Source organism: Spermophilus citellus (assembly GCF_964194105.1).
Source record: "Spermophilus citellus genome assembly, chromosome: 3".
Lineage (NCBI taxonomy): Eukaryota > Metazoa > Chordata > Mammalia > Rodentia > Sciuridae > Spermophilus > Spermophilus citellus.
The window spans coordinates 77602799-77891156 of record NC_138184.1 but is presented as its reverse complement, the minus strand read 5'-3'; the positions used below and the strand labels follow the sequence as shown (position 1 = coordinate 77891156).

Sequence of the window (288358 nt, the reverse complement as noted above, 5' to 3'; positions counted from 1 at the left end):
TGCTGAATAAAATTCTGTTGTGTATATGTGCAACATTTTTTTATTGTTGGTCGTTCAAAACATTACATAGTTCTTAATATATCATATTTCACATTTTGATTCAAGTGGGTTATGAACTCCCATTTTTACCCCGTATACCGATTGCTGTATCACATCAGTTACACTTCCATTGATTTACATATTGCCATTCTAGTGATTGATGTATTCTGCTGTCTATCCTATTCTCTACTATCCCCCTTCCCCTCCCCTCCCCTCCCCTCTCCTTTTCTCTCTCTACCCCCTCTACTGTAGATCATTTCTTCACTTGTATTATTTTTCTCTTACCCCTCCTTTCCTCTTATATGTAATTGTGTGTAACCCTGAGGCTCACCTTCCAATTCCATGCGATTTCCCTTTTCTCTCCCTTTCCCTCCCACCTATCATCCCTGTTTAATGTTAATCTTCTTCTCAAGCTCTTCGTCCCTACCCTGTCCTTGGTAACTCCCCTTATATCAAAGAAGTCATTTGGCATTTGTTTTTTAAGGATTGGCTAGCTTCGCTTAGCATAATCTGCTCTAATGCCATCCATTTCCCTCCAAATTCTATGATTTTGTCATTTCTTAATGCAGAGTAATACTCCATTGTGTATAAATGCCACATTTTTTTATCCATTCATCTATTGAAGGGCATCTAGGTTGGTTCCACAATCTTCCTATCATGAATTGTGCTGCTATGAACATCGATGTAGCAGTGTCCCTGTAGCATGCTCTTATTAGGTCTTTAGGGAATAGACCGAGAAGGGGAATAGCTGGGTCAAATGGTGGTTCCATTCCCAGCTTTCCAAGAAATCTCCATACTGCTTTCCAAATTGGCTGCACCAATTTGCAGTCCCACCAACAATGAACAAGTGTACCCTTTTCCCCGCATTCTCGCCAGCACTTGTTGTTGTTGGACTTCATAATGGCTGCCAATCTTACTGGAGTGAGATGGTATCTTAGGGTGGTTTTGATTTGCATTTCTCTGACTGCTAGCGATGGTGAGCATTTTTTCATGTACTTGTTAATTGATTGTATGTCCTCCTCTGAGAAGTGTCTGTTCAGGTCCTTGGCCCATTTGTTGATTGGGTTATTTGTTATCTTATTATCTAATTTTTTGAGTTCTTTGTATACTCTGGATATTAGGGCTCTATCTGAAGTGTGTGGAGTAAAGATTTGTTCCCAGGATGTAGGCTCCCTGTTTATCTCTCTTATTGTTTCTTTTGCTGAGAAAAAACTTTTTAGTTTGATTCTAGTTGTTAACTCTTGTGCTATGGGTGTCCTATTGAGGAATTTGGAGCCCGACCCCACAGTATGTAGATCATAGCCAACTTTTTCTTCTATCAGACACCGTGTCTCTGATTTAATATCGAGCTCCTTGATCCATTTTGAGTTAACTTTTGTGCATGGCGAGAGAAAGGGATTCAGTTTCATTTTGATGCAAATGGATTTCCAGTTTTCCCAGCACCATTTGTTGAAGATGCTATCCTTCCTCCATTGCATGCTTTTAGCCCCTTTATCAAATATAAGATAGTTGTAGTTTTGTGGATTGGTTACTGTGTCCTCTATTCTGTACCATTGGTCCACCCGCCTGTTTTGGTACCAGTACCATGCTGTTTTTGTTACTATTGCTCTGTAGTATAGTTTGAAGTCTGGTATCGCTATACCGCCTGACTCACACTTCCTGCTTAGCATTGTTTTTGCTATTCTGGGTCTTTTATTATTCCATATGAATTTCATGATTGTTTTTATCTATTTCTACAAGAAATGCTGTTGGGATTTTGATTGGGATAGCATTGAACTTATAGAGAACTTTTGGTAATATCGCCATTTTGATGATGTTAGTTCTGCCTATCCATGAACAGGGAATATTTTTCCATCTTCTGAGATCTTCTTCTATATCTCTCTTTAGGGTTCTGTAGTTTTCATTGTATAGGTCTTTCACCTCTTTTGTTAGGTTAATTCCCAAGTATTTTATTTCTTTGGGGGATATTGTGAATGGAGTAGTTGTCCTCATTTCCGTTTCAGATGATTTGTCGCTGATATACAGGAATGCATTTGATTTATGCGTGTTGATTTTATATCCTGCCACTTTGCTGAATTCATTTATTACCTCTAATAGTTTCTTTGTAGACCCTTTTGGGTCTGTTAGGTATAGAATCATATCATCTGCAAATAGTGATAATTTAAGTTCTTCTTTTCCTATTTTTATGCCTTTAATTTCTTTCGTCTGTCTAATTGCTCTGGCCAGTGTTTCGAGGACTATGTTGAACAGAAGTGGTGAGAGAGGGCATCCCTGTCTTGTACCAGATCTTAGAGGGAATGCCTTCAATTTGTCTCCATTCACAATGATGCTGGCCTGTGGCTTATCATAGATTGCTTTTACAATGTTGAGGTATGATCCTGTTATCCCTAATTTTTCTAGAGTTTTAAACATAAAGGGATGCTGTACTTTGTCGAATGCTTTTTCTGCATCTATCGAGATGATCATATGGTTCTTATTTTTAAGTCTATTGATGTGGTGAATAACATTTATTGATTTCCGTATATTGAACCAGCCTTGCATCCCAGGGATGAATCCTACTTGATCATGGTGTATAATTTTTTTGATATGATTTGGAATCCGATTCGCCAGAATTTTATTGAGGATTTTTGCATCTAGGTTCATTAGAGATATTGGTCTGTAGTTTTCTTTCTTTGAAGTGTCTCTGTCTGGTTTAGGCATCAGGGTGATGTTGGCCTCGTAGAATGTATTTGGAAGTTCTCCCTCTTTTTCTATTTCCTGAAATAGCTTGAAAAGTATTGGTGTTAGTTCCTCTTTAAAGGTTTTGTAAAACTCTGCTGTATACCCATCCGGTCCAGGGCTTTTCTTAGTTGGTAGTCTTTTGATGGTTTCTTCTATTTCCTCTATTGTTATTGGTCTGTTTAGGTCGTCTATATCTTCCTGACTCAATCTGGGCAGATCATATGACTTAAGAAATTTATCGATGCTTTCACTATCTTCTATTTTATTGGAGTATAAGGATTCAAAATAATTTCTGATTATCTTCTGTATTTCTGAAGTGTCTGTTGGGATATTGCCTTTTTCATCCCGTATGCTAGTAATTTGGGTTCTCTCTCTTCTTCTGTTCGTTAGCATGGCTAAGGGTCTGTCGATTTTATTTATTTTTTCAAAGAACCAACTTTTGGTTTTGTCAATTTTTTCAGTTGTTTCTTTTCTTTCGATTTCATTAATTTCAGCTCTGATTTTAATTATTTCTTGCCTTCTACTTCTTTTGCTGTTGTTTTGCTCTTCTTTTTCTAGGATTTTGAGATGAAATATGAGATCATTTATTTGTTGTTTTTTTCTTTTTTTAAGGAATGAGCTCCAAGCAATGAATTTTCCTCTTAGAACTGCTTTCAATGTGTCCCATAGATTCCGATATGTTGTGTCTGTGTTTTCATTTAACTCTAAGAAGTTTTTAATTTCCTCCTTAATGTCTTCTATAACCCATTGATCATTCAGTAACCTATTGTTCATTCTCCAAGTGATGCATGATTTTTCCTTCCTTCTTTTATTGTTGATTTTCAGTTTCATTCCATTATGATCAGATAAGATGCATGGTATTATCTCTACTCCTTCATATTGTCTAAGAGTTGCCCTGTGACATAATATATGATCTATTTTTGAGAAGGATCCATGTTGTGCAACATTTTTTAATCCATTCATCCACTGAAGGGCTTCTAGGTTGGCTCCACTGTTTAGCTATTGTGAATTGTGCTGCTATAAACATTGATGTGGCTGTGTCCCTGTTGTATGCTGTTTTTAATTCCTTTGGGTATAGTCCAAGGAGAAGGGATACCTGAGTCAAATGGTGGTTCCATTCCCAGATTTCCAAAGAATCTCCATACTGCTTTCCATATTGGCTGCACCAATTTGCAGTCCAACCAGGAATGTATGAGTGTAGATTTTTCTCCACATCCTTGCCAACATTTTTGTTGTTTGTCTTCATAATAGCTGCCATTCTGACTGGAGTGAGATAATAACTTAGAGTAGTTGTTTTGAGAGAGAGGGAGAGAGAGAGAGAGAGAGAGAGAGAGAGATAGAGAGAGAGAGAGGATTTTAATGTATATATTTTTTTAGTTTTTGGGGGACACAACATCTTTGTTTGTATGTGGTGCTGAGGATCGAACCCGGGCTGCAAGTATGCCAGGTGAGCGCGCTACCGCTTGAGCCACATCCCCAGCCCAAACTTAGAGTAGTTTTGATTTGCATTTCTCTAATTGCTATAGATGATGAGCATTTGTTAAATATATTTGCTGATTGATTATATATCCTCTTCTGAGAAGTGTTTTTTCAAGTCCTTGGCCCATGTGTTGATTGGGTTATTTGAGTTTTTTTGTGTGTGTACTTAGCTTTTTGAGTTCTTTATATATCCTAGAGATTAGTGCTCTATCTGATGTGTGAGGGGTAAAAATTTGCTCCCAGGATGTAGGCTCTCTGCTCACCTTACAGATTGTTTCTTTTGCTTACAAGAAACTTTTTAGTTTGATTCTATCCTATATATTGATTCTTGCTTTTAATTTTTGTGCTATAGGAGTCTTATTAAGGAAGTTGGGGCCTAATCCCACATGATGAAGATTAGGGCCTACTTTTTATTCTATTAGGCACAGAGTTTCAGGTTTCATTCCTAGGTTCTTGATCCATTTTGAGTTGAGTCTTGTGCATGGTAAAAGATAAGGGTTTAATTTCATATTGTTGCATATGGGTTTCCAGTTTTCCTAGTACCATTTGTTGAAGATGCTCTCTTTTCTCCAGTGCATGTTTTTGGCACCTTTTTAAAATATAAGATAATTGTAATTTGGGGGGTTAGTCTCTGTGTCCTCTATTCTCTATCATTGGTCTACAAGACTGATTTGGTGTGAATAGCATGCTGTTTTTGATACTATTGCTCTGTAGTATACTTTAAGGTCTGGTATAGTGATGCCACCTGCTTCACTTATCCTGCTAAGGATTGCTTTAGCTATTCTGAGTCTCTTATTTTTCCATATGAATTTCATGATTGATTTTTTTATTTCTATGAGGAATGCCATTGGAATTTTGATGAGAAATGCATTAAACCTGTATAGTGTTTTTGGTAGTATAGTCATTTTGATAATATTAATTCTGCCTAACCAAGAACAAGGTAGATCTTTCCATCTTGTAAGGTCTTCTTTGATTTCTCTCTTTAGGCTTCTGTAGTTTTTATTATACAGATCTTTCACCTCTTTTGTTAAGTTGATTCCCAATTATCTTATTTTTGTAGGTAATTGTGAATAGGGTACTTTTCCTCATTTCCTTCTTAGAGGATTTGTCACTGATATATAGAAATGCCTTTGATTTATGGGTTTTGATTTTATATACTGGTACTTTGATGAATTCAATGACTAGTTCTAGAAATTTTCTGGTGGAGTTTTTGGGGTCTTCTAGGTACAGAATCATATTGTCAGCAAATAGTGCTAATTTAAGTTCTTCTTTTCCTATGTGTATCCCTTTAATTTCTTTCATCTGTCTAAATGCTCTGGCCATTGTTTCAAGAACTATGTTGAATAGAAGTGGTGAGAGAGGGCATTCCTGTCTTGTTCCAGATTTTAGAGGGAATGCATTCAATGTTTGTCTGTTTAGAATGATGTTGGCCTGAGGATTAGTATAGATAGCCTTTAAAACATTGAGATATGTTCCTGTTATCCCTAGTTTTTCTAGTGTTTTGAACTTAACTGGATGTTGTATTTTGTCAAATGCTTTTTCTGTGTCTATTGTGGTGACCATATGATTTTTACCTCTAAGTCTATTAATGGTGGTGTGTTCTATTTTTTGATTTCCGTATGTTGAACCAAACTTGCATCCCTGGGATGAATCCCACTTGATCATGGTGCACAAACTTTTTGATATGTTTTTGTATTAGATTTGCCAGAATTTTAATGAGAAGTTTGCATCTATGTTCATTAGATATATTGGTCTAAAGTTTTCTTTTTTTATGTGTCTTTGCCTGGTTTGGAGATCAGGGTGATATTGGCGTCAAAAAATGAGTTTGGAATGACTGCCTATTTTACTATATCCTGAAATAAATTTAAGAGTGTTGGTATTAGTTCTTCTTTAAATGACTTGTAGAACTTGCCTGGGTAAATATCCGGTCCTGGGCTTTTCGTGGTTGGTAAGCCTCTGATGGCCTCTTCTATTTTCTCACTTGATATTGGTCTGTTTAAATTGTTTATATCTTCCTGACTTGATCTGGGCAGATCATATGACTTAAGAAATCTGTCAATGCCTTCAATGCTTTCTATTTTATTGGAGTTTAAGATTTCAAAATAATTTCTAATGACCCTCTGTATTTCTGTAGTGTCAGTTGTGATATTACCTTTTTCATCACGTATGCTGGTAATTTGAGCTCTCTCTTCTCTTCATTAGCGTGGCTAAGGGTCTATCAATTTTATTTATTTTTTCAAAGAACCAACTTTTTGTTTTGTCAATTTTTTCAATTGTTGTTTTGTTTTGATTTCATTGATTCCAGCTCTAATTTTAATTATTTCTTGTCTTCTTCTGCTTTTGCTACTGATTTGTTCTTCTTTTCCTAGGGCTTTGAGATGTAGTGTGAGGTCATATATTTTTTGACTTTTTTTTAAAGAAATGAATTCCATGCAATGAATTTTCCTTTTAGTATTGCTTTCATAGTGTCCCAGAGATTTTGATATGTTGTGTCTATGTTCTCATTTACTTCTAAGAATTTTTTAATCTCCTCCTTGATGTCTTCTGGAACTCATTGTTCATTAAGTAGCATATTGTTTAGGCTCCAAGTGATGGAGAAAATTTTGTTTTTTATTTTGTTGTTGATTTCCAATTTCATTCCATTATCATCCAATAAAATGCATGGTAGTATCTCTAACTTTTTGTATTTGCTAAGAGTTGCTTTGTGGCACATTATATGTTCTATTTTAGAGAAGGATCCATGTGCTGCTGACAGGAAAGTGTACGCACTTGGTGCAGGTTGAAATATTCTATATATGTCAGTTAAGTCTAAGTTATTGATTGTGTTATTGAGTTCTATAGTTTCTTTATTCAACTTATGTTTGGAAGATCTATCCAGTGGTGAGAGAGGTCTGTTAAAGTCAACCAAGATTATTGTGTTGTGGTCAATTTGACTCTTGAACTTGAAAAGAGTTTGTTTGATGATCATAGCTGCACCAATGTTTGGGGCATATATACTTATGATTGCTATGGTTTATTGGCGTAGGGTTCCTTGAGCAGTACGTAATGTCCATATTTATCCCTTTTGATTAAGTTTGACTTGAAGTCTACTTTATTTCATATGAGTATGGAAACCCCTGCTTCCTTACACAGTGCATGTGAGTGGTATGATTTTTCCAAACCTATTACTTTTAGTTTGTATATGTCTTTTCATATCAGATGAGTTACCTGCAGGCAGCATATTGTTGGGTCTTTTATTTTATCCAATCTGCAACCCATGTCTTTTCGTTGTTGTTGTTGTTGAGTATAAGCCATTAACATTTAGGGTTACTATTGAGACATGGTTTGTATTTCCAGCCATATTTGTTTATTTTTGTTATTTTACTTGACTTGGTTTTCCTGTTTGATTAGTTTTTTCCTTTATTGCATACCTCCCTCTGTTGATTTTCATTGCTGTTTTTCATTTCCTGTTCATGAAATCTTTTGCCAAGGATGTTTTGTAGCACCAGTTGTCCAGTTATAAATACTTATGATTATCATGGAAGGTTCCTATTTCATTTTCAAATCTAAAGCTTAATTTTGCTGGATATAAGATTCTTGGTTGGCACCAATTATCTTACAGAGCTTGATATATGTTGTTCCAGGATCTTCTAGCTTTCAGGGTCTGGGTTGAAAAATCTGCCATTATCCCAATTGGTTTTCCCCTATATGTAATCTTATTCCTTTTTCTCGTGGCTTTTAAAATTCTCTCCTTATTCTGTATGTTGGGCATTTTCATTATACTTGATGTGACTCTGTTGTGATTTTGTACATTTGGCATCCTGTAGGCTTCTTGAATTTGGATTTCCAATTTATTCTTCATGTTTGGAAATATTTCTGGTATTATTTCATTGAATAGATCATATATTCCTGTGATTTGGTCCTCTAAGCCTTCTTCAATCCCAATAACTCTTAAATTTTAGCTCTTAAATAACTCTGAAATTTTTTAAAAAATCATTTTTTTGGACTTTTGTTCTTTGCATTACTTTTAAAACATCTTCTTAAGTTTTTCTCTCATGGCATAATCTTCGTATACTTCAGATATGAGAGGAAATGTATTTTAAAAAATGCACCTTCTGCCCTTGTAGGGCACTGTAGTGACTGAACAGTACATGAAATTTGAATACTTTTCAAATCACTTCACCAAGACTTGCCTGACCAAGTTCATGAATGTTGCATCAGCACACAGTTCATTCAGAGAGAGTGTGACTTTTCTATGAGAAGAAAAGTTTCCTAGAACTCTTTCACTGTTACTCCCTCTGTCACTGTGTAGTCAAGGGCCATATGTCTCCCGTGGAAGCCTTCTTACCAGTCTCTTGGGGTAGACATTGAAAGATGATCAGTGCTTGGAATCATTTGGTCCCTAATATTTACTATTATTCAGTACAGGTTCTAGAACCACTTTCATCCACACAGGGGTGGAGTTGGTGGACAAAAAGCTGAGCTGGAAGACAATGTTTTATTTGTATTTTGTTTGCCTAGATGGTAAGACAAATGAACAAACAAGTCCCTCATCTTGCTGCACTGACCACAGGAAAGCAAAGGCAATGATCACTTAAGTGATCAGCAGGCAGGATGTCAGGTCATTATTGGGCAAAGAGTTCAGAGATAGAAGTTCATAGGTTAGTTGCCAGTGTCAGCTCCACCTTCAGTCACAATCCTTTGGAAAGGATGGAGACACATATTGTGCCTTCGAACTTTGGTAGACACTGCACCTCACACACCATTCAGTTCAATAGGGTACTCAAGGACTGAAGTGGCTGATGCCAACATGTCAGGTATTTGTAGGGTGTGTAGATCAACCGAGCCTGTGGCCCTGGAGGGACAATCACAGCAGTAGTGTGAGGAGTTCCTTTTGGCATGACAGAGGTCTGTATTTGTCTGATCAAAGGCATTATGGTAGGGTCAGCTGGAGACGAGTACTCAGGGTCACTGGTGAGAGAAAAGGTGCAGCCCCAGGTATGATCCTTGGAGCAGCTGGGCTGTTGCCACCAGAGAAAAGGCAAGGTTGGTGATTTCATGTTGGCACCTCTGCAGGTGTCATTCAGAATCAGAAGCTCATAACTGCTGTCTTTAGTTTTTCTTTGCTCTATTCTGAGCATCTTCTACAGTGATTAGTACATCTGAATCTTCATGTATATGCCCCCGATTCAGTTTGTTCTATTTGCTCCTCCTTCGCTTTATCTCTTACTGAGCCTTTGCCTCAGGCCATTGTCTTACATCCATTTTCTGTCTCAAGCTCTTTAGCTGTAAATCCTCTGGGGCCAAAGTTCCTACCAAGAAAATTAAAATCTAGATATTTAAATTTTTTGAAATTTTTTTTACACAAATAGAGCACAGCTTTTCATTTCTCTGGTTGTACATGATGCAGAGTCACTCCATTTGTTAAATCATACCATACAAAAGGTAGTAATGCCTTTCTCATTCCACCATCTCACCCCCACACACCCTCCCCTCAACCTGCTCTCCTCTGCTCAATCCAAAATTTCTCATTCTTTCCTTGACTCTCCCCCAGAATATTATGGACCTGATCCACTTATCAGAGAATATATTTGGAACTTATTTTGTTCCATGATAGCCTCAAACTCTGTCCATTTACCTGCCAATGCTATAATTTCATTCTTCTTTAAGGCTCAGTAATATTCCACTCTGCATATGTACCAGTTTGTTTATACATTCAGCTGTTGAAGGGCAACTAGGTTGTTTCCATGGATTACCTACTGTGAATTCAGCTGCTATGATCACTGATGTCACTGCATTACTATGGTGTGCTGGTTTTAAGTCTTTTGCGTATACACTTAGGAGTGGGAAAGCTGGGTCAAATGGTGGTTCCCTCAAAGTTTTCTAAGGAATCTCCAATCTGCTTTCCAAAGTGGTCACACCATTTTTTTAGTCGCAAAAATCTGAATATTCTTTTACAGACACATTTAGTTTCTCTCATAACTGAACAATAGTTCCCACATAATCAGGCAGTTTTGCACTCTTTTTCTTTTTTGTATGGCCATTTATTGTGTGTACCTGTCTTTAGGTACTCTGCTAATTTCTTCCTCTGTCAACTGCTGGAAGTGGCTGAAGATCCTGTAGAATTTGGACAGGCTGCTCAAGAGCTCCTTGTCCTTCACCAGCTGCATCAGGTTATCTGGGATTACCACTTCCCCTGACCATATTCCAGACTCCACAGATCACTTCACCCAATGCCATGACACCAGCACCAGACAGGAGGAAAGGGCAGGGGCAACCCGTGGGCACTGTCTGCTGAGGACTCAGTGTGCCTCTCTGCACTGGCCCCTGCTCTGAGCACAGGGCTGAGCCCCATGGAGGCTTGTCTATAAACTACAGTGAAAGTTGAGGAATGTGTATATATTACACTATAAGGAGATATAGTGACATACGCCACAGTGTTTCTGGTGGCCCAGCTGTATGGACAATCTTATCCCCAGATGTGTGCTAATAGAGAACTTGTGATAGGAGACAAAATCTGCTGTTTAGGGCAAGCCCCACAGAAGAATGCTAATGTAGACCATGGGAGTTTGGGAACAGTCATGTCACCTGCTGTAGAGAATTGCACACCTTTTGAATTACAGCTCATGGTGCAAAGCCTGTTGCTGGTAGGTACAAAACAACATCAGTCATCACTTGAACATGAGGCCATAACTGTGTGGTTTCCAGTCAGAAGGTCAAGGAGGCTCAGCATAGTGGATAATTTGCATCTGGGAAGGAGCAAGAGCAAGACTCCCTCCCAATACTCTGCATGGGCACATGGTAAAGGCCCCATATCTACAAGTTTCCAGTACCAGACACTCTCCCAGGAGTCCCATGTATGTCCCATGGGTGGAGATGAGGCTTTGGGTACAAGGTGAGTGTGACACTACTGCTACCTGATGGCTCCAGTCCAATAATGTCTAATAATAATACAGTGAAACCTAATTCTGCAATGTCTCCTAACCACATTAAAATTAAAAAGACATGCACAATTATTTTAATAATGTTATATAACTCACTATATCAAAGAAGTATCATTTCCACAAAGATTGGATGAACATTATTTATGATATAATTTACATTCTTTTTCTCATGTAGTTTCTTTGAAATATGTTACATGTTAATTTGGACAGTAAAATTTTCTCAGAAATGTCTGATTTGTTTTATATTTTCTCATTTACATTTGTTAAGGTAGATTTCCTTAACCAAATAACCAAAGCATGATTGGTAATTTTCTAACCACTGAGTTGTTAACAGAAATAACATTTACCCTTTGGTATTTACAACCACATAATGTAAATATGATTCATGAGTTTTAGAATAAATTCAACTTTGAAGGAAAATGATGTTTGTTTCAAAACTACAGTTTGACCAACTAACTTATGAAAGTCCATAATTTAAGTAATATACTAACACAACATTTCTAAATCTATAATCTATATAGTATAATTTCTTCTTTATAGATATACATGACAGTAGCATGGTTTTGGAGATATATATATATATATATATATATATATATATATATATATATGGAATATATTTTACCATTCTTGTGGTTATACATGATGCACAGTTACACTAACAGTTACACTAGTTGTATATTCATATATAAAGATAGAAGTTATATAAATAATCTAATTTGGGGGTATAAAAAAGCAGTCTTTTCACTGTTCACTGTTACAAGCTCCTGCTGTTGTTATGTTTGTGTTCATAGAAATGCAATGTTGATTTTAATTGACTTTTTTGATCATCATGCTTTTAGAGTAAAAAAATAAACTCTGTGTTTGCAATGTCAAAAACAGCATGAAGGTATTTTGGTACCAGGTCAAATTCAACAAAGAGTGACCTGAGAAGGAAATGATCCTGATGATGAGGTGGATCTTAATTCAATTGGTGTATCTCAGGTGGCTTCCTTCCCTAGACACACATATGTTTTTCCAAGCAGCTCGTGGACAAAATGCCCATGCTTTCATGAGGAGAGATTATTCATGTGGTCATGACAACATATTTCCACTCACAGAGGTGACCTGCCTATAGCCAGGTGGCAACAGCCGAACCCAACCCTGAGTTCTAATCTGAGGTTATTTCCTATGGAAAGCAGCCAGGTACCTCAGAGCAGATTGATGACACTAATCCTTTCATCATGGCAGACTGACATTAGTTCTCAGTGAAACGTGCATTTACCCTTGAGGGAGCTTGTTTTCCTTGCCTGCAGTGCTTCTGCCAAAACTGTTATCCATGGACTTCGTGAGTACCTTAACCACCATCGTGGTATTCAACATGGGGCTTCTGAGCACAATGCTTATGTCACAGCCAATAAAGGGGAGCAATCAAGCCATATTCCTGCCATTACTACTCTTACATTTACCCAACATCCTAAAACACCAGGTCTGACAAAAAGGTTGACTGGCTTTTGAGGAGTCAAAGATGAACTTTGGTGACTGGTTTCACCCATATCCAATACATGATGATGTTTGTGGCATAGGCAGGATTCCTGGAGCTGGGAATGAGGACCTGGGACTTGGAGTGACTCCACACACTAGTGACTCACTAGCACAATGTTTGCTTCCCACTTCAGTAATTCAACCCTATATTGGTCTAGTGCAGAGGACTTAGTTCCAAATGGAGGACACAAGAATGACTGCTGTGACCTGTGTCCAAGCCTCCCTTTTTCTACTCATGACGAGGAATCACTAGACCAAGTTGGGGCTATTGGGACATGATTGGTTTGATAATCAGGGGAATTAGGTTGCCACTGCTGACTCAAAATAAGGAGGCAATGCATGGAAAGAAGCATGTTCTCTATTCCTTCCTTAGACTGCAGTTAAGGTCAGAAAATCAACACAATCCACTTCAGCAAGACTATTGGTGCACCTATATTGTCTGCAGTGATGATTTGGGCCATTCCACCTGGCACTACGAGGTAGAGATCAACACTAGCCAAAGCACTTTTTGGTGGCCAAGGGACTTAGAAATGGGGAGTGAAGAAAGTATCAATGATGAACACAGGAAATAAAATTCTTCGGGAAAATATTTATTTTAATGTGAATGTATTTGAATATGATTTCCTTCCTCTGTCTGATCCTAGTGTCATGTAACATAAGTGTGTTAAAAATAGGCAACTTTAGCCGAGCATGGTGACACATGCCTGTAATTCCAGCTGCTCAGGAGACTGAGGCAAGAGAATCATGAGATCAAAGCCAGCATGAACAAAAGCAAGGCACAAAGCAATTCAGTGAGACCCCATTTTTAAATAAAATACAAGATAGTGCTGGGGACGTGGCTCAATGCTCTAGTGATCCTGGGTTCAATCCCTGGTACCAAAAAGAAAAAAAAAGTTAATTTATATTTCAATATTTAACTTACAGGATATCAAAATGGAGGGAAATTAACATACTTGAGGTCAAAAGTATATTTTATTATCTTATTGGGGAAAGATGAGCATTTTTTGTTTTGGCGGTTTGTTGGATAATTTTATCTTAGTGGATGTGGCCTGGATATCATATGGATATAGGAATGAGTTTCTGGTTATCCCAGGTGGTATATGGTGCCTTTTTTAGTTACAAGTTTTATAGCTTCAGTTTATTTCTCAAAAATGATTATATGTATATTTCTGGTAGTAGGAGGAATGCTTTCTGTTATACTAGCCATGGAGGATAAAAGTGAAGCCCTGCAATCCTGTGACTTATGCCTGCATACGTGTATTTGTTGAGCCACTACATAGAGAGGAGAGCTCAGGTTGTTCATATGTCCTTGGATTCTCCTCCAGCATGGTTCTGACACTTCAATTCTTTCATAATCCACAGTAACGAGAACATCTGACTCTGTTCACTTTACCTAATGTAAGGAATGAGTAGTACTAGATGGGGCATCTGGATATTTACCACAGAATTTAGCAGCATAGATCAGCTTTCTGAGTATAGAATGGTCTTCCTGGTCCATGATTAGTCAGATATGTTGCTGTTGTGATGAAAACCCAACAAGAACAATTTAGAGGAGGAATTTTTCCCCCCTCATGCTTTCAGAAGTGTCAGTCCATATAGGGCCATCTCCATTGCTCTGGGCCCAGATGACATGGAAAAGAAAAGCAACTTTAGTCATGACCATCAGAAAGCAGAGAGACCTCAGCTCACCAAGAACACAATATAAACCCCAATGTCCCATCCCCAGTGATAACCTCATTCAGCCATAGTCTACCTGCATATAGTTACCACCTATACCATTGGATTAACCATGGATTAATTTACACCTCACAACCTCTTCATTTTTCCTCTCAAGATTCTTGCATTGTCTCACACATGAGCTTTTGTGGGACATCTATATCCAAACCATAAGAGTCCGTGAATGCCCATGTGAGAGATCTCTCTTCATTGATTTCTGTCCTCAAATGCACATCACAGCGGGGCTCTCTGAGACCTCTCTCATTCATCTATAGATTTTTGGGGTAAGTGTGTGTTTGGTCACCATGCAAATTATGAATCCTCTGGGCATAATACTAATAGGAAGACACTCAAATCAACTGTAGGGACAAAAGAAGATTCTGAGGAGTTGGAGGTTCAGCATTCAACCTTCTTCAATCTTCTTTGGGAAAAGTATCACCCTTGACTTCCCTGAACAATGGTTGTAATCACTTTCCAGTTGGTGACACTTTTGCCACTCTTCCAATTCTTCTGAGCTGTTTTTTTGTTTTTGTTTTTGTTTTGTTTTGTTTTTAATCTGGGTCTAGTTTAGATGGTCTGTTACCCTTCCATGTTCCTGTCCATGGGCAGGATAGCTCCCTGCTGAGAGTCCACTGATGACAAGTGACTCAGCATAAGGTCACCATGGACCCTCACATTCCTCATAGTCCTCTCAGTACCTCCCAGATGGACTTTAGTTTCCTCTTTGGCATTTCATTTAATGTTCCTCTTGTTGTTGACATGCTTTTAAGCATTTCACATGTTATACACTGTTTACTTATTCAACATATTCATCACTTTTTCATTTACTTATTCATTGTTTACTTATACTTTTATGGATTTACTACCAATTTTAGCCTCAAACATTGTTTTTGACACATCTCGTTCTGCAATGTACCATTAATAGCCATGTTTATTTTAATCATCCATGTTTTATGTGGCATGTCTAAAAGCACCAGAATTCAGCCCTGATGGACAAAACAACTTTAAGTCCCTTATTGTCTGTGAAATTCATCAGTGTCATAGTTTCTAGGGCTGAGCTCTTAAAAATAATTTGTCAGGATTCCTCAAGCAGAGATGATCCTGCCTCTGAACCAAGGTGTATTCCAGGTTCAGGGCTATGAATTGAGGCTGGTGAGAGTCAGTGTCACTTTGAGTGTCTCCTCAAGGAGACAGTCCATACTCCATGCAGGGAGAAGCGAACAAGTGCCCCCTTTGCTCATGCAAGACCACATAGAAAATTATTCCTGAAGTAAGAATTTGGCTGGAGGTGGGAGGAAATTCCAGATAAGACTGTGCAGGCATGTTTGGAAGACCCGAGGATAGAGAAGCCTTCCCAGGGATGACTTCTGGACAGTGGTAAATAGTTCCCTGAGATTAGCAGGAGGCCCATGCAGTCATGCTGGGAGAAGAAAATAGATACTAGGAGCCCCATCTTCTCACACTGTGCTCCCTCATCTGAATCTCAGCGCATTCTCCGTAAGGAAATTCAACTAGCATGGTCTTCCGTGCTTACACATACAATCAGCCTCCTCCAGTGCATTTCCCAGGTGAGGTCCTCTCTGTGCCTTGGCTCTTGCCTGTGTCCTGGGGGTGACCCTGTGTTAGTCTGACCCTCAGAAATTGGTCACTGCAGCCCCAGATACAGTTTATATTCTCCTGATGCCCATTCAGGGACTGAAGTTGGACTCCTCCTTTTCGCCCCTAGGGCTGGCCTCACTCTTGAACTCTGCCTATGTAACCCCAGCTTCTCTCTTGGCTTCCTCTGAATGCCCTTCCACTGACACTTGCTGGTTAAGGATTAACAGACTAGCAGCCCCCCTCCAGAGGACCCCAAATCTTCTGTCACTGGAGAGCCTGTTGTTAGGATGCCCAGCCTCACTCTGTGCCAGTTGTGCCAAAACGTACCCTGTCCTATGTCTCAGATTGGTGGCATTCACAATGCATGGGAAGCCATGGCAGGTCAAGTTCCTGCTACCAGGGGATTTCTTTCTGTTAGAAGAAATTCAAGCCTATCTCCCCACAAGCAAGAGTTTAGAGAAATTTTGTCAAACCTTGTGCAGATGCTGGCTTCTTAGGTACTGAGAAACCAAAACTCATGTGTTCCATCTAATGTCACCCTAGATAATGACAGACTTCTGCCAATGTGCTGATTTCTACATGTGTTTTACCTTTCCTTAAGTTCCTTACTTATGCACTACCATCTCCCATTGTAATTGGTTTATTTTTTCCCCATCATACCACTTTGGTTACCTTTCATATCCTTTTATCTACATTTTACATTTATTTTCATAGTGGTTTCTACATGCTTTACACCAACTACTTTACATCAATACCAACATAGTTTGCAATGATGCTGCCTGAGTTCTATTACCATGTTCCCTCTCTTCCTACCCTCATCTATTCTTGCATATGATGCTGTTGTCACAAGTATGATGTGCATACTGACATTCTTGTGCTCATTTCCATTCTTGATTCAAACTATGAACGTTTTTCTCCTGTCTTTTAATTCATAGCGTAAAATGGTAATTATTTCAGATGTTTGTTAGAATGATGGAAAGCTAACACAACAAGAATGCAGAACCACAGTCTAATCCCTGCATCCCCCCTCCTGTAGCTGCCCCTGCAGCCTTCCACTGGATACCAGGCCTCCTCCCTGCAGAAGAGCTTCAACTCTTTTTGGTCCTCAGTTCCTGGTTGGTCTCTGCTGCCCCCTATTGAACTCTGTCAGGGAGCATTCTAAGCAGTTGGATGGAGAGTTTGAAGTTAAAGAATTGAAATTGCCCTAAACACCACCATTGGGTTCCAGGCTGACTTCATCCCAAGTATAAAATGCCTGGTTCTCTTAGGTCTCTGCCTTGTACTGGTCAAGTGCCCGGACACAGACTTTACACAAACATGCTCTGTGTCTTAACATGAGAAACCCTCCCTCTCTGTAACCCCACTAACTCATCAATACAAGAAACTAGAAGATCCTTGCCAGGATGGTAAGTCTGGTACCTGAGGGAGAGCTATGAAAGGGTCTACCCATATTGCCAAAGATCACCACAGGTGCCAGGGTTCTTAGGTTCTCCGAGGCCGCTCCAAGGGGACTTGGATCTAGAGAGCTAGACCTAACTGAGAATTGTGAGACTCAGAACCATTGTTATGCCCCCAGACAAATACTCAGTCATCCTCTGCCTCAGAATCCCCAATTCTCCACTCTGTAGTGGGACAATCACATGACATGAGAAGAACCATTGGGGATAAAATGCAGCAGGAAGCTGAAGACACCTGGGCCTAGGAAAGATGCATGTCCTATAGCCACAGGCAGAGTCTCTGAGGCCTGTGAGTAGAAATCAGGCAGCAGGAGGCTAGAGCAAGTCCTTCGGACAGGAAAGGAAGTAGAATGGCATACCTATCCCTTTTCCCCAGGAGAGACAAGCCAGGCTTCACTGAGAAAAGGGCCAGTTGGACCAAGAATCCTCTGTCACTGCCAGAATTCAGCTCTCAGTGTATGTCAGTCTGGAGCAGCGGAAGGTATGGGCATCTAGAGATGCACCTGCAACAGCTGGGGAGATCCCCTGCTAGTCCCCTGAGAATTTCACAGGATCAAGCCAGACATAGATTTCTGAATTTCTCAGTGTGGCCACCATGTGAGGATGTGGTCTATGGTGAGACGTTTGCTGCAGGTGCAGGAGCTTGAGGTGGGGAGGGGAGTTTTGGCTGGGTGATGGTATAGCTGGGGATGCTATGTTTAGGGACAGTCCCTTTTTTTCTCCCTGAGACCTAGGACAATCCCTGGGGTGAACCACAGCTTCTGGGTCCTGAGTAGTGAGACAGTCATGCCCATATGGGGGGTGCTGTGGAAGGTCTGTGCAGCCCAGACTCCTAGGATGAAACCTGCAACCAGTCCCCAGGATGTGAGGAGTCCAAGGCCAGAGGCAGGAGTGAGACATGCACCCTAACAGGAGAGAACCTGAACTGGCTCAGGGAACTCCCAAGGGTTGTCCCCTGAGCACTGCATGACATCTTTTACACCACCTTGTGCATCTACAAGGTCAGTGACATGTGGGGTTTATTAACATCACTCATGGCCCTCAGAAAAGGAGAAAACAACATTGTGCAATGGAAAGATCCAGCCTGGAGATCCCTGAAACCTGATCTGATGAGTTAAGCAAAATCATTCAGTCATGATCACCATCCTTCACTTTATCTCTTTCTTCCTTCTCTTCATGATCATCATTGATAATTGTGAAGGTTCTGAGATCTTACCATATTTTCAAACTAAAATGCTAGCCAGCCACAGTTTCACACACGCTGCAGAACACAAAAGACTCCTAGATCAGAGACAAAGAAGAGATTGTCACTCACAGCAATAGCAGGTGCCCAAACAGCAGCATTTTCTTGCACTGTTTCCACAAAGCCATGCAAAGAATGTCAGGTGGCATTTGTGCACATGAGTTGAGCACCCTAAACCTTTTATTTAGTACATCAAGACTAGCTGTTCTCTGCTCCAAAGGGAAACACTATCTCTACCTTCCAACTTTGCTCACTCTACAAATATCCTTGGTAATACAATCCAGAATAAAGGTGTTCAACACTATGGCTCAAGAGAAATGAAGAAATGCAGGGCCCCTTTAACATTTTTTCCTGACAACCATGATCTGTACCAACAATGGGAAATCCCATTTCCATTACCACATGCCATGGATATGGCTAGACTGATTTTCACCAAACATAGCAGGTATTTTGTTTAGTTTATAACTCAAAACACAGACCAAGCAACTTCTCAAAGAAGTCTTTCAGAAAATTTACCTTGGTTGGTCCTAGGAGGCCCATTTAATAATTGCTAAAACAAAACAAGACAAATTCACACAGGGCTGCAGTTCTGAACTTCAAGGGATGCATTTAAGATCTTATGGTATAACAAGGTAATTATGGTTGACAACAATTCATTGTATACTTCAGCGTAGCTAATAGAGAGGATTTTGAAAGTTCCTCACACAAGAAATGATAAATGTTTGAGACAATGCATTTTCCAATGACCCTGATCCAGTCATTTTAAATATATGTATAAATATGAATACACATACATAAATATCACACTGTAACCCATAAATGTGTACAAATATTATGTATATATTAACATTAAATGTTTTTCAATGAATTTCCTGGCAGAAAAAGCAAGAGGAGAACAAAAGAACAGATCCACACTGCAGTCCTAAGAGCATCAGAGCAGGGAGATTTCTCATCAGGATCTAAAGTCCAAAGTCCTAAGGAACTCAGACATCTGTATACCAGTCTTCAGGGCATCAGAATGCAGAGAGAGGTGAAGGAGCCCAAATGGCACAAGTGCACAAGTAAGGCAGAAGAAAGCTCTATTCAATCATGTTCAGGTTGGGCTCATGTTTAACTGAGCAGCTATCATAGGCCTGACTCTGAGATTTGAGTTTTCCATGCACTGTGCAGCCTGACACCATCTGGAGAACAGTGTCATCATCAATAAAGAATGTCCCGGTGCCATTCAAACACCAGGCTTCAAAATACAACTCTAGGCTGGTTGCCTCTTGGCCCTGTGGCATCACAAAAGTAGGGAAACTGCCTGAGCATCAACTTCTTAATCTTCAAATAGGGGAGGGTTAAAGTGTGTAAAGCACTCTGCCAGTGCTAATGCATCACTATTACCATTAAATTATGAATAATATACCTTTCCCTCAATGCACCCCAACTCTAAGCCTGTGCCCATCCCCCTCCTCATCCTCCATCAGTGCCTAATAGAACTCAAACTTTGGCTCAGCAGGGAGCCAGGCACAAGTCTTCCAGGTGGACCAAGGACTAGAAATGCAAGGAACAAGATCATTCCTAATTTCTAGCTCATCCTGCACCCAACTTCCTGAACAAACTTGGACCCTACATTCATCTTCTCTGGGTCTTAGTTTTCTCATCTGTAAAACAGGGACACTTGCCCTAAGTGTAAAGGTAAAATTTCTAAGCTGATTCTAAGCTGCAAAAGTCCGAGTTAAAGTGTAAAAGACCGGGCATTGTAAAGTTTCTAAATTGCAAGGCCTGGGCTAAAAAGTAAAAGACCAGGTATTGTTAAAATTCCTCTTCGACCCCTGGAACCTGTAATCTCTGCAGCTGTTAGGACAATACTGGAACTGCCCAGCAAATATTTCCATTGATTCCCTGGTTGTTTAATAGCTAAGGGCTCCAAGTAGCTCGGCATGTAAGCATCCAGGCCACAAAACCAATCAGTTTAAATGTGTACCCCGCTTAGGAGTGACAAATCACCCCTGCCCAGACTGTTCCCGCCAATGAATGTACTAATCATGTCTCAGAGTTGTTGTTCAATTTTCTCGTGCCTCATGATGATTTGTTCTGATGTATGCAAAGCCCCCCGCCCTCTCCAAAAAGTGTACTTAAGCTCTGCTTGACCTCTGCTCTGGGCTCTAGGCTGCTCTATCTTCCTGAGTGAGCCTGGAACCTCAGCATGCTGAATTAATAAATCCCCTATGCCAATTGCATGAAGTCAGTCTCTTGTGGTCTCTTTTTCCAACGCTCCGCCGGACCCTTACATAAGGATACCCCAAGAGTTGTTCTGAATCCCAAAGTGAGACAGCAAACAAGGAAACCAGTGTTCATCAGACACCTGCTGATCTCACTAACGCTCATAACCTCCCATTTTACAGACAAGAAAACTGGAGCCCAAAAGTGACCTATGCCTGAAAGGACTCAACATCTTGATCTCACCACCACTGCTTGTCTTTGGGGGGGAGTACAGAATCATGCCCTGCAGGGAGAATCCTTTCCTGATTCAAGAGAGAGCCAGACAGGAGCAGGCCAGGCTTTGCCAACCCATCCAAGGTAGGGTTGGTCTAAACTGGCCAGCGTGCAATGTGTAGGAGCCTAGCCTGGGGCCACAGCCTTGTCCCCTCCTCCTGACAACAAGTCTTCTAGGGCTCCTGTTCCAATGAGCACTCAGCCAATTTCCACATCCTCTCTATGCCCCTGGGTGACAGTCCATACACCCATGATGCCCTTGGGGGAACTAAGGAAAGATGCAAAAGGTGGTTCAGGAGGGCCCCACCCAGGGCTCCAGGGATGGGGCCAGACAGGTGGCTGCCCTGAGGAGCAGTTGGGCCCTGGATCCTTATCATAGAGGGCAGATGACAGATGTCTCTCTGCAGGAGACCCCCAGGGGTAACAGCCATGGACCCTGGATCAGGCCAGCTGAGGACAGGGACCAGAACCAGTCCAGGGTAAGGAGAGGACCAAGAGCCTCATGGACCTGTATATACTGTAGCAGCCACTGCCATCAGGAGGATCAGGACTATCCCCCTCTATGGATAGACCCCATGCAACAAGGACCTCTGACTCTGAGAGCAGACGAGGCTCAGGGTAGGCCACCAGGTACTGGACCCTCCTGCTGCTGCTGGACCTGGCAGTAGATGCCCGTGATAGAGGCCCCAACAGCAGCAACTGGGAGCAGGCCTTGAGCCCAGTAGCCTGACCACGAAGCAGTCTGTTAGACCTGCAGAGCCCTTGGAGCAGGTAAGGAGTCTTGGGGAAACATGGGAGTCTCAGTTGAAGCTGGGAATGGGTGGTAGAGGAGGAGGGCAGCAGATGTAGCAAAAGGGGTGAGAAAGGATCAGCCTGAGACAAAGTGCTGATTTTTGTCCATTGTGGGTTTGTTTGAATTAATTTTCAAAATTCTATTGAAGTATTATTTATCTTGGTTCCTAAGTCTTTTTGTACTAAGGATCATGCCTCCCTCACTCCCCATAGTCCATTATTAGTATCTCCCATTTGCACAGGGTTCAGCCTTTCCAGTCTTCCTTCTCTCTGCTTCCTCTTGGCTGTGCTCTGCACCCTTATGGTTTGGCTGAACCACTGAAGGTGGGAAGCAGGGATCCAGTCATCAGACCCTCAGCCAATGATCCTCAACCAGGGCTGAATCCTGGGGTTGCCTCCTCCCCAGAGCTGTAGATGCATGACCATGTCTTGTATTTTGTGACAAAAGGGAGGTCCTGGGGAGTGAACCCAGTGATTGGCCCATGATAAGCCCCTCTACCACTGAGCTACATCCCCAGCTCTTTCCGATGATGGTCTAAGAGAAGGGGTTTTCTGAAAAGCCCTCCCCCTCAGAATGACGTGATGGTTTGGCTTGGTCTCCCCAAAGGATGTGCCCTCACTGCCTTGTTCATAAACATTTCCTGGGGACCAGACCTGGATACAACAGAGAAAGATGGCCTGTGCCAAGGGATCTGTCTAGTCATGGGGGACAGACTCGTGGTCCTTGCTAGGAGCCATAGAGTTAGAGAAGAGGTGCTCTCTCTGAGGGTTGATGCCAAAGCTGGTCTCACAGATGAATGGATGCTGTCTAGTGACGAGGTAGCCCAGAAGAGTCACTAGAGCTTCATAGAGAGTGTAGGGGGTGGGCACCAAGGGAAGCCAGGAGCTGCTGGGCTGAAGCAGGTGGGACCCCTAGGTCTGGTACTCCAGGCTAGGTTCTGCTGTCTGGCTGCAGGCTTTGGGGAATTTTAAGTCAGAGTCAAACTTGTGCTTTGGAAAAACTGGCTCAGGATTGGAGTGTGTTGTGAGGCCAGAATTGAGTCCAGGGACAGAGACAGAAGACAGAGATGGGGCAGCAGTGGGGGATCTGAGAGTTGGTGAACTGGGACCACAGACTGCTCCTGGGCATGGGGAGAATGCACTGGTCCATATGCCATAATTGCTATGAAATTGATGAATGAATTTAGAGCAATGATACCTGGGAGGAATGGGCACTTTCATGGACTGTTTATAAGGGTTTCAATGTACAACAAATTCAGATCCAACATGGCAGCGGGCACGGAGGTATCAAGTCTCTGACCTCTTCAGCTGCAGGGGCATAGGGAGTCTTAAACCGTCTAAATGCTGTTTGCTCAGGATCACTAGGCATTGCGAGCTAACGTGGATCTGGGGCGAATAGTCTGCTCCTCTCAGAACACACACCGTGCCCGGAGCGGCCGAATTCAGGCTCCCGTTCCCCTGCGTCTCACAGACAAACCACTGTGACTCAGTGTTAAATGATCCCACTGAAGCAGCTTGTCAGTCCTGGTCCCGCCTGATCCTGTGGAGGTTAATACAAACCGAGCCTTCATATGCAGTGGCCACAGGATTGAGACTGGGCTTGGGAGAGCTGGTCAGGACCCACCCGTTGCTTCGGTCACGCAGCAAAGGGAACGAACTGTCGCCATTCGCATGGGATACCACCATGGCACAGAACTGATGTCACCAGAATGCGGCGGAGGAGATAACCTCATTGAAACCAGAGGCGGCAGGTGTGTAACCCCCTAGCCCTCCCTCTCCACACAGCAGGGAAACCTCAAGGGCTCCTCCCAGCTCTCCCATGAGCGCGATAGTCAGACCGAGGGAATCAGGAGTGGCAAGGGACCGCGGCTCGGGACCCTGGCTACCGCTCCCACCAGCGCAGACAACTGAGGTCTCATGCACCAGCTCCCGGGGGCGTGGCTACCGGGGGGCAAGCAAAATACACTGAGGGCTCTCAGCCCCAAGCTCCACAACCTTAGGGTCTGAGGGACTGGCAAGCAGGGAGAGTGTGCCCAGTTGTTCAAGAAAATAAGGCTCCCGGGAGCAGCAGACCTGGCACATTGCCAGTATTGTGGTGAGCCTCACCTGTGAGCGGGGCCTGGCTGGAGGAAAAGTGGAGAAGTGACTAGACACAAGAAAAGGCCCCAGGCACTCAGGATTGGAGACCCGCCCAGTTGGGGAGGAGGAGCTGCTGCACAGTGATTGGTCCCCACAAATTGAGAGGAGAAGCTTGGCCCAGTGGGCACAGCTCCACCTACTGGAAGAGAAGTTAATTGAACTCTAAGACTGCATTTTTAAATTTTTTTTAATTTTAGTTTTTTAAAAATTTTTAATTTTTTTAAAATTATTTTTATTTTTTATTATTTTTTAAAATTTTTTCTTTTTTTCTTTTCTATTTTTTTTTGTTTTTTCTTTTCATTTCTTTTCAATTTCCTTATTCCCCTTTCCTTGAATTCAACCTGTTTGCTCTCATTCTCTTTAGTGACTTCTTCCCTTCCCTTCTAATACCTTTCCTCCCAAGCAACACGACGCTGTTTATGTGTAATTTACTAAATATGTATAGGTCAATGTTCCGAGACATTATATAGTGCTACCAAGTCCCTAGCTTCCCCCAAATACTCCAGACCATTCTCCTGTTAATATCCCTCACCAATAGAGCAACCTTCCAAGGTTGCAAAGAGATACCAACCTCAATACCATCACATCATTCGACCTAATTATGAGTCCCAAGACCAAACTACAGACTGCTATATGCCATCAGAATCCGTACACAGTTTAGGAAATGAATGAATCTGCACTAAAGGGCAACAAAACTCATCATCTCTAGTCATAGTTTCCCATCACAAAAGAGAGACCCCAGAGACACACAAAACCAAATAAATTTATAGGAGTAAACAGTAACTCAGCAGTCAAACAGAACAAGAAGTAACATGAGCAGCATGAAAAAGCAAGGAAGAAAAGGAGTACAAACAATGCAGGACAGCCTAAATATTCAGGAGGACCTAGAGGCATCAGAAAAATGGTCAAATAAAGAACTCAAGGAATACCTTAGACAGATGGAATGGAACCTTAAAGAGGATATGAGACAGCAAATTCAAACAATGAAAGAACACATTGAAAATGAATTACACAAGCAAATAAAATAAGCAAATAAGCATCTTTATCAGGAGATAGAGATTATACAAAAAAATCAAATAATAATTCTAGAAATGAAGGAAACTATTAACCAAATAAAAAACTCAAATGAGAGTATCACTAACAGAGTGGAGACAAGTAGAAGCCAGAACGTCAGATAATGAAGACAAAATATATCATCTGGAAAAGAGTCTAGCCAACTCAGGAAGGCTGGTAAAAAATCACGAGAAAAACATCCAAGAGATATGGGATAACATAAAAAAAACAAACTTAAGAGTCATCGGGGGCTGGGGATGTGGCTCAAGTGGTAGCGCGCTCACTTGCCAGGCGAGCAGCCCGGGTTCGATCCTCAGCACCACATACCAACGAAGATGTTGTGTCCGCCAAGAACTAAAAAATAAATATTAAAAATTCTCTCTCTCTCTCTTTCTCCTCTCTCTCTCTTTAAAAAAAAAAGAGTCATCAGGATAGAGGAAGGTATAGAGGTTCAAACCAAGGGAATGAACACCCTGTTGAATGAAATAATTATAGAAAACTTTCCAGATATAAAAAAGGAAATGGATGTACAAATTGTAGATGCATACAGGACATCAAGCATACAAAATCACAGTAGACCAACGCCAAGACACATTGTTATGAAGATATCCAATATACAAAACAAAGAGAAAATATTAAAAGCTACAAGAGAAAGGAGGCAGATTACATTCAGGGGCAAACCAATAAGGTTAACAACGGATTTTTCATCACAGATGCTGAAAGCGAGAAGATACTGGTACAACGTATTTCAAACTCTGAAAGACAATGGATGCCAACCAAGAATTTTGTAACCAGCAAAATTAAGCTTCAGGTACGACAATGAAATAAAAATCTTTCATGATAAACAAAATTAAAAGAATTTGCAGCCAGAAAACCAGCATTGCAAAGCATATTGAGCAAAACACTACACAAGGAAGAAATGAAAAACAATAACCAACACCAACAGTGGGAAGTACCTCAGTAAAGCCAGAGAGTGGGGGGAAAGCTAATCATGGAGAAACAAACCAAATTAAAAAAAAAAAGATAAATAATCAAACATGGCTAGAAGTACAAACCATATATCAATAGTAACTCTAAATGCAAATGGCTTATACTCACCAATAAAGCGACATAGGCTGGTAACATGGATTAAAAAAACAAATCCAACAATATGCTGCCTCCAGGAGACATATTTGATTGGAAAAGACATACACAGGCTGAAGTTGAAAGGTTGGGAAAAAACATACCATGCACACGGTCCTCATAAGCAAGCAGGGGTGGCCATCCTCATATTGAATAAAATCGACTTCAAGACTGAGTTAATCAAAAGGGATAAGGAAGGACATTATACACTGTTAAAAGGAACCATTCACCAACAAGACATAACAATTATCAATATTTGTGCACCAAATAAGGGTGCTGCGACATTCATAAAACAAATTCTCCTCAAGTTCAAGAGTCAAATAGACCACAACACAATAATTATGGGTGACTTCAACATACCTCTCTCACCATTGGACAGATCCTCCAAACAAAAGTTGAATAAAGAAACTATAGAACTCAATATCACAATCAATAACCTAGACTTAACTTACATATATAGAATATATCAACCATCATCAAGTGGTTATACTTTTTTTCTCAGCAGCACATGGATCCTTCTCCAAAATAAACCATATATTATGCCATAGGGCAACCCTCAGTAAATATAAAGGGGTGGAGGTTATACCATGCAGTTTATCTGATCATAATGGAATGAAACTGGAAATCAATGATAAAAGAAGGAAGGAAAAATCATACATCTCATGGAAAATGAACAATATGTTACTGAATGATCAATGGGTTACAGAGACATAAAGGAGGAAATCAAAAAATTCTTAGAGATAAAGGAAAATACAGACACAACATATCAGAATCTATGGGACACAATGAAAGCAGTTTTAAGAGGGAAATTCATTGCCTGGGGGTCATTCATCAAAAAAAGAAAAAACCAACAAATAAATGAGCTCACACTTCATCTCAAAGCCCTAGAAAAGGAAGAGCAAAACAAGAGCAAATATAGCAGAAGACAAGAAATAATTAAAATCAGAGCGGAAATCAACGAAATTGAAACAAAAGAAACTATTGAAAAAATTGACAAAACTAAAAGTTGGTTCTTCAAAAAAATAAATAAGATTGGCAGACCCTTAGCCATGCTAACGAAGAGAAGAAGAGAGAGAACTCAAATTACTAACATACACGATGAAAAAGGAAATATCACAACAGATGCTACAGAGATACAGAAGACAATTAGAAATTATTTTGAAAATCTATATTCCAATAAAATAGAAGATAGTGACGACATCGATAAATTCCTTAAGTCATATGATTTGCCCAGACTGAGTCAGGAGGAAACTCACAACTTAAACAGACCAATATCAATAGATGAAATAGAAGAAGCAATTAAAAAACTTCCAACCAAGAAAAGCCCAGGACCGGATGGGTATACAGCGGAGTTCTACAAAACCTTTAAAGAAGAATTAATACCAATACTTTTCAAGTTATTTCAGGAAATAGAAAAAGAGGGAGCTCTTCCAAATTCATTCTATGAGGCCAACATCACCCTGATTCCGAAACCAGACAAAGACACCGCAAAGAAAGAAAACTACAGACCAATATCTCTAATGAACCTAGATGCAAAAATCCTCAATAAAATTCTGGCGAATCGGATATAAAAACACATCAAAAAAATTGTGCACCATGATCAAGTAGGATTCATCCCTGGGATGCAAGGATGGTTCAATATACGGAAATCAATAAATGTTATTCACCACATCAATAGACCTAAAGATAAGAACCATATGATCATCTCGATAGATGCAGAGAAAGCATTCGACAAAGTACAGCATCCCTTTATGTTCAAAACACAAGAAAAACTAGGGATAACAGGAACTTACCTCAACATTGTAAAAGCTATCTATGCTAAGCCTCAGGCTAGCATCATTCTGAATGGAGAAAAATTGAAGGCATTCCCTCTCAAATCCGGAACAAGACAGGGATGCCCTCTATCACCACTTCTATTCAATATAGTCCTTGAAACACTGGCCAGAGCAATTAGACATAGGAAAGAAATTAAAGGCATAAAAATAGGAAAAGAAGAACTTAAATTATCACTATTTGCAGAAGACATGACTCTATACCTAGAAGACCCAAAAGAGTCTACAAAGAAACTACTAGAACTAATAAATGAATTCAGCAAAGTGGCAGGATATAAAATCAACATGCATACATCAAAGACATTCCTGTATATCAGCAACAAAACTTCTGAAATTGAAATGAGGAAAAACAACCCATTCACAATATCCTCAAAAAAAATATAATACTTGGGAATCAACCTAACAAAAGAGGTGAAAAATTTATATAATGAAAACTACAGAACCCTAAAGAGAGAAATAGAAGAAGATCTTAGAAGATGGAAAAATATACCCGGTTCATGGATAGGCAGAACTAACATCATCAAAATGGTGATATTACCTAAAGTTCTCTATAGGTTTAATGCAATGCCAATCAAAATCCCAATGGCATTTCTTGTAGAAATAGATAAAGCAATCATGAAATTCATATGGAAAAATAAAAGACCCAGAATAGCAAAAGCAACTCTAAGCAGGAAGTGTGAATCAGGCGGTATAGCGATACCAGATTTCAAACTATACTACAGAGCAATAGTAACAAAAACAGCATAGTACTGATACCAAAACAGGCAAGTGGACAAATGGTACAGAATAGAGGACACAGAGACTAATCCACAAAGTTACAACTATATTATTTTTGATAAAGGGGCTAAAAGCATGCAATGGAGGAAGGATAGCATCTTCAACAAATGGTGTTGGGAAAACTGGAAATCCATATGCAACAAAATGAAACTGAATCCCCTTCTCTCACCATGCACAAAGTTAACTCAAAATGGATCAAGGAGCTTGATATCAAATCAGAGACTCTGCGTCTGATAGAAGAAAAAGTTGGCTCTGATCTATATATTGTGGGGTCGGGCTCCAAATGCCTTAATAGGACACCCATAGCACAAGAGTTAATAACAAGAATCAACAAATGGGACTTAACTAAACTTAAAAGTTTTTTTCTCAGGAAGAGAAACAATAAGAGAGGTAAATAGGGAGCCTACATCATGGGAACAAATTTTTACTCCTCACACTTCAGATAGAGCCCTAATATCCAGAGTATACAAAGAACTCAAAAAATTAGAAAATAAGATAACAAATAACCCAATCAACAAATGGGCCAAGGACCTGAACAGACACTTCTCAGAGGAGGATATACAATCAATCAACAAGTACATGAAAAAATGCTCACTATCTCTAGCAGTTAGAGAAATGCAAATCAAAACCACCCTAAGATACCATCTCACTCCAGTAAGATTGGCAGCCATTATGAAATCAAACAACAACAAGTGCTGGCGAGGATGCGGGTAATGGGTACACTTGTTCATTGCTGGTGGGGCTGCAAATTGGTGTGGCCAATTTGGAAAGCAGTATGGAGATTCCTGGGAAAGCTGGGAATGGAACCACCATTTGACCCAGCTATTCCCCTTCTTGGACTATTCCCTAAAGACCTTAAAAGAGAGTAATATACGGACACTGCTACAACAATATTCATAACAGCACAATTCACAATAGCTAGACTGTGGAACCAACCTAGATGCCCTTCAATAGATGATTGGACAAAAAAATGTGGCATTTATACACAATGGAGTATTACTCTGCACTAAAAAATGACAAATTCATGGAATTTGCAGGGAAATGGATGGCACCAGAGCAGATTATGCTAAGTGAAGCTATCCAATCCCTAAAAAACAAATGCCAAATGTCATCTTTGATATAAGGAGAGCAACTAAGAACAGAATAGGGAGGAAGAGCATGAGAAGAAGATCACCACTAAACAGGGACGAGAGGGGGGAGGGAAAGAGAGAGAGAAGGGAAATTGCATGGTAAAGGAAGGAGACCCTCATTGTTATACAAAATTACATATAAGAGGAAGTGAGGGGGAAGGGGAAAAAACAAGAGAGAGAGAAATGAATTACAGTAGATGGGGTAGGGAGAGAAGATGGGAGGGGAGGGAAGGGGAGGGGAGGGAAGGGGAGTGGAGGGGGGTATAGTAGAGGATAGGAAAGGCAGCAGAATACAACATACACTAGTATGGCAGTAGGTAAAATGTGGATGTGTAACCGATGTGAATCTGCAATATGTATATAGGGTAAAAATGGGAGTTCATAATCCGCTTGAATCAAATGTATGAAATATGATATGTCAAGAGCTTTGTAATGTTTTGAACAACTAATAATAAAAAAATAAAAATAAAATAAAATAAAATTTAGAGCAATGATACCTGGGAGGAACGGGCACTTTCATGGACTGTTTATAAGGCTTTCAATGTACAACAAATTCAGCAGTAGGCAGCAAGTCATGAAAGAAACTGGGCTTATCTACAGTGTGTAATTCCATTTCTCAAAATTTATCTTAAGGGATAAAATAAAGCCCTAACCAAAGATTTACAAACAAGGCCGTCTATCTACCTCAATGTTATTAATAATGGGAAAAATTGGAGATAATCCAAATATCCATGAGAAAGGGTGTGACAGAGCAGTGTGGCATATCATCATAAAGCATCTTATACAAACTTTCAATATTATATTTGAAGGATTGAAACTGGCAACAAGTTAATTCTTAATAATGTTATTTTAATAATATCATGAGAAAAGAATTATTTCAAAAAAATTGTTTCTGAAGCTTCTTTAGTAATAAGAAAACTCATTTTTAAAAAAGATAATTTGGCAACTTATAGAATGTTGCCAATGATGTTCTTAATATATGTGTGCATTTTGAAAAGCCTGTCTTTTAAATTTGAAGAAGTTTTTTTTAAAGTTTTTAAAATTTTCATAGTATGTCTCTAGCTGGTGTAGTTTCACTTCATTTAAATATTAGTTTTTTTGGTTTCTGATTTTATGAAAATGTTCTCAAGGAGAAATATTTCATTTTTGTCTTCTAAGTCAATTCTAATAAAACAGCAACACTTTTTGTAAATATAAAAGTATTTTCCTTTAAAAAATAGGGGCTGGGGTTGTGGCTCAGTGGTAGAGCACTGGGTGCAATCCTTAGAACCACATAAAAATAAATAAATAAATAAAATGAAGGTATGTGTACATGTACAACTTAAAAATATATAAAAAGAAAAGAAAGAAGTATATTATATACAGAAGTATAAACAATAAACAGCATATATTTTCTGTTATCCTCTCTCTTCTACCATCTTTCCCTGAAAACCTATTCCACTTTCCATGGCCACTGTCTTGTTTGTCTGTATCGTTTAAGTCTTTCATTGTATGTGCATTCTTGAAAACTCTCTTTCACACACACACTCACACATGCACACACACACACACACACACACACACGGGAGAGAGTTGGTGTTGAGATTTTATTTTGTGAAAAAAAAGTCATACTCTGTATATTACCCTGCAATTAGCTTTTTAAGCTATCTATGATTGATTTTTCTAGATTAGTTCATATGAATCTATGATATTCTCATAAATAGCTATCTAGGGAAATTTTGGATGTACCAGAATTATATGCAAGTGATGATGCACTGAGAATCTGGGGTTTGAAGGTGAGCCTAGTATACTTCTGTATCTCTAAAGATTAAATGCCTAAAAGTGGAAATTCTGGAACTCAGAAGAACTCTTTTGAAATTTTGCAAGTAGTTCCAAACTACTTCGAAAAGGCTGTTCCAATTTATACTCACTACAGTGAATGAGAGTGCCCTTTCTCCTACCTCCTTACCAATAATGTGGTCTTGTTGACCTTTCTTTACTTGACCCTTGTGTTGAGAATAAAGGAAATGTGTTTGATTTATTATTTATTTCATTATTGGTGAAATGTTTATCCTTTCTTATTTTCTTAATTAAGATTCCTCCCGTGGCCGCGAGCCGGGCCATGGCGGCCGCCGCGCTCGCCGCTCTCCGCCGCTCTCCGCTGCTGGCGGATGGTGCGCGGCTACTGCTAGGACGAGGACGGCAGCCGCTCTGGCCGCGACCTGCCGGGCACCCCCGGCCCTGGAGCGCGACCTCAGCCTCTCCCACCGTCGGGGGGCGCGGGGCGCGGGGCGCGGGGCGCGGGGCGCGGGGCGCGGGGCGCGGGGCGCGGGGCGCGGGGCGCGGGGCGCGGGGCGCGGGGCGCGGGGCGCTCACTCTGTCTGCTCGGCCGCCAGGGCACGGTGGTCGTGGAGCGCTGGTGGAAGGTGCCGCTGGCCGGGGAGGGCCGCAAGCCGCGTCTGCACCGGCGACACCGCGTCTACAAGCTGGTGGAGGACACGAAACGCCGGCCAAAGGAGAACCTGGAGCTCATCTCACGCGGTCTGTGGAGAAACTTGGAGTCCGCGGTGACCTGGTTTCAGTCAGCAAGTCTTTGGGTCGCAATCGGCTCCTTCCCCAAGGACTCGCTGTGTACGCATCCCCTGAAAACCGAAAGCTGTTCGAAGAAGAGAAATTGCTGAGACAAGAAGGAAAATTAGAGAGGATCCAGACCAAGGCAGGCGAGGCGACAGTGAAATTTCTGAGAAACTGTCACTTGGAGGTAGGAATGAAGAACAATGTCAAATGGGAGCTGAATTCTGAAATAGTTGCCCGCCACTTCCTTAAGAATCTTGGTGTCGTGGTTGCCCCTCATGCATTGAAACTACCAGAGGAGCCTATCACACGGTGGGGCGAGTACTGGTGTGAGGTGACGGTCAATGGGCTTGACACCGTGAGAGTTCCTAAGTCTGTGGTGAACTTTGACAAGCCCAGGACCAAAAGATATAAGTTCTGGTTGGCCCAACAAGCTGCCAAGGGCCTGACCTCCACCAGTTCCCAGACTGTCTGAACCTACTCTCCCTGCAAGACTGAAAAGCAGAATCAGTAGCAGTGAAACAAAAAGGAGCCAGTACCCTGATCGCACTCCCATACCTGACCAAATATGGAATTTTAGAGAACATTTGGACTCTTCGGACTGAACGGTATATACATGTTGAATTCTCCATTTTCGCGGTCTCCATCATATCCAGCTCCATCAGAGCACTTTTGCCAAAGAAGTACTAGGCTGTTGATTTGATAAACTGGATATCAGTGAATTGAAACAGTTTAGATTCTATTTAGTCTTTTATTTTATTGGAGTTGATTGAAACAAATGGAAGAGTTAGCCATTGTCTTTAATTTCATCATCCAAACTGAATATTTGTATCTCAAGCAGAAATGTGCATTCTTGATAGGTATAATGGCACACACCTGTAATCCCAGTGATTTGGGAGTCTGAGGCAAGAGGATCAGAAGTTCAAGACCAGCTTGGGAATCCTTGTTTCAAAAAATAAAAAGATCTGAGGTGTAGCTCAATGGGAGAGTGCTGCTGGGTTCAATTCCCAATATCACACACTTGAATAAAAGAGTTGTGGTTTTTTTGTTTGTTTTTTGTTTTAACTGGACTTGAGTACACTGGGGATAAGACATCCAAGTGGAATATGTTCTTGAGCACTGAGGTTTGCTGCCCCCCCCCCGCAAAAAAAGGAGAGAATATATCAGCTTGCTATATTCCATAGTTGCTCTGAGCAAATTACTCTGAATAAACTGATATGTCTTTAGTCTTAAAAAAAAAAGTATTCCTCCTGTGAATTAAAAAGTCATAATGTTGCCTGCTTTTTTACTCTGTTGCTTGTATCTGCTTATATTATCTATAGAAACTTAACCCCTTGTTTAGAAAATGTGTTCTAAATATTTTCCTGTGGTCTATTTTAGAACTTTGGTTTATGAAATCTTCCACCATAAAATGGTTGTTAATCTTATTGTGTCACATTGGTTTAGCATTTTCTTGATGGTTCTTTGATCCATGCCAAGTTTAGGAAGGTGATTTTTATTTGGATATGATGAAATCACTCTTGTATTTTGTTCTAGTACTTTTATTGTTTTGGTGCATATGTATTTAACTTTATCTGGAGTTCATGCACATAGACATATAACTTTGTTTATTTGCCAAATGGAAAGACATCTGTTGAATATAAATGAGACTTTTATCAAATGCTAAAGATAACTTATCATATTCTCTCTGTGGCTCTCTTGAAGTTTTGGTTTATTCCTGCATCCTTCTACTTTCTTTTGATTATTTTAGCTTTATAATATGTTTTGTATCTGCTAGGGGAAACAACCCATCATTATTATTGTTTTGCAAAATACTCTCCATCTTCTTCCTGTTGAACTTTGGAGTCAATTCCCTAATTCTCAAAAATCATTCTTTTGGTGTTATATTTGTAATTTCTAGGAATATATGGTTGATTTGAGATGAACTGATACCTTTAAAAAGCTCAGCACTTTCACCCATGAACATGATATGCTTTCCATTCACTCACTTTTATATTCACTAGTCAAGTAATCTTGTATTTAATTAATTGAAAATCTAGTGTTATTTATTTATAAATCTTAGCTATTTAATTGAAAGTATTTCAAATATATTTTTTTTGAAATTGAACATTTCCCACAATTTCACACCCTAAAGTGTTACTGCTTATGCAGTAAAGAAACCTAATCATTTTTACATGTCACTCTTACTTTCAGCCACTTTAATTCTTGTATGGGTTCTAACAGCTCAACTAATTCTCTTAAGTAGATTGGTTTGGTTTTTACTAGACTAGCACATCATTTTCACTGTCTTTTCCTAATGGTTATAACTTTCCCCCCTTCATCTCATTACATTGTGTAGAATCTGTTGAATATTGAAAAGTGTGAGTGAGGGTCTGGCGATGTGGCTCGGTGATAGAGTGCTTGCCTAGCATGCACAAGGCACTGGGTTCGATTCTCAGCACCACATAAATGTAAAATAAAGATATTGCATCCACCTAAACCTTAAGAATAAACATTGAAAAATTTTTTTTAAAAGTGAGTGAGTAACATTCCTGGTTTCCAATGCAAATGTTTTTTCCTTTATATATGAATGTTTTTGTAAGTTTGGGAAGAAATCTTTTAATAATTTGAGGAAACTTCCTTGAATAACTTTCTGCAAGTAACTTATTCAAAAACAATCAAGGTCATATTAATATTACACTAAATTCTGAACTTCCCAAGATAGGAGGGTTATGGGACAGACTGAGAAAAGTCAAAAGAGCCTCTTAAATAGAATGATGAGCTGGGTTCCAGCACCAAAGATAGACCACAGTTATTCAGGTATGTCTTCTACACAAATTCTACACTAATTTCAAAAAACCTAGGTGCATGTCTTTAATACAACCATTGTCAAATAGTCCTGATGCTAAGGTTAAAATCATGGTGATCCCACTGCAATGCACAATCTTCCAATGTAATATGCTACCTTTATTTTTAAAGATAAAATCACATTTGGCAAAGCTACCATCAATTCTTAGAGTATAACTTCTTTAATTTTCTTTTGACTATCTTAATGGTCTATTGTGTTGTGGTATAAGGTCTAGGAGACACAAGGGGATTGAATCAGGGAAAGCATTCTAAGATAACTCCAGGCCACTGACTTGGGGACAAATTGCTGAAATGAGGACACTGCAGGGGATCAGATTTTCAAGGAAATGTATTTAGTTGAAAGCTGTTGATTTCCAGGTGCCTGCCAGACATTCAAGCAAAGATAGGTTCAGGAATCAAAATAAATGTAGATCTGGATCCGAGAAGAAATGTCAGAGAAAGAAATAGAGATCTGAGACCCCTGGGCAATTGTGGAGTGCATCATAAGAGTCAAATCAAAGACAGTGAGAAGAGTACCGAGGAATAGTTTAGGGTCATCAGCTATTCATGGGTCAGAGAGAAAAGGAAGCTATGGGAACAAGAGATTGGGCCATCTCCACAACCACGGAGAAGGGAATGACCAGGAAAAGGGAACTCCTGCAGAGACCTCAGGCTACTGGGAAAGACCTACAGATTGAGACAATGGCCTTTTAGACCATGACTTGATAAGTTTCAGGAAAATATGAGGGTGAGAGCCAAGGGAGTCCTACCATGTTCCATCATGCAAAACAGTGCCTGGGGTAGGTGGATGTTTCATACACATTTTGGATGTATGGATGGATGCATGAATAGATGGATTGCATGGATTGATAAATGGAAGTATGAATGGATACAAAGAGTTGTCTGAGAGATCAAGGAAGGTTTCATGAATGTGGTGGGACTGTGCTAGGTCTCCATGGGTAGAAATGCAAGTAGAAAAGTCTCCATGTGGAGGTTCGTTAAGTCAGGCATGACCCAGTGAACGTGGGTCCAGGGAAGAAACTGTCAGGGCTGGACAATTGAGGATTTGTCTAAAGGAGATTCAAAAGTTCTACAATGAGGCCAGGAGAGGTTGAGCAGGTCCAAGCCTGCTCAACATATCACATAGCCAGTTAAGAATATGCTTCACTATGGGATTCTTGGCAGTAACTATGCTTAGCCTTTCTGTCAACACTGAGAACCTCAGAGATAGGGGACACACATGGGGTATCTCCAAGGCCATGAGCAAAGCATGCCTGGGACAGGGCGATGAGTGTCTGGAGAACCAGTCAACAACCTGCAGTACGCCAAGGACACAACCCCACCCATCACACCCATAGTTTCCACTCTTGCCCAGCCCCTAGGGGGCAGACCCCAGGTGCTGAACATGTGGGTTTTAGTCCAAGCCTCAATCACTGTCATATGTCTTCGGTGGTGGGACCCAACTCACTGTTCTAGGTAAGTGGCTCTTCTGACTTTTCTCACTCTGCCCCATATCCCTCCTGTCTTGGGAAAGTCAATTTTCTCTCTCTAAGGGTTTCTTACCTTCTTCCCTACCCTGTCTTAAAGACCACTTACCTTTCTTCCATGGGGCATAGGGGAGGTTGCTGGTCATGTGGTAGCCAGCAGGAAGGATCCCAACAGCAGAAGCAGCCACCTTCAGATTCCAACAATGGGATATGGCCTTGTCCTGCAAGCCTGGGCTGGAGACAGGAAAACTGGTCCCTTTCCCTCCTCTGGGGCTGAAGACCATGTGGGGACCAGGGTCCAGGCCTAATTAGGGAGCACTAGGCCAAAGTGAGAGTACACAGGCCCCCAGAATCCAGCTGGATGATCATCCAGTTTGGGAAGTGTCGCGACCCCCTTGCCCGCAAGGAAGACGCAACACCGGGAATCTTCTTACAGCTGTTTATTCAGGCTCTGCAGAGTTCTTCCTCCCCCGGAAGCCCCTCCCAGCCTTAATAAAGTATCCGAACACCCAATGTGAAGCTGCCACGTGGAGCTTTCTCATAGGGTGTCAAAGAACCAAGTGCCAACTCTCCCAAAGAAGGAGTTGTTTGTCACAGACCACAACGAGGCCGGCGCCATCTTGTAATGGCGACCGGTCTGAAGAAACGGCTCACCACAGTTCCCCCTTTTGTTTTCTAAAAACAACACAGGCGAGAGTAGAGGTCCTATCCCACTGTGCAGAAGTGGCTGCATAGTATGGCTCAGCACATACTTATATATTTCTTGCAGATAGAATGGAAAGTTACCAGTAGGCGGGAGCAAGGGCGGGGGGAGACAGAAAGTTCTTGTTAACTCATACCAAGCCTTCAACCAGGAACCTTATCGGACCCAAGCAGGTCAAGACGTTCCCACATGACCGTTATAGGCTGAATAATATGAAAACAGACACCACAAGTCCTTCAAGGCCTGGTGAGCTGCCTCAAGGCCTTGTGAGCTGGCCTCTTTGACGTGCACAACAAGAAACCAGGGCTGGATCCAAGCCCTGGGGGCCGGGGGGAGTCCGTGCCAGCAGTTCCCCCTCTTTTGTTTGTGGCACGTCAAAGGGAATCAAGTAGCCCCTGTCTTAGGTCGTTCACTGCCCTTACAGTGCTTACCCGTCTCTGGGGAGGCCCCATTCCCCTGTCTTAGGTTGCAGTGCAAGCGTGAAAGTTGCCCGTCTCTGGGTACTACAAGATCAGCTCGTTGTTGCCAAGGCGTTTAGTGGTATCTATTCAGCCAGTCATTATTAGGTCTTTAATTGGTTCCGGTTCAACAGGGCATAGAGTCAGAGGAGAGGAATAATAAAAATAAGGAAGAAAAGGGGGCAAAAGGAGAAAGGCATGAAGCAGGAATCATTGTAGAAAAATCATCTTCGAATTGGTCGGAGACAAACTTCAGTAAGATCATCTTTGGTTTGTAGGCGTTGATAATGGACCTGTATTGGCTTAGAAGTCAGAATGTTAATTTGGTCTTTAATAAATTGTGTCATTCTCTTGACAAGGCAGGGGCCTACAGCAGCTACAAGAAGGAGACCGAAAAGCGGTCCCATTACAGTGGACATCAAAGGAGTCAGCCATGGGGTATTTTTAAACCATTGTTCAAACCATCCTTGTTGTGCTTCAAACTCCTTTTGTCTTTTAGCCAATCTTTCCGTGACCTTTTCTATAGTTTTAGGATTACCCCAGTGTGATCTGCATAAAAACAACACTGGTCCTTTAAGGCTACACATAGTCCTCCTTCCCTTGGGAATAATAAATCTAGTCCCCTCCTATATTGTAACACAACTTCTGAGAGGGAAGTGAGGGACTTTTCCAAAGCAGTAATAGACTTGGCCATGGCTGTTAAATCCTCATTCATAGCCATTTGTAAATTTAGTAATTGACCTCCCTGGACATAGGCGGCTGTCCCGGTTCCTATTCCAGCTGTTATTCCACCTATGCCCAATAGGAGGGCAATAGTCATAGTTATGGGTTCTCTGGGGAGCCGAGTATGTCCCTCAAGGCGTCCCAGGACGTAGTCTGACCCATGATAAAATATCCTCGGCCATAGTTGTACCAACACACAGAAATCAGTAGTTGTATTTAAGACTGCCATGGAAACACAGGGAGTTAACCCAGTATTGCAAGCAAAATAGGACCCTTTGGGACCCCACAAATAATCAGATTGAGATTGATTTATTGGTCGGGTGATGTTGCAGAAATGTTGGCGTGAAAGCGGCACCTTTCCCAAGCAAACCCCTTGCCCCATGACCTCCGTGATAGTCAACTTATAGCTGGGCAGAGAATAACATTTAGGATCTGTAGTGGTATTAGAGGATAAATTAGACAGTATTGCTACCCCCTCATAATAGGGCGGCCTGGAGGTCAAGTATAGCCAGCAATCTTGGGTCCTGTTAGGATTAGTGGCCTTGAGAGCGAAAAAAGCTCCTCGGACCAAATTAAGAAGACGATCTCCAGTTCCAGGGTGTATGGGCTCAGGGGTATAATCAAAGGTTTGATAGCCCATAGTTTTTGTTTGACCGCTGGGGGAAGGTTTTACTGTTGGGGCTATGGGCTGCTTGGGTCCAGATGGGGCCTTTTGGTCTCCGAGCACCTGATTGGGTCCTATTAGACTCCCAGTAGGCTGTTCTGTGGTCAATTTGAGTCGAAAAAGCAGGCCAGGATTGTACTGTCCGGGGGTGTAAATACGCAGCCCCCAGAGATATCCTTAAGTCCAATCTGGTTGTTGTCTTCCATTGGAAGTAAACTGAATAGTAATATTTGTTTGCCAGAAATGGGCATAGTCATTCCTAGGTGAATTCTTAAGTCAATACCCATTACTAGAGGTTTCACATCCCCAGGAGGCACAATAATAGGCCTTAGGTCCCTGGCAGCATCTATATATTTTCCCCTCCTTTATTTTTTGTAGATAAATTTTTAAATGTTGATGGGCTTGTTCCACAATAGCTTGTCCCTGGGGGTTATAAGGAATACCTGTTTTGTGTTCAATCTCCCATTGGGTGCAGAACCGTTGAATTGTTTGGCTTATATATGTGGGTCCATTGTCTGTTTTGAGACAACGTGGACTGCCCATGCAAGAGAAAGCTTTTAAGAGATGTCCAATAACATCTTTGGCCTTTTCTCCAGTGTGTAATGTAACAAAGATATAGCCAAAGTATGTATCAATAGAAACATGTACAAAAGACAGCTTACCAAAACTAGGGAAGTGGGTAACATCAGTTTGTCAGATATCATTTGGTTGTAAGCCTCTAGGATTAACACCCAAACTGGGAAAATGAAGAAATGGAGCACATACTGGGCACAGGGAGACAATTTGTAAAGCTTGATCACGCGAGCATCCTGTGCGGAAGCGTAAAGATTGTGAATTTAGATGGAATTTAGCATGGAGTTGTGAGGCCTCATCATACTTGGTTATAGTGTATACTAGGCCCATATTATGAGTGGCAGCATCTGCTTTAGCATTATCCTCCGCCAGAGGCCCAGGGAGCTCTGAGTGTCCTTGGATATGTCCAATGAATAAAGGATCTCGTCTAGCCCAAACAAGGAGCTGAACTGTTTGTAATTGTTCCATAATAGTAGATTGCCTGCCAATATAAGGGGCTGTTTCAATAACTAAGGCTAAATTGGCAACAGAGATTATCAGTACACACATTAAGTGGGATGGAATTGTATGGTTTAAGGGCCATAATTAGAGCCTGAACTTCTGATCTTTGGGCAGACAGTTTAGGAACAGGGTGTCGAATTACGTGAGATCCATCAAAAGCAACAGCAAACCCCCCTTTTGCTCCGTCTGTATAAACAGTCTGAGCTCCCGGGATAGGTTCCCCTTTAATAATTTTAGGAAAAATAATAGGACATTGTTTAAGGCCTCCTAGAAGTTTATGTCGGGGAAAGTAAGTATCAATTTGACCTTTGAAATTACAAAGAAAAAGACACCAAAAATCATGTTCTTGTTGTAATTTTAAAATTATATCCTGGATATAAGGTTGAATGAGAATGTCAAAAGTTTTTCCAAACAATGCATCACCCAAATATTAGGCTTTCCAGATCAGATTTATCACTAGTTTATAAAAGGGAGTTATCACCCGAGAGTTAGAAGCGGGTAAATGGACCCAATAGATGGGACCTGTTTGCCAAAACACTCCAGTAGGAGTTAATTTTGAAGGCAGGATTATAAATGATAGGGGTATAGAATAATCTATCTGGGTAACCTGCATCTCTTGTAAGGCTGTTTCCAGTAACCTGAGTGCCTTCAAGGCTTTTGGAGTAGGTTTTCACAGGGAGGTGGGTGAGGGGTCTCCTCTCAAAAGGTCATACAGGGGTTTAAGTTAGTAGTTCAATATACTTAATGGTTAATCAACAATGCGAATTTATTTACTAAAATTAATCTTTATCTGAAACAGTAAGAATTATTAGGCAATAAGGATCTTTCTTTAAAGAAATAAACTCACATTTTAATAGGTGTTTGTCATGTCAAAATATGGACAAAATTTTAGCTCACATTAGTATGGTTAAATTAGGAAAATAAACTGAAATATCTTTAAGTTAATTATAGTCAGTTTAGTATATGAAATTTTTTCTCTCTTTTTTGTTTAGATAACAATATAAAAATCTTTTTACTTAGGGAAATGAATAGAAAGACCTTATTTTACCCAAAGATGATTTCTTTCTTCTTCTTAGGATCCATGTGTGCTTTGTCTTTGTTGGAACATCTTGTTCTTTAAAAAAAAATACACTTTGGAACAATTTCTGAAAACCTTAGGATCTATAAACAAATTATTATACTTTGATAAGAAATATCAATGAAAATATAGTTAAAACCCTTAGATATTTTGTAGAAATAATTATAATAATTTATCATCTTATGAGTTTAAACAGTAACTTTGAGAAGGAGAAACTACGTGATTGCATTTTCACTTAAAAGCAAATTTACAGTAAACACATTTATCTCAAATATCTGTAACTGAAAAGGCAGAGTATCTGAAAAATGTAGATATAAAACATAAATTATGGGTTTCCTGTTGAAGAAAAACAATTAGGCAAATATATATAAACTAATCAATTAGGCATGTGCTAATTAATTTATAGATTAACAAATATAGGTTATTTAAATATCTAAAAAATATATATTAAGAATAAGAACTTAACTTATAATTGTATTAACTTTATGTAACCACGTGGTCTTAAAATATTTGGATCCATGTTAATTTATTTTTAACTAGGAGTGCACTCTTCTATGTGACGTCACTTGATGTACTGAAATAAGATCCTTGAGTATACATTTTTATTTTTATAGTTAGCAATGAAAATAAGGATTTTTTGGTCATCACAGGAACTTTGCCGGCTTGTTCCTGTGGCAAGCAAATGTATCCTCATAACCTCCAAAATTAAAGGTAAAATATAAAGAAGCATATTTGATATCTCTCATCAATAGAACATTATTTAGTAACACAACTATAAAGAAAAAGTCAGGTTATTTAACTTAGAATTAGCTTAAATTTAGGACTGTAACATAGAAACCTGTAGAATTAAATTTTGTCTGAAAAAGATATTTTTTGTTAGCATTGATAGGCAGGCATGTTTCAAAAATATAGGCTCTGAGTAGCTCCGGTAGAAATCTGAAACACAGCAAAACAGGTCAGTGGCTGGAAGGCGGGACTAGAAGTCCTGTCTGAGTGACTGTGGAAGAACCAATCGGCAGCCCCCAAAAGTGTGGGAGGTGGGACCAGGAAGCCGCTCTTCTGGCTAGGCACCCCATGGTTACCATGGTGATGCAAGCAACATGGAGTCCGCTGCTCATTTTGGAGGCAAAAGTTCCCCAAGGTTTCCTAGCCGATTGCATTTTGTTTGATTTTGTCTGCATTTTTCCCCGCCTGGCCAAGATCTTACTGCGGTAGCAGCTTGTTCTGTCTCTGGACCGCCCCGTACACTCTGGCTTCCGGGGCCCGGGGTGGGCCCCTGTTCCCGTTTCCCGGCTGCAGTGGGCGTCCCTGAGCATCAAACTTGGAATTACGCTCGCTGCTGTAGCTATCTGAGCATAGACCCCAGGACCATAATTAATTTGCTGATTTATGATAGCATATTGTCCTGAGCCTGTTAAAATTTCAAGGTTACACTGTGGGAAGCCGGCGTCCTGATTGACTCAGGCTAGCTCACGACACCTCTCTTGATTTTCACTTTTCCACAACAACAACAACAACAACAACAAAAAAAATCCCTCCGGACAATACAGCCCTGCAAAGTTGTTGCCAGTCACTAGGTGTCAGCTGATTGGCAGAGAAAAACTCGAAGAGAGTCAATGTAAAGGGGGCATGGGGTCTGTAATTAGTAATTGCCTCCTTTAGTTGTTTAATGTCCTTAAAGGCTAAAGAAACATACACTCTGGCCGGCTGTCCATCGGCATCCAGGTTTTCAATTACTGGAAAAGTTTGGGATATCTTAGGCTGCCACTGAACACCCCCCCTGCCTTCTGGGGTTGTCCTCGTTCCAATCGGGGTTATAAGGAGGGAGCGCAACAGGGATCGGGGCCGTAGATGCTTTAAATCTTGACTTCTTCATTCGACCCTCCAGTTCCTCTATCTCCCTTTCCAGTTCCTCCTCCTGCCAGCTGTTACCATGGAGCCCAGTTAGTAACTCCCTTATCTTAGAAATGTACTCAGCACTGTGAAGCCCAGCTCAAGGCCAGAGGCCTTGTTACATATTTGTGTGAAAAACTAGTAAGGGAGTGTCTAGCGCCTGGAGTGCTGATCTTTTCAGACAGTAGCCAAATAAAACAGGACACAGCAACAAAAGAAACACAGAAAACAAAAGTGAAAGTACACAGTGCAGCTGCAATAAAATATGAGGCTCTCTCTTTCTTAGTAGAGGAGCTGATTCCGCTTTGGTCGCGGGTCCCACTAACCGGGACTATCAGGTCCCGCCCACCGGGACTATCGGGTCCCACTCACCGGGACTGTCGGGTCCCACCCACGGGACTGTCGGGTCCCACTCACCGGGACTATTCAGTGCACCACCTCTGACGACTTGCAAGTTTTGATTCTCCCGGGTTTCGGCACCACTTGTCGCGACCCCCTTGCCCGCAAGGAAGACGCAACACCGGGAATCTTCTTACAGCTGTTTATTCAGGCTCTGCAGAGTTCTTCCTCCCCCGGAAGCCCCTCCCAGCCTTAATAAAGTATCCGAACACCCAATGTGAAGCTGCCACGTGGAGCTTTCTCATAGGGTGTCAAAGAACCAAGTGCCAACTCTCCCAAAGAAGGAGTTGTTTGTCACAGACCACAACGAGGCCGGCGCCATCTTGTAATGGCGACCGGTCTGAAGAAACGGCTCACCACAGGGAAGGCTTCACAGAACACCCAGGGACAAGACTGGGGTAGGAACCCTAGCCCCTGGGCACTCAAGAGGTTATCCCAAATAGACACCAACAGAAGAGAGGGGGGGGGACTCATTCTAGGCTGCACCTGTCTGGTCCTCCAATGGACCATGAGGGCAGAGGGATTCAGAGCCAGATCAGACTAGGCAAGTTGACCAGGGTCCAGCCCTGTGAGGGTGGTCCTCAGAAAGAAGCAAAGACTCCTATGTCCTTGGAGCCCCTTAACCATGGGAATTGAGAGCTTGATTGTTCAGGCATCAGACTCCTGCCTTCCTCAAAGTGCATGTTAAATTCACGAGATGTTAAATGAGAAAGCAAATGGAAGGCTCAGAGATCGACTTGGCCGCTAGGTGAATTCAAGATTCATTAGGGACTGTGAGGCTGGGTGAGGGCTTCTGTGCCCCATAGTCTGGGGCAAGGAGCGGTCCCAAGAACATATTAGAGACAAAGGTCTTAGAATGAGGAGATGGGCAACTTGAAGGAGCCCCCATTTCTCTGGGTACAGACAGACAGACTTTGAGGAACAAAGACCCTTTCCCATGGCAGAGACTCAAGAAGAGACCCTTTGGGGTGAAAATGGGTTCTTTAGTAAAAACACTGGCCCTCAAAGCCAAGGAGTCAGGTCAGAACTGACCCATAATGAAACACACTGGAGTTCTGGAGAGCTCAGAGGACAGACAGAGACTACAGGTAGACCAGAAAGATATCAGAAGGAGGCAGGGCAGGAAGGCAAGGGTGAAGTATTTGTGTGAAAGACCATGGTCTAACAGGTGCCAGGCAAGGTGACACCCAGGTGTCCTGGGTTGCTTAATGCCTGTGAACATGGGGAATAGTTTAATTCCCCAACACACTCACTACATTACACATGCTCCAACACAGAGTTCCTGAACAAGAAGACACTCCTCACACACTGAGCATAGGGGCTCCTGAGTGGACACCAGAAGACTGATCCCTTTAGCCTGGTATATTTTCCAGGTCAGCCCAAGGCTGGGCCCTCACTCACCCTGTGCCCACCCTTCTCTGAGGAGCTCCAGAGCAACAAGGCCACTCTGCTGTGGCCGATCAGTGACTTCTACCCAGGTGTTGTGACTGTGGACTGGAAGAGAGATGGCACCATGGTCACCCAGGGTGTGGAGACCACTCATCCCTCCAAACAGACCAATGATAAGTACATGGCCAGCAGCTACCTGAATGTGACAGCAGATGAGTGGATCTCATGAGACATACACCTGCCAGGTCACTCCTGAAGGGAGCACCGTGGAGAAGAGTGTATCCCCTGAACAGTGTTCTTAGTCCCCAGACCCTCATTCCAACTTGGAGCTAAAAACCCCAGGGAAGCTTCTCTCCTCCCAATGCTACCATCCCAGCCCTTCTCCCTCAACCCAGAAACCCCTCAATAAACAGCCTCCTTTTCAACCAGAAATCATGGTCTTGTTTATTTTAGTTTACACAGTTCCCATCGTAACTTTGACCATCCCCTCAGTGTCGTCAAAGACTTTGAGCCAAAAAGGCCAGGAAAGTCCCCTGATAGTACCCTGGAAGATCCACAGGATGTTCTACAGGAAGGGAAGGTCTCTCAGCAGGAATTCAGCCTGCATATTTTTACCTAGCCATCCTGTACTTGCTCCTCTTGTGCAGACTTGCTCAACCCCCTCACTCCCAGGATCAGTCTCTTCTTGGATCCCCAAGGCCTCCAGGAGAATGTGTGAGCTCCCTTCCCTGGAGCAGTCTGAATGTCACTCCATTCTCGAATGTCCTTTCATCTCCAGCCTAAGCCCCCATCACTGAGGCCATCCTTCTTTTCCCCTTTGTCTCCCTTTTCCCATCTGTAATCCCTGTCCTTGCTGCTTAGAGATACTTGTTCTCTCTTTTGTGTCAACCCTGCTCCTACCTCCCTGAAGACACTTCCTGGGTCCCATAGCACTGCCCACTCCCAGCCCAATAGCACTTATTGATAGGATACTCAGTCCATGTAACCTGGCGATTCATCCTACACTCCCCTCTTGGTACCCCTGGTCTATTTGTGTCCCTCTATTTTCCAGTCCCCTGAGAGGCAGGAATCAGTGTTTCTTCTCATGGACCCACCATAGGTATCCTAAGGTTGTCAGTGGGTCTAATGTGTTCAAAGTCAGTAGCCACATTCTGAGATACCTTCCACATACTTGTGTGCAAGCTGATGCACCTTCTTAACAACTTGGTGTAGGCTCCCTGCTGTTGTAGGAACACCCCCACATAAACATATATGCCCGCAAACAAACATGCACCTTTCCACACAAAATGCATATAACAAGCATATGCCCTTTGATACACATTTTCATGTTGCGCATCTGTATGAATGGATCAGGAAGACTCCAGGTAGCAGAAGAGGCAGTAAAGCCCTGTGGGGTCATGAAAATGATCATCAAATGTCATCACCAAAATCCCAGAATAATGGTCTCTGTGGTAGGCCACTCACATTGGGGAAAGGGAGGAAGTTTCTGTCCATTCCAAGAGTGGCAATGAGTTGAGAAGAAAGCTTGGGAAGGGCTGTGCTCAGGGAGCAGTATGTGACTTTGGAGAACTAAGGAGGTACTTGTTGAGGAGGACACTTCAGGGATTCCAAGCTGCTGGTGTGTGTCCCTGTGTGAGCTCTACAGGTTAATGGGCCACCACAAGGAAGTGCACTGAGGGCCTGGTGCTGGGATCCCATTCTGCTTATGGGATCTGCTTATGTCCTTCTCATGAGGGTTACCATGTGTGTCTCTAGGCTAAAGGTGCACCCAGTGATTGTGACAATATGAACAGAGGCTGACTGCTTCATGTGTGCACAAAGGACATGTTGAAGCAAGTATGTGCACAGGTGCATGTGTAAGTCAGAAGAAGGTCAAGGGGAAAGCAGAGATCCCACACTTAGAGCTTATGGAATAAACTCTACTGTGAATAAGGGAAATCTACCAACCTCTTATCCGGCAACTACCCCTGGAAATTTAAATCAGGATCATCAGTCACGAGATTTATACCGCTGTTAGAATATTGTATTATTAGAATATTATTTTTATTAGAATATTACATAATGTGTGTTTGTCCAGTATATTCCTGTGACATAATTTTGATTATTCTCTGAATATTAAGGAGAGAACAATAAATCTTGGAAAACATGGATATATTTGATTTGTCAAATATCTATATCTATATATCTATATCTATATATATATGTATATATAATATATACTTATATATTATATATACACATATAAAACCATCATCCAGTCAGTAATTTTAAGGTTTTCATATTATTTTTGGAAATTACAAAAAAAAATTATAAGATGAGGAGAAAGTTATTCAGAGCCCTATTACCTCATAGGATTGCCATTAATTTTTGATTTTTTTCATTTTCGTCTTTTAATATCATAGTATATACATATATATGTGTGTGTGTGTGTGTGTGTGTGTGTGTGTGTGTGTGTATAATTTAAATATAGAAAAGAAAGAAATCCTCTCCAACCCTTGGGATGACTCAAGATGATCCTATTCCACAGCTTTTAAAGAAGTCATGTTCCAGCTCAAGCAGAAGCAAGAATTCTCACACACCCATGGACTGAGCACCCCCTGGGAAAGAAGGCTGAACCATGGGCTTCTGGTGCAACTGCAGGAGGGTCTGGGCTATAGTGCAAAAAGTGGTTCAAGTACATATCTGTGTCACAGTGTGCTGTGTTTGGCAGTGGGGCCAAGGTGACCGTCTTTGGTGAGTTTCCCCCTTCCTCTCCCATTTGGTGGATTCTCTCTCCTTTCTAGCCTTTCTGGAACTGAGGTTTCAACCTGTGCAGGAATCTGTCATCTTTGCCCCTCCTCATCTGCTTACTCATTTTCTCCAGTTCTTCCCCTAGTCTTAGTTATTTGCTGGGGCAGGATACAAATGACCCTTTCCTGTGCCCTGCTGGAAACTCCCTCTGGCCCAAGGGACATTCTCAAGGGTTTTTCTTTGACTGATTTTTGGAGTATCAGGAGTATCTTTGGAGTATCTTTTTTTTCTCAGGACAGATGGCACCTTCCAAGAACATTTCTGAGGGATTTCACCTTTTTCTCATGAAGATGCCAGGTCTATCCATGACTGCCTCCAGCACAGCTGCAGCTGGGTCTAAGGGGTTAGGGTAAGGCAGGAAAGGGTTTTTGCACAAGCTGTGTCACAATGTTTTTGTGTTTGGTGAAGGAATGGGCTGACAGTCCTGGGTGAGTGACTCATTACCCCAATTTCTTTGTTATCCCCAAGGATTATAAGTGTTTCCTCCTGGTTGTGTTGTGCCATGTCTCAAGTTGGGGTTAAATATTCTCCATGGATTTGAGCCCTGGGGTACTGAACTCTTGCTTTTCTGTTAAGACCCCATGAAAACACAGATAGTACCCAAGACCTTTCAACTCTGACATCAGAGAAAAGAAACTGGACAGGATAACCTTTGGATACTCAGCTGTCTTTCTCTCTATTTGTGCCATATATTTTCCCTCAGATGTGCTGTGTTGTTCTGTCTTCCATTGGCCTAAGCCCTATCTGATGAGCTGTGTGAACATGTGGACTGAGGCACTCTCTTATGGGGAAGAGGGATTAGGTGCTACAAGGAGCTGAAATTAGTTGAATTAAAAAGAAATAGAACACCTAAGGCTGGGAAATCAGAGGTCAGAATATCATGTGCCCAAGGCTGTGAGTCTCATAATACAGAGCCAGACAAGTAGGAGATAGAAGGGATCCTTAAACCCCCATGGTTTTCTAGGTGAAGGGCCCAGAGCCACATTGGGACTCTTGAAACTTAGTCAAGAGAAATAAAGGAGGAGAAGACTGTATACATGATGCTGGGTACAGACTCACTGAAGGACATGATATGGCAAAGTGAGCTCCTCAGAAGTATGAGATCCTGAACTCATAGAAAATACTTGCCAGTGAAGAAAACCAACATATCTGCCCTGTGGCAAGGACCCTTACCTTGAGACCATGCCAGAAAGTCAGACTTTTAGGAACAAAGACCCTTACCCATTGCAGAGACTGGAGGAGATGCATTGGGGTGAAAATGGGCTCCTTAGTAAAAACACTGGCCCTCAGAGCCAAGGAATCAGGTCAGAACTGACCCATAATGGAACACACTGAAATCCCAGAGAGCTCAGAGGACAGACAGAGACCACACATGGACCAGACAAGATGTAGGGACAGGAAGGCAAGAGTGACATATGTGTGTGAAAGGCCATGGTCTAAGAGATGCTAGGTAAGGTGATACACAGGTTTACCAGGTTGTTTATAGCATAGGAACATGGAGAATAGTTTAAGAAAGAAGAGGGAGAATGTTCTTCATCTCTTATCCTCAGTCTCTTCTTGGGGGCAATGCAAAGTTGGGTGGAAGGTACTAGAGTAGATGTCCCCACAAAGGCAGCCTCATCTAGACCCACGGGCCTGGCATATGCTCTGTCAGTCCAGCTCTCAGGGTAGGTGTTTAGGCTCAGGAGCAATCTCAGAAGGTGGCAGGGATACCATGTCATACCTGGTACATGCAGCTGGGTGACTCCACTTCTCAGGGGCCTTGTGTGATGGTGTCCAGTAAGGTGCAGCACCTGGTCCCACCCCTGCCTCTCACCACTCATAGCACCTCAGCCTGAGAGGCCATAGTTTAAGAAAATAGCTCTTTATTCCACATCATCCAATATTTTTACACAGGTAAAACAAAATGCATATCTCTATATTCTGCAATCTTGGTGGGAAACTGCATTCTGGAACAAACGTAACCCCAAACCCTATAAACATGATGGGGTAGAGATGGGGTTGGGCTGGTGGGGAGGCAACCATCAGGGAGGACTGGCCTGCCCAATGGGCCTGTCCCTGGTGCTGGCTGGCAGCATGGTGGGAGACGCCCTAGGTACACACAGCTGGCTGCTGAGAGGTTCTGAGGTCTGATAGCTGGTCAGCAGGGTGCAAACATTGTCCACAATATCAGCACAAGGCTAAGGGCCACAACCCTGCGTTTTGTGGTCAGGGCTGGAAGGGCACCTGAACCCTCTGCAACTCTTGCTCCGCTGCCACCACTTCCCGCCTGTCCTAGATGACACTGACTGCGGGTGCGGTTCTTGCGGGAACAGCCTGGCCTCCGGTGAGGACCAGTGGTGTGGACTCCTGGTGACTTAGACCCCTCTGGTATAGTGCAGCCAGTGGGGGCTCTGCAGAGCTGGGCAAGGTCCCAAAGGGAGAGTCACTGATATGACATGGGCCTGAGCCGTTGCCTGGTGGGCTGTCGCCAGGTTGCACACGTCCCTTGAGTACATTGCCAGCAGAGGCTGGCCTATCAGATTCTAGCACCGAGGCCTTGTCTGAAGCGTCTGGCTGGCAGCATTTGGGCAGCCCCAGCAGCTCCTCATCAGTGGCCCCGCTGGTCCAGATGGGATCAACGGGCCTGGCTGCCACAGCACAGCCCTCTAGGTCATTGGCAACCATATGCTTGAAGTCACGACCAGCCAGGCGCATGGGCAGGTTGCAGGGCACCTCAGATGAGGAACTTCAGAACTTCTCTGCAGGCAGGACCAGAGTGGGCGTGTCTGGCAGTCGCATACCCTGGGATTGTTGTGGAGCCGCAAATACTGTAGAGCACAAAGAGGTGCCAGGGCCTCTGCAGGCAGCATTGAGAGGTTGTTGGCAAACAAGTAGTGTGTCCCGAGGTGGCCAAGGTCATGTAAGGCATGTGAATACACATGGGCCACATGATTCTGGTGCAGGAGGAGACAGCCAAGACTGTGCAGGCCACAGAAGGTGTGCTCAGGCACGCTGGGGATGCGGTTACCATGAAGGAAAAGGTGTGTGAGGTTGCCCAGGTCATGGAAGGCATCATATGGCAGTGCCTGCAGCCCAGTTCCTTGAAGTTAGAGGAACTGAAAGGCAGCCAGGACATGGAACAGGCCAGGGCCCACTTCCTGCAAGCCACAGAGGTTCAGGTGCAGTGTGTGCAGGTGGCCCAGGACTTGGAATGTGGCAGGTATGAAGGTAAGAAGCTGGGCATTGTCGTTGATATCCAGTTGCTCCAGGAGGGTCAGGCCAGAGAACACGGTGGCATCAATCTGGGCCAATGCATTAGACTGTAGCCACAGGATGATGAGATTGTGGCAGGCATGGAAATCAGCAGCTAGCACATGAGAGATGCGGTTGCCATGCAGGAAGGAGAGCTGGGTGGAGGCTGGGATGCCAGTGGGCATGGCCTGCAGGCCTTGTTGAGGGCAGCTTACTGTCACTTTGGGCTACTGTAGCACACACAGGCACCTGGACACAGTGCTGCCACCTGCCAGGCTTGTAGCCACAGCACCCATGCCAGCAGCCAGCTTCCTGTGGGTAGAAGAAAGGGTGGTTAGGGGTAAGAGATCCCTAAGGTTCTGGGAGGCCATGTTGGAGCCAGTTAGTCCCTTGGGATTGGGCCTTAGAGGGGCTGGAGACAGGTCTGAGATGTGGCCTGGGATTTGGAGGTTTGGGGATCCTTGCTTTGCATACCACATAGATGATGCTTGGCTATAACTTGCGCCTGGAGCTATACACTCTAGGAAACCATGTCTAAAGACTCCCCACTGCACCCTTCTGGATGCTCATACCCATAATCAAGGTTAGCCTACTAGGTCACCCAACAAATACCTATGTGGAGGACTGTTGCTCACATCTGCATATACCTTCTTGGGACTCTAGTGAACAGAGTCCTCCAGGACCTGGTCTCCATCCCCATATTCCAATCAATATTCCTGCCAGTACCCAGCCCCCTAACAGCTTGCAGGCCATGCTGGGAGAGGAGGAGATGTGCTCTTGGTAAACATTGTAGGACCACCCAGACTAAGCTCAGGGACTACTAGGAAGTGGGGTTCAGGCAGAGGAGCTGCAATCTAAGTCTCATCCCTAGTCTGTCAGCTGCTGAGATTTGTATAGCTTATGCAGAAATCCTCCTCCCAGACTGTAGAAGGAAACACACTGAGGTTCATAACCCTATGCCCTGCCTAGGCCCTTATAGCTCTTGATAAAATCTAGCAGGTGGGAGTCTGGGGAGTCCCCCTCATTTCATAATGGGGAGTTGTGATTTAATGAAAAAACTGCAAAAAAAAACCCCCACTCTAGGGTTCCAGGGGGTATGAAGTGGGTCTACCTACCAGCACCTCTGCTATCACAGTAACAGGGGTCTGGGTATAGGAAGGGCATGGGGTGAAGAAGTACAGTCTCCACCCCAGAGTACCCTGCCCCCAGCAGGCTGCTCCCTCCTCCACACATCCTCCCTTTTAAGCACTTCCTGACTTGGCTTGGAACACCTCCTGCAGCCTCCTCCCCTGGCCTCATTCTCTCCTTGATGACCTCCCAGGGGAGGAGTTCACTCATCCTAGCCAGTCACTGCATGGTCCCAGTTGCCCTCAACTCTCCAACCCAGGTGCACACTCAACAGGGACAGCCTCCCAGCAGCAATCTCCCCCTTGCACCCTCTCTTTCCTTGAAGGGCCAGACACTCCTGGACTTTCAAGGAGGCTCCATGCTAGCAAAAGACTTCTCCTAGGGCTAGGGCGACCTGGCCTCAACAGCAGGGCCTATTATTCCACCATTAGTTTCCCTGCCCCCTTTGAATGCTGAAGGTTCTTTCAGCCTGCCTTGCCTTCAGGAGTGAGTCTATTAAAATGTGAATCCCCTTGGTAGGGTTATGGCTTATGAGCTAATACTTGAGTTATCAGCTAACACTTCGTTGACAGCTAACACCTGTGTTGACAGCTAACACCTTCCTTGGCAGCTAGCTAAGAGCAGGATTCTGCAGACAGGAGGCCGGCTAAGTGCTGGGGTTGGAGTCGAGAGGGAGAAGGGAGAGAGCCATGGTCTAGCTTCAACCAGCCGGGACTGTGACCCTTGGGCCTTCCATGCTATGCTGGGCCCCCTGCCACAGGGGTCCTCTTCTGCCTAGAGCACAACAATTGCTCTAAATCCAGAGTCCCAGCAAACCAGTTAAGTATAACAGTTATTAAACATGTCCCTGGGTCCTGGGAGCCTGTCCAGGCATCTCCTCTTCTGAACTCTGCCTTGCTGGGTTTGGGGACATTTGTTGGTTGCCAGAGAGATGGCAACCCCAGGATGGGGGTCCAGAAAGTCAGAAGCCCAGGAGCCCCTCAAGCCCTTGGTAACCTTCCCAAGGCTGGCCATGCACGAGAGGCATTTTGGCCTGATGTTCTATTTAAACTACTGACACCCCTGCTTCCTTCTTATGCATCTTCCCTGAGAAAGTGGGGCTTGGCCATGCAGGTTCCCCACAGTGTTTCACCTGCTGTCACAGGCAGGCACTGTGCTATGTAAACTGTATTTCCTAGCCCAGGAATTCAGGAAGACCTGGGTCTGGTTGGGGTGGGGGCTCTCAGGGCTCACTGGTCAGGCACACTGCCATGACTGGGCCACATCACCAGTCAAGCCCAGATAGTGCATATCATCAACTGTGCCATGCTCTTGACTAGGCCTCCCTGAGACTGGGCCATGCCACCAACCTCTCTGTGCCATAATGACAAGTTCCCTGTGCTACCTACCATACATGGTGACCATGTCCCTCACATCATGACTGAGCTAGGCTACCATTGCACCATGTCCTGTGGCCCCCAAGACCTGAGGTGTGGTTTGTGAGTTCACTGGTATAGATGCCCATGTTGACTCCAGACTGAGCCACACAGGGGAGGCAGGCAACTGGGAGAGCAGCCACATGGCACTCAGCCTTCCTAGCAGCAGGTATCAGGCACAAAGACAAGGCTCTATTCCTGCCGAGACAACTGCTTTTTGGAAACCAACTTCTGAGAGTCGGCCCTCCGCACCGGCCCTGCTGTCAGCACAGTGGCCGTGGTGGGCTCTCTTCTGATGCAGCCACAGTAATTGGCTCCAGCCTGGCCCCCCTTGGGGCCTGCTCGCTGGTCTCCATAGCAACCCCTCCCCTGAGCAAGCATGAGGGGGCATCTTTATATGAGATAATCAAACCCAACTTTGCGGCATTGGTTCGTATTCACAGTGGGGGCCCAGGGAATACAGAAAACCCAACCAGGCAGTCGGGAGGGTGTGCCCTGACCTTACGCCACGGCTGCCCCATCTGACCTCTTCCTTCTCTCCACCTTGGAAAGCAACCCCTCCCTACCCACCAAAAAGCCTCACTGGCCCAACCCCCTGCCCTCTGCAGCCTTCTGAACTACAGGGCTCCTGACCTCCAGGGCCAGTCCCCTCCTTGCCCACCTCTCCTATTTTTCTCCCCAACTTGACCATTGATTCTCCCAGGAGATTCTGCCCTCTTCCTGGAGATCAGCCTGGCCACCCCTGCCACTCTCATCATCTCATTCAGGTCCCAACTCTCAGTGCTCATCCAGTGTGAGTGTGACTCCAGACACATCTGGGGAGAAAACAGCCCTGCAAGGGCTCCAGTCCTCACACATAGGAACCACGTGGATTGCCCCTCAGACCCCTGCAGCCACCCAAGAACAGGTGGCTCCTGTGGCCACCTGAGCCTGTGCACAAACTGGTGTCCCTGTTTCCATTCCCCAGGAGCCTGGCTTCCACTGTATAGGAGCTCCCCCCAGACCCAGGTGGGTGGGGTCTCCAGCATGGAGGGGCGAGTTTCCTCTACCCTGGCACCTGCGGTGTAGAGCTCCTCCCCCATACCCAGATGAGAGGGGTCAGCCGCCTGAAGGAGCAATTCCCCTCTACCCTGGCTGAGGTGGTATGCTAGCATTCCCTGACACCCAGGTGGAGAGTTCTCCTGCCTGGAGGAATGAGTCCCTTCTACCCTGGCTAGCATGCTATAGGAGCCCCCACCCACAGGACACCTAGGGGGGAGGGGTCTTCTGCCTGGAGGGGCAAGTCCCCTTTACCCTAGCTAAGGTGGTATACAAGCTCCCTGCGACATCCAGGCAGGAAGGTCCTCCCACCTGGAAAGGCAAGTCCCCTCTACTTTGGCTGGTGCCCTATAAGAGCTCGCAGGACACCCAGGTGGGAGGGTTCCCCCTGCAGGGGGAACCTCTCTACCCTGGCTGTGGCATTATACAAGCTCTCCCCAATACCCATTGGGAGTGGTCTCCCGCCTTTAGTGGGGAGTCCCCTATACCCGGGCTGCAGAGGTATAGAACCTCTCCCCGACATCCAGGTGGGAGGGGTCTCCCAACTGGAGGGGCAAGTCCCCTCTATCCTGGCTCTGGTGGTATACTAGCTTTTCCTGATACCCAGGTGGGAGGAGTGTCCTGCCTGGAGAGGCGAGGCCACTCTACCCTGGCTGTAGCATTATTCAAGCTCCCGCCAACACCCAAGGGGTAGGGATCTCACCAAATGGAGGAAGGAGTCCCCTCGACCCTGGGTGCTGCGGTACAGGAGCTCCCCCTGACACCCTGGTGGGAGGGGTGTCCCGCCTGGTCAGGCAAGTCCCCTCTACCCTGGCTGCAGTGGTACAACAGCTCACCCTGACACCCAGTTGGGATATGTCTCCCGCCTGGAAGGGAGAGTCCCCTATACCCTGGCTGCCACAATATAGGAGCTCCCCCTACACCCAAGTGGGAGCATCTCCCGCCTGGAGTGGGGAGTCCCCTCTTCCCTGCCTCTGGCGGTATATGAGCTCCCCTGACAACCAGCGTTTAGGGGTCTCCCGCCTAGTAGGGTCAGTCCTCTTTCTCCTGGCTGCAGTGGTATAGGAGCTCCCCCTACAGCAAGATGGGAGGGGTCTCCTGCCTGGAGGAGGGAGTACCCGCCACCCTGGCTAATGCAGTATACAAACTCCCGGACATCATGGAGGGAGGGGTCTCCCACCTGGAGCTGCAAGTCACCTCTACCCTGGCTAAGGTAGTATACAAGTTCCTGTGACACCCAGGTGGCATGGGTCTCCCGCCTGAAGGGGCGAGTCCCCTTTCGCTGGCTGCAGTGGTATACTAGCTTTCCTTGACACCGAGGTGGGAGGGGTCTCCCCCTAGAGGCATGAGATCCCTCTACACTGGCTGCTGCAGTAAAGGAGCGCCCCCTGACAGCCAGGTGTATGAGGAGCTCATATACCACAGAAGCCAGGAGGCTTCTGGCCTGGAGGGGCGAGTTCTCTCTACCCTGGCTGGGGAGGTATAGGAGCACCCACAACCAACACCTAGTTGGGAGGGCGTCCCGCCTGGAAAGGCCAGTCCCTTCTACTCTGGCTGCAGCAGTATAAGAGCTCCTCCTGACACCCAGGTAGGATGTGTCTTGCGCCTGGAGGGGCGAGTCCCCTATAGCCTGGCTGTGGCGGTATAGGAGCTCCCTTCTACACGCATGTAGGAGGGTCTCTGGCCTGGAAAGGCGAGTCCCCGTTCCCTGGCTGAGGAGGTATATATGAGCCCCCCAACTGACACCTAGATGGCAGGGGTCTCCTGCCTGGAGGGGCGAGTCCCCTCTACCCTGGCTGCCGAGGTATAGGAGCTCCCCCCGACAATCAGGTGTGACCAGTCTGTTGCTTGGAAGGGCCAGTTCCCCCTACCATGGCTGCAGCGGGATAGGAGCTCCCCTGACACCCAGGTGAAAGTGGTCTTCCGCCTTGGAGGATGAGTCCCTGCTATCCTGCCCGCAGCTGTGTAGGAGCCCCTCAGGACTCCCAGGTGGGAGGGAGTCTCCCGCCTGGAGGGGCAAGTCCCCTCTCCCCTGGCTGGGGCTGTATATGAGCTCCCTCCAGACACCCAGGTGGGAGGGTTCTCCCGCCTGGAGAGGTGAGTCCCAGATACCCTGGCTGCTTCAGGATAGGAGCTTTCCCTGACACCCAGGTGGGAGAGATTTCCTGACTGGAGGGGCGAGTCCACTCTACCCTGGCTAAGGTAGTATACAAGCTCCCCCAGACACCCAGATGAGAGGGGTCTCTCGCCTGAAGGGGCGAGTCCCCTCTATCCTGGGTGCAGTGGTATACTAGCTTTCCCTGACACCCAGGTGGGAGGGGTCTCCCACCTGGAGGGATGAGTTCCCTCTACACTGGCCACAGTGGCAAATGAGCTCCCTTGGACATCCAGGTGGGAGGGGTCTCCCACTTGGAGGGACGATTCCCCTCTACCCTGGCTGCAGCCGTATAGGAGCTCCCCCTCACACTAAGGTGGGTGGGGTCTCCCGCCTGGAGTGGTGAGTCCCCTCCTTCCTGCCTGCTGTGGCATATGAGGTCCCTTGACAACCAGGTGTGAGGTGTCTCCCACCTAGTGGGGCAAGTCCCCGCTATCCTAGCTGCAGCAGTGTATGAGCTCTCCCCTCAATACCCAGATGGGCAGGTCTCAGGCATCTGCAGAGGTGTACAATCAACAATCTTAGTATATTTCTACCTCCCCAGAAAGAGCATCATAACCATAAGCAAGCAGTCATTTCTACCCCAGTCTCCTCACCCTAAGTCAGCTAGATATCAACTTCCTACCTCCTAAGAGTTGCCTTCTCAAGTATCGTGTGAATTGAACTATACATGTAATCTTTCCTGACTTTCACTTAGCTTTATGTTTTCAAGGTGAATTTGGGTGGTAGCAAGTGTTGGTAACTGATTCCTTTCTATTACCAAATAATGTCCTATTGTAACCAGAAGCAGCGGCCCATGTCTATCATCTCAGAGACTAGAAAAACTGAGTCAGGAGGATGGCAAGTTTCAGGCCAGCCTGAGCAACTTAGCAAGACCCTGTCACAAAAGAAAACAAAGGACTGGGACTTTGGCTCAGTGGTAGAGCACTTGCCTAGCATGGGTGAGGCCCTGCGTTTTGTCTCTAATATCAAAATCTTATATACCTACAATGCATATGTATACACACAAATACACACATATTTTCTGTTGGATGGATATATCACATTTGTTTATCTCTATACCAGTTGATGGACCTTAGGGTTATTTATACTTTTGGTTATTATGAATAATGTTATGGACCATTCAAGTACCAAATTTGGCAGACAAAAATTTCCATTACTTGGGGTGGGGCTGTGGCTCAGTGGTAGAGTACTTGCCTAGCATGTGTGAGGCAAAGGATATAAATAGATAAAATAAAGGTCTCTCAATTAATAAAAATATTTTTTAAAAAAATTTTAAAGTTTTCAATTCTTTTAGGTATATAACTAGGAGTGGAATCTCTGGGTCATATGTTGTGCTAACTTTATTCTGACATTTCCTCAAATAATATTTTTCAAAAAACTATATTATTTTGTGTTTCGACTGCAATGTAGGAAGGTTGGTTCTACATTTCCCAAATTCTTACCAAGTTGTTAATATCTGGTTTTATTTTAGCTATCCTCGTGGATGTGAATAGTACCTTATTTTGAGTCTCACTGGCAGGTGATGTTGGGCATTTTTTTTATGTGCTCACTGGCCAGAATATCTGCTTTGAAGGAAGGTGTCTAGAGAAAGGTCTACTCAGATGATGTGTCCATTTTTTGAACATTGGCTGTCTTTGTGTTGGGTTCTGTTCTTTATATATTCTGGATATATTTTCTTTTAAGACATGTTATTTGCATATATTTTGTCCTTGTCTGTCAGTTGACTTTCCACTTTTTGGACAATATACTTTGAACAAAAGTTGTTAACTTGAAGTTCAATCTATACATATTGTTCTTTATCTCTGTGCTCTTCGTGTCCTATCCAAGAAGATTCTGCCTATTAAAGTCAAAATTTACTCCTATACCTTCAAAGAAAATTCCCCTTTTAGCGCTTACATACATATAGGTCTATTTTGAGTTAGTTCTTGAATTAAGTTTGGGTAAACTTTGTGCATTGTGTGAGGGGTCAGGTGGATATCCAGTCACCCCAGCATATAACTGAGAAGACGTTTCCCCCTTGTTGAATTGTCTTGACATTCCTGTCAAACTAAGTAACTGCAAAGATAAGGGTCAACTTCTGGACTCAGCTCTATTACAGTGGCCTGCAGGTCAATCTTTGTGCCCGGTACTACCCTGCTCAATTATTGTCACTTTTTAATAAGGTTCACAGTTGGGAAATGTGAGTTCTCCAACTTTGTTCTTTGAAGATTGCTTTGGTAAAGTAATTGGTTATTCAAGTCCACAGTCTTATCAAGTTAATACTTCTTGTGTAGAAGAAAAATTAAAATAAATTTTCCAATAAAAAGTAGCCAATGCATTATACTTAAGTGCTGATTTTAAAAATAGCCTGTAATTCACCCAAAAAATAAAAAGAGAAAATAAATGCAGAAAAAAACATGCTGCTCTGGGCAAGCAGACTCAATGAATGGGCATCAGGGACTGAGGGAGAGTAGAGCCTAGAGCCCCTCTACCAGGCTGTTTACCAGGTGAGAAGAGCAGCAAATAGTTTTAGTTCATACTATTTCTAGTCTTAAACTGCAACCTTCAGTGATTCAAGAAATACAGGAACATCTTTTCTTTGGGCAGAAGGAGTAATCAAACTGATGACTGCATAATTTAAAAAAAAATTAGACTTACTTTGTAAAAAAAAATTTAACCCAACTAATTCTTTGTCTACTTTCTCTTTGGTATTTCTTGCATTTTTTTTTCAGATATCTTCATTACAAAATCATAAGCAGTTTCCATTCAGAGTACTTCATAACTCAGGCTGGCACACAAAGTAAGGCTGTTTTCATATGGAAGAATGGAAGGAATATAACCAGACAAGATTTCCAACATGCAGGCAGAAGAAATTGCATGACATCGTGAAGGTCAAGCTTTGCAAATGAAGCAAAGTGTTTCAAGGCCTGAGCTCTGGGTCTAAAATAGATACAAGTAACTTGTTTTGATTTCTTAATTTTAGCAATAATTGATCTTTTCAATGACCTTCAAATAAAGATTACTTATAAGGAGCACATCGCTTTGTTAACTGTCATTCCCACACAGTCTTAATGTATCAGCCCTAATATATATATACATACACACACACACACATATATAGATAGGTAGATATAGATATATGTATATATATACATATGTACATGTATTATATATTTTATATTATACATATATTATACAGATATACACATATATGCCACATATCAACAAGTAATATAGATGTATAATAAAATAAGTATGATTGCTATTAAAATTTTTTCAGACAGAAAATTATTAATCAATTTTTAATTGATTTAGGCTTCCTACATTGTTTATTCAATAACTGAATACTGGGGTCCATCCCTAATATCAAAATCTTATGTAAATACAATGTATATGTATACACACAAATCCACACATATTTCCTTTTGGATGGATATATCCCATTGGTTTATTGGTATACCATTTGATAGACAGAAGCTTAATTGCTTTGCAAGCAAAGGAAAAACCCAGGGGACTCTTGTCTAAGAGGCTGTGATTCTGCACATTTTTAAAGATGTAATTTCAGGTGTGTCCAGTCCTACTTCACTTGTTAATCTGGGATATAATCATTTTTAAAATCTTCTGGTGCCATCCCCAACTCTGAATTTCTTCAGTCCTGTGGTGGGTGTGTGCTCAAGGACAGATAACTGGATGGGGACAAAAAGTAATCCTGTTTCCCCCCAGGTTAGGGACAGGGATAGGGGGATTTAAAAAAAATCAATTTTAAAATAAGCCTCAGTGGCAGAGCATCATGCTGGGGTTTTTCAGGTTAATTTTTTCAATTTAACTTATACTTAACTGAACATTAGTTGTTCATGGTGGGTGGGTGGTATTATTTAAAAGGGCATCGCTTTTATACCAGTTCAAATAGAACAACTTTCTAAAAATGATATATTAAATCTGTAGAACACTATATATTTTCCACTTTAAAAAAGTTTAAATTTGTTGAAATCACTTTGATTCCTGTCCCTGGGACCAATTTGTTTTGAATTCATCTGCTTCAGGGTTCTAGAAATCGTGGAATCAAATGAAAGAACTATTTGTCTCAGATTTGGGGAATTGACCACCTGGCCCGATAAGGAGGTGTTCAGTGGTGGAAATGTGTGAGAGACACTCCTGAGTGAAGGAGCAGTCTGAGCCAAAGTCCAGAGGGGAATAAGCAGGGTCTGTGGGAACTGGCATGCCCAGGGCTGAAAGGTATGTGAAGGATGGGGAGGGAGTTGAAGCTGGAAAGAGAAGCAGGATCACATAGCAGGGAGCTCCCATAGGACCTGATGATGTCCAAAAAACTCTTTTGATAAAACAAAACAGAGATGGTAGGAGCCAAAGGAGGAGGTTTGGACCACATGGTTCTTCTGAGCCCTTTTGTTCCCTGACAACTAGGTAGGACACTTCTTGAGGTTAGGGCTGTCCAATGCTCACTGTCCTCCCTGCCCCACTCCCCACTGGAAAATGGCTCCCTAACAACTGAAAACACAAGTAGAACCCCCTGAGGGTATAAAGGCCCCTTCCTGGGGGCTGCCCTGTGAGTTTACCACACATAGTTGGGTACAGACAATTCTATAGTGGACCAGTCTTTCATGGAAGACAACATGCTCATGAGATGTCACAAGATGGAGTCCCTTATTCCATCAACTGCCAACCACTCTACCAGCACCAGCCCTAGAATTCCTAATGCTGAGAACCTGGTGACTTCATCTTCAGAGAACAATGGTACTGGGGCATTCTGGGGACTCCTATTGGTGGGCAGAGTAGTGGTGAGTTCACTCTTTTCAGAGCCACAGGCCTGGTAACCAGAGTGAACCTTATGGATTCGCAAAAGGAGGACCTGGGCCTCCCTGGCCGTAAGTACACCCAGACCTTTTGAGTGTGGGGGACAAACTTTCAGGGAAGACCTTCTGCATGGATGGGGTGGCGGCTGCCTGAATGTAGTGCTATGTAGTTAAGAGACAGGCTCCTCTAGGAGACTAAGGACTCCTCAAAGGTAGAGACCATGTTCTGCCCAAGCAGAAAAGATACAATTGAGGTCCTTGCTCTTAGTGAGGCTTCTCAGTCCGAATGACTGCATGGGTCCTGGACTGGGAGCCAGAAGGCCTGACTTGAGTCTGGGCAGGTCATGGCCCCTGTACACCTAGTGTTCCTTGTCTATAAAAGGCTAATGGGGACCCTTTTGTGCCCTGCAAATATACCTTTGACTGAATCAGGAAATTATTAGGCATGTCTTTGATAAGGGTGGGAAAGAATGAGAGGATGAATGAGCCAAACCCAGGAGAGGAATGAGAAACAGTTCAGGTCCCAAGCTAGAGCTGTCAGTCAGCTTGCCTCTTTTCTTTTTCTTTTACTGCCTCAGCGTGGATCCCATGGTACTTTGGATTTTTGGGGCTGTGCACTCTGATAACTGGTGGCTGCATCCTCTTAATACATTGGAGGAAGAACCTGTGGAGGAGGGAGCGTGCCCAGCAGTGGGTGGAAGTGATGAGAGCTGCCACAGTCAGTTACAGCCCCCTGCTGTACTGGATCAACAAACGACGCAGATATGGCATGACTGCTGCTGTGATCAGAATAGGCCCTACCAGGGCTGTTGCCAATACTGACATCCAACTCCAAATTCCGGATCTTCCATCAGAGCCACACCCCCGTGAAGACAGGCATCATGCCTTCAGAGGCAGCAGCCTCGAGAGAGAAGCCCCTGTTTCCCTCCAACCAAACTGCTCTGGTGGTCCCACCACAGGCCTCACCTACCGGGCAGAGCCCCAGACCCCATCCCCGTTCCCGATTGTCTTTCCAGAGATGCCCTCTGCCCCACCCCTCCACACCCTGAACTTTCCTGCCATGATGTCCCACTCTGCCTCCTACCCCTTCCTCCAGGGTCCTGAAAGGAAGGTCCACTTCTATTCCCTTCCCACACTGGTCCAAGGGGTGAACTGACCCAATGTGTAGACTTTTACTTCAGGGTCATAGACTCCTCTCACTGAAAGTGAGAGATTCAGGGGCCAGGTATTAGGAGTTAACCTCAAGAATCTTATTATGATACAGAGGTCAGAGCCCATTTAGTGTTAATTAATAAAATTTTTGAAAAGTCAGAGTCATTTGCATCTCATTTGCCAGTAGGAAGGCAATGTCCTTCCCCGGTGTCATGGTGGCACAAGTCTCACCAATACAATGAGAACTGGAGGCTGGCTCTGTAGAGACTCATTGAGCCAATACTTGTGGATGAGCTCAATTCCCTCCATCAAGTATTCAATGTGTTCAAGACCCTGGGCTAGGTCCCCAAAGGCACTGCTCTTCTGCAGGATGGGAAGTAAAATTGCCACAAGAGTGACAGTTGGTGGGGGCACACAGCTATGCCAGTCCACAGTGACTATCCACTGGCCAAACAAGTCATCATGAGGTCAGTGAACCACACCACACTATGCGCTGACTGGGTGATACCTATGGTGTAGCCATACTTAGCTGGTTGTTTCTGTACATTATTTCTAACAGAACAACACTGCAAAATGGCTATTAAGATTTTTCTTTTACTGATGAGGAGACAGGTTCCAAGGGCTTATGCCGCTTTCTTCTTTTTGGTTGTTATTTTCGCTGAGCCTCTTCTATTTACATATGCCTGGCATTACACTTCCTGGTCTTTCCACCCCATGGTATCCCTTCCCTAATCATGTCTTCTTTAAACATCCTTAGTGAATGAATGCTTCACTGTGTGTAGAGTGTCATCAGCTTGGTCTACAGATTTGCTTACTGGAAGGGCTGGTGGCAACTGCCTAATATTATATGTAGTAACACCTCCAAAGTGTGTATCTTAAGATATCCATGGCTGCACAAAAGTTGAGTCCCCTGTCATTCTACTACATGAGAATATTAATTTTTATACTTCCTGGATAAGGTCCAAAAAGGAGACACAAAGATAATTATGAGATATTTGGCCCCAGTTTAAAGATAGGAAAGCCTGATTCTGTCACACAAATGTTTCCCATTTACTTTGCAAATGAGCAAACCCACTTACCATATTTCATCTAAACTTTAAATGTACACGGCCCGAGAGAAGTGCCTGTTTTGCCTATTTTGTGGTCTGTGGTGCATGTGATTGTGATTCTCAGAAGTTAGTAAACATGTAGCTAATTTTTTATTCCTTTTTTCCCCCTGTGTTTGGGCTGAAGGACTTAGATCCAGCAACTGCAAAGAAAGCCTGAGTCCTATCTATAAGACCTCTAGCAATATATTTTAAGCCATTTTCTTTAATTTTTTTAAAGGGGAACCATTTCTTCCTCGTGTAAACATGATCTTATATTGCATCTCAAAATACAAAACAGGACTAAGCATATCTTCTCTGGGAGAACAGAGGCAGAGGTTCACTTCTCCCTCACCTTGCTCCCTCTTCACCTTGCCCCCTTCAACCCTGCAGAGACCTAAAGTCCATGACCTATAGTCTTCACTTCTTTACACCCAAGTCTCTGATTCTGAAGGTAGATTCTAGAACACTGATTTGTGCCAATAATTACTTAGCCCCTGCTTTCAAAGGAGGATAGAAGCCATAAGCATAAATGAAAGAAGATTTTCTTTCTCTTAACAACCAAGGGAGTGGGGGAAAGCTTTGAGAGGAAAAACAATGTGAGAGAAAAACAAAATGCTTTATTCAGATAAATTAAAATGGCTGTCACTGATATGAAATGAAGCTCAAACTGAGTTATAAAAACCTTGAATTTACCCCCTAAACTGAACCAAAATTGCTTATATGTTACCAAAATAGCTCCACTAGAACAAAAGTAGATTTGCATTACTTCATATGAGAATACAAGTTAGAGGTTAGGTTCATATAACAAAAATTACATGCTCTATAAAATCTCTGGATACCCAAATGTGTTCTGGTTTGGGTCTGAAAGAAACCAAATCTAGCTGGTGTTGGTAAGCAAGCCAAGGAGATGCACAGCAGACAAAAAGCTGTCAATAAAAACTACTAGACAGGCCATTGACCCCATGGGAGTCAAAATTCTCCACTGTGACCAGCAGCGCCAGCACAGGGGGTTGGAGGGGTTATGTGCAGCAGTGTAAAGAAAGGAAACTGCAGTAGAATGCAAAACAGCCAGCAGCAGAGGAAGGGTGTCCACTCCTCAGCTTTGTTGCCGCAGACCCATTCCTGGGTGCCAGGTACATTGCAGCATCTTGAAGCCAGGCACTCTGTTCCTCTGGGAATTCTACAGGACCTGTTACCTCTCTGAATAATGGAGAGGCCCTTTAATTGGGCCAGGCATATTTATTTATATATATATAATATATATATATATATATATATTATATATAATATATATATATATATATATATATATATATATATATATATATAAAGTGTCAGGAAGCAGTGCTTTGGGAAACTAAAGAAAGAAGCAGTAGGAGCTGCCATGCAGAATATCTAAAGGATTGCAAATGAAAGCCAAACTCAGATCACTACCCAATCTTTCCCATATCACTATTGAACCTTTCTCAGAGAGCTGAGGATGTGGCAGGTGAGGCTTGAGTATAGCTCAACACAAGGACTAGATTGGGTAAGTGAGGAGCCCATACCGATATAAATCCCACATTAATAATAACTGGTTTCTGAGGCTTGTAAGCTCGTCTTCTTAACTATAACAAAGGAAGTTGAGATAATGACTTGTTTCTTCGAGACATAGTAGTTTCTCAGGCAGGATGACAGGGATCACAGGCCTGAGTGCAGAATGGGTGCATGTGGCAATGACCCAGCGATTTCATTCCTAGACATATATTGGGGGAAGAAAACATACCTATAAAACCCTGCACAATAATATTCACAGCAGTATTATTCCTAATAGTACCAATGTGGAAACAATAACTAACATGTTAATGGATAATTAAAATGGGCTGTGTCCATACAATGGAATATTACTCAATGAAGTACTGCTACATGCTACAACATGAACAGACCAGGACGACATTACACTACAAGAAGCATACACAAGGTCACATATTATGATTTTGTTCATAGGAAACATCCCAAACCCAGCATCACACCTAAAAGATACTGCAGTCCCATTAGTAATCACTCTCATTGTCTTCTACTCTCAGTCCCCAGTAACGACTAATCTACCTTTCATCTCTATGGATTTGCCTATTTTGAACAGTTCTTACAAATTATATAAGATGTGACACTTTTGTCTCAGTACAGGAACAAAATAGTGGCTCCATAAATATTTGCTGAACCAGTGGAGAAGCAGTATAGAAAGAATTTATGGTCTAGGAAAAGGTCACACAATTTTAGAGGTATGAGAAACTTTAAATGTCATCTAGTCCAAATATCTAATTTTCTAGATGAGGAAATCCAGATCCCCCAAAATCTTGGGCTGACCCCCAGGGATAGTCAGACATAGAGTGACAGAAGTGAGAATTAAACACAAAAAGGTTTGATTTACCATGTAGGAGTTTTTGTAGACTGACTCCCCATAATAAAATTCCCTTTTTCTTTTACTTCATCTAATATGATTCAGTGATCAGTACCTCCTTAGGTGTAGGGCTTGCTTACTTGCTTGTGTCTAAACATGGCTGGGTCTCTTTGTGGTGTTTTAGGATGAACTTGTTTCAAAAAAAAGACCCAAATCATTTCTCAATATGACCAGGCCCCTTTCAAACTCTAGTCTTCTGTTGCTACCATTGTTTCTCCCTTTGAGAAGCTGTTTTGTGGAGATCTCCTACTAAAATACAAGCCCTGCTTAATTTTTTGTGTTTTTTTTAAACACGAAGGTAATTTTTTAATCAGAGGGAGAAAAGGCCATATTTTAATACAAAACCAGATGTGACAATGCATACCAAAGAACTATAATAGTCTTTAAGATGAAGAAAGCACAATGACAGAAATCATGATACAGTACACCTCTAAGAAGCCTACAACAGACTAAGAAAGAAACACACACACCTCCCCAGTACCCCCCCACACACACACATGTATGTACAGGCTGTATGAGCAATGATTTTTAAAACACATTGGAAGAACGGGATGAACATATCCACGTGTGCAAATGAACATGTTTTCCTTAGAAACATAGCATGGTTTTCTTTCATTTTACTAAGCTTACAGAAATTCAATCTAGAACTATTTCATGCCTAACACATGTAAAGGAAAGGGTATAAAGTAAAATTTTGCATTGTCCTGGGAGTTGTTGATTGCATTTTTTTGAGGGGGTTAAAATCTACATACAAATAGAGGTTGTTATGATGCTTGCCATTTACTTTAATGGATTACCAAAACACTTTATACAGCACTATTTACATTACAGTAAATATGTTACACCGGCAATGGTGGCCAGGGGATCAGTGCTTCCAAACTTCTCCAGTACTTACATGTGGAGATCTAAGGAGGACAATATATCCAGAAGATAAGGAATGGTTTGCTCCCCACTGACAAAGCGCTCCCTGACCAAAGAAAAGTCCCTATAGGCAGTATCTTCTGGTCAGCCACAGTCATTGTCAAGGAGTCCAAACCCTCGAGGCTCTTCACTGGACCTTGCAGTTCTCACTACTCCTGGGCTCAGGTGCAGCACCTGGGCTCCGGGCAGGACGGCCTCGCCTAGCTCTCAGGCCCTCTCTGGGGTTGGCAGCCGAGCTTCTCTCAGGAAGATGATTGACAGAGATTTTGTGGTGGACTCTTGGAAGGCAGAGCCTGAACCACCATGGCTCTGTTGAGCAACCTTGACCTTTTATGATCTGCTGCCAAGCCCTGCTTAATTTTGAAAGTTCACAAGCTGACATCCCCAGGAAGTATGACTCTAGAGTTCACTCATTCTCAGAGAATAGCTTCTGACATGTATTGTATTCCCTTGTTCTGATGCATTATCTAAAGACTAGAAAGATATTTCACGACTATGGACTTTAGGAACAGAACTCTAAAATGACTTTTGCTTAAAAGAAAAAAAAGTCACTGAATTATACGCTTTTAAAAAAATGAATTTTATGGAATGTGAGTTATATCTCAATTACAAAATATGGCATGACATTTTTATAGCTTGTCTCTAAATATGACGCACCAAATAAACTACAATTACTACTCTTTGAGTCAGCTTCTTGACTGAATGTTCCCACGGGGACTTTAATGGAGTGGGTTGCGTGGGATGGATACTTCCCTGTTATTTGCCAGTTGCTCATTTTGATTCTGCTGAACAACTCCTGGAGACACCACCCAGGATCAATCCCTGTGTGCAACTTTTATCTCAATGTATTATCTTTTTTTCTTCTTCTTTTTTATTATTCGGCAATATTTTTTTTAAAGGGAGAGCTTCCCGATAAAAGTATTATTAATAATTTAATCCCAAGTCAAACTTTAGACCTTCTTAACATTTAGCTGGTATCCAGTTCAAAATAGGACTTGGTTAAGATGGATCTTGCATTCTTGGTGTGCATTGAAAACAACCAAAGACTCTGCAGGAAGAGTCAATTTATTTAGATGAGGCAATGTAGAAATCAAGGACAAAACAGTGACCAACAGCATGGGTGCTGGTACCTAAAGCCCTGGAATCAGAGTCACATGGACCTGGGATGTGCCTTAGCTCCTTTGGCTGTTTCCTGTTCTGTGATGTCAGAAATGTTAATAGGATGTGCTTCATAGTTTTTAGGAGGCTGAAATAATACAGAAAAAACCTGAAGAAAAATCACTGGTGCTTCACAAGTTCACCTACACAAGTCTTCGATTATTACATGTCTGAAAGAACAAGCAGGCTCTACAATCCTGGTGGGCTTCAGAGAGGATACCTTGAAGGCAACAAGTCAGGGGAGTCCAGAGCCTTCCTCCCTTTCCCACACTGGCATAGGTATGATGCTTTATGGCTCACAGAACAATCTCTTATCTCATGTGATGTAGGGTAGGCACAGTAGGAGCTCGTGGTCTGTTTTATGGCTTAAGGCACTAAAGTTTTGATGTTAACTCGCCCAGTGTCACATCTCTGAGGAGCAAATGAATCTAAGGCAGGGAATATGGTTGGTTTCCTGGGGATAGAGATCCTTCAACACCTGAGACCACCAGCTCCTGCCCTCGGCACTAAATCAAGGGCTCACCTCACTCTCTTTCCCAAATCCTCCTACCCCAACGTAGCTACAGGAAGATAACTTGGTGTCCTAGAGGAAGTGCTTGGCCCCAGGGAATGACCCAAATTCTGACTCAGGGCTTGGCTCTACCTTTCAATCTCTGACACAAAGGGCAAATCAATGCCTTTGTCTGTGATAAAACCCTCTTGTAGGCTCAGGGTGGGGCGGGGGGAAGAGGTGTCCAATTTTCCCCCTACCCCCAGGATTGGCTCCTCTCTGGACATGTGACCACCCCGAACCCCCAGTGGTCTGCCTGAGTCCTAACTGACTCGGAACTCGGAGTACTCCAAGCCAACTGCCCCGTGACAGTTGCAGAAGAATCAGCTTTGCCCTAACTGACCACACCCAGGTGGTGAGCAGTTAGTTCAGACTGAGGAGCTGCTGGGGAGGTGGCCTGCTGGCGCGGGGGGTTGGTCGGTTCTGTCAAGGTCTCCAGGCTCCCAGAGTCTTACTGACAAGATCTGTCTCACTGGCTGAGAAAGGGCCGGGCTGCCCCTGCTCTGGGTGTGCACATTCCTGCCCTGGACCTTCCTCCAAACTCAGCCCCTGCTGTGCAGACTGCAGCCACCGCGGGGTCCCCTGTAGGGCCTCAGTGCAGAAGTCAGAGGGACAGTACCTGCCGCTCCCTCGTTTGGCCAGATGCCCATTTCGTGCTGCAGAACCTCTGCGGGACACGGGCAGGGGGTCTCCATGACTTTGGTCCCTTGTGTGCTAGATTATGCATTTGAAAACTTTTTGTGATCTTCTTGGTCCCTTGAACCCTAATCCTAAAAAATGTGTTCAGAAGGGACGGCTATTGACGCCCGGTGGCAGAAGGCCATGGGAAAGGGTGAGCTTTTCCTGTGTCCACTTCTGTTCTCCGGCTCCCCCGCTGTCTTGGGTGGGGGCAGCCGTGGTGCCCCCTGGGCTGGTGGGGGACACAGCTCTACTGAGACGGGGGTACAGTGACCGAGTGCCTGCGCTGGGGCCAGTGGCTGAACTCAGATCCACTTAGAAGCTTGAGAACCCGGGAAAGGGTTCTCTGTCCTGGGAGGTCCCCTGCTCTGTTACAGGGGACTTCCACAGGGCCTGCCTATCAGATAGAAGCAAACACAGAAATAAAATAAAACCTGAAGGAAAATGACCGGTGCTTCGTAAGCGTGCAGAGAATTCAGACAGTAACCGGAGGCCCAGGACAGCCGAGCACGGCGGCCTCCAGTGAGGAGACTCGGGTGGCTACAAGTCATGGAAGACGGAACGTTCCTTTCCAGCCCTCACCTGGGCAGGCTGCTGTGGGGTGGGCGACTGTCCCCTACCTTCTCCTGCGACCCCCCGTCAGCCCCGTGGGCGGCAGGGCAAGGGCTCTGCCCCGCAGCTCTTGGTCAGGGAAGTGACTTGCCCAGAGTCACACACTGAGGGGTGATGGACCCGGGACAGGGAAATGTCGTTGGTTTCCTGGCGACAGAAATCCTGAACCCAAGTCAGCCGTGGTCTACATGCTCTGGACTCCTGAACCAAGGGCTTCCCTCACTTCATTCCCAATTCTCCTCACCCCAAGGTTGCTGCAGGCTGGCCCAGGGAGGCGCCCAGCCCAGGGCAGCCCAGGAGAGGGGCCCAGCCCAGGGGAGGCCCCTGAGCCCAGGGAGGCGCCCGCCTCCAGGTTTCCATCCCTGCCGCACGCTATGTCATTTTCCTGAAAGGAAGCCCCTGTCCCCTCCTCACACATCAGCTGCCCCCGGTGGCTCAGGATGGGGCCCTTCCTCCTGCCCATGTGGTGCTGCCTGGTGTCCAGCAGCCCAGTCCTGGGGGAGCAGCCAGCAGGGGCACCGTGGCCCGCTGGGCTGGGGCTTCAGTGGCTTAGTGGAAGCATCCAGCCTGTGCCCAGGTCTGCTGACCACTGATCTGAGCCACTGACTGAGCAGGAGGACAAAGGACCTGCTGAGAAGGGGACGTGTCTGCGGCACGACTCAGCATCTCCAACCCTGTCCTCCTGAGGGGCCCCTCCATGGCCACAGCCTGTGACCACACCCCACACCCTCCCCGAGGAGCATCCAGTCTCAGCGACCCTCTGTCACCAAATGTCCACCCCACTGACCCGATGGCACTGTCCCTCTCCCCCTCCACCCACAGCACCAGCGCAGGGACCCTGCCCTGAAATCCCAGGTCCTTTCCCTTCCTGTCTCTCACGTGGCCGCTGCTCGGTGGCAGCCTCTGAGCGCCTTCAGGAGCGTTTGGTCTGTGATCCCCTTTCCTGTCTGGTGGCGCCGGGGCTCTCCTGATGGTGCAGACTGTGCGGCCACCTGGCCTCCGCAGCGACCTCAGGAGGAACGGCCAGGGGACGGCCTGATGCCAGCGAATTATTTGGTAGAATTCAGAGGAAGCTCCCTGGGCTTGAATTTCCTTTTCAGAGAGAAAAAAAAAACAAAACCAAAAACCTGTATTCCTGGCTTTTAAGTTGATGCTGTTTTTAGTAAGGCTCAGTGAGCGCATTAGGAGACGTGGCTCCTCATGAGCATTCCGGTGGCCACCCCAGGCCAGCGTCCCCTGCTTACTCAAGCACCGCAGTCGCCTCCTAGGAGGATCAGGTAATGCCTGACTCAGTAGGTTAAAGAGTGACATCAGTGACATCACTAGTGAGTGTCCATTCCGAGCACAGTGATTACACATAATTGGCACCTGGAGTGTGGCGGTGCCCTCGCAGTGGGAGGAGCTGAGTGGGGACAGGCAGAGTCCAGGGATCTCTGCTAAGAAGTCTGGGACAGGCCACGAGGCTGGGGGGACTTCTCACTGGGGCAGGCCACGAGGTTGAAGGGACTTCTCGGGGCGTGGAGCGTGGGCCCCAGGTCCCCTTTGTTTGGGCCGCTTTTCCCCATGAGCTTTAGGTAAAGTTCAAAAAGAGGGGGGAGGGGCTGGCAGAAGGTCTAAGATGCAAACCTCCAGCACCGAGTAGGGAGCACATCCCTGAATCTGATCCGAGATCATACAATCCAAAATCAACTGCCTCTAGTTGTCACGCAGGACAGGCCCCAGGGCAGTTCCTGTCCTTTGACCTCCTGTCTGACTGGAGCAGCTTCCCATTTCAGAACAATGTCTTCATTTCAAACTGAGTGCCCTCTTCAGACGTGGGAGAGGACGGCGGGAGGCAGCTTCTGTCCTTGGATGTCCTGTCTGATTCCAGCCTCCCTCCTGTCACTCAGCAAGCTGCAGCTCCTCTGGGTCCCGTGGCCACGGTCTGTCCTCCCAGGTGTCCAAATGGGAATCTGTAACACAGACCCTGGTGCAGGGTTGCGGGGGGATGGCATGGGTGGGGAGTGGAGGAGGACAGCCGGGAGTAGTGAGAGGTGCTAGCTTGGGAGTATGCAGGACCAGAGGGCTCCTCAGACCCTGCTGGTGACCTCAGACCCTGACCTCCCCAAGGTCTAGGTCAGAGAGCAGCGAGGTCTTTGTGCTGCCCTCTGCTGAGTGTGTCGTCTGTGGGCAGAGAGTCTGTGAATGTCTTCTAGGAGTAAATTCCCCTGGGCATACCCCTGGGCAGCCTTAGAGGGGCCTGCTTCCCTGGACAGTGACCTGAGGCAGAGGGAAAGGTGGAGGGGGGGGGGGAGGTGCAAAGGATAACACAGCTGGGCCCCCTGAGAAGCAGGAGGCCTGAGGACCCAGGGTAGCCAGGACCCTGCCCTGCAGCCCTACCCTCAGCAGCATCCTCCTGAGACCCCCATTTTAAATGTGGACAGCTTCGTGGAGCTTTCTTTTATCTGGAAATGATCATTCTTCTCTCTATCACTACCAAACCTTGCATATGCCTTTCAACCAAAAGAAGACCATTATGCTGTAGCAAATTTAAAAAATAAATTTTAGGGCGTAATGTAGTCCCATGTTCTGTTCAAGTTGTGATAATTCAACTGTATTTCTTTTATCACTATGTAAAATAAAAGGGACAAGCAACTTGTAATCCTGACCTTAACATAGACCCAGTTAGCATGGCATCGAATTTCCTGCACACACACACACACACACACACACACACACACACACACGTTCTTTGAGTTTTACATATGAAAAGCATATGGAAGGACAAGTCCCATAGAAGCTCAACTTAAGGTTCAGTGCCGTGAGGCCACCCTAGTTCTCTCTAAGGGCTCCCAGGGCTTGGGCAGATCCCAACCGGTCTTGGACCCTCTCATGTTTTCTACCAGATGCCAGGACCTGCCAAGCTGTGCCTGCAGGAGAAGGAGCCTGTGCTGCCCTTGTCCACCCCACCCTTCTCCCAGGAGGCCAGAAGAGAAGGTGGTCAAGACCAACCTACATTTTTCATCACACACACAGAGAGATGGAGGATTCTAGCACTAACTCTCCTCTTGAATTAAAGACGTTTGGTGGCTTACAGTTGGGTCCTGCAGAGTGAGTCACTGAGTAAATCTGGGAGCACTCTTCAGCCCCTGAAGTCATGCATGTGGTAGCCCTGCAGGCACCCATAAGCTCTGTCCTCCAGATTAAGGAGCCCTCGAAGGTGATGGTAGAAGTTCCCACAAGTGGGTTTCCATTTCCTGGCAAATACTCTCCAGGCTCCCTTCAGTTGCCTGAATGGGTTTTCACTACTCCTCTTATCTCCACTGGGTGCTCACACACGCTGGTAGCCATGCCAATCCTCTCCTTGCTTTTGCTGGTTTTCCTGATGTGCCAAAAAGACAGTTAGGCCAGCAATGGAGCACACGTGTCCCCCTGGGCCGCACCCCCCGCCTGCCCCTCCACACTCGTTCTCCCTCCTTTTCATATCCGTTGAAATCCTGGCTCCTCTCGGTGGACTCAAAGTTAATTTCTTAATAGCTGGACGCAGAAAATGACCATGTATGTCCAAAGCCACCCAGTGCAGAACTGCGTGGGGTACTCGGAGAAAAACAGAATATATCTGGGGCCCCCTGCATCAGGGCCGGGGCCCAGCTTTTTGGCCATTAGCCCAGCTCCCTGCCTCGGCACCCACAGTTCAATGGTGCAGTCTGGGGACAGAAACCAGAGCCTTATTTTAAAAAGAGGAGAGCCAGAGAGAGAGGTTATATAGACAGTGAAAGGACCAGGGATCTCAGCTCCCTGGATGGGCCTACTAGGTCTTTCAGGATGAAGATCAGAAAAGGAAGTGGCAAGAGCTCAAAGCAGGTGCTCAGAAAGAAAAGATAAAAAGGAGATGAGAAGGGGGGATAAATGGCAGGTTGTCGCTCTCTCAGGCCTCGTCATTGGCAAAGTAGTCTTCTGAGTGTCTAGGAGCAGTCGTGGTGATGAGGGGTGGGTGGCCACGGGAAAGAAAGTGGGAGCAGAGTGGAGGTGAGGACTTGGGGCCTCCGGATCCATGGGGTCTGACCTCGGGGCCCTCTTGTGTCCTCATCTCTAGGGCCTGGGTGGCCCCGGCTCTGCAGTGAGGGAGGAAGGGGTCTCTGATCTACAGCCCTCCAATTCCACTACGTGACAAGAAGGGAAGCCTCTGACATCCTGATCCTCCAGGAGGCAGCCACTGTCTCCAGAATGTTCTGTGCATGACTGGGTCTCCCCTCCCTGCTGCTCCCTTTACTACCTGTTTTCTCTCTCCCGAATAATGCCCATTGCCTATCCTCATGCCAATCTCTTCTGGTCATGTTTTGCTTCAGTCTAAGAACCTGAAGAAATAAGTGGATGAATCCCTTTCTATGGTGGGAACACTTGGCCGTGGGCTTGGGGGCAGTGCGGGGTCCTGTGGCAGGTAATGACAAACCAATTTCATGTAGTAAGTGGCTCTTGGATGCCTGGGATGAGCTTAGGGACTTGGAATATTGAATGTTGAGTCAATATTCAATATTGAATCCTCACAGCAGCCCCAGTGCATTGTGGGGGGGGGGTCCTTTAGAAACAGTGAACCCAAGTTGAAAGGTAATGTGACTTGTCCAAACCCCTTTAGTCTTCAAGTGAGGCAAGAAATTGGAGCCATGTGAATAAATGGGGACTATCAGGGTTAGCACCGAGCCATGGATGGACTGGGAAGGAAAGAACAGGGAACAGGCAGGGGCATGGCTAGAGTACAGGGACATTGTGGCCCTGTCCAGCTGGAACAGTGTCTGAAAGGAGCAGTGATCTCTGGCCCTGCTGCCCAGAGGATCCGTCCTGGGCCTGCTCAATCCTAGGAGCCAGTGGGGCTGTGAGGGCAGGTTTGTAGCAAGCCCAGCAGCCACTTCCTGCCTGGCCAAGGGTGGGGGGGGGGGGCTCATGGGGCAGCTGGACAGAATAGAGTCCTCACAAAAAGCTGCAAACTGAAGCACTGGCCTTGGGCGAAGTGGAGAGACTGACATGAGCCAAGCTTAAGCCTCTCCTTCCCTTCTAGGGTGCTGGTGCACATGCAGTAATCCAAGAGGAAATAAATGCTCCTTCACCCACCCACCCCGGGCAGTGTCCTGTGACCCAAGTCCCCACCTGCAAGTCCTGGGAGTGCAGAGGGGGAGGGTCGACTGCTCACCGCCACGTGGCACGTGCCAGAGGAACTTTATCTCCAGGCTCAGGCTTGGGCCTGAGAGAGAGAGTCCTGTGGCTTCCATTGTTGGCCAACATCTCTGGGGACAGTTCCCAGGAGGTGCTACCAAACATGACCCAAGCCTGTGGCCAAGGCGGGAAAGACCGGGCCTTCCAGGAAAGAGCATCTTGAAATAGCAGAGCCATCAAAGATGGTCACACACCCAGCATGCTCAGAGCCCAGAGGTCCCGGGCCTCTCCCTCTTAGGCCACTGGGATATTTACTGTCCAAACGAGTCGGACACTTGCACACGTTTCCTTTTTCTTTCTGATTTCATACCCCCCTTCCTCGGATCTGCAGAGCAGCAAGTGTAACCTGACGGCCCCAGGCACCTGCGCCCACTGGCTCTGCTTGGATGTTGTAACCTACCCAGAGTCGTCTTCTTCATTGTCGGCGTCATACATGCTGTGCAGGAGCTCATCTTTAGAAACAGAAACATAAACTGCAAGTTGTTAAGACAGTGAGAGCTCCCATTCCTGCCTACACCAGTTGAGGTTATGTTGGCTCACACGTCACCCTGCCCCCTTCCTCTGGGTTCTCACACCCTCCCTGTGTGTGTGTGGGGGGGGGGGGGGGAATCACAGGCCTCCGACAGTTGCAAATCTCCAAATGAGAGAGGAGTCGAAGAATTCCCCTTTCAATTCTCACTTCCCCAGATCCCATTGGATCATTGCAGCTCTCAGATCCCATCAACCTGAAATTTCAACTATGATGGATTTACTTTGTGTTAGATGAGTTCCATGAACAGACCCTGTGCCAGGCTCAGAAGGGTGGAGGCCCAAGACAGTGTTCTGTGCATGTTCTCTCTGCATTGTGAAATACGGTGTCCAGTGGCATATAACTCCACGGGGCAACTAGAAATGCGGCTCGTGTGACCAAAGGACTGGATGTCTCATTTTAATTAATGGGTTACTGAAATACATTAGTTGCGAACAGCAGCACATCTGGGTAGTGGAACTACCACACAGCATAGACCTAGAGTCCAAAGATGAGGAAGATCTGACACCCCCTCCTGAGGGGGCTCCCTTGTAGAGGAATCTGCTGGCTGAATTGGATCACTCATTTATACAGGCTCCCTGGGCACAAGCACCAGCATCCCACACTCTGAGGCCCTAGAGACACTGAGATCAACCTCCAGGTGTAAACAGAGGTGATGAGCAAGGCCCTGAAAACCCTGTCTAGACACAAATCAGAGCAGTGGGAAGTGGCAGGACACACTGCCATCTTCAGGGTCCCACCCTCTTGCCCCTGACCCTACTACATCAGAGCCTGGGAAGGTACCCACTCAGTGTGGGGCCCAACAGGCTGGACAAGTGAGGAAGGAACCTTTCCACATCTGAGCAAGATCTCAGCACAGTGTGCGTGTTTGTGAGGGGAATTCACCTGATGTTCATTGGGAATAAGATGGACTGCCCAGGGATGAGGACACAGCCCTTTCCCTTGGCAGTGACCAGCCGGGGACAAGAGCCCTACTCTACCCATGAGTAGGAGAAAGGACTGAGCAAGATGATTCTAAGACCTGTTAGACAAGATGATGCCTTCCGGCCCCACTTCTGGAGCCCCCGCGGCTGTGCCGAGCTCACCCGGGTGGAGCCTGCACTTCGCTACCTTCTCTGCATTGGAATGTTCTGCGACTTCCCTGGTTGAACGGTGTCAGACTGTTTTCACTTAAAATGTGTTTCTGGGCCAAACAGTCCTTGGTTAATGGTGTCTATATAAGGGCTATTGACAGGTGACGGTCAGGCTTGGGAACCTCTCTGTGTCTGGCCTAAGGCTTGGCCTATCCTTGATGACCTATGTCCTTCTAGTCTGGGTCTGAGGACCAGAGACCCAACTCCTACTGCCTCTCGCCAACTTCCACAAAGGGAAGTGCCTGACTTGCCACAGTAGTTGGAGAAGCAACAGAACAGGAAAGAATCCCATGTCTGGACACCTCAGAAGACGTTCACACAGTGCGGGGCTCACTCCAGCCACAGCACCTACATCCTGCTCATTCCCGCTTGGAGGGAGTTCAAAGCTCAATGTGTAGATGGCCGTGGCTGGACTCAGCCGATGATCCTCAATGTCCTGATTTCCCTTGCCCCCTCCATATCTTCACCCTCATAAGGTCCGGCCCCATGGACTTGAGCCCTGCTTTCAAACCCCATGGAACCCGCTGGGCAGCTACCTCTGGATTCCCAGAGCCCCTGGTGTTGGTAGCTCTCCTTTTAAGGATCACAGATCTCCCATCACACAGCACTGGAAACTGCGTTCTAGAGATTAGGGATTTCTAGGGCAATCTCATAAGAAACTTGATTCCAAGAGGTAAAGGGGCATTTTTCAATTGAGCAGTCCCATCTTTTGGTTTTGTGGGGAAGATATTGACAACTCAAGAGAAATCCAATTCTATTAAAATACAACATAATTCACACAGTATTCATAATCCAAAGGGCTCGTCAAGACAGTGCTTGCCTCATTTTTGTTTACATAAAGAAATGTCTTGACGTGATTTTCCACAAAGGCCTTCAGAATCAACCTAGAACATATCTCCACTGGTAGGTTTGACCAGGGACAAGAGTTGGGGATTCTCCGGCCCCAGGGTTGAGTTTCTCTCCCCCACCTTGAAATTCATGTTCCCAGGAAGGGGAGCCATGTGCCCACTCTGGTCCTCAGTCTCTGAAGATGATCTCTTGCTTCTCTCTCCATTTGACATAGTAGTTGCTGTCCATTATACAGGGGGAAGAAATGGCTGGCGTAAATGATGGGACACAGATTTTTCCATGTGGGGGATGAAATTCCCTATTCTTAACATTATCTGAAGATAAATGTTAGACTTCCATGGAGAAAGTCATAGTGAAATCACCCCAGTTCTGCCTTCAAGCTCCTCCTTCTAATTCCTGCCACAACTGGGTGTAGCCTGAGGCTACACAGGGAGAGGGGGCTCAGGAGCTCACTACAGAAGGAGCCCTGCCCCAGCTCTCCTTGCTTTTAAGATGGGCTGAGGATTCATTTTGAAGCCTCTTGTAATAAAAAGGCTTTGGAAACATGGAGAGGGCCGGGAATGAAGCAGGAATGGAGAAAATATCCCTCAAAATGACAAAAGGACTGGAGGGAACAGGAACTCTGCTATTGCTGCAGACTGTGTCCCAACAAGCACCCAATGTAGAGAGAATCGATAATAAGGATTAAAACTATGATCGATGCCAAACTCACAGTAGAAGTTTAGAGCCTGTCCCCCAGCAAGTAGAGGCAGGAAGAAACCGCATAGGATTTGGTATCAGAGTTTCATCTGCAAGGTCTGGTTTCTGGTGCCCTGGATGTTCAACTCTGCGTAGTTCTTCCACAGTCTGAAGCAACCCTTTTCTCATACGTTCAACAGCCATGAGTTCTTTATATGATCAATCAACTTTCCATGTGAGGTATATAAAGGTCTACTCAGAAGGGAGGTAATATCATTAAATGAAGTTGTTAATAGGGATCCTGAGATATCATTTGTTCATTTAGAACCTTCTGAACACTTTCCTGGGGTGGGAGGGGGGGGTATCTTTTGCCCTTGTTTATGGAGGTCTACTTGACATAAAAGAAACTGCATAGATTTCAAGAAAGTGGTGCAGTATAACAAAGAATGTATCTGGAGCTTCAAAACCTCCTGGAATTTCCTGCCTAATAGGACTGTATTTGTAATATTAATGAGGTGGCTCCTTGCAGGGCTCAAGACAGCCTGTGGGTGAGAGTGAAAGACCAACCTCAGGATTAGAAGGCAGTAGCTTTGGTCCAAAGTTGACCTTCAGGGAGGGGAGAAGGCTGGAGGCTGACTCCACTCAGTCCTGTAGCCAGTGCCTCAACCAAGCACACCTCATGATGAAATCTCAATAAAAACTCTGCACTTCAAACTTAGTGGAGATTCCTGGCTGGTGAGCAACTGGTGGGATGGGACTGTGATATCCTATGACCCTAGAAGTTCAGGACTCAGATCTCACCTGTGTGCATACTTTGACATAATTGTAATTGTGAGGGCAGTGCCTTCCTTAGTGCTGTTGAATCATTTCTAGTGAACTACTGAAACTGAGGGCATGGGGGAACCCTCATGTGGGAACCTAGCCAGTCCACCTAGCATTCCGGGGGCTAAGGAGCCCTGAATCGTAACTGGTGTCTGAGGGTAAGCATAGTCTCATGTGGGACTTTATCCTCAACTTGTGGCGTCTAGTGTCAGGATTGCACTGCGGTAACTCCCATCTGGGGGAAATGAATCGTAGATGTGGAGTTCTCTGACCCAGAGAAGAGTTGAAAAGTTCAAGTATCCTTTTGATTCCTGGGTAGCCATGAAGTCACCCGTGGTTTGGAACAGCAGCTGTGTGGAAATCAATGACTAAAGTTTACGATTTACCAGGGGGAAGATTGAACTCTCTGGGAGCTGGTTCCCTGGATGCACTACAAAATGAAAAATAACAAAACATAAAACGTGTTATGCCTTGATTACTGTTATCTTTAGGAACTAAAATAAAATTATAAAAGAGAATACTGGGCCGGATCTTGATGTTAGACCAAGGTCAAATTTCAGTCCATCTGAGCTATGTCCACTAGCCTCAAGCTGTCCCCAAAAGGAAGGGGAGGGAATCATGACAGGGGGGGGGGGAGGTAAAAACCAAAAAAACTTTTGCAACTGGGTGTGTGTAAAATTGGTATCATCAACTTCCTGAAGAAGCAGCACTAAAATGGATTGTCAGGCTGACCAGTGGTAGTACCTTCTGGGTTTGAATGTGGCGGGTGGGAGAACACGTTTGGGTTGATGCAGGACCCACGTTTCTCTCTGGAATAATCACAGATACCTATACATGGTCCAGGCACACAGCAGATCATTCTGGAGGGGACAGGGGCGTGGCGGGCCAGATAAAAGCCACTGTAAAGTTTATCCTGAGAAGGAGGACTGCCCAACTGCCCCTGTACACGCCAGGTCTTTGACTTGCTTTGTGGGCCAGCCCTGGTGGCCTGGCTTTATGTTGATCAATGATATTAATCCCCTGAATTCACCCTTTGATCCAGAGCAGGGCCAATGCTGTGATTAAAGGCCCCAGTCTCGGGGGCACGCAACGGAACCTTACTACTACAAAACCAGGCCCCAGTCTGAAAGGACTCATTGAATTGTGTCGCTCAGCTCCCATGATGCGTCTTATAGATGTCAAAAATAGGCTGATTAACAACCCGAAGGAGAAAATGTGGAGAAAGGCAAAGGGGGAGAATCAAGGGGCTCACCCCAGCGGGATGGAAATCCTTACCTGATCTTTAAGGATTGATATGAATAACCCTGACCCCAAAGCGCTGAAACAAAGATCTTAATGGGGCAATCGTCAAGCAGATTTATCAAAAACTAAAAGAGCCAGTGAATCTTGGGTTTCTCCCTTGGGAACCCCAAAACTTTATGCACACAAGTGGGTCGAATAATCTGGACTCCTTAACAAGGGAAATCCCACGACTGTGTTGTACCAAAAGCTATTGTGAGGTCCTAACAGGATTGACAATTAAATTGAGAAAATACAGAAATGCAAAGGTCAATGTGATCGAGATGAAAAATTTAGACAAAAATTGAAATGTTTAAGCAGGACTTATGTGAAGTGGTTGTGTCTCTTTCACCTAGAGGCATTATGGTTTTGGATACTGATACTGTATCTGACAGGGAATGTACCTTTCAAGCAACGTTAGTTTTACAGGTTAAATGGGAATCAGTAGAAACACTTGAGGCCCACACAGTTCAGAACAGAAGCTTGAATGTTGGTATGTACATAGCCTTGTATGCAGAATGGGACTGGAACTTACAACGAAATCCCCTGAACCACCCCCAGTACAACTGTGGGATTAACTACAAGAGAATTTCCATTTAAGAAACAATTATTAACTTTCTCTTAGACATAAATTAAAACTGACCCCAAATCTGAAATACCCATCATACCTTGGATGATATCAGAGAAAGACTCTAATAGGGAGGGAAGTACCCAGAAGAGTACATTTCCAAAATGGAAATGGTTTGTGCAGAACATGCTAGAAAGCAATGCCAACAGCTAAGGGCATTCACCAGCTAGTGGACTCTTTCCCTAGAACTAACTTTGGAACCACCTGAGGAGCACCTGGCTTCTAGTTCACTTGAATGGTACGCTACAAATCATTCTTGATTGGCCAACAAAGAGCTGGACAACTTTGGAATGGCACTCGCAGGAACATGTTGTGGCTCTTCAGAAAGTTCATAAGGTGATTGAAACTGGTGAGCCGACTGATATGCCAGTGAGCATGCTCGAGGTGGCCACGTGGGTCCACGCAATGAGGAACCTCGGGGCTGCAGCAAAGCAAAGATGGGCTGAATCTCCAAGTATTGCTTTTGCAACCTCTAAGGCCCAAAGTGCCTATCAGAAGTGTTCTGTCTGCCAACAAGAGGAGACTTCAGATGGCCGTAGAGCCAGCAAGTGGGTTGTGTTGAACCAGGGTTGGAGCCCCAGCAGGCTACCTGTGGTTTTAGATAGTACATGTGGATTCTGGGCTGCACCGTGGATACCAGGAGCCACCTGTGAATGCTGAGAGTGCAACAAAAAAGCAGAAGGCACTGCACCAATTCAGGCCACCAAACACATTTTGCTAGACCAAAGGACACGTGTTCATCCCCCCAGTAGTGGTCAATGGCGCAGGCGTTGTCTGAAGCAGGAGATGCAGATGCCATGGGCTTGCTCACCTGTCTCCACCTCTGTGTGCCCATGTGTCCCAAGAGGGGCACCAAGGGGGTGCCCCACTAGGCAGATGCCTCTGCTTTTCTAGTGTGGGGGGCGGGGGGCGGAGAGGATGTGGACGTCTGTGGTTCTTCCCCTTGAGGGAAGAGGGGGAACAATATGCTTCTTTCTTTGTTCCGAAAGTCACCTCTACTTTCTGTTTCTTAACTGGTGCAGTGGTCCCAGGAGCAGGGCCCCAACTGCAACCATCAGAAGCAGGGATAATTATTCCACAAGAAACCATGACTATATTTTTTAACTTTTATGTCAGAGTCCCTGTGGGTGAGTGACCTGTGTTTCCACTCCAACCAGCCAAAATGATGGGATAATGGTGAATGCAGGAAAGCCACCTCATGGTAAAAATAACCCATTTCTTTGACACAAATGGGACAAAAGAGGGTAAAGGCATGAGTAAGTGGACTATGAAACAAAGGAAATTCAACATTGTTCAAAAGAGGCTCAGAGCAAGAGACGATCAAGGTTTCATATCTTCACTAAATTGATAAAGACAAAGGCACAGACTTCTACCTCAGACAGAGACAGCTCATCTCAGCTGGGCATTCAACAGGCCCTTCATTTGCCCTGTCACTAGGAAGCTTGTCCAACAAGGGGAGTGGCCAGCTCACTGGTGGTGGAGCTGTGCACTGCCCTAACCCAGTATTCAAGGGAGTTGCAACATGTGTTTGCACACCCAGAATAAACTGGTTCTTCGAGTTCATATTTGACACTGTTCCTAGGATGTCTAGCTCCCGGGATTTGAGCATTCCTAGGGCTCGTGGTGGCAGTGCTATCCAATACCACTCAAAACCTCCTCTGTTCTTATTTCTTTTGGATCAGATGCTAAAATAACCTCAGCACTGACAGAGGCGGAGCAAGTTGCCCCTCTTGTTACCTCCAAACTGTAGGGATCTATGAGCTACCCCGTATCCAGAAGCACCTGCCCTTTTCTCTTGCTTCTGGGGGAAAGCCACCAGCATGGCTGGAATAAAGAAGGTAGAAGATGCCAAGTGTTGGTGAGGCTGTGAAGCAAGGGTCTCTCTTCTGCAGCTGGAGTGAGCATCTGACTTGCACCCCATTTGGAAAACTCTGCATCCCCTGAAGGTGAACAAAAGCATCCCTATATCTCAGTGATTCCTGTCTGTGAGAGATATACAGACATCAACGTGTGTGTCCCAGGTGGTCACTGGCAGGAAGGTCCTTGGCAGCATAATCCATCACCTCCCAAAGCTGTTAACTACCAACCCCTCGTGGGCAGTAGAAGGTGTGAACAAATTCCAGCATATTTCAACATCTGCATGCTCTATGTTCATGGGAAGAGTGATCCTTAAGTATATAAAAGAATGTAGGTGAGTTTCACTAAATGTAGAGGAAGCACATGCAGACGCAAAAAGGAATCCAGGTTTGCAAGGGACTATGGTAAACCCTGGGGGAGGGACCTGTGACCAGAAGGAGGCCTCAGAGAGCTCTGTGGGTGTGAGTTCCAGGCATATGTCTGGGCTTTGTTTCAACCTAGGGGATGACTACACAGCCTGTGAAAGTTCATTGACCTTTACAGTTAGGATATGAAAATGATAATATATAAATAATATTTCAATTAAAAGTGGTGAGGGGATAGATAGATGCACACAGAGTAGTTGAGTGATCTATCACAAACCTCAAATCATTCAACTAAACCCAAGTGCTGGGGTTATATTAGGACTTTCACAGTGACCATTTTTACAGCATCAAAAAGCCCCAGGTGGCTGCAGGAGCCACCTGAAATGTATTCACATCTAACCACAGGATGGGGCCCCCTCCCAGGGCAGCCCTGCCCAATACTAAGATGCTCGGGATCCTGACGAGAGTCTCCTGTGCGCACGTGGTATAGATCTGGGGAACACTTCTAAAACTGTACTCTCAATCTTATTTCTTTGTGCTGGAGAGCTCTTCTTACCCATCAACTAGAGTTCAGTTTTCAGTGTCATATCCACATTTGTGGAGTAGATTGCTGGCATGCATGCTGTACTTTCAAGGAATCCTCACATGGTCATAAATTGAGGACTCCCTAGTAGGGAGGAGATGGGTTCTTACTCCTTCTTTCTTTCCCCCTTCTTCTTTAATAAGAAGGTCCTAATTTTAAATAAACAGAAATTCTACTAAATATCAAATCAAGAATGTCCCAGAATGTCCTTCTGTGATTTAGGGTGAGCGCTCAGATGGCATGGACGTGTGCCCCTTCTCCCACCCCTCCCTTAGGGCCTCACTCAGTGCGAGGCACACAGGCAATATGCTGTCATCTAAAATAAAGGCTGGCAGAAGTCTACATTTATTGAGAGCTTTGGTTGGCTTAGTCTGCTTATGATATCAAAAGCAAATGACTTTTTGTCTTCTGAATATGTATATTTTGTATTTTGAATATGTATATTCAAATGAGTGACATATGCTTTTACAAAGTGTATATTTGCAATTTCATCTTACTTCATAATGGAAATAAAAGAAAGAAGACAAGGATTGGAGCCAATTATATATAGGACTGAGGTAACTGGGGAAGATAGAACCCCTGGATTTTCAAATCATTAGAAATTCTTCTATATTCAGGTACTACATTAGCCATCCAAGGGCTTAAGGTTCTATAATTGTCAGGATCATATGATGTTTTAAATATTTTAATAACATTATCACAGATTCTACTAAATATCAAATCAAATCAAAACCAGGGTCAAAGAATCAGTGGTAGAGTATGTGCTTAGCATGCAAGGCACACACACATATACACACATAGAAATGAAAAATAGAAAATCCATCCCTATGTTTCTGTGACCCAAGAAGGTCAAAGATGGGAAGACCTACTTGGTTCAGTTTGGGTGGGTTGGCCCACTGCTTTGAGGGCCTGTGGTAGCTCATGATGGCAGGAAACGTGTGTGGAGCCAAGCTGTTCCCTGTGAGATGCTCAGGAAGCAAAGAGAGGAAGCGGGATAGAGCCTGTCCAATAACCTACCTTGCTCCTGCTAGGCCCCACCTCCCAAAGCTCCCAAAGCTTCCCCCCACCCCCAGTGTTACACAGGCCAGAGTGAAAATAAAGAGGACACTTCAGAGAAAGCCTGAGGGAGTTGAGGGAATGAAGAAAGGATCATCTCAGAATGAAAGTTGACATGGGTAAATAAACAGAAATGAAATACTCCTCAAATAACAGTTTTCAAAGAGGTGGGTGAATAAAACACGTTAGAAGTAAATTATAAGATAAAAGTGACATAGGGTAAGAGGGATGGTGACAAGATTTGGTGTCTTCGTTTAGTTTGAAGTGAGGTAGGCACATCCTTTTTCACTGTAAGTTAATTTGGGGTATCAAAATGGTACAAGTAGGAATAATAGCATAGAGTTTGAATTCCATAATAATTCAGTGGGAAGAATGTCCAAAATAATACTGATAGTCAATTCAAAAGAAGAGAAAACACAGGAAGGAGACATGGAACCATTAGGACACCCAGCTAAAAATTTAGTAGAAATAACTGCAAATGTACCGGTGCCCGTGGTGGATTCCAGTGGTTCCAACACAAGAGCTAAATAACTAAGACTGGATAAATTATACAGACATAACTAAAGATCGGTGCATGTTTCTGTTAAAATGCCAGATACATGTGCGGGACAAACACCAGTGAGACAGAAGGATGACGAAGCTTCATTAGAAAACAGCAGGGTAAATGTGATGAACTGGTTTGCCTTCAGAAGGTCAAGGCCCATCCACCAATGGTTCAAAGAAAAGAATTCAGATTCCCAGCTCCAGCACCAACCAGTTGTGCAAACTCAGAAACAAATCTCTTCCCCTGGCTGGACCCTGTTTTCCAGGTGCCTCATTAAGGGTTAATAAGAGTGCTGACCGCTGGGGTGAAGGTGGGTCAAGAAGAACGTCCCAGAGTAGCCTTCTGTGATTTAGGGCAAGCGCTCGGATGGCATGGACATGTGCCCCTTCTCCCACCCCTTCCCTAGGGCCTCACTCAGTGCCAGGCACACAGTAGGGCCACAGACAGCTGAAGGAATGGAATCCCCATTTCGGCTGCAGGCGCCCAGACGCCCCCCAGGCTGGCCACCCTCACGTGTTTTTGTGTTTTCCCGTCTCATTTCCTGGCTAGGTGGGACAGAGCGCAGCCGCTGTGGCCTTTTGTGCTGAGTTTGGTGGAGGCTGGTGGCAGCTGCTGCCCCAGGAGAGCCCCGGGGGGCTGGGGAGGAAGGAAGGAGGAGAGGAGGGCTGAAGGGAGACCGGAAACCTCTCCAAAGTGAGCCCAGCGCCCAAGGGGACCAGCCACTCGGGAGAGCAGGACTGGGGCCTCCCAGCTCTGCCTCCAGCTGCGCCTGTGGATGGGCCAATCAGCTCTGAGCCCCGCTTCCTGTACCAGGGGCTGTTGATGACACTGCGACCAGGGGGGTGGGGCTGCGAGGGAAGCCTGAGGCATACAGTAAGTGCTCCATAAATGTACTGGTCACTTCTGCCCCTCAGAGAGGTTGTAGGGTAGCATCTGCCTCTACACATGGGGACACTGAGGCCCAGAGAGAGGCAGGGACTGGTCCAGGTCGCAGGGCCGGTATCTTGCTGGTTCCAGCTGGGCTTTAGCCACCCCCTGCCTGAGCCCCGCAGAGGAGGCCGGAGAGTGGGGGCTGGGGGGAGGGGGACGGGGAGGAGGCTTCACCCCGAGAGGCCAAGAGCGCTTTGATGGGTCTCTCACGACACCCCGAAAACACCTGGACAGCAGCAGCTCTGTCGCCTCCACTTTACACATGAGGAAACTGAGGGTCAGAGAAGTGAAGCCACTTGCTCCTTAAAGCACATGTTGGTGGGAGAAAGGATGACCCCCGCCCAGGCCTGTTCCTTGAATGAAGGAGACAGTGGCCAGCCCAGGGGAGCATAACGCACTCTGTGTTTTGGGGGTTCAGCCTGCCTTCCCAACCCTGCAGAGGCGAGGGCCCCACTCACCCCCACCTCACCTCTGCTCAGATTGGCTGACACCTGCCGGCGCTCAGCCCCAGAGGTAGCAGATGGGCCTCAGGGAGAGAGCCAGACTCCAGACACCTGCAGGCTCCTGTCAGACCACCATCCTGGCTTTGCAGCCAGGCCCCAGGCCACTCACCAGTCCTCCTCCCTGGGACTCCCTGAGATGGCTCCAGGTTCCTGGCCTTGACCCAGAGCCTCAGTGGGTCCCCTTGTGTGGCTCATCCGAGTATGGAGAAGAACTCGCTGCCTGGACCTCCTGGTGCCCTCCCCACTCCAAGAGGAGGGTCCCTTCTACAGGACCCAGATGCCTGAAAAGTCCAGTTATCATCTCTTCACAGCCTCGGGGGATACGGGGAGGTGTCTCAGCCTCTGATTCCCCCAGGGGGTACCAACCAGTCCCCCTGGAAGGTCTGGCCCGAAGAAAGCAGAATCCCCCACCAAAAAGATGACCGGCTTTGGGGACTCCCTCCCTCCATTGAACCCACTAGACACCAGAGTACTGCCGCCCCCAGACCCTGGAACTGCTGGTGATTTTCTGGCCATCTTTGGCCCTCGCTTTCCTTGACTCTGCTCTGAGTGAACTTTAACCTTCTACCCCTAAAACTCAAAGAGGAGCTTCATTTCTGTGAGAGGAGGTATCCACCTTGGAATTATAGTGACAACCTCTGGCCCTTCAAACCCTGACCCCTTCCCTCAAACCCCAATTTCGGAGCCCCCTGCCATCTTGCAGTATCCACTTGACATAGACACCCTCCAGAGGGAGATGCAGCTGTTTTTGTTATTAGCATTTTACTGATAATAAATGAATGAGATAGTAATAAATGGATGAGAACAGCAGAAGCAGAGCTCACCCCCTCCTCAGGTCCATCAAAGATCCTTCCCTTCCTCCATTACTCCTTGGGGCACATCCCTAGTGGGCAGCTTAAGGCCATGACCCAAGGCTCTCAAACCCAAGGGAGAAAGGCCCTGCCTCAGAAATTTAGCAGTGACCCTGATTTGGGAGTGAGGTGAAGAAGTGAGGGGTGGCATGGGGAGTCAGGGAAGGAAGGCTCCAGGTAGAGAGAGGAGATGGTGCAAAGGCCCTGAGGCAGGGGGAACACTGTGCTTCCATAGACTCTAAGCAGACAGGGTAACCAGTGGAGAGCCTGGCCCAGCAGAGGGTGTGGCACAGACCGTTCATATAGAGTGTTCATGAATATTGATGACAGGCTCAGACTGGCAGAAAGCTAAGCGGAGACACCACTTGAGGAAGCTGGTGTTAGAGTTTTAAAAGCTGTTGTGAACACTTATTGGTGGATGAACCACAGAGTCTGTGAACTGGAAAGGATCTTAGAGATCTTCTAGGTCACCACTTAAGAGACAGGGGCCTTTATGACTCATATATGTAAAAGGGCAATAGTGACACACGAATGACAATATCAATTCACAAACTGCAGATGCATATTTTGCTGTCATGATTTCATATAAGCAATATTAATTTATTAGTAACAGTGATTATGGATATAGTTGGATTAATGTTTACCATATTTAAAACTGTTTTCTATTCATTGTCCTTGTCCTTTTCTATTTCTTACACACACAAACACACACACACACACACACATATACACACGCTTAACTTTTTTTTCTTTATTTATTTGTGTTCTTGGGTTTTAATTGAGCATTTTATGTGATTCAACTTTCTCTCTTCTTTTAGCATAAGAAAAATTTAAAAATGGCTTCACTTGTATTCACCTAAATATGCCAGTAAGCTAAATATGGCTCCACAGTGAGCGCAGGTACCTTATAAGAATGAGCTCAGTTTCTCCTTCCCAATGCTTAGGAAATTGCCATTCTACATTTTGCTTGTCCCCAAGCTATCATTACCAAATGCATTGTTGTTATGGTGATTTTGAACAAAACTGTATCTGTTGATGAGAAGAGTAAAAATCAAACACCATTTTCCTTCGCCTGCATGCGTAACTTCTCTAATACTCTTCCATTCTTTCTGTAGACCCAAACTTTTATCATTTGGCTCCTCTCTGAAGAACTTCTTTTAACATTTCTTGCAAGGTAGGTCTGCTGGCCACAGATTCTCTTTGTATCATAGAAAATTTTTATTGGTCCTTTACTTTTGAAGGATAAATTCAATGAATATAGAACTCTAGGGGCGGGGGTGAGATTCTTTATGACATTTACATACTGCTTTTCCACAGTCTTCTCCCTTGTGTGGTTTTTACAGAAACAGCCCAATTTTATTTGTATTTTCGTTCCTCTACAAATAAGATGATTTCTCCTCTTCTGGCCTCTTTCAAGGCTCGTGTTTTTGATCCTCTGACATTTGAATAGGCTGCACCAAGCCTGGTGTTCTCGGAGATCCCTGGGTCTGGGGTTTGGTGGACCTCAATAAAAGGCTGTCCTTTATCATCACCGCAAACACCTCCTCGCTCTCTCACCTTCTGCTTAGGCCTTACGAAGATGGTACGTCTTTTGTAATTGTCTCCTTCTTCTTTTATGGTACTTTTTGTTTTCTTCAGTCTGGTTTTCTCTCAAATTTTAGTTCAAGAAGATTCCATGGATATCTCCTGAAACTCACGGGCTCTTCCCTCCACCCTGACCTGTCTACTGGGGAGCCCACGTTCTCCATGTATATCAGGGCTTTTCATTTCTAGCATTTCTTTGATTGTTCCTTAGAGTTCCAATCTCCCTGTTTACGCCTCTTACCAGTTTTGGTGTGCTGTCCATACATTTCCCATCCGATCCGTATCAGTATCCATCTTGGTAGTTGTAAATTCCTGGTCTCATGATCCCACTCTCTCTGCCACATCAGCCTGGTTCTTCAGCTCGCTCTGTCTCTTCATGCTGTGCTTTCTCCTTGTGAGTATTGCATGTTCCCCACTTCTTTCATCAGAGCTCTTAGCCTATGAATCCTAGTTAATTTGATCCCCCATCTGCTAATTCCAAAATCTCTGTCCCATCTGAGTCTGGTTTGATGCTTGCCCTAACCCTTCAAAACAACCCTTTTAGTATTCCTTAGAAATGTTTCTGTTGTCAAAAGCCCTCCGTGATGTCACAGGCAAAGACACCCAAGAGGAACAGTCCTTGAATGTGAGATGTACGTCTGTCTGGCTGAGATGTCATGCTGTCTTTATTGTTTGCTGTCAGAGGGCAAAGACTTCCAGTGGCCCTGTGTCCCAGGGCTTTGACCGTCACAAGTGCTTCTAAGATTTTTTTTTATTATTATTGTTTTTCCACCACTAAGATGAGAGAGTGGCTGTTTCCCTTCTACCAGGTGGAAGTCTAGAGGTGGCTACATGTTTTCCTTTCCTTGGGCAGGTGCACTGTTACTAGACCCTAAGATGGACTTGCTCTGGTAAACTAGTTTCCCTCAAGGGTGGGCTTTTGTGAAGGAGAACAGAATGTTCTCGGTGTGCTTCCAAAATGGCTAATTTCCCCCTCCTTCCTAGGAAAGCATGGGGGAATTGTTCTCTCATCCTCACCCTGAGAAAGTGGTGGGGTTCTTAGAGGTAAAACTTGATAAGACTGTGAAGTCTCAGAGCTCACCCACACCAGGCCTTCCTCTGACCAGTCATGGTTGGAATGTTCCTACCTACGCACACTGCCTCCTGCTCTGCTCAGTGAAGCTCACTGCCCCCTCAGCCTTGCTCCCCGATATTTGGAGCAAGGGTTTGCTCTGTGATCTCAATTCTCTTGACGGATCTAGGAAGAGTCACTGATGATCCATTTTTTCGGCTTCTTTCTTGTCGTGAGGGTAGCAGTGAATGGACTCCCAGCTCTGGAGGGCCGCTGGAGGTCTTAGCCTCTGACAGCAAGCTGGAAATCTTTGAGCCTTTGATCCCCTTCCATTCTGATTTTTAGAAAAGGGGAAGAGATGTACTTAGAGCTTAAGCTTTTTCAAAGCCAAATGACACCGATCGGCCAAGAATGTTCCACTGTGTCATGAACGTCTTCTTGGTTACAGAAGTGAGTTTTCTTTCCTTGTTCTTCCTGGCCCAGGAGCCTTGAGACCAGGCCCACACTTTTCTGGGTGAGATGTTCATGTCGGTGATTAGCCCAAGACTCATTAAAAGCAAAAAATTCAAAACAGAAATCACTACGTTAAGAAAGACTAAATGTAGTGAGTGTGGACACCTGGTGGATGGGGGGGGGGGGACGAAAATGCCCACTCCAGGTCAGACAGGCAGGTGTCTGCTCAACAGCAAAGGGGAGTATCCATGTCTGTCACTCCCTTGGGGGCACTTGATCCAGGGCCACCATCCCTCAAACTCAAAGTACACTTTGCTATGCAGATGTCAGTCCTTGTAGCCACTGAGAGGTGCTACTGACCACAGCCCATTGGCAGGGCCACAGAAACTTTCAGTGACAGGTCTGACCTCAGTGTCACCACACATACAAAGCGGTGCTTTCTCACTCTGGATCCGGGGAGCACAGACACTTGAGAACAAAACAGTAAGAACCAGGCTTTATTCTAAGATCCTCATAAGATACACAAGCGTTCTGAGAGGGAGGTGAAGGCAAGAAGTCGAGTCTTGGTCGAAGGGGCTGTCTGCTTGCTCTAGGACTGGAGGGAAATGGGCCGCAGTTCTCCGTTTTCTGACATGGGGACCCAGCCACTGGAATTAGATGGAATGTTAGCTTCGAATGACCCACGTTTGTGGACAAAGCCACACAGGAGTGGGTAGGATGGAAATGCTGGGTCCTGGAGCCTCCAGTTTGCCTCAGGATCACAGAGCTCTGGTCTGGACCTGGAGGCCACATCTAAGCATGGCTCACACAAGGTCCAGCGTGGGAGGAAGTAGATGTTGTCTCAGGTTGGCATTTGCCTCTTAGATCCCAAAGGAATGGGTCCCCAACCCAGACGAGGAAGACCGTGGTCAAGGGCCCAGCACTTCTGTGTCCAACAGAGTCCTGGACAACAGACCAAGGGGCCCTCAGGGCCATGATGAGTGTCGTTGCTTTACCCACCCCAGAAAAGCAGGATTGCCAGGTTTTGAGGTCTATGTGGACCTCAAAACCTTGAGGCAGGCTTATTTTCGGAGGCGCTAGGCTCCTGAATAGAATTTAGGGGGCTCTGCTTGGGTGGGCTACCAGAGAAGGAACTAAAATTAGAGACAATAGTGCTGCCAAATATGGAACTATTTTGGGCGTTGGTCCCCTGGTGGTGTCATGGGGGTTCCAGGGCACCTTTTCATTCTGAAGAGATGCTTAGTGTCCCAAAGCAGATATCAGATCTGCGGCCGACTTTTTCCTTCCAAAGCCCATACTTGCTGCTGAAACTGCCAACCCCCAGGGCACTGGGCTTTGGTCTGCAAACACTGGGCAGCATTGCCAATGGCAGGGCCAAAATGGGTTGAAGTACTGAGCATGTGGGTGGCCAGCTACAGAACCAGAGGCAGTGCACGTAACCGGGAGCTGGCCTGGGAATATAGCTCAGGTGACAGCAAAGGCAGGCTGGGTGCTGGCACAGTGTCCAAGGTGGGATTTGTGGGTAGGGAATCACCAGGGGCTGGCTGCGTTGGGCTGCCCAGGGGTGTCCATGCTGCAGTCAAGTTTGGGGCCTGGAACGGAGCTGGAGCTGACAGCCATAAAGGTGAGGACTCTGGGCTGCGGCCCATCGAGGGCTCCAAATACAGGTGGGGCAGAGACTCCAGGTTCAAGGGGAGATTTGAAGTTTGGGTGGGGCAGCAGGACTTCCCGGCAGGCAGGTTGGAGGCATCTGTGGCTGAAGCCATGCTGACACTGGAGGCGGCAGCGGGGTAGAAGGACCTAGGCAGGCGGGAGGAAGCTTGGCTGGATCCAGCCCATCGCAGGAGAAGAGCTGAGGGGGAGGTGGGTGGAGGAGGAGGGAGTGGCCCTGGAGTCAGACCCTGTCTTCAGAGCCCAGCCTGCCCATGTGCTGACTGAGGGGCTGGAACTGATGGAAGATGCCCCAGTTGGCAGACTGGGGAAGAGGAGGACGCCAGGAGGCTCCATGGTGGGGGGTGCTGGGGGATGGTGGGAAGAGACAACTGCCACCTGCTGTCGTCGCTCTGGCTGAAGCCCTGGGACACAAAGGGCCTGGCTCCTCCCCGTGCAGAGGGGACCCCCCGGCGGGGGGCTTTGAGCTGAAGGTGGGGAAAGGCCTCCCAAGCTGAAGGAGGCAAGCAAGGCAGAGTGTGGCCTTGTGATGTCACCCTTGACAGGGGCAGAAGAGGGAGCAAGCATCAGCAAAGTGACTGGGGGCTGTCACCAGGGAGCGGGAAGTGGAGCCGGAAAGGGCCTCTGAGAAAGGTGACAGGGGGAGCCCCACTTCCTGCCAGACACGGGATGCACAGAAGCTGCCACTGCAGCCAATCACAGGGGCCCCCGCTCTCTCCCACACCTCCTCGGCTGTGCACGCCTTCCGGGTGCTGGAAGGACCCGCAGGAGGAGGAACAGCACCTGTGCAGGCAGAAGGAGAGCTGGAAGGCTGTGGGCGATGCGGTCTCAGACGGCCCGGGCCTCGCCCCTCAGTGGTGACGCTCTGGAGCATGGCTTCCTTCTCCTGGACAAAATCCCAGCTCTGGAAGTGGCAGCACCATCAGAGGGTCTCCTTGCCTGTGTGGCAGCAGAGGAAACTTGCCTTTTCAAAAAGCCTAGAACGGTCAGGTTTGGGAGCACAAATCATTGAGGGTTACTGTCCACCCCACTGAGGCTGGACCTCTCCTCTGCAGTGATGGGGGACCTCGGGTGACGCTGTATGAGCTCTTGATGGGATTTCTTTGGAGCAAGAGATCACAGGGAGGTGTGGAGTTCCTTGTTGGTTCTGGCTTCAGAGCTCTTGGCATGGAGGTTTCTCTGCAGAGACCCAGGCCTTAGCACTGAGGAAGAGAGGCCGCCATGGATCTCCAGGGGCCCAAACCGTGGGCCTCTAGTGCCATGGGGGCCCTTTCTCTGATGGTCCTGCTTCTCTATAACTGTAGGGTCTTCCCCAGCCAGCCAGCTCTTTCCTACTCTCTCCCAGGTCTCTGAGCACAGTCATCCCTGTGCAGGGGTCGTGGGCACACCTGGTGTACAAGGGGTGACTGTCTGCTCCTGGACCAAAAACAGAGTTAATTTACTCGGCACACTGACTGATCTGTGGGACATCTTGGAATTGGCAGCAGACAGCACCGGCCTCTTCTGATGGAGGTACAGATCCCCTGGAGGAGCACTGTGTCTGCAGAATCACAGAGTAGCGTCTTGGAGGTGGTTTGGCAAATTGCCAGGGCAAAGTCACTGGATACTTGCGGCACAGCCTTCAAGTTGATGCTGGGTCAGGGACATCTATATGACCTTACCAGCCAAGGGAACTGGGTCGGCCCCAGTGAGCAGGCTCTGGGCAGCTGAGTCCTTCTGGCAGGTCCTTGCCCCCCAAGGTCACGGGCAGGGGTGATGAGGAAAGCAGATGGGCAAAGCTGGTTCCTTGGTTTAGAAAGCTGAGCTCTGAGCATTCTTCTTCAGCTGCCAACTCAGCATACGGGAAGTGGGGACTGTTTTGGCCTGTAGCTGGGACACATCTTTGGAACTTGTAAGCAAAGAACAGGCACGTGTACACAGAAAGCACTAATCTGCACACGCATAACAGATACATGCCTTCATCGTGCTCACAAGGCCCAATGGCCATATATAAGATGTGGGAGGGAGAGAAACAAGGGAATGTCATGGGCCAAGGCTACAGATCCACACCCTGGACCCTCCCAGGCATCGGATCTCCTGCTAAGAGTTGAGGGCTTTTAGCTTCAGAGCTTTGAGCTAGAGAGCAGGTCTGCCCCACAAACTGTCAGGAAGGACTGAGGATGGGGACCTGGCAGGCAGAGAGGGGCACCTCTTGGGAGTAGGCTTCCTCGATAAGCCTTCCTGTAAAAGGCAGCCGTTTTGTGCTCAGCACCTGTGGGTCCTGCCCTTGCCCTGGACACATGGGAGGGGGGCAGCTGCTGAGCCTGCTGGGGTGGCAGGCAAAGTGGGATCAGGGTGGGCTGGGAGGGACATCTTCTTACCCTATGACCCTGCAATTCCATGCCAAAGCATTTAACCAAGAGAAATAAAATCTCACAAGAATCTGAATGTGAATGTTCTAGCTGCCTTGGTTTTCTAGATATTGGGATTACGGAAGTCTTCATTCTCTAGTGAGTTTGCCCTAGGTTTACAGCTTTTGTTCTAGGATAAGTAAATGCTGCTTTTAGCAGATTCTGCTTCTGGGTGGGTAAAGGGGAGCTTTATATTTGCATTTAGATCCTTCTGAACTATAAACAATACATCAAAACATCATTTTAAGATAAATGTCTCCCCCTAATAACCCCTGTAGGCTTCCCCTAAATCCCACCAGACCCCAAGGTGTCATGCATGGTCTGTAAATTTTTCAGTAAATTGCATTTCCATTTCATGTTTCCATTTAGGCTTAGACAGGAAAATCTAATCAAACTCTGGGATTTCTCTGGCCTCTTGGGTTTAAAGTCACATTCTGCAGTTGATCACCTGTCACCCTGAGCTCCAGGGCTACAAGGGAGGGGATTCCGTGGGACCCTGAGTCCTCCCGCTGTGGCATGAGGTCTGCCCCAGAATGACCACTGGTGATAGATCCATGCTGCCCTCGGCAGGTGGTACCTTTGCATGAACCCTCGGCTGAGACAGGGTATTGCAAGGCAGAGGAATTCTTAGGTGGCAGGGTCAGTCTGTTGTCACTGTGAGGTTGAATAAAAGTCTCCTCTGTTGGCTCCACTCAGTAGCGCTGTCGTGCAGGAAGGCTGGCAACACCTAGCCCTCTGCAGGACTGGCTGTGTACTATGTCACACACTGCTATGGTTTGAAAGGGTCTCCAGAGTTCATGTGTTTGAAAATTAAGCCCCAAAGTGACGGGGTTGAGAAAGGGGATGTTTCAGAGGTGATTTGCTCATGAGGACTCTGCAGTCAGGAATGGATTAGTGCTGGTTCCTGGGGAGCCTGTTCTTGATTCTCAGCATGAGGTTGTTATAAAGGTGAACTCAGCCCTCAGCCACCAGAGGACGCAGCGGGGAGGGCTTCGGCAGATGCCAGCATCTTGACATTGGAACTCTCAGCCTGTAGAACTGAGAAATGAACGTACTTCCTTTTTTAAATTACCCAGTCTCTAGTATTCTGTTACAGTCACATAAAACAGGTTAGGAAAGAGAGTCAAGGCAAAGAGAAAACTCAAAAGTCCTCACGTAAAAACACATAAGAACAGTGTGGTGACAGATACTCAATTAGGAACATTTATCTTAAAATATTATTTATACTACATAATATAAGTGATAAGGGTACATGAGGAGCAATGTAAATGTACACATCACAAATAACATTCTTGGACCGGGCACGGTGGTGTATACCTGTAATCCCAGCTGCTCGGGAGGCTGAGACAGGAGGATCATGAGTTCAAGACCAGCCTCAGCAAAAGCAAGGTGCTAAGCAACACAGTGAGACCCTGTCTCTAAATAAAACACAAAATAGGGCTGAGGATTTGGCTTAGTGGTTGAAAGCACCTGGGTTCAATCCCTAGTACCCCCCCCAAAACAAAAAACATTTTTGGTGGCATACTTTACATAATATAATACAAAAGTAAGAGTTCCTCAGTACCATATCTTGATAAATCATAAGACTTTTGCTTAAATTTATGTACATTTGTTAATTACATTAAGAAAATGTATACTTGGAGCAACTTTGTCTAATTGATATAACTGAAAGTAGCATCAGTCCCTTGTAGCAACTGTGAGATCACAGACCTGCTCGGTCATTTACAATGTGGAAGTGGATCTTTCTGTTGCTTCCACCGGATATGGAGTGGTTAAAAGGCTTTAATGGCAATGGGTGGATTTCTGATCAGTTATTTCAAAATGTAAATTTTACTGTACATACAGCTGATGATTCTTGTGCCACAACTTTCCTAAAACAGATTCTCCAAATGATTTCATGAAAGTCTAGTTTTAATCAAAACTTTTTTCCATAAAGGTAAAATTCACAAAGAAAAATTGCACACTTAAAGGAGAGCACCGTGGTGTTTGGGTGCACAATACACACTGGTTGTCAGAATTGAGCTAACTGACACAGCCACCAACTCATGCTTACCTTCTCTGTGTGTCCTGAGGAAACTAAGATCTACTCTCTCAACAAGTGCCCAGGACACAGGACAGTGTCCCTGCAGGAAGCTCTCCAAGCTTACGCATCCTGCAAGTTTCTCCAAGGAAACATGGAGACCTGCAACCAACAGCTCCCTATTTTCCCAAACTCCAGGCTCTGGGCAACTCCATTCTGCTCTGTGCACACAGATTTAGGTTCCACATCCAAAGGAGATGATTCCATTCTGCTTCTGCTTGTCTGACTCAGCATAATGTCCTCCAGTTTCATGTATGTTGTTGTGAACCACGAGGCTTCTTTGTTCTCATCATAATATGGCTGTCATGCTTTTGTGCTTTTGCATATGTTTATAAATTTTGAAAATCAGTCAAGAAAATTAAAAAGCTTTTTTTCTACAGAGGTTATTTTTTAACAGTGTCCTTATCTTTATTCTTCAAGATATTGTGACAGAGATAAGGCATCAAGGTGGGCCGATGGGTGAAAACAGAAAAAAAAAAAAAACATTTGACCAGAGAGGTGTGGGCCAAGGTGGACACGAGCCATCTTGGGCATGAATGGAAATATAAAGGGTCCAAAATAAATAAAAGCCACACCATGTTTAAAAATACATCCCCAGGGCTCCAACCGAATCCCTCTGAATGAAGATGCATCTAGAAATAAAAGGAAAAATTTATGAATCCAAAATCAAATGACTCAAAAGGAAATATGCAAGACAAAGGATTTCTGTAACTGAAATAAGCCAGAAGTAAATGAAAGTCAATAATTGTAAGCTAAAAATAGTGATCCATAAAGAGAAGTTCAAATAATAATTAGGAAAAGAAATGATTTTTAGATATATAATGGACACAGAAAGCATACAGAAGATGGATAGCCACCTAAAGGGAATGACCACAAGTTTTGGTAATAGGGTAGCAGTTGTCCCGCTCCAAAGACATCATTACCAACAGGAACAACAGTCAGGTGCGGGATCACAGGTCTGAGAGAGATAGTTAGAGAGAGGAATCATTAAAGAAGTCCCAAGGCAGTGACTAGAGGAAAGGAAGTGGTATATTCACAAGCATTGCATAGAAACATCAGAGAGAAGCTCTGTTAGATCAGAGAAGATTTGCTGAAAGGTGATGCTCATAAAAATGCACAAAAACAAATTTCATAGCACAATGAGCAACAGAAAAATACTGGCACCAATTCCATGTAAAGGTACTGGAGGGGGGATAAGGAATAAGTACTGAGTCACTGGAAAACACAAAAGGTCTCAGTCTTGATGAAAGAAAAATAACAAAGGGCTGTGTTTTACAGAAAGTCAATAGAGGGAAATATTTGAAAAGAAATTAAGCATGAGATGGTAGGAGATTTGACTAAAGGCCCAAAGTCAAAGATAACCACAGGACACCTGAATACAGAAATGATTGAGGGGTCAGAAAGAGAAATACCCAAAGCACAAAGCCAACATGAGAAGCTGAGTTGAATTTTTTCTGGAAATGTAACAATGCTTTGGAGTGATCCCTTCAAGAGAATTCTGAGCACTAACTTGGAATGAGGAAGACCAAGTGATATTCTAGTGAGACTTCAGAGAAAAAGAGAAATCTTTGGAGCATCCAGGATGAAAGCGCAAATGACATACGAGAAAATGAAAAGCAGAATATCTTTACTCCTTCAGAGAGAACCCAGCTTTCGCTGAAGGCAACAGAGCAACGTATTGAAGATCTTCCAGGAAAGACATGGGGAGCCGTGAATGGGACGGCGGTCAAACTGACTGTTATCCCAATTCATCGTGGAGACCCTGTGTTTCCCTTCCAGAGGAACACAAAGAATAAAGTCCCCAGAGGGACCCTGACGCAGGGCTGCCGGGAAGTGCCAAGTCAGAAGTTACTGTGTTCAATAAAGACAAACTGAGGGGGATAGAGGGGGGGGGGGACGGAAGGAGGGGACGGGTGGTGGCAGGCGTCCGACTGCTTTGTAATTCATCATGGTCCACCACTTCGCAGGGTGTATTTCTGGCATTGGTTTTATTTCACAGGAAAGGTCTTAAAAGCAACTGGTAGCAAGTGACTATTACTTAATACCAAAATATCTAACATTGAACAGAGGCTGATTCTATACGCTGTTTTACACATGGGAGAGGAGAAACAGCTAGGCAGCTCCTGCCCTGTGTCTCGGTGTCTGATTCCAGTTCTAGACACTGCAAGTTTCCTCCTCTGAGCCACAGAGCCACCTGTCTTTCCAGGTGTCAGTATAGGAATCAACAAGGCAGCACCCCTTGGGGAGACAGAGAGGAGAAAGGAGGTTTCTCCGGGGGAGAGTTACAGGACCAGAGGGCCTCTCAGGGCCTGCAAGGTTACCTTGGGTACTGATCTGCCTAGGGGGTCTCATTAGGGGGCACGGAGGCCTGTCTGCTGCCCTCTGCTGAGTGTGTCGTCTGTGGGCAGAGAGTGTCTCTGAATGTCTTCCAGGAGAGAATTTCCCTGGGCATTCACCTGGACAGCCTTCCGGGGCTGCCCCTGGACAGTGAATCTGAGGCAGAAGAAAAGGAGGGGGGTCCCTAGGACCCAGAGCAGAAAGGCTGAGTCTCACACATCTGGGTCCCCTGAGGATCAGCAGGTCTGATGACACAGGGTGATGCCAGGACCCCTGTGCCTCGAGTGCTAGTGTGTGGTAGGATCCATCCTCAAGTGACTTTCTAGTGGGTGTCCATTCCGGAGGCTTTGACAAATAACGAGATCACTATGCTGTGATCAGAAAACTACATTTGAAGACTTTAGTCATTCTGGCCGGATGAGGTTACATACAGATGATCTGGCTTTTTTAAATGGAACTCAAACATTACCTCCGCTTTTATTAATTCATAAAATTGGAAATTGAAAGAAATGCCAATAACTTGTAATTCTGCCCTCTGAACAGACTGAGTTAGAATACTCTCTCCTTCAGGTTTGTGTTTTGTTCACATTGTTTTCACATACCAAGAACAACCCATGGAGCCTCAGCTTCCGAAACGGTGCTATGAGATGCACTCCCCTTCAGGGCTCCACGGAGCCCCAGGGGCTCTCAGAAGTTGAACCACCTACTCCCGGCCAAGTTGGCCGGGTGAAGGATCCACTAGCTGATGACAGGGACTCTACAGCACTCCCAGGATGCCCAGCTGGGCCAACCCAGCTCCAAGGCCCTCATAAGGAGGAGTCCTGCTCTGCCTGCCTCCTCTTCACCCCTTCCCAGGAGACCTGAAATGGGATAGTCTGGTCCCACCCAAAGTCTCTGTCCACATCCATCCAGAGTACTCCCCGTTCCCCTTGGGAAGACTGGGAGTGCAGCTGGGGTCCTGCAAGACTGGAATGTTGACCCACTCCAAGGACACTTTGAACAAAGAACCTAATGTGCACTACACCCAATGGGGTGAGCGGATGGTGGCCCTCCAGCCTCTCCTGGTTAAGGGGAGGAGCTGGCCTAGCAAGTGCAGAGAGCGGTTCCCCGATATGTGTTTCCAGGGCCTCCTTCACTTGCCTACACTGATTTGAACCATGAACTTCTCAGCCTCCCCTTGCACGGTCAGGGTCACATGCCACTTCGGTGCTGCCCTAGGTTCCGCTGGATTTCCTAAAGGGCAACTAAGAAAGTTAAGGAAGCGATGGAGAATATGTGCACTTATTTGACTTCTCTTCTCCCTCCCACACTCACGTTTCCTCTTCTATTCTCCTTCGTCTCCTTTTACTTCCTTGATTCCTTCTTTTCAAATCAGGGCAGGATTTCTGGAAGCAGATTCCTGTTGGGAGAATTATTTTTAAGATTGTGTCCCCTTGACAGATGGAAGGGAAGACATCACTCGTGCCTGGTCAGGGCCACCCAGGGCAGGAGAACTCAAGGGGTGGGGTGTTCTGAGCAGAGCCTTGCTTCTTGGGTCCCACTCAGCAAGGTGGGGCCCAGCTTTTCTGATCCCTACCGTGACTCCCTGCTTGGCCACCCAGGGTTGCCCAGCCACCTGGGGTCAAAACCAAGGGCAAGGCTAAGAAAGATGGTGAGGAGGGTTACAGATGGACAAACAGACACTGAAGATCAAAGGACCTCAGGTATCTGGATGAGATCAGCACTTTCAGGCAAAGGCCAAAAAAAAAATGGGAAGAGGGAATGGGGGAAAGCTACAGAAAGGAGTTTGTAGGAAAGGAGACGGGAAGCGGAAATAAAACACATGCACATTGCTGGTTCCATTATCCTCATCCTTAGGATCTGTGAAACAGGCTTCTGCATGCACAAGGACAGTGATGGTGATGGTGTGGCCCTGGGGAGAGGAAGGACAGAGTTAAAGTCAAGGTGAGAAATCGGGCCCCTGCTGCTGCTGCTGGTGTGGAGCCCCAAGTCAGAACTCGGTTCTTCCTCATCTCTAGACTCCTGTCTCCTGGCCTCGGTGCCCTCACCTCTGCATGGAGCAGTGGGTCTAGAATCTCCAGGTTTCTTTTGTAGCCCAAATTTTACCTGTATAAAGGAAGGGATGCCCACGCCCTCGTGTTCTTCCAGGAGGCAGCCACTGTGCTCAGGACCTACTGGGCATGGCGTTGACCTCCCTGTCCTCCTCATACCGCCTCTTTTCTCTCTCCTTGTTCTTTCCAGTTTCCTATTTTCATCCAATATGGGGACATCCGTGGAAAGTGCCACCCTCCCCTATTTTTGGATCCTCCTTGGTCAACCACTGAATCGACCACTCCGTCCAAACCCAGGGGCGTCTGTCTTGGACCCAAGGTTGGGTGGGCGTCTGTGGGAGGGAACGACAATCACCACATGTCAAGGGAGTTCCTTGGGCCTGGGAAGCATTTGATCTTCACAACAATTCCATAACTGATTAGGGAGAATCAGCCCAAGTTTAGAGGTAAAGTAACTTGCCCCAATTCCACCCATGTACAAGTGACAGCAGGTAGATTTACAGCTCTACTTAAAAAAAAAAAATACCAGCAATGAGCATCACAGACTTCACCAACCTGTGGAGGAGTGGCCAGGGAGATGCCTGGCAGGCCTGAGGACAGGGAACCGCCTGGGGCCTGACCGAAGGGGAGGTTCCGGGCATTACTGTCTGGCTGGACAAGTGGACAAGAGAGGAGCAGTGACATCCTGGTCCTGCTGCCCAGAAGCTCCAGGGCGCATGGACAGCTGGGCTGTGCGCAGCCTGTCTCCACATGTCCTCTGGCATTCCTGTCCAGCCTGGGAGGGGCTTGAGGGCCAGCTGGGCACAGATCTCTCAAATGGGAACAAATGCAGGTTTTCCTCCTAGTCTGAGGACAGGGGAAGGAGAAGAGGAAGAGAGTGAAAACAACAGGTGAGATGCCCCTGGCCCCGACGCTCGGTTCCAGAAGGACCCATCAGTGTGTGCAGCAATGCTCTTGAACTCCCCCAAACCTGGGGGTGTCTCTTCAACCAGGAGTGGACAATGAGGACAGAGGAGACAGTGCTGCTCTGGGGCTGCTGGTGCAGAGCAGAGCGCTAAGTCCTCACCCAGTTCCTGGCACCCACTTGAACTCTGTCTCTAGGTTCACATCGTCTCTCTGAAGGGGAGTGTTCCGCTAGATCACTTCCATTGCGTTTCAACACCAAAGCCCACAGGGAAATCTTTTGTGAACAACTTTCAAGAGATTCCACTGACCAATCAAAGCCAAGTGCTTGGGTGTTTGGGAGACACAGAAGCAGGACAGAGAAGGTCTTATGGGGAAGACTATTCAACTAGCAAAGCAAAAAGAGGTCACAAACAGCCAGCCCACTTATGAGCTCCTAGCCCTGTCATTAAAATATGAAAAGAACACACATTTTCTACACCTTTCTATTTCCATGCCTCAGACTCCAAGTAAACAGGTGGACCCAATTCCTCCCCGGACCCTTTCCCACGACGTGGCCCCCCAAGGGTGGCTCCCCACCTGCAGTCTTCGTCCTCACTGCTTGAATCGTATCTTCTGCTGATAATCTATTAGAGACACAAATGGCAGCAATGATGTTTTTTGAGTCTCTCCCCTTTGTTCTACACCAGTTGAGGTCATGGTAGATGCCATGATTTGGGTGTGGTTTGTCCTCCAAAGGTTTCGTGCGCCTGAGGCGTGGTCCTCCGGGTGACCATGTTGAGGTGTGAAACCTGTAAGAGGAAGGCTCTGGTGGAAGGTGTGGGCTCACTGACGGCAGCACGCTCAGAGGCGTTTGAGTGGTTTCTTCACACCCTGGTTAGATGCCTCCAGAGTGACGTGTTATGAAACACACACACACACACACACACACACACACACACACACACAGCAGGCTTCTGAATCCCCTTGACTTCCTGTCTCACTGCATGACCTCTCCCTCTTGCATGTGCACCCATCATGATGTCACCCATCATGTTTTGATGCAGCCAAGAAGGCCTCCTTCACCAAAGTCAAGCAGATGCCAGTGCCATGCTCTTGGATCTCCACGACCGAGAGCTGAACACACCTCTATAAATTGCCCAGCCTCGGGTGTTTTGTTATAGCAATAGAAAACAGACTGATACAGAAGGTCACATGGGATCGGCTTGATCTGTCCTCTGTGTTCTCAGATCCTCCCTGGGTTTTGTGGAATCAGAAAACTTCCACAGACGCCCCCATCAGTTGCAAGCCCCGGAGTGAGAGAGATGAAGGACTCATCTTTCAAATTCTCACTTCCACTGGCCCATTATCACCCACTTCTTCAAACGCATCAACCTGGGACTGCAGCTGTGATGCCCACACTTTGATGATCCCATGCTAGGGTCAGAGCGGGTGCAGAAACGTTCTCTCTGCGCCAGGCACACAACGTATATGCACGTGTCTACTGGACGTCCAAATGAGCCTGGTGGGACGAGGCTCTGAACGTGTCGTTTTCTTTAATCTAAATATGGACGACACAACCAGGGTAGTGTCTGTCCCATTGGATGACAAAGCCCTTGGTTCTAAAGATGAGGGCTTTAGACATGACCTCTCTTCCCTTGATTTTCCCTTGCAGTGTAGTTTGCTGCCCTGACCCCATCCCTCCTAAGTAGTCCCTGAGCACATGCACAAGAGCCAGGCGCTCTGTGAGCCACTGGGGACACGAAACGAATGAGGTCAAGGTCGAGGCTCATTGGCTCCCTGAAGGACCCAGCATATCCTGTCTATGCCCAGCATAGAAGTGATGGGAACAGGAGAGGTGATGGGAAAGGGGGACACCATGCTGTCTTCCTGAGCCCACTCTCGTTCCCCTGACCCGTGTGGGTACGTGGCTCAGGGTGGGGCACCACAGGGTGGACAAGTGGAGGAGGGAAGCCTTCTGAACCTGGGCTAATTCCTGCCCAGTGGAGTGCTCCTCAAAGGCTCACAGGTCCTGACCCAGTCTTCCCAGGATTGGGCTCAGGGACAGGGAGGAAAGAGGACAGCACAGGCCCCACACTCACAGTGACCAGCCAGGGCCACAATCCCTCTATGAGCAGGAGGACATACATGGCATTTGCAACTGACAGGTGAAGACAAACCAGGGACACTGTCGAAGTGATGTCTTCTGGACCGTAGGAGGGCATAACGAGGACCACCGGTGTGGGATCAGCCCGCGTTTCCCCCTCCGCTGCGCTTGCCCTGCCCTGGAGCCACGCTCCCTGCTCCACACCTACACAGCAGCTGTGCTCAACAGGCCACGTGCAGGGTCCCCCTGATTTAAATGGGTTTCTGAGGCAGATGACCATTGGCCAGCCGGTCTACACAAAGACCCGTTGTCAGGCAGCTTCCAGAATCCAGTGAAACACAGGAGTCCAGACCTGGGCACCTCTGCCCCAGGACCAACCCTCAAGTCTGTCTTCCTGTCTCAGACTCCTAACAGAATGGGGTGTGGCATGTCGGTGGACCTGAGGATCATTGCAAGGACGGGCCCTGCCCAGCAGTCCCTGCTTAAGATGGGTTGTAAAAGATGAATTCTGAGACCTTTCAGACATGTGAGTGAGAAAAGAGTCAAGAGTGAAGCATCACAAACAATCCAGTGCCAGGAGCAAATACTGAGACCTGCTGACAGTGCAGTTCATTGTGAAGTGGTTTCGGGTCCACTAGTAGGGATCAGGAAGCACAGCTCTGTCCTTGTCGAGCCCTGTGAACACTGTGCTGGTCCAACCCTTTGAATAGGGTCCTGGGTTTTCATGGGGCATTTTTCCCATGTAAACTGAGGCATGCTTGGCATGCAACAAACTGCACAGTTTGATTATGGATTTCCATACATCCAGAATCTTGCGATTATGGTGATCTGTACCTAGAGAAACAAAGAAACGCACCCAAACTCACACACGGGCACACTCAGAACCACACCACATAGATGCACACAGAGACCCGCACCATCCCCATGGACCCAACCCTCCACCACCCAAAGGAAGGAGAGTTGCTTCTAAGAACTAGAGAATGGCCATTGTTGTTTTCCTAGAAATCGAGATCTGCGACCACACACCCAATCCTCATCCACAGCAGGAAGCTTGCATCACTAGGGCTCCGGACACTAGTGATGCCAGAAGGGCTGTCCCACCCTTCTCATCATCTAGATTATCCTGCAGCAAGTGAGTGAGTCCAGGACACATACCATTTTCAGTTTCTCTTGGACCCACCTGTAACTATAGAAAAGGAGTCACTCTGAGGATCAGGCCATGCCCTGTCCCGGTGCATAGGCTTTTTGTTGGCCTGAGCTTGCTACTGTACATTGTGTCGCTGATGCTGACATTTGTCAGTGCTGTCTCCAGTGAGGTCCTCCCTGGCCACCAACCCTCCCTGGAAATGCCCCCCACCAAGGAAATTGTATATGGCCTCTCTAATACACATATATTCAGATTATCATCTCTTTGTGCAATGGAATGAGAAAGAAAGCAAAAAGCAACATTTCAATATGGGACAAACTCAAGCTGACTTGCCAGGGCATTTGATGGTTCCTCCTGATCCGTCTTGTCATGAAAAAGTGACTCCACCAAGGTGTGGGAGGGAACTGGGGGGACACAGAGTGACTCTCGGTACACAGATGTTGCTGGTGAATGACTCAGGAACATTACTTGATGTGGACAAGGGGTGAGAGTGTAAGGCAGAGGAGAGGAGCAGGAGAGAAATGAGAAGCAGAGCCTTTGGCTTTCCAGCTAAGAGCAAAGTATAGATGTGAAGTAGTCATTCTAAAAAAAAAAAGGCGTGGAGTCAACCCTCATGTACATGCTGTGCCTCAACGACACAGTCCGAGGTCTCCTCCTGCCCATTCAGTAGCTGAACTCATCTGCCACTATCTTCTTGCTATCTTCCAAGACCATATCTTCCCCTGCATCTGCGTATGAGGCTATGCACATATTACCTCTTTTTTTATAAGAGTTTGTACTTGATTTAAGTAACAGTCATTGGAAGACTGGATTCAATTCTAGGAAATATTCTAGATTTATTATATAAATATTCTATGTTATTTATTATCATATAATAAATATTATATATTTATAAATACATTTATAATATTTATAAATATTTAAGATATATATTATTTATTGTATATCTAATCTTTCTTACAATAATTTGTACAGAAGGCTTCACTGTACTGGAATCCTACCATTGAAAAATAACCACTAGTAATCACATGACATTTTCCCTTCCTGTCTTCCTTTCTGTGCAACGTGTGTGTGTATGTGTGTGTGTGTGTGTGTGTGTGTGTGTGTGTGTGTGTATTAACACTGGCTATCCAGGCTCACACTACCCGTGACGATAAGAGAGTCGATAGGATTCAGCAGGCCTGCATGCTGACACTGTAACCCAGCTGCAGAAGAGATTTGCAACAAGTAGGGTAAACCTCGGGCGAACAACCCAGTTGTACTTTGAGTTCTTATTTTCATTTGTACCTTGGGTCTGTGTGCTAATGAATTCGAGCATCTCCAAGGCATGCGGTGATCATGTGATTAAATATGATAAAATAACTCCCTGGCTCTTCTCTGCTATGAATGAGGGGTTCCAGAGAGACCCCAGCATTAGCAAATTGTTGCTCTTCGTGGTCCCACGTGGAGCCTCACAACTCTCAGAATATGTCACTTGACCAGTACTAGGTAGCCTATGTGTATTTCACACTCTGTACTCTGAGGGGGACTGTAGCCAACAGCAGTGACCACTAAAACCACCAACGGACAGCGTTTGGAGTATCTATAAGCTAAAATCCCACAGAGGTACACAAATATTCTGGAACAACCTGGCGTGGCGATGCATGGCTGAGGGATAAATACAGAGAGCTCTGCAGCCCAGAGCACCAACATCAGGACCCATTCCTAAATTCTTCTTGCCTCTTCCACTTAGGGTCAAGAGGCTGGATCATGCAACTCTGAACCGTCTCCATCTAGACAGTTGGGGGGTAGCCCCAACCTTCAGATATGGCTGTGATGACAGGTGAAGGAACTGATTTATGTAAAGTGTGCAATGAGTGAAGGGGTTTTTTTCCCTTCAGAAAAGTGACACTTGTACTGTGCATCTGAGAACATATTTTCTAAGAAAATGCACATACTCACCCACACATGCACAATCACTACATGTGGACTCCGAGATGCACCCAGCCTTCACCATGCATAGCCACACCACCAAAGCCACAGAGCTGCTCCAGGGACCACCGTAGATGGTCAGCATTCTTCACTGGATTATCAGTTTCCTTCACCACACCTCAGTCCCCTTTTCCGTCAGGCATCTGGAATCAGGAGGGCTTTCTAGACAAAAGTGGCCAGGAAAGCCCAGCCTTTCTCAGCACTTACATGTTCACGCGACAGGAGAGCAAGTGGAGGACACATACAGTTTTCACTTGCTGTGGAGTCCACCTGCGCCTACAGACAGGAAGACACTGGGAGGTCCTGTCAGGCCGAGTCCTGTGTGCACAGGTCTACTGTTCACTGTGGGGACATTAGAAAACGGATGGGACTCCGTGATGGAGGCAATGGCCCCCAAATAAAGCCTAGAGGACACTTGCCAAAAAGATGGGGGCTTCTCACGGGAGGTTGGCCAGGTCCATTTTGTTGGCACACACACAAAATTCTTCTTCAACCAGGAAAAAGCGCTACTGAGGACAGGGCTCACTACCAAACAGCGCTAACTGAGGCTGTCCCCACTGCAACCATCTTGAATTGGGCATCTTTGGGGAAGAGACTTGCAGCTGAGGGAAACTGAACATGTCATCTAGAGTGTGCGTGGTGAGATTTTCATGTAGGATATTGAATGAAAAGAAACAAAAAAATCAACCTTAATAGCTTAAAGAAGGGTTTTCTTACCTTGGCAATAGATGGGGTTTCACCCTCTGCTTGTCAAATGAGACAATCTCCACAAGGACTTGAGAGGAATGTGGGAGAACACGGTGTGACTGTCAGAACCTTGGTGCTGCTGAAGAATTACTCTGGGAACTTTCTTTGTGTGGGCGTGCGGTGAGGGTGGGTGTGGGTGGTCAGTGAACATGCATAGACTCAATGGCGGCTGTAACGGGCTTCTTTGCAGATGGTGGAGGGAGAAGGAAAGCACCAGGATAAAATAAATGGGACGACAATAAAATAATAGGCTAATCCACTGTTAAGTGGAAGATTTCAACATCCCTGTCTAAGTACTTACAGATCCATCAGGAAGGAAATACGTAGGGATAGAGTTGAAGTCAAACAGCTCTGTCATGTGTCAAGTTTTGTCCCAACAAATCCATGTCAAAGCCCTGACCCCAGTCCCTCAGAACTTCCCCTCATTTGGAGATAGACTCAGTTCAGGAGGTGATTTGGAACAGAGGGGACTCGTTTTCCGTGGGACTGCTGTTCTCATAAGAACAGGGAAAAGATCCAGGACGGACCACACACCCAGGATGATGGAGGCAGAGTGTGAAGTGGGGTGGCTGCAGGCCAGGAAAGGAACAGATGGGGAAAGAGACTTCCCTAAGCTGTCAGAGGGAGCGCGGGCCTGCCTACGCCTTCATGAGGGATTTCCAGCCTCCAGAACCCTGAGACAATGCACTTCTAGTATGTCAAGCCCACCAGTGTGGCCCTTGGCCATGGCAGCCCTAGGAAGCGAACAAGCACTGCAGTCAACCAGGCCTCATTGGCATTGGTACTCTACTTCACTCAACAGTGAGAGAATACACTTTCTTCTCAAGGTCACTTGAGACATTCCTCAACATAGACCACTATGAACTATAAAACATACCTGGACATGTGTGAAAGAATAAAAATCATACCAAAAATGCTACGGAGTTGCATTACAATTCAATAACACACATCTGGAATACCACCAAATATTTGGAGATTAAACAACACCCTGGGGGGTAGGGGGCTTGGGTTGTGGCTCAGCAATAGAGCACTCGTCTGGCACGTGCGAGGCCCTGGGTTCGATCCTCAGCACCACATAAAAAAATAAAATAAAGGTATTGTGTCCAACTACAACTAAAATAAAATCTTTTTAAAAACACCCTCTTTAAAACATATGGGTCCAAGAAGAAGCCTCCAGGGAATTCTTTACATATGAACAAAATGAACAAAATGAAAATACACCTTCTGAAATTTGTGGGATACAGTGAAAATAGTACTCAGTGGGAAATTTGTAGCATTGCATACAACATCATAGGAAATAAAAAGAACTGAATTCAAAAGAACTGAATTCAACAATCTAACCTTCCACCTTAGGAAACTAGAGAAAAAAGACCAGTGGAATATAAGGCAGAGAGAAGAAGAAGAAAAGGGCAATTATTGCAGAAATCAGTGTACATCCAGTCCCCTAAAGGGAAGCAACCAAGATCTCCTACCACACTATATGAACTTTAGTATGAATATCCAGTGGGATATTAGTGATAAAAGTCATTGAACTATCAAGCAACATAAAGCCATAAAAGAAATCTTAAATTTATACAGCTAAGAGCTGAGGTTGTGGCTCAGTGGTAGAGCGCTTGCCTAGCACATGTGAAGTGCTGTGTTTGATCTTCAGCACCACATAAAAAAATAAATAAAGGTATTGTGTCCAACTACAACTAAAATTTTTTTTTTAAATTTATACAGCTAAGTCAAGTTGCGAGGTAGGAGACCGAGCATGGGGAAGGGTGAGGAACCTGTAAGCTCTACCTGAAAAATCTGCCTCATACTTCCTGTGAGGGGAAACTTGGATCATCTTGAGGATAAAGGGAGGAAGCTAGACAACTTACAAGGGGAATCCAGTCCCCTAAAGGGAAAGTCCCCAATTTTAGGCATGCACATTAGCCCAAGGGACTGACCTAAAGTCAACTTGTTGCTACTTAACATATTGTGGTTTGCTACTCCTCTGTACATTTTCCAGGACAGTGGGGGGGGGGTACTTAGGCATGGGCAGTAGAAAAAAAAATCATGTGAAGTTCAGCTGTCAATCAACCCCAAATCCACCCCCCAAGGGGAGAAGGGGGTAGAACAGCACAATCCAATAGAAGCCAAGCTCAGCTGTGCAGACTGCGGCTCAGCCCACTCTTCCCTCTGGGAGTGTTTCCTTTCGCTTTCAATAAACCTCTACCTTGCCTGCCAACTTCTCATTTCTTCCTCAGTTCTTTGCTTGAGAGGCCAAGAACCTGGACCCGGAACCCCCTGGGGACCCCTGCCCTTGTGCCAGTCCAAAAAATGCTGCATGCTCCATGGTGTTAACCACCTGAAATTCTAGGACAGAAAAACCATAGAGGGTAGTAGAAATGCCAGTTATTTCCAGGTCTTGAGAAAACAGAAGGCAGACTTACAGATGAAGCAGAGGGAATATTAAAGGACAGTGACCCTACTTGTAATGGTGATAAATGACATTAGGCCTTCATCAAAACCCAGGGAACTGTGCAACATGGAGGGGAACCTCAAGGCAAACTCTGAACTGTGCTAATGATAACATGTCAGCATTGGTTCAGGCTTTGCAACAAATGTACCACACTAAAAGAAGATGGTATTTTATTTCATTTTACTTTATTTTATGGAAAATGTTGTGGGTTTTTCCCACCTGTTTTTATTGGTGCATTATAGTTGTACATATTGATGAGATTTGTTGTTACAGAAGCATACATGCACACAATATAACAATATAATTTGGCCAATATCACTCCCCAGCTCTTTCCCCTCCCTCTCCATCTCCCACCCCTTTCTTCTACTGATCTCCCTTTGATTTTTAAGAGATGCGCCCCCATCTTTGTTTCCCTTTTTCCTCTCTAGCTTGTGCGTAAGGGAGAAAACATGTGATCCTTGGCTTTTCTGAGTTTGACTTATTTCACTTAACATGGTGATGTCTAGTTGCAAAGACAGTATTTTAAAAAGGAGTCTAGGGTAGAGGGTTGGATTTGAGAGCCTTCGGTCCTATCTGTTCAACTTTAGATATCAAATCAGAGACTCTGCGTCTGATAGAAGGAAAAGTTGGCTCTGATCTACATATTGTGGGGTCGGGCTCCAAATTCCTTAATAGGACACCCATAGCACAAGAGTTAATAACAAGAATCAACAAATGGGACTTACTTAAACTGAAAATTTTTTTCTCAGCAAGAGAAACAATAAGAGAGGTAAATAGGGAGCCTACATCCTGGGAACAAATTTTTACTCCTCACACTTCAGATAGAGCCCTAATATCCAGAGTATACAAAGAACTCAAAAAATTAGACAATAAGATAACAAATAACCCAATCAACAAATGGGCCAAGGACCTAAACAGACACTTCTCAGAGGAGGACATACAATCAATCAACAAATACATGAAAAAATGCTCACCATCTCTAGCAGTCAGAGAAATGCAAATCAAAACCATCCCAAGATACCATCTCACTTCAGTAAGATTGGCAGCCATTATGAAGTCCAACAACAACAAGTGCTGGCAAGGATGTGGGGAAAAGGGTACACTTGTTCATTGTTGGTGGGACTGCAAAATGGTGCAGCCAATTTGGAAAGCAGTATGGAGATTCCTTGGAAAGCTGGGAATGGAACCACCATTTGACCCTGCTATTGCCCTTCTCGGTCTACTCCCTAAAGACCTAAAAAGAGCATGCTACAGGGATACTGCCACATCGATGTTCATAGCAGCACAATTCACAATAGCAAGACTGTGGAACCAACCTAGATGCCCTTCAATAGATGAATGGATAAAAAAAAATGTGGCATTTATACACAATGGAGTATTACTCTGCATTAAAAAATGACAAAATCATAGAATTTGGAGGGAAATGGATGTCATTAGAGCAGATTATGCTAAGTGAAGCCAGCCAATCCCTAAAAAACAAATGCCAAATGTCTTCTTTGATATAAGGAGAGTAACTAAGAACAGAGTAGGGACGAAGAGCATGAGAAGAAGATTAACACTAAACAGGGATGAGAGGTGGGAGGGAAAGCTAGAGAGAAGGGAAATTGCATGGAAATGGAAGGAGACCCTCATGGTTATACAAAATTACATACAAGAGGAAGTGAGGGGAAAGGGAAAAGTAATACAAGGGGGAGAAATGAATTACAGTAGAGGGGGTAGAGAGAGGGGAGGGGAGGGGAGGGGAGGGGAGGGGGGATAGTAGAGGATAGGAAAGGCAGCAGAATACAACAGACACTAGTATGGCAATATGTAAATCAATGGAAATGTAACTGATGTGATTCTGCAATCTGTATATGGGGTAAAAATGGGAGTTCATAACCCACTTGAATCAAAGTGTGAAATATGATATGTCAAGAACTATGTAATGTTTTGAACAACCAACAATAAAAAAATTTAAAAAATAAATAAAATTAAAAAAAAAAGAAACTAGAAGCCAAAAAAAGAAAAAGAATATGGTGTGGCACATTTAGGGCTTTCTCTAAACTACAGAACTCTGAATGAACCAGAATCATCGTTGATGAATTTCACTCCACCTTCATCGGACTCCTCTACAGGATACACACTATTGGGTGGTCAGAGACAGATTCCTCCAACCACAGCTCGTGGCAGGCAGGAGGATATATTGACCATGGAAAACAATGTCAGGGGAGGAAGATCCTGAGAAATGGAATACAATAGGGACAGCTGCTGGCATCTCTCGGGCAGAAGACCATAGGATAATTAGTAATAGTTGATTCACAGCTCAAACTTTTTAAATGGGCACATGATCATTTTACATATTTGGGGGTCCAATGTGATGTTTCCATACATGTACATATTGTGCACCTTGAGTATTATTTCTTTGTGGTGAGAATAATTCTGACATTTGTGGATGGACCTGGAGGACATTAAGGAACAGGAGGACATTGGGAACAGGAGGACAAATTCTGTATAATCTCTCACAGGTGGAATCTAAAAATTTGCTCTTCTAGAAGTTGAGAGTATTATAGCAGTTACCAGAGGTGACAGATGACATTACAATTAGATGATAAGAAAATATTCTGGAATTTTTTTTTGCACCTCCCATGACTGTAGTTAAACAATAAGGCAATGTTTGTTTCAATATAATTGGAGGAATTGGAATTTTTGGAGGTCAAACTTTTTTTTCCCACCACTGGGACAGCAAAGCACCCGAGTCAGAGTTGGTTTTCAAAGAGGCTCTGGTGTGAATTTAAAATCAGACCATTGTGTGAGAAAATGCCTTTACTGAGGTGAGATCATACAGAAAGGCAGAAGAAGGGGCCAGGAGCACAGGGCTGGTGCCACACGGGCTGGGTTCAAATCCGGTGTCGAAGTTATGCACACCTGAGAAGGTGAAGCAGACCCCTCTATGCTCAGTTCCCTGTGTGGAGATGTGCTAATGTCCATCTGGCCTATGTTAGGAGATTAGCAGTGATGATTGACAGGCAAAGCCTTCAGAAGACAGATGCTTCAAAGGCGCCCAAAAGTACTCGATCGCTCATTAAAATGTCTGGGAGAATAAGCCAGACGGGATGACAGAGCAGGTGAGGATTGAAGTGCAATCTTCATCCTTCACATGGGGGTGAACTTTGCAGCTCATGGAGAGAGATGAACAGAGCAGGGACTATTACCCCAAATTTACCATTAAGAGAATTGAAATTGGGAGATTTTTACAACAGTGATGGGTAATGGAACTGGGACAGGAATGGAGTTGTTTCCCTGGGGAAAGAGATCCCTGAACACCTGAGTCCTCCAGATGAGGTCATAGAAGCTGAACCATGAGGTTTTCTCACTCTTTCTCAAAACTGTCCGGGAAGATTTGAATGAGCCAGGAGAAGGGCTGAGGTTGTAGCCCAGTCTCCCGCCTCTAGATTTTAACCTCTTTCCAGTGATCATGCCTGTCCCAGCTCATGTCTTCCTCATTCCTCCCTAGATCCTGCAGGGCTATGGGCAGAGATCCTGTCTGCCTTAGAGGGACCCAACCATAGTCACAGCCTGTGAATCCTCACTCTAGGACCCTCCCTGAGGACTGCCCATGCTCTCATGCCCTTCACTTACCCTATGGCACTGTCCCTTGTCACCACTCTTCCAGCAGCCCCCACACAGGAGAGACCCTTTTATTTATCAAACACATGCACATTTCACCCAAAAATCCCAGGGTGTTTTTTTTTCTAAAAATGTCTGGATTGGGACATGTCTAACATTGGTTTTGGGTTTTGACATCTACATTCAGAAATCTGGCCTCTAATTTTCTTCCATGGGATGTCCATTGCCATATATAGTATCAAAAGCCACCTGATCTGATGAAATCAGTGTGAGTGTGCTCCCCTGAATCTACTCTTCTGAAAAGTGTGCAACTGACCTTAGCAAATAGACTTTTTTTTTAATTTAGTAAGATATTTAAGGTAACCAGTTGGATTCAAGAATCAAAAATACAGATTCCTAAAACAAAACCATAAAACACATTTTAAAATTAACAGAGAAATGGGGTGGTGGGGAATGAGGAAAATAAGAAGAAAATATGTTTGGTAAGAATTAACAGGTCCATTTGGAGACACGACCTTCAGAAGCTCGATGGCGAGAGACCACTGTAGCAGCAATTCAGGTTTCCCATCTCGGAAGATTCTAGGCAAGAACCTGGGAGCATCCCAACGGCTCTCAAATTTGAACCACTCAGCTCACAAGACTGATGGAACAGAGGGCAAGATGTGCATCCTCACATCGTCATGGCAACCAGTCTTCATGGGATTTTGAGTGAGCACATGTTATACTACAGGCTGAAGGTCTTCTGGTATCTAGACAAATACCACTTACAATGCCAGGGGTGTGGTGTAAGGGTGCACGTTCTGTTTGAAAAACTGAATCTCAGATGCACACATTTTGATTCTCTGCTTATAAAAATAAGTTAAACAAAATCACACACACACACACACACACACACACACACAAATATTTTCATGAATCATAAGAGCCTATGATACAGGAGAGTCAAATATAAATAGAGAGCACAAAGCGATTCTATTCCTGATTTGATATATCAACCCTACCCTTTTCCCACTATTCCTGAATCTTCAGAAATTTCTAGATGGAAAAAATAACTGTATTACAGATTAGGCTTAAAAATACATAGAAAGATCATTTAACATAGGATACATTATAAGGTTGTGGGAGCAGTAAGATTACATCCCTCATATTTGAAATTGATAAACACAATGTTTTCACAAATTCAGTACAAGTTAGTTCAGTTACTTGAATTATCCTTGCCTCTCCCAGGACCCCTGCTGACAAAACAGTCCTTTTGCTCATAACCTGACTCTGTCTGAGTCATCTCAACCCATGAGGAGTCTTGGTTGAAAAGGACCAAAATTAATTCTTCACCAAGCATAGTGGTTCAGCCTGTAATCCCAGTGGCTTGGGAGGCTGAGGCAGGAGGATCACAAGTTCAAGGCCAGCCTTAGCAAAGGCAAGGCACTAAGAAATTTAGTGAAACCGTGTCTCTAAATAAAATACAAAATAGGGCTGGGGATGTGGCTCAGTGGTTGAGCATCCCTGAGTTCAATCCCTGGTGCAAAAAAAAAAAAAAAAAAAAAAATCCAAGAGAGGAAATTCATTTAATAGGTGATCAACTGATGAGTGAGGATAACAGTAAAATTATATTCAAAGTACTTGAAATTGAAAAGCAAAGTTGTGTAGACACCAATATACAGAGGGGAGTAAGAGGAAAAGACTCTGGGTTGTTTCCAACAAAGAAATCACAACTCAGCTGACTGGGAACAATTTGTGTCTGATCCCAGGAGCAACCTGGGAAAATCCTCCCTGTCCCCTGGCTTGGCTGATTCCCAGCACTCTGCAAAGTGCCTGAAATCCATTAGGAAGCTCCTATTTTCCAAATTTTTAAATGAATTTTCAAAAGTTTTCAACATCAGAGATAAACAAATAGAAGTAAGTAAAAATAATCTAAAATGGCATCCAAAACGGCGTCCATGGGATGCACACATCTATGCCTTTTGGTTCTGATATATATAAACTGATTACATTTTATAAAACTGCAGATGCAATGATATTGAAGAATCTAGTTTACTATTATAAACAAAGGCTTAACTGTATCCTGAATACCAAAAGATCTATCCCTACTTACAAATGATAGAAAAGTCTCCAAGTTGTGAAACTAGTATACTAGTTGAGTCTAATGTAATATAAAGCAAGCATAATTTTATCTCCCTATTAAAGAAAAATGGAGGCTGGCTTTGTAGCTCAAGTGGTAGAGCACTTGCTTAGCATGTGTGAGGCACTAGGTTTGATCCTCAGCACCACATAAAAAAAGTCATTTGCATCCATCTACAGCTAAAAATATGTTTTAAATGGACTCTCAGGACTAAGGATTTGACTAAGTTTACTGCCAATACAATATCACCAACCAAAACCTCTTCTCTGCTATAATTAAGTGAACTCTAAGTAAGTTAAAGATGGATGGCAGGGTTGTACTGTGGAGGGAAGAGGGAATCTCACCAATGAAAAGCCCTGGTATGTTCCTGAGTTGGCTGTGGAAACACCTGGAAACACCTGGAGATTCTATCAGACAAGGTGAACCCATTCTTGTGTCTTTTGTTTCTCGTTCTCAGATATTTAGCATTGGAAATTATAAGAGAAGGTGGGAAAAAGAATTTGGTAACTCATGAATTGAACAAGTGCTATCTGCCTGCTGACCCAGCGACTTATAATCAGCCATACTGGATCCCCAACTAGACGCATTAGGCATCACCTTGGTGTTCAGTGGCAGGGCTGCAGACAGGAGGAGTCTCTCCTTTGTTTCAATCAGATCACCACCAGGGTCACTCTAGGAGATGGTGCAATGAAACCACCTTCATGCTTCTCACATTGATGTTGTTGGGTAATGTGCCCAGACACCTCCATCGGCCCAGCCAGAGGGTGCCTGGAAGGGTGGACACTTCCTCCACTTCAGCACAAAGTACAATGGCCATCTGTGACCTTCCTTCAAGAACTTCAAATCTCTGAAAACAGAGCATGTGAGCTAGCATTTGAACTCTTTTTTTTTTTTTTTTTTTTTTTTGCATTTGAACTCTTCCAATCTTGTTCTAGTGATGACAATGTTGTGACCCAATGGCCCTGAGCATGCAAAAGTTGTCACTTGTCACAGCAGTCATTCAACTTATGGAAACTCACTCCAGGGTACATTTTCCCCAGACAGTTGACTTGGCAGAACTCTTGCTAGAAGTAAGAGAAGGTCTCATCTGCCCAGCCTGTTTTGCAAACCTAATGTACCTGAACCACAGGATGCATCTTCTCCCGAAAGTGCATCAATGCACTCCCACAGGGAGGCTTTGCAGGGCTACTTTTACCCTATGGACTCTCAGAAGAAGGACGTCAGGCCCCACCAGCAGCTGGCGAAGCTGATGGCCAAGATCAAGGAACTGAAACTGCAGCTGAGGGCTACTCTACAGATGAAACCAAGGATGGGGACATTCCAAGAAAAGGCATCTGCACAACCTGCCCATCCCCCTCCTGGAGAAGGCTCTTCTGCAGAACCTGTGTGACTGAGGCCTCCAGGTACATCTTCTTCTCCTATGCCATCCCAGGGGATGTGAGGGGGTGTCTCAGCCTCTGATTTCCCCAAGGAGGACCAACCAGTCCCAAGGTCTGAATGGAAGGAGGCAGAATCTCTCCCTTTCTGTCCCTGGCTTTCTGGGATCCTGCCCCTTCTGGTTGATCACTACCCCTCAGATCCCTGAGCCCTCCTTCCTGCATTACCCTTGGGAATTCCCGGGGGAATATCGCTGGTAGACAGCTAAACACCACAATCCAAAGCTTTAAAGAGTGAGGTGAAGAAGGAGTCATTTCATGGGAGTCAGAGAAAGAGTGTTCCAGGTGGAGGGAGGAGCTGGTGCAAAGGCCCTGAGGTGTGGCAAGTGCTCTGATTCCACAGACTTAAGCAGACAGGGCAAAAAGTGGAGAGCCTGGCCTGGCAGGAGGCGTGACATAGACCATGCAGAGCCCTGTAGGCCATTGTCAGGAGGCTGGACTTGATGGCCCCTGAGGGTGCTGGGGTGTCATGGAGAGACTGTAAACCCCCTGTAGTGGTCAGCATTTCCCTCTAGAGCTGTGCTATCAAAAATCAACCAAAATTAAATTATAGTTCAGTCCCTTAGTCACACATTTCAGGGTCTCATTACCTCCATGTGGCTGCCCTAGTGGACACAAAGACGGGACATTTCCATCATCACAGATGGTTCTACAGACAGTGCTGAGCACTCAAGGTGTGGGGTGTGAAATGTTTTGCAGTGAGGGTGGGTTCCAGGGATCCAGTGGGAGATGCCTGTGTCCAGCAAGGTGCCTAGAACACACCAGTGTCCTCAGAACAGAACCTGTCTCTCAGATGACCCCTGCGACCCACACCTGCAAATACACACTTACACAGTTGCCTTCCTCTCTGAATAAAGGCTGGCATGTGTGGTCAGTGGAATATGGTAGAAGTGGCTGCAACTTTCTAGGTGAGGCCATAAGAGGCACTGCAGCTTCTCCCTGGGCCTCTGGAACTTGTTCTCCATACCAGAAGTTGATTATTGATTTCAGGTCTTTCTTCTTTTCTCATACATAATGCTCAATGCTATGAATTTCTCTCTCAGCTCTGCCAACATCACATTCACACATCCTGACATGTTGTGTGTATTCATTTTCATTTAGTGGAAAATATTCTTAATTTCTCTTAAGGTTTCTTTTTGATCCATTTTTCATGTCTCCTTTAAGCTTAAAATGTTGGGCATTTTTCAGGTCTTTGTTTCTCTTCTCTGAACTCCATTTTGACCTGAGAACATATTGTATATTTCTACTGTCTTAAACTTGTTGAGATGTGGTTGGTTTTTTTCCTTTTTTACCTTTTACTCAGAATGGCGGATGGTCCACGTGGGCTTGAGAAGGATTTCAATATTTTTCATTAGCTGAATGTAGTATTCTAGAACTGTTAATCGGATCCAGGTGATCGGTGATCCTGTTCATGTCAACTGTATTCTTACTGCTTTTCTGCCTGCTGCATCTGTCAATCACAAGGGGTTAGCGTTGAGGTCTCTAATGCTCAGAGTGGATTTGTCTATTTCTCTTTGCAATTCCATCAGTTTTTGCCCTTTTCTGTTTTGGAGCTCTATTGTTAGGTGCATATGTGTTGAGGATTGTTGTAACCTCTTAAGAGAACTGACTCCTTTAACCTTATGTGATGCTCATCTTAGCCCTGATAATTTTTCTTGTTCTGAAGTCTGCATTGTCTGAAATTAACATAGCTACTTCAGTTTTCTTTCAGTTTGTGTTAACAGGGCAAGTATATCTTCCTCCATCCCTTAACAATCCCTATTTTAAATGTAAAAACAATGTAAAAAATTGTTTTTACATTTAAAATAGGGGTGTTTTGTACAAAACATATTATTGGGTCTTCTTTTTGTTTTTAAGATATTCTGGTAGTTTCTTTAGTTGGCATATTAAAATATTCATAATTAAAGTGATGGGGGGAGGATTCCTCAGTCCTATATGATCCATGGATCAAGAATACATAGCCATATCATTAGCCACAATTCTCTGTGTATATAGCATTGACAAGTGATGACGGGCTCAGGCTGACGAAAAGCTAGAAACACTACTTGAGGAAACTGGTTTGCAAGCTGAGTTTTGAAAGCTATCATGAACACTAACTGAAGGATGAACCACAGAGTCAAAGAACTGGAAAAGATCTTAGAGCTCTTCTAAGCCCCCACTTTATCTCAAGGGACAGGTGTATTTATGACTCACACATGTAAAAAAGCAATAGTGACATGTAACAACAAAGACTTACAAATTGCAAATACATATTTTGCTGTCATGATTTCATAAGAACAAAAAAAGAATAAAAATATGGCATTCGTAGGTAAATGGATGGAATTGGAGAATATCATGCTAAGTGAAGTAAGCCAATCCCAAAAAAACAAAGGCCAGATGTTCTCTCTGATAAGTGAATGCTGATCTATAATGGAGATAGGGGGAGGCAATGGAAAAATGAAGGAACTTTGATTGGACAAAGAGTAGGGAGGGTAAGGAGGGTGCTTGGGGGCAGGAAAGATGGTGTAATGAGATGTAGATCATTGCCCTAGGTACATTTATAACTGGTGTACCGCTAAATTGTGTACAACCATAAAAATTTAAAGTTGTGCTGCAATTATGTACAATGAATAAAAATGCATTCTGCTGTCATATATACCTATTTAAAAAATAAATTAATTGTAAATAAAAACAGCAAGACTGGCTTATCAGGTAGGGCTTGTGAAGTCAACTTCTTGACTTCAGTTTGTAGTCACACCTCATAGAATTTATATCATGAATTCTTCCGGGGCCAGTTCTTTTCTAGTATGCTTGTTCATTCTTAATTTATTTCTAGCTTTTCAGAGTCAGCCCACTTTAGGTCCAGGACTCCAACCTGACTCTTCAATAAATCCCTTCTTGACCTGAGATGTTTGGAGCAGGTGCTTAAAAGAGCACAAGCTTGGCATTTTGCCAGATCTGTGACTGCGTCTCAGCACTGCCACTTCCAAAGTTTCTGTGACATTGGGCACATCTTAACTCCTCCAAGGCTCTCTTCCCTTCTCTGTAAAATGAGATGGCCAGGAGATGAGTAGTGTTTTTAATGGAGTTGATGCAAGTGTTGGCATCCACCCTCCCTGCTCACCATGAGGGATCTTCTTGAATAAAATTCCTTTCCCATTCCAAAAAGAAAGAAATGAAGTGATAATTGATAGCACTTTTCTACTTATTCCCCTTGATGTTTTCTAGTTCATACACATTTTTTGCCTTTCACTGTTTAATTGAATATTTTATTTGATTCCATTTTCTCTCTTCTTTGAGCATATAAATTATACTTTAAAACACTTTTGAATGTTTTCTCTAAAATTTATACCATAAACATACAAGTAACCTAAGTTGACTTGCAAGTACTCTACTGCTCCATGTAATTGCTGGCGCCTATAAGAGTGAGCTCAATTCCTCTCTCCCATCATCCTTATCCATAAACCCTGTCACCAGATGTATTTTGTTATGATTATCTTAAGCAAAATTGTATCTGTTAACAAGAAAAGTAAAAAGCCCTTTTTCTATGCCTCCAAGAGTCTCTTCTCTCAAATCTTCCATTCTTTATGACTTTTTGTCATTTGGCTTCTCTATGAAGATATGTTAAATTTCTTGAAAGGCAGGTCTGCTGACCACAAATTCAATATTATTATTATTTTAATCTTAGAAAGTTTTTATTTGAAGGATAAGTTCTATGAATAAAGAACTCTAGGGTAGTGAAGTTCTTTTGCCTTTCCAACTCTACATATTTTCCTCCAATCCCTTCTTGCCTGGTTTCTGAAGAGAAGCCCAATTTCATTTGTTGTTTAATTCCTCTGTAGATAAGATGACTTATCCTCCTCTGGCCCCTTTCAAGGTTTTCTCTTTGTCTTTGGGGATGTCCTGTCTGAAAGAATGACCAGACAAGGCTCGTCGTCGGAGAAGTACCCGTTTATTGAGGAACATCTTTGCACATTTTATAGAGCTGGGGGCGATTTAACAGTTGGCACGGGGCACTTTCTGATTGGTGGGTAAGGATCATGAGAGTCAGCAGGGCTCACCATTGAGCGGCTCTTCCCGCTGCTGTCTCAGGCGATGGGGAAGTTAGTACCAGAAGAGAAGCGCGGTCAGCATCATCTTTGGAGCCGAGGCAACTCCCAACATTCCCCCCCCCCTTTGTTATTAAATGAGATTGGTCATCGACTCATTCTGGCTGCTTCCTGCTGAGATGGGGCGACGTGGGAGAATCAGAGAGGAGGGAAGTAAGGAGCCCACACAGGAGGGCAGAGAAGACTGGTATCACTTCAGGAACCAGATCAATGAAGGTTCCTTGCCACCACAGATCCGTGATGATGTCAGTCCATTCGGCATAGATCTCCACTGGAGGTATAAGCCAGGCGTCGCTAGCCAGAGCTTGTAAGTAGGTGTTCCAGGTCTTATGAGGTGTTCTCTAGAAGAGCTGGCTGGTTCATAATTCCTGAGGAGAAGCTGGTTAAAATCTTGATTAGAAATTTTACCATGAATGAACTTTATGACAAAGGGAAGGAACAGGCACATAAAGAGGACAACACACAATGGACCCACTACTGGCCAGATCCAAGCAAGTAAGGAGGAGAAGGGGGTCTGGCTGGAGGGGGTCCTTAGGGTAGCCGCCAAGTCAGTGAATTTGACAATGTTTTCTTCCACAAGGCCTGATTAAGGAGGCCAGGGATTCAGCAGTGGATGCCTTGCACCTTCAAAAGGGGTCAATCAGTGGTGGCCACAAGGCAGGTTCACTTGCCTTGAATCTCCAGACATAAGGCGAAGAGAGGACCCAAGAGGGCCAGAAATGAGGGGGAGCATTAGGAGAACCCATTTATGGAACATACTGGGCTAAGAATGGAAACATGGGAGAGGCGGAGCTTGAGGGGATCTTGTGGGGAGCATTGACAAGAGTACTTAATAACAGGTGAGGATCGTTAGCTCTTCTGATGAAGGTGCTGGAGCGCCGGGCTTAAGCCTGGATATGTGAATCCACAGGGTAAGTTGGTTATTAGATAGCTTGAGTTTGGCCACCAAGGGAGTGCACATAATCACCTGAACAGGACCCTCCCAGTTTGGTTTTAGAGGGGGCTTTTTTCCCAGTGGGCAATAGTAAACAAGTTGACCAGGTGTTAAGGAGGTAGGGTTTTGGGAGAGACTGGGGTCAGGAAGGAGCCAGTCTTGATAGCACCAGAGTTCAGAGCACAGATGGAAGAGGAGGGCAGGGCATAGGTTTCGGAGGGTAGGGGTTCTGTAGGCAATCTGGGAGGAACTAGGGGATGGCCATACGTGACTTTGAAAGGTGAGAGATTAGAAGGCTTCTTTGGTAAGGCCCTAATGCGCAATAAAGCCAAGGGGAGCACCTTTACCCAGTCCAGGCTTAGTTCCATGGTGAGCTTGGTGAGGGTCTCTTTAAGGGACCCACTGGTCCCTTCAACCTTTCCAGAAGCCTGGGGGCGCTAAGGGCAATGGACATGCCAAGAGAGTGATAGCGCATGAGCCAGTCCCCGAGTTATCTGCGAGGTGAATTCTGGGCCATTGTCTGATTGGATAGAAGTGGGCATCCCAAAATGGGGGATTATGTGAGTAAGCAACAGATCAACTACCATAGAGGCCCACTTGTTAGAAGTGGGAAAGGCTTGATTTTTACTGGGGGCATGTTGGTAAAATCAATCTGCCAGTCTGCAGCTGGGGTATGACCGTGGGCCTGATGAGAAGGGAAAGGTTTAGGTTTTAATGGAGTATTGGTATTGGTTTTCTGGCAGATCTGACAAGCAGAAGTGATCTGTTGTAGGAGGGTCTTATCACGTGGGGAAAGGGTGAAAAAGGAGTGAAGGACCATAGTGAAACTCTGTGGACTAGAATGGAATAGAGATTTAAGAAACTGGAAGAGTTGTTGGGGATCTTTGGGCTGATCCCTGGTGGTAATGAGTAGTGGAGAGGAGGTAAAGCTCTGTAGGGCTGCTGATCGAGCCACTTGATCGGCCTTGGAATTCCCCATAGTAGTAAGGAAAGAGTCAGTTTGGTGGGCCTTGGAATGGATTATTCCCAGTTGGGAAGGCAGCCTGGAGGCTCATAGTAGGCCAGAAATAAGTGTGGAATTAATGACTGCCGTCCCTCTGGTGGTCAATAGCCCCCTTTCTTTGCAAATGGCTGCATGGGAGATCAGGATATGGAAGATGTATTTGGAATCTGTATATAGGGAGAGGGTTTTTCCCTCTGCTAGCTCACATGCCCTTGTGGCAGCTATGAGTTCAGCTTGTTGGTTGGTGGTATTGGGTGGGAAAGGTTTTGCCTCTATGATGGATGAGAGGGAAACGACAGCATATCCCGCCACTTTAACCCCTTCATGTATAAAGGAGCTACCATCTGAGAACCAGACGAGGTCCGGGGGCAGGAGTCCCTCAGAAATGGTGGTAGGGCAGGGTTGCTGAAGTCCAGCTGGGCAAAGTAACTGAGAGGTGACAAGCAACTGTGAAGGTTAAAGCAGGAACTGCTCTATTGCAGAATAGCAGTGGTATATATATCTTACTGATTTACATAAAGCGTGACTCAATCAGCATCATCCAATCATAGCATGGCTCTCCTACAGATACAGCAATCAGCCAATAAGGAGTCCCCACCATCTTGATGGCTCGGAGGCGTTGCCTCACAAAACACTCCTCCTGGCAAACTGCCAGGCGCCATCTTGACTTGGTCGCGGCCTCCAACATCTCCCCCTTTTTGTTAAACAACAAGTATGTGGTTTAGGGACCGTGCCTGTCTTAGGTAGTCCAATACTACATATGGTCCTTACCCCTCAAATTGTCAGCCTCCTGGCTTAGGTTGCTACCATTGTAATTGGATCTTACCTGTCTTTGACTACCGGCCCAACATATTTAGCCATACTTGTGGATCTGTGTAATCTACACAAACACCATAAACAACCTGCCACAAGCAGAAGGAGGAGAATACAAAATGCCACAATTCCAAGCCATTGACGACTCCAAGTGAGAAGCCCTTGGAAAAATTGTACCACCAATGACACCGTCAGCAAAGATACCCTGGTACTATTAAGAGTTACAATTTGTTGTCTCAATAGATTAGTTAATTTTGAAACTTTACATTCCATGTGCCATTAAGCATGGCTCCTAGTTGTCTGGAAAGATTTGCTGTTCAAGAAATATCATAATGCATAGAAGTGATACACAGTCCAGGTAAGTTCTGTAATCAGCTTAAAGCAGAGGAATCCATTAATATGTCTATTCCTTCTTGAAGTAAATTGACTCTTTTGTTGAGCATCAGAATTCCATTTCTAAGATGATCATTAATAATGTTTTGTGTTTGTAAAGCTTGTGCTACTTGTTGAGTTACATTATTTATTGATGTAGCAGTTTGTACAGTTTGTGTGATAGCTATCGCAGAAGCTGCAGCAGCAGCAGCAGCAGAAACAGCAACAGCTGTGATGATGGTAGCTGTAATTCCAAAGTCTCATTTGGTTTTCAGTAATACTGGAAATTCTTCTATTTTTGTCTTCACTGGCACTGGGATGAAGGTAGGAATTCTGGCAATGATGGCTAAAGAAAATTGTGTAACATTCCAGCAGGCACTAAGAAAACAATTTTCTGAACAATTTAGTACATTATCCTGAACAGAATTATTAGACATAATGAAAAGGAAAGGTGAAAGTAAACAAACAGGAGTAGGTTTGAAATCTATATATTTAGTCTCATTTATTTGTACATTGGTCTCAAACGTAGTACCTAGTATTATAATTGTAAGACCCATTAAACATCGATCCTCCTTTTATAAATCCTACGGGTGAAAATTTGTCATGTAAACTGGGTATTATTAGTAACTGTGCTATTCTATCTCCTGGTGAAATTACTGAGATACCCCTTGGAGAACTGGCTATAATTTTTATCTCACCTTCATAATCGAGATCAATTACCCCAGGACTTATAAGTCCTTTTAGAGTAGAAGAACTGCATCCTAATAATAAGCCTACTGTTCCTTGGGAAAGAGGTCCTTTTACCCCTGTGGGAATGATTTGAACTCCCATCTCTGGAGTTAGTACTGCTCCGGTGGAGGTGCAGATGTCCAGTCCTGTGCTCCCTCTGCTTTGTCTGATAAGGGAGTTAACAGATAATGTGTCCTGGGCACTACACTGATGGTGTTGCTGGGTTCCTTCAATGCCCCGTATATTTGTAGTTGTGGGCCCCGGGGCACTGGGCCCCCCTGTCCGTTTTTTGGCAATGGAGTACCCTCTACAGTAGTCTGAGAATGGCATTCACTAGCCAAATGTTTTCCTCTAAGACATCATGGGCAAACACCTGGTATTTTTCTTTTTTGATCATCCCCAGTTTTGTTACTTGTTTTAAACCCTCCTCCTATGGGGCAACTCCTTTTAAAATGTCCTGCTTGACCACAATTATAACATGTTTTTGGCCTGGCACCTAAAGCCTGTTGTACTCCTTGGGTTACTGCAGCTGCCAAGACTTGCCCCTGTACCACTGGTTCATTAATATCTCTGCACAATTTAATGTATGCATTTAAATCTTTGTTTCCAAGGTCGAGTAGCCTCCCTACACCATCTATTGGCTTGTTCATAAGCTAGTTGTTTTATTAATGGCATCGCTTGTTCTACATCCCCAAAGACTCTGCTTACTGTTTGCATAAGCCTATCCACAAACTCAGCGTAAGGTTCATTGGCTCCTTGTATTACCTTAGATAGCTGACCTTGTAAACCCCCTTGTCCTTGTAGGGTTCTCCATGCTTTAACCACAGCTGAAGCGATTTGTAAGTATATGGCAAGATCATATCCAGCTTGTTGCTGCTGACCCTCATAAGGTCCCTCTCCTAGAAACATATCTAGATTTCTCTGAGGATAACCAGCTGCTGCATTTCACTTAGCCATCTCCACACACAATTCCTGATTAGTAACTTTCCATAACAGATATTGTCCTCCATTTAGCACAGCTTTGCTCATGCTAGCCCAATCTGCTGATGTCAAGTTTAAACTTGCAATGGCTTCAACCATGCTTATGGTAAAAGGGGCTTGAGGACCATAGGCTGCTACAGCTTCTTTTAACTGCTTTACAGTTTTAAAATCCAAAGCCTGGTGATATCACTGCCCTCCCGCATCCTCAAGTACAGGGCATGCTAATCTTCGAGGTCCTGTCTCAGGATCCCATCTATCAACTCTGGGGAGTGGGGGCCACCCAGCATATGTTGTCCCCATATACATAGGTGGAGCTGTTGGTTGAATACTTACGCCCTCTGGTGATGGAAAGGGGTTAGTAGCAGCCTCCTGTTGTAACTCCTCCCCTGATAGCCCTTCCTCCTCTGAACTTTCTTCCCCTTTCTGACTAGCTCGAGAGACCACCTCTTTTACTTAATCTAAAATGTCTTCTCCTTCCTCTCCCATAGTCTGAACTGAAGGTTTGGACTAAGCAAACAAGATCATATCAACGTCCATAATGGTAATGTGCCGACTGGCAGAGTTCCTGGGCTTTTCTATCTTTTTTAAATCTTCACCATGATGGTTCCATTGTGGTATAGTTAACAACCCCTCCTCTAAGAACCATGGGCTACATTTTTGTATCGTATCCACGTATGCCGTAATTGTTCTTGGTTTTACTGGGTGCCTCCTTCCTTTAGCAATTTACTTAACACCCTTTCGGTTTGATTTTTACTAACTTCTAATCCCATATTTTCATAACAAAGACAACAAAACACACTAAGATAACACAAACACACTGTTTCAATAGATATTTTTCTATTTTTCTTGAAATGGCTATCCGTCCTCTTGCCTATCTGTTCCTCAGGAAAGCAAGCAGCTTTCCTCCAGTCCTATTTATTTCTAGGGACAGGCAGCTTACCTTGTCACTTACCCCCGAGTGTCCTGGAGTTCCCCATGAGGGCCACCACTTGCCGCAGTCCAGCTGGGCAAAGTAACCGAGAGGTGACAAGCAACTGTGAAGGTTGAAGCAGGAATTGCTTTATTGTGGAACAGCAGAGGTATATATATCTAACTGATTTACATAAAGAATGACTCAATCAGCATCATCCAATCATAGCATTGCTCTCCTACAGATACAGCAATCAGCCAATAAGGAGTCCCCACCATCTTGATGGCTCAGTGGCGTTGCCTCACAAACGACTCCTCCTGGCAAACTGCCAGGCGCCATCTTGACTTGGTCATGGCCTCCAACACAGGGTAAAATCGTCTCTAATACCTCCAGGCACTTGTAGACAGGATCTTGTGAGGCAGAAGATGGGAGGAGAGAGGCAGGGTTTAATGGAGAGCAGGGCTGAAAAGATATGGAGGGATTTTTCAAGGAGAGACAAGGAGGGATAGAACCCTGGAAGCAGGAAGTGACTGTAGCCCCTTGTAAGTGAGGAAATCCTTTAGATGGTGAGGAGATGAGATGGTTAGTGGGGAGCCAAAGGTAAGCTTGTGTGCTTCTTTCTGGAGGTCATGGGCTGCTGCTAGGGCTCTGAGGCATGGGGGCCAGCCCCTGACGGTGGGGTTGAGCTGTTTGGATAGGTAAGCCACTAGTGCAAATGTGGGGCCATATTCCTGACCCAGAATGCCCAGACTTTGTCCCTGTTTTTCACGTACATAGAGGGTGAAGGATCGGGAGAGGTCAGGGAGATGCAGGGTGGGTGCCCGGAGGAGGGCCTTTTTAAGGATTGTAAAGGGCTTCCCTACCACTGAGGGTAGGGGTTCATCTTGGGGACCCTTGGCCAGATTATATAGCATCCTGGCAAGGAGGGAGAAATTAGGAATCCAGGCCCTGAAGTACCCAGCGAAAACTAAGAAGGAGAGTATGTCATCTTTGGTCTTTGGTGTAGGCATAGACACAATAAGCTGTTTTCTGTCTGCTGTAATGGCCTTTTTCCCTTGAGAGATAGAGAACCCTAGATATGTGACCTCTTTACATGCTATTTGGGCCTTTTGTGGAGAGGCCCAATATCCCTTTAAGGCCAAGAAATTAAGTAGGAGAACTGTGTCATCTGTTGAGCGCCCGTTGGACGGGCTACAGAGGAGAACATCAACAAATTACAAGAGGGTGGACTTGGGGCACTGGGGGTGAAAAGATTGGAGGTCGGAGGCCAAGGTTTGTCCAAAGAGGTGTGGACTATCTCGAAATCCCTGAGGAAGGACAGTCCAGGTTAGTTGTCGAGAATGTCTGGTGGTGGGATCTGTCCAGGTATAGGCAAAAAGATCTTGTGATTTGGAGGCAAGGAGAATGGAGAAGAAAGCATCCTTTAAATCTATGACCAAGAAGTGGGTGGCAGTGTGGGGGACCTGAGACAGCAGGGTGTATGGGTTGGGAACCAAAGGATGTATGGGCCTAATGGAGGTGTTGATGAGTCGTAGGAGGTCCTGAACTAAGCGATAGGACCCGTTGGGCTTTTCTACCGCTAGTATGGGAGTATTGTAAGGGGAATGAGCAGGACGGAGGTACCCCTTGCTAAGAAGGTCCTGAATAATAGGTTGTAGGCACAGAAGAACTTTTGTGGACAGGGGGTACTGAGCCTGATTGGGGAAGGTGTTGGGATCTTTGAGATGAATGTTAACTGGTGGGCAGGAAATGGTGGAGGGGGTGTGGTATCCCATACAATTGGGTCAACCAGGTTAGTATGGTATTTCACGTCAGCCTCACAAGTGGAGCAGAATGGCCAGTCTTCTGCCAAAAGGGCCAGAAAAGATGAACAGGCCGATTGTGGGGCCTGACTGATGCCAGGAGCCCACATGTTGATTGTTGTATTGAATTTTAAGAGAATATCTCAGCCGAGCAAAGGAACTGGACATTGGGGCATAACTAGGAACGTCTGAGAGAATGGGAAGTTGTCTATGCAACAGAGGAATAGGGGAGTCTTTCTTGGATAGATGGTCTTTCCTCCTACCCCGAAAACAGGAGAGGTGGACGGCACTGTTTGCCCCCAGAATTCTGTCAGGACTGAGAAGGTAGCTCTGGTGTCAAGGAGAAAGTCAACCTTGCACCTATTCACCTGAATCCGCACCCTGGGTTCCTGTCTATTGATCGTTATGACCGGGGACCCAAGGATCCATCAATCCTCAATTGCCATGCCCAGAAGGTCGGAGGGCTCGCTGGCCATAGGCCAGTCAGACCCCCAATGACCTTATTGTTTGACATTTAGAGCATGGGGTCCGCAGAGTGCTTGGTGCAGGGCATGCCCTACGCCCAATGTCCCTCCTTGCCACACTTGAAGCAGCGCCCGGCGGGGTTTTGACCTGTGGTGATGGGTGGCGACCCAAGGAAGCACCCTGCAGGGCCTGGGCGAGCATCTGAAATTTGTTGTGTTCGGCCCTGTGCTTGTAGCACTCGATTTCCTCATCCCGGTTGTGAAAAACCCTAAAGGCTACCACCAAGATCTCAGTCTGGGGGGTGGCAGGGCCTTGTTCTAGCTTTTTTAGTTTGGCCTGGATGTCAGGGTAGCTCTGCGAGAGGAAATATGTCATAAGGACATGACGGCCATCTGGGGTTTCAGGATCTAAGTTAGTATACTGCTAAAGGGCTTTTGTAAACCAATCCAGAAATTCCGATGGGATCTCCTCTCACTTTTGAATAATCTCTTATAATTTTTGGAAATTGACAGCCTTACGTGTGCCGCTTTTGTGAGCCCAGCAATAATTCATAGGGAGAATCGGTCCCTACTCTGTATGCCAGCTTGTAATCCCAGTCGGGAGTTTGATCTGGGGCAGCAAGTGGCCCTGGAGGGTGATAGGGATTAACTCGGTGAGTTTCATCTGCATGGGCTCTGGCAAGTTCCCAGACTCTGGTACGTTCCTCAGGAAGGAGAGTATTAGCCAATAACATATAAGTGAGGCTATAAGCCTGGAGGACCCACTGAAACTCTTATGTGTTGGGATCTGTGGTGAAACGAGCCCAACCTTCACTCGAGTTGCGTGAGGTCATTCATAGAGAACGGGACATGTACCGGGATAATGCCCTCAGGTCCTGCAACCTCTCTTAAGGGGGCCATGGTTTGTGGGACTAGGGAGCGGGACCTAGTTTGTGGGGGACTAAAGGTGTCGGCCAAGTCAGGGGGAGCACCTGAGGGGCTGGACGGAGCCAACGGGGGAGGTCGGTAGGGAAGGTAGTTCATCTGCTGGATCAAAAGAAGAGTCAGTAGGGTCGTTAGAGTAAGAGCATAGGTCGGGGTGAAAGCGAGGAAGAGGAAAAGCCTCAACATAGGGGATCTCCCTCCATTTTTACGAGCACTTGCAGAAGTTAAACATATCTCTGAGAATTGAGGGATCTAGGGATCCTCCTGGGGGCCATTGACTTTGATTGTCCAATTGATAGTAAGGCCAATCTTGTGTGCAGAATTTAATGAGGGTCTTGGGTTTTATATCAGGAGTGAGGGATAACCGATCCAGATTAGCCAGGAAGCATTTTAAGGGGGAGTCTGCAGGGAGGGAAGAAGAGGCCCCCATAATGGTATAACCTTAAGAAGGAAGTAGGAAGGTGGGAAGGGTCTGGACCAGAACAGAATCAGATGAGCCTCCTCACAGGCGTCCCCGCAAGGAGAGTTCGACCAATATGACTCCGGAGAGTCGGGGCCGGGAGGACGGTGGAGTCGTCACCCGAGAGTCCAGCCAGCAGGCCCAGAAAGGCCAGAAGTCACAGACCACCTGGCGCCAGGATTTTCAGGGTTTTAGGTCAGGAGAGGGACAAGGGTGGTTAGAAAGAGAGAGAGAAGGAGAGGGGGTGGGGGGAGTGCCTGTTCTTCCACCCCTCAGTACCTCCTGCTCACAAACATGGCTCCAGAGAGTCCACCGTGACCATGAAGGTTGTGGTGGGGTGCGTTCTCTCCTCCAGATTGGGCATCAGAGGTTTGCCTGACGATCACGGTCAAAGCCCCTGCGTAGCCTGTCTGAAGTTGGATCCCGATAGGAGAACTCACCTACTGAAGAGCCGGTGTTGTGTGAGTAGCAGCAGCGCTCAAAAGAGTGGACGAGGACAGCAAGCCTTGAGAGAGGGGGCCTTCGAGCATTCCCCCTCCCCGGGTTTCGGCACCAATGAAAGAACGGCCGGACAAGACTCGACGTCGGAGAAAATGCCCGTTTATTGAGGAACAGCTCTGCACATTTATAGAGCCGGGGGCGGTTCAACAGAGCCAGGGTGTTTTCTGATGGTGGGTAAGGATCATAAGGCTCAGCAGGGCTCACCATTGGGCGGCTCTTCCCACCACTGTCTCGGGGGATGGGGAAATTAGTCGCCCGGGCGACTCCCAACACTGTCTGCTTTAGGACTAGAGGGAAATGGGCCAAGGGTCTCTGTGTTCTGTCATGAGGACCCAGTTACTGGAATTAGATGAAAACCATCCTCAAAGAATTGACCTTTGAGGACAAAGCAGCAATAAGTAGGTGGAATGGAGTGCTGTCTCAGCCTCCAGTTTTTCTCAGGATCTTAGAAGTCTAGGCAAGACTTCAGGTTCCCATCTAAAGGGAGCTCACACAAGGTCTAGCATGGGATGAAGTGGATGTTCTCTCAGGTCAGCATTTGCCTCTTAGACCCCAAAGTGATGGGTACCCCCCCACCCCATCTGTGTGGCAACAGAAGAATCTTGCTTTCTAGGAGCCTAGAACTTTTGGATGTGGGTGCTCAGATACTCAAGATTGCTCTCTTCCATGTTGTAGAGTCTGACACCTTTGTACACCAGGTCTTCCACTGAGAAACCTCAGAAGCCAAAGAGGGAGACCAAGAGCCCCAGTGACTAGTATTTTCTTGAAGACTTGAGGAGCAACCTGAAGAGGCTTGACCCCTCCTCTGCAGTGGTGGGAAACTTGGGTGTAGCTATATGGGTAGCTGATGGCATTTCATTGGGGTGGGAAGTCACGTATGAGGTGTGGAGTTCCTTGTTGGTTTTGGCTTCAGAGCTCTTAGCATGGAGGTTTCTCTGTAGAGACCCAGGTCTTAGCACTGAGGAAGACAGGCCACCATGGACCTCCAGGGGCCCAAACCGTGGGCCTCTAGTGCCATGGGGGCCCTTTCTCTGATGGTCCTGCTTCTCTATAACTGTAGGGTCTTCCCCAGCCAGCCAGCTCTTTCCTACTCTCTCCCAGGTCTCTGAGCACAGTCATCCCTGTGCAGGGGTCGTGGGCACACCTGGTGTACAAGGGGTGACTGTCTGCTCCTGGACCAAAAACAGAGTTAATTTACTCGGCACACTGACTGATCTGTGGGACATCTTGGAATTGGCAGCAGACAGCACTGGCCTCTTCTGATGGAGGTACAGATCCCCTGAGAGGAGCACTGTGTCTGCAGAAGTAGCTTCTTGGAGGTGCTTTGGCAAACTGCCAGGGCAAAGTCACTGGACACTTGCAGCACGGCCTTCAAGTTGATGCTGGGTCAGGGGCGTCTGTGCTACCACACGAGCCAAGGGAACGGAGTAGTGGGCCCAGTGAGCAGGCTCCAGGCAGCTGAGTCCTTCTGGCAGGTCCTTGCCCCCTAGGGCCATGGGCACAGATGAGGGGCAAATTTTAGCCAGTAACTGCCCATAGAAGCAGTTGGGTAAAATTGGATAGTTGGTTTGGAGAGCAGAGCTCTGAGTGTTCCTCTCCTTTAGCTGCCAGCTGGGCATAGGGAAGTGACTGTTTGGCCTGTGGCTGGGACGAATCTTTGGAATGCACAAGCAAAGAATGGGTACATGTGCGTAGAACACACTATCTGGCATGTGCAGAAAAAAATTCTGAAGAACCATCTGGTGTGCAAGGCTGGCACGCCCTGCAGAGACGCACCAGTAAGAGGCACCACAAAGAGCTGACTTGGGCCCAGGCTGCAGACCAGCCCCTGGCCCACCCACGCGTTTGATCTCCTGCTGAGAATTGGCGGTGATTAGCTTCAGGGCATTGAACTAGAGAGCAAGTCTGGCCCCCAGAGTTGCCGGGACATGACTCAGGACAGAAATCCTGCCCAGCAGAGGGGTGACTCCTGGCAAGTAAGTTTCCTGGATAAGCAGCTGCTGCATGAGGCGGCAGCTGTGGGACCCACACCTGTGTGTCCTGCCCTTACCTTGGAACACGTGAGGGGGCAGCAGCTGAGAACAGAAGTGCCTGTACCACCTGGGGCCTGTTAAGGGGGCAGGCCAGGAATGGAGCAGGGCAGGCTGGGAGGGACATCCTACCCTACAACTCTGCAATTCCATGCTTGGGCATTTAACCAAGAGAAATAAAATCTCATCTCACAAAAACCTGTTTGTGAATATTTTAGTGGCTTTAGTTTTATAGAGGACTTCTGAGCAGAGTTTCTCTAGTGAGCTTGCTTGTTAAATGGTTGTTCTGGGAACAAGTAAATGCCACTCTTAGCAGAATCTGGGTGGGGAAAAAAAGCAGCTTCAAATTGTTACATAAAATACCCTTGGGAGGGTGAAGCAGGAGGATCCTGAGGAGACCCTGTCTCTAAATAATAAAATCAGGGCTGGGGATTTGGCCGGTGGTCAAGTGCCCTGGGTTCAATCCCTGTACCCCCACTCAAAAAGATAAAATACCCCCCACCCCAGGATTTCCCTAACCTCAGGGCGCCTCCTGGCACAAGAGTCATCCCTACATTGGGGATGTGTTTCCAAACCAAGCAATACCTTTTCCAACAAATTCCATTTTGATTTCAAGTTTCCATTTTCACTTAAGACAGGAAAATCATCTAGGCAAGCCCTGGGATTCTCTGCCCTCTCAGGTTTACAGTCACATTCTGCAGTTAACCCCCCACCCACCAGGCCTCCGTCCTCCCACAATGGAGGTGACTGGTTTGACCAAGTGTCCTCCCCACTGCCGATGGGCCTGCCCAGGCATGACCACTGGTGATGGGTTGGCTGGGGCTACCTTGACCCTTTGGCTAAGTTGGATGCTACATGGCAGGGCCCCCTCGGGTGGACTCTCAGCCTAAAGTTGGATAAAAACTGACCTGCTAGTTCCTTTCACTCATCCTCTCACCAGGGCTGTGTCACACCAGTGGTTTGACAAACCTCTGCCCCTCTTCAGGACTGGCTACGTTTTATGGCCTAGGCTGCTATGGTTTGACAGGGTCCTTAAAGTTCACGTGTCAGCAACAAGATCCCCCGTGCCACATGGTGGGAAAGTGGGATGTTGCAGAGGCCATTCACTGGTAAAGTTTCCACCATGGGATGAAAAGCTCTCTCACACACCCTCTTGTCCCCTCACCTTGTGCCACTAGATGAGGCAGCAGGAGGCCTCTGGTATTGCATTACAGTAGCTCAAGATTAAGACAAAGAACCAAGGCAAAAAAATTCAGAAGCCCTTATGCAAAAAATAAGCAGGAAAAAAGGTGGTTATTTGATACTCAATTATAAATACCTTTTTCCCTTAAAATATTTATACAACATACCAGAAGTGACAAAGACACATAAAGAGCAACATAAATTTACACATTACAAAATAAGTGCACACACTTCTGTTCAGGTGTGGTCCCACTTTTATATAATACAACACTTCCTCAATATTTTATCTTGATAAATTGTAAGATTTTTGGCTTAATTTTTTAATAATAAATATACTTTTAACAACTTTAATTCATACACTTGAAAGTGGCATCAGTCATTCCTGATAACTATATGATCATAAATAATCTCAATAACTTTGAAGAGGATCTTTTGTTGTAGTTTCAACCATGAGTGCAGCTGTTAAGGGCATTTCTTAGGCTATAACAATGCTGACTGAATTTCTGATCAAGTAGTTCAAATTATAAATTTTATTATACCTATAGCTGGAGTCAATTTTCTAAAATTATTAAATTCTCCAAACCCATAATTTCATGAAAGTTTAGCTTTAACTGAAACATTTTTCCATCTTTATTTAGATTAAGGGTAGAGTGTGGTGTTTTGATGAACATATACACTATGAAATGATTGCCATAGTTACACTAATTGACACATCCACCTATTCATGCGTTTTACCTTCTATGTGTGTGTGTGCCTGGTGAGAGCGTTTAAGATCTGTACTCTCAACAATCATTACAATACAGTTTTACTAACTGTTGGAAACTTGCTACCTATGAACTCTCCGGAGCTTACTCATCCTGCATCCATGAAATGTTGTCACCTTGGACCAATAGTTGCCCATCTTTCCAAACACCAAGCCCCTGGCCCCCACCATTCCACTCCGATTCCATATCCAAAGAAGATCATACTGTCTGTATCGGCTTATCTCACTTAGCATAATGTCTTCTAGTTTCATCAATATTGTTGTAAATGACAGGATTTCTTTATTTCTAAGGTGGAATGACATTCTTAGCATAATATGGCTAACATTTTTGGTACATGCACATAATTTTTTAAAACTCAGTCAAGAAAAATAAATTTTTTTTTCTACAGAGGTTATTTTCAATAGAGTGGTTTTTCAGGATAATATGGGAAAGGCTTTAAGGACAATCCTTGGGCATGCTATGACATAGAAAAGGTATCAAGGTGGGCGTGCTGCCTATGCCTGAAAACAGCAAAAGCCATTGGCCCAGAGTGATGTGGGACCAGCTGAGCACGAGCCAGCACAGGCATGTCAAGAAATCTAACGGGTGAAAAATAAAAACCACACACTCACTACAAATAAATTCTCAGAGCTCAAACCAAATCACTCTACAAAGAATGAGAAAATTCATGACTCTAATATCAAATGACTCAAAGGTAAATATCCAAGACAAACAAATACTGTGACTATTTAAACTTGAAGAAACTGAAAAACAATAATTATAAGAATGAAGTAATAATTTGGGAAGGAGGTAATCTGTTACATTTATAATGGACAATAACTAAATAAGGATTCAGAGGGCTGGGGATGTGGCTCAAACGGTAGCGCGCTCGCCTGGCATGCGTGCGACCCGGGTTCGATCCTCAGCACCACATACCAACAAAGATGTTGTGTCCGCCGAGAACTAAAAAATAAATATTAAAAAATTCTCTCTCTCTCTCTCTCCCCTCTCTCACTCTCTCTTTAAATAAATAAATAAATAAATAAATAAATAAATAAATAAATAAGGATACAGAAAATGGGTAGCCACTTAAAGGGAATGACTACTGGTTTGGGTAATAGAGTAGCAGTTGTCTTCTTCCAATGGAGGAACATCAAGCTCAAGATTAGATAAGGACAGTAACAAGGGCGTTGATGAGGGAGAGTACTCACTAAAGGATGGGAAAAGCCAGAGTCAGCAAACGTAGAACTGGGGTGGCATATCTGTGAGCCTTGCATAGAAACCAGGGAGGAGAGAAGAAGTAAACACTGGAAAGTAGGTTCCACAAGGAGATGTAAAGCAGCAGCAGCGCAGGGAAGGGCTGTGCCTCATGGGAAACAGAAGGTCAGAGAGAGAAAAATATTTCAAAAGAAATGAAGCAAGAGGTGGTAAAAAAAATGAGGGAGAAAAAAAATCACCTTAGGACATCTGATTATAGAAATGTTCAAGGTCTCAGAAAGAACACAAAGCAAAGATACAAGGCCAATATTAAGAATGTAATTCCAATTCTTTTCCTGAAATGAAACAATACTTTGGAGTCATTTCTTCAAAAGAATTCTGATGAAAGCCAATGGATATCCTAGTAAAATCCTGGGCTTTACAGAAAAAGAAATCCCTTGGGGCATCTAGGATGAAAGTGCAAAGATAATGAAAAGCAGAATAGCTTTACTCCTTCAGAGAAGTCAGCTTTCCCTAAAGGAAACAGAGCCACATGTTGAAGATCTTCCATGAAGGACATGGGTGGCCATGGATGAGACAGCCCTGACATCCCAGGTGTCATGGAAGACCTGGGGTGATCCTGTTACCATTTTCCCTTCCAGAGGAACAAACACAATTCAATGAACAAAATCCTAGAAGGACCCTGATACAAGGACAGCTAGGAAGTGCTACTTCAGAAGTTACTGTGTTCAATTAAGGAAAAATGAGGGGGACAGGAGGCGGGGAGTGATCATGGTGGTGGTCACTGGTGGGGGGCATTACCTCTCTTTAGAGTATTTTCCTGTAATGTGTTTTCTTTTACAGAAAAGGTTTTAAAAGCCATGGGTACCAAGCAAATATCTAATACAAAAACATCCAGCATTACGTAGAGGACCAATCTATGTACAAAGTAAACTTAAATGTGCACAATTGTATACACTATTTTACATGTGGGAGAGGAAAAGCAGCCAAGTGGCTCCTCCTCTGTGGCCTGGTTCTAGACACTGCCCAGTGCCCTCTTCTGAGCCCCAGAGCTCCAGGACCATAGATCACTGTCCTTCCAGGTGTCCGTGTAGGATTCTGCCACACAGACCCAGGTGTGCCATCCTGGGAAGACACCTAGACCAGGGAGGAAGTGCTCACTGGGGAGGGTGTGGAAAACCAGGAGGCTCCTTAGGTCCTCTTAGGTGACCTTGGTACCTGAAATCTTCAGAGCTCAGGTCAGCGGGTACTGAGACCTGCCTGCTGCCCTCTGCTGAGTGTGTGGTCTGTATGCTACTTAATCTCCGCTAGGTTTGCAGGGTGCAGTGTCCCCTTGCTGATGCCAAGGCTTCTGCAGAGCCCGCTGGGATGCACTGTTTGCAGGAGGAAAAGCCCTGCCCCGACTGCCTCCCCTTCACCCTTTCCCCAGAGACCTGAAAAGAGAGTCAAGTCCACCCAATTCTCTAGTGTATGTGAATGTCCTCCAGCACTGGATTCCCCTGGACATTCCCCTTAGCATCCCTTCAGGGAATATGTCCCTGGACAGTGAACGTGAGGCAGAGGCAAGGGGGTCTCTTGGATGCTGGGGTGGAAAGGCTGAGTCTCACACAGCTGGGTCCCCTGAGGGTCAGCAGGTCTGATGACACAGGGTGGTGCCCGGATCTTGCCCCTCTAGCCCTGCCCTCTGGAGGACCCATCCTTCAACTGCTTCTTGGATCAGATGACCATGCAGGAGACTCGAGTCCAATCTCCACACCAAAGAAAGAAGAAGAAAAAGGAAATCACTATGCTTTATCATAAAGCTATAAATTTGGGGATTTTCACAATTCTGACTGGATACGGTCACAGACAATTTTGCTTTTTAAAACATCATGAAACCAGTTCTGTTTTTTTTTTAATTTACAAAATTAGAAAATATAACAAACATAAAACTTGTAATTACACCATCTAAATAGATTCTGGGTAATTATGATAGTGTATTTCCTTTTGAGTTTGTGTGGTTTTCACCTTTGACATACATACCAAAAGCCATGCAAATAACCTGAGTTTGAGAAATGGTGCAATAAAGCACAAACCCTCACCCAGCTCCTGGAGACGGAGGGGCCCTGAGGAGTTGAGCCCCTTACTCCTTGCCAGGTTTACAGGGGGCAGTGCCAGGATCTCTCCAGTCCACAGGGATGCACTTCTGGACTAACTGAACTCCCCTGCTTGCCTGAGGGGTTCTGCTCACCTGTCTCCTCTTCACCTCATCCCCAGAGACCTGAAATGGGAGCATCAATTCCACAATATCCCACAACATCCATCCGTGAGCTGGGTGCTCCCCATATTCCTTGGAAGGATTGGGGATGCGGGCCTGGGTCCTGTAGGGATAGGATGATGACCCACTCCAAAGATACCTTCCACGAAGAAAACAAAGGGGCGAGCACATGGTGCCCTATGGACACCTACAACCTCTCCTAATTAAGACAGGCAGTGCAGGACTTGGCCTAAAAATCTTAAGGAATGAATATCCATTCCCTGAGATATGTTCTCAGGGCACCCTTCATTTGCCTGCACTGATTTTAACCATAAATTTATCTGCGCCTTGTGTGGTCATGGTGACAGGCAGCAGTGGCACGGCAATGCTCTCATTAGCTCTGCTTGTTTTCCTAAGTGCAACAGACAATCTTCAGGAAGCAATGGGGAATGTGTGCCTTTATTTGACTTCTGCTTCCCCATCCACTCTCCACACTCACTTTTCCTCTCTCTGTTCTTCTTCACCTTGTTTTACTTCCTTGATCCCTTTTTTTCAATCCAGGACAGGATTCCTGGAACCAGATTCCTGGCTGAAGTATTTGAATTTTTTTTTAAATTTTGACAGAGGAAGAGAAGACAACGATCATGCATGTTTAGAGCCAACCGGGGCAAAAGAACCCAGGTGTGGGGTACCCAGAGCAGAGCCATACTCCTGCAGCTCTGTGCCTGGCCGTGCAGCATTTCTCATCACAGTGCAGAATCAGGGCAAGGCTAAGAAAGAGGGTGAGGAGGCCTAAAGAGGTTTAATGGGAGTTTGGAATTAGATAGGAGTGGAGGTGAGGAAAATGGCTAAGGATGTAGTTCTCAACAATCTTCTACAGACAGACCCAGAAGAATGTGAAGGAAGTCCAGAGGAAATATCCTTTAATTTCCCCATACCTGGGAGTATCTTTTGAACAAGGAGTGGACAAGAGGACAGAACAGAAAGTGATACTATAAGACCTGAAAGTGCAGAGGGGAGAGGTGATTTCTACCCTCCATCTGGCACATGCAAGACCTTTTTATCCTGTTTCCTGTAGTACATCTGAGGGAGTGTATCCCATTAGATTTCTTCCATTGTGGTTCAACTCTCAAAACCCAGAACAAAATCTCTTGTTCATAATTCCCAAGAGATGCTGTCCAACTGTTTTCATGTCTGGGAGAGGCAGAGAATCAGGACAGAGCAGGTCTTATGGGGAAAACTGTTTAGCTGGTAGAGCAAAAAAGAGGTTGCAAACAGGATGCTTAAAGCAAATAGAATTACTAGCTCTTGCTCATGTCATTAAAATATGAAAAAACCAAACATCCCTGCTTCTTTCACCCTCTAGACCATGTATCTGTCTCCCAATATATAGGCAGACTCACTCCTCCCAGGGAAATTTTCCTACTGAGTCTTCAACTTCACTGCTCAAATCATATCATCTGCTGATGATCCAATCTGTAGAGACACAAACATCAGCAACAACATCTTTTGAGAGAGTAAATCACCCCTTTTTCTACATCAGTTGAGGTCAGTTCTGTCCTCTGGGCATCAACCATTCCTACATTCACACTTGCCTCTTCCACTTACAAAGTCAAGAGATTGGATCATTTGACTCTGACATCTCCATGTAGGCAGTGTGAACAATAAATATTCAGCTACAGTGAGATTTGAAGTGTGAGATGTAAAGTGTGCAGTAGTGTTGGATTTTTTTAAATAAAATTGACACTTGAGCTGTACATATAATATAATGTGTGTACATTACACACATTTCCACAAACATTCACAATCACTACACATGGATTTACTCTGAGATGCACACATATCCATACCACCAAAATAACAGGTGATTTAAGGACCATGGTAAATGGGCAAAACTCTCCCCTGGATTATCAGTTTCCTTCACCGCCATACCCCACTCCTTTTTCCAACACTATTCTATAATAAGGAGGGCTTTCTAGACATAAACAGATAAGAAACCCCAACTTCTCCCAGTACTTAAGATTTTTTTCCTCAACATGGGTGGGAGTTGGGAAGATGTACAGTTTTCATTTGCTGCAGAATACAGCTGCAATAACAGAAAGGGACAGACTACGAGAATCAGATCATGTGCTATGTGCACAGGTCTGTTGTTCACTAGAGATATTAGAAAATTAGATGGGAAACAGTAATATGGTCAGTGGCTCCAAAGTAAAGCCCAGAGGGCACTTGTAGAAAAGACAGGAGCTTCTCATGGGAGATTTTGCAAGCCCATTTTGGTCGGCACATGCAAAATGCTTTTTTCAACCACAAAAGGTGCTACTGAGGAAATTGCCAATGCTATTCAGTAGGCAACAGATGCTGTCTGCCATAAGTGATCATCATCTTGAATCAGGCATCAGTTATTAATAGAGTTGCTGTTGAATTAAATTTACAAGTCATCTATAATGTGCATGTCCAGATTTTCAAGTCTGAATTTGAATGAAAAGAAAGTAACCAATGAAACAGCATTTATATCTTAGACAAGTAAGGGATGCCTTACCTTGTGAATAGATGGGCCTCATCCTTTCCCTTGTCACACAGAATCGCCTCCATCAGGACCTCATGAGAATCTAGCAACAACAACAATAATAAAAAAAAACTTGTAAATCCCAGTACCTTGGTATTGCTGAAGAAATACTCAAGGGGATTTCTTATGTGGACAAGGGTTAGAATGGATGAGGATTGTTGATTTACATGCAGTTGTTTCTAGAATATGCTCTTTAGTGGATAATAGAATGAGAAAGAGCAGAAAAGGAAAAAAGATGAAAAACAAACAAAAATGCATCATCTACTGTTATAGTGGAAGAAGTGAACACCCCTTTATAAGTCTTGACACATGTATCAGGAAGAGATGAGTATAGAACCACACATCTCTGTTATGTGTCAAATTGCCAATAGGATATATGGGAATATGGTGACCTTCTTATTCAGTAAGACTGTTGTTCTCATAGCATAGGAGAAAGATCCACAGGGCACAACTGCCATGTGATGATGGAGGCAGAAAATGAACTGCTGCCATTGCGAACCAGGAAAATCAAGAATGGCAATCAAACCAGCAGAAGCTAGGAAATTCCTGACAAGGAAAGATTTTTCCTTGAGGTTTTTAGAGGGAGTATGGTACAAACTTCAGAATGCTGAAACAGTGCAATTTTAGTATTACAAGCCAACCAATCTGTTCCTTAGTCATGGTTATCCTAGGAAACTAATCAAATTGCTATCAATCAACTAGACTTAATTGACATTTGCACATAATTCCATGTAACAATGGGAGAATACACTTCTTTCACAATATCAGTGAAACATTCACTAATATAGACCATTTAGGTAGAAGAATATTGCAGTTTAGAAGAATCAATAGTGCTAAACCAGCTCCCAAGAGTGAATTAAATAATCAGTTCTGCAGCAGCAAACTGAGAGGCTTTGGAGGTTGAATTAATACATGGACTACAGGAAGCCTGTGTGGTAAAGCTGAGATAAACAGAAACAAGCCCCACAGAAAAGGGGAAGATGAGTATATCTAAGAGCTCTAAATAAATAAAATAAATAAAAGGAGACAGGCAAACAAGTCCCTCACTTACAATCCCTCCAAAAGGAATCCATAGATACCTAAGGGGCGAAATTACAGAGAAATACTACAAAAAATTATTATTGAAATGATTAATGAGGGCTGGGGTTGTGGCTCAGCGGCAGAGCGCTCACCTCACATGTGCAAGACCCTGGGTTTGATCCTCAGCACCATATAATAAATAAATAAAGGTACTGTGTCACTACAACTAAAAATAAATATTAAAAAAAGAAATGATTAATGAGCTTAAAGAAAATCCAAAAAAATGGATTAAAGGAGCAAATACAGGAGGTGAAAGACCATTTCAATAAAAAGAGATTCTGAAAACACACCAAATCAGAACTTTAAGAAATGAAAGACACAATCAATCAAATACAAAATTTACTTGAAAACATCACCAACATATTAAGCCATGTAGGGAAAAAAACCCCTCAGGTCTTGAAGACAGGGCATACAAATTTGAACACTCAGTAAAGAAAAAAGAAGACCATGATCAGAATGTACAAGAAGTCTTGAGTCATTGGAACTGAAGGAGGCATGGAGATACAGGATAATGGCATTAAGACCCTTTTGAATGAAATAATAACACACAATTTCCCAAATGTTAGAAATGAGGTAGACATCCACATATAGGATGCATACAGAAGACCAAACAGACAAGAACTTCTCCCAAAGCACATTGTAAACAAAATAAGCAAATAAGAATAGAAAATTTGAAGCTGCAAGAAAAAAATCAGATCACATTTAAAAAAAAAAAACAGTAAGCCTCACTACTGACTTCTCAATCAGAGTCTAAAATCCAGGAGGGCTTGGAATGATATAATCTAGTCTCTAAAAGAAACAATTGCCAACCAAGTTTTCTATATCCAGCAAAGTCTTTCCCAATTGAAGTAGAAATAAAAACTTTCCAAGATGAGGATGAAATATAAGAATTCATGATCACTAAGCAGGCACTATAGAAAATACTGAAAGTAATACTACAAACAGAAGACCACAAAAACAAACCCCAGAGCTTCCAAATTGATTAAACTCACTAGAAGAGCTCCCTAAAAATTAAGATGGAATTAAAAATATGAACCAAGGGCTGGGATTGTGGTTCATGGTGGAGCACTTGCCTAGCATATGTGAAGCCCTAGGTTTGATTCTCAGCACTACATATAAATAAATGAATAAAATAAAGGTCCATCAATGACTAAAAATAAATTTAAAATATGAACCAAATCAAAATGGCAAGAAATAATAAACATATTTCCATAATAACTCAAAATGTAAACCATCTCAACCCTCCAAATAAAAGACTTTCAGGGTAGATTTAAAAACCAAGACCAACTATTTGCTATTTGCAAGAAATTCATCTTGTAGACAAAGACAGGTTGAAAGTGAAAGGATGAGAAAAGATATGCCATGCAAATGGAATTCAAAAACAAGCAGGACTAGCTGTGCTCATGTAAGACAAAACAGATTTCAAGCAAAAAATATATATATTTTTTAGTTGTAGTTGGACACAATGCCATTATTTTATTTATTTTTTTGTGGTGCTAAGGATTGAACCCAGCACCTCACTCGTGCTAGGCGAGTGCTCTACCACTGAGCCACAACCCCAGGCCTGACAATACCCTTATCAATAAGAAATGGATCATAGAACCAATAAAAGGAGAAATACAAAAATTCCTAGAATCAAATAAGACATAACATAGCAAAATCTCTGGGATACTGTGAAGGCACTTCTAACAGAAAAGTTTATAGCACTATATGACTAAATAAAAAATCAGAAAGATCCCAAATAAACCATCTAATTACATCTCAAGGCCCTAGAGGAGGAAGAACAATTAATGTCAACAATGTAATTCTGAAATCAGCAGTCAACAGGAAATAATTAAGTTCAGAGCTGAAATTAATGAAATAGAAAATAAAAATGCACCATAGATTGCAAAGAGGATCAATGCAACGAAGAGTTGGTTCTTTGAAAAGATAAGCAAGATTGATAAACCCTTAGTCAAACTAATCAAAATAGAGAGATGACCCAAATCAACAAAATTAGAGTTGAGAAAAGAGATATCACAACAGGCATTTCTGAAATCCAGAGGATCATCAGGAAGAAATTTTGAAAATGTATATTCCAATAAATTAGAAAATCTAGAAGATAGCAATTTCTAGACACATGTGACCTTTCTAAATTAAACCAGGAAGATATAGAAAATCTATACAGACCAATAATAAGCAAAGAATTTAAAACAGTAATAAAAAATCTTCCAACCAAGAAAATCCCAGGACTAAATGATTCTTAGTTGAGTTCTACCAGACCTTTAAAGAACTAATGGCAATCTCTTCAATCTTTTCCATGAAAAATGGAAGGAACACTCCCAAATTAATTCTATGGAGCCACTATCTCCCTGATACCAAAACCAGATAAAGACACATCATGTAAAAAAAAAATCTACAGACCAATATCCCTAATGAACCCAAAGGCAAAAATCCTTACTAACATATTAACAAGCTCCATTTGAAAGTACACTAAGAAGATTGTACACCATGATCAAGTTGGTTTCATCCCAGGGATGCAAATTAATAAATGTAACTCATGACATAAATAGAATAAAGGGGGGAAAATCACATTTTCATCTCAATAGATGTAGGAAAAAACTAAATGCAACAGCCATGCATGTTAAAAACACTGAAGAACCTAGGGATATAAGGAACTTACTTTACCACTATAAAGTCTATAAATGATAAACCCAAAACTAACATCATAATGAAAAGGAAAAAATTTCAAATTGTTTTCTCTACAACCAAGAACAAGATAAGGATGTCCATTTACATCGTTACATATTCAGTATAGTTCTTGAGACCCTAGCAAGAAAAATTAGGCAAAAGAAGGAAATTTAAAGGATAGAAATAGGAAAAAAGAAGTCAAATTATCTGTTTGCAGAAGACATGGTCCTATACTTAGAATATCAAAAAATTCCACCAGAAGACTTACAGAGCTGATTTTTAAAAACTTGGAATGTAGCAGGAAACAAGATCCATATACAAAACTCAATAGCTTTCTAATAATCCAACAATGAATCTGCTAAAAAGGAAATCAGGAAAACAATTCCATTCACAATCCTCAAAAAATAAGTAATAAAATACCTGTGGACAAACCTACCAAAGGGTGTGAAAAACCTTTGCACTAAAAACTAGAACACAGCGAGGCTGTGGCTGGGGCTCAGCAGTAGCACTCTTGCCTGGCATGTGTGAGGCACTGTGTTCAATTCTCAGCACCACATATAAATAAAATAAAGGTCTATCAACAACTAAAATATATATATTTTAAAAAGTAGAACATTGAAGCAAGATATTAAAAAATTTAAGATGGAAAGACCTCCCATGTTCTTGGATAGACATAAGTAATAGTGAAAATGGCCACACTACAAAAAAAAAAAAAAAAACTATAGATTTACTGTAATCCTCATCAAAATACCAATGACATATTTCACAGAAATAGAAAAAAAGTCCTAAAATTCATAAGAAAGATCTATAATAGCCAAAGCAATACTGATCAATGAGAGCAATGCTAGAGGCATCACAATTCTGATCTCAAATTATACTATAGAGCTACGGTAACAAAAATAGCATGGTACTGGAATAAAAATCAACATGAAGACCAATGGAGTAGAACAGAAGTCGGAGAGACAAGTCCACAGACACAGTCATCTGATCCTTGACAAAAGTGCCCAAAACTCATGCTGAAGAAAAGAGAGCTGTTTTACAAATGGTGCTGGAATAAAGGGCAGGGGGCAGGGGGGACGGGTAGCCATATGTAGAAGAATAAACTAGATTCCTGTCTCAACTCACACAAAAATTCAAAGCGGATCAAAGACCTAAGAATTAGATCAGAAACACTGTGATTGCTGTAAGAGAACAGGTTAAATACTGTGACATATTGGCACAGGCACCAACTTCCTTAATAAGACCCCTGAAGTTCAGGAAGTAAAACCAAAAATCAATAAGTGGGACAGCATCAAATTAGACATTTCTGCCCCTGGTACCAAAAAACAAGTAATATGCAGGCAAGGGATTGTAAAAGTCAAATTTCCTTAAGGAGAACCAGTGGAAGAATCTGAGTTTGACAGCATGGTCAGTACTATAACTAGAAGACATAATGATATCTAAGCTTACCAACACAAGAAACTCACAGAATAGCAAACACTCTACTCTAGACATTTGAGGTCAAATACAAATAATTTCTTGTATGCCCCTGCAGGCAGATGAAAACACTGAAAAGGGAAAGAAGAGAAAGGAAATAAAGCCAATATCATGCAAATTACTGCCTTATTTTTTAGTTTTTAAAATGTTTAAATACTTCAGGCTGATTTTGCTTTTTATTAGCTCTGTATAGTTTGATTAGTAAAGTACTGACTTAGTTTTATATTTAAGCTTCTATTAATTGTTTTCTTTGATGATATTTGTTTCTCTGTTTTCCTTTTATACTCTCAATTTTTATATATTTGGTTAAATCTGTTCAGAGCTTTGTTCTCATGGCAAAATATATTCCCCTTTAAACACTGTAGATAAACATATGAGGGGGCACACTTTTAATCTTTACTAGTTGTTGTGCAATTGCTGAGTACACTAATAAACATATTTGTAAATGCATTGCTTGCAAAAAGAAAATTACTGAGTTACAGCCCAGAAGAGGCCTGCTATACTTGTGTGGTAAGTATTATTTCATACAACATAGAGATGAAAAGACAGCAAAAATAACTTCATACTTCCTGACCTTATTGCTCACTCCACTCCCTCCTCTTCCTCCTCCCTTCTCCCTTATTGTAATGTTCAGAGAGTGCTTGGGTTGTGGATCTGAATAGAGCAGTGCTTTCAGGTAAGCAGCACACATACCTATAATCACACTGAAAAATGGGAGGGAGTTGTAAAGTGCTATTATAACACAATACCATTGATAAGAGCGAGGAGTGACCCTTTTGTTTCATTTTGACATGGTAGGTTTTGAAATAAATATTGATTCAATAGGGCAAAACAAAAAAAAGGGTGGGGGGAAGACATCTAGGAAGCAATGGAGAATGTGCTCACTCATTCACTCCTGCTCCCCCTCCTGCTCTCTCCACACTCACACTTCCTCCTCTTCATCCCCTTTGAGTTCCTTGATCCTTTCTTTTCAATTCAGGATAGGATTCCTGGAACTAGATGCCTGTTGGGGAAGAATTATTTTTTAATTGCATAATCTTGACAGAGTCACCCAGGGCAGAAGAACTGAGGTGTCGGGTGCCCAGAGCACAGCCACAGGTATCTCCCAGGCCCCCTCCAGCAAGGAGGAACCTAGCTTCTCTACTCCAAACCCAGCATCCTGCCTGGCTGTGCAGGGTTGCTCAGCACAACCAGATGAAGAACCAGGGCACAGGTAAGAAGGAGATGAAGGAGCTCTACAGAGAAACGTAGCAGACACTGAAGACCCATGGACCTCAGGTATCTGATAAGACCAGCGCCTTCAGGAAAAGGCATAAAAAGTGGCAAAGAGGGAATTAGGAAGGGCAGAAAAGATGAGTTTATAGATAAGAAATAGACATAAAGAGGAAAAAAATTACATGCAGATGCTGGTGCCATTATCCTCATCCTCAGGATCTGTGAAACAGACTTCCCCACGCACAAGGGCAGCGATGATAATCGTGTGGCCTTGGAGAAAGGAAGGACAGAGTTAAAGTCAAGCCAAGAACCTGGGCCCCTGCTGCTCCTGGTGTTCTAGAACCCACAGTCACAGCTCCATTCTCCTCATTTCTGGACTCCTGTGTGCAGGTCTCAGTCACTTCACCACCGCAATGAGGTCTAGAAGCTCCGGCCCAAGTTCACATCTCCAAGAGGCTGCCATTGTCTCCAGGATTTTCTGGGCATGTTCCTGACTTCCCTTCCCTGACATCCTCCCTCACACCACCTGTCTCTTTCCTCTTCCCTGGTTCTCTCCAGCTTCCTTTCCCTTTGTCAAACTCCACTCTCATGTGTGTGTCCACTATGGGGACATTGGTGGAAAGATTAAGGATACACTACCACCCTCCCTAATTAATCAATTGACCCCTCCTTCCAAGTCCAGGAGCACCTTTCTCAGGACCAAAACTGTGCTGGTATTATGGGAAAGAATGACAACCAACACACATGCCAAGTGAGTTTTCTGGGCCTGGGGTGACATTAGGGTTGTGCGAGGCTTTTATCTTTCCCCAAAATTCCATAACTGATTACAGAAGATGAACCCAAGTTCATAAGAGTAACTTGTCCAAGTCCCCAAGTATACAAGTAGCAAGTACACAAGTGAAAACAGGTGTGTTGGTGGCAATATAAAAGAAATGGGATCTGCCAGCTGTGGGGGACTGAGAGGGAAGATGCCCAGTACACCTGAGAGTAGGGACCAGGCGGAGGCCCAGCTGAAGTGCAGGAATGGGGCACTGGTGTCCAGAAGGAGCGGTAGAGAGAAAGGAGCAGTGACATCCTGGATCTGAATGACACTCCAGAGCAGTGACATCCCACAGGCTTCTTCCTGAGCCTGTCCAGTTCTAGGACAGGTAGCCAACAGCGTCATGAGGGCCCAGAGGGGCTTGAAAGACAGATGGACACAGGACTCTCAAATAAAAGCAAATTCGGGTTTTCACTCTAGTCCCAGGATGTAGAAATTAGTGAAGAAGAGGTGAGAAATGTGGTCAAGGATATATTTCTCAACCCTCTTCTCCAGAGGCACCAAGAAGCATGTGTGGGAAGCCCAGAGGAAACATTCCTGAACTCCCCAGAACCTGGGACAGCCTTTGAAACCAAGGAGTGGACAAGAGGACAGAAGAGAAAGTGATGGTATAGGGCCAAATGTGCAGAGGAGCAGGTCAACTCCTGACCACCACCTGGTACAATTAAGAACTCTGTCTAGTTTCACACAGTACCTCCGAGGGAGGGTGTCCTACCAGATGCCTTCCATTGTGGTTCAGTACCCAAAGCCTGGTTTCCAAGAGATGCTGACTGATTAAAGTCAAGTACTGAGGTATTTGGAAATGGCAGAAGTAGGAGAAAGCAAATCTTATTAAGACTGAGTTAACTAGCAAAGCAAAAAAAGAAAAAGCTATAAATAGTATGCTCAAAGCCAGTAGATAGACCTATGACCTTAAAATAGGAAAGCAACACACATTTCCTGTTTCCTTCTCTTTTATCTCCAAATAAACAAGCAGACTCAACTCCTCCGAGGCACCTACCTGCAGATTTCATCCTCACTGCTCAAATCCTATCTTCTGCTGATGATCCAATCTTTAGAGACACAAACATCAGTAGCAATGTTAACTGAGAGAGTCTCACCCCTTTCTTCCACACCCCTTGGGTTCAAGGTGGTTGGCATGGTTGGATGTGTCTTGCCTGCCAAGTTCATGTGCTTAAGGTTTGGTCCTCAGTTTGGCCTGGTTGGGAGGTGTGAACCCTGTAAGAGGTGGGGCCTGGTGGAGGGTCACAAAGGGCACCATCCTCAGAGAGACTCACAGAGTTTCCTCACACCCTGGTCAGTTCCCTCAAGGGACATGTGTCACAAAACATGCAAACCAGGTCTCTGAATCCCTGGGCTCCCGTTTCACAGCGTGATACCTGCCTCTCACACGTGCACCCACCATCATGTCACCCATAATATTGGGATGCAGCCCAGTGGGCTTTTCATCATGCCAGGCAAATGCAAGGGACATGCTGTCAAATGTCCACACCTGGGAGTTACGCACACCTCTACCTTATAATGTCCCCACCTGCAGGTGTTTTGTTCAGAAATAGAAAATAAACAAATACCCTAAATCACACAGGATCACCAGGATCTGTTCTGTGTTTTCAGACTCTCCCTGGGTTCGGTGGAGTCAGTCAACAAGGCACTGCAACCGGTCACCAGCCTTCAAGGGAAAGAGAGAGTTGAAGGAATCATGGGCCCAAATTGCTCTCTTCTCTACACATATCAACCTGGAATTGCAACCGTGATGAACCCACGTGGAGAGTGGTGATTTGAACCCTGGCTGTGTTTACACTGGGAACTTCCTGTGTGATGGTATAGGTCAAGGTGATGCCAGCCAGAGGACGTTATGTGCAAAGGTGTGGAGCTTTATCTAGTCGGAAACTTGAGTTCAGGCACGAAGACCCAGGAGAAATCTGAACATAACAATATAACCCTAATGTCTCACCATTCCTATGTCCTTCAGATTGCCTGCTCTGCAGAAACTTGCCACAAATAACCTTTTGATGAAACCTATATGATAAATGTGCTGTCCTGGCTCTGGGTCAGTCAAACTCCATCAGCTTTTTCTGGCCCCAGCTTTTTCTCTGTGTGTGTGTATGTTTGTCTTTTCTTCATCTCCCATCACCCCTCACCAGTTTTCTGAATTAATGGCCATGGCAAACACATTTTGTAGTTATGAACCCAGTGAACAGGCCCTGTGCCCAACTCAGAGCAGGTACCCATAAGACAAAGGGAGTGTTCACTGTCCGTTATGAATCCAACGCATGCACATATGTTAGCACTTGAAATACGGCTAGTGGGATAAGTTCTGAGTATTTAATTGTAGAGTCTAAAGAGGAGGAAGACATGGCCTTCCTTACCTAGTTTTTCCCTTGCAGAGGAGTTAGCTGGCCTAATATACTCACTCATTTACAAACAGTCCCTGGGCACATGCACAAGAGCCAGGAATTCTGAAATGTCCTGGAAACACTCCATCAATGAAGTCAACCTTCAGGCCTACATGGCTCCCAACATGACCTGGGACACCTTGTCTAGAGTGATGAGAAAACTGGGCAGAGTAGGGGACATAGCCACTGTCTTTGTAAGTCTGTTCTCATGCCCGCATCCTGGGATCAGAGCCTGTATGAGTACCTGGCTCAATGTGGGGCACCATAGGCTGGACAAGCTGAGGAGCAATCCTTTCCACACTTGAGCATGATCTCTGCTCAAAGGGGGAATGCTCATGGGGACTTTAAAAAGTAGCCCAGGAATGAAGAGGACACAGGCCCTGCCCTCACTGGGAAAAGTCAAAACCAGGATCTGCTTACCCAAGAGTGGAAGGACCTGTATAGCATTTGTGGCTGACAATGAGGAGACATATCAGAGACAAGTCTCCAAGTGATGTCCTCCAGGACCACCTAGACTGTGGGATCAGTCCCCATCCATGCTGAATTCTCCCAACTCTGTAGCTAGACATGCTGTGACTGTGCTGGCTATGTCCCTTAAGCTCCCTCCAATTTGTTTTTTTGTTTGGTTGGTTTGGGGTTTTTTGTTTTGTTTTTTGCAGTCCTGGGGATTGAACCCAGGACCTTGTGCATGCAAGGTAGGTACTCTACCAACTGAGCTATATCCTCAGCCCTCCCTCCAATTTAAACATGTCTCTGGATCACACAACCTTCAGTTAACAGTGACCTGCTGCTGGGAGCCACCCTGAACAGGAGTTGCTGTCCTGTTTTGAGGTCATAGGAATAAGAGCTGGTCTGTCTACTGGCTTTGAGCATAATATTTATAGCTTTTTCTTTTTTGCCTTGGTAGCTAAACTCAGTCTTCCTCATAAAATTTTGCTTTCTCCTACTTCTGCCTCTTCCAAATACCTCAGTACTGAGCGAGGAGGTACTGGACTGGCATCGCACACATTGCAATGCATGTGGACCTGCCTCTGCTTGGATAGAAAGGTGCAGCTCTGGGAGTGGGTGTCACCCGATGGGGTTGAATTACACCCACCTATTTGTTGCAATCCTATCCTTTTGCCCATTTTTGGATAGAATGTTCCATGGATTAACTTCCCCCATTAATAAAACCCAGGTTTGAGGCCTGCTCCTTATCATTCTTACCTGCCTTGCCTCCTTTGTGGGAGCTGGGTCAGAGGGGCCATCACACAACCCAAAGAAAAAGGTATTTCTCTGTCTGTGTGTCATTATTTCGTGCCAGCCCAGTTCACCAGGAGTGACCCTGCCTGGTTTAGTCATGTGTCACTACAACCTGCTGCCAGGCAGATTCCAGAGACAGGTGAAACCAAGAAACTGGCAAGTCTGAAGTCTGCTTTCCTGCCTCAGATTCTTTCCAGAACTGGGTGTGGCATGTAAGTGGACCTGGGGATCAGTGCAAAGGAAGGGTCATGCCCAGCACTCTCTGCTAAAGATGGATCGTAGAAGATGAATTCTACCTTTCACAGAAAAGCTATGCGAGAATGAGGTTAAGTGTCAAGAGTGAAGCATCATGAATGACCCAGGAGCAATATAGCGACCTACTGACAGATGAAGTTCATTATTAAGCGAAGTTAGTACTGGCCCATAAACAGGAATTAGGAAACACGACTCTGACCTTGTCAAGCCCTGGGTTCAGATGGGATACCTCCCCCGCCCAGGTTAACTGATGTTTAATTGGCATGCAAAGACCTGCACACACGGGCTGGGGGTGTGGCTCACAGGTAAAGCGCTCGCCTAGCATGCGAGAAGCACTGGGTTCAATCCTTAGCACCAAATAAAAATAAAATAAAGATATTATGTCCACCTATAACTAAAAAATAAACAAGATTTTTTTAAATAAAAGACCTGCACATAAACAAATTTATACTTTAATTTACATGCATCCTTAATCATGCTCTGTGTTGATGGCATTTTTGGATGAAAACATTGACATAGTGAGACTAGGGGGATATGTATCTAGAGAAATAAATAAAAACCCAAAAGCTCACCTACAGACCACTCTGGATTGTGCCACATGAAGGCCCACATAGACATTCGTTGCCCTCATGGACCCAACCCCACACCACCTAAAGGAAACACAGTTGCTTCTATGGACTACAAACAATGGCCATGGTGCTTTCTCTGGAAAATCAAGTTCTACAACCATATGCCCAGTCCTCATTCACAGCAGGACGCTTTCATCACCAGGGCTCTGCATACTAAAGCCAGCAAGACTGTCCCACCTTCTAATCATCTAGATCATCCGCAGCAAATGAGCGGGTCCAGGACACATACCATATTTGGTTCCTTTTGGATCTACCTGAACTTAAAGAAAGTCACTATAAAGATCAGACCATACTCTGTCCTGTGTGCACAGACCTTTTTATTCACTTGGTAACATTAAAAAAACCAGAGGAAAGCCAGCAGTCAAGTCAAGGGAACTCAAAGGCAAGAACAGAGCCAGCCTACTCCTGTGGAAAGACACAAGCTCTTCATGAGGTGTGGATGCTTCAAGTCCATGTTGGCTGACAATTACAAATTTCTTTTGCCAGGAGGGAAAACTGTTGCTGAGGGAAAAGCATGCTACCATACAGGGTGGAGAAAGGCTGTCATTTTTCTTAAGATTGTTTTAGTTGTAAATGGATGCAATGCCTTTATTATTTATTTATTTATTTCTATATGGTGCTGAGGATCAAACCCAGTGCCTCACACATGCAAGGCAAGCACTCTGCCACTGAGCCCCAGCCCCAGCCCAAAGGCTGTCATTTTTAAATTTTTTTTTTTTTTGAGAGAGAGAGAGAGAGAGAATTTTTTAATATTTATTTTTCAGTTTTCGGTGGACACAACATCCTTATTTTTTATTTTTATGTGGTGCTGAGGATAAAACCCAGAGCCCTGCGCATGCCAGGCAAGCGCGCTACTGCTTGAGCCACATCTCTAACCCCTCATTTTTAAATTTTGTCTTCAATGAAGTCTTGGTTGGCAACCGACTGTCCCTTGAAATTCCCAACAAAGGAAATTGTATATGCCAACCCTGATATACATATTCAGATGGTCATGACTTAATACAATAGAAGACAATCCAAATAAATAATACTTGATTTCTCACATAAAGCAGTAAAACTTACCAGAGCATAAGATGGGTCCTCCTTATCCATCTCATGGGGAATCAAACTCTACCAAGTCCACTGAGGGACCTGGGAGAACACAAGAGTGACTGGTAGTACATGGATGGTGTTGCTCGTGAATCATTCAGGAATATTACTTGATGTGGACATGGGGCAAGAGTGTAAGGCAAAGAAGAGGAGCAGGAGAGAAATAGGAAGGAGGACTTTTGACTTTCCAGATAAAGGTGACTTGTCAGTGTGAAGCAGTCATTCTAAAAAAAAAAAAAGAAAGAAAGAAAAAAAATGGGTAAACACTCAAGTATGTACTGTGCCTCAAAGACACAGTCCTTCCTGTTGTCCAAACATCATAACTTTTAGGAAGAGTGGTTAGTGGTCAGCATTCTTCAATGGGGTATCAGCTTCTCTCTAAACCCTGTCCCCTTTTCCATCAGGCATCTGGAATCAGGAGGGCTTTCTAGACAAAAGTGTCCAGGAAAGCCAGCCTTTCTCAGCACTTACACGTTCACACGACAGGAGAGCGAGTGGAGGACACATACAGTTTTCACTTGCTGTGGAGTCCACCTGCGCCTACAGACAGGAAGACACTGGGAGGTCCTGTCAGGCCGAGTCCTGTGTGCACAGGTCTACTGTTCATTATGGGGACATTAGAAAACAGATGGGACTCAGTGATGGAGGCAATGGCCCCCAAATAAAGCCTAGAGGACACTTGCCAAAAAGATGGGGGCTTCTCACGGGAGGTTGGCCAGGTCCATTTTGTTGGCACACACACAAAATTCTTCTTCAACCAGGAAAAAGCGCTACTGAGGACAGGGCTCACTACCAAACAGCGCTAACTGAGGCTGTCCCCACTGCAACCATCTTGAATTGGGCATCTTTGGGGAAGAGACTTGCAGCTGAGGGAAACCGGACATGTCATCTAGAGTGTTCGTGGTGAGATTTCATGTGGGGATTCAAGTGAAAATGAAGAAACCACAACATCAACATCTATGTCTTAGACACCAGGGCCACCTTACCTCAGCAACAGATGGGACCTGGTGCTCTCCCTTGTCAAACAGAATCACCTCCATCAGGACCTCTAGGGGGTCTGGCAGAAAACGGTACAACTGCCAGGGCATTGGTGCTGCTGAAGAATTACTCGGGAGATTTCTTGGTGTGAACACGGGGCTGAGGTAAGTGGAGGTGGATGATTCCGGTGCTGCGGGAACGTATTTCTTAGTCCATGAGAGAAGGGAAAGGAGTGGGCCAGGCAAGAAATGAAAAACACAAAAATGGATGGGACAACAATGAGAAATAGGTTAATCCACTGCTGCAGTGGAGGATTTCAACACCCAGGTGTTAAAAATATCTTTTAGTTGTAGGTGAAGACAATTACCTTTATTTTATGTACTTATTTTTATGTGGTGCTGAGGATTGAACCCAGTGCCTCACCCATGCCAGGCAAGTGCCCTACCATTAACCCCAGCCCCAGGCCTCCACACCTATTTTTAAGAACTTGACAGATCATCAGGAAGAAAACAAGTAGGGACAGCGTTGAACACAACAGCTCTGTTAATCCATGTCAAAGCCCTGACCCCAGTCCCTCAGAACTTCCCCTCATTTGGAGATAGACTCAGTTCAGGAGGTGATTTGGAACAGAGGGGACTCCTTTTCCGTGGGACTGCTGTTCTCATAAGAACAGGGAAAAGATCCAGGACGGACCACACCCAGGATGATGGAGGCAGAGTGTGAAGTGGGGTGGCTGCAGGCCAGGAAAGGAACAGATGGGGAAAGAGACTTCCCTAAGCTGTCAGAGGGAGCGCGGGCCTGCCTACGCCTTCATGAGGGATTTCCAGCCTCCAGAACCCTGAGACAATGCACTTCTAGTATGTCAAGCCCACCAGTGTGGCCCTTGGCCATGGCAGCCCAGGAAGCTAACAAGCACTGCAGTCAACCAGGCCTCATTGGCATTGGTACTCTACTTCACTCAACAGTGAGAGAATACATTATTCTCAAAGTCACTTGAGACATTCCTCAGGATAATTACATTGTGGGTCCTAAAACATACCTTGAATTTTTTAAAAGAATACAACCATACAAAATATGCTCTCGTGTCAATATGGAATTAAACTACAAGTCAGCAACAGAAAAAGAGACCTGAAAAACTCCCAAATGTCTGGAGTTCAACAATACATTCAATAAAACACACAGGTCAAAGAAGAAGCCTCCAGAGAAATTCTTTCTTTCATTTTTTATTTTTTTGGTGCCGGTGGGGTACTAGGAATTGAACTCAGGGGCACTCAATATCACCAGCCCTTTTTTTGTATTTTACTTAGAGACAGAGTCTCACTGAGTTGCTTGGGGCCTCACTAGTGTGTTGAAGCTGGCTTTGAACTCAAGATCCTCCTGCCTTGGGCTCCCCATGCACCACCACATCAGGCCTATTTCATATTTTGAACAAAGGGAAATTAAAATTCACCTTGTGAAATTTGTGAGATACAGTGAAAGCAATACTCAGAAGGAAGTTTGGAGCACTGAACACAACAGTATAGTGACGGGATGACCTTCAAGTTCTGATGCATGAGGCTCTGACCAATCACTACATTTCTTAGTGACTTGGGCGTTGTCCCTGCGCCGATAGCATGGTTCCAGGTGTAGGGGTCACCTGCGGGGGTTGACCTCCACTCACCTATTCCTTTCTAATCCTACCCCTTTGCCCTGTTTAGGATAGAATGTTCCATGGAAACTCCCTTGTGTGTCCCCTTCCCTTGCTCTGCTCTTGATCCCCACACAGCACATGAGATGGGTGTGGCCTTCCTAGATGTCAACATCCTGCAGACTTCAGGAAGCTAGCCTCAACCCCTGAAACCTGACCCCTTACCTCATCTGAATGGCTTCTCCCCAGTAAAAGGGTTCAGCACGTGCTCCTCATTCTCTTTCTTTCCACGGACCCCTAACGTCAGAGAAGCTGTCACAAGACCCAAAGAAAATATTTAAAAAGGGATGGAGATGTGGCTCAGTGGTTAAGCACCCTGTCTCTGTGTGATTATTTCATGCAGCCCAGTTCACCTGGAGCGACCTTGAGTGTTTAGTCTAGAACGTGACAGTACAGAAAATAAAGAGAAATGAATTCAAAAACCTAAGCTTCCTCCTCAGGCAACTAGGGTGAAAAGAGAGGTGTAATGGAAAGCCCACAGAAAAAAAATGAAAATGGTAATCATGACAGAAATCAATGTCATAAAAAATGGAAAATCAACAGAGAGTTAAACAATCCCAAAATCTAGTTCTATCAAATAATCAGCGAATTGGACAGCTTCAAACCATGTTAACTCCAAAGAAAAGAAGAGGACACAATGGACCAATAATATAATCCAAGAGAAATTATTACTGATTCCATGGACATTAAAAGATGATAAAGGAATACTTTGAACAATCCTCTATTGATGAGTCTGAGAGCATGAAGGAAATAGAACAATTCCTTCAAAGGCAGAAAGGACTAAATTTTACCCCAGGAGAAAGATAATCTGAATAGGCCTACATTTATTAAAGAAACTGAATCAGTAATTAGTTACTTCAGGCCATGCACAGTGGCACATGCCTGTCATCCCAGCAGCTCGGGAGGCCAAGGCAGGAGGATCTTGAGTTCAAAGCCAGCCTCAGCAAAAGTGAGTCACTAAGCAATTCAGTGAGACCCTATCTCTAAATAAAATACAAAACAGAGGTGGGGATGTGGCTCAATGGTCAATCCCTGACACCAAAAAAAAAAAAAATTAGTAACTTTAGTCAGGCACAGTGGCACCTGCCTGAAATTCCAGCGGTTCAGAGGCCAAGGCAAGAGAATTGCACATTCAGAGCTAGCCTTAGCAACTTAGTGAGGCCCTGAGCAACTTAGTGAAATCCTGTCTCTAAATAAAATATTTAAAAAGGAATGGAGATGTGGCTCAGTGGTTAAGCACCCCTAGTTAAATCCCCAGAACCAAAAAAAAAAAAAAAAAGTCAGTAACTTCAAAGAGGAAAGCACGAGTCCAAGATGCTTCCACCCATTATGTTGACCTATCTGTAATAGTGATAAATGACATTAGGCCTTTGTCAAAGCCAATAGAACTGTGCAACACTGGATGAACTTGAACTCTAGCTAATGGTAACCTATCCATATTGGTTCAACCTTTGTAACAAATGTACCACACCCAAAACAACTGTATTTTTAAAAGGAAACAGGTGTTATGAAGTAAATTTGGGAACATTCTGCCCTATCTGTTCAATTATTATTTTAATCTAAAATTGTTCTAAATAATTTCTATTCCTTTGGTTTTTAATTTGGAATCACTGTTGCAGAATGAGACCTATTTACTATGAAGAGTGTACAAAACTAAGTCATAAATAGATCTTTACTTCTGGAGTTTTAGGAATGCTGATCAACTTAATGAATTTAAATTTGTACACATCAAATAAAAAGAGAATATGGTATGGAACATTTAGTTTTCTCTGAGCTATGGAATTCTGAATAAAGTAAAATCATTATTGATGATTGAATTCAAAGACTAAATCTCCAGCATACCTTCATCTGATTCCTCAGCAGGGTGAACAAAGTTGGGTGGTCAGAAGTGAATTCCTCTGGACTATGGCTTGCAGTGGTCAGGAGGATATCTTGACCATGGAGTAACCAGGTCATTGAGGCAAGACCCTGGGAAATGTATTAAAATAGAGACAGCTGTTGACAGAAGACCATAGGGTAATTAGTAATCATTAATTCAATGTTCAAACATTTTTTTAAAAAATTTAGTTGTAGATGGACACAATACCTTTACTTATTTATCTTTTTTAATTTTTTTAGTTGTACACAACACTTTTGTTTTATTTATTTATTTTTATGTGGTGCTGAGGATCAAACCCAGGTCCTCACACATGCTAGGCGAGTGCTCTACCACTGAGCCACAAACCCAGTCCCCAATGTTAAAACTTTTTTAATCAACATGTGATAATTTCATGCATTTGGGGGGACAACGTGAAGTTTCCCTACATATGAATATTATGCAATGATACCACAACCAGCCCCTCGATATTTCCATTTTGTGTGTGTGTGTGTGTGTGTGTGGTGAGAACAGTCCCATCATTTGCAACAGTGTGGATGGATCTAGAGGACATTTTGTTAAGTGAAATAAATCAGGAACACAAGGAAAAATACAGTACCATCTCACAGATGGAAAAAAAAAATCAATCTCATAGAAGTTCAGAGTAGAACAGTATCATCCTATGCTCTCTCTACAGTCAGTGACTAGAGTTAACAACAATGCAATGTATATTTCTAAATAGTTAGAATAAAGGAATTTGAATGTTCTTAAGAGTTCAAACTTTCTTTCATGTTCTTTTACTTGTAGATGAACACAATGCCTTTGTTTTATTTATTTTTTTTATGTGGTGCTGAGGATCAAACCCAGTGCCTCGCACATGCTAGGCAAGCGCTCTACCACTGAGCTAAAACCCCAGGGGCTGGGATTGTGGCTCAGCAGTAGAGCACTTGCCTAGCACGGGTGGGACCCGGGTTCAATCCTCAGCACCACATAAAAAAAATAAAGGCCTTGTGTTGTGTCCATCTACACCTAAAAAAAGCCCAGCCCCAGAGTTCAAACTTTTGATCTGACTTTTCACCACTGGGACAGCAAAGCACCTGAGTCAGAGCCGGACTTCAAAAAAAAAAATCTCTGCAGTTTGGTGTGAACGTAAAACTAAACAGACTGTTGTGTGAGAAAATGCCTTCAATGAGGTGAGATATATAGAAAGGCAGAGAGAACAGTGGCCAAGGGCACAGAGCTGGGGCCATATGGGCTGAGTTCGAATCCAGTGTGGAAGCTGGGCACACCTGAGAAGGCGAAACAAACCCCCCTGTGCCTTAGTTCCCCGTTTAGAGAAGTGAAGATGTCCATCTGACCTATGTTATATTAAAAGGCTAACAATAATTAGGTACAGGCAAAGCTTTAAGAAAACAGGTGCTTCTGAAATGCACTAAAATACTCACTCATTAAATGTCTGGAAGAAGGGGCTGGGGTTGTGACTCAGCAGTAGAGTGCTCACCTAGCACAGGCAGAGCCCTGGGTTGAATCCCTGGCACCCCACATCAAAATAAATAAATAAAATCAAGGTATTGTGTCCAACTACAACTAATAAATAAATAAATAAATAAAATGTCTGGATGATAAGCGAAATCTTTGATAGGGGTGGAACACAGACATGGCTACAGAGCAATGGAGGATTAAAGTCTGTTCTTCATCCTTCAAACGGGAGTAATCCTTGTAGCTCGTGGAGAGCACCTCTTATTGCCTATGACCCCATATCTTACCCAAGGGATAGGCAGAGCAGAGACTGTAACCCAAAATTTACCATTTAGGGAATTGGAACTAGGAGACTTTAGGTGATTTTCCCAGATTCACCACACTGATGGGTGATAGATCTGGGGCAGAAGTGGAAATGTTTCCCTTGGATGTTTTCCCTAAAGATCCCAGAACATCTGCATCCTCGAGATGATGGCTTAAAACCATGAACCAAGAGCCCTTCTTACTCTCAAATCCTCCTACCCCAAGGTTTCCTAGTAAAGTCTGAAGCCCCGGAAGATCTGACCGAGCTAAAAGAAGTTGAAATCATAACTGTCTTTAGATTTCATCCTGTAAGGGTCCGGCGAAACGTCGGAGTAAGAGACCACAAGAGACTGTCTTATGCAACAGCAGAAGGGTGGGTTTATTTGGAGACCAGCATGCTGGGGCCCGAGCTCTCTATAGCAAAGAGAGATGGAGCCCTGAGAACAGCTTGAGCAGAGCTTATATACTTTCCCTGGAGAGGGCAGCGAGAGAAGTTACAATTTGTAGTTTGGCAGTTGGGGACAGCTCATTCTGGGAACAAGATTAGCAGACAGTCCACAGTTAGGGACAGCACATTCTGGGAACAAGATTAGCAAACAGTTCTTAAGATTTCAACAGTGTTTTGTTAAGCATATAGAAAAACGGAGTGACAAGTACCTATTTTATTAACCTTTCAATCCCTCACCTGAAATATGATCATTTCATACAAATGAAGCCTCTCTGAAGGACAAGGGGGAGGTCCACTCTTGTGACCATCCTGCCCCAGCATCTTCTCGCTGTTAACTGCCAATCAGTGAACCTTCCTGATGAGCAGTTGACAACCCCGGGGCTCCCAGCCTCACTCAAATCTCGCGACATTCCAAACCAACTGCCACTTCTTGATGGCTGGTTAGAGAATTAACTTGCTTCCTTGTAATCACTCCCAAATGAGTGTATAATGCTTATTAATGGGTCAAGGGGCCCCCTGGACTGTCAGAGTAAGAAGTTGGCATGTGCCCATGTCTAGGGACTGTTGATCTAAGCCACTGTCTGAGTAGCTGGACAACTGCCTGGCTGAGAACTTGCCCAGTGGCACCAGCTCTCATTGGGCAGATTCCTGCTCGTGTGCTTCCCCATCCCCCACCAGATCCTGCAGGGCCAGCGGACAGAGTCTTATCTACTTTAGAGTGGGCCAACCACAACCATAGTCTGTCAATCCCACCCCACTACCCTCCCAGAGGACTACCCAGGATTTGGGATTTTGATGTCTATGTTCAGAAGAGTTTGGCCTTTAATTCTTCTTTTGTAGGACATCTATTGCCAGATATAGCATCTAGAGTCTCCTGATCTGATAAAGCAGCTGGGTGTGAGTCCTGGTATTTCATTCTCTTAAAAAAAATGTCTATGAAATTGACATTAGAAAATGTACACTTTTCTAAGTTAGGAAGCTATTTAAGGCAACCAGCTGATGGAAGAATGAAAAATCTAAATGGGGAATGATAATACAAAATCATAAAACACACTTCAAAATCAGTAGAGAAACCAGAGTGGGGGAATGAAAGCAATAGATTGAGTAGGAGCTAGCCAGCCCATTAGAAGAAACGGCCTTCAAAAGCTCAATGGTGGTATACCTCTGCATCAGCAGTTCAGGTTTCCCATCTTGGAGGACACTGGGTAAGAACCTGACAACCGTCAAACTCCTCTTAAGTTTGAACCTCCTCAGATCACAGATTGACAGAATGGAAGGCAAGATACGCATCCCCAATTGCCAGAGCAACAGGTTCTCACAGGACTTTTAGAGTGAGCACACACACCATGCTATCCAGGATGCTGCTCCTCTGCTATCTAGACAAGTATATTTTACAATGCCTGGTGTGTTGTGTAAGGGAGCATGTTCTGCTTAAAAACCTGAATCCCAGACCCACACATTTTATCCTCTATATATGAAAACAAGTTAAGTGAGCAAATATTACTTCCCCGCCACAAATATTTTCCTGGATCATAAAAGCCCATGGTACAAGGGAGTCAAATCTAACATATTGAGAGCCAAAAGCAATTCCATTCCAGATTTGAAATACCAACCATACACATTTCCCCCTATTCCTGAATCTCCAGAAATTTCTTGATGGAAAAAATGTAGACTTTTCTTTCTTTTTTTCTTTACAAATTGAGCTGAAAAACATGTAAATGTAGCTGGGGTTAAAGCTCAGTTGTAGAGTGCTTAACTAGCACAGGTGAGGCCCTGAGTTTGGTCCCCAGAATCTCAAAAAAAAAAAGGAAACTCATTTAATTCGAGATACATTTTACATCCCACATATTTGAAATTGGTAAACACAGCTTTTTTAAAAAGTTCGGTGCAAGTTAATACAATGACTTGAATGAGTCTTGCCTCTTCCATGACCCCTGCTGACAGATCAGTCCTTTTGATCAAGACCTAACTCTTTCTTGAGTCATCTCATCCCATGAGGAGACATGGTTGAAAAGGATCAAAATTAGGTCTTTCTTTTTTTATGAAACAGAGAAAATTCATTTAATTTGTGATCATTTGCAAAGAGGGGGAAATAGTAAGATTATATTCAATCCCAGTATACAGAAGGGGATTAAAAGACTCCAGGGGCTGGGGCTGAAGCTCAGTAGCAGAATGCTTGCCTTGCAAGTGTGGAGCACTGGGTTTAATCCTCCGCACCACATTAAAAAGAATAAATAAAGATATTGCATCTATCTTTAAAAAAAAGAAATGACTCCAGGTTGATGTCAATGAAGAAAGCATAATGCACCATCTGCCCACACAAGCCTCTGAGAAAATGCTCCCCACCCTTTGACTCAGCTCATCCATGGCACCCTGTAAAGTACCTTAAACCCATTAGAAGAAGAATGGTCATTTTTTATTTTTCTCAGGAGTTCTCAAAATTTTCAGCATCAGAAATGAGCAAATAGAAGTAAATAATTTTTTACCTGAATTTATTCAATGGGATTCACACATCTGTGATCTTTGATTTTGATATATGAGGAATTTATACCATTTTATAAAATTGCAGATGCAACCATATTGAATAATCTAGTTTAGGATTACAAACAAAGACATAATTGTATCCCTTATATCAGAAGAGCCATCCTTTCTCACAAATGACAGGAGGATCTCTAAGAAAAACTCATAAAATCAATATGGTAGATTTAATCTAATATAGAGTGATGGCAATTTAATGGTATCTCCCTATTAAAGAAAAAGACACTGTTAAGGATTTGACTTAAGTCGATTCAGTGGGAGAAATATCACCAAACGAAATCTCTTCTCTGCTATAATTAAGTCAAAGTCTGAGTAGGTGAAGGAGGGGTGACAGGACAAGACCAGGGAGAGAGGAGTGAAGTCAACAATGAGAGACCCTGTTGTATCCCTGAGATAGGTCTTGAGCCCCTGTGGAAGCCCCGGAGGATGGTGCCCAGGAGATGACTCCACTCTGGTAGTAGAGTCTATTATGATCTTATTTCTTGGGTATCACTTGCAATGTCTTCTCCTTCATTTATAATTTTTGAGTTTTCTCTCAGTCTAGCTAAAGTTTTGTCAATTTTGTTTACCATTTCCAAAAACCAGTTTATTGTTTCACTGATCTTCTCTATAATCTTTTAAGTCTGTTTTATTTATTTTTGCTCTAATCATTACTTATTTCCTTCTGCTACCTTTGGGCCCAGTTTGGTCCTGCTTTTCTAGTTCCTTGAACTCTGCAGACAGGTTGATAGGTTGCTTATTTCCCTTTTTCTGAATCTTAGAACTGCTACTACTGATTCCCTAAATTGTTGCTGGGACTGGGGACTGAACTCTTGGGCGCTTTACCACTGAGCTAAGAGAGACTTTGTCAGTTTTCATCAACTGGAGTCCCCGACCCCGCCGTCTGCATTACTCAGCACGGCCAGAGGTGGCGCCACCACTGAGAGGCTTCGCTAGCCCTGCGCGCGTGTCTCTCTCGAGTGGTCTCTGAGAGGAGGAGGCGAGGGGCTCCTCAGCAGGGACTTCTGTGCGGTGCAGTCGCCCGACACTTTTCAACGTGGTGGGCGGGGCTGTCTGTCGCTGGGGGTGTTCACAGGACGCATCGTCGTGTGCTCAGAGGAATGAAGACTCCCTTTCCCCAAGTCTCTGTCTAATGATCCTGATGGATTGGAGAGAAAGTGTCAGGGCCAAATAGGAGAAGGCGGAGGTTTGTCCGCCCTGGAACCGGCCTCCCAGGGAGGCCCCTGCGGATCCCAGTTCAGGTCTTAGGGCAGGTGCGTGACTCCCTGAGCCCAAGGATTCCACGTGTCTGCTAATCCTTTGATCTGAGAATCTGAAAAGGATGAACTCACATTCGAGTCGGACAAATAGTGCTCCCTTTCAACAGATGAATGTTTTCTTCATAAAGAAGTTTGTGCAGTATTTAAATTTGAGAAACTGCAGACACTGTTTCATATTTTATGAGTGATTGATGTTAGGATACGTGGTCACGGAAAATGATAGTTTTCTGATTGCATTCAAGTGTGCATGTAATTTCTGCTAGTTTTTGAGATGGCTACAAACCATAAAAATAGTTGTTTAAAAGAGTGTAGAGGGGCTGGGGTTGTGGCTCAGAGGTAGAGCATTCGCCTAGCATGCGTGAGGCACTGGGTTCAATTCTGAGCATCACATAAAATAAAATAAAGATATTGTGACTATCTATAACTAAAAAATAAATATAAAAAAGAGTGTAAAAAAGCAAAACAATATTGTATGTTCCATTTCTATTAGATACCTGGAATACACAACTTTTATAGAGGCAAAAAGTAGAACAGAGGTCCCTGGGGGCTGGGGACAGAAGACATGGACTGTCCAACAGCTATGGAGTTTCTGTTTGGGATGATGAAAACGTTCTGGAAAGGAGGTCGTGATCACACAATGTTGTGAGTGTACTTAATGCCATTGAAGTGTACATTTACAAATACTTAAAATGGTAAAATTTATATTAAGGACATTTTACCACAATAACAAAAGAAAAATTATCTGGTCAACATAATTTTGAGATTATATAAGAGATAAACTTTTTAAAAGGCTCAGAAAGGTTAAAAATAAAGGGATGTTGTAGCTGGGCACAGTGGCATGCACCTGTCATCCCAGCTACTTGGGGCAAGAGGAGGACAAGAGGATCCCTTGAACCCAGGAATTAGAGGCCATTCTCAGCAATATAGTAAGATACCCACCTCAAAAAAACAAAGAAAGAATAAATACAGAGATGCAAAACTGTGGAATAAACAGATACAAGACAAAATGTAGCTGGTGTAGTTGTAGGAATGTCAAATAGCTAAGTGAGTAGAGTGCTCTGGGTTCAATCCCCCTGCACCACAAAATAAATAAATAAATAAATAAATAAATAAATAAATAAAATAAGGAGTAACAACCATTAATAAAAACAAAAGCAGAACAATAATCCCCCCTTATCTATAAAGAATATTTCCCCAAGTGGATGCCATAAATCTCAGATACTGTTGAACCCTATGTATACTATGACTTTTCCTATATATACATACCTAAATTAGGTTCAATTTAAAAATGAGACATAGTAAGAAATTAACCATAATAACTTACCCAAGAAACCCCAGAATATGATTTTTTTTTCTTTCCTTATTGAGAACTTTCACCTTTTAACTTAAAGAAGCACTTTGTGACTTCTCTTTGGTAGGTCCAAATTGTCAGCGTCCTTACTCTTGTGCTTTGCGGCCATTATTAAGTAAAATAAGGGTTACTTGAACACAAGCACTGAGATGCCTCCATAGTTCATCTGATAATTGAAATGGCTACTTGGTAGGTGGTATAATAAACAGTGTAGATTCATATCCTTTTCAAAGGAATGATTTATGTCCTGGTCAGGGCAGAGCAGAATAGCATAAGATTTTATCACATACTCAAAATAGCATTTATTTCTGGAATTTGGTACATAATATTTTTAGACCCTGGTTGAGCTCAGGCAATTGAAATCTTGGAAAGCAAAACCAAGAATAAAATGAGACTACTGTAATGTATCTTCATTAAAGAAATTTTGGAATGAAAATAAGTATAAGGTATAAGAATGAAAAAAGTATAAGAAATCTCTGTATAAAGACAAACACTGTTAACATGTTCACAAGTATTTTTTTAATATTTTCCTTTTTTGTTTCCCTAGTAGGAAATAACTGTTTTTTTGTATTCCAGTACCAAATTAATAACATATGATAATGATAGAGAAATTTGGACAATGTTGAAGAGTAAAAAAGAGGAAATAGAAACCAGCCTGATATCTAGAGATAATCCTATTATTTCAGATATATTCTTCCAGATGTTTTGATGCACACAGAAAAATACAAATTTAGTATAATATAAGTGGGATGATATGAAGAAGATGTGGAGAACAAGGAACACTTTTATACTGTTAGTAGGACTGTAAATTCATGCAGCCACTATGGAAATTGGTATGGAGGCTCATCAAAAGACCAGGGATGAAACCACCATATAACCCAACTATATATACCACTTAGTTCTAAAGAATTAAAGTCATCAGGGCTGGGGTTGTGGCTCAGTGGTAAAGCACTCACCTAGCTCATGCAAGGACCTGGGTTTGATCCTCAGCACCACATAAAAATAAATAAATAAAATAAAGGTATTGTGTCCAACTACAACTAAAAAATAAATTAAAAAAAGAATTAAAGTCATGATGCTACACTGATACATGCATATTCATCTTTATAGCAGCATAATTCACAATAGCCAAATATGGAACCAGCCTAGGTGTCTAACAATGAAAGATGGATTAAGAAAATGTATATATATATATATACACACACACACACACACACACACACACACATACACATACACACACACACATATATATACACACACATATATATGCACATGTATATATATACACACATATGTATATAGGCATACACACACACACACACACACACACACACACACATGTACACACAAAGGAGATTTACTCAGCCATAAAGAAGAATGAAATTATGTCATTTGCAGAAAAATGGGTGGAATTGACAGCATTATGTTACATTAAATAAGCCAAACTCAGAAAGTCAAGGGTTATATGTTTTCTCTCATATGTGGAAGCCAGAGAGAAAAAAGGAAAAGAAAGGTGCCGCAGTCTGGCTGAAGCATTTTGATGATGCAAGGAATGGGAAGCTAGTGCACAGTCATATGAAGACATCTGTTGACAAAAAGTTACTAATCTATCAATTCTGTCATTACCTGAAACTAAAGGTCCTGGAAGATTAGTATGAGCTTGTATGTGTCCTATGAAACATGGGTATTTTCGCATTAGCACTGCCTTCTGTAAATTATGAAATAATTCAAATAACTCTTGTGATGAAGTATACCCAATAACTGAAGTTTCAATAGTTTTGGTAACTCTGACTGCATATAAGCTGTCAGAATAAATATTAATAGGCTCATTTGAAAAGTAATTTAAGGCACAAATCAGAGCTTGAAGCTTTGCTCTTTGGGCAGAAGTATAAGAAGTTTGTATTACCTTTGTGTGAACATGACTATAAAAACCTGCCTTACCTGAGTTAGAACCATCCGTGAACACGGATAAAGGTTCATCTATTGGATGAGCACGTACAATCTTTGGAAAAATAAGTGACGTTAATGATGCAAATTGGATAATCTTGTCACAAGGATAATGGCTATCTATCTGGCCAGGAAAATCAGCAAAAGCTATCTGCCATGAGCTAGAAGTTTGAAAAAGCCAATTAGTCTGTTGAACAGAAAATGGAATAGTTATGATATCAGGCTCAGATCCAATTAATTGCAAAATCCTAGTTCTACCTTTAATTACTAATTGAGCTATAGAATCATGAAAAGGAATTAATGTTTTTTGAGGGGAGTGGGATAAATAAATCCACTCAATAACTCCTAATCTTTGCCATATGGCTCCTGTTGGGGTATACTCAGTTGGAAATATTAATAAATACACTATTTCTTTAGGATCAACTCTAGTAAGCTGTGCATTTTTAATTGCATGTTCAACCCTCCTTAAAGCTGTTTTAGCTTCTAAGGTTAGCTGACGTGGAGAGGTTGGAGAAGGATTTCCTTGTAATATCTGAAATAAAGGACTTAACTCAGAAGTAGTTAGTTTTAAGGATGGCCTCAGCCAATTAATATCTCCTAATAGCTTTTGAAAATCATTAAGGGTATGTAACTCCTTAACTCTTATCTGAAGATTTTGAGGACGGATTGTACGTCCTTGAATTATCTGACCTAGATATAGAAAAGAAGGCACCTTTTGAATTTTTTGAGGAGTGATGCATAAACCCATTGCTGTAAGCGAAGCCTTTAACTGAGTAAAAATTTCTGAAAGCACCTCTGGATTAGCACGAGCCAATAATATATCATCCATAAAATGAATAATATACACATCAGGAAAGCTATTTCTTATGGGATCTATCGCCTGGTCGACATATTTTTGGCACAGGGTAGGACTATTACGCATTCCCTGGGGGAGTACTTTCCAGCAATATCTTTTAACAGGTTCTTTAAAATTAATTGCTGGAACAATGAAGGCAAATCTTTCACAATCTCCAGGATGTAACCTTATAGAGAAAAAATAGTCTTTTAAATCTATTACCATCAAGCTATAGTCTAAAGGGATGGCTGTGGGGGAGGGAAGTCCTGGCTGTAATGATCCCATAGGCTGAACTGCATGATTTATTGCCCTTAAATCCTGTAGCAATCTCCAATTTCCTGACTTTTTCTTAATAACAAAAATAGGTGTGTTCCAAGGACTAAGTGTTGGTTCTATGTGACCAGCCTGAAGTTGTTCCTCAACTAACCTATGAATTATTTTAAGTTTTTCCCCTGAGATGGGCCACTGAGAAATCCATATAGGCTCCTCTGTGAGCCAGGTGATTTTTTCAGCTATCTTAGGAATCGGGGAAGTACTCAGGGCCCCTAGTAAAAATTTTGGCTTGGAGCATTTACTAATCTTTGTCGTGGAGACTGGTTTGTAAACAGATACTCTCCCTGAAGGGTCTCCTTATCATCTCCAGGAAAATACCTCTGATTAACTTCCTCAACTGACCTTATAGAATTTGGAGTAACTAATAACAATCCCATTTTGGCTAAAATATCCCTTCCCCATAGGTTAGCTGGTAAAGACTCTAACACATAAGGCTTAAAGACTCCACTGTTTCCATCGGAATCTTCCCAACGGAGATAGTTGACACTTTGCGCAGGCTGTGAAATCTGTCCTATTCCCTCTAGATTAGCTGGTGCTACATGTAAGGGCCAGTTCCTAGGCCAGAATCTACTAGAAAAGACTGAGATGTCAGCTCCTGTGTCTAGAATCCCTAGGAACTTTTTATTATTAATTTTAAGTTCTAATAAAGGGTGTTCTTGTCACACTAACTGCGACCAGTACACTCTGTCCGGTGGTTTAGACACTGAATTTACTAGTGGGCGTTTCTCTGAATCACAGGGCAATAAAATCAATTGGGCAAATGTATCCTTTGGAATGAGCCTTAGGGCATAATTGGACCTTACAGTAACATTTAATTGTCCTTTAAAATTTGAATCTATCACACCAGGTATCACCTCAATGGCTCCCTTTAAATTATTACGTCCCAAAATTAAATCTATAGTATTATCAGGAAGAGGCCCGAAAATCCCAGTAGGGATTTGTTTTGGTCCTGATTCAGGATTCAATTCAACTGTCGTTGAAGGTCCTAAGAAAACTGTCTGCGATCTATGTTCCAGTAAAAATCGCGGGCTGTCCTGGTCAGCACCAGTGACGTCACACTATGCGACCTCTCCTCGAATTCCCCGTATTGTTGCTCAGCCAGGGGAGGGGCCCACTGGAAGTTTTTTGCCCTCCCGCTAGGAGGAAATGACGGGGAGAAGGTGGGCTGATCCGCACCATCTTGATCCGCCACATGGGGTTGAGTCCTGCAATATCTATTATCATCAGTAGATGGAGCCCTGAACTTAAAATTGCGCATGTGACATTCGCAGGCAAAATGGTTATTTTTCCCGCAAACATAGCATCTCCTGCGGGGCTTTCGTACGAAATCTTGAGGCTTTAACGTTTCTTTTAGTGCCGCAGCTAGGGCTACTGTCTGCAAATGGGTACAGTCTGTCAGAACATAAGCGGATAAACTCAGAAACTGTCCCTTTTTTTACGGTGTGGCCTAACAACATCCTGACAATACTTATTCGCATTTTCAAATGCCAATTGCTTAACAATAAACTCACACGCCCCCGGGTCCCTGATCGACCTGTTTGTGGTCTGGTACAATCAAGCTACGAAATCTGAGTACAGTTCACCTTGCCTGATTTTGGTAAGAACTAAATTGGATTGGTCTTTAGAGACAATCTGCTTCCAGGCACGTTTCGCAAAATCAGTTATTTGATCGTATATTACAAATTCATAATTTAACAGTCTTTCTAAATCAGCAAATTCACATGTTCCTAAAACATTTCTACCGGCATCTGTAAATTTTGACTTCTATTTCTTCTGCCTGTTCAGTACAAAAATCAGTCCAGTAAGTACACCAAAGTAAGAAATCTCCTCCACTCAAACAAGATCTAGCTAAGGAAATCCAATCACTAGGCGGGAGGGGCTGGGAGCAAATATTATCTATCAGGCTCTGTACAAAAGGCGTATTCGGACCATACGTCTCACATGCACTTTTTAGTTCCTTAATGGTTTTAAATGGGATTACAGCATGAACCCTAACTCTCTGATCTTGCTCATTAACTTGCTCAAAAACTGGAAAAAGTTGAAAACCGCTAGTATCTTCCCCAGCTTCCTGTGCTTTCTTAATACCTCGTTGGAACGGGGTAAGAAAAGTCATTGTTAATTCAGAGTACCTGTTAAATTTTGTCCTTTTAGCAGGTAATGGCCAAATTTGAATAGCCTGGGCAGGTGGTGTTAAACACAGCCTGTTAAAATTTCTCTGTAAGTCCTGAATTTCAACGTCTGATTCTTCTCCCTCGGACTGCAAGTCATGGGTAGACTCTGCGCTGTCGCCACTTTGAAATTGGGCTTCTAAGCCACATGGCGGAGAAGAACTCTGTGCCCCTCTAAGAATCTCTTCCGGATTTTCCTCTCCAGGAAGATCGTCTATCTCTTCTGGAGGACCTTCTAGGACTGCAGAGGTTTCTCCTCTATGACCTTCTTCTCTATAATCTCCCTGCGGGCTAGCCTGATCCTGCAAGTTTAAAGTCACATTCTTAACCTTTGGTTTAGCCCCTAGAGCCTTTGTTTTTAAACGGCTCAAGGGAAAGGGAATTAACTTAGCCTCAGGCAGATTTTCCATTTGAATAGACCTAATAGCTCTTTGAATGCCTTTTAATAGGTCTTCAGGGGGCCACGAACTCTGGCCCATATATTCGAAAAGACAAACTTCCAGAGCCATCCAAGTTTTCTGAATGTTTTCTATGCCTCCAGGTAATTCATTAGAAAGACAAACTTTTTGTAACTTCCTTCCTAGTTTCTCCCAAGGAAATTTGGAGACTCTTGTTCACAAAACCAAGGGCAAAATTCGCCTACAATCTTTAAGAATTGTAATAACTGAGCTTTCTTTATCTGTTTTCCTTTCTGATTAATTATAGTGTCTAAAATAGTCAGACACATTTCCTTATCCATAGAAGTTGAATTTCCCATTTTAATTAATTTAACGTCTCTTTCCTTCAATATCTCCAGGTACTTTTGTGACCCAAATTGTCACCACTTCCTTTATCTTTATAGCGCGCTCCCACTCAACCTAGCTAATCTAGAATGCCCCACATTGGGCACCAAATTCCACCATGCGACCAGCGCACTGGTTTCATTAAAGAGGTTCTTGGCATAAAGTTAGCTAGTGAGATCATAATAAAACACACAGACTCAGTTACCTTTTTCTATGTCCAGGTCCAAGACGGCTCCCCCTCTGGCTCCCACCTCGAACCACCCGGTAGGGCAGCAAGGATTACTCAGGGCTAGCAGGAGAGAGAGAGAGGGAGCACACCAGGGAGTAGCCTTTTATTGGGGAACAAGAAATTCAGGGGAAAATTCCATCCAATGAAGGTTGAGGAGGGCAACACTCCAAGGTCAGGGTCAGTGATTGGCCCCCGGGGTCAGTGGTCAGTCACACCCCCACACGGACAGGCTCTCGCACCAGGAGAGGGTCGGGAAAGCTCCGACACAGTTTAGCCAGAGCGCCTCACACCCAAACCGGGAGTTTACCAGTCATGTGTGAGAATGGCTCCCCACACCTGGGTTTCCATCAACACATGCCCTAACTGCTCTTGGTTCCACTGGGGTGCCTTCTTCCCTTAGTAATTTACTTCTCACCCCTTCCATATTTTTATCACAAAGACAATACAATACACCAAGACAAAACAAGACACAAACATACTGTATCAATCCTCTCCATTTTCTCGAAATGGCCATTTTTCCTCTCGCCCTATCTGCTTAGGGACGAGCAGATTTGCTCCTGTCCTATCTATGGACGGGCAGCTTTTTTTCGTCACTTACCCCCGAGTGTCCCAGGGCTCCCCGTACGGGCCACCATCTGCCACAGTCCGGCTGCAGCAAACTAACGGGGGAGGGGGAGGGGGGTGACGAGCAACTTGTGTAGATTGATACAGCAGGAGGGGGAGCCCTTTATTGTAGGACAGGAGGGGTATATATACATTCCACACAGCTTATCTAATTAACATAAACTCGATACAGCAGTCAACCAATAAGGAATCTCCACACTTAATGGCTCGCTGGCGCCACCTCACAAACCACTCCCTCTGGCAAAATGCCAGGCGCCATCCAGACTTGTTTACAGACTCTAACATTTGCCAGGCACCATCCAGACTTGTTTACAGACCCTAACAGAATGGTAGGCAGCAATCTTATGAAAATTAAAGAGAGATACGTAGAGTAGGGGAAAAGGACCAGGAGGAAGAGAGGGAAAGGGGGAATAGTGGGGAGTGATATTGGCCAGATTATATTGTTATATTGTGTGCATGGTGACTATGTAACAACAAACCCCAATAATTATACCATTATGTACAATTGTAATGCACCAATAAAAAAAAGATGGAAAAAAATAAATTAGGGGCTGGGGTTGTGGCTCAGTGGTAGAGAGCTCACCTCAAACATGCTGGGCCCTGGGTTCCATCCTCAGCACCATATAAAAATAAATAAACGAAATAGAGATATTGTGTCCAACTACAACTAAAAAATAAATGTTAATAGGATCCTATTTCAGTGTACTAGAGCAGGCATAGAAAAACACTACATGGGGCTAGGGATGTGGCTCAAGCGCTTGCCTGGCATGCGTGTGGCCTGGGTTCGATCCTCAGCACCACATACAAACAAAGATGTTGTGTCCGCCGAAAACTGGAAAATAAATATTGAAAAATTCTCTCTCTCTCTCTCTTTCTCTAAAAAAAAAAAAAACTACATGATCTCACTTATAAATGTAATCTAAAAAAATCAGACTTATAAGAGTAAAATGGTAGTTACTGGTGGAGAAGATGTTGGTAAAAGACAAAACTTTAATTAGGAGGAATAGTTTGCCACTGATCATTGCCTTGATATTAGAGAAAGAATTCAAAATTTGAAAGGACAGTAACTGGAGAGCCTGTTGCTTGAGTAAATTCCAGCAGTGACTTACCGATCTTAGTACTCAACCCCTAGCTAGTACTCAACCCCTAGCACCCAGATTTGTGTCTGAGGTCACAGAAGACAAACCAGGGTTCAAAGCCCAACTGGGTCTAACTGACTCCTTTCCCCAGAAGGAGAAATAGGAACCCTGGTGCTTGAGCCAAAGGACTGAGTGAGACAGAGAGAGGTGAACCCCACAACCACACCGTAACCCTGACCTCCCTCCTGCCATGTCCAGGCCACTCCAGTAAGCTGTATCTCTGTTTCAACTGGCTTTACCAAATTTTTAGACTCAAAGGAGTGTGAAGCCCAGCACTGTTGACATAGAACAGAAGACACCCTTAGTCTCTGTCAGTATGTACTAACTAACAGACGTTGTCACAGATGCATAACCTTACTCCAAACCTCCGGTTCTCAGTAGAGGATGTGCATAGTTAAACCAGCAGTGAGTTTCTGGCGGGGCAACATTTATACCAGGCGTGAGTATCATCTCATTTATCCCTTACAGCATCCTTCCCAAGCAGGATCTGTGATTATATCCATTTTAGAGAAAAGAAAACCAAGTCCCAGAGAAGTCAAGTCACCTTGTCAGAAAGTAACAGGGTAAGTACTTGAAGTTCACTTTCTAACATCTCGGCTCTGGATTCCATGTTTATAACCACTTCGTTCTAAATTTTGTTTAGGGCAGTGTAGGGTAGAGAAAGAGGAAAATACTTTCCAAAAGGAAAATTTGAAGCATGTAGTAATGAAATTGATGGTGTCTGGCAGCTTTCCAGACCCTGGAATAGATACAGAAAAACTGTAACTTCAAGACATATAATCCAGCGGGTGATCATTTGCTTGCCAATTCCTGATGCATGTCAAATGTCTCATTTAACTCCTCAAGTCTGGGATTTAATGTATCCTTTAGTCACTCCTTCAGTGAAGGAGTCAACTCTATTCATCATGATCTTGAGGCAAAGACAGTACCCGACACATCCTCTAAGGAAATTCTGAATGCCCAGCAGGAGCAAAAATCAGCATAATTTTTGATGTGTTCCAAGTAGCTGTGCTCAAGTAACTAAGGAAAAAGTTGCTGAGCTGATGGTTTTAAAATTAGGATGTTGATGTAACTAAATTTGACCCTGTTACAGACCAAAAGAGCATAAATGTGGTTCTTTCTGAGGGGAAAAAATGGAAAAAGACAATCTTAGTTACCAATTAAGAAGGCAAATGGTTCAGAAAAGTATAGCTGCTTCCCTGCTGTTAATGTAGGTGAAAATACACAGCTTGCAGCTATAATTTAAATATAGAACATCTTTAAAACCAAGTCTCTTCTCATCCTCTGACACTCTGTATCCAGGGTTTTAACATTTTTAAAATATAAAGACAAGTACCTGATGCATCCTCTAAGGAACTACTCAACACCCAGCAACATCAGAAATCAGGGTAATTTCTTCAAATACCATTGCCCTTGACCCGCCGTCTCCCTGGGCATGAATGAGCCTTTTCACACAAAGGACACGAGGGCTACATGGAATTCTGATTCATGTCAGCTGGTGGTACAAGGGATACCTAAATGCAGTATGTAAAACTAAGGACGTGAGAAGGAGGGATTGAAAACGAGGATGATCGAGTCCTCCCTCCTTCAGGCAAAGCAAAAGGACAATAGTTGAAGCAGCGATTTCCTTTGATGAGATGGTTCAACTCAAGTTTTTACAGCTCTCTCATGTCAGGATCTTTTGGGGTAAAAATCAGAGCCACCCAAATCAACTAATAAGCTAAAGCAAAAACTAAATTGATTGGCTCATGTGACTTCAATGCCTGGCCCAAGAGTGTGAGGCTAGATGCTCGGTGTCATCAGACTTTGTACCATGTTATCTTCCGATCCCTTGTACCTCTTTGCTTCTCTATTGGCTCAATGGGTGGCAAAGATGGCCCTTAACAACTTAGGCAGAAAAAATATCCTCCTCAAGAGCTGTGGAAAAAGGCCTAGAGATACCTCTCATGGGTCCAACTTTGGTCACATGTTCTGTCCTGAACCGATGCTGCAGTCAGAGGGATGGAAAATGCAGGTTGGCCAGGTGCAGATCATGTGCACACCCCCAGAGCAAAGGCATGAGGACCCCACAGGCTGGGAGGAAGGGGTGCTTTCCCACTGGTCACCAGCTATAGCTGGAGGAAGAGGGAACAGGTTCCGGGCATCCAAAACCTGACAGCGTCAGCTCTGTGGTGACGATGAGATGTCTGGAGCTTTCTCTAGCACCACTGAGCTTTTTCCTGGTGGTCACTTGTTGCCCAGTACTCCTTCTGTATCTTCTCCTGGCTCCTGGTGGTATCTTCAACATTCCTAAGGCTGAAGTTCATTCTGAAGGTGACTCACCCCACATACAGACACAATCTCCCCCTTTCACTCCCTAAAGCACTCTTAATCTAAGGTGTTGTACATAATCCCCTTTTACCAAACTTTTGGGGTTAAGATGGATTTGGAATTATAACAGCATAGGAAGCCACAGAAACCCAGATACCAGGTATCACTGACTGTCCATCCTGTGAGCCTCCTGATATCTTGATGCTGGATTTGACCTCCTCCCATTTCTTCTCCCATCTCTGATATCATCCTCTCTCAAGGCCCTCACCACATGTCTCTTATTAGATACCAGGTAAAAATCAGTATTACACATAATAAAAATGTGGAATAATTTAGCTGTCTTTAACTTTCTGTTCCAGACTGTGTTCTGGGCTTTGCCTTTATAACTGAAGAATCTGCTAAAAGTATTTTCCTATGGGCTGGGGCTGTAACTCAGTGGCAGAGCACTTGCCTAGCATGCATGAGGCACTGGGTTCAACCCTCAGCACCACATAAAAAATAAATTAATTAATAAATAAAGGTAGCATGTCCATCTACAACAAAAAAAATATTTTTTAAAAAACTATTTTTCTAAGCCACAGTTACAAACCATTTCTTTCCTAAGTTAAAATTGGCACCTCTGAAGTAAATCAAATCCATAAAGAAATACCATTCCATACCCAATAGGATGGCTATAACTTGAGAAGAAAAAAATAAAAACAAGTCTTGACAAAGGATATGGAGAAACTGGAACACACATGCATTGCTGGAGGGAGTGTAAAGTGGTACAGTCACTGTGGAAAACAGAAGCTGAGATATAGAACTACCACATGACCAGCAATTCCACTCCTGGGTATATATTTCAAAGAATTGAAAACAGGGGCTCTAACAGATATTTATATGCCAGCGCTCACTGCAGCATCATTCACAGTAACCACCCAAGGGCCCATTAGTAGTTGAATGGATAAACAACATACGTATGTGCACATAGCAGAACAATATTTAGCCACAAAAGGAGCGAACCTTTTACATATGCAACAACATGAATGGACCTTGAAAACATGCTTAGTGAAATACGCCAATCATAGAAGAATGAACATATATGATACCACTTATACAAAGCACTGAGAATAGTCAAATTCTTGGACACAGAAAAAGAAGTTTCTAGAGATTGAGGGTAAGGAGGAAGAGTTATTGTTTAATAGAGGGTTTTTCTTGGCAATAATGAAAGGTTTTAGGTCTAGATAGTGATGATAGTCACACAGCGTTGTGAATGTATTTCATGTATTTGATGCCATTGAATTGTTTGCTTACAACTAACGAAAATGTAATGTTTTATATATTTATTTAACATTAACTAATTAATTAATTGGAAGCTACCACATGACCAGATTCTCCATTTTTTCTTTTGTTTCTATAGAAAAAAACTATAAATGGGAGTATGTCTCCTGAAATGTTGTAACCTGAATATAAGTCCCTCAGTCTGTAGTCATGTAATTATTCATTGCACAAGAGTTTATTGAGCACCTACTGTGTGTAAAACACGTGCCAGCTTGAACATGGGAAGAGAAGGGTAGAGAGGTGAGTAAGTTCTAGATTATGCTCTGAAGGTAGGGTCGCCAGATTGAGCAAATAAAAAATATAGAATATGTTACCCCATGCAAATCTTTGGGATGTACCTTTACTAAACATTATTTATTGTTTATCTGAAATTCAAATCTGGATGTCCTGCAACTCTGATAGAGGGAATTTATTGTCCAGTTAGGGAGATAAGGGTTGTTCTGAAATCACCAAAATGCAAGGTATAATGAACCAAGCATCAAAAGATCAAGAGCGATGAGAATTTTGTAGCCAAGATTATTATATTTAATTCTGAGTGGTCCACTCTGTTGGCAGTGTGCAAACATATGTGAAGTTCATAAGTGGAGAAAACAGGCTGTTTTTTTTTAAATATATTATGCTTATATTTTTTAATATCTTTATTTTATTTATTTATTTCTCTATTTTTATGTGGTGCTGAGGATGGAACTCAGGGCCTCACACGTGCTAGGCGAGTGCTCTACTGCTGTACCACAGCCACAGCCACAGCCACAACCACAGCCCCTCCTTCAACCCTTTTTGACAAACATGTTTCTCTTTTACTTCCTCAACATTATTGCTTCACATCCACTCAACACATATTTGAAGATATGCTCTGTTGTAGGCATTGCTCTGGCACTGAGGACAGAGTAGTGAACCCAATGTTGTCTCTCCCTTTGTGGGGTTCAGAGGTAAGAGAGGGAGACAATGACAACAGAAAAAAATGAGAGAATAAAATGCAGACAGTGGTGAAGACTAGACAGAGTGACTGCAGGGCTTTGAGATTTGAGGCATGGGCACCCTAAGGAGTGCTTCAGGCAGAGGCCTGCTGGGTACAGTTCTCAAGAAAGAGAACTGTAAGTAAATCACACTGCATGACCTTTCTGTTCCCACCTCAAGATTTTTGAGGTGGGAACAGAAAGGTCATGCAGTGTGCTTCCATATAACACATTTTCTTTCTGCTTATCCTCCTATGTCTCTTTTGCACATCCTTTAATTGAAGGGAATTTGAGAAATAGTTCAATGATGGGCAGCACAAGACAGAAAAGAAATCGAGGCATCTCAATAAGACACAAACTATTTGACTACATGACTTCTAGGGTCCATTCCAAACCCAGTTTTCTAAGGCATATTTCCCCAAACAAACAAACAAAAATGAGAGCTAACATGTAAGCCACTTACACTGTGTGATGTCAACTACAAGCATTTTCTTAATTCAGTCCTCTAACAGAGGTCAATTCTCTTATCATCCTCATTTTCTAGATACAGGCACTGAGGCTCAGAGAAGTGAGCACTTAACTACTAATGCTTAGGTGTTACTCTGCTCCACGACTTGCTTCTACTTTTAAACACATTAGAACCCAGCATGAAATAACTGACCTGCCAGGAAACATCCCAAAGAAGTTAAAGAGGGTCCTAATCTTGTCTAAAGAGTACCATTCTCCATCCTCCTCTCAGACGGAGGTTCTTTTAGTGCCCTACATTCCACCAGTTCCCAGGACCAGATCTCACAAAGCTATTCCACCAGTCTGATGGGAATTGCCTCCCTGATGTGTAAATTCAGTACCCTGCTGTTTATTTCTCTTTATAGCATCCATTGCCATTTTGAATTATATAATTCTCTTTGTGATCCTTGATGATCTGCCTTCCTAACTAGACTAAAAGTTACATCAGGACACGGAAGTGGTAAGCACTTAATTTTTCTTTTCGGTACTAGGGATTAAACCCAGGGCCCTGTTGCATGCTAGGCAAATGTTCTACCACTGAGCTACATTCCCAATCCAATTTTAAAATAAATATATAAATGAAGACCTGTGAGATCTCATACATTTGAGTGTAACTAGTTAGAGTTGGCAGAATGCTTTCCATTATCTCTTTTGCATGGCTTGTGTTTTGTGAGGTAGATAGTACTAATCCTACCACAAGTCAAGCCTGAACAATGACATGAGACAGTGTGTGAACTGGAAAAGCCTCCAGTTTGAGAATGTATAATAACGGGGTCAAGTTCTAGCGCTGCCACTTACAATATGTAGCCTTGGGGCAAACACTGTAAGCGCAGTGTCCTCGTTCAGCAAACATCCATTGCACATCCTGTGCTACTCTTCTCTCTGCGATAGAGCAGTGAGCAAGAACAAAACCTCTGCCTCCTGGACTTTACATTCTAGAGTGGATGGCAGGAATATCACAAAATGTACATCAAGTGTAAAAGGTAAATGGTGGTGAGTTTAAGGACTTTGGGGATGAAAGAAGGAGGGTAGGAGTGTGCATTCTGAGGCAGAGGGAGGGTTGCAGAGTTAGCTAAGGACTCCCTTAGGTGGCATCTGTAAAATGGGAACAGTATTTTTCAGGTCTGGTGGAGATTTAGTAAGAAAAGGCATGGATTGGTACACACACACACACTTCCATTCAGAATGGACCTACGAGATTCCTACCCAATGATGCCTCTTGCAGCCCAACGCACGAGGCGACGTGGGTCCCGGAGGATCGGTAAAGACAGTGGAATGATGCCCGGAACGGTAGATTGATCCGTGCGGAAAATTTGCCTGGGCGGAACGTTAATCCATAGGGAACCCTTGCAGGTTGGGAACATTAGCCGGGAGGTACTGTCACCCTAGCAACGACACACTCCGGGCGGATGCAGGCTGCGGAAAGCGGGCCGCGGCTCGAAACAAGGGCGGGACTTACGGCGGAAGTGGCCTCTTTACCACTAGTGCCGCGGAAGATGCTGCGTTCGGTGTGGCTGTGGCTGGGTCTGGGCCTGTGCAGCCTCTTGCTGGGGCAGGCGAAGGCCCCAAGCCCAGTGGAGCCGTCGGAGCGGAGCCGGCCGTATGCGGTGCTGCGCGGACAGAACCTAGGTGAGCAGCCGCGGGCGACAGGCGGTGGGTCGCACTTCCGCTTCTGCAGCTTCCGTCCACAGGAACCTGCCACACAGGGTGGGAGATGCGTGAGGGCCCCGGGGCAGGTGGGGACTCTCAGGAGCCTCGAGACCCTGTCTCCGAAGGCCTGATGCTCAGCACAAGGCCCGGTAACTTGTTATTTTCCCGGAATGTGCTGGTTGTGCCTAAATGAACCGGAATCGACAACAGCCTGCGTCCCAGCCTGAGCCCCCTCCTGGGTGGTTGCTAGGGTTAGGCAACGAGGCGCGTCCTAAACCCCTGAGCACCCTGCGGGATTTCTTAGCCTGGACACTACTGACATGTTGGATCAAAAGATTCTTTCTCAGGTGGAGGGAGCTACCCTAAACACTGTAGGTTGTTTAGCAATACCCCCACCCTTTACCCTGTAGATGCCAATAGCCCACCCTATTTAGATCATCGAAATGTTTCCAGTGGTTACCAGTGACCTCTGGGTGAACATCCCCAGCGCTGAGACCAGTGCTGTAGATCAGCACTCCTCGGAGGGTGGTCTGCAATCTAGTTTATCTTCAAAGAGATGACTGGAGAAATTGAGTGTTTCAGAACTTAACACCGTGCTGTTGTAACATCCCAGCAAGTGGAGACCAGTTCTAGGTATCTCTGACCTGGAACGCTTCGCAGGTGAAGGGAGCTGCAGGTCTGGGCCATAAAGCATAAAAACTAGTCCTTTACCATTGGTAGTACCAGAAACATGGCCCTAGACAATCCTGTGCAGTGGGTATTTTTACCTAATTTTACAGACAAGGAAACAGACACAGAGGTTGGATGACTTGTGTAAGCTTATGTAGCTTATAAACATACCTGGAAACCCAAACCTGTGCCATGTTGCTGATCTTCACAATAGTAACAGTGCTTATTATATGTCCAGCAGTTTGTTGAGCACTTTTTTATTTGGCCCTCAAACTTTTTAAGTGGGTGTCATTTGTCCCATTTGATAGATGCAGAAAATCATGCTCCCTTATGGGAACTGACCATAAGAATGGAGTGAAATAGTCTAATAGGTTCTGTCTGGAGCTGCCAGTCAGATAACTGATTACATGGAAAGTGCAGAGAGAGGTGGTGAGCAGGAGAATCAATCAAGCCCCAGATGGATCAGTAGCTGTCCCAATGGACATTGTATACCTCACAACACATGCTTTTAAGCTGTTTTTAATTTATTTTAAGTAGATTTCCATCCCCCATTCCAAGCCTCAGAATTTCTGCTTTGGGAGTTTAAATTTTTTAGATACCTTCTAAATTCAAGAAAATGGCTTAAGCAGAATAAGACGGTTTTGAATCTAATTACAGTCGGAATTTTAGGAACTTGGAATTCAAGACTTTTGAAAATTGGGGCAGGTGTTTAGGAAACAAGGGCTATTTGAGATATGACATTTAGCTCACATAAGCTGTAGATTTTGTTTAATAAAGACATTAAAGTTACTTGTAACCTTTTGGAGTTACGGCACACTGTCTTTGTCATCTCTTCTACCCTTCTTCTCTCCCTCACTCACCTAAAAAGATGACCTTCCCTTGCAATAATTGGGTTAAGTGTGGATGATGATGGGGCACTGGGGGAAATACTCTGAAATTACTGTTTCGAAGAAAACTGGTGAAATATTGGTTTTCCAGAGGAACAGTAACTTGATTGGAAAACAACCATGGTTAGGCCCCAGCTGGAATTTGAGTTGGGCCCACTTACTTACAAGCACATATAAATATACTTGCTTATTAATGGTAATAGCATTTTGAATGCTTCCTAAGATCTCTGTTATTGAAACACGGTTGCACATCACTGTTGCTGTTGAGTAAACCCTCTGGCAGGTGACTGGTTAATATTTTAAAGCACAGGTCCTTATCATCCTGTACCAGCAAAGCTCAACTTGAGTAAATAGTTGTAGATCCCACTTCTCACCTGAGCACCTTGAAAATTTTAGTTGTGAACTTTATTCACAAAAACATAATAGGTTTGTGCAGTTGGTTAATTGCTTCTTTGGTGAGAAGATCCTGGTCAAGACAATATTAAGAGACTGAAATATTTTATTCTTTACTGAATTTCCAGGTCTTACTAGTGGCTTTCCAGACATAGTTGGGCTCCCTGCACCTGTTACCTGTCTGTAGTCAGATGGTTCTCCACACAGCAGCAAGAGGGATCATTTCCCCAGCAAAATCAGAGCATGTCTCCCTTTGCCTTCAGTCCTCCTGAAGCTCCTCTTTAAATTTTTTGGGGGAAGTCCTTATTTTCTTCGTGGGCTCCAGGGCCCTATGTAAACTGGCTTCAGCCTTCCTGTCTGGCCTCTTTCCTTTCTCCCTTTACTCCTTCATATTTGTCTCCTTTTCTTCTGGCCCTTCTCTGATCCTTGGGAGGGCAATGCTCTCCCTGCAGAGCTGCACACAGCTGCTCCTTCCTGTTATCAGGGACTCAGCTTGTGTGTCACCTTTGAGCTTCCTCCTCTACCCTACCTGCTGTTGCCCGCCATCCCATCACCTTCACAGCATGGTTTTCTTCACAGCTTATCAAGGTATATGAAAGGCTTTTACTTATGTCTCACAGCACAAGGGTTTATTCACAGCTCTCTCCCCTCCTCCTGGCACAGTGCCTGGCAGTAAGTGGCATTTGAAAAATCATAGTCAACAAATGCATGAATTGCAGAATCTGTGTGCCCTTAGGAGTAACATATTTTCTCTTTGCAGTGTTGATGGGAACCATTTTCAGCATCCTGCTGGTGACCATCATCCTTATGGCTTTTTGTGTCTACAAGCCCATTCGGCGTCGATAACAGCCAAGAAGCGAGTTCCACCACAAACTTTTGGGAACAGGATAAGTTGTGTTGCACATGGGCCAATGGAGAAGTTGGAATCAGAACTTTTCTATTTGGAAATGACCTTTGGTCATTTGGTAAAAGCTAAATGGTTTAGAAAAAAAAATCTACTAGTGATTGTTTTTCCCCTAACATCCTAATGCAAGTAATTTGGCTGCTGAGCTGCTTCTTGATGTTTCTTTTTATGTCTGACTGTACTTGTAAAAGACCTGATGCTCCAAGGTTCAGGGCAAAGATAGAGTATTTGCAAGAAAGAAAACATGGTAACCCTGTACCCATAAGAACCACACTGGAAAGGACTAACCATTAATGCTTGAAATAGTAGTAAGAGGAAGGCTTAACCTGTAGAGACACTGCGTGCACTAGAGCCATCTGCTCACAGCAGATTAAGAATCACAATTTTCATTATACTGAGTTGACTTAGAATGCCCTGGGTTGCAAAGCAGTGTCCACTGTAGGGAACTTGAGCCTGTGACTCTCTACCTGCATCCAACTCTGTATGTGGATGTCCCCCAATGAAGTCAGGGTCGCATCAGGTAGGCCTATTACTGTATGCACCCTTGGCATAGAAAGCTCTGGGATTGGACTGGAAGTGTTTAGCTGGCCCCTCAGGAAAAGAACTCCATCCTGTTCAGACACAGTGATCCCTTTGTTTAGTACTTAAGTCTTTCCAGCCCTAAAACTTGTGTTAGCTTTTCAGATGGGGAACTGAGACTCAGCAGGAGGGTTACCCTGTTCAGCCCTGGGTATGGGGGGGGCTCAACCAAGAAGTACATTTCCACTGTGGGCTGCTGTGTGTTTACATAAATTCAATCTCAGTTTTGAAAATGCTGAGATTAGTTAGTTTGCACTGCTGGTAAACTGGATTTTTTACCCCTGTTGAAATGATACTTCCACACTTACAGACTGGTTATTAGTATTTATTTTAAAGGTGCTAGATTTAATTTTGTTATGAAGTTGAAATGCTTATCTTGTGCTTTATTTAGCACAGCACTGATATTTTCTTTTTTCAACAACCTGCACTTAATGTGAAATAACTGATGAGGCATACTGTAACAATGTGACCTAAGGACTTTGTTTAACCTTGTAACATTGAGCCATTTAGATGTTCTTTGTTCTGTACTTTTGAGCAAACTGTCAATTAAAATGAAAGCCAAACCCTAAGTGCTGTTTTATTCTTGGTAATTATTTCCCAAGTGTTAAAGTGCAGGTAGGGGTGTGTGTGGGTGGGTGTGGGTGTGGGTGTGTATGTGTGAACCTGATTTCTTAAGGAAGCACTGTGAAGTAGAATTTTAAATTCATGTGAAAAACTTATTGCCACTAGACAAAGGTACTATTTTTAAAAACTGAACCATGTACTTCAGGGTCAAGATTTAACAGTTCTCACCTTTTTGATTTTGATTTCTACTTTGACTGACTGTACAGGTACTTAGAAGGTATTTTTAATGTTCAAATGTATGCGTTTTACCGAGGATTTAAAATTCAAACTTTATGACTTTGTGGTTAGAAAATGTGATCTGAATACTGCTAATTTCTTGGGAAAAAATTGATTTAGGTTTCTGATCTCCGTGGTGACCTTAGGAAAATTAATTCTAATATTCTGTATCTTGTTAGATCAAGTTTATTTACAGCCTTTTGCTTTATTTTATCTTAGTGGGGTTTTTCCCTTAATGTTTATTTATTTATTCATTATTTTTATGTGGTGCAGTATTGATGGAAATTCAAAGCCCAACCTTGACCTATGTCTAGAAATAGGTAGGCATGGGTTAAGATTGACGTCCAGTTGAGAAAAGTATAATACACGAATAGTACCCAAGAGTCCTCAGACCTCAATCAGCACTGAAAGGCTTCTGAATCTCAACTTTAAGAAGTTTATTTAGTGTTTGCTAACATTTTCTTATTGGTGCAGGGTTACCAAGGGTTCATCTGGCTACATAGGTAGTATTCTGAGAATGGTTTAGTTATGTGGTCTAGGGTTGACAATACCTCCAGAGATGAAGACTAGGGAAGTAATCTGTTTGAAAGTACTAGTTGGCTAGTCTTGATTGCATAAAAGTCAAAAACCCAGGGCCTCACACATGCTAGGTGAGCGCTCTCCCTGAGCCACAACTCCAGCCCTTAGTGGATTTTTTAATTCATTTCATCTACTTAATCTATTGATCACCAAGAAAGATTTTAAAGTATCACAAAATGGAAGTCCATTTTTTAAAATTTTCCTTTGATTAACCAATTAATGCCTACTTTATGCATTTGAGACTGTGTTTCAGTAAATGTAATAATTTTAAAGAAAAAAAAGGAAAGTAGGCCATAATCAACTCTAAGGCTGGATCCAGATAAGGCTTGGATTCTTGTCCCATCTCCAATTATAAACAGACTTAACCTCTCTAGAGCCTCAACTTTCTAATCTGTAAAGTGGTGATATACACTCTCTCTTAATTATTGTAAAAATCCAATGATGTGGGCTGGGGATGTGGCTCAAGCGGTAGCGCGCTCGCCTGGCATGCGTGCGGCCCGGGTTCGATCCTCAGCACCACATACCAACAAAGATGTTGTGTCCGCCGAGAACTAAAAAATAAATATTAAAAATTCTCTCTCTCTCTCTCCTCTCTCACTCTCTCTTTAAAAAAAAAAAAATCCAATGATGTGAAAAATAATACAAATGGAGGAAGAATCACCACAGCTGGACCATCCCATAGAAGTCCTAGGTTACTGACTGAGGAAGAAGGGGGTGGGACACAGAGACTGGCATTTACAAGAGTCCAGTCCTAGGAATACACAACCATTACCATCTCATCTGGAAGAACATCTTCAAATACTGCTATGATGTTCATTATCATTTTTAGAATTTTAAAATGAAACAGTAAAAACTTGTCAAACAATTAAATCTTGTGACTTGCTTTTCACTTAGAATTACCACTCATCTGTTCCAGTTTTCTGAAACAACTGTGCAATAATGATATTCCACACACAAATCCAAGACCCAGTCTACATTCATGTTCCAGTTTCATCATCTGTATCAACAAAATAATCTTTGCAGAAAGAGGCCTTTTGTAGAGGGATGCAAAAATATTAATTCTGGGGGAGAAAATTATCCCCAAAACTTTTATGCAGTCAAGACTAGCCAACTAGTACTTTCAAACAGATTACTTCCCTAGTCTTCAAAGGTATGTTGTCAACCCTAGACCACATAACTAAACCATTCTCAGAATACTACCTGTGTAGCCAGATGAACCCTTGGTTACCCTGCACCAATAAGAAAATGTTAGCAAACACTAAATAAACTTCTTAAAGTTGAGATTCAGAAGGCTCTCAGTGCCGATTGAGGTCTGAAGACTCTTGGGTACTATTCATGTATCATACTTTTCTCAACTGGATGTCAATCTTAACCCACACCTACCTATTTCTAGACATAGGTCAAGGTTGGACTTTGAGTTCCCATCACCAGTCACTTGTAATTTTCATAGCCCATCTTTTTTAATGCCATCTGTGGTCAGCAGGAGGCTGGAAAATTTACCTTTCCTCTCGATATTGAGAATAGACTTTTCTATTTCTTTGACACCTCACATCATGTGCAGTGTGACAGGCTTCTTTATGGAACAGAAAGTCTTAGAAACTTACAAGTTGCTTAGTTAAAGTTTCTGCTGATATTGGGTCATTCAAACTTGAATGAACCTAGAGTTTAAAAAAAAGAAAAATAAAACTATTGTTACATCATCTGATCATCCTTCTATCAACTATTGTTAAATCATCCATCCACTTGACCTAAGAAGACTCATTTTCTTTTCTTCACAGTGCTCTCATGGCTCAGTGAATTGGTATCTACTTTCCCACAAAAGCAAAGCAGCTTTTTCACATCCTCCCAGAAATATCAAAGCCTCATTTCCAGAACCCAAACAATTTTTACTGGCCGTCAACTACCTTTTTTGATTTAGTAAAACGTATTAAGTGTAAGATGAGTCTGGAAGCCCTAAGTATCATCTGAATGTGTAAAAATAGCCTCCCAAAGCACACCAGGGAAGGAGTGTTCAGCGGGCCCTCCTGTCCTCCTCCAGAGCCAGTGCGCCTGGGGACACTGCTGCAGGGCTGGCTGAGCAATCCAATGTGGATGCTTTTCCTTTTCATCTGGAACAAGCTGTGTGGCACATGTGGTCTGTGTGAGTTGGTAGGAAGGCTGACAGAAGTGTGCCACCTTGTCATGGTATACAACCGAGCAACTTGTTCCAGTGACGAGAAGACAATGCAAAAAAAGAGAGACAAGACTCAGGACTGGGGTTGTGGCTCAGTGGCAGAGTGCTTGCTTCGCACATGTGTGGTACTGGGTTTGATCCTCAGCACCACATAAAAATAAACACAATGTGTCCATCTGTAACTTAAAAAAATGTTTTAAAAAAGAGACAAGACTCAGACTGAATAGGATACTGGATGAGCACCCTCTACAGAAGCAGTCTTTATTTGCATTTTAAGAGAACACATAGGAAAAACGCTTTGACAGGTTGACATGTTGCTCAGTCCCTTTTTAAGTGACTTCCTAGGGAGAAAGTCAAAAGACTTTGGGAAGCAGAGCAATGGAATGCAAACACAGAAATTGCCTACGATTCACCTTAGTGAGTAAATGACGTGGCCTAACTAGAGCCATTCCCAAAAAGTGTCTTCGCTCACAGTAAATGCCAAGTAAACAAAACGCCAAGCTGCATATGAAACAAAAGTGATGTTGCCTGTACTGGCCTCGTGTGCAGAGAAGGAATTTTGGTCAGACCATGACAAAAAGGCAGATGGCAATATGGAATTAAAAGCACAATTCGTTGTGTGTAGAAACCTTCTACTGGCAACACTAACTGTAGGATACAGACATTAACTGGAACGGTAGTATGTTTCTCTTCCTACCCTGAAAGAAGCACAACAGGAAATAGGTGTGGAACAGAGGAGGATATTGTTTACCAGGTTATTTCAGTGCAGCCTGTGGGAATAAATACATGGGCCAGAGGGAGAGGTGCCCTCAGCTGTATTCCCCAGGGGTCTGTCTGTTATGCGATGGGTATTTACAGGAGGGTTAGACAAAATAGTTAACTACTAAAGGTATCCAAAAAAGGCCTGAGAAAATCTGGTTAAAATGTATAACCTTGTATTGCTACTGATGGGAGTAGTCATTTTTTTTATATCTTTTAAAAATAATAAAAAGATTCTGTTAAAAAATATATTTATCCAGAAAGATGTTGATTTGAACTCTAAAAAGCAACATGGAATCCCTTTTTCCCTTTTGAGTGAAGAACCATTTGAGCTCTACATTAACTCCCTTTAATTTCAAATCCATCCTTATCCTTTGGGTGACCTGTGGCCCGTTTTTCCTAAGTGTCTTTCTGGAAATTATTACCAGACGAGGTGCAGAAGTCACCCTGGTTTAGTTCTCTGCTGTTCTGATACTCTGGCCAGCTCCCCCAGTTCAAGAACGAGCCATGGCTTCCTCTAGCAGCTCCTTCAGGGACAGGATTAGCTGCCTTTGATTTAGCCTGGAGGATCCTGCTCTCAAAGGAGCTGCCTTTACAAATTCAAATCAGATCCCTCAATACATGGAGTGAGGTGGTTTCAAACTATTAGTGATTTTTAAGGCTAAGGCAACATCTGTGGTCATCTGTATATCTTAATTTGATGCAAATAGTCAACCATAATCTAAAATAGATCCTGTACATATCTCCTCTTTAACTTTGGCTGGGGGTGGAAGGAATGGAATAAGGTGGAGATGGAGGAGGAATAATGACAATGTTCTAGAAACCCTATATATAAAGGTAAAAATAAAGAATAGATCCGCACAACCCATTTCTTTGGTGAACAGTAAAGAAGGTCTCAGTTCTCATAAACCACTCTACAGAGGCTGCTGCTGCTGCTGCCGCTCTCATATATAAAAGCACCCTGACTCTGCAATAACTTGTTTTGTTATCACTCCTTGATAAAAATGTATTTACAGACCTGCAGGGATTGGGTTTTTGTCTAAAGCTGGTAGTAAAAATGTGACCTGCAAGCCATACAACTAATGGAAAGTGACGATGTTCTTCTCCCCTTAGCCTGGAGATGGGGCCTGCCAATCCCCGACTCTTCTCCACTCTGGGGAATGTCCTGGATGGGCCTGGTAGTCCCTGGTCCTGCACTTCTGTATAAAGAAGGGGCAGCTGTCATCTGCAGAAGTGTAGGTCCTCAGCCCTGAGGCCTCAGTTGACACAGCACTAATGTGCAGCCCAGAGCCTCTGCTTTGTGCAGCCCATGGGCAGCAAGGTCTACTTCTCAGTGAGTGACAGTTGTAAGACTTGCTGGAGCTCAGCCTCCTCCTCCTGGAGACGGAGCTCCTGCTCCTCCAGCTCTTTGGCAGAGAGCTCCATGGCCAGCTGCAAGTCGCTGTCGAACCGGCTCGTGTCTCTCAGGGCATCTGCGCACAGGCCTTCTGTGCTGGTGAGGAGGCTCTCCTGGATAGCTCTGTGTTGGAAAAAGAGAGATGCTTACTACTAAGGTCATGGTGACAGCTGCATTTTGTAACTGCTTCCCAGGTTCATGCTGTGTTTTGTGTGCACAACGCCATCTTAACCTGAGGGGTGCCAGTGCTGAACACGGATGAGAAACCCAGTACTCAAAGAAGACTGCCTAAGCTTATCCAGCTACTAAGTGATGGGGCTGCAAATTAAATCTGAGTCTGTTGTGAGGCAAAACCCAGGTTCTCCCTAACAGTTTCTCATACATCCTTAAAGTATAAGAAAATGAATCAGTTTTTCCCTTCAAAAGTGTTTCTAATCATCTCTGTAGTTCTTACTCCAAGTGTGGTGATCAGTGTTAAACTGTATAAACTTCCCACTGGAGAAACTTCCCCTGTGATCAGACGTTCATAGAGGATAAAACCAATCAGAAAACATTTCCTTGATCTTTTTTGCCAATGGCGCAGACCTGGGAACCAGTCGGCATTACCACCCCTTCCTGGAAAGGCACTGTCAAGGGTTCAGAGCTGGTTTAACGACTAACTGCCAAAGAGGAAGCAGCAGAGCTTACACATTGTCTCCTGCTAGGGGGTAGGCCATGCATCTGCCTGTGTTATTAAGTGCCTTTGTCAACTTTGGTTTGACAAGAGCCACATCATTAAGACGCACGTCAATTACCTCTCGTACTGGGCCTCATAGCTCTGTGTTGGGCTGATTCCTCCATTCGAAGCTGGTCCAGAAAGTTCCTAGCAAAATCAAACACAATTGACATGAATACCTCTTAGAAGGAATAGTTACCACCCTGATAAGGAAACCAAAGCAGCAAGAAACAAAATTTTAAATATTTACATGCCTATTATTGGTAGTCTGGTGTGAAATACTGATAAGGACTTGGGTTACCTCAATAATGACACCAAATGTCAGGTCACAACCAGTACCACCATGCAGTGCTACCCTGATGAACAACTACCACCATACTCTTCACAAAAATCAATCTAATGAAAACAGCTAAACTTGGGCAACATTTAAATGACCAAAGCAGGTTTTTAGGGCAGAAGACATAATTCAATATTTGTCGTAGGGAACTTTGGCTACTCCCCTTGTCAAAATTTATGTCAATAAAGTTTCCATAGATACTGGGTTTGGAAAAGCTAATCCTACTTACAGAAGGGACGGAAGGAAGAGTGTGCTAGGCTGGCACTGAGGTTTGGGGCGGAGATCTACCAGGGAACATGCCTGCTCTGGAATCTGGCCTTCAACCCAGCAGCCTCAGAAAACTGAATGGGTCTGTGAATTGGTCTATGGTGGTAGCAGGGGACGTGAAGGAGGAGACTCGGATTACTCAAGCTTAAGACTTGAGGATAAACCATAAAACCCCAAACCTCTATAAGTAGAGGTGCTAAAATGTGGGTACTACTCTCCAAGCTTAGCAGCCCCAGGAGGATGGGGCAGGGCCGCCTCACCAAAGAATTCCCAGCACACTCTGCAAATACCTGCTGAGAGCACATTGGGAGGAAAGAGAAAAGCAGCGACCAAACCAACGGACAGCAGGAGCCCAGGGGTTCCATCAGAAGGTGGAAAAAGCAGATCAGACCCAGCAGAGTAGAGCAGAGAACCAGAGAAGGGAGAGGACAGAAGGAGCCAATGATGGGGGAGGAGCTGAGGTTCAGACTGTCCCAAGCAGGTGAAGTCTGAAGATACCACCAACAGGACATAAGGTCACTATTCTTACCCAGGTCTCTCCTGTTCCTAGCTCCACTTTTTGCTAGAGAAGCAGAGAGTTTAAGGGGATGACGCCTCTCATGAGTCAAAAAATTTGCATACTTCAGAATCAAGAGCCATTTTCATCACCTACTTACTGGGGAACCACCACCCCATGTTGTCCTTTCTTGGGGAGGAGGTGGGGATTAAAAGCCCATTACTACCTTCATCTAAGTCTACTGACAAATAGTATCTCAGGAAAAAGACAATAGTGTAAGTTACCCTGAAATTACTGCTTCAATACTAGAAAATTATAAAGCACACCCTGAAATGTACATAATCATTAGTTACACAGGTGAACACAAGAGAAAAAGGAAAGCCTGTCTGAAGGCACCTTGTGAGTGATGCTGACTGGGATTACGTAGATGGTCTCGAATATGGCGAGCTTTTGTAAAAGACCTGGTTTGTAGAACATTGAATGATCTGTGTGTATACTCGATGCACCAGACTTGCTATTTAGACTAAGTCTCTGGTGATAGCTGAAACCTGAGGGTAACACTTCCAAAGCCCTGTCATTTATCCTGCAAACTCACCGGGCTCCTGCTGGACTCCAAGAGGCTCTGCTGGATGGCAAACTGCATTATCTCATAATCTTCATCCTGCAAATGCACATTTCTGCCATTGTCTTGAATGTGATAAGATTCAGGAATTTCAAACACAGACTGATCAACCTCAAAATTGGTGACCTGGGAAGCTGAAACACAAAAGGCAACCATCCAGCGTCCAAGTTAATTATAACAACTTTCCAGTCAAACTTCGATGTGGGTAGGGACTTTGTTTTGTTTTGGAGACAGGGTCTCACTATGTTGCGCAGGCTGGCCACAAACTGCTGGCCTCAAGCAGTGCTCTGGCCTCAGCCTTCCAAGTATCTGGGACTATAGGCACTCACCACCATGCCAACTTAAAAAAAAATTTTTTTAATTAAATAAAAGAATGAAAGGATCAAAGTTGAATAATCAACGTTTGCTATTATGTAAAAGATTTTGAGAAAAAAATTATGACAATAAAAAATATCATAATGCACCTTTTTCTTTTGCCTTGATTTTAGCAAACAAATTAATGCAGTTATAAAAAATAAAATACAGCACAGTAGCACATGCCTGTGATCGCAGGGACTCAGGAGGCTGAGGCAAGAGGGTTGCAAGTTTGAGGCCAGCATCAGCAACTTAGCAAGACCCTGTCTCAAAATAAAAAATAAAAAGGGCTAGAGATGTTAGCTCAGTGGGAAAGCGCCTCTGGGATCAATCCCAAGTACCAAAAAAATTTTTTTTAAAAAATAGAAGACTACAGAATGAAAAGTGAAGATTTCTCTCCTTAATTCTATTTCCAAATTCCAGAGGTAACAAGGGTTTCCTTGTGTGTCCTTTGAGGACTGTGCTGTATGTATGTCTACATGGGAGTGTTTATGTGTCTTTATACAGGGAGTCACACTAATGTGTTTTTCCTTTTAAAATAGGAAATATGGTAAACATATAAAAAAGGGAGCATATGAACTATCTAAACACTTAAAAATGACAACCATAAAACAAATGCCTGTGTCTCCTTCCCTAGCCTAAGACATGGAATACTGCCCATGCATATCCCAAGTGTACATCCCTTAATATCCCCTTCCTCCAACTGCAGTTTTCACTACCTTGCTCTTCTATGGAATTTTACTACATGTGCAAAATCTGAGTGGTTTGTTTAACCCGTTTTCAACTTGACTTAAATGGAATCATACAGAATTATTCAAACTGGTTTTATTTTTCATTCAACACTATGTTTTTAAGTTTTGCTACACTTGGCTATAAATTTTTATTTTCACTACTGTATTTTATTCTGTTGTATTATATAACACAATTAGCACATTCTGTGATCTCATGACATCTATGTAGTTTTCAGATTTTCACTATTGTAAGCAATTCTGTTGGCCATTACTGGGGGTCTCCAGATGCCCATATGAATGAGTTTATCTGGGGTAGATACCTAAAAATTGTTAGATCATAGAGTGTCACATCTTAATTTACTAATTAATGCCAAGTGTTGTTTTTTTCAAAAAAGTATTCCAATTTACACTTCCTGCCAAAATATTACCCAACTTTACTGCCACATGGGAGTATAAAATTGTATATTATTGTTCACTCTACAACTTTTTTAATTTCAAATTTTAAGTTATGTACACTAAAATGCTTCATCAGACTGGTAGACTAAAAGGAGAAAAACCATATGACCACCTCAATAGTTGGAGAAAAAGCATTTAATAAAAATCAATTAACAATGGTAAAAACCCTCAACAATGAACTTGATCCCCAATACCTCAAAACCACAACAGAACAAAAACAACTCTCAACAAACTAAGGATACAAATGGAGAATCTCCTTAACCTACTCAAGGACATCTACAAAAAAACCTACAACTAATATACTTAATAATGAAACAACCCTTGCTCCACTAAAGTCAGGGACAAGGCAAGGATGTCCATTCTTACCACTCTTATTCAACACTGTACTGGATGTCTTAGCCAGTCTGACAAAGCAAGAAAAAGAAATAAACAGCTTAAAGAATGGCAGGGAAGAATTATAACTGTATTTATTCACAGACAAAATGATCATGTACATAAGAAATTCTAAGGAATCTACAAAAAAAAACTACCAGAAGTCAAGTAAATTCAGTAATGTTACATGATAACAGGTCAAAATTTAAAAATCAATTTCTATATAATATAACTGAACAAAATAATAAAACAGATCCATTTATAATAGTATCCCAAATATGAATTGGATTGACGCAAAGGAACATTAGAAAAAAATAATGGTGGCACCTAGGAATGCTCTCTGTCTTGACTGTGGTGGTGTCCAGATACACATTCATTCAAATCCACTTTAAATGGGAGCATTAGACTGTATGGACATCACTCTTAATAAAGCTGATTTTTAAGAATATACTGTCTTTTTAATACAAGTGTGGTCATACATATTTTACAAGTCATTGTTTCATTTAATTTAAACTAAATCTAATTTTTCTTATCCAACAGAGATCTACTTCACAAGATACCCCCATTTCAAACTGAATAATTAATTTAATGACTAATATATGAACTTCTTTTAATCACAAAACAACTTTGCTTTCTTACCTGAATCAGCCTGGGTCCCTTCATTTTGAGTTTCTTCAGCAGTGCTGCAACCATTAACATTTCCAAAAGTAATCCGTGCATTTAAGACGTGAAACAAGGGAATTTCTATAAAAAGTAAAAATTCTTATAAATAAACTTCTTGAGAAGAATACTGAAAGCATTCCCTTACTGTGTCCTTACTAACTGGTACTATGCCAAGCACTTCTTACCATTATGATTTCACTGAAACTTCCTAACAACATACAGGGAAAACAGTAGATTCAGAGTTAAGCATTTTCTTCTCGATCACAGCGATTGAGTGACTGACCAGAATTCAAATGTCAGGAATGTTAAAATTCCTCACAAATAATATGGATTATATAAAACATTATACATACTAGTTCAGGCCCTAAAATATATTTATGTTATCAAAGGATCTTGGTGTCAATTGTCTTAAGTAATTATCAAATTTGAAGTTTCACTTACAGTTGACATTAACACAATGAATTCTTCCATGCCTTTTTAATCTGTCAGCACCATATATAAATTGAACTGATGGTTGGAGATCTCCAAATTTTGATATGTAAAATGAACTTATTAGCATCATGACACTTCTTTAAATCAAATCAAACCAGAGAATAATTCAGATCCCTGCATTATGTTTATTGTGTGCTACCCTGTACCAAATGTGCTCCAGTTCTGTGATTCTGTCATCCACAAAAATGGGCAGAACTTACAAGTGTTCCTGAGTTTTATTTAATGATACCTATTTTAACAGGAAATCCAGGTGGGAATTCCAGCTTGATGAAATCTCTCAGTCTTGCAAAATGAGCACTAGTTCGAGCCATGAGGTCAATGATAGGAATGACCTGCTCCACCAGGGAGAGGGGAAACTCTTCGCACATCCACAGCATTGCTTTAAACCTGTAGAATTCGATCAAAGAAATACTGAGGCCAGGGCTGGGGTTGTAGCTCAGTGGTAAAGCACTTGCCTTGCACGCATGAGGCCCTGAGTTCAAACCTCAGCACCACATAAAAATAAATAAATAAAAATAAAGATGTTGTGTCCATCTACAACTAAAAAAAAAAAAAAAAAAAATACTAAGGCTACCTCCACCACGTGCACTTTATTGCTATGCAGTAAGCTAGACAACACCAGCCTCCTTATTCCACATTCTTCCCCATTATCTCTCTTTTTTTTAATTTACTTATTTGTTTATTTTAATTAGGTATATATGATAGCAGAATGCATTTTGATTTGTTGTATACAATTGCAGCACAACTTTTCATTTCTCTGGTTGTACACAACAGACGTAGCATCGCACCTTATGTGCAGCCATACATGTACTGAGGGTAATGATGTCCATCTCATTCCACCATCTTTCATGCCCCTATGCCTCCTCCCCACCCCACCCTGCCCTTTGCCCAGTCAAAGTTCCTCCATTTTTTCTCTGCCCCCCCCCCCATTATCTCTTAATTCAGAACTACTGAGGGACTAGACCCACAAGGAATTCAGATCACCCTGGAATCGGGCAATGGGGAAAACTGTCTATATTACAACCTACTCTTACAGTAGCCTTAACTGATAATAAGCATGAAGAAATTGATAGCTGATGGAAATAATTTCATTTGATTGGCCAAGATTTGTTCATAATTAAAAAATTAAATAAGAAAAAAGAATTATTTTTCTCTTTTCTTTTTTGGTACTGGGGATAGAACCCAAAGGCACTTTACCACTGAGCTACATCCCCAGCCCTTTTTTATTTTTTTATTTTGGGACAGAATCTCTCTAAATTTCCCAGGATGACCTCAAATTTACGATCTTTCTTCCTCAGCCTCCCAAGTAGCTAGTTTTACAGTGTGCACCACTGCACCCAGCAGAAAGAATTCCTATATCTACTCTATAGTCCATTTGGAAAAGGAACAATCTACAGTTAGTTTTCATCAGACAAAGTAATTTAAAAATTCCTTTGAAAGGAAAGGAGCAGAAGAATGACAACCTAACACCATAAAACAGCACCTCTGAGAAAAATCCATCAGTTCAAAGTAGCAACCAAATCATTCTTACTTTTGTGTTCTAATTGTCAGCTCTTTTGGCCTTCCAATATCCCTGTCTTTCAGATCAAACTCTTCACTGAAGTACTCTTCAGGTGTGATGGCTGTGGGATTGTTTGCAGTGGCACACTCTGTGGTGAGATCCTGCTGAGCCAGAATTCAGGAGAGTCAGAAGTGCCAAGTAATACAGGTTTCCACCTAGTGTACCAGGTCTCTGAGGCGGACATGTTAACCAACTACAGATCAAGAGGTTCCAGTCATTAACCTTTTAAAATTAAGTTACTGCATGGAACAAGAAAGTCTATAAAGATATTACCATGGCAAGTCTAAAGTTTCCCAACTTTAAATTTTTCTCTATTCTCCTCCTGCTTATGAAAAGAAAAGAGAGAGGGAGATAGAATATCTGAAAGTGTGTACGACATGAAAGACTTGAAATTGAAGTGCTAGTTCTATCATTCTCGAGTTTCAACACTGGAAAGAAAATTTATTCTTTTTTTTTTTTTTTTTTTGGAACCTCACCCAGTAACACGGATTGTACCAACTGCACATAGTTTATTGTGGGGAACAAATCAGAAAATGTTTGTTAAGATGCTCTATTACAATACAGTCCCAAACCCTTTTTTAAGTGCCATTTTAATAGAAAGGACCATAGTTTATACTGGATGAGTGACTGCAAAATCGAGAGCAAGAACACCTGATTTCTATACTCTTAGCCCTCCTCCAAAACCTTTATTTTCAAAGACTCCCTCATCTAATTCTCATCCAAAATTATACCTCCAATTCCAACTTGAGAGTTCTCTAACATTTCTGAAGAGAGCAGCCTAATCAGGATCCATCACAAGCACACATAATGTGTTTTTTTTTTTTTTTCATTAAACTGAGCTGAAAGCATGTGGCTTCAACTTACCCCTTGAGCACCAAACTGGTGTTCCACAGTTCCCAGCAGAGATTCCAGTGGATTCCTGTCCGCTGCAGAGGGAGGGAATGTTTAATGTCTAATATTACAATTGACTATGACTATAGAAAAAGTTCCTTATCATATTTTAATGTTTTGGATCCAAACTACCTGCATTAGGAAACCCATTTATAGTCAGGCTGATAAAAATCATCCATAACTCTAATTTATCCTTTACAGAACATTTTTTATTAAGATCACTAAACCAAGAATTCAGCAGAATAGTAGAAAGAATTGAGCAGAATAGTAGAAAGAGTTGTGATTTAAGAGTGAGCCAGATCTGGATTCTAATCCTGCCTCGGTCACTCACTGCCATATGTTCTGGGCCTTAGTATCCTGTCAAACTGAGCAATGGGCACAGTCATGGTGGTGCTGGTGGTAAGCGGCAACCACATGCTTACCACATGCTGCATGTGCCGTACTAAAGGTTTGCACGTGGCTGCTCATCTCATTCTTCTCAATAACTGAAAAAGGACCAGTATCCCCCTCATTTTAGTACCAAGAAAATTTAGGCATGGAGCATGTGTAACTTCACAAGGCCACAGAGCTGACAGAGTCAGGATGTGGCAACTGTTTGGCTCAGAACCCAGGTTCCATCCAAATCTTTCACTGCAATAGTTAAGACTAAATCACTTATTCCCAAGATACTATTCTCCCACATCCTTATCTACATTTTTTTGGCTGAATATAACAATTGTTCATCATGACACATAAACAAACCCTCATGAATGGCTTTAATTACAGCTGAGACAACTACGGGGAAACACTCCAAGAATGAGTCAGTCTCAGGAAATTTTCATAAAAAAGAAGTCAGGCTTAGGATTAGCATGTCCAGATCACATTACTGCAAACTTAACAGAACAAACAAAGGCTCTCTCTAGAGTGAAAAATACAAGGAAAAAGAGAAGAAGAAAACCAAAGAGGCAGGAGGGTGGCGGTGATTACCTTTGTACCTCTTCTTTTCCTCCTCAGTCAGATGTTCTGTGCGTATTTTGGTTATCACATTCACATTGTTTACTGTGTAGACCTTGAGAGATGTGTGCAAAAGAAAATAGTGACACAGGGAATCAAAACTCAAAAAATAAGCACAGCAAGAGCAAGAATGCTGAAGCCAAAAAAAAAAAAAAAATCTAGCAAAATAAAAATGATAAATGGTTAACAATCATTAGGAACCTTTAAAGAAAATATGTAACTACCAACTTAGAAATGCATCAGCAGATACTTTCCATATTTGACAGTTTAACACCGAGGAGTGAACAGCGACAGACTGCATCTTCCTACTTGGCCTTCTTGTTGCTAAACAGTCTCAAATGTCCTGCAACTAGGATTCCCACCTGGGCTCCTACTGTACTAAAGTACCCAAATCTGACTCCCAAACTCCCACTGATCTGTGGTAATCTGCCAGTACTGCCTTAAAGGAAAAGGAAAGAACACAGGTTCTCTAGACCTGCAAGAGGCAGGGAAAACCAGCAAATCACTACTGGAAAGGTATTCTGTGTACTGACAAAATATACACATAAATCCATTTTATAACTGCCAGAGGAAATGCTGTTAACAGGAATGACTGAGGAAAATCAAATATAACAGTTAACAGACAATTAACTGTAGATGCCATGTGTGGATTCCCAACATTGAAAGCTGCAGAAAGTACACTCAGCACCAGAATGACTATTTCTAAATGCATCTTGCTGAGCATGACATAAGCTTTCTCTGCTCACTCAGAGGCCACCAGAGGACCTTGCAGCACCTGGCACCATCCCCACAAGCCATCAGTCCCTCTGTACTGCAAAACTAAGGGAAGGCCAGCAAACAGCCTACCTTCCAGCTGACAAAAGGCCAGATGACTCAACAGACAATCATCTCCGCCATTACAGCCCTTTAAAGTCACTGATGTCATGCAAATAGGCTGTGAGCCTTTGGTTACAATTAGGCTGATTTTTTTAAAAATAGAGGCTTAGAATCAGCTAAAGACATAAGTTAAAAAAGAAAAAAATACAAGTAATAGAGACACAAAAGCTATCATGATTTTTTAAAAAAAGCACACAGGTTATTTTAAAAAATGAAAAAGCATGTGAAATCTAATCCCTTTTCTTTTCTTTTTTGAAGCATTAATGACTAGCTTGTCCTTCCCACTGGGACAACTGGTACCTATACTCATTTCTCTACAACACTGTTTCTCTTTGGCATAACTACAGACCTCCTCAGAACATGCTATCCCTTTTTCTGAAAGTCGATAAAACAAACATCCAAGTGAGAGACACATTAAACAGTATTTAATCCCCAGAGGACCTTCATGGCACAGATGCATGAAAAAAATCTGAACAGACTCCTCATTTGCATAGAAGCTAAATAGCTATATTAAATCTTATTTTAAGAGTTTCCTTTTACCTTTGCTTCGTAACCATTAACAACTTCTGCTTTATCTGTCCTCCAGCCCCAGAATCCGGATTTAGTTCTGATAAAAAGTGAACACCACAAATTTCTACATGTACAATATGCCATTCAGATTTATCCCTGCAGCCTTTACAGTTTTTCCCCCAGCTTAAGTTAGTGAAGGACACTTGGAAATCATAGTCCTATTGTCCACAAAGGATGCTATCAATGACAGATGGCTTAAACATCCCCATCCCCCACCCACAGTTATTAATCAATTTGCCTCACTCCAGGCGCAGACAGCCTCTGTTCTTGGCTTCTTTACAAAAACTGCCAGCATAGAAGACAAGGGTGGTGACATTTATTGAACAGCTGTCCTAAAGAAGTGAGTGGAGATGACCAGCATTCAAGGACTTGCCACAAGGAGACATCTGGGTCAGAGCCTTTATCTGGGTCATCCTAACTATGAGTATGAGCAGAAGCTGTCTGCATTAGCAGCCACATCTCCATCGAGGAATCTTAAAACAGTGAAGCACAGAGCATTCTGCTCTTTGGAGGAACGTGGATGGGCAGGAACTCATCACTGCAGCGAGCTGCTTGGAGAAGCCATTAGAGCTGTGAAACGGCCTGTGTATCACACATTCTATCTGGCCCAGTACAACAGGGGCAAAGGACGTTAAAAATGGCTTTGCAGCCCAGCTGTTGACTCCAGTCTATGAAATTTCTTCTAAAGTAGCCCAGCATTCCAGGGGCAGCTGCAGCATTGGTTTCACACCCAGAAACCCAGTTATTCAACTTTGTACTCCTGGGAAGGGGCGTTTAGGGACCAGGAAGAGCCAAGAGGTTCTAATTCTTCTTCCAAGCAGCTTTTTGCCTGGGAAATGCTACCATTCAGAGGGGACCCCTGAGCAGCCCTGCCGTTTGTCTAGGACATCACATCCTAGCTCTACTTGGCCCTGTGCCTTCTCTGACCCCTAGTGAAGCAGGACATTGTGCAGGAAGCTCAGGGAACAGGCAGGTTATCCAAGTCACAAAGAACATATGTGGTCATTTACATTTTGTGTTTTCAGTCTGCTTTCCTCCTAATGAGATTTGGTAATTGACAACAGCTATCAAATTTGTCAGATGGAACATAATGGGATGTACGTGTGTATTTTAGCCCAACACAGGAGGAGGGACCAGGCTTCAAGATTCCCCTTGCTGTCTACAATTAGTGAAAAATGACCCCAGCAGGGATGGACAGGAATCCTAAAGGGATTACCCCAAATGCTAGCTCTCTCTAACTTACCCTTCAGAAACAAAATAATAGTCACAGGACAGGGAACAGGAGCTATACCTGATTCATGAACCACTATAATTGAAAAATCAAGATATTTCTTTCAATTAACTAATTCAACCCTTGGTTCCTCATCTTTACAATGTCACTTGACGTCTGAGGTGGGAAATCACTGCTCCCTGGCACACAGTCCTCTGAGGGAGTAGAGAGTGACACCGTCTGCTCCACCTCATCCTTCACGTGTCTGAGAAGATGGAGCTGCGCTGTGCCCCGGAGGACCACAAGCTCTTCAGTCATCCACATCTACTCTGAGCCGTCCTGACTTCCACTGCCCACTCTGACAGCAGTTTAGTTAATGAACTCAGTGGCTATGCCTGATTTAAAACCAAGATTCTAATAATTCCTGGGCCTTGGTTGACCCTGCAGCTCAGGCTTCTGAAGATGACAGAATCCCTGCTTCCCTCTCATGCCCTTTCCATCTCTGCACATCTCCCCTGAGATAACCACACCAAAGGCCACTTGGCAGGCACTGTGGATTGGTGATCCTTCCACAATCTGAAGGAAAGCTCTGAAGGTGGCAGGGAATGTTTTATTTGAGGTGGGAAGAGCAGAATCTTTCAGAGAAGAGAAAAATCCAAAGGGCAACCAGAGCACATGCTGCAGGCCAAAAATTCTTCAAGCATCAAGTCTTGAGTAACAGACTAGAAGAAAGAAATGGAGGAAAGTGACTATCATAAAATGGGAGAAAGCCACGCCTTCCACACTCAATCCATGAACACTCACAACTCAAGTTAGAAGGAGCTGAGCAGACTTTTCGTATTAGCAAACCGCACACTCAAGAGTGGTTCAAATCCTTGCTCGATGCCTGACAAGCTCACTGATCACCATAAAAAAGCAGCTCCTTCCAGGAGCCCCCCGTCAGCAGCCCACTATCAGCTATGAAGGAGACTCGGCTTGGAAGGTCTGAGAACCCTGTGACCATGCTGTACACAGTGTACCTTCCTCCTCAGTACAAGTGGAATGGCTATCCCTTCTCATCTGTACTGGGGGGGGGGGGGGGGGGCAGGCTGCCACACTCCCTTCAGAAATCACACTTCATGATAAACAATGACTCCAACAACTCCACTAATGAGCTACTTTAGACACAATGGCTCTTAGTCACAGACTTTACACACTTCAACTCAAGACTCATTCATTTTCTTCTTTCAGCTAAGGAAACAGAAAAGCAGAGATAAGGCTACTTGCCCAAAGCCACAGTGATTTATAACTGCTGAAGCCCGCAATCTCTCCCACTCTCTTCTCAGGGGCTGTGGTGATGAAGGCAGCCTCCTCTACACCTGGGGTCATGAACACCCCTGAACTGAAGGTACCCTCCTGTCTGCAGAGGTACATGCTGAAGCCTAGAGATACCTTTCCAACACTCTTCCAAGTAAAGTTATCACCAGTCCCTAAACCCTACTGTCCCAGGACAACAACAGCTATCAATGGTAAGACTGGTACCAGGAGGCTGGTGAGGGGACTTCCCTGCCTCAGGGGATAGTCCTACCAACTATGGGCTCCTACCAACACAGAAGAGTTGCTGGACACCACACAGGCTGCACATTCTGGTTTTTCTTTCTGCTATTGATATCCTAATTCCACAGCCTAATCGAAATTAGAAATTATTTGACTAAACAGAAATCTCTTAGTTTTATTAACCATTTTTTTAATTGGAAATGAAGGAAAGAAAAATTTTAAGAGGACAGTGAACATACTCATGAAGAGAATATAACACCTAAATCCAGGATAATAGTGTCCATTTTAGCTCAAGTTAAGCTACTTTGTTTTGCACAGAGCTGGATGTGACATCCTAGGCAAACACTAAAGGCTCTTGTGGGCTCCCTCAGCTCAGTGTGTTCCACAGTAAAGACACTGTGACGGCTTCTACCTCCCCTACACTTAAATGCCCTCCATTCCCTCTGTGGGACCCAGACCTAGATAAACAGGAATGGTGCTCTCATCTGGATTAATGAAGACACAGACCTATCTAGAGAATTTTTTCCATAGAGTCTGAAAAAGAATTTAATCCCCTCCAAACTCTTGCTCCAAACTATTAGGCCTTACATGCAGAAAAAAGAACCATACTTAACTATATGGTATGTGTAAATCTGAATGGCTAAAGTCAGTACAATAAGATTCAATACTGGGTCAATTCAACTTCCTGAAACTCAGAGCTCCACACTTTATAATTAAAGAGTGTTTTGGATCCAAAAGTACCAAAAAATAAAATAAGATCCAACTAAAATCTACTAGGCAGGGCCCATAATAGTACATGAAGACACTTTCCCAAGACTTAACCAATGCTGAACTATAAAAATGACAGGCAAGGTAGGATACATCCACTACCATTTATATTTGGTTAGCAATCAATCTTAAAACCCACTAGTGTTATTACACCATATTAGAAAAAAATCCTAATCTGTCCATAATTTCCAATTAACACATACATGTCACTAAAGATGGCAGCACAGGAATTAGACATTAAAATTTGGAGTCTAAATTCATACCTTTCAAAAGCAATGTTTTTAGTATCGAGGCTGGTGTTAATGACTGGGCTTGTGAGCCGCCTCTCAACTTCCCTGCTTTTAGGCTTCATCAAATCCAGAGTGAGGCGCTCCATTTCTTGGGAAAGATCAAAGTGTTCGGAGGTGACCACTTTGTCATCGTGGTTGACTTCCATCAACTCTGCCCAATTGTCTGTTAATAGAAACAAAGACATAACTAAGGGCAATGCAAGGAAGAGGCACAAAAAAGGATGGCCGTGTATTACATGTATGATCAGGGCTGGGGCTCAGAGGCTCGGTGGTAGCGCGCTCGCCTTGCCTGCAAGCACCACATAAAGATAAATAAAGATATTGTGTTCATGTACAACTAAAAAGTATTTTTTAAAAACGTATTATCAGGGCTGGGGTTGTGGCTTAGTGGTAGAATGCTCATGTGGCATGCTTGAGGCACTGAGTTCGATCCTCAGCACCTCGTAAATGTAAAATAAGGATATTGTGTCCATTGAAAACTAAAAAAGTAAATAAATATTTTTTAAAAATGTATCATCGGGGCTGGGGATGTGGCTCAAGCAGTAGCGCGCTCGCCTGGCATGCGTGTGGCCTGGGTTTGATCCTCAGCACCACATACAAATAAAGATGTTGTGTCCGCCAATAACTAAAAAATAAATATTAAAAAATTCACTTTCTCTCTCTCTCTCTCTTTCTCTCTCTCTCTCTTTAAAAAAAATGTATCATCATTCACTTTTTCCTCCCAGATGCTATCTGATAAAACCTAACCTAAAGAGTAATGATTATGAATTACTTACTGGCACTGGGATTATCTGGCCAGCTTTCCACAACTCCTAGGTGTCTCCAGGCCATCTTCCTCAAAGACATAGATTTTTTAAATAACTTGCTTTCTTTATTAGGAACACATTTTGTCTATGATCTTTATAAAATACATTATTACGGAATTAGTATAAACTATTTGTGTATCCCATTGGGTGATCCTCCATTAGAAGGAGGATCGGGCCTCATTATAGAGGGAATATAAAGAGACTCAAGACAGGAGGCTTGCACTCAAAGCCTTGAGCTGTCCCACAGGTCAGAAGGGTTAACTGGTGCATGACAAATCACATGTGCAAGAGAACTAGCCAGACAAGAACTAAGAGGGACGGAGAGCTGAATACTTAATAAGAATAACCAAAAACACAGGTCCCAGATAGGATCAGACAGATTAGGCACAGGAATATGAACACATTTTGATGGTGTGAAATCACTGTAATTTTAGCTCAAGCAGTGATTATTACAATGGAATCACTTACCTTCTCCCTTAAATATAAAACTACGCCTCCCTCTTATCCAGCTCATGTTTTCAAATCCCAGCAATGTGATATCAACACGCAGTTTGGCACCACTTTTCCAAATTCGACAGACATCATTAGGGCATATTCTGGAAACCAAGGGCACTGGAGGAGAGAAGTGTACTACTGAGAAAACCTAAGGGCCAAGCAGAACACCCAGGCCAAGAATTCAGGATTATGACTTTAATGAAAGGAGAGGAGTGGCAAGATTGTGACTGCTAAATAGAACTAGATTTCTTGCCCCTGTATCCCACTTATTATATAGGAAGTCACCTTTAAAAATAAAAATGGGCTGGGCATGGTGGTGCATACCTGTAATCCCAGAAACTCAGGAGGCTGAGGCAGGAGAATCACAAATTCAAAGCCAGTCTCAACAACTTAGCAAGGCCCTAAGGAATTTAGTAAGACCCTATTTCAAAATAAAATAAAAAATAAAAAGGCTGGGGACGTGACTCAGTGGTTAACTGCTCCTGGGTTCATTAAAAAAAAAAAAAAAAAAAAAAAACAGTAAATTAAAATTGGCCAGGCACTGTAATGCACATCTGTAATCCAAGTGACTTGAGAGACTGAGGTAGGAGGATCACAAGTTCAAGGTCAGCCATAGCAATTTAGTAAGGCCTTCAGCAACTTAGTGAGATCCTGTCTCAAAATTTTAAAAAAGGGGGTCTGGGGGTGGGGGTGGGGATGTAGCTCCATGATAAAGCACCCCTGGGTTAAATCTCCAGTGCCAAATAAACAAACAAATATGGAGGTGTGGGGGTGCAGCTCAATGGTAGAGTGTGTGCTTAGCATGCACAAGGCCCTCAGTTCAATCCCAACACCAAAAAAAAAAAAAAAAGGAAAAGAAAAAAATTAAATTAAAAATAAATAAAATAATGGACCTTCTGTTCCATTGTTGAAAAAACTCTAAATGAATATCCCAAGAGTATTCTCAATTCCAAAGTGAACTCCACTTACTGACCCCCACCAGGGCTATTGAGTAGGTCCATCTGGCCTTTCTCACACACGTGCTATTCTTGCCATATGGACGCGGCCTTCCATATTGACATATCCTCCATTCAAAATATCAAATGTCTAAAACGTATCACTCTTCAACAAAACCTGAAATCAGAATGGCTATCTGTATGAGAAAAGAATCCCTTAGTTTCTCAGAACAATCCCATCCTCTTCCTTTATATACTTTTTACCTCACTTACATGTTTCATTACAAATAGAACTTTTTGCCTGGGGAAAAAAAAAAAAAAGTCTAGAAATGAAAATAGATGAAATCCTGGGAGTTTGGAGTTACTGTTAATGGACAGACAAGAAGTAAAAGTAGAACATCTATGAAAACATACACCCAATTGCCTTATATAATATTCTGGAGAAATATATCCATTGGGTGAAACACACACCATTCCAATATTTGCCTCATCTTCTTTCCTAGAGTAAGTTTGAAAGAATCAAGTTGAACCACATATAGAAATGAGTAAGTAAATTATGCAAGTAAATTATCCAAAATTACTAAAAATTTTAGCATTTTATAGTGACATGTTAAAAACTAATAAGATGGCTGCGCTGGTTGATGTCTCCCCTCAATTCCCTAATACCCACGCCACATATGTTGCTCAGCTGGGGACAGCGGCAGCCTATCCCCACTGATGCTTTCTCAGTCTGCTTGCTGGCCAGCAGGGAACCTGGGTGCCCATGCTCCCAGGGCACCCTCTGAGGCACCGTGGTCTGGGACTACACCCAGAAGAATGAGCCACAGGAGCACATTGGATCCTGGCCCAGTCTTGCTTGGCTTCCCCTGCAAGCAGTTTGGGCATCAGAGAAGCAACTGCAAAGGGATTCTGAATTCCCTCAAATACATCTAACCTGGTGATGGGTTCTAGCCCAATTTCACTCTCATGGAGAAATGTGAGGTGAATGACACCAGGTGCACCCACTTTCCACACTCCTGTGGGAGGCCCTGCCGGTGTAGAGCCATGACTCCACTGCCCTCAGGACCAATCCTGGTTCATCATGTGGTCTCTGGTTTGCCACAATGACATTGCCTGGAACTTTTGAGTAGTTCCTGGTGGGTCCTGCCACTGTGCCAGTGTAGAGGTATAGCTGCAGAACTTGAATCATCAACATCCAGCCTGACAGCAAAGCTGTGCCGTCTCAGTGGCCCAACCATGACTAGGGCAACCCTCCTATTCTGACTTTGTAGATGTCTGCTGCTTTCTTTCTTTCTTTTTTTTTTTTTTTTTTTTTGCGAGGAGGCGGGGTAGGGAGGGTTACTAGGGATTAAACTCAGAGGTACTCAGCTACTGAGCCACATCAGCCCTTTTTTATTTTGAGACAGGTCTCACTGAGTTGCTTAGCACCCCACTTTTGCTGAGGCTGGCTTTGACTCGTGATCCTCCTGCCTCAGCCCACTGACCTGCTGGGATTAGAGGCCTGCACCACCACACCTGGCTGCCTGCTGCTTTCTGTGAGGCTCTCATCCATGACATCACTTCCATAGGAAGTAGATTTCCCCTCCACTTAACTTGCATGGAGAACAATTTGATTTCCAGGAAAATCCCCTTACATGGGTACTAGTCCTGTCCATCTCCTCTTCCTCTCTGCCTAGACTAAAGTGATTTCCTCCACTAATGAAGTGCTAAATGACACAAAATAAATAAATAAATATTAAAAACTTAAATAAAAACAAATAAGATAACTTGGCTTGGTTGAACATGCCTATCATCCCAACTACCAGGGAGGCTGAGGTAGGAGCATTGCTTAAGCCTAGGAATTCAAGGCCAGCCTGGGCATGACGGAGAGACCCTATCTCTTTAAAAACAAAAAAAAAAGAAGAAAGAAAAATAACGAATAACATAGATAAATAAAAGGAGAAGCAAATGTCCATATACTATCTGTGTACATGTTTGGGGGCAAAAGTCTAATGCTTGGGGATAAAGACTGGAAGGAAAACAAAAGGGGGCTAGAGGTGACTGTTATTCCTTATTTTTCTGTATGCATTTCCTGGATCTGATTTTTTTAAAAATACGTAACTTTTACAAAGGAAAAATAAACCTAAACACAGGTACTGTAAATATGGAAACAAAAATAAATTATAAGCCCATAGTCACTCACCCCAGCTGGTGAATTCCCATTTCATCTGCACATAGAAATCCGGAGCCTGAGGACAGACAAAGGGTTAAAATAGATGACCTTTGGCACTATAAACCAAACACGAGCACAGCAAGGGTTATGATGGGTTTTTAAAAAATTAAGGAAGAATGGAGAAAATAAGAAGAAACAAAGTACAAATCCACTGAAATTTTATATTCAAGCCATTACTTTTTATCTTGATATAAAATGTATCCATACAGTTAAGAATATTAACAGCAATGAAGTTGGAAGGGAATACAAGTCAAATCTGATTTGGGGGTTCAGTCAGTCTCCCAACAATTATAGAAAGATGGGCTCAGGTACTGCAAGACATCACTTCCATAGGAAGTAGATTTTTTCCTCCACTTAACTGAAGATTTTGCCCTAATTTTCTCTTAAATTTTTAGAATTAGGCTCTTTGAAGTTCTATACCAGCAGAGCAGCCTGTTTAGAGTTCTTTTCTTAGGAAATCCAACAGTTATCACTCAAGAAGAGAAATATTACGATTCCAGGTATGTTATTTGTTTACTTGTGCCCTCACAAGTCCAGGTTTTGCTGTGGTTTTTACAGACACACAGGGCAGGAAAGCTGTGAATCTACCCTGGAATCGTAAAACCAGCCAGGATTCAATGAGAGGCACAGACAACCTCCAAGAGTGGATAAGCAAGGCTGGCACAAATTATTAAGGAGACACTGTTAAAAAACAGGTCAACAACAGCCTCTGGTGCCACTAACGACAGGAGGCACCTGTAGTTATTGTCTATAACCTCAAGCAGAGAATATAAATACATGCGGTCCACTGCTATGAATCAATACAGGTGAAAAAAGTAAATCCTTTACAGTGAATTTTTTAAATGAAAGAAGATTCCACATTAAATAATTAGTCATTTTCTGCCCTTGTCAAATCAGCAAATGATGTTGTTCCTCCTACAGTTAGATAAAATAAATTCATGTGATCCTTGCACACTCCTAAATATACATTTCTTTAATATTTATTTTTTAGTTGTAGTTGGACACAATATGTTTATTTTATTTATTTGTATGTGGTGCTGAGGATCAAACCCAGGGCCTCACACACGTTTTAGGCAAGTACTCTACCGCTGAGCCACAACCCCAGCCCAATACATCTATTCTTAAAACAATGCATACAACCACTTCATACTTTATGAGAAGTTTCTTTGTTGTACATGAAAATGAATATATTGGTCATGACTTAGGTTCATATCAATGAAAAAAAATTTAAAGAGTGCTCAAATAGGAGCCAGGTGTGGTGACACATTCCTGTAATCCCAGCAGCTTGGGAGGCTGAGGCAGAAGAATCTCAAGTTCAAACCCAGCCTCAGCAACTTAACGAGGCCCTAAGCAACTCAGCAAGACCCTGTGTCTAATAAAATATTAAAATGGGGCTGGAGATGTGGTTCAATGGTTAAGCACCCCTGGATTCAATTCCTGGTACCAAAAAAAAAAAAAAAAAAGTACTCAAATAATGAACAACGATTATCTTATAACAAAGTTTTTTCTTTTTTCAAGAAATGTGCTTTACCCAAAGTTGTAAAGCTAATTTAACTAGCAAACATCTTAGGAGATATTTGAGAGAACTCAACTCTGTGCTTAATTTGAGAATGAATAGTGTTGAAAACTGAACCACTGCTACTTTCTTGTTTCCTACTACCCTGGGAATACAGCACATGGTTGACTGATAAGATGGTTCTTTCAAATAACAAGTATTATCTGAAGAATGGCAACCATCATCCAAAACAACCCAGGAGTCTAGCAGGAATATTTTTTAAGAAAGCCATGAGAATCAGAGAGCTCATAAATTTGACTCATAAGCCAGATAAACTTCCCCAAAGCCAGGAACTGTAAATAAATGGAGGCAATAGATTAGAAGTTGCAAAATACTAATGTCTAGAAATGACAAGAGTGGCAAGGAGAAGTGGCACACAGACCTCCAGGCCTTAGCAAGCCTGAAAATGCCTGCACAGTAACCAACGCTCATTCTGCTCCTCAGGTCACCTCCGCACAGGGCGCTGCTGCTTTTAAGAAAACAGGCACCTAGACAAATTGACTGTGTTTGATGTCGGTTTTCCTTAGTTATAATTTCAAAATAGCATTTAAAAAGATAATCCCAGTGACCTAGAAGCCCCCACACTTCCACAAGTTGGACAGGCAATCAAAATATCATATTTGCTATCCATGAAACTCTTCAGGAAGGTACATAACAATGTCAAACTGTCCCAAGACTGCACCAGCGTGGTGCTAAACCATGTACGGCCTGGCTGGTTTTATGGATACCTCGAGAATTTTATGTAGCAGTTCAGGAACTCCCTCAAGGGCCATGGACGTGTTGTGGTAGTCTCGATGTTGAAGAACTGTATACACCATCTCAGGGTCACCAGTGCTCACCGCCTCATGTAAAACTGGGAAACAAAAGAGTGAAACTTAACCACTGAGTATCCTCATACTTTCTGACAAATCCCAAAGCCCATTTATCTATATGGATCAAAGACCAATATTGCTTCAAAGAAAGAATGAGGCTGCAGTCCAACAGAGGTATGACCATGACTTCTGATGGCTGGCTCAACACTAAAGAGAAGCAGATGGGGCACACTAAGCCTGCTGATCAAACCTCTCCTCCTCTCCACTCCCTGCACTCTTGCCACGGGTTCTGAAGTCCTAACAGTGTTTCCTGAGAGCTAGCTTTCCCTGTGGTTACATGTAGAGCTAGCAGGAGGACTTGCACTTGTGAGTATTTTTGCTTAGTCAACAGAAAATTACTCTGACTGATAATAAGAGAGCTTGCAAACACCGAAATGACAGGATTTTAACAAAAGAGCCTATTTCTACCAATAATTGCTTTTTTTCTTTTTCCCTACCCTGCTGGACTCAGTGGAGTCCCCACTGTACTCAAAGGGCAAAACTGGCCTCCAACTCAACTTGGTGGGCAAGGTTTGCATGAAGGCTGTTTCTGGAAGTGGAGTCGAGTCACCTCTACTAAGGGTGACTCTATGCAACAGACCAGCCAGCCAGCATCTCTGGCTCCCATCTGTTCCCATCCCCCATCCCTCCCAAGAAGGATACAGCTGATTCAAAGGAAAATCATGATTGAAACTAGTGTTTTTCAGAAAGAGAAACTGAAATGAGTGACTTTAAATTATTTTACAAGTATACTTGCCTGTCCATCCTTGGCCATTTTCTTTGGTCACATCTGCTTTATGCCGGAGCAAGACTCGAGCAGATTCCAAATGGCCCAAAGAAACTGCAAGGTGTAATAATGTTCGACCTCGTGGATCCAGAGCCTCCACATTCTGTGAAGTAAACACTGGTATTTATACAATTGAATGCATAAGAATATGAAAATGGGCTGGGGATGTGGCTCAAGCGGTAGCGCGCTCGCCTGGCATGCGTGCGGCCCGGGTTCGATCCTCAGCACCACATACCAACAAAGATGTTGTGTCCGCCGAGAACTAAAAAATAAATATTAAAAAATTCTCTCTCTCTCCTCTCTCTCTCTTCTCTCACTCTCTCTTTAAAAAAAAAGAATATGAAAATGAGAGATACATTAAGTATAAAAAGGAGAAAACAATATTTATACATTAATTACAGAAATACATAAAAAGATGTTTGCATGTGAGCACAGTTGAAATATGAATTTGAGGACTATAAAGATAATAGTTCAAGTTCCTTTTTAATTAAAAAATGTTTTAAGCAATGAGTTCCTTTCTCTATAAAGTTAAGTGCCTAATAAATAAGAATGATTAGGCCTTAGACCACCAAACCCAACCTAAGCTCTAAATAGCACTCCAGTTAAGCCTAAAAAAGGCTAGGGACTTTGATGAAATGCAAGCACCCTGTGACACAGAACATGGGGGATTTCTCAAGCACATATCAGCATTCAGGTCTAGAACAGGAAGTGCAGGATGTTAATCAAAACTGAAAGTACAAAAGATAATTCGGGTCAGAATAAAATTACATTGTGTAGCTGGACTGGCACCAAAACACCTCTCTCATGATTGCATACTGAGTTCTAAGTGCCCTGAAGTCACACATAATATCCAACAGCACCTGGCAAGGAGTATGACCTGCCAGGGACCCACACACGTGTGTGCTGCATCCCCTGGAAGGTTTCTTCTCTGTGACAGACATACACTTTTGGCCTCGACCTCTTCATTCCTGCTCAGCTATTGAAGCCCGCCTTTCAGAAATGCTTCAGGTCGCCAGAGCCAAGCAGCAGTTTCTCTGGCATGAGTCTCCGACTGAGCACTGCCTGCAAAACGGGGCTCTGAAAGTTCTTCCAAGGACACAATGAACTGCCATGGGACTTTCGGAATGTAAAACCTTTCAGAACACCATAACACTTCTTAGGGAATGTGCTTTATCTTGATTTGAGATGCTAGTTGTTGTACAGGCACTAACTTCAGTCTCCAAAGACACACACCACACGCCACTGAGGAAGGGAGGCGAAATGGAACTGTGGGTAAATAACCATAATCCAACAACTATGGAACCTCCCAAGTTTGCTAAAATTATATCATAGCTATTGTGTAGCACAAGAACTATTGTCGCAGAATAAGAGAAGCAGCTGAAAACATTCTGCTAGCTGAACACAGGGCTTGATAGACAAATCCAGACTTCAGTGTCCTCCCAGGTGCTAAAATACAAAAGTCCCCCCCTTCTGCATGGGGGACATGTTCTAAGACACCAGTGGACTCACGAAACAGAGGACAGTACTTGGTTCTATACATACCACGGGGTATTTTTTATATTGTTTTAGTTGTAGATAGACACAATACCTTTGTTTGATTTATTTATGTGGTGCTGAGCCATAGCCCCACCCCATACCATGTTTTTTTCCTACATACATACATATGACAAAATCAAGAATTTGCAGACAGGGGTGTAGCTCAGTGGCAGAGCACTTGCCTGGCAGTGCAAGGTCTTAGGTTTCATCCCCGGCATCACAAAACAAACAAACAAGAATTTTCACCTCTACACTTAATGGAAGCACTTTAGAGCTTTTCTTTGGCATATCTGAGTTGCCAACATTAATGCTCTTGTTGTGCTATGGAGCCATTATTAAGTAAAGCAAGGGTTACTTGAATGTAAGCACTGTAATACTGCCCCCCAATAGTGGATTTGATAACAAACGTGGCTATTAAGTGATTAATGGGCAGGTAGCACATACATCGTGGATACACTGAACAATTCGGTGATTCACATCAGAGTGGAATGGTGTGAGGTTTCACCCTGCTACTTAGAATGGCATGCAATTTAAAACATATGAATTGCTTATTTCTGGAATGTTCCATTAAATATTTACAGAGTGTGTAAACCATGGGTAAATGAAATTTCAGAAAGTAAAACCCTGAAAAAGGAGGGACTACTGTACCAAAAAGCCTTCTGGAACGTGGTCCATAACACTGTCCCATCATTCCCTGACTTTTCCTAAGGGATGGCTTGTCTATCACAACAAAGAGATTGAGAGTTCTAAAAGGCAGAGTCCAAGCATTATATTTCTTAGCTTCTGTCACCCTACACACTAACTTGCATTAAATAATTGTTTTCTTAAAATAACAAGACTATGAACTTATGAACTCTGTTTAGCAAGAAAGAAATAATTAGCAAAGTCATTACCTTCCTACACTTCTATTATATAAACCAGTATTCAAATTCAGTCTACATGAAAGGTGCTAGGTTTGGCACACTGCCTGCCACATAGGAGGGGCTTAACAACATTTATCACATGAAAAAAGAAATTCTACTTACTGCAATTCACATTCCAGGATGAAAGTAACAAATAAACTAAGGATTAACACTCAAACTGCTAGACAACTCTCAGATACGATGCATAAAATAAAATCCAGATATATTAAATTGTTAACTTTGTTCTACCTTGGACCACAGGGGGAAATGTATGCATAAGCCAAAGAGCTTTGTATGCCTGATTATAATTCTTCAGAGCCTCCTCCTGTGTCTGCCTCACTTGAAATGAGAGAGGCAGGGAAGAAATATATTATGGTGACAACATGATTTTTTAAAAACTGTTGTAAAGCTGAGCGTGGTGACGCAGCTACCAGCTACTCAGGAGGCTGTAATTCCAGCTACTCAGGAGACTGAGGCAGGAGGAATACAAATTTCAGGTCAGCCTCCACAATTTAGGGAGACAGTCTCTAAATTTTTTTTTTTTAATGCAGTGGTGCAGACTTTTAATCCCAGCAACTTGCAAAGCTGAGGCAGGAAGACAACAAACTCAAGGCTAGCCTCAGCAACTTAGTGAGATTCTGTCTCAAAATAAAAAATTTAAAAAGGACTAGAAATGTAGTAACGTGGCTCAGTGATTAAGTGTCCCTGGGTTCAATCTCTGGTACAAAAAAAAAAAAAAAAGGCGGAAAGGATGCTGAGAATGTAGCTCAGTGGTAGAGCACTAGCCTAGCATGCACAAGGCGCTGAGTTCATTCTCCATTACTGCAAAAAACATTTTTAATTAAAATAAAATAAAACAGATTAATAAAGATTAGATGTTGAAATAGCGGGAAAAAACAACAAAGCCAAAAGTTGGTCCTTTAAAAATATCAACAAAATTGACAAAGTATTTAGTTAGATTGACCAAGAAAAAAAGAACTCATTTTACTAAACTCAGGAATGAAAGGAGGAATATTATTATCAACTCTACATAAATTTTAAAAAGGTTATAAAGGAATACTATGAACATGCCAACAAATTTGATAACTTAGATAAAAAAAGAAATTCCTATACAGACACAAACCAGCAAAACTGACACAGAATAGAAAATCCAAATAAATTCATAATGAGATTAAATGCAAAGTTTAAAAACTCCTACCCAAATGAGTTACAGTAGATGGGGTAGAGAGAGATGATGTGAGGGGAGGGGAGGAGGGGATGGGAAGGGGATAGGAAAGGCAGCAGAATACAACAGACACTAGTATGGCAGTATGTATAAACGTGGATGTGTAATCAATGTGATCCTGCAATCTGTACACGTGGTAAAAATAAGAATTCACACCCCATTTGAATCAAATGTATGATATAAGATATGTGAAGATCATTGTAATGTTTTGAGAACCAATTAAAAAAAATAATTCCTACCCTCTCCCCTCAAAAAAAGACAGGCCTAGATGGCTTCACTGTTGAATTGTATCAAATATTTTAAAAATTAATACCAATTATTCACCAATTCTTTCAAGACTCAGAAGAGGAAGGGAAACTTTCCTATTTATTATATGAGCCCAAATTTATCAATCTGTCATGAAAAAAAATTTATCAATCTCTCATAAACACAGATGCAAAATTTTTCAAAAACACACTAGCAAGCATATTAAAAGGTTAATAACCATTATATATTATAACCAAGGGAGATTTACCTTATAATTGCAAGATTGGTTTAACATATGATAATTATTACAATATACCTGTCAATAAAATAAAACAAAAACCACATGATTGTCAACAGATAGAGAAAAGGTATTGACAAAATCCAATACCCCTTAAAAAAAAAAAAAAAAAAAACTCACAACTCTCAACACTCTGGAAATAAAAGGCAGATCCTCAAAGAACACCTATAAAAACCCAGAGATAACAGCATACTTGAAGGAGTGAAATACTGATGTTTCCCTCTAAAATAAGGAACAAGACAAGGATATCCTCTTTCAACACTTCTATTTAACACTGTCTGAGGGCAACAAAGCAAGAAAAAGAAATAAAAAGCATCTAGATTTAAAAGAAGTAAAAGTATTTCTATTCATAGACTACCTAATCTTGTACACAGAAAATCCAAAGATTCCTTTCTGTGTACATTTTTTGTTAACTAAAAAACAAATCAATGAATTCAGCAACACTGCAGGATATAAGATTAACATATAAAAATCAATTGTATTTCTATATACTTGTAGTGGACTCAAGAACAAAATTAATAATTATGATACACTTGTGATGGCATCAAAAAGAAAAAAAACAGAAATAATTAAACAAAAAAATATGAAGCTGAATATCATAAAGCATTGTTGAAAAAGAATATAAGAAAAAATTGAAACAAATGTAAAAGCACCCTATGTTCATGGTTCAGAAATATTTATTATTAAGATGACGGGGCTGGGGTTGTGGCTCAGTGGTAGAGCGCCTGCCTAGCATGTGTGAGGCACTGGGTTCAATTCTCAGCACCATGTATAAATAAATAAAATGAAGATCCATTGACAACTAAAAAATATTTTTTAAAAAATGACAATACTCTCCAAACTAAGGTGGAGTTCAATGCAATTCCTATCAAAATCCCAGTTGTCTTTATGCAGAAATTAACAAATTGATCCTAAAATTCATACGGAAATTCAAGGAACCCAGAATATTCATCAAAAAAAGAAAAGTTCAAGGATTTTTATTTCCCAAGTTTAAAATTTATTCCACAAAGTTACAGCAATAAGGACAGTGTGGTACTGGCATAAGGACAGACATTTTCTCAATGGAGTACAATTTAGGCGTCCTAAAATAAACCCACATATTTATGGTCAATCAATTTTCAACAAGGGTGCCAAAATAATTCAGTGGGGGAAAAAAGCAGTCCTTTCAACAAATGGTGCTTGATCAGCTGGACATTCAAATGCAAAAGACTGAAGTTTCTTCCGTTATACATGAAAATTGGCCCAAAATGGATCTTAAAATCCAAATACAAGAACTAAAATGATTTTTTTAATATTTATTTTTTAGCTTTAGGTGGATACAATATCTTTATTTTATTTTTATGTGGTGCTGAGGATCAAACTCAGTGTCTCACGCATGCCAGGCAAGTGTGCTACTACTTGAGCCATATCCCCAGCCCCAGAGAACTAAAATGATTTTTTAAAAAAACTTTCAGAAGAAAATATAGGAGCATAGCTTCACAAACACAGGTTAGGCTGCCTGAGCTGTAACATCAAAAACATAGATCAGGTGATATGAATTGAATTGCATTCTGCTGTCATATATAACAAATTAGAACAAATTTTTCAAAAGCATTGATCAGTATAAAAGGAAAATGTATGATGATAGTATTTTTGGCAGGGAGGAGGCGGGGTGCTGGTGATTGAACCTACGGCCTATGGCTCGGTTGGTAGAGTGCTTACCTTGTATGCACAAAGCCCTGGGTTCAATCCCCAGCACCACCACCCCCCAGCAAAAAAAAAAAAAAAAAAAAAGGAAAGGAAAATGTAGAAAAAATGAACTTAACAAAATTAAAAACTTTTATGCTTCAAATGATAACACAAAGAAAGCAAAAAGGCAACCCACAGAATGGGAGAAAAAAATTGTACATTCTATATCGGATTATAAGAGCCCTTTCATATATTCTATCTAAAATATATGAAAGGGCTCTTATATATTCTATCTAGAATATATAATAGGGCTCTTATAATTCAATAAAAAGTCAAATAACTCAATTTAAAAATGGGCAATGCATTTAAATAGACATTTCTCTGAAGATTAACATGTAAGTAGACAATAAGAACATGAAAAGATCTTTAACATCACAAATCATTAGGGAGGGGCTGGGAATGTGGCTCAAACGGTAGCACGCTCGCCTGGCATGCGTGCGGCCCGGGTTCGATCCTCAGCACCACATACAAACAAAGATGTTGTGCCCGCCGAGAACTAAAAAATAAATATTAAAAATTCTCTCTCTCTCTCTCTCTCTCTCTCTCCCCCCCCCCACTCTCTTTAAAAAAAAAAATCATTAGGGAAATACAAATAAAAATCACCATGAGATACAATTTCACACCCACTATGGTTAAAACCTAACAGACAGACAATAATAAGTGTTGCCAAGGATGTGGAGAAACTGGGACCTTTACACCCTGTTGGTGGGAATGTAAACCAGTGCAGCTACATATGATCCAGCAATTCCTCTCCAGCATTTATACACAAGAGAAATAAAAACATACACCATCTAAAAACTTATAAAGGAATATTCACAGAATTACTCATAATAACTAAAAAGTGAAAACAACCCAAATGTCCAAAGAACACAAAAAAATCCATACAATGGATTGTTATTCAGTCATAAAATAGAATGAAGAACTAATACATGCCATAACACGGAAGAGCCTCCAAACACACAGCCTAAGGGAAAGAAACCAGACAGAAAAGGTAATATGTCACCTGATTTTATTCATACAAAATGTCTAAAATAGGCAAATCTACAAAGATTAGCAGTTACCTGGGGCTGAAGGGGCTGGCAGGAAATGGGGGATGAGACTTCTTTTGGGGTGATGAAAATATTCTAGAATTGACAGTGGTGATGGCTGCACAATTCAGTGAACATACTAAAAATCACTAAATAGAATACTTTAAATGGGTAGATTGTCTGATAAGTGAATGATATCTCAATAAAGCTGCTGGAAGAAAACAGTAGTATTATATGTAATACATAAAATTAACCTATCATCTACATACTGTTTTGCTGCTTGACTAGTTGCTTAATTTCTCTTGAGCTCTGGTCTGCTAGCATATAAAATGAGAGCCAGAAATAAACACCCCCCTTATAATTCTTTTGAGAGTAAAGGCTTAACTTGGCACTGTGCTTGACACTACAGTGCACACTAAGAAAAGTTAGCTCTTATTAGCATACACCCACACCATGGAGTTTCATATTAGCTGTCACTCTCTTCTTAAAAGACATTTGTTCAAATTTCATCACAGTAGCAGGGTTTAGGATCATCAACTAATGATACAGTTCAGACACAGGCTTTCAGAATTTAACTGGAATTCACTTTTAAAGATGACCATTTAGGTTTATCCATTTAAGTTTCTTCAGACACACCCTTTTAACTATGAACATTCAAAAGTCAAGGAATGAGGTGTCTATACATCTTCTTGCTTGCTAAGTGATGCCCATGGACTTTTCTTGCTCAAAAGCTTTCTCTACTATGCCACTGTCCTCCAAAAGGAGTAAATAACCAAGTTTTGAGGATAGGCTGCAAAGCTAAACTGGGTACCCATTCCTGCTTCCCCACCAGCCTCAGGTGAGTTATCAGCCCCTCCATACCCCTACCTAGCCTGCTGTAGGCTCTTCTTCTGGGGACCTCTGGCAAGAGGCTAAGGAGCCTTCCTTTCCCCCAACAGGGTAAACTCCCTCATTCCTCTTCACAGACAGACCCAGCCCCAGCCCTCCACCTCAACATCTCAAGTCAGCTGGGAAAGGGGATCCACAGGCCAGTTTCCTACGGTAAGCCTGCGTCCCCAATGCCCTACAGTCTACTTCTAAGCACTTCGTCTGGGATGTCTCCCCACTGGCACTGACTTGAATATATGCCCAGTGGTCTCATCTGGCCTGCCACAGGCTGTAAATGAGAACCCCACAGTGGTTCCCTGCTGGGTTCCAGGTATTGCTGATGCCTGGAACATTCTCTTCCTCCTGCCTGGATGCTATATTTTCACTTGCTGGCTTCCAAGGAGGGTATTGGAGTCTAACGTCAGGCCTTATCTGCCACCCTTACCCCACTTGGTCCCAAAGTTTCCCCTATACTCCCTGCAATGCATGAACTCACCTTTGCATTTGTCCCTATAAGCGATCCTGCAGTCCCCAGCATTGGTAAAAAGGCCAAAGAAGTTGAACAGAACACTCTAGCTAAATGACATAACCAGAACACAGTTTCCAATGTCAAGGCCCCACTGAACATTAAAGAGTGGATGGGTTAAGAGGCACTTTACTAAGTGCCTCTGCTGGGCAAGCACTGGAGGCCTCAAACAATTGCATAGTTGGCAAAGTGACACCAACACCAGCTACTAGCAATACTGTGGGATTGTGGCTGAAATGTGCTCATCCTCTTCATCTGGATAAACTTGATTCTTTCTGTGCTGCAGAGGTTCCTGAAACAAATTAAACCCTTCCAGCTACCACTGTGCGATGCTTCAAGTCCCCCTATGTGATGGAAGGAATGAAGTAGATGGCAGAATCTCAACGGCAAACGAAACATTAAGGGAAACGGCAGGTTTTATTGCTGAGGTGAAAGGGAATTTTTCTCTTTTTAATTATGCAGCCAATACATGTTCCTTGTAGAAAAAATAGAACACACTTAAAAGAAGCTAAATTCAAGGCTGGGACTACGGCTCAGAGGTAGCGCACTTGCCTGCCATGTGTGAGGCGCTGGGTTCAATTCTCAACACTGCATATAAATAAATAAATAAAGGTCTACCAACAACTCAAAAAAAAAATTTTTTTTAATGTTTTTTAAAAAAGAGCTAAATTCCCAGGTTTATAAATAACAATTACAATTAAAAATAGTGGTAGCTACTCCAAATGGTACCATTCCCATTTACTATGGGCCTGCACTTTCAAATCTGTTATCTTCCTTATTCTCCAGTTTTATTGAAAGAGCAGAGAGGTTAAGAATCCAGGATTTGAGCCAGGCGCAGTGGTGCATGCCTATAATCCCAGTGGCTCTGGAGGCTGAGGCAGGGGGATCACGAGTTCAAAGCCAACCTCAGCCACAGCAAGGCACTAAGACAGGGAAACCCTGTCTCTAAATAAAAATACAAAATAGGGCTGGGGATGTGGCTCAGTGGTTGAGTGCCCCTGAGTTCAATCCCTGGTACAAAAAAAAAAAAAAAAAAAAAACAGGATTTGGACAAACCCTGATTCAGACTAAGCCTCTCTTCACCTTGGTTGCCTCATTTATAAGGTGGGAATCATAGTAGCACCCACCCAGAGCTGGTGTGAGGATTAAATCTAAGATTACACATAAAACATCTCAGCGCAACACCTGATAAAACAGCAGGCTTTCAGCGTCCCCCATCTTAACAGGTGATAAAACAATTCAGCAAAGGTAACACACCCAAGCTCACAAATTAATCAGCATTCGTGGGGGGCCATTAACCCCCACTGCAGCCGGGTCACAGAAGCAGGTGGTTGTTTCATAATCAACAGACTCTGGATAAACAGGAGGGCAATAAAATATTTGCTGCCATGTATTTTAATGTAGTCTAATGATATTGATAATCCACTTCTTCACCCTGAACCAGTTATATAATTTGCAGGGCCCAATAAAAATAAAAATGCAAGGCACCCCTATTCAAAATAGTTAAGGATTTCAAGATGGTGACAGCAGAGCATTGAACCACGCATGGAGAGGAGCTGTGCAACTGCCCTGTCAGGGCCCTTCCAATGGCCAAGTTTCAAGACTGAAGTTGGATTATACTGACAGTCAACTAACTTTCCCAGTGGAGACCTGCCTTATGAATACATGTCAATTGTCTCCTCCTCAAATGGTACACAATAATTCCTGAGAACCAAGTCAAAACCAAAGAATTTGCATGTATGAATATTCTTCCTGACCTCCTTGACAGTCAAGGGCATTGAGGACCCAAAGTTTACTTGGGGAAAGTCTGCGGCAAGATTTTAATTCCCAAGTTCTAGTCACAAATGTCCTAAGTTTTTTCAAGGTAAAAGACAAAAAACTTTCAGTAGACATTCTTATCATAGACTGCAGAGGAAAGAGATAACTTTGATACACTTAAAATAAAAAAACAGCGTTAGGTGCGTGGCCCATGCCTGGAATTCCAGCTACTCAGAAGGCTGAAGCAGGAGAATCACAAATTTGAGGCCAGCCTTAACAACTTGTCAAGCCCATTTCAAAAAAACAATAAAAAAGAGGGCTAGAGATATAGTTCATTAGTAGAGTGCCACTGGGTTAAATCCCTAGTACCACTTAAAAAAATAGATTATAAACCAAGACTTTGTTTAGACTTTTTTAATAAAAATTTAAACTTTTTACTTCACCCCCAATGAGTGGAGAGCACACTGTTTTCAGAAACTGGAATTGAAAGTGTGTGGTTTAATGATGATGACTCTTTTATGATACAGAATTTTCATTCGTGATAGGATCTTAATTCTGTGATTTTCTTTGTACTTTTTCTCTGCGTTACATAATTGGGCAGCCACAATATTGAAAAGTGCAGATGCAAAAAGCAGACCCCTAAAAACAGAACTGATTATTTTTAAAATGCCCCTCGTGAGACTTAGAGCTAAAAGTAAAATGGTAGAGACTACCTCAGAGCCACATCTAGTAATAGGATATTAAATCATCAGGTATACTGGGATACCTAATGGTGAATCACTTTGTCTGGGAACATGTGTCATATCTCCTTAACTCTTAAATAGCTACTGTGTCATTTAATTAAGAATAATGACTCTTACAAAACTTTGTTCTGTCTGGAGTTCTTTTTTATCTTTTATTTTTATTTTTCATTTTACTGGGGAAGGAACCAGGGGTGCTCTACCACTGAGCTATATCCCAGATCTTTTTATTTCTTATTTTGAGGCAACGTCTCTCTAAATTGCTCAGAATGGCCTCAAACTTGTAATCCTCCTGCCTCAGCTTTCCCGTAGGTGAGATTACAGGCATGTACCCAGCTGGAGTTCTTTTCTTAATTGAAAAAAGAGCAACTTTTGAATTCCAATGGATGTTCAACCAACTTAAATATAGCAAATTGCAAGCATGCACTTAGCAGTAACTGTTCAAACATGGTAAGGCTGATCTTCCTCAATTCCTGCCAACAAAAAGAGGACCAATGCTCCTTTTCCTCTAAAATTTCTTGACAATTACAGGGTCAATTTTGAGGCATTCAAAAATTAGATCTTTAACACGCTGAATAAAATGAATGAAACCAACAAGAACAATTACACCAGATTGCAAAGGTAATTACAAATCCCTATCCTATTCACTAAATTTATTGGTTTGTAACTTGAGGACACCAGAACTTCCTAGAATTGTCAGGATCCCTTAAAGAAAGATTTCTCAACTAAGACACAAATGACATTTGAAGCCAGATAATTCTGTTGTGGGTGGCTGTCTTGTGCATTGTAGGATTGGGCAGCCTGGCAGCCTCTGCCCACTAGATGCCAGTAGCACCCACTCCTCACAGATACCCAAAAATGTCTCCATACTTTCCCAAATGCCCCCCCCCCAGGAGCAAAGTCACCTCCAATTGAGAACCTCTGCTGTGAATAGATGGCAATAAATTTAAAAAACAAAAAATTAAGGCACTTCGGAACAAGACGGAATTTTAAGGAGATTGAACACCAGGAATTCTCAAACTTTACTATGTATCAGTCTTTCTGGGGACCTTGTTAAATGCTGATTCCCAGGCCGCGCCCAAGAACTATCAATATTGTCAAGTACTGGGTTCGCCTACATCACTACCCACATCCTCATTCTATGGATAAATGAACATGGACCTTAGAACGAAAATGCCTTGCCCAAGGTCACAGGGCAAGTTGGAGCCTGGACTATAAAACCAACCAAGCCCTTCTTCCCAAGGGTGGGTGGGGTAAGGGTGTGTGTGTTGTTCTTATGCCTTTGAGGCAACAGAGCTTAAAAATGGTAAAGGTGATGCATTCTAGAGCTACCCCCCCCCCAGTTAAAATTTCGGTATTAAGGGGGGGGGCAGCCTCAGGCAAAGCAAGTGCTCTGAGAGCCTCAGTTTCCTTCTCTACTAAATGAAATAATAATAGTACCTACCTCCTAGCGTTATAGAAAAGGTCAAAAAGGGATGACACACAAAATTCCCAGGGCCGGGCCGGGCCTGGCATTACAGAAAACACACGACACTTATCCTGTCCCACGGCTGCAAAGCTGAAAGGGGCTGAGGGTCCCTGGAGGGAGAGTGCTGGAAATGGGCTCAGCAAGACGAAACGACCCCCCCAACTCCTTCCGCCCCACAGCTCACCTGGCCCCGCAGCTCCTTCTCCAGCTGCCGGTAGTCGTTGTTCCAGACCAGGAGGTGCAGGGGGAAGTGACTGCTGGCGTCGCTGGTCGAGGACATGGCGAGAAGGCCGCGACCGGGGTCTGGCCGTCCGCCAGGCAGAAGCCTCGGTCCCGGCGGGGTCTCCGCCGCCCGCCCGGCGGCCGGCAAGCGGAGAGAAGAGGAGGAGCGGGAGAGCGAGCGAGGGACGCGGTAGGCGGCCGGGCGGCCTAGCGGGCCGGGTGTGGGGCGCGTGAGGTCTGGGGGTCGCGGGCCGGGTCGGGGACCGGGTCGGCCGCGCCCACCCCGCGCCCCGCCGTGCTCGCACCCGCGCTGACAGCTCCCGAACCGACTTCTGCGGGCTGAACTGCCCCAACCAGGGAAGTGCGAGGGGCGTACTACCGCGCGCCGCGGCAGGAGGGGCCGAAGACAGGCAACGGGTCCGAGGTCCGCCAGGTCCCATCCACCTCCACGTTCACTCCGCGAAACATAGTGACACACACAGAGTAGAGCTGGGGTTCTCTCCTTTGGCCTATGATCTCAGCGTGAGAAACTCTATCTCGCCGTTATCAGCCTCTCTCCCCCTGCTCCAGCGACTGGAGGTGGTTCGGTCCACAACTGGGCCTCTTCCATTGGCTCTGCAGTCAGGGGGTGACGACAGGAGCTTGGATCAAACCATTCGGGCTACTGACTCCCTTGCAACCTTTTTGGACCGGGGCAGATCCTGCTACGATTGGTCAGAAGCCATTTTGGAAGTGGGCAACACCAAATAATTTTCAAGGAGTTACTACCAACCCTAGAGAGGTGGCTTGAGATGTTTGCATTGTAAGGGGATAATTCTGACTCCGGATTTCGTAACCTTGAAACATTTTGAGCTGGATAAATCTTTGTGTGGAGGTTATAAGATGCTTTGTGAGATATGGGGCAGCATCCTTGGCTTTTCTACCTACTAAATGTCAATAGCACTCCCCAAAACATGTCTCCAGATATTGCCAAATGTCCTCTGGGAAAGAAAAATCACCTCTAGTTGAGAATCACTGTTCTCTCTGAATTCCAAACCGGGTTATGACTCAAAGCTGCCTATAGTGGTGGTTTACTCCATTTACACACACACACACACACACACACACACACACACACAACCCCACAGTGAATTGGACCCAGGCGTGCTCTACCACTGAGCAACATCGCCAACACTCCTCCCCTTTTAAAAACTTTTATTTCAGGGCTGGGGATGTGGCTCAAGTGGTAGCGCGCTCGCCTGGCATGCGTGCGGCCCGGGTTCGATCCTCAGCACCATATACCAGCAAAGATGTTGTGTCCGCCAAAATAAATAAATAAATATTTAAAAAAAAAACAAAAAAACTTTTATTTCGAGACAGGGTTCCACTAAGTTGCCAAGGCTGAAAGTGGTCTTGCAAACCTCCTCCCCAGCCTCCCCAGTTATAGGCATGGGGTTATAGGCATGCACCACTGTCTTAATGAAGAAACAATCACCATTTCTGCCCACCTGTCTACAACTAGATCACATAACTGGTCAAAGTTATTCAATGCATTCTGAAAACATTCCCTCTGTCTTCCTTGCCGTATGTGCACGCAGCTTTTCAGATGCCTGCAGCAGCTGTTCAAAAATCCTGGCCTAATCCATTCTCCACACGTGTGGAGTGAAGCCCAGAAAATTTGTGAGTTGTTGAACCAAAACAGGACGCAAGAGCATCAGGATGACACCAGGAGCTCTAACAGAGGGATGTGTAGGAATTACATGTTGATGTCCACATTACACATTTATCACAATGAAGAGAAGGACTTAACACCAGTGCTTCTGAGGCCTCTTCAGGAGTTGTTCTTTTAGAAGTCTTGTGAAACTTGATCTTTTTTCTCTTCAACATCCCACGTTTATTGAACATTTCTCCTATCTCAGTCTGAAAATTTCACAGTGGCTGCAACCACATCTGTTTTGCTTACCAGATAACCAAAATAATACCTGGCCCACAACAGGCATCCAACATTTGATCAATGGAGATCATAGTTTTATGTTTACATGTACCACATAACAATAAACAGCCAATTACTGTTAGAGTCACACCTGTTTTTTCCTTCATTCTGATTAACCTCACTTCATTGAATTCATCTCATGACATTCTGTGAATTACTCTAGATTAGCTATTCTTATTTTCAAATTCCAAGTTTATGAAGAAAAGCAGTAATTAGGGGCTGGGGTTGTGGCTCAGCGGTAGAGCACTCGCCTAGCACATGTGAGGCCCGGGATTCCATCCTCAGCACCACATTAAAATAAAGGTATTTTGTCCAACTACAACTAAAAAATATTTTTTTAAAAAAGCTACTAATTATTGAAGGCTTACTATGGAGCAGGCGTATCACATTTTCCCATAGCTTAATCCATTTCTCTAGCCAGCTAGTAAATATTTAGTTTTGCTGGTTACATACAAATTTTGTTACATATTCTTCTTTCCCATTCATTCTCTTTCTCATTCATATTCCCTCTCCGTCTCCCTCCCCTCCTCCCCTTCCCTCCCCCTCCCTCCCCCTCCTATACACCCTCCCCCTCCTCTCCCCCTCCTATAACCCTCCCCCTCTTCTCCCCCTCCCTTCCCCTCCTCCCCCTCCCTTCCCCTCCTATCCACCCTCCCCCTCCTCTCCCCCTCCCCCTCCCTCCTCCTCCTCTCCCCCCTCCTTCTTTCCAGCACCCCCACCCGCTTCTGTCCTACTGGGAATTGAACCCAAAGATATTTTATCACCTAGCTACACCAGAAGCAGGATCTTACTAAATTGCTCAGGGTGGCTTCCAACTTGTGACCCTCCTGTCTCAGCCTCCTGAGTTGCTGGGATTGCAGGCATGTGCTACCACACCTTATTTTTCTTTCTTCTTTTTTTTATGTAAAAAAAAAAAAATCCTTAGATGACGGGCTATACAAAAACATATTGTAGACAACGCATTATCTACATTTTTAAAACAAAATTAATATTGCAGCCTACAGAAATTATCTAATATATCCTTATTTTACTTTTTTTTTCTTTTGGCATAAGCTACCCTTAGTAGAACGTAAGCTCTCTTAGGACCAAAAGTGCTATTCTCTTTGCTTACCGACTTTTCTCCAGTGCCTGGAACAGTGTGTGGAATATACATTATTTCTTGACTACAGGAATGAATGATTGAACCTGATTTAACCATTTAATGCTTCAGGGAGGTCGTGGATACAGAGTTCTAATCATGAGATTTTGCTGATTCGACTGATACTAATCAGTGCTGAGAGGAAGAGAATCTTTTCCAGAAAGGATGACCCAAATGCAAGAGGATTTTGGAGCAGGATAGAGGATGCTGGGGCAGGTACCTGCCCTTAATTGAGATGGCGACAAGGAAGACTGCCCTTTCCGGTCACATGACCTGCCAGTCGCAGAAGAGCCCCTCCCCGCGCTTGCGTGCTGCGCCGCGGCTGCGAGGCGCTGAGGGGAGAGGCGCCCGCCGCCAGCGCTGCTGAGGGGACCCGTTAGAGCGGAAGCGCCGCCGCCGCCGCCGCTGCCTTCGCGGTTCCCGGGCCCCTGGTTCCCGGCAGGTGGAAGCGGGAGCCATGTCGAAGAGGCTCCGGAGCAGCGACTTGTGCGCTGACTGCAGCGGGCCGGGTGAGTCGCACCGGCTGGGCCCGCTCCCCTATGCTCCCCTGGCCGGGACCCCTGTCCCGGAGCCGCCCCCTCGAGGCCGGCGAGTTCCAGAGATGGAATCCCACATCCCGCGGCTGGGGTCGTAGCGAGCGGGACCCCGGGGTGGCCTTGGAACCAGACCTGCCCCGGGCCTGTCAGCCGGGCGGGCGGGGGGCCGCCGCCCTCCGCTCCCTCCCTTCCCCTTCGCCCCCTTGTCTGGGTCCGGCCGGCGGCGGGGTTCGCGGCCGCTCCCCCGACAGGAAGGGGTTTGGGCAATCCACAGGAAGACCCGATTACAGAAGTAATGCGAGCGTCCTCCCGGCTGCGGCCCCCAGAGGCTGCAGGTGTCACCCCTCACCAGACCCCCGCCCCGCCAACCCAGGGTGGGCGACACTCCCAGCTCAGCTCTTGGACACTTGCCAGAGGGTCTGGGTGGATGACGTCTCTGCTCCTGACATCCCGGCAGCCGCTCCACGAGAAGGATCTGTAGGTCTTGCACACACTACCAGCTCTTAGGAGTCAGTGCGAGTCTCAAGTTTGGAGATCCCAAGGGCCTAGGTTCACGCTGGATTTTGCCTCTGAATGACCTTGGACTGGTGACTTCACTTGTCCAAGGCTTGATTTCCTCATTTTGCTGATGAGAATAACCTGATGAGTACCATGCTCTACGTTTAGGGAGATTCAGTGGTTCTTCTAAGAATCCTTTCATCTGAGCTGCTGCTTCTGTTTTTTCTCCCCCCCCTCCCCTGTTATTGAGTTCAGAACCCTTGCAGTCCCCTAAAACTAGCGTGGAATTTCTAAATGGTACATGCATTACAGTTACCAGACACCCACACAGTCACTGGTAATATAAGCATATATGAGCACTAGGCCCAAACCCTTCTCCCAACACATACTATTGAGATTTAAAAATCGGATCTGTTTTAGTAATTGGAACTCAATTGATTATTATATGTTGGTTTTGGTCCTTGGATTTAGCCACTTTGAGTTTGAAATAATTCAAATGCCAGATATATATATATTTTTTTTTTTTTTTTGGTTCCACAGGGTCCAATTAGCAATCTTAAGTAAATCTTTGAAAACCAGTGGCTTTGCAACTGTTCCAATTTTTATCTTGTCACTTGAAACAAAGACTGATTTTAAATAGTATTGTGATAACTCAACCTTATATGGTTATTTCATGAGTTGGATAGTACAGGTGGTGTTTCCAATTTCCTTTGAAGATGGGAATGGAGGACTTTAAGAAGAGGATTTATACATCAAGTTTATACAGACTGTCATTTTCTCTAAAAATGTTAATTTGTTCCACTTCCTTCTTTTCTTGCGCGTTTTCAGTCAAGCTTTCTGTGATCGGTTTGATTCACATGTGTCTGGCTTCAAACTTCCTCTTGAGATGCATATTGTTTGGTTCCTGATGGAGTATATGGGGCAAAAGCAAATTGCTCTTCTGTAGCCACTCTAAATACTATCTTGTATTTTTGCAGCATTTTGTGCATTTCAGAACATTTTTTCTTCCATTGTATCGTTTTAGTTGCCTTGAATACCAAACCTACAGAGACTTGAGTCATTTCCTTCCTGTTTTGAACATAATGAGGCTACCTTGAAGTGTTCTGTGAATTTGAACAGCTAGGGATTTGTGCTCCCTTTTCTACATGCCCTGGTGAAAGAGTTACCTATAGGATTAGGGGACCCTTTTGACAGTCTGATGAACACTAAGGCCTTCTCCCTGGAAAAATGTACCTATACTTACTCTTTCCCACAGAATTTACCTAAGTTGTCGGGGAGGATGCAGACATTTTCAAAGTCAATTTATAGTGACCATGGAGCCTAAGTTAAGCCCTGGCATCCAGATAAACTGGAAGGGTTTTATCCAACCTCATTACTACAAATTCACTTTTAATTTTTCTAGGTTGTTAATATTCTGATATTCTTTCTGTGGGTTTTTTTCTGATCCATGATGTTTAAAGAAGTACTCAAAAACCGCAATTAGATGTTGTCTTGTTCCTGTTTAATTTCCTCCAAGAATACTGTGAATCCTCTGAATGATATGTGAAAACCAAAGCTCTGCTCTCAGCCTGTTGTGTCCTTAGCAGTGTTGTGTGATGTATCTTCATAGGGATCTTTCATCTTGATGTTTCTGGTTTTTGCTGTTTAGAATAGCATAGTGGTACTGACACAGTTACACTTTGCTGAATTGTTGTATTTTACTTCTTTGTTTCTTTCATGGTGAACATTTAATTACAATAACATCCTTTTTTTTTTTTTTTTTTTTTGGTACCAGGGATTCACTCAGGGGTGCTTACCCACTGAACCACATCCTCAGACCTTTTTATTTTATATTTTGAAACAGGGTTTCACTAAATTGCTTAGGGCCTCACCAAGTTGTCGAGGCTGGCTTTGAATTTGTGATCCTTCTGCCTCAACCCCCCAAAGTTGGTGGGATTATAGGCGTGTGCCAATGCACCCAGCAAGCATGTCTTCCTAAGTATTGTTTTTTAGTGAATCTAGTTCATTTTAAATATATCATAGTCTTAAGTTGCCTAAAAACTGCTGAAATTTCTATTACAGTGGCACAGTATTTATGTGAAACATTCGATGTTACAAGTATTTCAAATCTAAAACTTTTTCCAGTGATCATAAATTTCAGTGAGTTCTTTAAAATATTTGAATGATAATTAGAAAATAATTTAGAAAAGTTACAACAGCTAATATTTCTGAATACTTACCATAGGAGAGCTACTTTATATTCTCACACCCTGGAGATGTGTTTTATTCCCACCTCACACATGGTGAGGATACTCAAGTAACTTGCCTGAGGTCATTGTGCAAGAAATGACAGTTATGGGGGTTCAAACCATGAATGTGTGCCTCCACAGCCAGCCCTCCTAACCACCACACTCTTTGGCTCCCAGTATTTGTCTTTGACTGGAATCCCATAACTTTTCTTTCTTTTTTTTTGTTGGGACCGAGGATTGAACCCAGGGCCTATGCATGCTAGGCAAGCACTCTGCCAACTGAGCTATATCCCCAGCCCCCTCCATAACTTTTTATTATATGGTTTGAAAGGGTTTGAATAAATTGTTAAAAATGGTAAAGATGATGTGTATGCATTTTAGAGGTTTTTGAGGACATTGAAGAATTTTAAAATAGAATCCTTAGACCAGAAAGCTTGGGTGGCACCTGTTGTCACCCTATTGTGAATCTTTTGAAAGGTAGAGGTTTGTCTTTATTTGGATTTTGGGTGTTCAGTTTACTTATGCAGATCCATCCTGCTTACTAAGTATGTATTACTTGTTGTTTGAAAGGATGTCTATTGAAGCTCTGTGGAATTTCAAAGAAAAAAATATTAATACACACATCAAATATATTACTTATTTTTATCTTACATCTTTGTCTCCGTGAAGCAGCTTCTTTTCTTTCAGATCACTTGCAAGCTTGGACTCAGTAGTTTGTTATAAACAACTAATGGATACCATAGAATATTTTCTATGGGAGGAGGCCAAATTTCCCTGTCCTTAGAACCCTAGCAACTCAGTAATCCTGTCACTCACAGCTTTCCATTAACTTGTAGACATGTTGATTTGTAGCAGTGCATTAGAACAGTAGTCATTTCATTTACTTTAGGTACCACTGTGTGGATAATTCACTGTCAAAATTATATTATCTTGCTCTTTGCGGAGATTCATCTGTACTCTCTCAGTTTGCTTTTCTTATGTTGAATGAAAGAGCTTCCAACTAAGATGGTAGATCCACAGTAGGATTATAGATTATAGCCCTGAACCAGAAAGAAGGAAACTGTTCATTTAGGGCCCTTGGTGTCAGTTAACATTGTGCTTCATCAGCCAGGTAGGTAGTGTCATTGGGTGTGATTACCAGCACGATATGTTGACAAGCGTGCTAAAACAACAAAAATGGTTTGCTTTTCTGAAAAATCAAGCATCAGATATCTTTTGCCATTCTGTTATATAGCTACCAGCTAGTATTCTTGTCACTAAGATTTCATTATCTTTCCAGATCCTTCCTGGGCATCAGTAAATAGGGGAACTTTCATATGTGATGAGTGTTGCAGTGTCCATCGGAGTCTAGGGCGTCATATCTCCCAAGTAAGGCATCTGAAACACACACCGTGGCCTCCAACACTGCTTCAGGTAAGGGGTAAGAAGAACACAGTTTGTAATTTATGTTTTAGCAAATAAAATTTCTCAACTAAAATATATGTTTATGTGTATATGTATATATGTGTGTGTATATATAAATACACATACAGGGCTGGGATTGTGGCTCTGCGGTACAGTGCTGGCCTAGCGTGGGTGAGGCACTGGGTTCTACTCTCAGCACCACATAAAAATGAAATAATAATTGTATCCATCTATAACTAACAAAACAAATATTTTTTAAAAATAATAAATAAATAAATACACATATACACACACACACACACACATATTTTTTTTTAACCTGAGGATTTTGCCAAGTTGCCCAGGCTGGCCTGGAACTTTCAATCCCCCTGCCCCACCAACCCAAGTAGCTGGGGTAGCAGGCTTATGCCACTATGCCTACTTTTTCTAGTATACTTCTTAAGTCTTCTAAAATGTTTGGATCATAATCCAATAGAGGTTTTTGCCCATTGATATAGAGTATAAGTACTTTCCATATTGAATTTATCATTTAAGATTTTTTCCACTCCTAACATAAATCTTGTTCCAAAAGCTCAATTATAGATAGATAAAAATTAAAATTTTCTAGTAATATTTCACTGTTGACCTTCTAGATTATCCCCAGAAATTATTTTTAAATAACCCGTCTTTTCAACTACTACCATAAAGAATGTTTCCAAAAGCTGCTGCCTGAAAAACTTTTCATTACTGTACCTAATCCCGAGTACCTGCTAATATCTTTAGAACTTTTTTTTTTTCTTTAATAGGAGGACTGGGGTTCTTTAGAAATTTCTGAAGTATCTTATTTACATTTTTTGAAGCTGTCATTACTAATCAGACCAAATTAAGTTAATGTGTTTTGATTGCATGCCTAACACTCTATTGAATGTTAAGTGGGCTCTTTGTCTTATTTGGGGTCTGATGTCATGTTACATGTACTTTTATTTGGGGTACACATTCTTCAAGTTCTCCTGGAACTTAAGATTAAGTGTGCTTTTTGCCTTCATTTGTCTTGAGTACACATCACTAAATCTGTGGCAGCTGCATAGCCCTTAAACTTGCTTGCACGAACCAAGGGGCACAAACAAGTAGGTTTGGATCTCTGATGTGAAAATATCTCTATGAATATAAAAAGAAGATGGAAACATTTTAGGAGTCTGCTTTGAGATGAAATTGGGAGGTGTGGATTATTAATAATTTTTGCTTAGAAGTTTCCAGTAGCCCATTGTCCTATGAAAGGGATTGTATACTGTTCCCAGGTCTGCGTTTACAAAGCCATACTATATTATAGAATCTGAATTAAGTTCAGAGATGAGTATTTTAATTAAAATGCCAGGGTTGATTCTAAAGCAATAATTCCCAAAATATGGAACATAGCCATCAGTGGTACTCAAGACAGATGTAGGTCATAATCCAATATGTATTTGTATAGTTGTGTTATGAGAAAACTGTAACTAACACATATACCATAATTATCAATATAAGTTTTGAAAATGAGCAGATTTAAAGAAAAATGTTGTGACTAGTATAGCTAATATGTGGGTAAAATAGTATTTGTTCAGGCTTGGGAAACACTGCCCTAAAATGTTCCTCATCCCTCAATATATGACTAGAGTACAGTCAAACCCATTTAAAGATTTAACTGCCTTGCTGGTCAAAACTGGATCCCGAATACAGGTTCATCTTTCTCATTCTAAAATCAGAAAACAATAACATGAGTAATAATCAAAACATCTTAGTATATGTATAGGGGCTTTGTTTTCTACTTGTCACTGATTCTCTTCTAATATTTATGTAAAAAAATTAAAATATGATTTCATACTGCTTGATTTTAGATGGTTGAGACCTTATATAACAATGGTGCAAATTCTATATGGGAGCATTCTTTACTGGACCCTGCCTCCATTACGAGTGGAAGACGTAAAGCTAATCCACAGGATAAAGTACAGTGAGTGGAATGTTTATAAATACTTCTACTTCTTCATAACAAATGGGACCCACTAAATGGAGTCCAGCTATTTTTGATCAGCCTCCACCAGGGCAATGCAGAAGGTAGTTACCCCAGTTGCACATGGGCTCTTTGCTGGTAGAATGAGGCAGGTGGGGACCGTCTGTTTTGCATGATTACTGGACAGGAGTTAATGGTTACTCCAGTTGGAGACCACGACTTGGAGGCTATAGATGTAATCAAATTGAAACCTCAGCACTCAAGCAAGAGGCAAGCAGATCAGAAATCTATGCACTGGGCACCAGTCTGCCATAGGCCTCACCTATAAGATGAGACTAAATGCCACTTCCTCCCAGGGTTGCAATCAATTGAGAAAATTACACAGAGAAGAAAACTGCTATAAAAAGCAGGTATTCTGCAGCCCCAGTCATTATGACTAATGTGTGTTTTCAGACTTCAGGTCTTGCTCCTGAAACTTATTTCAGCATTGTTCACTTAGTGGGGGATGTGGGCCACTTCCTCTCTTTTTACAGTATAAAGAATGGGGAATGTTGTATCTGAACTGTGAATGAACTGTTTTCTTTTTTGTTTATGAACCAGTCCCAATAAAGCAGAATTCATCAGAGCCAAGTATCAGATGTTAGCGTTTGTCCACCGCTTACCCTGCCGGGATGATGATAGTGTGACTGCCAAAGATCTTAGTAAGGTGGGTCATAACCTTTTGAAAGTCCCTAAGAGATCTGGATGAGACAGCATATTGTTATTTTTGTAAGGGGGGCGCTCAAAAGGGAAAAAAGAAAAACTCATTTTTGTACATTAAATAATCAATATCAGCTTTTTTTTATAATCAGTTTCATCTCTAATTTTTTTTTTTTTAATACTGGGGATTCAACATTGAACCCAGAGCCACATCTCCAGACCTTTTTGTGTTTTATTTTGAGACAAGATCTCACTAAGTTGCTTGGGGCCTGCTAAGTTGCTGCAGCTGTCTTTGAATTTGTGATCTTCCTTCCTCAGCCTCCAGAGCTGCTGGGATTATAGTCTTGCCCCACCACGCCTAGCTTCATCTCTAATTTTAATTCGAGTGGAAGCCATTTATTGTAATGGGGTACAAAGGTAAAGGGGAGAAATAAGTATATGCAAAGCTATTTGTTTTCTCAATATGGTTTTTAAGCTGTATTTTGATAAATTTTTATTTATGTTTGGAATTGGAGCCATCTCAAAATTTGTTTCTAGAAGGGACTGAAAAAAATTTAAACCATTGTTTCTAATAAGTACTAGAAAAACGTAGTAAAGACAGGGCTAACTTCCTCAGGTTTCCAGGTTGAGCAGTAAGAATGGTCTTCAGAAAATAGGGTGTGACCCAAAGCTGTAGCACACAGAATCGTTCATTATACTTGTGGAATGAGTGGATGGTTTTCTTTATGTGGCTTCAGCATGTTTTTGAGGGATGCCATAAGAAATGCACATCTGTATTCTCAAAACATTATTTCTGACAAGTCTCACTGCATGGAACAGGGGCGATGATCACAGTTCAGAATATTAAATTTTGCATAGAAGTGTATAATTGTTACTTCCTCTAGTTAATAAGACTCAGGGGGTTTTCTTTTTAACCAGCTTTTCAAAAAAAAATAAAGGTATTTGAATGGAGTGCTAGAGTAGTTTTTCCATTCCTATGATGAGGGTTATTGAATCTTAGAGCCTTTAAGGAAGTCAGCTCATCTTCTTACTGGTGATGAACTTTTCTGCAATAGTACAGAATTTGGTGTGTCACAGCCCTATTTCCCACCCTGAGAGACTTCTGGAAATCATTGTATAAGCCAGGAATAGCATTGTGGAGAGGGTACAGTGTAAGGCAGAGTCCTGTAACTTGCATAGCATAGAATTTGAATCCCTAGGTTCAGTAACAATGACAGCAACTAATAATTATTATTTTAATAACGGCATCTGAACTCTTCAAGCACTTTATTATATCATTGAATCCTTACAATAACCTTGTCAATAGGTAGCATTATTCTCACTCCTTTTTTTTTTTTTTTTTTTTTTTTTTTTTTTTTTGTACCAGGGATTGAACCCAAGGGTGCTTAACCATTAAGCCACAACCCCAACCCTTTTTATTTTGAGACATGTTCTCACTAGGTTGCTTACATCCTCACTGAGTTGCCAAGGCTGGCTTCAAACTCTCAATCCTCCTTCCTCAGCCTCCCAAGCCTCTGTCTAGGATTACAGGCGTGTACCACCATGGCTGGCTGTTATCACTATTTTAAAGATGAGGAAACCGAGGGTCAGCTTACTTAAGGAACTTTCTCAAAGTCCTCCAGGTTGAAGGGGCAAGAGATTGAAATTCAGGTCTGTCAGACTTCAAAGCCACATTCAGCCATCCTCCTCATATTGTCTCTCACTCAGGTTCTGGTTTTGCCACTTGTTTGAATGAGTCCTGCATTTGGGCAGGTCAACCTGATCTACCCTCCAATTCAGGAATGGTTGTAACCAGCAAAGGGTACTGAGCCAAATAAAGATTATGTGTTATTAAAGCTGTGTATGTTAAGATAGTCTACCAGCTGCTCTACTATCTCATTCCTGGTGCTTTTGAAAATTCTTTTTTGTTTATGTGTTTTTCAGCAACTCCATTCAAGTGTGAGAACTGGAAATCTTGAAACCTGTCTGAGACTGTTGTCTTTAGGAGCCCAAGCCAATTTCTTTCATCCTGTAAGAAAACGTGAATTGCTTCAGATATTAAATTGAAACTGAATTATATTCAAATAGCCTTTAGTTTGTCTAATTTGCTTTTCTGACAACTTTTTATTAATTATTCTTAGGAAAAAGGAAACACCCCACTCCATGTCGCCTCCAAAGCAGGGCAGATTTTACAGGCTGAATTATTGGCAGTATATGGAGCAGACCCAGGCACACATGATTCTAGTGGGAAAACTCCTGTTGATTATGCAAGGTAAGAAACTGGGATTCTTGGGCTGGGGCTGGGGCTGGGGCTGGGGCTGGGGCTCAGCGGTAGCGCACTTGCCTGACATGTGTGAGGCCCTGAGTTCTATTCTCAGCACCACATATAAATAAATAAAATAAAGGTCCGTCAGCTACTAAAAAAAAAAAAAAAAGAAAAAAGAAACAGATTCTTGACATTTCTCTGTGTGTTCGGTATGAGTCATGAGTTGTGTATGATTAATGTTTAGCCCCTTTGAAGATTTATATTCTGTTATTTTGCAGAAAAAAGGCAAAAGAGTAGCCTGGCAAAATCAGGGAAGTGTAGAATCATAAAACTCATGTGCTTAGCTTCTAGTCTTTAACTTGGTCCTTTACCATGCCTGCTATTTGAGCCATAGTTAGAGTGCAAATCAGGTATCATGAATTAGAGACCCACTCTTTGTTTTATTTTGCAGTACCGGGGATTGAATGCAGGGACACTCTATCACAGAGCTACACCCTCAGCCCTTTTTTTATTGTATTTTAAGATAGGGTCTTGTTAAGTTGCTAAGACTGACCTCAAACTTAGGATCCTCCTGCCTCAGCCTCCCAAGTAGCTGGGATTGCAGGCTTGTACCACCATACCTGTCTCAATTTTTTAATATTCTTAATCATTGCTTGAACTTAAAAGCAAATTTATGGATGCGTATGTAATAAAACAAATGTAATGTTTAGTTGTAATTTTTAGATAGAACATCTGAGTTCTCAGTGTAAAATCCTTGTAATTCTTCTTTATTTAAAGGTTGTGAAAGGCTGAAAAACAAGTAATCCATCAGTTAGCCTTAAGTATCATTTAAATGATAGAAGATCAATCATCTTTCCTTCTTTTTTCAAATTTCTTTTATTAACTGCAAAGTGCCATACTTTGCTACATAGAGAGTAAATGAGGATAAATGAATAAACTCTGTCCTCCCAGAATTTATTGTCTCTTGGAAGAGATGATTTATAAGTACCTAAAAGAGTTCACTGAGGCAAAATAATATGTGATTCATTGGCAAAATGGACAATAGGTCTTAAAGAGCATATTTAAGTTTTCCTCATTTGTGGCCCAAAAGATTAGGAAATTCCTTTAGTTAAAGAATGGGTTATATGTGGGCATGCAAATGAGGAACTTTGATCCAGGGGAGGGGAAGGCAGAGTCAAGGTCTGGAGATGGGCAGACAGGCACATTCAGCACAGCTGGAGACTCTACTGAAGACATCCAGGCACATGTGAGAATGACCACAGCAATACAATACTTCATCAGACCTGCAACTTCATTGATTCTACAGTGCATCATTACTTCATATGGCACTAAAAAAGAAAAAAGCTCTGCCAGTTAAATTATCACATACCATCAGTTATAGAATGTTTTGTGATTTACAGATTTTTTAAAATGAGAAAAAATATGTGATGTAGGTGCCCTTCAACAGATGAATAGATAAAGAAAATGTGGTAAATATAGACAAGGGAATATTATTCTGCCATAAGGAAGAATGAAATTATGGCATTTGCCAGTAGATGGATGAATCTGGAAGCTATCGTGCTAATTGACATCAGCTGATGCCAAAAAAAAAAAATCAAGGCCGAATGTTCTGTCTGATATGTGGATGCTCACACACAATAAAGGTGGGGAGAGAAGAGAAGTTCATTGGATTAGAAAAAGGGGAATGAAGGGAAGGGAGGGGTATGGGAATAGGAAAGACAGTAGAATGAATTGGACGTAACTTTCCTATGTTCATACATGAATACACGACCAGTGAAACTCCACATCATGTTCAACCACAAGAATGGGATTCGGATTAGGATAAGTTATACTCCTTGTAGGTACAGTATGTCAAAACACACTCTACTGTCACGTATTTCTAACAAAAGAACAAATTTTTAAAAAGTGAAACAAAAGAAATGGGCATGGTAAAAATAAATCAAAGACATGTGGTAAGTTAGAGTATTTTATAGTTTTTTGAATAGTAGAAAAAGAAACTGGTTGAAACTAGATTTGATCTTTGAAGAGGGAAAGAGTCTGCACTAAGTACTTTATCATTTACTTTGGAATTTCCTCAGACAAACCTCACATATAATAGTCTTTCAGTCTAATAATTTATTTATAAGTGTTGTTACTAAAAGGATTCCAAGTAGCTTCAATATTTATTTCATGTCTGAAGAAAGGCAAAGGAAGAAAAAGATAAAAGTAGCTTAGATCTGAGCTTTGCATTTGGTTGGTTTGTCTCTGCCTAAATTGTAGCTCTAGAAGTGGTTTCTAGAGTCATCCAGAGGTAGACTGGCTGCCTCAGAATCATCCAAGGGAAAGAACTTCTTCAAAATATTGATGCCCAGGCCCATCCCAGTCTTATGATTCAGAATTTCCAAGGATGAGGTCTGGACATTGTATGTTTCTAGAAACACTCCAATTAATTTTTTGGAACCTCTTTCTTTAAATCTCTCATGAGTCTTTGAATTTCCCATTAAGTATTCTGTTTTGTGTATTAATAAAGGAAATGGATAGTTCAAATTGTTTTATAAACAACTTATAAAAATAGGACTCAAAGTAGATCTTAACAATCTACCTCATCAAAAAAAAGGTTGATTATTCTAAAAAGTCATGTTTGCTAAGCTGCTCAGGTGTCTCAGGGGACGTCTTTGTACTTTCCTACTCTCCAGCCAGTGAATCCTGAGCGATATCAATGGTACTTTGTTTTCTCTTGGTAGGCAAGGAGGGCACCATGAGCTGGCAGAACGCCTTGTGGAAATACAGTACGAGCTAACAGACAGACTGGCCTTCTATCTCTGCGGCAGGAAACCTGGTGAGTGAAAGGCTAACGGCCTCACCACACCTCCACTGTGGAAGGTTCTGGGAAAACAAGACAGGACACTATTTTTTATGACCTCCTCTTCTTTAATGTCCTTCAGAAAATTGGGAGTAATTTCTTTATAGGAAAAGATGATGGTTGAATTTTCAGCTCTATGTAAAAGATACAAAGTTGGTTAAATCTCTTTGAACTTTTAGTTTGTAAAACTTCCTTTTAGCTCTGGAGAAGTAGCTTCTCCAGAATCAAAGAGCATAATCATCCCAGTGTTGAATGTGCTCCACAGTACTTGAACGTCATGGAACTAGCAAAAGAAGAGCAAAACAACAACTTTTGTACTGATTTGAAGAATTCTGCTAAGGATAGAAAAAAGTCCAAAAGTGATTTTACCTGTATCTAATCATCTTATTTGGGATAGGGAACAGGGATCTGCAAACCATGGTCTGTAAACCAAACCCAGCCTGTCACCTGTTTCATTAAAGTTTAATTGCAAGCCAGGCATGGTGGTGCATACCTGTAATCCCAACAACTCCGTAGGCTGAGGCAGGAGGCGTGAATTCAAAGCCAGTCTCAGCAAAAGCAAGGCGCTAAGCAACTCAGTGAGACCCTGTCTCTAAATAAAATGCAAAATAGGCCTGGGGATGTGGCTCAGTGGTTGAGTAACCCTGAGTTCAATCCCTAGTACCCACCCACCCTGCCGAAAAAAAAAAAGTTTAATTGCAAACTAGACAGACCAGCTCACTCACATCTTGTATGTGGCTGCTTTCACACAACAATGGCAGAGTTGAATAGGATGTATTGTCACAGGACACCACAGAGCCTAAAATATTTACTGTTCAGAGCTGTGCATAGTTTGCCAATGCCTGATCATAATGTCCACATACATGTCCATGGTGGTTATCCACCCTGGTTGTACAGTAGAGTTAAGAGCCCCTGGTGCAGTTTCACCACTGAGTAAGATGGAGTAGTCACACCCCATCCTGTCTCCTGGGGATTGGCACTAAAAACCCTGGACCAAATGCTCAGGGCAGCTCTCTAAGGACTCCGAAGAGTAAGCAAAATCCAAGTGGTGGATTAAGGAACTTGAAGTGCCATCAAGCTGGTATTGAGGGTCCTATTTGTTTTACTTCTGATATGAGTGAGTGGCAACCTGAGACCTGGAACTGCATAACGAGTGCAAAGAAGCCCTCTCTTTCTGGTCTAAAGAGCAGTAAATGGGACTCATACAAGACTAAGAGTAGGGGATTCCCCTGGGGTTTTTTCTTCTTTCCTTTTTCTGTTCCTTCCCATCCCAGGAGCAAGCCTGTGGGTACACAGTTGCCTAAATATCTGATAGAGGCATTAGGAAGTCTAGATTGCTCTTTTCTCCCCGTTCTCTCACCCTGCCCCACAGGCAGAACCCAACCTGCTCTGCCTGCTAAAACAAAATGTTTACATTCTCCATAGAGTTTAAAGAAGGCCCAGAGTCTCACAACTTAATATTAAAAATATCCAAGTACCATCTGTAGAGACTGAACTGATGAAGAACCAAATCTCAAGAAAGCAGTCAATAGATAGCAACCCCAAGGTGACGTAGGTGTTGAAATTATCACCTATTAAAGAAGCTGGTAAAACCATGCTCTAAAAAGGTAAGAGAACTCACTGAGTAGGCTTAATAGCAGCTGAGAGATATCAAAAAAAAAAAAAAAAAAAAAAAAGTCAGCAAACTGAAAATAAAGTACTAGAAATTATCCAGTTTGAGCAATTGGAAAAGCAGTGGGAAGGAGAAAAACCTGAACAGAGCCTCAGAGACGAATCAAAAAGTACCAGAAGATCTGACATTAGTATCATTGGACTCCCAAAAAGAGATGAGAAAGACTGTTGTTCAGAAAAAATATTTGACGAAATATTGGCCAAAAACTCTAAAAATTTGTCAAAGACACTTACAGGTTCAAGAGCCTCAACAAACCCCCAAGATGATGAACTGAAAGAAAGCCATGTTTGGAACTTCAAAACCAAACTGCAGAAAGCTAAGATTTTAGAGGAACCTTCTTGACTGCAGCCAGAAAAAAAAGAAAAAGAAAAAAAAAATCCAACACACTTTAAAGCTTAAGCATCCCTCATCCAAACTATCTGGGACAGAAATGTTTTTGATTTTGGAAGCTTTTAGATTTGGGAATATTTACATAGATTTCACCAATTAAGTATCTGTAATCAGAATGTCCCACAACACCAAACTTTTTGAACGTCATCCTTATTCTCATCAGAAACCATGAAGATGAGAAGAAAATGCAGAAATATTTTTAAAGCTCTGAGAGAAAGAAACTATTGCTGGATGTTATAGCGCTCACCTGTAATCCCAGCAGCTTGGGAGGCTAAGAGAGAAGGATCACTAGTTCAAGGCCAGCCTCAGCAACTTAGTGGGGCCCTTCCTCAAAATAAAAATTAAAAGGACTGGGGGATGTAGCTCAATTGGACAGCACTCCTGGGTTCAGTCACCAGTACCAAAAAAGAAAAAAAAAAAAACAACTGTCAATCCAGAACTCTATATCCAATGCAAATGACCTTTTGAAGTCAAAATAAAGACATTCTAAGGTGAAGTAAAATAATAATTTATTGTGCTAACAGAAATTCTAGGGAATATTTTTTGGGTGGAAATGATACCAAAGAGCATCTTGGAACTTCAAGAATGAAAAGGATCAGCAGAAATAAGTACCAAGGTAATATAATGGATTGTGTTTTTCTCTTAAATTCTATAAGTACATGTGAGAGTTGAAAGACATGATTAGCAGGTAGATGTATAGAATATGTCAGTATCATGCCACAGTAGGAAAAGGGAAAGAATAAAGAAATACGATGATAATATTTCTACATTGTACTTAAAATGGTAAAATATTATTTCTTAGTAGCCTGTGAGAAGTTAAGTAAATATATTGTAATCCCTAGCATAACCACTTAAGAGAAAAGTTGTCAAAAACTGTAAAGATAAACTAAAATGGAATGTTAGAAATTATTCGGATGGTCAAAAGATATTTTGATTGAAAATATTTAACCCAGGCATGGTGGTGTATGGCTATCCTATAGTCCCAGCCACTTAGAAGGATGAGCTGGGAGGATAGCTTAAGCCCAGGAGCTCAAGACCAGCCTGGGCAACATACATAGCAAAATCCCCACCCCTACCCCCGCTCCATCAAAAAAAAAAAAATTAAATAAAAGGGGAAAACAGAAATCTGAGAATCAAGCAAAATAAATAATAAAATGATAGGCGTAAATCCAGATATAGCAATAATTACATTAATGTTCTAAATACACCAATTTAAAAAAAAAAGATTGAGCTATATGCTGTGTACAAGAAACCTGCTCTAAATATAATGATAAAATTAAATGCCAAAAGATGTACAAAAACATTCCATACAAACCATAAGTCAAAGACAGCTACAGCGAATGTATTCATGTCAGACAAAGTAGACCTCAGATAGAAAGAACATAAAATGATGATCAAAGGGTCAGTTCACCAAGACATAAGTCTAAATTGTCCATAACCAGCAACACAGCTTCCAGTTATATGAAGCAGACCTCAATAGAGCTGATAGAAAAGGACAGATCCACAAATATTGTTAGAGACTGAACAATAAGTAGAACTAGTGGGTAGAAAGTCAGTAAGGATATAAATCTAAACCAAATGAAAGATCAACTCAATCTAATTGACATTCTTAGAATTCTGAACCCAACATCAGAATACCCACACTTCAAGTATACATTGAACATTTAAGAGGGGAAACCATATCCTAGGTCATAAAACAAAACTTAGCAAATCTAAAAGATTTAAAATACTACGAAATATATTTGCTGATCATAATGGAATTAAGCTAGAAAGGGATAATGAAAATAAAACTGTAATATCTCAGGTGCTTGTAAATTGAACAACATGCTTCTAAATAATCCATGTGTCTAAAAGAAAGTCTTGAGGGAAATCAGAAAATATTTTCAACTACATGACCTATCAAAATCTGTGGAATATAGGGCTGGGGATGTGGCTCAAGCGGTAGCGCGCTCGCCTGCCATGCGTGCGGCCCGGGTTGGATCCTCAGCACCACATTACCAACAAGGATGTTGTGTTCGCCGAGAACTAGAAAATAAATATTGAAAACTCTCTCTCTCTCTCTCTCTCTCTCTCTCTCTCTCTCTCTCTCTCTCTCTCTCTCTCCCCTCTCTCTTTAAAGAAAAAAAAAAATCTGTGGAATACAACAAAAATAATGCTTTAGAAAAATATTTTATAACCTTTAATTCTTGCATTAGAAAAGAAGAAAGGTCTATCAAAAGTTTCCCCCTGAAGAAACTAGAAAAAGATGAATAAAATAAACCCAAAGCAAGCAGAAAGCAAGAAATGATAAAAGAGCATAAATCAGTGAAATCAAAAGAGGAAAGAAAGCAGAAAAATTAATGAGACCGAAAGCTGATTCTTTGAAAAGATCAGTAAAATTGATAAATGTCTAGCCATACTAGCAAAAAAGGAAGAATATACAGATGGGAATATCGCTAAAATAAAACAAAATCAAACATTAAAAGATTAGTAAGAAACAGGAACCAGAGATGTTGAACATTTTTTCATGTATTCGTTGGCCATTTGTATTTATTCTTTGGAAAAATATCTGCTAATTTGCCCACTTATTGATTGGGTTATTTGGAGGGTTTTTGGTGTTTTTTTTTTTTTTGAGTTCTTAATATATTTTGGATATTAATCCCCTGTCAGAAAAATAGCTGGCAAAGATTTGTTTTCATCCTGGAGGATCTGTTACCACCATCTTGTTTCCTTTGCTGTGCAGAAGCTTTTTAATTTGAGACCATCCAATGTATTGATTCACAGTTTTATTTCTTGAGTTTTAGGAGTCTTATTCAGGAAGAATGGTGCCTGACCATTGCGTTAGTTTTCTTCTAACTGTGGTTCCATTATTTTTGGTCTAATTCCTAGGTGTTTGATCCTCTTTGAATTGATCTTTGATGCAGGTTGAGAGAGTTCTTTACACATGGATATCCGTTTTCTCAGCACCATTTGTTTAAAAGGCTATCTTTTCTCCAACCTATATTTTTAACACTTTGTCAAGAATTAGATGATGGGGACCAGCATTGTGGCTCAGTGGTAGAGCACTTGCTTAGCATGTGTGAGGCACTGGGTTCAATTCTTAGCACCACATAAAAAATAAACAAAATAAAGGTATTTTAAAAAAAGAATCAGATGACTATCTCTGTGGATTTGTCTCTGTCTTCTATTCTACTGGTCTTCATGGCTATTTTTATGCCAATACCAGGCTGTTTTGATTACTGTAGCTTCTTAGCAATCAGGGAAGTGCAAACCAAAACTGCATTGAGATTTCCTTTCACTCCAGTTAACATGGCAATCATCAAGAACACAAATTGCAAAAATTGCTGGCAAGGATGTGGAGAAAGCTACACTTCTGTATTGTTGTTAGGTCTGAAGATTAGTATAACCACTTTGGAAAGCAGTATGGAGATTCCTCAGAAGATTGGAATTAGAACCACTATATGACCCAGCTGTCCCACTCCTGGGTATTTATCCAAAAAAACTGAAATTAGCATAGGCTATATAACTATATAACTGAAACATGCATACCAGTGTTCATAACAGCACAATTCACAATGGACAAGTTATGGAACCAGCCTAAGTGCCCCAAAACAGGCGAATGGATAAAGAAAATGTCACCTATATATTCACAATAGACTTTTATTCAGCCATAAAGAAGCATGAACTTGAGCTGGGAATGTGGCTCAGTGGTAGAGCCTTGCCTAGTGTGTGCAAGACCCTGGGTTCAATCCCCAGCACTACAACAAAAAGAAGAAGAATGATATAATGGCATTTGCTGATAAATGAATGGAACTATAGAATATCATGCCAAGTGAATTAAGAAACTCAAGAGTGAGATGTTTTCTCTTATGTGTAGAAGCTAGAGAAAAATAAGGAGTTTTTAAGAAGGAGATCTCATGAAAATAGAATGGAGGAAGAAGGAGAGAGAGGGAGGAGGAGGGATGGGAAAGGGAGGAACCATGGAATGAAATTGAACAAACTATGCTATGTGCATGTATGAATGTATCACAATGAATTCTACTTTTATGTACAATGTATCAATTTAAAAAAACAAATAAGTGGAAGGAAGTTCAGTAGATAAAGGAAGGGGATCAGGTAAAGGGGGGAAGGGAAAGAGGAAGTACTGGGGATTGAAAGGGAGCAAATTGTGTTATATGCATCTATGGATATGTCAAAATATACCACACTACTATGTATAGCTGTAATGTCCTAATAAATGCATTAGCAAAATTAAAAAAAAATAGGCTGGGAATATAGCTCACAGTGGAAGGCTTTATCAAAATTGAACACTTACTCTGAGAAAACTGTGGTTGAGAGAATGAAAAAAACAAGCCACAGTGTGGAAGAAAATATTTGGAAATCACATATTCAATAAGAAATATGTATCTAAGGGATAGGATGTGTAAGCCCAGAATTTTTTCCCAGCCCACAAACAAAATGAAAGAACTTGTATTTAGAATGTTTAAAGCACTCTTAAAACTCAATAGTAAGGGGCTGGGGATGTGGCTCAAGCGGTAGCGCGCTCGCCTGGCATGAGCAGGGCACTGGGTTCGATCCTCAGCACCACAAAAAATAAAATAAAGATATTGTGTCCACCAAAAACTAAAAAATAAATATTAAAAAATTCTCTCTCTTAAAAAAAAAAACAACTCAATAGTAAGGAAAAAAAAACAACCCAATAAAAACTTGGGCAGAGACAGATGTGGTAGCACATACCTGCAGTCCCAGTACTTTGGAAGCTGAGACAGTACCAGCCTTAAGAACACAGACACCAGGAGAAAGGAGAGAAACTTGGGCAAAGACAGTATGTAGGTGGCAAAGAAATAAGCACAAAGAAATAAGCTCAGAATCATTAGCCAATTGGGAAATGTAAATTAAGACCACAATGTGGTCCCACAGCATACTTATTAGAATGACTAAAATTTTTAAAACAAAGTAAACCTAAAATTGACAATACAAGTGTTGGGAAAGAGCTAGAGCAACCATAACTCTCGTAGGTTGCTGTTTGGAATACAGAATGATAGAGCTAACCCCGTGTAGTGGCACATGCCTGCAGTCCCAACAACTCAGGCAGGATGATCACAAATTCAAGGCCAGCCTGGGCATCTTAGTAAGAACCCATCTCAAAATAAAATAAATTTTTAAGAGGGCTGGATTATGTAGCTCAGCAGTAGAGTGGCTCTGGGTTCAATCTCTAGCACCACACACACAATAAAAGAGCTATTCTGGGAAAAAGTCTAGTGGCTTCTTACCCTGTTAAACTCACATTTACCATATAACCTAGCAGTCCCTTCCTAGGTATTTACTCAAGAAAAATACAACTTACACAAAAACCTGTGTAGATGCCTATAACAGCTTTATTTGTTGGAATGTGGACCAGCATCCTCCAAAGCTAGAATAGGACCAAGTCAGTCAGCATCTTGGGAGATGGAATTTCTCTCTGAATCTGCAAAGGCCACCTGCCCAAGCCCTGTCTTCAATAATTTGAAGAAGCTACCAAAGCTCACTGAAGCACCAGGGTCCCACACAGTGAAGTGATAGAAGCCTGCTGTGAGCTAATTCTACCCCCTCAGCATTCCTCCACAGCTCAGAACCATCGCTCACCCTGGGGTGAACAAGCCTAAGGTTTACAGTGAGCATTGTCTTCTACTGGGTGTCTAGACCTGCACACCAAGGAAAACAAGACTTTATCCTCCATACCACCCATGTCCTCAGGAATTTATAGCCAATCCGGCAACTTCTTTTCCCCACATGATTCATAATTACAAAAAAAATGCTAATTGTGAAGCTTATATTGAGAAAATAATGGTGGTATTCCTTTATAGGTCCTAATTATATTTTATATGACCAAAACTTTGGTTTTTGTTTCAGATCACAAAAACGGACAGCACTTTATAATACCTCAAATGGCAGACAGGTAAGACCCTCAAAAGATCAATCAATTGTACCTGCCCCCAGTATTTCCTCGGTAATATAGTATTTAAATATATCATATTTCGTGTTTAACAAAGCCCATACATTTTTCTCTTTTATGGCTATACAATTTGGAAATAAGACGTCTGTAAGTAAACCACCTATCAAACTTTAGTTCAAAAGAGCACAGTAACAAATTTACTGATAAGGAAATTGGAGTCAGTGTCACTGTTTTACACAGTTGTGATAGTGCATTGTGTCAACAGATCATATTCACAAAATATTTTTGTACCATTAGAGATGATATTCTTTTTCTATAACTGGGGTCGGCAAACTTTATCAAGGTCCCCTTGCAGCTTCTGTTGCAACCCCTCAACTCTGCCATTTTAGATGAAAGCATCTGGGGACACTAAATGAATGGGCATGTCTGTCTAAGAAAATTTGTTTCCAGGCACTGGAATTTGAATTTCATATAATTTTCATATCTTATGAAATGTTGTTCTACCTTTTTTTTTAATCCCCCAATCATTTAAAAATATAAAAAAGCATTCTTAACTCATGGGCTAAGCAAAAAGTAGGCCATAATCTGCCGACCCCTGATTTGTAATTAGTTTGTTGCTTACAGGGATGAACCTTAAGCCCTATTTAGCCAGTTACCTTTGCACAAATGCTGTCAAGAGTTATGAAATGATTAACTGCTGTTCCAGATGTAATCTTGCCATTCCAGTTTTTCATATTTTCGTTTTTCATATTTTCTTCTATCTTGCCTTTTCTTTTCTTTTTTTTTTTTTTTTTTTTTTTTTTTAGTACTTCAAAAATTATAGCTGGGCATGGTGTCACATGCCTGTAACCCCAGTGACTCCAGACACTGAGGCAAGATTGAAACTTTGAGGCCAGCCTCAGCAACTTAGCCAGGCCCTAGGCTACTTCATGAGACTCTGTCTCTAAGAAATAAAAAGGGCTGGGTATATAGCTCGGTGGTTAAGCACCCCTGGGTTAAATCTCTAGTACCAAAAAGATAATAATTGTGACTCCTCACATAATAAGGACCTGGAAATTAACCTGACAGTAGCTTTTGTCATTTAGTTGGTGGGTGATTTTTTTCTCTTTATCATATATGATATGACTACTGTACTTCTGAAATGAATCACTCTGACATATTGTTTTGGTTTCCTCACGAACTCTTTTGGGCCATAGAATGCTTGACTCAGTGTGTCCGTGAACTATAACTAATATTTTCATCCCTTGGGTATCTTAATCTACAGAGCTCACAAACATGGTTCTATTTATTTGCTTATTAGTTTTGTACATTTTCTTAGCAGCCTGGATTTGTCTGAATTGGCAAAAGCTGCTAAGAAGAAACTTCAGTCTGTGAGTATCTCTTTACTGTGAACCCGGTGTGGGAATCAGTGTATTCTGCCAATACCTGTTCTCAGTCCAATTTACCCACTGCATCAGATTACTTTATTTCATACTTTCAGATGATAAATTAGAAGCAGACCATTGAGTATATAGCAATGAAGACCGAAAGTACATCTAGTTCAGTATATCTAGTTCATAGGCTCTGCTTCAAATATCCCCATTTTTCTGTCATATTGAGAACTAAAGACAGGGCCTGTGACATTAGGAAGTTGTTTCTCCTTGTGAAAGTTGCCTAGTTCTCTCATGTAAATGAGTAAGTGGGCACCCTTCTTGGAGTTTTGTCTAGCCATGCTGGATGCCAGGGAATGACAAAATCTGGTGCTGGCCTGCTGGTGAGTTTGCAGGTTCACTCACTGCCACGGTGGTGACTCTCTCACCCATCCTGTGCCATTCATCAGAGGTTTTCAGATTCGTGCTTCAAAGCTGGTGGTCCATACCCACTGTGTCCTGACAGCTCGTGGAGCCCCACGGGTCACAGCCTCACTGTGATCAGTGTGTGTGTTTGCAGCTGGCCCAGCCAGCCGTAGTCAGGTCCCCTGGAGACTGACTTCTCTGGGAACCATTTCCCCTGGTCCAGCTGCCTCAAAGGGAGCCTCCCAGCTATTTTAACCCCAGACTCTACTCTTGACCTCCTCTCATTGCTCTCTGAATCAGACTCTTAACTTCTTTTCATAACCTTGAAGGGCATCTTCCAACTCACCTTTCAGACCTTGCCCTGGTCCCGTGTGTGTGTGTGTGTGTGTGTGTGTGTGTGTGTGTGTTTTCACACTCTCTGAGACCAAGAGCTGCTGTATTCGCGTCCTCTTCTGAGGCCCTCTGTTGCTCACGTGTCTACCCCAGTCGGCTCCCCTGCCTTTCTCATTCGAGGAGCTGGAGTCTGACCACCTCCCCAACGTGGGCAGCAGCCTTCCCAAAGCCCAGCTCTGAAACTGCAGCTTCTCTATTTGTGACTTCCTCCTATTCCCCTTCTCAGAGAAGACCCTTTTCTAGAACCTCATATAACATTAAGTATTAAATATTACAGAAAATGAACCTTTCCTTACTAGTACTTAACTGTATTATGAAATAAATGTGTTTTATGCAATTTGTTTGGCGTCTCTGTGTTCTGTATCTACGGTTTTGTGTGTCTGTGTGTTTTACTGCCTTTCTTAAAGAGACCATGTATTAAGATGATATGCTTTGAAGTCAGCACCAAGTATTTTGTGCTTTCCTTTTAATTGTTCATAATATATGAGCAGATTTTTATTGAAACTAATTTAAACCTAGATAAACCTCAGATTCCCTTTGACTCTCTTGCATTTGCTCAGCTAGAAGCTGCATGAAAGCTAAAGTTGTATCTAATATCCTGCACACACAGGCATTAAGTAAATAGCTTGGAGGGAACATAGTAGAGCTCTCATCAACTTGGTCTGTGAGTCAGGTGGGTCAGGTTCACTTCTCTGCAAGGCAAGGTGCCGTAGCCTCCCAGTGCCTCGGTGTCCTTCCCCAGAAGAGGGAGGCAGTGCTCAGCAGAGCTGCTCAGGAAGGGTTGCTGCTCCTCTTGCCTGTGGACCCTGCCCTGCCGGCTCCTCACAGGTGCTGCTCTTACCTGGACCGGGTCACCATTCGTTCCTTCTCTCCTTTCCTCCCTCCCTCCTCATTTCTTCCTTCTTTCCCCTCCCTTTTTCTCCCTTTCATTTTCCTCCCTACCATCCTCTCTTCTTTCTTTCTCTTTACCTCCCTCTCTCCCTAATGAAAAACAAAGATCAGTATTTTCCTGAATTAGTAAATGTTAACATTTTGGTACACTTAAACCTGAATCTCAGGTCCGGCACTTATTAGCTTTTGACTTTAGGCAAGCTACTAACTTCTATGCCTCAGTTTCTTTGTTTGTAAAATGGGACAATAGCAAACCCTATCTTCATGGAGGTGTTTTAAGTATTAAATAGGACGCGGTTAGCACAGTGCCTGGAATGTGAGCCCTTAGTCAGTGTTGACCAGTGCTGTTGTTGTTAGTGATAGCAATAATGATAAGGCCTGTAGTCCTTTGGAGGAAGAGATGAGTGTTTATCAAGCAAGTTCAAGCTCCCAACCCTTCATTTTCTTATCTAGCAGCAGGCTTTCAGGGTTTATTTTTAATGTAACTACAGCGTGACCATGCTAGAGGTATTGAAAATAGAGGGGAGAATCACCCTCAGTCCCTGTAAGTGAACTCAGGCTCAGTGTTTTGGTGTATTTCTTTCAAGTCTTATTTCATGTGTATCACACTTTTGTCTCCTGCTTTTTTCACTCAACAATGTATCATATACCTTTCACTATTCCTTCCTGTGAGGTGTCTGTGGGAGGCATTTTAAATTGCTGCACAGAAGACCTTCAGGTCAGTTAGTGAGTGGATGTTCCTGAGCCCCTGCCGAGTATCTGGTACTGCTTCAGGATGTGAGGAGGATGGTTGGCAATGTAACAAATAGAGCATCTGCCCTCACAGAGCAGGGAAGAGTCACAACTGCCAAGTGCCAGAGTGAGTTTCCTGAGGTAAAAAGTGTGGAGACAGCCAGTGCCACCTGTCAGGGGTCTAACCTCATCTGAGTTGGAAAGACCTTGATTGTCCTCCCTGTCCCTGCAGCCAGTAAGGCCCCTCAGCCTATGGTGATTGTGTTGTGAGCTGACACTGCTCAGAGTATTGATGAGTCAGGTGGTGTTTTGTCAGGGACACTCGGCCCTGGGGTTGAAGGACTGCTCCCAGCAAGACAGCCAAGAGGCCTCACCCCGTTCTGGTTGGAGTTTTTGTGCAGTGGTGCAGATTATCCTGTCAAAGGGCATGTTTTCACCTCTTAATCCTCCCAGGGGTTTAGGAGCCCTTACATTTTGGGGAAATGACAAATGCTGTCAAGATGGAAGACACTCATAGGGGCTCCCCAAGGAGAGTAGAGGACTGGATCCACCTCTGAGCGCGAGATTAGCCACCTCTAACCTTCTCGTAGCAGCGACCCTGCCGGGTGTCATAGAGTAGTGAGGCTGCTGCGGGAGGCAGATGCTTCTAGAGGCTCTGTACAATTGTGGCATGTTGTCTGTGTAACAGGGCATTTGCTAGGCCCTGGCTTTGAATAAGACATTGGAGATAAAAGGGTGAATAAGTCACAGTCCCTTCTCGTCCTCCTGGTGTTAATCGTTGTCCCTTGTGTTCCTGATATTTTTACTTTCAGCTAAGTAATCATTTGTTTGAAGAACTTGCCATGGATGTGTACGATGAAGTTGACAGGCGAGAGACTGATGCAGGTGACTTAACATGTGCCTTTATCTACTAAGCTTCTGTTATCAGTGGGCAGTGACAAGCTGCCAGCCTCAGTGTTTTACTTGCCCAATTTCTACTGTCCTGATAACTCGTGTGTCGACATGTACCTTTGCGTGTGTTGGCTTCAGAGTGTGCTTCCCTAAGTCTCCCTAGTAACGCGTGAGCCGTGCCTCCCAGCAGAGCGGTGGCACCCCAGGTGTGATGAGATTCTGTCTCTGGCTCTTTCCTCTGGCTAGTCTGGCTTGCCACGCAAAACCACAGCACCCTGGTAACCGAGACAACTGTCGTCCCCTTTCTTCCGGTCAATCCCGAGTATTCATCAACACGAAACCAGGCAAGTAGCTCAGTTTAAAAAATAATAGAGGTATTATTGGGGGAATGGCTGATGTCATGGTGTTTGATATTTCCAGGATGAGTATCTTAAGTGTTTTTTGATTGATTAAAATTGAATGTCCTTTTTATGCATAAACACACAATTCACAACGCCTAAGAGCCAGTTGCAGTAGTGCATAACTGTGATCCCAGCAACTCCGGAGGCTGAGGCAGGAGGATCAAAAGTTCAAAGCCAGCCTCAGCGACTTAGCGAGAGCCTGTCTCAAAAAGGGCTGGGGCTGGGCGCAGTGGCACACACCTGTGATCCCAGTGGCTCCGGAGGCTAAGACAGGAGGATCACGAGTTCAAAGCCAGCCTCAGTAATCGCAAGGCACTAAGCAACTCAGTGAGACCCTGTCTCTAAATAAAATACAAAATAGGGCTGGGGATGGGGCTCAGTGGTTGAGTGCCCCTGAGTTCAATCCCCAATACCAAAAAAAAGGCAGGGGGGTAGGTGGTCTCAGAATGTAGCTCAGTGGTAGAGCATTCCTACAAGATGTAAATAGATGTAAATAGCTGACTAGGAAAGAATATGAAACAATTCACAGAAGAAATAGAAATGGCTTATGAAGAAATCTTTAGCCCTACTAGTAATTGAAGCAAGCAGGCCAAAGGCAGATTAGCCAAATGTATAATGAAGATCCTCTGAGTTGGCAATGTGGGATGAGCTTGATCATGCTACAGATAGGATTTAAAGTTGCTGTAGACTTTAGAAATAAGCAGTTTGCTTACCAGTTTCTCACAAGACTCAAAATTAAGCATATCCTTTTACAGAGGAATTCTTCATTTGGGAAAATATCTTAGTAAAATTAAAATATATTTACACACAATAATTTTCATCAAATCACTATATATAGAAATGTAGAGCATTAAAAGTAGTTTCAGCCTCCATCAAGAGGAGAAGCAGTGAGTAAATGAGGAAGGTGTTTCAGTGTTTATGATTAGTGGCTATAAATAAAGATAGAGCCCCCACATCTGGACCACAACTATATCTTGAAATTTAGAAATTTTCCTTCAAACTGATTTTCCACTACTCTGTCTACTTCAAAACTAAATCATTAGTGGAAGAAAAGCATTAAGTGGAACCATTTTATTTGTTTAGGTAGGTAGGTAGGTAGGCAAGTGGTCCTGGGGACTGAAACCAAGGCCTCGAGCATGCTAGGCAAGTGCTCTACTACTGAGCTGCATCCCCAGCTAAACCCATTGTATTCTTGTTCACAAAAACAAATATGTATTGTGAGAATTTAAATGTAAACGTTTTTTATATAAATGGTTTTAACCTAGTCTCATGGAAAATAACTAATGTTTTGATTTGATTATGGCTATGATTGATTATGCTTTGATTGGGCTGGAAGATTTTTGCAGAATCCTGTCAGTAGTCTGACTAGTTTGGGATAGCTGTTCATGTCTATATTTTTACAGTGGGGAATATTTCCAATTATCTTCTCACCCTTAGGGCAGACAGAAATTAGCTCGGTTTAATGCCCATGAGTTTGCCACACTGGTAATCGACATTCTCAGTGATGCCAAGAGGAGACAGCAGGGCAGTCCTCTCTCTGGTTCAAAAGGTAAGCATCTCACCTCTAACTGTGTGCTTTTGGGGCCTTGTAAGACTCAGGGGTTAAATTTTACATTGTGGGCTGGGGTTGTGGCTCAGTGGAAGAGTGCTTGCCTAGCATGTGTGAGTACTGCATTCAGTTCTCAGCATCATGTATAAGAAAATAAAGGTCCATCGACAACCAAAACATAGTTTTTTAAAAAAATTTACATTGTAAATGAATCAAAGCAGTCATTGATACATAGTTTGCAATCTTATAAGTTTTATTGGTAATACAGTATGATAAGAAGTTCAGCCCCGGTGAATTAACGGTATTTAAAAATTATCAACTATTTCATATTTACCTTAAGTATGATTTTTTTCTTTTGGAGTCACTTACTTTACCTATAAAAATGTACCCTGAAATTAACCCAAGAGTTTAACTTAAATCTAAGGATATAAGAAGTGAAACTCTTCTAATTAAATGATATCTCATCTATTACTGCTTATCTCCAAAACTGAGTTCTAAAAATTAAAGTTCTAAAATTAAAATGTGTTGCTGTCAGTTTTAAATGTCTGCAGTGAGAAGTTTATGATTCAAAATTATGAAGAGAACACTGACCATCTGTTTCCAGAGTGCCCTCTCAGGTCTCACGCAGTAGCTCAGGGCCTGTCTCTGCACTTGGGAGCTGCTTCCTCTGCAGCCCATTACTGTGTGTTGCTGCTGCCTGTAATTATAGAAATTATACTTTTCTTATTGTAAGGCATTTAAACAAAAAAGGTATGTACCATAAAAATTAAGTTTCTAGCCAGTATCACATTCACCAAAGATAGGAATCATTATCCAACAACATTTTATTCTTTCCTCTTGCTTATTCGGGAGTTTGATTTTATCAGGTCACCCAGGAATAAAGACTTTCTAAAAAGGTGTATTCAGTTTTGGTGAAGGTGCAGTGCCAAGAGTTTGCATAAATTCGAAGTCTGAAAATGTGCTTACACTAATTGAAGGGAAATAATCAGAAATGTTATATGTATGTTATGTATGACACCCAACTTAACAGTCTAAATAATCATCAGTAGAGAGTGATTAGTTACATATTTGAATGGTATACAAACATCGTTTTTGTAGAGACTATGGAATAAAGGAATAAATATTTAAAGGTTTAGTATAATCCCAGTTTTGTAAGGAAAACATTTATATGCATACATATGTGTAAGTGTATACCACATGTTAATTAATACACACACAATTGATCTTCGTCTGCACAGTCCATATTTGCAAATTCATCTTTATTTGTAACCCCCAAATTAACTATTTGAAGCACCTCGAGGTCATTCTCAAACATATGCTGAGTGGCAAAAAGCTTCAAACATCTAAAACACACTCCTGGCTGAGGTGGAGCCAGGCAACTCCTTGCCTCCTGTTTCATGCCATATTCTTCACATTTTTGTGCTTTTTTTTTTTTTTTTTTTTTTTTTTTTTTGTGTGTGTGTGTGTGTGTGTGGTGGTGGTGGTGGTTTTGCTTTTAAAAAATAGCCTGGATGGGGACTGGGGTTATGGCTCAGTGGTAGAGTGCTCACCTAGCATGAGTGAGGCACTGGGTTCAATCCTTAGTACCACATAAAAATAAGATTAAAAAAAAAAAAAACAATAGCCCGGATGCCTAATATTTTAAATATAGTGCCAGGTGCCTATTATCTCAGCGGCTAGGGAGGCTGAGACAGGAGGATCGTGAGTTCAAAGCCAGCCTCAGCAACTTAACAAGGCCCTAAGCAACTCAGTGAGATCCTGTCTCAAAAAAAAAAAAAAAAAAAAAAAAAAAAGGCTAAGGTTGTGGCTCATTGGTTAAGTGCCTCTGGGTTCAATCCTTGGTAACAACAAAAAAAAGTAGCCCTTAAGCATAGTGCCAAGGGTGCTATCTAGTGTTCTAAGGACAAGGAGGCTTATTTAGTTGGGGTTGGGATGTAGCTCTGAGGTAGAGCACTTGCCTACCATATGTGAGACCCTGGTTTCCATCCCAGCACTGAAAAACATTAAAAGGAGGAGGCCGAGATTTGCCTTCCAGAAAAAATGATGCTCAGTGAGTATTGTCCTAGAAGGACTTAGAGTGCTGGTGGTCAGAGGTTCAGTGTTACGACTCAACAGTGTGTATTAAATAAGAAACACACAAAACAAGACTGTGTGTTGATCAGGTGGTGAAAATGTGACCAGAGGCTCACAAGGCCCTAAGCCTGTCTTTCCCGTGGGAGCAGTGGTTTGGTGTTGGCTCAGTGTTCAGAGCAGCTTTCTAGAACTTAACTACTGAGATTAACAAGAATTGACTGTGTGCATATGTAGAAAACAGACATGAAAGAGAGAAATTAGCATGTAATGATGACCATGAGTAATTTCTGTCCTCTTTGTTCACTGGTTTCCAATTCTTTATTTTGAGTCTTTTTATCGTTTTGGGTACTGGGGATTGAAGCCAGGGGTGCCTTAACATAGCTACACCCCCAGTCCCTTCTATCTAACTATCTGTTTATTATTTAGTTATTTATTTACTTTGAGACAGGATCCTGCTAAGTTGCTTAGGGCCTTGCTAAGGTGCTAAGGCTGTCCTTAAACTTCTGATCTTCCTGTCTCAGCCTCCCAAGTTGCTGGGATTATAGGTATACACCACCACATCTGGCTTCTATGTTGAATCTTTATTACTTCTGTAATCACATATATTTATAAGTTTTTAAATATTAATTTAAAAAATTAAAATAGAACCTGGTTCTCTTAAGAAACTGTAATCCGTTGCCCAGATACCAACCCTCAGGATATCTGGATTAAAACGTTAGTAGTCAGAGGTGAGCCTGAGTCGCCTGAGAGAAATAGGAAAGACCTGGGTTGTCTGTGAGATGAGATTTTTTTATTCAAAATATGTCAAAGCCTCTAGATCGTCCCTGCCCCTCCCCATGGAATCAACACTCCTAATAGTGCATACATGGCTGTCTACTGGGTCCACTCTCTCCCTGCCCCTTCCTTGGATTCTGGTGACTAACTGCCAGTGTTTTGAGTACCTAGTTTCCAGGTTCTAGTTTAACAGTTTACTTTCAGTTTTACCTTGTGAACATGTTGCAAGTGGAATCAAATCATATTATATTATTTTACATCTTTATGGTCTGGAGCCACGCCTGGGCATCCGCCTCCTCATCCTGGCAGTTCCTTCCTAAGCTTCCCTAATTTGCCCACCTTGGGCCCCTAAATCAGATGAATGCTTGAGGCCCTCATGCATCTGCCCATGAGGTGGATCATTTTCTCTGCTGTCCCTCTATTGGTCTAAACATAATATTACCATTCTGCTATTTTCTTTCAGACCTTTAAATGGCTAAGCCAAAAAGTCATCCCAGTAATTTTTTGGAAGGGAAAAAATGTTCTGAGAGGCTGGGGTTGTGGCTCAGTGGTAGAGCACTTGCCTTGCATGTGTGAGGCACTCGGTTCGATCCTCAGCACCACATATAAATAAATAAAGGTATTGTGTCCATCTACAACTAAAAAACAGTTTAAAAAAAAAATGTTTTGAGCCTGAAGTAAATTATTTGCTTCTCTTAATAGACAATGTGGAGCTCATACTGAAAACAATCAATAACCAGCACAGTATTGAGAGTCAAGACAATGACCAGCCAGACTATGACAGTGTGGCATCTGATGAAGACACAGATTTGGAAACCACAGCAAGCAAGGCAAACCGGCAGAAGGTGAGAGGACATGCCTGACGCAGTAGGGCAGATATGTTTGTTTTACATACCTTCCTCCTGCAGAACTGCCTACCATGTCAGGCGAGGGCGAGCCCTACCAGAGGTGCTGTAGAGGTAAAGTCAGGTTCACTCTCAGCTCAGGCCAAGTGAAGGTGACACAGGGTCAATGGCTCTAGAACAGGGTCCTTTTTCCCTTAGCCAAGTACCGAGTCACAGCTTCGCTGCTGTCATGACTTGAGGAAGCTTGTGAGGCGGGCGTTTACTGAGAGCCTTCTCAGGATCATAACTCTCCCAGACAAGTCCTAGTTTCTGTCCCATGAGGATGGTGCTGCCTGGGAGGAGTAATCACTGCAGTAAAATGACAAAGCAACAAGTGTCAGGCCAAACAGGAGCAAAGCCAAGGGGGGAGAGGAGAGATCCAGTACTGAGGAGGCTTTGTTCCTGGCATGCACCTAAGACCCAGGAGGGGCGTGAGCCAGACCGGGCAGGATGCTGAGCAGAGAGAAAGTGGACCTGGGGTGTCTGCAGGAAAGCTGCTCACAAGAGGGGACTGTCTAAAAGAGCGGGACTCAGAGCTGCAGCAGGAGGAATGTGACACCCAGACTGAAGAGCCAAGGCCTCCCGGGCAGTTCAGAGCCTTGGAAACTTTAGGCAGGAAGGAGGACAAAGGTCAGAGGGCGGAGAGAGAACCCAATTAGGATGCTCCTGAAGAAGTCCAAATGGGCTGATGGGAGATGCCTCAGCACCTAGGCTAGGAGAGTCCCAGGGGGAGATACTGAGGCACCAGAGTGTGAGCTGGAGGAGAGGACCACAGGATCCTGGGTAGTCCAGTCACTGGTGAATCCCCAGGACTGGCCCTCAGAGATCTTCTGCAGACACTGAGAATGCATGAATAGGAAAGTAGACAGGAAGGGTCTGGAAGTTCAAAGAGGGAAGATGGACTTACAGAACATGTGTCTGGAGTCTTCTGTCTTCCATGACTGAGAATTGTAGTGCCATTGGCAGATGGAGAGGATACCTCTGCCAGACTGTCCAAAAGCTGCCAGTTCCCTGAGTGAAAGCCAAGGCCATGATGGGACCCTCCAGGACGGGCCCCCTGTTGACCAGCAGGCTCCCACCCCTCCGCCTCCCACACCTGCTTCCTCTAGCTGAGCTCTGCTGCCAGCTGGAAGCTCTCCCTCCAGACACCATCTGACTGATTCCTCGCCTGCTCAGGCTCTACTCAAAGGCTTACCTCAGCTCCCTGATGTGCAGCCCACCTGCACCCCTACTTCAGCTCCTGCACCCTGCCATGCTCCATTTTGTCTGTTTCTACAGCACTAATCACCTTCAATCGTACTGTATATTTACTTTTTTTTTTTTTTATTTTTTCCCTCTGTCATGTGGCTGGCTGGGATGTAAACACCATGGAAGCAGGAATCTTTGTCTTATTTTCTTTTCTGATACATCCCAAGCACTTAGAAATTGCCTATGTTCAATAAAAAGTGTTGGAATGAATGAATTAATGAAAGAATGGATAAAAAAAGAAAATGACAGGGCTGGGTTGTGACCCAGTGGTAAAGCGCTTGCCTAGCATGGGTGAGGCACTGGGTTCGATCCTCAGCACCATAGAAAAATAAAATAAAGGTATTGTGTCCACCTACAACTAAAAGTTAAATGTTTAAAAAAAAAAGAAGAAAATGACAGAGTAAGAGAAACGTATGCAAGACAGGACAAACCTCCTCAGACAGTCAAAGTAGCCCCACTGACTGCTCCATTAGAAAATACTGACTTGAAAAATTTTTGAGTATCACAGTGACCCTACTTTTGTGTTTCAGTTTTACATTTCTCTCAGAAGCCTTGATTTGGTTTAATTTTGCAATTCAGTTGGCATGGCCAGAATTGGACATTCTTTAGCTGTTAGTCTTTAATGTTATCATCATCTCAGATTGTGAACATTTTCCCCAATTTATTTTTAGAGCCTAGATTCAGATTTATCAGATGGACCAGTCACTGTACAGGAATTTATGGAGGTCAAAAACGCTCTAGTGGCTTCTGAGGCCAAGATACAACAGCTAATGAAGGTGAATAACAACTTGAGTGACGAGCTGAGAATTATGCAGAAAAAGGTAACATGTCAATAAATGACAGGATGGTTGACTCTCTAATCCCATAGTATAAGGAAGAATCCCAGGCACCATGCTTGATCAGAGGGAAGGAAAACAGTTACTGTAACAGACCTAGAAATCTTGGGGCCAAGCTGTCTTTTTGGAAGCAGGATGTGTTTACATATTTGAACCGAAATAGTTCTCATTAGGAGTACGGCCAGAGAAAATTCCCCAAGTAGGAGAATCCTAACACCTGGTGTGTGCTTCTTCGGTATCTGGATCCTCTGCATGGGTGTGATTCTTTCTATTGCTGGTCCTATAGAGTACTCACACCATGGAGATGGAGCAGGCCAAAATCCTGGACAGATGTGTATGTCCACATGTTAGTCCCAGCCCACCCCAGCCTGACAGTCCTCCCCCAGATCCCTGCCTTATTTGCAGCATCCTCAGAGCCTAGAGGAGAGCCTGCCACAGAGTACGTTCTCATTAAATAAAAGAACACACTCACTCCATGTACCAGCAAGAACTATGTACTAGAAAGAGATGATCCCATCAGTTCAGAATTTTCTCATTCCTTACCTTTTGAGAGAATCAGAACTACATGAGTACACTAATCTCTAAAGGAGTCCGGCCAATAGTAGCAAAGCATTCACTGAAGAGGGGGCTCGCACATGTAATTCTTTACGAGGAGGCCAAGAGAAGGAAATGAAAAAGTTCCATGTTGCCCAGACTTCATAGGTATTGCTCCCATCATCCAGTTCTCTTCAAAAAAATGACATTTTAATGCTTCCCTTAAATAGAAACTATTAAAAGCAGACTATAATCTGTCTTTTACTGTCATTAAGGAATAATGTTGCAGATTTATTTTCAAGACTTGGTCACAAGGTGTATTTCATTTTGGCTGGGTGCTTTTCAGTGGCTTCCTAAAGGAAGGCCTACGACTCAATCCTCGCTAGGGAAGTAAGCTGCTGTGTACCTTCTCTGGGGTTTGATCTAGGATTCTTTTGGTGTTGAGTTTGGGGACGTTTTTTGAGAACTTTGGAAATCAGTGGCTCTGATAACCTATAGTGCAGGGAGCGAAAACACTTGCAGATCAGTTTGCCTTTAAACACAGACACTGTTCTGTACCTCCCAGCAATGTGGGCTGGGGAGCAGCTGTGACTGAGACAGACCAGGAGCCCCTTTGCTGTAACACGCAAGACTTGCACTTCCTCTTGCCTTTTCTGAAATAAGATTTGTTTAATTGATTATAGTTTGTCCCATTAATCAGACTAATAATTTTCTTGAGATTACTTTTTCTAAAACATTCCTAACATTGACATTGTAATTCAGTCTTCCAAGCATCACCTGTTTTATTCTATAATGTTCCTTTTGGTATTCGTTGAAATCACCAGAGATAACTTTGTTATCTCTAAGAACAAATGTCTTGAGCTTCTTTAAGAAATGCAGAGTGGAATTACTTGCTATTACTCATTGATTATCTCTTCAATTCTTAGAAATGCTTTTGATTTCTGAAACTGTTCAATTATCTTCAACTTTTTATTTCCTGCCATACTCCTTCCAAACAAAAAATGGAGCCTGATTCTTACTAAGATAAACTTCATTAAATTTATCCAAGGACATCTCTCTAAATACAGAGCACTAAAATTTTTTTAATTAAAACCAGAAATGTGCTCATCTCAAAACACATTCCAGCAAAATCTAAGCTGGATGTTTCACAGGCATGAACAGTGTTAGATAAAGTATCTGATTTCAAGGCCCAGTCTGTGAAAACTCTTAATAGAGGCTTTTCACATAGGCAAACACTCGAAGTCATATTTGGGACATGAGTCCTTATGCTGATCATTCTTTGGACCTTGACTACTCAGGTCACAGGTTCTTCAATAAGTAGTTCTGACAGGTGCCTCAAGCCTATCTGTATCCCAGAATGTAGGGCTTTCCCGTAGCTGCTTGTCACCTTGCAAATGTCTCTTGTTGGAAAGAAGATTGCAAATACAAGTTATACCCTCAAAGACTTTGTGGTGTAGAAGCAGTCTGTCACTCCATGGCTTGTACTTCAAGGAAGCTGAGAAGGAATGGCCTTCCTGTGCCAGTTAGCCACACTATCACAGAGGTTTGGCACTACTAATACCAAGGTGTGGAATCTGTTTTATTTTAAATCTAGGCGAAATTTTTTCTTTATTGAGTTGACAAAGTAGCATGATTTTTATCTGATCTTTCACATTTAACAGTTGCTTGGAAAGGATGCTAATTAATGAAGAGGAGCAGCCACTATGGTGTGTTTTTCCCAAATCGGTGCTTTATAAATAGAAATTGAAAGTAACTCCTCCTAGCACTGCATGGGTTGCTATTGGAAGAGTAAGGATCTTCTGATGCAGAGACAGTTGCTCATGGACTTTAACCCTGGCACTGGAAGGGAATTTGGTCAGATTTTACAGTCTCTGTCAAAGAGTAGACAGCTGAACTTGTACTACACCCTGCTTATAAAATGTCGTGGAGGATGAAGGCGCACCAGAGGGGAAGGACCTTGTGCAGGATGGCCACGGTTATTTGTGTTTAAACTGCCAGATGCTAAAGAGCCCCAGGATTCCTTGCTGATCCCCTAACCATGAAGCAGCCTGCGTGTGAGGAGTGGAGAGAGCATTTGGGGTCTCCAGTGACAGTGTCTAACTAGAACAGGGTGGTGCCAGGCAGCTTAGCATGTTCAAAGCCAGCCCCACCATGCTCGTGGTTTTTGGGTCACAAAGACAAAGGAGAGAAAGGCCAAATACTCCAGCCCCAGCCGAATGATGACCGATGACCAAGAAGCGAGCGAGTGTGCTACGTGGAGCATTCCTTCCTATGAAGAGGCTAACGGTCCCATAGGTTTCCAGTTTGCTATGTTGACATATCACAAAGAAAACTTAACCATAATCCAGTTCCCTCTGACTTTTTTTAAAAAGTGCTGAATTGTTTGGAATATCAAGAGTATTATATAATAAAAACTTGTTGATCATGATTTTTCTCGTTGGCTTCTTGGAAAGCAGTGGCTGATCTGATTTTTTGTAAGCTGAGCCTGCCTGTCTTCTTGCTTTGCAGAGCAACTCTAGTTACCTTTGTGCTGCTTCCATGGTGTCTGCTGTCATTTTTGGCATTGGCAATTGCTCAGGGCTCATTTGAAAGCAAGTTACTTCAGTGATGTTCTAATGGTCTCAAGCTCTTGGCTGAACCAACCTTAAAATAATCCAAAGTACAGCTTGCCTGCAAACATGTCCCAGCCCCGCTATCACAGATTTTAAGTAGTGAGGTGATTAGTTTTTAAAAAGCTCAGATTGCAACTTTTCCACATTCAGAAATTAAACCATTCAATTAACTGCATGATGAAGTAAGTTTATTGCATTTCACTCATTCTGGAAGAAAAAGTCCTTGTTTGTGGTTGCCTTTTACTTTGAATCCAGCTAGTCCTTTTTGTTCTTATTGTTTAGATCTGGTATCGTGTTCTTTCACTTGATGTTTGCTTTGTCTGCTTGCTATGGAAAAACACAGTCCCTCTGCTAAACATTTCTTTCAGCTTCAAACACTCCAGAGTGAGAATTCGAACCTCAGGAAACAGGCCACAACCAATGTATATCAGGTGCAAACTGGTTCTGAGTACCCAGACACTTCCAACCACTCTTCCTTAAAGCGACGTCCGTCTGCCCGGGGCAGTAGGCCCATGTCCATGTACGAGACGGGATCAGGTCAGAAACCATATCTCCCAATGGGAGAAGCAAATCACCCTGAGGAGAGCAGAACAAGACTCCAGCCCTTCCCTGCGCACGTAAGTAGCACCGCTGGCGCTTCCATTGTTCCTTCTGCATGGCCTGACTGCTCTGTTCCTTCTTCTGAACCCACAGATTTTTGTGCCTCTACTTGGCCAAGCTGGGCTCTGTGAGAGTCGGCTTTGTGTTTGCTGTGTGAATGTGTCCACCACGGGTGGGTGCGGTGTTCCCGCAGCACACAGGACCATAGACTGAAAGTTTTCTGGTCCAGCTGGGGATTTGGGCTCTTGCTCAGCTCCCACTCCCCTTTCCTCCTCATTTCCATGACACATTTCCCAGTCAGTTCCTGTTGGAACCTTTTGTGTAAAGCTTCCTTCCTTCCTTCCCCACTTGCAAAAACAAAAGCAAATGGTAAAGGTCACTAGCAGAGGTGTCATCTTTGCAGTAGACAGGGTCGAGCCTCTTTATCTCTGGAGCCTGAGGAGGAAAGATGCCTTTTTGGCTGCTCCCTCATGAGCAGGTGGCACCTGTGGCCAGTACACCAGCCAAGTGCAGAAGACCTCAGGCTCTGCAGCCTGTCCACTGGCTCACAGGCTCCCTGCACCTTCGTTGTGAGGCTCTGCATCCTGCTCCTCCCCTTCCCACCAGAAGTGTGGCCTTGTCCTCTCCTCAAACTTAATTATTATAAGAACTCTTCATCCACCTTAAAACTGTTGAATTCCAAAGACTATATTCTATATCAGAGGTCTGACAATCTCATTTTGCAATGAGATAAGAATTGTGTTTTGAGGTTTACAAAAGTTATTTGTCTTTTGGATAAATTTATTTAAAAAAAAAATCCAGGTTTGGGGTCTGGGGATGTGGCTCAGTGGTAGAGTGTTTGCCTGGCATGCGTGAGGACCTCAGTTTGATTCCCCAGAACTGCCAAAAAAAACTGTTACAGAAGTTTTGAACTTTATACATTGCTTTCTTTGGAGACTAATATTTATCGTTTTGAACATCCAGTTATAATTTCTTCAGTCAAAACATACAGGAGTTCCAAAAAAAAAAATCTCAAGAGTAAATGCAAAGCAAAGGATACAGTCTAGTAAATTAAACCCTAGTTTAATTGTGTTAAATTGCACAGTGGTAAAATGGCAATGTTGTTATATATAATTGAGTCCATTATTTCATCTTGAAGTTGTTTGAGTTTAAAACTCTAAGGCAATTGATTTGATACATTTAGTGTAAAGGAATGCTGTTGAACTTATTTCTTTATAACTGGAAAAAAATGGGGGAAAGCAACCTTTGTTAGCTTTCACAGTGTACTTTCCTATTTTAGAAAAGTTAAGAAGGTAAGGAAGTCATATTATTGCAGAAGCTCTGTGATTGCAGTGTCAAGCTTAGAGTAATGGCGTGGACCACTTACAGTCATGTATGTAGTCTCTTATTTCATTCATATTAGTCCTGATTGAAAGACACGCTTGGTTTCGACAATCCATTAGAAATAACTGTTGGCAAATGTGACACAAATGCGAAGTCTTCTTTTCCCATACGGAAAAAAGTAGTCCTTTAAATTCAGAGTAATTTCTAGGAGGTGTTCCAAAAGGGGATTCCACACCTCTGGGGCGTGGCTTTGGGCTGTCACCTAGAGTTCAGGACTCACCTCACATAGGATGTTGTCTTCTAGGACTCTTTTCCTGAAGCCAGGGAAGGCGGTTGGGTTTGTTTGTTTTGTGTTTTCCCGAGTATGTTTCTCTTTCCCCTTCCAGATCGGGAGGAGTGCGCTTGTGACCTCCTCTTCATCTCTGCCTTCCTTCCCCTCCACACTTTCCTGGTCAAGGGACGAAAGCACCCGAAGGGTTAAGTACACTCTGAATGGTCTGCTCTGGAGGAGGGACAGTGCTCCTGGGCGCTTTGTGCTTGGGCGCTGGCCCTCCTGTCCCCGTCCCCTGCTAACTACCCTCTGTCCTGCATGAGGCAGTGCTGGCTTCCCTCCTGGTTTCCCACAGTGCAGCGGGCACGCGCACTCACGCACACGTACATGCACGCATATCGTGGAGAGGCAGCCTCCCTCTTGTCTAACTTCACATTGCTCACTTTCACATCATGTTTAACAGTTCGAAAATCACCCTACATCATTTATTCTGAGCATACTGTCTTTTTAAATAATCATAGAATTAGCTGGCTGCTGGTTAAATATTGTAATAGGGCACATCTGTCCAATTTATTCAGAGCTGTTGTTAACAGATTAAAACTGTTCCATTTGGACTGGCATGAAAACTTTAAACTGCTGGCATATTTTATGTCAGCACTATACTTTACAAACCAAGGTTTACAGACCCTGAATCCTAAACCAGAATTGTAACACTTAGCATCCAGAGAGGGTACAGGTAGCTGTTAGCAGATAGCTGTTCACCTGTGCTGGTTGGTCGGACCCAGGCCGCTGGTGTGTAGTTTACATTCCCAAGAGCGGAACATGATCCAGGTAAGAGCCTTTTAGTACAGCCAGGCAGCAGGTATTCAGCATCTCTTTTTACCCATTCTTTTGGTAAGTCAGTTATAAGCAGCATAGTCCCTGTACCCAAAGGCTCTGTTAGTTTAAAAAATATATATATTTTTTTTTCATGTACTAAGAGAACATGACTGCAGCAAGTACTCACCTGGAGAAGCCCTGAACAGAGCCCAAGTTTGAAGACCTGCATTCAGATTCTGGCTCAGTCTTTTTTTTTCAGTGAAGGATACTGTAGAAAAGGTGAAATGATCAAAGGTATCAGTGAGCCTGGGAATTTGTGAAATTTACACTGAGCCTTTGTCCATTCCCATATACCCAGGAACTATGGAGAAGTTTTTGTCCACTGTCAGTGGCATGTAACTAGCTAAGTCCCTTTTGAAATTCCTTATTGTACTTTTGAAGTTATGTATTAAAAATAATTCTTGAGGGGCTGGGGTTGTGGCTCAGTGATAGAGCACTTGCCTGGCATGTGTGAGGCCCTGGTTTCGATCCTCAGCACTGCATTTAAATAAACAAATAAAATAAAAGATCCATTTACAACTTTTAAAAAAAAAGAATTCTTGATTCATCATACTCAAAGTCTTCTGAGCAGTCCTGAAATTGATTTGTAATGTTGTTATTCCTGTAAAAAACTAAAAGACAGCAAAATAGTAATGAAATATCTCATTTGAAATTTTGTAAGAGTCAAGTAAACCTCTTTCATCTACTGTGAAATTTTGTGGGTTTAGAAAATGTTTGTGTTGTTTTGTTTGTTTGTTTGTTTGTTTGGTAGCTTCAGAAATCATTGCAAACACTGCTTGGTGAGAGACAGTTTTATACAAAATTAACAGTGAGGTCATTTAAACTGACCCTAGTTGTTCATGACAGCTTCATCGTAGGTTTAGATATTCATGACATGTCTTTATTCAGAGAGAACTGTAAATCTCTTAAATAAACTGAACCAGCACCAGCTATAAGATAACTTTTCTATTAACAGCTTTGAGAGAGCAACACTTAACCAATGGCTCTTGGCTCTGCATGTTCACAATAATTCTCATAAAATTAAATGGCTACATTGAAACCTGTTTGCTTTTGTTGACAACGATGAAGGACATAATGCGTAAGTAACTGATTTCCCCATGCGTGGTGGTTTCTATACTTGAGGAACATTTCCTGAGGACATTTAGTGGGTATGTGAGTCATTACTCCTCTAAAATGTTTAAACGAAACTTGGTACTGTTGATCATTGTGGATAAAGTATTTGATCTGTAACTATCAAATTTACATCAAGGAAGTCAAAAAGATCCATTATAAAAAGTGTGATTTTTCTGGGTTTAATTTTATTTTATTCTTTCCACTAGAGCAGCTCTGGATGAACAACAACTCCTCCTCCTCCTCCTCCTTATCCTCCTCCTCCTCATCCTCCTCATCCTCCTCCTCCTCATCCTCATCCTCCTCCTCCTCCTCTCCTCGTCCTCATCGTCCTCCTCCTCATCCTCCTCCTCATCCTCCTCCTCCTCCTCCTCATCCTCATCCTCATCCTCCTCCTCTCCTCGTCCTCATCTTCCTCCTTCTCCTCATCTTCCTCATCCTCCTCATCCTCATTTTCCTCTTCCTCATCCTCATCCTCCTCCTCCTCTTCTACTGGGGTTTGAACCCAGGGCCTCATACATGCTAGGCAAAAACTCTACCATTGAGCTACATCTGCAGCCTTTTTTTATTTTATTTTGAGACAAGCTCTTACTAAGTTGCCAGGCTGGCCTTGAACTTGTGATCCTACTGTCTGGGCCTCCTGAATAGCTGAGATTATGAGCGTGCACTACTGTGCCTGGCTTAACTTACTCTCCAGTAGCTATGCTTTGGATGAAGGTACAAGTCTGCATGTGTTCAAGCATACAGTCACATTTTATTGCAGCATCAATAAAATTTCTCAGTCATGTGTTTTGATTAACTTGAATGAAACTCAGGGTATATAGCTGGAAGTAGCTCGTACTTGCATTTTGTAAGGTAATCAGTTTAAGATTTGAATAGCTTACATCAATTTCTGTTAGATAAAGAAATCCTCAAATGTTATGAAGAAGAGCATTCCAAGGGAAATTAGCTTTCACTAAACATCCTGGAACTAACACAGACCCCTTCTAAGGTGTGTGGTCCAGTCCCCTTCACATTTTGTCACCCTGGAGTGCACTGTATTTAGTGGTGCTGCCATTTTTTCTTAGAACATTTCCAAGCCTCCTCCTTTAAATCTGCATTCCGTTTTTTCATCTCTACAACTACACCAAATCTCTATATTTTAAGGGGCAGATACTTTTGGAAACAAAATTGGTTTAAAACCAAATGTCAAACTGGGTTATCCATTTTGGTTCACAAACAACATGTGGGTGTAAACTAATAATGCCAGTTTTCTCAGGTGGCTCATAAAAACCATCTTTGAAGGCAACTCTTGGAGAGCAGCAACAGCTATCTGAGTGCAGGCATGGAAGGTTGGAAATTCCTGTAGCAGGATATGGGGGCCTGGGCTCTTGGTCCTGTTTCTCAAGAGCCTCCGTGTCCTTGGGTAGGTCAGCCGTCTTTTTTGGCCCTTCATTTTCTCTTGTGTGAAACCATCAGATCTTCTGCCCGTAACTTCCAGCACTGAAAGTCTGCAATCGTATAAATGCTGGCATGTTTGCTTATTGACTGCATCCATTATATTATGAATTTCATATTCCTTTGAGAACTAAATGAGACAGTCTTGCGTATCTGTGTCAGCTTAGTTTGTGGAACTGTTTGTGGAGAAAGAAAACATTTCTGAATCCACTGTTCATTTTTACTAAATTTCAGTAAAGAGTTGGCTCCTGTCCCAAATGAGGTGTAGGTGTGAAGGCCACATAGACTCACAGGTAATTGATTCCCTAGGTAGACTCCAAAGTGTCCTGTGTTCTGCACTAATGGGGGTCTCCTATTCTTTCCTGTAGGCTTCCAGGCTGGAGAAGCAGAACAGCACACCTGAGAGTGACTATGACAACACTCCCAATGACACGGAGCCAGATGACACAGGGTACATCTGAGGGAACAGTGTGCTGGGGGTGGGCTCTCAAGGACCAGCGACTGGCAGGCCTTGGCCATCTGCATCCCTTGTGCCTATTTTCAAACCTGTAGGTCTTAAGATACTCAGGCACAGACTCGAAGTTTACAGGTTTTAATTCACATTATTGCCACAGGGGCTTTTACCAGCTGGTATCTGCTCTGTGCTTAAAATCAATGCTTTACTTCAGTGTTAAGTTGACAGTACCTAAGGAGTTGGCTCTGTAGGGATTCTAATGCCACACCCCCCGGGTATTCCCTCCCTCTCCCTCTGCACCCATCTGCCTGGGTCCTGGCTTCTGGTCTGAGGGCAGAAGGAAGTAGCCTCTAGGTGAGCTGACAGAATGAAGTGGAGCCTCCCCTGTTTCTGCAAACAGATGAAGGAAACCACAAAATCTGCCTGCCTGTGTGTTCAGCCGGTGCACAAGAGGCGGCTCCTGGAAACTGAAGCAGCCAATATGAGCCTGTCCTGTTTAGCCACATCCTCACTGTTCACAGGTCAAGCCGAAAGGGAAGGCAAAGGAGTATGGTGTGGCCAGGCGAGTGCTCAATGCCAGATCCACCAGAGTCCCACACGGCCCCAAGCCCCACGCTCCCCAGCACCGAGGATGTTATCCGCAAGACTGAACAGATCACCAAAAACATACAGGAGCTCCTGCGAGCAGCCCAGGAAAATAAACATGACAGGTGAGCGGGCTAGAGTCCTGCGCTGGGAGGACGTGTGTTCATGCTCCGAAAGGGACAAGAGGGACACAGGGAGCCCTGAAAGGGAATTGCTTCTACCTTGTGACTTTAAGGTAGTTGAAAACTCAACAAAAAAGTGTAGGTTTGGTTTGAGGGTTTTGTCTTTTGTTTGCTTGTTTTTCAACACATTATCAAACTCTCTGAAAATAAATGCCTCCAGAAATAAAGCTGCAGTCAGTGTACTGGGGCAGCAGTCCTGATTATTGATGCAGAGGGGAAGAAGCTGCCTCCAGACCTTCCATTGATTCTTCTGGCCTCTGCTGCTCCAAAGTCGCCCTCCACTAGGGGCAAGGTTACCCAGGCCGGCAGTGTCCCGAGAGGGACCTGATTTCTTACCTCTTACCTGGCTCTCCTGTGTGTGTATGTACGCTTGTAAGATTACTGGCTCCTACTGAGTAGCTGATCCTTTTGTTCTCTGAGAATTCTGGTGGTTGTGAACTGTTTTGCATAATGTCCTAGTTTCCCTCCGCAGGCGGGATTAGACAGACACACTCATAAAACATTGTTTTGAGAAAGTAGCAGAAATTCTTCAATCCCAAGAACAGTCTCATGCATTAGGTCAGCAGAGCTGAGGATGCAGAGAAGTCCTCCTGACCCCTGCGAGGAACAGCACCGCTCCTTCCTCCTCTTCCTCTTCTTCACCACAGCCTACCTGTGACCCTCCCCTGTGCCCCTGACACTGCTGGGCCACCTCCCCTTTCTCTACCTTTTTTCTTTTTTATGCAGCTCACACTTCTCCCAGTAGCACTATTTCCCACTGGAGAAGAAAAGAACAGTGTGTTTATTGAAAGATAAGAGCTTTCCTTCCTGGGTGGGCTGCTGCAAGCTCCTTGAGAAAAAGAGGAACCTGTCTTTCCTCAGCTTCCTTTTGCAGAAGCCATGGAGCTGTGTGGCTTCCTGCTTTCCCAGGTGCTTGCACTTCACGTGTTACAAGCACACAGTCCCTTTGCCTGGGGCTACAGTCTTAGCAGTGAGTAACCCTGTCTTGTAGAGTGAAGTGACCTGCAACCTCCCACAGCACAGTCTTGACAGTGTTTCAAGTAATCATGACACAAACCGACTCCTTCCCCAGTCCCCCAACCCCATTTATCAGTGTTCTCCACTTTTAGTTTCCTCCAGTTCAGAAGTGCTGTGCTGGTATTTCTAACTAAAAATGTGCTTACATCGCATTGCTTTCTTTAGTAGTTGTCAAAAATATAAATATCTGCCCTGAGGCCGTTTCTGGCTTCAGAGATTTCAATATGGTGCTTGGTTCTTTTTGTTAAGATGTACAAATCCATTCAACACATTTCAGGATCTGATCTCTTTTTATTTTAAGACCATGAGAGAATGATGCAGAGATTTTAATCATTAACTTATGCTTTGGGTTTAAACTGGAATTGGTCTAAAGAATTCATACTTTATAAACCGTTGCATGTTCTGTTAAAGTCTCTGGCTACTCCTGTATCCAAGACGCTTCCGTTTGCAGCCTGGCGCTGTACTAATGAAACCTAAGCCTTTTTTGGTGGTTTCTCCTTTTGCCAGTCTGTTGCTCACCTCATCTCAGGTAGACCTTGCAGCCACTTTGAGGCTCTCTCCTGGTTCTCTGGGCCCAGCAAGCTCCCCTCAGCCCCTGACCTCCTGCTGCCTAGTGCTGTCTCCTGGGCCTGCAAGTCCCACTTCCCCTTTAGCTCTTCTCTCTTTGACACGCACATGTTCGTGCACCCGGGGATTCAAACAGATCATGTACAGAAGCTTTTATCTATTTTTTTTTTTTGAAAGATACCAATCTGATACTGTGAACATAAACTCCCTCAGACACAGGAGGACGACCTCCTCACTCATATGTGCCTGCCTGTTGTGCGTGTGGCTTGTCAAGGATGTCCCAGGGGTGAATTGTGTTTCTCAAAATGAAACCCTAACCGGCAAAGCATAAAACTCTAGGTGTGGTTCTCAGCTGCAGGGATATTATTGGGAACATTCTTGAGTGACAGAAATGATTGCTGTGGATGTGGCTCTTCCCATAGGACCAGGGAGGCTGTTGTCCCTTCACATTTGCAAGTTAACTCCTTACTCATTGGCATTTTTGTTTGTTGGTATATCATATATGGTTCTAATTGTTCTCAAAAATAGAAGTCCAGGCATGGTGGTGCACGCCTGTAATCCCAGCAGTGCAGGAGACTGAGGCAGGAGGATTGCAAGTTAAGCCAGCTTCAGCAACTTAGTGAGGGCTTGAGAAACTTAGTGAAACCCTGTCTCAAAATTAAAAATAATAAAGGACTGGAGATGTGGCTCAGTGGTAAAGAACCTCAGGGTTTAATCCCCAGTACCAGGAAAAAAAGAAAAATTAAAGTCAGGATTTTCAATTTGAAGGCATGTTTAGATATATAAACCATTTTCTTGACGTAATTAAAATAATCTTTCTTTTCTGGGGGGTAGGGATACCTGGTATTGAACCCAGGGGCATTTAACCACTGAGCCACATACCCAGCCCTTTTTTATATTTTATTTAGAGACAGGATCTTGCTGAGTTGCTAAGTGCCTCACTAAGTTGCTGAGGCTGGCTTTGAACTCATGATCCTCCTGCCTCAGCCTCCCGAGCCGCTGGGATTACAGGCATGCACCACCATGCCTGGTGTAGGCAGTCTTAATTAAAATAGTTTTGATACTAAATGTCTTACAAAGGAGAAACAGAGATTGCTTATATCATCTTTATACAAAAGCCAGCTCCTTGGGTTCTTCTGTCAGCCAGCCACACCCATCTGTGGCAGTGTCTCTTAACATACTAAGCATTGCTCCAAAAGTGCTTCTCTCATACCCAGCATCACTCCTGCGCTGTGGATCAGTCCTCAAAGACACAAGCCCAGGCTCGGTGGCAGTGTCATATCTAACAACCGTCACTCAACCTCATCAATTTTGTTTTGCTTCTTTTTTCTTCCGTGCTGGGATTAAACCTAGGACCTTATTCGTGCTCAGCACATGCTTGCCTGCTGAGCCACCACGGCTGTATTTGTCTTTGTGCATACTGCAGTGGTACACTCCTTAGAATGCAAACTTAACATTTTTTTTAAGATACGAAACTGGCCTCATCTGTTGCTTGCCAGAGTACTAAAAAAAAAGAATCCTAGGTAAAAACAGTCTTAACTCTTTCCTTTCTCATCACAAGAAGTCAGATTTCTGTTCACAGCTGGAAAGAGTCTTGCCATAAGGTTGATGTGAATCTGTGGCCAGCGGGTTTGAGCTCAGTCCTCCTCTGACCTCTGTGGGATCTGGACCTGTCTTCCTCTCTGGGGTGCAGCTTTCTCATTCGAAAAGTGGGTGTGATAAAATTCCAGTCTCTAAGGCGACAGGGAATGTCAAGTGAGTCTCTAGCCCTGGAAGGCCAGGCAGCCAGACAGCACGGAAGAAAGGGTGAGGGTGGCAGATGGGGTGTGTGCTGTTTTCTTAGAGCTCATCAAAATACGAGAAAGTGCTGACAGTGTAATAGCATTTTATCAGAGACAAGCACATGGTGACTTCATGACAAAGTAGATGAGCCTCTGAATGGTATATGAGGCAGACCTCAGTGTTTTCTCTTTATCCAAAGTGAAAGATACGCATCCCTAACAATTCAGATGGATTTGAGTGAAAGGGATTTAGAAGGGCCCACTGATGAAATGGCCTTGGATACTGAAGTAGGAGCTCCGATTATAACTTTAAGGAATTTGTCTCAGTCCTTTATTTTTTACCTTTGTAGATTTGGGCATGGAAATCCTTGTTTCTCTTTCTAGAAATAAGGGAAAGAAAACATTCAAGGAGTAAAGGATGAACTTGAGGTATAAATGGCTTTTATCCTGTTTTCTGGCTTCTCCTGGCCAGTAGTATATGTTGCCACATTTCACAATTAGAGACTGTTTTTACAGATTGACTGAACTTTCACCAGAGGACCGAGACCCCGCTTTATAACCTTGTGCCTTCTGTTGGTGTAGGATGCTCGGCAGCGTTGTCAAAGAAATGTACATGGAACCTCTCTGGTCCCTGAGAATTGTCTGCCTCCAGATCATTTTGACAGTCTTTGAATAACCTCTTCACTATTTTGCAGTTATATTCCCTGCTCAGAAAGGATACATGTAGCTGTTACAGAAATGGCAGCATTATTCCCCAAAGTAAGTCACTTTCTACTCACTTGCTTTAGATGTTGTTTTGGTTTTGGTTTTGGTTTTGGTTTTGGTTTTTTTGGTACTAGGGATTGAACTCAGGGGCACTCAACCACTGAGCCACATCCCCAGCCCCTATTATTGTTTATTTAGAGACAGGGTCTCACTGAGTTGCTTAGGGCCTGGCTAAGTTGCTGAGGCTGGATTTGAACTCGTGATCCTCCTGCCTCAGCCTCCTGAGCCGCTGGGATGACAAGTGTGCACCCCAGTGCCCAGCTAGATCCTTTTAATTGCACTGCAAGAAATTTCTTTATGATCTTCATGTCATATTAACCATTTTGTAACCTGTAGAATTTTTTAAATATGCAGTCACATTGTGTTTTGGACTATTTTCACTCTACATAAATATTGATTTTAATAAGACAAGGATATAGAAGTCAAGGCAGACCATTAACAGAATAAAATTTTATCTGGAATCTGTCACTGCAGGAGTTAATATTTTTAAAACAATCTCAGAACAGCCCACACTACTAAAATCACCCTGCGTGCACTTAACGAATTAATTAATTAAAGATATTGTGTCCAACTACAACTAAAAATAAATTGAAAAAAAAAAAATAAAGAACCCTGTTAAGAAGTGAACAACCAATCAATGGGCCTCTGGCCAGATGGAACAGCCAGAGGGGTTTCCAGGCCTGTTTGTCCCTTGCTGGTGGGTGCCTAGCATGCAGTCCTGGTGACCGGCTGTGGTTTTTCTGTTTAGAAACCCAAATCTGACATGGTGAGAACCTCCCTTCGCCTGCTGACATCCAGCGCCTACCGGCTCCAGTCAGAGTGTAAGAAGGCCCTCCCGGGGGACTCGGGCTCACCCACGGACGTCCAGCTGGTCACGCAGCAGGTCATCCAGTGTGCCTACGACATTGCCAAGGCCGCCAAGCAGCTGGTCACCATCACCACCAAAGAGAACAACAACTGAACAGTGGAGTGCTGTCCTTTCTTTTTTCTAGACTTTTAAAAGTCCGATTCAAATTTAGACATGGAACTCCAGATTTGTACAAAAACATTTAACGACGATTTAAAACTTTTTAAAAGAAAACTCAGTATTATTTTTGCATGTTTTCTAACAAATTTTCAACTATTAATTTAACCCACTTGCCTTATTTCATGCCTGTTTGCCCGTTTAGTTTCTGATGTCCCGTTGTGTTGTTGGTGACTGTGAGACCATGATCATACACATCCAAAAGTACTTTCATTGTTCAAAATTCGTTAAAATCCCTTTAAGCTCCCTACCTGTAGGTAAGATCATAAGTGAGATTTTTTTTTAGTAAAACATTTTCTTGAGAGAGTTGGATTAAAAAAAAAAAAGTGAACACCACCTGTTTCCCTATCAAGCATCGTGCAATAAGTGGATTTTCCAACCAACTGCAAAACAAGTTCAAGTTTGGGGTATCTTAAGATTGGGGTATCTCCAAGCATGTATGTAGAGAAAGGACTTTGCCATGTTCTAAATTAGTGTTAACAACCTCATGTAGGAGGGAACAAGGAATTGCCTGTGTCTGTTTTATCGTGTCTGAATGTTCTGTTATTTAATTTTTTGTCTTTATTTTCTATCTGTTTATATTTTACCATTATTCTGAAGTCTCCTTACAGTCAGATAAAGCATTCACCTTCCACACCGTGTCCCATGTGGCCATGTTCAGGAAGGAGCACTACCCATTGTCACCCATCATCAAGTACTCTGCCTTACCCCAAACCACACGGCTCATTCAGAACGTGCGGCAAAGACAAGCATCAGTTTAACAAGCCATAACTAACTTTGTTCCACCTACTCAGATGTCACTGCCACAAACTGACACTGCATGTCCCTTTCATCCACACCTTGGTTCTCCTTTCCTGCCGACAGCTGCCTCACATGAGCAGCTTCACGCGTCCCATCCTCTGTCGGGACCTCCTCTAAGGTAAGGTAAACGTCATCCAAGTCAGCGTCTCCCCCTTCACCTCACTGGCACTTAGACGCCAGCTCTCAAGAATTCCTGGCGGGGCCCAGTGGCGGACACATGCAGGTTTTATCCCCAGCACCACCAAAAAAAAGAAAAAAGGAAAGGACTTTCTTCGCGTGCTCCTAGGAAAGGAGCTGCTGAAGTCTAGAACATGCTGCGGCTCAAGAGCCCGCTCTGGGCAGCAGTTCCTGTGGGGGGGGCTCGTCAGTGACCGACCTGAAGTACCCGTGAATGCAGTGAGCCAGAGCACAGCAGAAGCCTGAAGAGGGACAGCGGGACCCCTGGCCACCCAGGCAGGGACTGTTGCTCCCCCACCACACTCATCACCAGTAGAAAAGTGGGCCTGGTGTGGCCAGAGCTTTTTTTGTGCCACAAGAGGCACCAGAAATCTGGATTTTTTTTGGTGCCAACTCTCCAATTAGAAATGTTGACAGCCAATCCAGACACATCCACAGGCGGCTACTCCCAGGTGAGCTGCGGGCTTACGGCCTCTACGCAGGGCTATAAACTTGAAACGGGAGCTCCTGGCTTTCCCTGACCTCTGAGCCTAACCCAGAAGGTGGCGGTCCCACCCTCTGATGTTGTCCTCTTTTTACCCATACGTTCTGTGCCATGGTGATCATACCTGAGGAAGTCAAGTGATTAAAGTACAAGTCACCTCGCATGCTGACCGGGGCTGTTTTCACAGAACCAACTCCCACACTTTTACCCCTTGACCTATGCTGTCCTGGAAGCAGTGTCACTATGGTGCTTTGGGGTTTGCTACATCATGGCCTGTGGACACCTTTGGTTCGCTGCAGTGTGAACAGCACAGGAAAAGGGTTCACGTCTCTGAAGACTTCTTGCTTACTGTCTGCACAGCCCTAAGTGCCACAGGAGTGCTGGATGCTCAGCAGATGCCTTCTAGAAGGGGCCTCCTGTCTGAGCTCCAGTGCTGGCTGACCCTCTGTGTGCTTCATGGACTTGCAAATACCTGCTGCTCCCAGGCTCCCATCGTCCTTGGGAAAGACCCAGTGGCCTGCTGAGTTGGTACCCATGGCTCCCAGGGAGAACAGGTCTCCGTAGAGTCGTCTGCAGGAAGTGAAGTGGTGACTTCCCTTGAACACTCGGGACCTGCAGCAGTTATCTTTATACCCTAGAGAGTCGAGGATTGTGGGACCAACAAACTATTTCCAGCTGTGAGAATACCACCTGGAGAGCTGGCTCAGTGACCCCCAGTGCCAGACCCTGGACAGAGGCTCCCAAGTGCAGTGACAGACAGTAGTAGGAGAGCCCCAAGTTGCCCTCCTCATGAGGTTCCCTTGTGTGAGACCTCTGTTCCTCTGTTCCTAGCGCCAGAGTTCTCTGTTCCTGTTGGCAGACCACACCTTGTCTGCGCACTTGTCCTGGCCATTTTTTGCACATGGATTCCACAGCCTTTCACGAGTCATGTCTGCATCCTGAAGTGTTTCTTCGCCCTTATTCTCAACTCTCCTTCCCCGCCTGTGCACCCCGCTTCCCTGAAGCCAACAGGACAGAGTTGCACTTTATGAACAAGCACTTGTGCTAAGCAGGAGGAAGCAGCTCCACCCCCAAGCCCCGCTCCTTGCACTGAAATCATCTTCCAGCTGGGAATGCAGATAGTTCTTATTTGCCAAAGAACAATGGATTGGGCCCAAAGATCAAATACAGCATTTCATGAAATTAGAACTAGAAGCGCACAACTTGGGAGCTGCTACCCAGTTCCCCAGGCGACTTCAGTCGCAGAACTCAGAGTGAAACTAGCATGGTTTTACCCTCGACAGCACCCGTGAGCTTCCCAATAGTAGGATTTTGTTTTCCTCCTTGTCCTGGTTGAAGCTGACCTTTGTTCTTACAAAAGAAAATGCTGCATAGGAAAAAAATGAGATGCCTTTTATTCAAATGTGTTTTCTCTGTGTCCCTCATGACTGTGCTTACTTCTCGTTTTTACTGTACATCCTATTCCTGTAATTATTGTACCCTTCACGTGTTGTAAAATCGTTTTGGGATTTGTGCCTGCTAGTTATGCAATAAACAGGCTTATCTATAAATGTCTTGGTCACGCTGTGCTTTCTGCCAGTTAGAAATAGAATTTCCAAATATTCGTAGAAGCGTGGAGAGAGTTGTTCTCACATAACACCGTCTTTAAAGACAGTGTCAATAATGACCAGATTTTTCTTCCTCTGTTCTTATTAGCAAATAGCTTTCTTAAAAAAAAATCCTAGCCAAGCACAGTGGCACACACCTGTACCCCAGCAACTCATGAGGGTGAGGCAGGAGAATCACAAGTTCCAGGCCATCCTGGGTGACTTAGCAAGACCCTGACTCAAAATTAAAAGGGCTGGGGATATAGCTCAGTGGTACTGCATTTGCTTAATATCGAGAGACCCTGGATCCAATCCCCAGTACGACAAAAGAAAAGGATATCCTGCATCAATTTTCTTGGTTTCTCCCTTCCTCTATTGTTTTGGGGTGGGGGTGGGTTGTTTGTTTTATTGAGATAGGGTCTTGCTACGGTGCCCAGGTTGGCCTCTAATTCCTGGGCTCAAATCATCCTCCCGCCTCAGCCTCCAGAGGAGCCAGGTCTATCTAAGGCATCAAGGTCCTGGTTCCAGGCTGTCTCTCCCTCTGGGGATAGCCTGCATTGTGCTCTCAATATGGAGCTGTTTTCCTAATAAACCTCTCTGTGCTGCGGGAGGGAGATCCTAGTTCCAGGAATCTTTCATGATGTATTTTCTCCTTAAAATTTCTAACTTTTAGGTCCACCAAAGCCAGCCCAGCATGGATGCCCTGTCCTTTTCCCAACAGGTGATCAGGTAGAGGGATTAGTTCATCTCTTGAGGCCACCAGTCAGTTTTTACTTTCAGAGGAAGGCCCCGCGTAGGTTCACACGGGTCTGCTATAACTTACATCAGGCAGAGACTTACACCTGGGTTCCGCAGGGCCAGCCAGTTGTCCTCTGGACAGGTGACTTGAGACACTCTTTCCGGACAGGAGAAAGGGGTGAGGTAAGGGCTACCATCTTGGGGACGTTTTCCAAGGAGGCAATCTGGAGAAGCGGAGCATGGTCGCTGTGGAGGTCCTGGAACCACCGGGCTGGAGGCTCCCACCCAGGAGGCCCTTGGAGCAGGGCTTCCTGAGGAGGTCGCTAGCCCCACCTCCCAGCCAGAGCCACAGGGGCCTGGGAACAGGTGTTTCTGGCCTCTGGGGCCAAGAGGCTTCGGTGGGCCTCTTCCCGGCCCCACCTCACCGCCCGCCTCTGCCTTGAACATGGTTTCCTAACACACTTCAGTCTGAGCTGCGCTCACTGTAGGTCGCCACTCAGGATGTCACCTCCACCTGCTTCCTCGCCATGCCCTGGGAGGAGGAGAGCCGGCTTGCACGCCACGGATGAGGGAATCGCCCACAGCCCAGGGGAGGCGGCGGGTGTCTGCCTGTCCCTATTTTCTCATTTTTGCCAAGTCACTACCTTAACCAAGGAATGGCAGAGAATGTGGCCTCCTGGGGTGGGGATGCCGGGTGGGCTGGTTTCCTGCAGCAGCTCAGGGCCCTTCCCCTCTAGCCCAGAGGAGGCAGGTGGGCAGCTAAGGCCACATCTCAACAAGGGGCCCTGTCAGCCTGAGTCCAAATCCCTGCGACCCTCCAGTGGGAGGCTGCATCCCTCAATTGCTGGCACCTGGACCTCTCCAGTATGGAGTGGCCAACTAGCAGGACAGACCAAGGCCTCTGTCCACCTGCTCAAGACACTGACAGAAGTATCCTGCATCCACGAGGCTGTGCCCAGGCCACCCCACAGGCCACCTCACCACCCCACCAGAGACATTTGGTGACCAAAGGAGGGACCTGCTTGCTACCCAGCAGTCAAGGTGCATGAGACTGTCCAGGAGCCAGTCTTAGTGAACTACACTCTTGAGGGTCCACACTGCTGCCAGCTGACTTTGGCTCCTCTTGGCCGGAAGCCAGAGCCACCCAGATACAGGCCGTCCATCCACTTCACATGTACAGGTCACACCACAAACTAGGTCTGGAAGGAAGAGCCACTGGAGGTCAGAGGCCGCATGGACTCTCAGCTCACCCTCCATCCACCCACAACGTCTGTCTCTGCCCCAGGCCCCTGCTGGGCACATCACAGCCCAGGTGCCCCCTCTCTGCCCAGGTCCCAAACCATTTAGCCCCATTTCTCTCCCCAGTGCAGCTACTCTCCAAGGACCCTGGTGCCTCTTCCTCCTCCAAAATCCCTCTCTTCACCCCTTCCAACACCTTGCCCTCTGGGCCCCACAGCCCCACCCTGACCTGCATGCCACTGTCTCTCCCTTTTGGAAGCCCAGATAATCACCACTCACCTGGCCTTGGCCTCCTCCCTGGGCATGGTCCTGTAAGCCCTCTCTCTGGCCCCAACACCTCACAGACAGGGAAGTTTTAAATCTGACTTGGGGGGCTGGGGATGTGGCTCAAGCGGTAGCGCGCTCGCCTGGCATGCGTGCGGCCCGGGTTCGATCCTCAGCACCACATACCAACAAAGATGTTGTGTCCGCCAAATAAATATTAAAAATATTCTCTCTCTCTCTCTCCCTCTCTCTTAAAAAAAAAAAAAAAAAGAGTTTTCAGGGTTGGGGCTTTTAAAAAATAAATAAATAAATAAATCTGACTTGGTCTTGCAGATGCACCCATCAGACTAACAGTGGCCTCTTTCGCCCCTTAACTGCCTGGCTGTCCCCCTCTTAAGCCAGCCTTTCCCTGGGACCTATTTGGTAGTTTGCAGATGGGGAAGCTGAGACTCAGCCAGACAGCCAGGTAGCGACAGAGCCGGGCAGAGCTCTGAGCCTGTGCTCTGAACGCCAGGGCTCTACGTGCACAGTGGACGTCCCAGATGAGGATGGCAGACCTCCGGGAACTAGGAGGGGCGAGGGACCTTGGCTGAGGCTCAGCGGGAAGGAGGGCCAGACCAGAGCCTGTGGTCCCCACCTCCTTCGCACTGCTTCTGGGGGGAGTGTGGAGCTGAGCTAAGATGCAGCCTCTGCCCAGCCCGCCCCAGCTCAGGTTCCACTTGCTTTAGGAAAAGGCTTAACTGCTTGGGCAGTTGGGTCTGTTTTTTCTATTTTTTCACAAATATTTTTCATCTTTTCTATTTGTTTTAAACCAAGATATTCAGGAACCATTGCTCAACCAGGCCCTGATCTTTCTCTGGTGGTTGCCCAGTTCAAGGGCAGGAATGATACGAGGACCTCACAGATTTCCACAGCTCAGTGACTGAGGGGGCAGCCCTGTGCCTGCTGCGGGGAGAGGAGGGCTCCCTCCAGGACAGGCGCCTCCCTTCAGTAGAGGGAGCCTCTGACCCAGAACTGGAGAAAGAGGCGTGAGTCTGACCTGCTTCTGATTGAGACAGTGAAAGTCCTGCCCAGGTCCAGCAGCAGGGCCATGATCCAGTCCACCACTGGCAGGTCACTTCCTGCGGGGAGGCATCGTCTTGGCGGGAATAGTGAGGGCTTCTGAGCTCTGTGTTCCCTGCACTTCATCTTCCCACACCCTCGAGTCTCTGCTGTCAATTCAGATGAGGGACTGGGCCCAGAGAGCGGTCACTAGGCTGCTACACCTGGGCCTCCGGATGGAACCCACAGATGGTCCTTCGCCCCACCTTCTCTGTGGCTCACATGTATGTTCATACACCCCTTACTGAAAGTCTTGACGCGTCTGCAGAATGACAGAGTGGCCACTCGTGTGCCGACTACCAGGTAAGGAAACAGAAGATGGCCATGGGCCCTCCTTCCCCTAGACCTCACCTCGTGTGTCCCCAATTTAAAAGTGTACTTTCCCGTTTTTGAAACATGCCCGTTCCCTCAGGACGCCTTCTCTTTGCTCTCAATGTCCTAAGATTCAGTCGGGACACTGTGTGGTTCATGCTCAATGCTGCTTGGTATCCACTGAATGAACACACGAGCATTTCTGACTCTTGAGTAAAACTGTTTGACATCTGTATCTCAGTACATGTGGAAATACACCTCTGTAGGGTATACACCTAGGAGGGGGCCTTGGGGTCAGGGTGTGCATCTCCAAAGCTCACAGTCTTTACAGGTTTTCAAAATCTTGGTCCAGCAGCATGAAGAATCCCAATGCGCCACACCCTCCCCAGCACTGGTGTAACGGCCACCTTCATTGGGCTGACACGGTGGGCTTGCTAGTGGGATCTACCCCACTGCAGTGTTTTGTTTCGCTGGGGACTGAACCCGGGCCCTTGTGCAAGTCAGAAGAGCGCTGTACCCTGGGGCCCTTGCTGCAGTTTTAATTTACATTCTCTGGTTGATGATACGGTTACCTGCTTTTACATGTTTTTAGCCTTTTTGATTTCCTCTTTGGTGAAGTACCTGTTGGGGTGTACACTCAGTCTTCTATTGGGTTCTTTTAAGAAAAAGATTATTCGTAGGAGTTTTTTAAATGTCCTGAACATTAACATATCCCCTGGTAGATTTCTGTGTTACAAACATCCTTATTCTGAGGTCAATTTTCTTCCTCTGAGGTATCTTGAAGATAAGCCTTCTTAACATAGTCCTATTTGCCAATCTTAAGAAACCTTCCCTACACTTTTTTCACTTTCAAATAATAGGACCCTGTTCCCTCACGATGGCCACACCTGACTATAACAAAAAATCAGAATCAGGACATTGACACTGGTACAACTACAGGCCTTAGCACCGGTGTGTGTGTGTGTGTGTGTGTGTGTGTGTGTGTGTGTGTGTGTGTCCACCCACAACCCAGAACCTTACCCATACTAGGCAAGTAAGTGCTCTACCACTGAGCTACCTCCCTGGCCCCACTTTTTTTTTTTTAATATTTATTTTTTAGTTTTCGGCGGACACAACATCTTTGTTGGTATGTGGTGCTGAGGATCGAACCCAGGCTGCACGCATGCCAGGCGAGCGCGCTACTGCTTGAGCCACATCCCCAGCCCCCCACTTTATTTTTAAAATATCATTTTCCTTGAGTTCAAAATCTATAGATGTTCTCTAAAAAAAATATAGAAAAGCATCCCAGATGAAAATTACCATTTATACTGTTAGAAATAAACACTTGGTGGGCTGGGGTTGTGGCTCTGTGTTAGAGCACTTGTCTAGCATGTGAGGCACTGGGTTCAATTCTCAGCATATAAATAAAGGTTGATCCACAATACACACACACACACACACACACACACACACACACGTGAAGGGGAAATAACCACATGGTAGCACTATTTCCTTAAAAATGGAATTATGAAAATAACTACTTTTGAACACCTTTTAACCTAGCTGAGCAGGAATGTCTCCAGAACTTGGGTTTGGAAGCTCTCCATCCTAATTCAAGGTGTGCATAACATCCCAAACCCAGAAGCCTCCTGTCTTGGACATCCAGGTCAGCAGGGTCTGCAACCCGAACCAACGCAGTGAGCAAGGTCTTTGCCCCAGTGTTTTCCCTGTTCCTCGGGCCTGGTCCCAGGCAGCCTTCTAGAGAGCCAGGCACTACAGGCCGTGTAGGCCAGGGTAGGCCCGGTACTGGCCGTAGGCATCATGGGAGGGCACTCAAGACGGCGAATGACTTTCATTTCAGATACTTTTGTAAAAGATCTCTGGTTGCAGAATGAAGAAGAGATGGGGTAAACAGAAGTCAGCAGAAGCCACAAAAGGTGGTGACAAGAGGGGTGAAGATGGACTCAGACTCCAGGTCAGTAGCAGAACTCGGCTGTAGGTCCATGGCTTGTACAGCTGGCAGGACAGTGTCACCAGTCACTTCTCTGAGAATATACTTGGGAGAAGAGCCCTGCCTGGGGCCTTAGGGATGGGAGTCTGGCTCGTTTGGTGAGTTCTGGGAGTGGAGGCTCCGGGACACAGCGGGCAGCACACGGTGTGGTGGTGATGCAGGAGTTACTGACTCGGAGGGGGCCTGGAAGGGGGGCCCACCTCGCTTCACCTGGAAGGGGCTGGGAGGCGGAGAGGCCTGGGGCTAAAGGCTGGCACTCTTTGGGTTACAAATGGCAGAAGCTCAAACTGCAAAAGGACCCCACACTGGGCTGGGGATGTGGCTCAAGCAGTAGCGCGCTCGCCTGGCATGCGTGCGGCCCGGGTTCGATCCTCAGCACCACATACCAACAAAGATATTGTGTCCGCCGAGAACTAAAAAATAAATATTAAAAATTCTCTCTCTCTCTCTCCTTTAAAAAAAAAAGGACCCCACTGGTGTCAGCAACAGAAGGATCAAGAAACATCTGGATGAACTGGAAACCCGAGTTGGTGGGGCAGCCACTCAGGTGCAGTGTCTGTTCCAGGAGCCACAGGTCAGTGGCACAGTCCACCGTACCACACCGCTCAGGCAATCTCTCACCAACCTCACTCCTCCATGAATGTTTCTGTACAGAAATGGAGGCCTGGTGTTTAGGGAAAAATAAACAAAAAGGAGCTGTAGTCTTTCTGCTTGGCTAAGCAAAGTAAGATGAGGAAAGGGTACCAAAGCAGCTAGAAGGCAGTCCGTGTCCTGAACCAAGACTCTTCGTCACTTGCAGAACGGTGATGATGCTGAAAGAGGTCCACTCCCAGCTTCAAGATTACCTGGCACTAGAAGTTATGTGCAGAGGTTTAGAAAAAGGTTTTTTTTTTTTGGGGGGGGGGAGGGGATAGTACTGGGGATTGAACCCAGGGGCGCTTAACCACTGAGCCACATCCCCAACCTGTTTTTGTATTTTATTTAGAGACGGGGTCTCCCTGAGTTGTTGAGGCTGGCTTTGAACTCAGGATCCCCCTGCCTCAGCTTCCCGAGCTGTTGGGATTACAAACATGTGCCACTGCACCCGGCTTAGAAAAGTTTTTAATAGGAAAAAAACAAAGTCAAACAAATGAGAATAAAGAAAATTTACACAATCAACTACATATAGGAGTGAAAATATAGAAACCGCAGCTACATGTTTTAAAAAAAATCACATGCATCCATCCTCTGAAGTAGGTACAGTGTTTTGGGGTAATCACAACATTAGGTCATAAAGTGCATGCCTCTCTAGAAGGAAGACACTGCAGTCACAACTCCACATGGCTTCATGGCTGAGTCGGTCAAGACCACTGGGAAGCGTAACGCCATGGTTTCACAGGTGTCATACGGTTTTAAGGTGATGCCCTGGGCTGGAGCGTATCGCTGTGGTAGGGCACGTGCTTAGCATGTGCGAGGCCCTAGGTTCAAACCCCAGCACTCGCTTAAAAAAAAAAAAAAGAAAAAGATGCCATATATTTTTCTTACTTTTTTTTTTTTTTTTTGGTGGTGCTGGGGATTGAACCCAGGGTCTTGTGTGATGTGAGGCAAGCACTCTACCAACTGAGCTATACCCCCAGTCCCAAAATGCCGTATAAATAAATAAACAGATAGATAAAGAATAAAGACTTTTAGGTTATTCTTCAGATTCTGCTAAACATCGATTTCACTGACAACTACCTAAAAAATCCAGGTGATAAAAATTCATTGTATCCATTGAGAATCTGCTGGTGCCGGGTGTACTTATTGCACAAACGGCCTTCTCAACCCCAGGAGTTGCAACTGGCTCTGTGCCTGCCAGTCGTGTCTGCTCATCCGTGTCCGATTTCAGTATCAGTGTTCTTGTTCAGCTTTGTCCCTTGCCCAGACCCAGCATCAACCATCCCTAGAGAGAATGTGTGCTGAATGAGGAGCAGAGAGAAAGGCCGCCATTTCTAGAGAGCTGCAATAATGGCTTCAGCGCCGTCCTGTATAGAAGGAATCGACCTTTAGCAGAATCTGAAGAATAACCTAGAAGTCTTTATTTCATTCTATCTCACAGTGCTGGGGACCAAAGCTGAGGCCTCGAGAATGCTAGGTAAGTGCTCGACCACTGAGCTACATTCTCAGTCCTAGAAATCATTAATTTTAATTAGGAAAAAAAGGTACTTTAAAACAATAAAACCAATATACAGTCACGCACCACATAACTGAGGTGTGGGTCAGCGGCGACTGCACACCCAAGTCAAGGCGGCAGAGCCTTGGTGGGTGGCCAACTAGTTTAGGTGAGTCCCATTGGCCAGCGATGAGACTGCATGACACTTTCCTCACAGGCGTCCCTGTCACCGGGTGGTATCTGACTATGCACAGCTACAGTCACAACCCTAACCCATATGCAGTAAGAGGTGCAGGAGATGACAGGGACAGCAAGACTGTGGAAAGTCCAGATTTACAAAATAGGTATTTTAGTCCAGTTTAGTGAAGAAGTATTTAAATATATTAGGAAGAGCCAATGTGACAGAATTGTAATGCTAATGAGGAAGATGACCGCCAGGCTTCAAAAATAATGAAAGATTTGTTCAGTAAAAATCTGAAGACCTATTTACCAGGAATTCTGTCCAGATCAGGTCTCTATGGGAACTCGGCATGATTGCTAATAACTTTCTGCAGTTCCCAAGGAAACTTAAAGGGAGAACACAGTCCTGTGACAAGAAAAATGAATATGACCAATAAATGATCAGTCACAGAAAACATCCAGACCTGTGGGAGAGGTGGGTTAGATCTGTAAACAGCCACGAGCAACGCACTGTGCAGTGATAAATAAGAGCAACAGGGACAAAGCCTGGAGTGGCGCTGTCAAGCAGGGCTTTATGTCACAATTAATGAACATCTGGGGGATAAAGATGAGCAAGCAGGACACGAGTGGGGCTCGGGGGCCACTCCTGGAGAACCCAAGACACAGGATGAACATCGGGTTCAGGGTGCAGTCTGCAGCTCAATTTGTTTTCACAACATAATGGAAGGGAGAGGAAATGTGACCTGAGACTCAGAAATATTTTACGAAACTCTGGTTTTTAATAACCATAGAAAAATAGCCAATAATTAGCTGTCATTTCCTGAGCCGTGGAACCTTGAATACAATGTCATGAAAATGACTTCTCAG

The 288358-nt window shown here is 43.5% G+C and overlaps 3 protein-coding genes, 1 long non-coding RNA gene and 3 pseudogenes across 16 annotated transcripts; 3 read left to right on the top strand and 4 right to left on the bottom strand.

Annotated features, from left to right (window-relative positions):
- Positions 1–8880: 8880 nt before the first annotated feature.
- LOC308643367 (KH domain-containing RNA-binding protein QKI-like) lies at positions 8881–10388 on the bottom strand (annotated as a pseudogene). The gene is made up of 3 exons: positions 10276–10388; positions 9975–10054; positions 8881–9549 (listed from the first exon to the last, which is right to left on the bottom strand). The product of its transcript is annotated as a KH domain-containing RNA-binding protein QKI-like (transcript).
- A 21734-nt stretch (positions 10389–32122) lies between these two features.
- Positions 32123–33256, top strand: LOC308645858 (large ribosomal subunit protein bL9m-like; annotated as a pseudogene). Its single transcript has 2 exons — positions 32123–32280; positions 32403–33256. The product of its transcript is annotated as a large ribosomal subunit protein bL9m-like (transcript).
- Positions 33257–50204: 16948 nt separating this feature from the next.
- Positions 50205–53830, bottom strand: LOC308643366 (reticulon-4 receptor-like; annotated as a pseudogene). The gene is made up of 2 exons: positions 53815–53830; positions 50205–51610 (listed from the first exon to the last, which is right to left on the bottom strand). The product of its transcript is annotated as a reticulon-4 receptor-like (transcript).
- Positions 53831–155168: 101338 nt separating this feature from the next.
- Positions 155169–181510, bottom strand: LOC308645527. The gene is made up of 3 exons (XR_014021231.1): positions 181389–181510; positions 159639–159764; positions 155169–155355 (listed from the first exon to the last, which is right to left on the bottom strand). It is a non-coding gene; the product is annotated as an uncharacterized lncRNA (long non-coding RNA).
- A 133-nt stretch (positions 181511–181643) lies between these two features.
- On the top strand, positions 181644–185848 carry LOC308643530 (uncharacterized protein C12orf76 homolog). Its single transcript, XM_081283349.1, has 2 exons — positions 181644–181811; positions 184542–185848. The coding sequence occupies exons 1-2, from the start codon at positions 181679–181681 to the stop codon at positions 184625–184627; spliced, it is 219 nt and encodes a 72-aa protein (XP_081139475.1). The 5' UTR covers positions 181644–181678; the 3' UTR covers positions 184628–185848.
- A 3220-nt stretch (positions 185849–189068) lies between these two features.
- Positions 189069–225831, bottom strand: ANKRD13A (ankyrin repeat domain 13A). 2 transcript variants are annotated; one of them, XM_081286745.1, is made up of 15 exons: positions 225359–225831; positions 212823–212955; positions 211943–212067; positions 209630–209675; positions 206486–206629; positions 205185–205374; positions 201378–201444; positions 199935–200016; positions 198942–199003; positions 198048–198181; positions 196746–196903; positions 196001–196105; positions 193422–193582; positions 191806–191873; positions 189069–191134 (listed from the first exon to the last, which is right to left on the bottom strand). In XM_081286745.1, exons 1-15 carry the CDS (start codon positions 225452–225454, stop codon positions 190939–190941), a joined length of 1767 nt encoding a protein of 588 aa, XP_081142871.1. In that variant the 5' UTR covers positions 225455–225831; the 3' UTR covers positions 189069–190938. The 2 variants fall into 2 exon arrangements, with proteins under 2 accessions (XP_081142871.1, XP_081142872.1); XM_081286746.1 differs by having other exon boundaries at positions 198048–198178; positions 225359–225828.
- Positions 225832–228813: 2982 nt separating this feature from the next.
- GIT2 (GIT ArfGAP 2) lies at positions 228814–276782 on the top strand. 9 transcript variants are annotated; one of them, XM_081286240.1, is made up of 20 exons: positions 228814–229015; positions 233048–233181; positions 235026–235138; positions 235739–235844; positions 237761–237847; positions 237958–238088; positions 240806–240900; positions 248858–248903; positions 250222–250270; positions 253504–253576; positions 253829–253926; positions 255421–255532; positions 259082–259224; positions 261183–261332; positions 264862–265110; positions 266803–266892; positions 270482–270564; positions 271089–271277; positions 275395–275458; positions 276213–276782. In XM_081286240.1, exons 1-20 carry the CDS (start codon positions 228964–228966, stop codon positions 276423–276425), a joined length of 2277 nt encoding a protein of 758 aa, XP_081142366.1. In that variant the 5' UTR covers positions 228814–228963; the 3' UTR covers positions 276426–276782. The 9 variants fall into 9 exon arrangements, with proteins under 9 accessions (XP_081142366.1, XP_081142367.1, XP_081142365.1 ...); XM_081286241.1 differs by having other exon boundaries at positions 250219–250270; positions 261183–261287; XM_081286239.1 differs by having other exon boundaries at positions 250219–250270.
- The last annotated feature ends 11576 nt before the right edge of the window (positions 276783–288358 follow it).

Bases quoted from the DNA above. Each gene is read 5' to 3' on its own strand.
- ANKRD13A (XM_081286745.1), bottom strand. From the start codon at position 225,454: ATGTCCTCGACCAGCGACGCCAGCAGTCACTTCCCCCTGCACCTCCTG. The intron at 201,445-205,184 runs GTATGAATTTAG...ACTTTTTATCAG, and splicing joins AAAAACATTGCTTTTGAAAG to AACTAAATCCGGATTCTGGG. The intron at 200,017-201,377 runs GTAAAAGGAAAC...ACATCTCTCAAG, and splicing joins TTAATGGTTACGAAGCAAAG to GTCTACACAGTAAACAATGT.
- GIT2 (XM_081286239.1), top strand. From the start codon at position 228,964: ATGTCGAAGAGGCTCCGGAGCAGCGACTTGTGCGCTGACTGCAGCGGG. The intron at 253,927-255,420 runs GCAAGTAGCTCA...TCTCACCCTTAG, and splicing joins ATTCATCAACACGAAACCAG to GGCAGACAGAAATTAGCTCG. The intron at 271,278-275,394 runs GTGAGCGGGCTA...ACTATTTTGCAG, and splicing joins CAGGAAAATAAACATGACAG to TTATATTCCCTGCTCAGAAA.
- LOC308643530 (XM_081283349.1), top strand. From the start codon at position 181,679: ATGCTGCGTTCGGTGTGGCTGTGGCTGGGTCTGGGCCTGTGCAGCCTC. The intron at 181,812-184,541 runs GTGAGCAGCCGC...TTCTCTTTGCAG, and splicing joins GCTGCGCGGACAGAACCTAG to TGTTGATGGGAACCATTTTC.